Raw genomic sequence first — 288358 nt, forward strand, 5'->3', positions numbered from 1 at the left:
AATGTGGCAAGTAGAGTAGCGGGTGGTTGGGAGTTAAAAGTGTGGAAGTTTTGCAGGGAAACAATAGAGAACATGAATTTTCTTATTTAACATGGTGGTGAATGACAGTACGAAAGTCAACAATTGATGCATCAATAGGCAATTTTAATTATATTATTAAAAGTTATTAAGGTAATCCAGTAGAACTAAAATGAAAATGTTCTTAATAGGGATTGGGAATGGAAGGAGAGCAAAGAGAAGAGGTAGTGAAATGAGCCACATTTTTCATCTCCATGTGATGTCAGTATGTCTTTCTAAAGTTGATAAAGCAGAAAGCAGAGGTATAAACGTATTATCAATCACTGCACTGTCCATTATGGTAGCCACTAGCCAAATGGGGCTACTGACTTATTGAAATATGGCAAGTGCAGCTGAGAAACTACATATTTTATTGTATTACATTTTTATTAATTAAAATTCAAATTTATAGCAACATGTAGCTCATGCCTATCATATTAGACGGCACAGATTTAGATGTTTCTATCATCATAGAAAGTTCTATTGTACAGCACTGGTCCAGAGTTTGGGAGACAATTATCAGAAGAATCAAAATCAGAAATGATTACACATGATAAGTTCTTAGCACTGAAGCTTGGGGAGATGAGGGGAGGACTTTACTCTTCATATTATACCTCCTTCATGCTTTGAATATTTATTACCTATCTTATATTTTGTTATATGTTCAGAATGCTCACCTTGACCTGTCATCTCAATGGCTGCAATGGTCCATTTCCAAAGGATTTTTTACAATGGTTTTTGGTTTAGAGTGTTGTGTGAGACTTTAAAAATATTTTTAGAGGGGAGACACTTGTTCTTATACATTTGAATAACATCTAAACATAAGTTGTTAAACTGTTGATCCCTACTTTCTACCTAACATCTGTGGCTTTGAATAAATACATAACTATTCTAGTTGATAAAACTGAATTGCTCATTGCCTTTACTTAAATACTCAATACTTTGATTTCTCTGATCCTTAAAAAGAGCTAAGCGTTTCCTTGACAGTAGAAGTCAGAACTTCTCAGGGAGAGGAGGAGGGCATTTTTTGGGGCATCTGAACATCACCGTGTAAGGAGGCGTTGGCCATGCTGTTTCCCATGGGGAGCGGGAGAAGGGCAGTGAGGGAGCACATGCACTTTTTAAATTTACATTTGTCAGCATTTGACTTTTTTTGGTTAACAATGAGCATGTACTTCTTTTGTAATTAAGTAAAATGAATGCAAAGTGGGTTACATATAATACAACGAAATGGTTGGCACTAATCTTTTAGGAAAACAAGAACAAACTCCCTAACAAGGACTGCCAAACCCTCCTTGAGAGGCCCCCGTGCCCTTGCCACTCACTCCACACCCTTTCCTTTTCCTTCTCTGCACTCCAGTCTCACTGTCCTTTCAGGTCCTCAAGCAAGGCTGCACTCCCTCCTGCCACTGGCCTTTGCAGAATGCTGGGCTCTTGGTCTAAATTGCCTGAATTGCTTTCCACTCTTCTATCCCCAGCTGCTGACCCTTTTCTTTGGGGTGGGGCAAGTAGAGAGAGCGTCTTTGCTTTCAGGTCTCAGCTCAAATACCGCTTTCTCAGGGAAGCTTCCACAGTAGACTGTATTTTCCAAAAATAGTCTTAACATCTCCTATCCCATATCATCTTCCACAATGTGACCTTGCCACCTCCTGGTTGAGTTCTCCACCCCCTTGGACCTGGGCAGGACCTAGTGACTTGCCTAAACAATAGGATGTAGCCTCAGGGACATGCTGAGGCTTCTGAAGATAGGCCTCCAGGAGCCTCAGGAAGAAGAGCAGCGTCCATGTTGGTCTTTGGAATGCTTGCCCTTGGGACAATCCCTCTCAGAACGCAGTGTCCTGCAGTGAGGAGTCCAAGCCACATGGAGAGACCTGTGCAGATGCCCTGGTTCACAGCCCCAGCCGAGCTCCCTGCGGTGGCTGTGCCAGTTAGTGAGCCAGCCGGCAGTTCAGCCCAGTCACATAGCCAAAGCCCCTGCTAACATCTGCCAGTGCCTACACAAGAGACCCCAAGTAAGAAAACTGAGATGAGCCCGGTCAACTCACAAAGCCCCAGACATGAGAACAAATGACTGTTTCAGGTTTTAGGGGTTGTGTTACAGAGCAGTAAATACTCCCTCCATCTTCTCAAGAGTGGTGAGGCCCCGTTAAACACTCTCATGTTCCCACCTATCAATAACGAATGGCAACATTACAACAAGTCCACTGAGAACTGGGTGCTGGTCTAAGTGCTTTACAAACAACTCATAAGACCCCTGTATGGGAAAGCAGCACTAAACAAAATACTTCCACAATTACAGAGGTAAGGTAGGTTAAGCACACCTCCCCTCAGCACTCAGCTAGGAAGTGATGGGATGGAACCCAGGTAGCCTCTCAGTGGGGCCTCTTCATAGCACTTTCCATAGTTTTAATTGCACCTATATCTTTGGAATTATTTGGATAAATGTCTCTCTCTTCCCAGTTACACTGTGAGTTCCATGGGGGCTGGGACCATGCCTGTTTTTGTCCAGAGTGAATCCCTGGTGTCTAAAATGTGCTAAATAAAATCAGAATCTCAGTGGTTTCTAGAGAGTCCATGTATCATATTAAAGAAGAATAAGGCTGGGCGCGGTGGCTCACGCCTGTAATCCCAGCACTTTGGGAGGCCGAGGTGGGTGGATCACTTGAGTTCAGGAGTTCAAGATCAGCCTGGCCAACATGGTGAAACCCTGTCTCTACTAAAAATACAAAAATCAGCAGGGCGTGGTGGTGCATGCCTGTAGTCCCGGCTACTCGGGAGGCTGAGGCAGGAGAATCACTCAAACCTGAGAGGCAAGAGTTGTAGTGAGCCGAGATTGCACCACTGCACTCTAGCCTATGCAACAGAGCAAGACTCTGTTTCAAAAAAAAAAAAAAAGAAGAAGAAGAAAATGCCAACTGCCTCATTTTACAAGATAGTACCCAACTTGTAGTTTAGAGGTGATACATATATATCTAGAATTCAAAAGAATGGTTGGGAATATAGGTTTTGGAGCAAGCAAAGCTGAGTTTAAATCCTGACTTGAGCACTCTATGGCCTTAGTTAACTAACCTGTCTAAAGTCTTCATTTCTTCATCTGTAACATCAGACAAATACTTTGCCAGTTGTTGAGAAGATGAAATGATATGTGCAAAGTGTCTTGGACACAGTCCTTGGCACACAGCTCCAACAAAGAGTCCCACTGTCAAATATTAGAAATAGAGAATTCTTACAACTGACAGCAAATGTTAGGTCTGTTCATAGCAAATATTGGCCGAGACATGAGCAGCCACTGAACCTGTGGACAGATATATCCAGCTTGGGCGTTCTTCCGTATTGGATGGGTAAATCAGAACTAAGCTGTAACTGCACTAAATTTGCATTTATAACTTTTTAAAACGCTTGATTGAAGATTCAACAAATTCAAAGTACCTCAACATACTAAATGAGGCCACATGGCAAAGATTGCATGTGGAAACATTTGCAAGCTGGATGGCTTTCCCCATTCAGTGCTTCACAGCCCAACTCCATGTAGGTGAGGAAAAGCAGCCTCCTTAGGGGCTGCCCACCACCAGGCCTAAGAACTCTGCTCCTTGCCCTGGTTCCTGGGTCACACCCACCCGGAGATGGTAAGCATTTGTGTTTAGATGGCTTCTTTCCCACTGTTTAGAAGCCATGCCTGCTAAGGGCAGAAAATAGACCAATGTCTACAAGACTTTAAGTAGCTGAAAGGATACATTGAATATGTATGTGCAAAGAGGAAGCAGAATGTACTTAGTGTGTTCCTAGAGGCCTCAGGATTTACCCTGTGGGACTGACATCAACACAACTGCTGGAAACGTGACACTGGGCTTGCTAGTGTGACGTTTCATTTCCTACTGAATTGACCAGGTGTTTTCCATGATTTCTGTGCATTTTTGTCCAACTCTGAATTTTCCTGTGTCCTCAGCAGAGATTTACCAGTTGTTTTCATGCTACCTCTGACTGTATATATTCCTCCTAATTGGGAATAATGCAGTGTGTGTGTGTGTGTGTGTGTGTGTGTCTATAATGTGCCCTACGTAAGCATTAGTCAAATTCACAAGGAATTACTGGTATTTACAATGAGTAACTTAAATGGGTGCCCCCACGCCCATTTAAGGAATGCAGATAACGGGAGGAAGCAAACATGTTACCCCTGCTGTCACCACAACTTATGCAACCCAGGAGCAGGGATCTCACTTTTATTTGACCTGTGAGGTTATAACAAGGCCTCCTCAGGTTTAATCCAGAGTGGACCAGTCCTTTGTAAGAAAAAGCTGTTTATAGAGGTCCAGAAATCACAACCTTGGCCCAGTTTAATGAATGTTTTCTGTTTCCATATGAATGGGAAAAAAAGAACAGAATAGCTCAACTGGCCATGAATTTGTGCTCTGCTGATAGGAGTCATCCTCAGGAAGGATGGTGCAGTTACTAGATAAACAGGAGAAACGCTGCAGCTCTGGGAACACCTCCCCGCAGGCATGCCTGCTATTCCCATCACCTGGCTCATTTCTCTGATGAAATGGGTCAAAAGAAGGTTGACATTTTATCATGGAAAGGTGGAGCAAACCCTGGGCTGGGCTCAGCACCAACACTACCCCTAACAGACTTTTTGACATCAGGCAATGCATTTTATTTTTATCTGCAACTTTGGCATCTGAAAAAGAAAGTGTAAGACTGAATGTTCTCTCATACTCCTTCAATTTTAAAATCAATTCTAAGCCTGTATAAACTACAATAAATTACATGTGTTTTGCTATCAAAGTTATTCAAGTCACATATTAGATAATGCCTGTCATTACTAGACATGTAAATTTTTTTTTCAATTTCATTATTCTTTAAAAGACATTTTTCATGACTTCTGGATTTTTCACTTTAAATTGAATATTGCTATTTACTTACCAGCTAAGTATTTTTAACAATAATCTAGGTTACACATTATTTCATTTCTCATTATATAAGTTTACTTTTAATTCTCTGCTATTTCCTATTCATTTTTACCCCTTGTAGAGTTCGTTTCTGGGCTAAGAGCCTAAGATACTGGCTGGTGGTTAGCTGGGTGCGCAGGGAACAGCACCACTATCCAAGTAACAGGCTTATTTTCTAACAAATTATATCCAGAGAAGGGCAGTGGAGATGGACACCTTAACTTAAGCACATTATTAGAATGCAAATGACAAGACAACTGAGCAAAGCATTGTTTAAGAGGATGCTGAGGAGCCTGGGCAGAAACAAATGAGCAACATCAGCTCCTGAGCATCTCTTGAACTGTGAGGAAATCACTAATAAGATACTCAGCTGAAGATTACATACACTTATCTGGCTCATATACCTGAGTCGCTGAACAGAAAAGAAGGGATTGTTGAAGATTTAGAGTAAATATTGACCCTTCCAAAATTTGAAAGCAGTTTTGGTTTGGGAGAAGCAGTAATTAGGCAGCCGTGTTCAGTATCTTGAAAGCATGAAGTTTCACTGATTTGGAAAATAAAAGCTTGGATTAAAAACTCAGCTGGCTCAAAATTATCTTTCAAAAGTGGAGGAAAAACAGATATTTTCTTAGACAAACATAAATTGAAGGAATCTGCTGCCAGTAGAACTGGAGGAAAGCTACACCTGCTCCTGCCCTGTAACTGCTTTTGACTTCCTATTTGCCAGATTCTGAGGCGCACATCACTACAGACCTGATTCAGAAGCATCAAGAGGGCAGCTGTGGGTATCTCGGTTCACTTTACAGTCAGCTGCTGTTGCTTAAAGCTGTTGAAACCTTACCAAAAGCAAAATAAGGTCAGCCCAGACAAGCAACTTATTTTTGACAAAGCTGTTCAACAAGCAAGTGGCCACGCTTAAGAGTAGAATATTTTGAACCAGAAATCTTAAAAGTTAAGGCTTCATTAAACACATGTACTGCTATTGGAGAAATATCATAAAACATCTTTTTAATGTGAACACTACTTCATACAATGAAAAACTATTTACAATGTATTGTTTCCAGATTTGTTGCTTTTACATCATCTCTACCCATGTGCTGATTCGGCATGTGTCTTCAGCCAGGGAGCTTCAGTCCAATTGCACATTCTCCTCGATGGCTCTCCAAGGACCCCGGGGATTCAGGGAACCTGTCCACTTACATTCTCCTTAGTAATTATGGCTCAGCAAGCATGCCACCAAAATCATCTAGAACCCAGATACTCTGGCAACCCCACATAAGTAAAAATGCGTAGATCAAGTTTTTTCTCCAATAAATAGTAATTTGACAATCCAATCCATTTCCATCTTAAGAAATTGTTTTCACTTAGGAAAATGTTTCTCAATGGAGCTAGAGTGAATAATCTGTTCTTCATACTGGAACTGAGTTAGAATGTCTTTGTATACAAATATAGCATATTTTGGCCAGCAATATAATTGCTTGCTATAGAGTTTATTTGCCTTCACACGCAGGATTGCTACATACATTCACAGTTTTAATAGACTGTAATTAGCTATTCCAGTTGTGCTTTAAAATCCCGAATATTATTCTCATTAGCGAGTGCAAAGCAAATGTCCCATCTGACTATAATTGGTCCTAGAGTTATAAACTCCATAATGATTTATTGTAAGTTTCCTCATTCTCCAGTTTCATCATTCGCTTTTTCAGGTATGACTTCCAAGCTCCGGCGTGGCTTCTGGACATCAGCATTTTCGGTGCCTGGTTTATTCAGTCCACATGAAACAGCAGCAAAATGGATTTGTTTCAGGTTCTCCAAAGTCTCATTCTTAGCATATTTCAAAAGATCTGCTTGTCCCTATAACAAAACATGCAATTAAACAGTATTAGATATGACATAACTTAGTGTTAGACTTCAACAATACATACCTTTCACCGAAATAGAAGTATTTTGATTCCACAAGAGGGCATAATTATTTCTTATTGGCACTGCATCTGAATAGGTCAATTTTAATAAAAAGTGAGTTTGTTTTCCCAGTTTCAATACCATACTCCAAGAGTATGCTGCTTTTCTGGCCCTTTCTATTTATAGATCTTCATGGGGTTCTGTGTGCATGGACTATTCCTGTCTGTCCTGGTTACAATTACATCTTTCATTCGTTGTTTGGCCAGTCTTGTCTTTTCCCTTTTAAGGTTTGAATAAAAAAAAAAAAACTTTTTATTTTGAAATGTTTAAATTCACAGAAGGATACAAGTGTAGTACAGAGAGGTCTTGTGTACCCTTTCCCAAATTTCCCGCAGCGGTTATGTCTCACATAACTATAGCACGATGTCAAAACCAAGATGCTGACAGGGGTACGAAGTGTGCCTACGCTTCTGTGTGACTTCATCACGTGTGGGTTCACGTAACCACCATGGCAACCAAGGCACAGTACTGCGCCACCACCACTGGGAAGTCACACCCACTCCCTCCTCTCCACCATCCCTAAGCCCTGGCAACCACTGATCTGTTCTCCAGCTCTGAAGAACCACTAATCTGTTCTCCATCTCTGAAGCCCACACAGCCTTTGGTAAGTGCTGACAGCCGTGGGCACACAGCAGGTCCTCACTGAGCAGTTGCTGAAAGAAAGAGTGAAGCAAAGGATTCTTTACTCAGGATATATTTATCAGCCAAATTTTAATTTCTTTGCTGAGGTCTGACCATCGACTTGATCTGTATGCAGTATAACACGATATAGGTCAGAAAACAGTGGGTGAACTGAAGCACAGTCACTTGGAGTCTGGAACTGGTGCTGACAATGGGCCAACGCAGTTTGTCACCCTCTTTGTTCTTGACATTTTGGATCAGAGAATTCCTTGGAGGTGGGGAGCTGTCTTGTGTATTTTCAGATATTGAGCAGCACCCTTAGCACACCCTAATGTTTGCAGACATTGATAACTGTCTCTTGAGTGGGAGGGTGAGATACCCCCAGTCGAGAAACACTGGGCTAATGCATCAGCCAACAATTCCAAAATTATTGAGCAGAAGAGATGATGTGGTGCTCTATTGTTGTAAATTCCAACACTCCTACTTTGCTTTTTTGTTCATTTTTCCTTCCAAGTTTAACCTGCCTTCCACTAACAGTTTTTTCTACTGACACTATTACCTTTTCTTCTTTCTTATTCTCCTTGCTTGCTATTTTTTTCCATCCCCTTGGGTTCTCAATTTATTCTATTATTTTCTTTATGATTCCTCTGTAGTTTGACTCTTCTTTGTCCTACTTACACCTCCTCCCTGTTTCCCTCTTTCTGAACTGCCTCCCAGTGTGCGTTCCCTTTAAGGCATTCCTGTCCAGCAAGAGCTTGGGGCCAGCTGCAGACAGCAATGGGTAGGGACTTACCTTGGCTGGCAAATGGACTACAGTCAAATGTCAACCACTGGTGAGATCAAATTGCAAGGCAATTTTAAACCATCATGAGGCCCAAATCCACAGAAGTTTGCTGCTTACCACTTATCATGCATGGTTTTCCTGCTTTACAGAGTCCTTTAATTAGTAACTATAAATAGATGTTCCCTTGCTTAGATTAACTAAAGGAGCTTCATTTTTATTCATTCTTACTAGTCACTGAACTCACATGTTGAAAATTACTAGTTATGAGGTTCCTGTATATATAGCATATTGTGTCAGGAGTATAATTTCATGTTAAATAGTGTATTTCCCTTCACAAGCAGAATTGCTACATACATTCACAGTCTTAATAGACTGTAACTAGTCTTTGATTTGTGTTTTAAAACTCCAAATATTTTTTTTTTAAATTAATAAACTTTAATTTTTAGGACAGTTTTAGGTTCACAGCAAAACAGAGCAGAAACTACAGAGTTCCCTTATGCTCCCTCCCTATGCAAACCTTCTCCAGTAGCCACAACCCGCACCACGGTGGTATACTTGTTACAATCAACGAACCTATGTTGCCACATCCCCTCAAGTCTATTGCTTAAATTAGGGTTCACCCTTGGTTTTGTATATTCCATGGGTTTTGAAAAATGTGTAACAACATCTATCTACCCTTATAGGATCATGCAGAATAGTTCCATCACCCTAAAATTCCTCTGTGCTTTGCTAGTCATCCTCCCCCACTCTCAACCCCTGGCAACCACTGATCTTTTTATTGTCTCCACAGTTCTGCCTTTTTGACAATGTCATATAGTTGGAATCACAGTGTGTAGCCTTTTTGGATTGGCTTCTTTCGCTCAGTAATATGTATTTAAATTTCCTCTATGTCGTCTCATGGCTTGATAGCTCATATCTTTTTAGTGCTGAATAATATTCCATTGTCTGGATGCACTGCAGTTTATTTATCCATTCATTTACTGCAGGAAATCTTTGCTGCTTCCAAATTTTGGCAATTAAAAATAACTCTGCTATAAGCATCTGTATGCAGATTTTTGTGTGGACGTAAGTTTTCAATTCATTTAGGTACATTCCAAGGGGTATGATCACTGGATCATATGATAAGAGTATGTTTAGTTCTGTAATAACTACAGACAGTTCGACAGTTTCTGACAAATTGTCTGCACCTTTTAGCATTCCCACCAGCATAAATGAAAATTCCTGTTGTTTCACATCCTCACCAGCATTTGGTGATGTTAGTTTTCTATTTTGGCTACTGTAATAGATGTGTATTGGTATCTCATTGTTATTTTAACATACAATTCCCTAGTGACATGTGGTGCTAATATATTTTCCATTTGTATATCCTCTTTGGTGAGGTGACTGTTCAGACTTTTGCCCAGGTTTTAATCAGGTTGTTTCCCTACTGTTGAGTTTTAAGAGTTCGTTGCATATTTTGGAAAACAGTACTTTATCAGGTGTGTCCTTTGCAAATATTTTCTCGCAGACTGTGGCTTCTCTTCTCATTCTCTTGACATTGTCTTTTACAGAGCAGAAGTTTTAAATTTTAAGGAAGTCCAACTTACCCATTGTTTCTTTAATGGATTGTCTATGGTGGTGTATCTGAAAAATCACTGCCATATCCAAGGTCACCTAGATTTTATCCTGTGTTATCTTCTAGGAATTCTATAGTTTTGTGTTTTATATTTATGTCTATGATCTATTTTGAGTTAATTCTTGTGAAGGGTGTAAGATTTGTGCCTAGACTGAATTTTTCATGTGGATGTCCAGTTTTTCCAGAATGATTTGTTGAAAAGATGAAGTCTCTATTCCACTGTATTGCCTTTGCCCCTTTGCCAAAGATCGATTAACTATTTTATGTGGGTCTATTTCTGGGCTCTTCTATCCTGTTCTGCTGATCTATTTGTCTATTCTTTTCACACTGTTTTATTTCCTGTAGCTCTGCAGTAAGTCTTAAAGTCAGATAAAGTCAGTCCTCTGACTTTATTCTCTCCTTTAATATTGTGTTGACTATTCTGGGTCTTTTGCTTCTCTCTTTAAACTTTAGAATCAGTTTGTCAATATCCACAAAATAACTTGGTTGATTTATTTAATTTTATGCTTGCTGGAATTTTGATTGAGATTATGTTGAATCTATATATCAAGTTGGGAAGAACTGATACCTTGAGAACATTAAGTCTTCCTATCCATGAATATGGAATATCTCTCCATTAACTTAATTCTTTGATATCTTTCACAAGAGTTTTATAGTTTTCCTCATATAAGTCATATATATGTTGTTAGATTAATACCTAAGTATTTTATTTCTGGGGGTTCTAATGTAAATGGTCATGTGTTTTAATTTTGAATTCCACCTGTTCTTTGCTGGTATATAAGAAATAAATTGGCTGGGTGTGGTGGCTCATGCCTGTAATCCCAGCACTTTGGAAGGCTAAGACATGAGCCTCAGGAGTTCAAGACTAGCCTGGGTGACGTGGCAAAACCCCATCTCTACAAAAAAGTACAAAAATTAGCCGGGTATGTTGGTGTGCACCTGAAGTACCAGCTACTTGTGAGCCTGAGGTGTGAGGATCACCTGAGCCCAGGGAGGTCAAAGCTGTAGTGAGCCATGATCATGCCAGTACACTCCAGCCTGGGTGACAGAGTGAGACCCTGTCTCAAAATTTTTTTTCTTAAAAAAAGAAATCAATTGATTTTTGTATATTAACTTTGTATCCTGCAACCCTGCCATAATTGCTTATTATATTGTTCCAGGAGATTTTTTTTTGTCAATTCTTTTGGATTTTCTACATAGATGATTATATCATCTGTGAACAAAGACAGTTTTATTTCTTCCTTCTCAAGATATATACCTTTTATTTTCTTTTCTTGTCTTACTGCATTAGTTAGGACTGGACTTCCAGGTCAATGTTGAAAGCACTGGTGTCAGAGAACATCCTTGCTTTGTCCCTAATCTTATCAGGATTGCTTTGAGTTTCTTACCTTTAAATATGATGTAAGCAGTATGATTTTTGTAGATGTTCCTTATCAAGTTGAGTAAGGTCCTCTCTATTCCTAGTTCACTGAGAATTTTTATCATGAATGGGTGTTGAATTTTGTTAAATGGTTTTTCTGCATCTACTGATATAACCATGAGCTTTTTCTTCTTTAGCCTGTTGATATGATGAATGACATTAGTTGATTTTTCAAAAGTTAAATCAGCCTTGTATACCCAGTATAAATCCCTTTTGATCATGGTGAATAATTCTTTTTATTCATTTTTGGATTTTAATTGTTAATAGTGTGTTAAGGATTTTTGCGTCTCTGTTGATGAGAGATACTGGTCTATCGTTTTCTTTTCTTGTAATGTCTTTGGTTTGGTATTAGGATAAAACTGGCCTGGTAGAATGAGTTAGGAAGTATTCACTCTGCTTCTATTTTCTGGAAGAGACTGTAGAGTATTGGTATCATTTCTTCTTTAAATGTTTAGTAGAAACCAGTAAACCTATCCGGGTTGGTGCTTTCTGTTTTGGAGGCTTATTAATTATTGATTCGATTTCCTTAATAGATACAGAATTATTCAGATTGCCTATTTCTTCTTATGTGAGTTTTGGCAGATTTTACCTTTCAAGGAATTGGCCTATGTCATCTAGGTTTTCAAGTTTGTGGGTATAGAATTGTTCATCATAGTCCTTCATTATCCTTTTAGTGTCCATAAAATCTGTGGTGATATCCTTTATTTCATTTCTGACATTAGTAATTTGTATCATCTTTTTTCTTAGTTAGCTTGACTAAAGACTTATTGATTTTAATAAGGTTTTCAAAGGAGTGGCTTTTGGTTTTATTGATTTTTCTCTATGCATTTTCTGTTTTTAATTTCATTTATGTATGCTCTTATTATTTTTATTAATAACAATTAGTACCTACCAAAATGCCTATCTAGGCATCATTCTTTGGACATCACATGTCCAGTTGAGTTTCTGATATCCTGCTACTACTCCTACTACCAGCTACTCTTCAGTCAAAGCAACCCCATTCTTGACCTGGACCAAGAACCCTGGTGTCATTATTTACTCTTCCCTTTTTCTTCCATATATCATCCCACCTGTCAGTAGGTCTTATTGTCATAATCTTCAAAACATATATATATAAAGTTTCTCACCAGTTCTTACCATCTTCACTGCCACCATTGTGGTTTAAGCCACCATAATCTTTCTTGGAGTTTATTCTGACTGGTCTTCCCTCTCCATTTTCAACATGACAGCCAGCCAGAGAGCTCAAATTAAAACACAGGACATCCCTTCCTCTCTGTTTAAAACTCTTCAGCAGCTCCCCAAATAACTCAGAGTGAGAGTCAAAGTCCTTGCCCACAGCCTCATCTGACTTCCTTCACCCACCCACCCACCCTGTATTGTTCACCCAGCCTCTGATATAGTACGCGCCTAAATGTTCCTCAAACGCGTCAGGTCCTCTTTAGTCCAGCCTCAATGTCTATGCACTCATTGTTCCCTCTGCAGGGAATGCCCTTGCCACAGAAATGCACCTGGCTAGCTCCCTCCCCTCCCATTGATGCCATCTTGACTCTGATGCCCTCTTCACAGCAGTGCCCTGACAGCCCCATCTTGTCTAATTAGAACTCTCACTTCCTGTCCATAATTCTCCTTACTGCTTCCCTGCCTTGCTTTTTCCATAATACTTATTGCCTTACTCTACTGCTTGGTTTATTGTCTGTCTCTTCCACTAAATGTAAACTTCACGAGGGCAGGAATTTTTGTCTTCTGATCAATGCTGAATCCTCAGAGCCTAGAACAGTGCCAGGTACAGAGTAAGGGCTCCATAACCATCTGTTGAATGCAATTAAAGTAATGTAATTAAAGTAAAATGTGAAAGTCTCCCCTTTAATCTCACAGCTGCCCCCTAAACAACGAGTTTTGTCTTTTTCTTGGCATTATATGTATATTACAAATAGTTATCTTATTTTACTTTTAATGTAAATACAATCAAGCAATCTATATTGTTCTTTGGTTTCCCTTTTTCTTCACGAAAAGTTATGTCTTAGTGATCTTTCCATGTCAGCATATATAGATCTACCACATGATGACAGGGTATTTAAAAACAAAAATCCCCAGATGGCATACGGTAATTAATGTGGTAATAGCAGAATTCTTCATCTGGTTGAATCTTACATTTCTCAACTTCAGAGAAGTCATCATGGTATCTTGAACAGAATAGGCCTTTGGACATTACCAAGGCAAGACACAAAGGACTCCCAAAGGCAATAAATCTGGGCTTGAGAAGCTGCTGAACTTTGTCCACATCACTTTTAGTTTGTTCTATGTGTCTAAAAATACATGTTTAAGATGTCTTGGAGGTAAGGCATGTAGCATGAGTGAAGAACAATTCTGGCCAGGCATGGTGGCTCATGCCTGTAATCCCAGCACTTTGGGAGGCCAAGGCAGGCAGATCACTTCAGGTCAGGAGTACATGGTGAAACCTTGTCTCTACTACAAATACAAAAAAATTGGCTGGGCATGGTAGTGGGCACCTGTAAACCCAGCTACTTGGGAGGCTGAGGCATAAGAATTGCTTGAACCCAGGAGGCGGAAGTTGCAGTGAGCCAAGACTGTGCCATTACACTCCAGCCTGGGCAACAAGAACAAAACTCTGTCTCAAAAAAAAAAAAAAAAAAAAAAAAATCTGAAAGAGGTGGGGGTGTTTGTTGTAGTAGTGTTCATATTTCATAGATTCAAAAGACTTGAAAAGAGCAAAGGTTACTTAAAACACTGCCACCCACTGACACAGGGTGTCTGGTTTTGAAGACTCCTTCCACAAAGCTGGCTTTGCAATGTTTTCAGCTGAACAACTCAAATGTCATTTGATTTCACACATTCTGGTTTGAATTTTTTTAACTTATTCTATTTGGTTTTCATCTTCAAAGAGTTTTTAACAACCTTAGGTCAAAATATTTAAGGTTCTTACTTAGTAATCTTTAAAAGATGTAACTAAGGGCAGTGGCTGGATCCCAGCGGCTCTTGCTGCAAGTCTGGCGTGACCATGCTTTTTCTGGCTGAGCCTGTGGCTTACCTGGGATTGGAACAGAGGCCACAGCAGCCAGGAAAAGAATGATGGCAGCTCCAAATGCCAGAACCGCGCCCCAGCTGTGCTCAACCCCTGGCTAATCACCATACTTTCTGTATGACCACAAAAGATGTTCTAGTTTTTAATATATTAAAAATATTTCAAGACACATCTGTTAGTGCTACATTTTAGGAGCCAAAATTAGCAAGTACAAGTCATTGCTTTTATTTAGACGTAGGGGCGAAACAACAGGGATTCTACATCTGGCTAATGTTTTCAAAGTCCTTTTGTCCAACTATCTATTAGAGAAAAACAGTTGTCTTACTTCTGAGGTGAGGGATCCAGTGTGGCAGCTAAGACTTCCCCTGCCCTCTGCCACCTGTGTAATGGCCACATGCTTGGGTGTTGAAGAGAGCAAAGATTAGCACTTGCCATTTCCTGGGGGCCAGCAGGCACTTTTCTTCCAAATCACATGCAGTGTGAGCGAGGAGAAGAAGGAGGGTACTTATACCATTATGGGAGTCTGAGGCACGAAAATACTCCTCATTCCTGGCTTTCTTATCTATTTGGGAACACAGAGAGGAACCCAGCAGAATTTAGGTACCTTCACTGATACCACCTGCTCCACAAAGACAGGATGCAGGGGAAGAGCTATTACCATTCCTGTTTCATAAAAAGGACACTGAGTTTAGAGAGATTACAGGTAGAGTCTGAACAGCAAATCACACTGAAACACACACCCCTTTCTCTCTGGTATGTTTGTTTTATTTTCCTGTTGGATAAACTAAACTGTGAGGCCAAAACTATAGAGAGTTGAACCCCACAGACCGCATACAATATTTTAAAGCAAGCAAGTTGAAATCTCCACTACATTTTTCATGTACCCAGCACATCAAAAACTGTGTAGACAATTCACTCTTCCTGTAATTAAAAGCAGAAACAGAAATATGGATTTCCAATGTGTGTTTGTTGAATGAGGAAATGAGTGAACAAAAGAATGAAACGGGTGTGGTGGCTCACACCTGTAATCCCAGCACTTTCGGAGGCCGAAGTGGGCAGATCACCTGAAGTCAGGAGTTTGAGACCAGCCTGGCCAACATGACGAAACCCGTCTCTACTAAAAATACAAAAATTAGCTGGGCACGGGGGCGGGTGACTATAATCCCAGCTACTCGGGAGGCTGAGGCAGGAGAATCACTTGAACCCAGGAGGTGAAGGTTGCCATGAGCCAAGACCACACACTGCACTCCAGCCTGGGGGACACAGCAAGACTCTGTCTGGGGGGAGGGGGGAAAAAAAAGAATGAATGGATTGTAGGAGTCTTGGCTACGGATTCTAAATCGCCTCTCATGATTATACGTTGACAGTTCTCCTTTCAAGAGCTCTTTTGAGGCTGGCTGAGATTGTGGCACATTCATTAGAATTAAGGAAGGCCTCCTAGCTTGGTCAGGCCCATTTCCCACTGAAGTCTCAACTCTTATGGTTAAAAAAAGACTCCCTGATCATCAGAGTCACCTAAACCTAGAGCAACAGCACACAGGCTGTTGTACAGGATGTTAGGCTCATTCTAAGAGTGAGTGATGTCTGTCCTTTTGGCTTCCTGTATGTGCACTCACATGTTTGATGGGCATGGAACATGAGCTGCAAATCAGCTTGTCTCCCCACAGCAGGAAGACCGCCTTCCCTCCACCCTGACTTCCACCCCAAAGGGTGCAAAGAAGCTGCCGGAGGGGGATAAGGGGTTCTGTGCAGGAGCAGAAAGGAGAGCCCTCTAAGCACAGCTCCTGCCCTTGGTTTTTTCTGGATCCAAAGAGATGTTTCTGTGGTTCGAGGCAGTGTCTGGATGATGCAAGGACAGTGGGCTGCACGGATCTGACTATCCGTGTGGCTTCCTTTGCCTGCCACACCTTTTGCCTATATCACTTTTACAGTTAGTCTCCAATTTTCCCAAGGCTGTGCTCAGAGGTTTGTACAAAAGTTAGTAATTTTACATATAATATTCAATTTTTTAAATTCAGAATGAATGCCTTCCTCCTTATAAACAATTTTACGTTTCCTTCACCAAAGACAGAGAGTTGGGGGCTCCTCAGCAGCACCACGGAGGAGACGGTGTCTGAGTTGGGGAAACTCAGGGCAGGAAAGGATGGCGGCAGGCCCAGGGGCTGATTCTGCCTGCCACAGAGGAGTGACCGTGACTCCAACACATGGCACCTCTGGAGCCCAAACATTTAGCAGAATGATTTCTATGCTACAAAGCGTTCTAGGTTCTGACTTCGACTGCATGTCCCTCTGCTACAGACCTGGCCATGGGAAGGGCTAAAGTCCACCATGCAGTACGATAGTGGCCTCGTCTGGCACAGAGCTGGCAACTCTGGTGGCAGAGGTAGGGTGAGCGTTCAGGAGCAGCCTTTGGAATCTCCAGACAGTGGAGGTGAGCCATGACCTAAGCACAGAAGGTTGGGTGTCAGCAGAGGGTTCCAGGCAGTGACCAGGGCCAGAGGGCAGGGGAGGGTGGCCCAGCTGTGTGGAGAGAGGACGCAGAGAGCGAGGGGACACTGAGAGGCAAGTGGGGCTGGGCCATGGGTGTAAGAGCCCTTGGAAACACCAGGGAAAATAGCGCACACGTAAGCATGTCCTTCGCACTATTAATCTTCCAAGCACACCATTTACACAGTCAAACATTAGCTGAGTAATCACAAACTCCACATGAGTGGGGTCCCAATATTGGAGGTTTTACTGTGTTTCAAATGGACCAGAAAGAACAGCCTGCCTAATGACAAATGCTACTGTAGTTTGATTTTCTGAGCCATTATGAGGCATTTTCACACACTAAATAGAGAAATGGCTTTCAGTCAATTATAGCTTTTCAGGAAAAGAGACAACATAATATTCTACCTATAATAAATAAAAACAACTAAAAGATATGAGCCTCAATAAAAGGAGTCATACATCAACTATCATGGTAACTTCAAAAAGGAAACAAATGCCAGTCTTTTAAGTCTTCAAGATAAGCACTGTACCTCAGGTGAAAATGAAGAAAATCAAGACAAATGTCTTACCAGATGCAAAAACCATCTGTTTTATTGATTTATTTTTTTGGCAGAAGTCTTAGGTTCCTAAAGAGAATGAATCTCTAATTACTTTCAGGGTTTATTGATAGTCTTGTTTCTGATGGTAAAGGGGCACAGGTCAGGAGAGCTAGCCTGGCAGCCATTCATCTGGAAAACATCTTGGGCTGTAACAAGCTTAATTCAAGTCCAAGATATTATATAGATGCTATAAAAAAAGCCCAGCCATCCCAGCCACCCCAGTGAGATCCAGCCATGTGAGTGCCTTCTTGGATGTTCCAGGCCAAGCTGAGTTCCCAGCAGAAGAAAATCTCTTAAGTGATCCCAGCTAACACTGTATGGAGCAGGAAAACCATCTGGCTGAGCCCAGCTAACCCACAGAATCACAAGAAATAAGAAGTCGTTGTTTTAAGCCACTAGTTTTGTAGTGGTTTGTTATACAGCAATAGACAACTGAAACAGTCACCAAAAGGAGCCAGATTTTGTGCTATCTGACAATACCTTCCTGGACAAAGTGGATTAAAGCAGGGAAAGAACCTGATCCAAGGACACTTAATACAAGAGGAGGTTTATCAGGACCACTGGTCTGGAGCTAAAAGGCTAGGCTGAGGTAGGAAATACAAATAGATTGAGTACTTGAAATAAATGCTGAGAAGGTATGGTAAAGAACAGATCAAGGCCAGAAAAAGTTATCAAGCCGTAGAAACTCTGAGTGAACAGAATGAGCCAGCCAGCAGAAGCAGCAGAATGGATAAGAGGCGGAAAGATAAGCAGAAAGACCCCGTTCCACAGAGAGGATCAGCTACCTCGGGGCCGCCAGGTTTTCGGACAGCTTGCTATTGTCATGAGGCTGGACTGCAGTTTCCGGTCTCCAAGTTCCCTGAGGTCCCTGTCCCTCTCATGATCCCTTGTGTCAGCCAGCATCTGTGGCCACTCCTCTGTGAGCTGGCCAGAGAGAGTTTCTACTCTTGGTAACCAAAACAGACCAATGAAAACAGGACTCTTCTAGTATGAGATTCTACCATTTTAGGAGTGGCAATCAATCGACACAGTGAAAATTACACCAGTACAGTGAATATTTTGGCAACTGGAAAATAAAGGTAGAGGAAGTCTTGATTAAGCTGGTGGATTGAAAATGCATTACAGAATTTCCATTCCACATTCCTGATGAAATGAGCAAAAATAAAGCCAAGCAAAAAGCCACAAACAGCAACCAAACTAAAAAAAGGGTATAACATCATTCTATAAACTAAAACTCATAGAAGTCATGTTGGCAAGTCATAAAAGTCCTGAAAGTTCTATCTCAAATACAACCAAACCAGAGAGATGAAAACTAAGCGAACATTCTCTCTGTTTCATGGAGTAGCAGATGGGGCAGAGGGTGGGAAGAAAGAAATGACCCAGGAAAAGTTGGAAATGTGGCTGGCATACAATTAGAAAACCAGACAGAATGCAGAAAACAATGACTTTCAGATAGTACAACACAGTGATCCTGAGAGAAGAAATACAAACAATTGTGTCCAGCTTACTGCTTGCAGTTTCCAGGTGCAGTGCAGGAAAGGGGAACTCAAACAGAGCCCAGCAGTTCCACTGGGGTGAGAAGACACAGTGTGGAGTTCAGGGAGTCGACAGTGGCTAGAATATGAGGGGCTGAGAAGCAGAGAGGAAGGAGTTGGAAAACAGCTATTGTGAATATATGACATATCTTCAAGAAGGTAGAGGATATGACTAGCATGAACAGAAACATGAGAAATTTGAAATTAAAAATAAAACTGAATAGGATTAATGGCACATTAGATATTACAGAAGACAGAAGTATTGCTTGAAAATATAGCAATACTGCTTGAAGCCATAGAAATAAAAATATCAAGAATTAAAAAGGAAAACAAAAAGGAAATGGCTGAGTAAGGTAATTCCAACACATTGGGAGGCTGAGGTGAGAGGATTGTTTGAGGCCATGAGTTTGAAACCAACCTGGGGAACATGGCAAAACTAGTCTCAACAAAAAATGTACAGATTATCCAGGCATGGTAGCATGTGCCTGTGGTCCCAGCTACTCAGGAGGCTGAGATGAGAGGATCATTTCAGCTCAGAAGGTTGAGGCTGCAATGAGTAGTGTTCGTGCTACTGCACTCCAGCCTGGGCAAGAGTGAGATCCTGTCTCAAAAAAAAAATTTTTTTTTAAACCACAGAAAATATTTAAAAACTAATGAATAAGCATCTGTGATTATGGGATAATAATATCAAGCAGTATATTTATACATATAATTGGAGTTAGAGAAGGAGATGGTAGAAAGGGTAAGAGAGAAAAACATTTCAGGAAAGAATCACCAAAAAGTTTCCAAATTTGTTAAAAACTATAAATTCACATATCTAAAAATCTCAACGAACCCCAAGCAGAACAAAGATAAAGAAAACCACATCAGAGCCTGTCGTATATTTTTAAAAACTCATATACACACAAAGATGCTCAACCTCCATCCACTTACTAGAATGACAAAACTGACAATTCCAAGTGTCGACAAGGATGTGGTGCAACTGAAACCCTTGTAACACTGCTGAGGAAATGCAAAATGGAACATCAGTTTTTTTTTTTAAAGCACTGTGGCAGTTTCTTATCAAGTCTCACATACATTTACTATGTGACCCAGCAATCACACTCTCATTTACCTAAGAAGAATAAAAACATGTCCATACAAAGACTGATATGTCAATGTTCATTGAAGGTTTATTTATAATAGCTAAAAATTGGAAACAACACAAATGTCCACAAATTGGTACATGTATAAACAAAATGTGTTATATCCATAAAACAGAATAATATTTAGCAATAAAAAGGACTGGAGTACTGAAACCTACATTAACTTGTATGACTCAAAGCACTATGCTACATGAAAGAAGCCAGGCAGAAAAGACTGGATGCCATGGAATTCCATTTATATGACATTCTGGAACAGGTAAAACTATAGAGACAGAAATAAGATAAGTGGTTGCCAACATAAAAGATTTTACTACAAAGGGGCACAATGCAATTTGGGGGAGCAGGGTGACACCTATCATCATTGTGCTGGGGGTTGCATGACTCCAGACATAGTTTATTTTATCACACTCCACAAATACTGCATTTTTTTTTTTAAACAAATTGAAGGTTTGTGGCAACCTTGCGTCAAGCAAGTTTACAGTGTCATTTTTCCAACAGCATGTGTTCACTTTGTGTCTCTGTGTCACACTTTGGTAATTCTTGCAATATTTCAAACTTTTTCATTATTATTATATCAGTTATGGTGATTTGTGATTGGTGGTCTTTGATGCTACTATTGTAATTGATTTGGGGCACTATAAGGTGTGCTCTTCCTTATAAGACAGCAAACTTAACTGGTAAATGTTGTGTGTGTTCTGACTGTTCCACTGGCCACTCTCCATCTCTCTCTGTCTCTTTGGGCCTCCCTAATGACATGAAAAGTCCCTGAGACATAACAATATGAAGATTAGGCCAAAAAAAATAACCCTACAAAGGCCTCCAAGTGTTCAAGTGAAAAGAAGAGTTGCACTTGAAATAAAAAACTAGAAATAATGAAGCTTACTGAGGAAGGCCAAGTTCAAGTCAAAAGCCAAGATGAGCAAAAAGCTAGGCCTCTTGCACCAAACATTTATCCAAGTTGTTAATGCAAAGGAAAAGCTTGTGAAGGAAATTTAAAGTGCTGTTCTACTGAACTCATGAATGATGAGAAAGCTAAACTGCCTTATTGCTGATATGCATAAAGTCTAAGTGGTCTCAATAGGAGATCAAACCAGCCACAACATTCTCTTAAGCCAAAGCCTATTCCAGAGCAAGGCCGTAACTCTCTTCAATTCTATGAAGGCTAAGAGAGGTAAGAAAGTTGCAGAAGAAAAGCTAGAGGCTAGCAGTGGTTGGGTCATAGGTTTAAGGAAATAAGCCATCTCCATCACATCAAAGTGCAATGCAAACAGCAAGTGCTGATGTAGAAGGTGCAGTGAGCTACCCAGAAGATTTAGCCAAGATCATTGATGAAGGTGGCTGTACTAAACATCAGATTTTCAGTGTAGATGAAACAGCCTTCTATTGAAAGACGATGCCATCTAGGGCTTTCATAGCTCAAAAGGAGAAGTCAATGCTTGACTTCAAGGGTTCAAAGGACAGTTTGATATTCTTGTTAGGGAATAATGCAGTTGGTGGCTGTAAGTAGCAGCTGATGCTCATTGGCCATTCTGAAAATCCTAGGGTCCTTAAGAATTATGCTAAATTTACTCTGCCTGTGCTCTATAAATGGATCAATAAAGCCTAGATGACAACATACATGTTTACAACATGGTTTCCTGAATATTTTAAGCCCACAGTTGGGACTCAGTAAAAAAGGTCCCTTTCACAATATTACTGCCTACCAACAATGTACCTGGTCACCCAAGTGCTCTGATAGGGATGCACAAGGAGATTAATATTGTTTACATGCCTGCTAATACAATATCCATTTTGCAGCCCATGGATCAAAGAGTAATTTTGACTTTCAAGTCTTATTATTTAAGAAATACATTTAGTAAGGCTATAGCTGTCATAGATTGTGATGCCTCTGATGAATCTGGGTAAAGTAAATTGAAGACCTTCTGGAAAGGATTCACCATTCTAAGAAGCCATTAATAACATTCATGATTCATGGGAGAAGTCAGAATGTCAACATTAACAGGAGTTTGGAAGAAGCTGATTTTGGAGGAAGTTGATCCCAGCCCTCATGGTTGACTTGGAGGGGTTCACGACAACAGTGGGGAAAGTAAATGCAGATGTGATGAAAATAGCTAGATAACTAGAATTAGAAATAGAGCCTGAAGAGGTGACTCAATTGCTGCAATCTCATCATAAAACTGTAATGCATGAGGAGTTGCTTCTTATGAATGAGCAAAGAAAGTGGTTTCTTGAGATGGAATCTACTCCAGTGAAGATGCTGTGAACATTGCTGTAATTACAGCAAAGGAGTTGGAATATTACATACACTTAATTGATAAAGGAATGGCAGGGTTTGAGAAGACTAATTTTCAAAGAAGTTCTACTGTGGGTAAAATGCTACTGAACAGCATTGCACGTTACAGAGAAATCTGTGGTGAAAGAAAGAGTCCATTGGTGTAGCAAGCTCCATTGTTGTCTTATTTTAAGAAATTGCCACGAGCCACCCTAGCCTTCAGCAACCACCACCCTAATCAGTCATCACCCATTAACATGGAGGCAAGACCCTCCTCCAGCAAAAGAATTACAACTAGCTGAGGGCTTAGATGATTATTAGCATTTTTTAGCAATAAAGTATTTTTAAATTAAGCTATGTACATTGTTTTAGACAGAAATGCTACTGCACACTTAATAGATCATATTATAGTGTAAATATAACTTTTATATATACTGGGAAACCCAAAAAATCATGTGACTCACTTTATTGTGATGTTTGCTTTATTGCCATGGTCTGGAACTGAAAAAGCAGTCTCCAAGCTATGCCTTTACATACATTTGTCAAAACTCATAGGATTTTGTGCTCAAAATTGGTGAATTTTATTTTACAAACATTATGTCTCAAAGTTGACACACACAAAAGAATGATGTAGACTATCTAATGGAGGGAGGTTTGAAAGTTGGTTTCTAAATCAAAGAAGCAATTGGAGGCCTGTGGGAATGGATTACACCCTCTCCCCAGTTTGCAGCAGAAACCCTAGAACAGGACATTTTACAAACTCTGAGAAGAGAAAGCTGGGTCCAAGTATCATAAGAAGCCTGGCAATGACACCTGCTGGCTTTATTTCCTTTCCCTGCTATTCCTGTAGGCTGCAGGAAAGCATGGGTGCCTTCTCAGATTGATGGTGACAGTGAACCAATTTAAATACTGAACTTCAAGTGACATGGCAATTATAGTTTTAAGACCAAATATGAATACTTTTAACATGGACAATAAAAAAACCCAATATGCTCCATCTAGTAATATTAGAGAATGCTCATATTGTCATCTTTCTTTTTTTTTGAGACAGAGTCTCGCTCTGTCACCCAGGCTGGAGTGCAGTGGTGCGATCTTGGCTCACTGCAATCTCTGCCTCCTGGGTTCAAGTGATTCTCTTGCCTCAGCCTCCCAAGTAGCTGGGATTACAGGCACCCGCCACCACGCCCAACTAATTTTTGTATTTTCAGTAGAGACGGGGTTTCATCATGTTGGCCAGGCTGGTCTTGAACTCCTAACCTCAGATGATCCACCCAGCTTGGCCTTCCAAAGTGCTGGGATTACAGGCATGAGCTACCATGCCCAGCCCATATTGTCATCTTTCATAGCAGGTCAACCAACAATACTTATAACTAAAACATGTAGCTTTAAAAATACCCGACAAAATGACTTCTATTAACATTTTTCATAATCCCTTTTCTTAACCTCAAAGGGATCTTTTGGGAAATGGAAATAAATCTTTGTTATGGTAGAAATTGCTCACCAATTCATTTAGCATCTTTATGGTTAAGTAAAATGAAATTTAGTACTTAAAAAATATTAAAGAACAATTATATTAGAATTCTGTTGGTCAGGTGCGATGGCTCATGCCTGTAATCCCAGCACTTTGGGAGGCTGAAGTGGGCAGATTACCTGAGGTCAGGAATTCGAAACTAGCCTGGCCAAGATGGTGAAACCCTGTCTCTACTAAACATACAAAAATCAGCTGGGCATGGTGGCGCATGCATATGGTTCCAGCTATTTGGGAGGCTGAGGCAGGAGAATCACTTGAACCCAGGAGACAGAGGTTGCAGTGAGCCGAGATTGTGCCACTGCACTCCAGCCTGGGTGACAGAGTGAGACTCCAACTCAAAAAAGAAAAAGAAAAAAAAGAATTATAACTACTGACATAACTTATTTCATAATATCTGAGACATTAGTGCTTGTGAGATGTGCCAGTATTTTATGTAGCACTAACAAAGAAAAATCATTGCCAATTTAACCAGGATATAATGCAAAGATGCCATGGACTATAAGATATACGCTAATTTCAAAGATACCGAAAGTGTGAAAAAAAAGTATGACTTAGAATCAATAAAATATGTACTGATCCATCCAGACATATTCATATAGAAAGGTTCCTGGAATAAGGTCACCTACATCTAATAATGGTTATTTCTCAGAGGGATAATCTTGGGTCTTTTAAAAACATTTTTCTATTTTAAAAAAGATAAGATTTACAATAACAAATGAATGCTTTTTTTTCAAGAAAAAAAAAGACTGGAAGTAAGTATGCCAAGATGTTAATAGTAGATAATTTTGGGCGTGGCAGTTACAGATGACTTTATTTCTTCTTTGTTCATTTCTGAATTTTAAAAGAACCTTCAAAATAAAAAAACTAAACAAAGCAAGTAAAGATTCATAAAAACTGGGACAGACATCCTTTAATGAAAGGACATTTTTAGTGGCAGGAACTCCTCTCAGGGTGATCAATGGTCCCAGTTTGCCCAGATTGTCCTGGTTTTAGCACTGAATGTCTTGTTCCTGGGATGGCTGGCCACCCTACCTCCTTATGGTTCAAATGACTATGGTGATGCATCAGGAAAGCTTTTGATTCTAGGACAATAATGATAAGGTTTGTTTTTAGTGTGCCTCAGAATCCCCCAAGAAACTTGTTAAATAAGCAGATCCCTTGGTTCCAAGCCTAGAGATTCTGGTCTGGGAAGGCTGGGGTTAGGCTTAGGGGAGGGCATTTTTAAGCATCCCAGGTAATTCTCAAGCCTTGGCCTGTTTCAGAGCTCCTTCAGCAGTCTTCCTGGCTTCCTCCTTCACTTCCTCTTCTCTGCATTTCCGGGGTCATCTGAAACCCTCCCTAAGCATTTGTGCCACTGGGAGCCTCCCGCTGTGTGTTTACTGCTGGCCATCTGCCTGGAGCACTGCCACCTCTCCAAGTTCACTGCAAAGAAAAAGTGATGGGAGGAACTCAACAGATCCCATGCCCTCCTGCCAGGAAAATACTGGTAGCTCAACTCAGACCTAAATTCATGTTCAAGATTCCCTGTCAGCACTCATTCTTCTAAAGAAAGTTTAAACCAGTGACATACAGGAATGAAAAAAGCCCCCCATTCTACAGAAATGACACACAGATCTTTCCAATTCTTCCTCATCCCTCACTTACGTTCTACCATCCTCAAACACCATCTGTAGCAAATATTATCCTGGAAATTAAAAAAAGACCTATTACCCCATCCTATACATTTACTTCCATATGAACATAAGTCTGAGGTGTTAATTCTCTCTCCTGGACACAATTCAAAAGAAAGTAGGTTTCTTCAGTGTATCTATTTGGTCCAATTACTTCTAAAATATGGCACACTGCTTTATGTCAGCTGTTTTTCATTAATATGTACATCAGGCTCCCATTTTTGGTGGCTCTCGGCCCAGTGCTTCTCAAACTTTAATGTGCCTAAGAATCACCTGGGGATCTTTTAAAAATGTAGGTTCTGAATCAGCAGGACCAGGGTGGGGCTTGAGATTCTCAATTTCTAACAAGTTCCCCCCTGAGGCCTTGGCTGCTGGTTCCCGGACCGCACAGGAGTAGCAAGGGTACTTGACAGGCCAAAGTTTGGTCCCTATGTCTTTATTTGCCTCTAATAAAATTAAAACAAAGTGATCATTTGTTCCTACCACAGGGCTTAATCTGCTGTGCTGTATTTTCTGAGTTTACAGGAAATTTGTAGTGTGCCCCCCACCTCTGACCAGGAGTGAATCAGCAAATTATAAAGCCAAATCCTTTTTCGTTGTAAATTCTTACGTCTGCTGTTTATTGATCTGCAAACAATCAGGGTTAAATTCTAAGCAAAATAGGTATATAAGAAAAGTACATAAGTAAAGAGGGAAATGTCTGAAGAAGTCAAGAAAATGATCTTAATTATAAAAATAAGTAGAGGTTTAACATGAGAAAAATGCAAATGGCGACTAGCTTTGGAAGAGACTTTTTATTACATCAAATCTGAAAATTATTGTCAGCTCCAGGGATGCAGCTTTTAACTTGAGGGGGAATGAGGAAATTTAAAATGGCAGCTGTGATAATGTCTTTACGGTCTTGAATCTGTTGGGGCTCAGAAAACAATACCCCAAAAGATGACACTGACATGCTGACCTAAAGAAGCAGGCTCAAGGTTTCTCTGACCACCCCCACCACATATCTCTCAGTCCTCTCTCTCCCAAAGATGAGGCTGTTCAAATTCCCTTATCTAACTAGAAACTGAACCCACCACAGAGGAGCACAAATGCTTCTGATTTCCTCTCTGAAATTTCATTAACCAGAGAAGATTAAAATTTGTATTACAGAAGAAGAGACAGAAAATTTAACACCACAACTACAGCACAAAGAACTTCCTCCCAAACTATTTTTCCTTCTCAGACCATTCGATTCCCAAAGAGAATCATTTACTATCCCATTTCTGAGCACTGGGCCCATTCATTTCCCCTAAAATTCATTTACTACCCCTCAAAAACGGCCACATTTCCCCCATGTCCCTCCACTACGAAGAAGGGTTTGTAAGCATCATGATCACACTGGGTTGTTAGGTAATCATCCTCCTGTCATTCCCCATGCTTCTGCACCTTAAATAAATATAATATGTAGGTCTTTTTATGCCTGCTAATCTGTCAATTGTCAGTTCGTTTTCAAGGCAGCTTCAGAGGGTGAAAGGGAAGCCTTCCTTTCTTCCCTACAAATTCAGCTAAGGAGAAAGTTTGGAAGGCAAACACCAGAGAGTGATATTACATTTATTAATTGTCCAAGATCTGGAATGAAATAACTTCCGTGTTATTATTATTTATGCTCTGCGAATAACACTGAGAAGAACTATTGAAGTAAAACTCAAAAGTTTCGAGGTACATACACCGCATTATTTTTTAAATTATGTCATATTACATATAAAGTAGAAAACCAGCCTGAGAGACTGCACAGCAAAAGGCCAACAGTAACTGTCTCTGGATGATGGGATTGTGTTTACCTTTGATTATTGCTCTTTTGACATTTTTGACAATGAAAATATATTTGATAATAAAAATAAAAAAGTTAATTTTTAAAAACTGTTATGCCAAAATAGATATGCATAGAGATGGCATTTCCCTTCAAGAAATATTTCTTCAAATAACAGTTCTTTTATGTGTTTCCTTTGATTATGCACCATATAATTCTTTTCTATTTATTTCTGGGATTATATGAACATTATAGCTATAATTATACTTTCAAGTGTTAAATGAAATTTGAGTAACTAGAATCTTTAAATTCTCAATCATTCCTCTGTAATCAATATTTTCTATTTTACATATAGCAACTGGCATTTATGAACTTTAAAATGTCTCAAGGATAAAATGACTAAGTGCTTTATCTATCAGAACCTACAATGTGCCAGTCATAGAAGTTCCCCTGTTCTTCATCTGATTTACAATGCCAAACTGTTGTGCCTGCAGACTCTAGGAGGGCAGAGTTCTTCATGTGATTTATGCATCCATTCTACAATCTCAGTGGCTGACCATGTACCATGTAGGACATGTTATACTAAGAGAGGGAAGCATGCTGTAAAAGACTGCAAAATCGCCAGCCTCAGAAACAACTCTGTAGATACCTTTAAGATGGTAATATTCCAGGTAAAGCTCTCCACTGCTTTTTGTAGCTTTCTTTCCTTCAAACCTTCCTTGGTGCCTATGCTGTGCAAGTGTTCATGGAATTCCATGGCTGAAAGAAATAAAAAAGACAAAGTATATTACCTCCCATCCAATCTGTGGTAATGAACTGGAAATATTTCTTTTTCTAGGTAAAGTTAAAATGATTCCAACCTCCAGTGGAATTTCATAAATGTGTCCATTCAAGAATGTAATAATGGGGACAAAACACTGAAAAATTATGGCAACAACAAGGCAGAAGGCATCTTCGAAGTCAGCAATTGTTCCTCATTGTTTTGAAGGGAAACAGGGCACCTATGATCACTGTTATTCTTATTTTAGAGAAGGGAAGCTCAGCAAGCTTCAGAGATGGGAGACTGCGAGGGAGCAGAAAGAAGGGCTGGGACCAGCATCTGGATCTGGACTTTCAGAAGGCGGATTTCAGCTCCACTGAGGACACAGTGGAGACCAGGGATAGAAAGAATGCAAAGTAATGTATTTTCTGTCACAGAAAGGGTCAATCTGAGGTCAAAGACCAAGCCCACAGTACAACGAGGGGAGTGGAGAAAGACCCTGAACTCTAACTCTGCATTTATGCTACAACTCTACACCAGAATTTATATAATAAATAAATATTCCCTACTGCTGTTCAAAATAATTTCTGCAAGATCTATAGATCCTCTAACTCAAATTTAGTTCACAGGGTTTTTACATAAATTTAAAAATTTTATGCTTTTTTTCCATTAGAGGGAAAAATCTTAATTCCTAATCACACCAATATAACTGCTAATAGTAAGACTGCTGAATCCAATTTAAACATTCTTAGCATTTTTTTTTGTCCTTAAGGGTATATGTATTTGAGAATGTTCAGTGAAAAATATGATGTTCTAGGGTCAGCTGGAATAATTCTTTTCTCTCTGTGGTTATGTTACTGACAATGTACAATTAGGTCATGTGTTTCTTTTTTCTCATTTTACATGTATGTGGTGGGGGGAGTACTTTTTTTTGATGTAATTTGTTTTATGGATTATGCCAAAACATACATAATTCCAAAGTTAAACTACACATCGAGGTGAATTCAGATAAGTCTTGCCTCAATTATGGTCTTCTCTACCTTGATCTTTCTTCCCTGTATATGTTCTTATTAGTTTTTTATTGTATTGTTTCTCTTTGTAAATGTAATCAAATGTGTACATATTATTCATAATCTTCCTTTCTTACAGGAAAGAAGCATACTATGTACAGTGTCCTGCACATTGGTTATTTTCTTTTTCTCACACAGTTGCATAGTGGAGTTCACTCCATGTCAGCGTATAGAGCTCTTCCTCACTCTTTTCTGTAACAGTTACAGACTCCATTGTGTAGACGAATCAGCATTTATTTAACCAGTTCACTACTGAAGGACGTTGCATGGTTTAAAAACTTTTGCTATTACAAATAATTTGGCACTGTTGTAAATTTTACAAGACCTTTTGTACATTCTTTTGCACACTTTTACTCTTCAGTTGGGCATTCCGATTTCTAATTCCCTTTCTATGCAACACCATTTCAAAGCAACTCTTTATATGGTGATTGACAACAACTTTATTCCTTAGTGTCTTCAAATATCAAGCAAAAGCTGACACACATATCATAAATACAATAAATGGCCAATTTAGTCTTTTTACTTCTGTGTTTCTTTCTCTCACCTAACCAGGAGCTGTGGTCCTACTTCCTGTTATGCTAATAAGATATGGTAGCCTCACTGGTTTCGGGAAAGAACAGTAACTAGTGAGATTCATTCCACTCTCCAGGGAACTAACGCATGGACCACTCCCCTTTTCTCCAACTTCTCTTTTGCTGATGATGGTACCTGAGAACATCGCAACTTGGTTAACTGAATAAGCCCCCTCCACCCCAATGCCACATACACACTTTCCCCACTCTTCACCTCTAGGAGACTCCTTGGAGTGTGCTGCATGACTCAGATCCACCCATTGGGGCCCTAATGATAAGACTGATGTGCTTGGCTTTTCTAAGTTTTAATATTGGACTTCAAGAGTTCTGGATTTCCAAACAGGAATAATTAATACTCATTATGTTTCTGGCAGTCAGAAGCTACCATATTCTCACAAGTATCACTGAGGTTTGCAGAATGGAATCCATGACTGGAATTATAGGAAAGGAAAGAGACACAAGAGTGGGAGGGAGGGGGTAGCTCTCTACAAACAAGAAATATGACTCCATGGACTATAAGATGAATGGGAAAAGAAACTGGGAGGAAAAATGGAAGTGATATTAACTAAAGCAGGACCACATATTACAATTGCTTGACCGAATGTGGGCTCTTCACGATGGCTTTTTATGGCATTTCAAAACTGGCACAAGGTGTAACAATAATAGTAAGGGATTTTTCTAACATCAAGGTATCTGCATGGAAGCCTCATTATGCTAGAGGCAGACTGTTTATGGTGCCTTGCTGAACATTTGATCACCTGTAAGGTAATGAGGCAATGACAGGAACTGGTATGCTGGGCTTAATTCCAGCTCACATAATGTAAGTATGGAACAGCAGAAGAAGGGAATGCTGAGCTTAGACAAACAGCTACTCTTAAGAAAACAGCTTTCAGGCCAGGCGCGGTGGCTCACGCCTGTAATCCCAGCACTTTGGGAGGTCGAGGTGGGAGGATCACAAGGTCAGGAGATCGAGACCATCCTGGCTAACAAGGTGAAACCCCGTCTCTACTAAAAATACAAAAATTAACCAAGTGTAGTGGCAGGTGCCTGTAATCCCACCTGCACGGGAGGCTGAGGCAGGAGAATGGTGTGAACCTGGGAGGTGGAGCTTGCAGTGAGCCGAGATCGTGCCACGGCACTCCAGCATGGGCGACAGAGCGAGACTCTTGTCTCAAAAAAAAAAAAAAAAAAAAAAACACCTTTCAGAAACTTTAGAAAGTATGAGCCTAGGGGCCAGAGGCTCTTACAGAACAGGCTGCCTTGAGAAGGACTGGGGACTTGAAGACGAAACAGAGTTGAAAGGATAAAAAATGATATAGATAAGGAAGAAATGGGGAAATATTTAAAGAAACAAGTGTAGCTGCATACATGGCTGCTATCTAAAAAGCTCATATTTTACAAGTCTATGAAAAAAATGAGACCATTCTCCCTTATCTTACTCCTCTTAAAATACCTCTAGCCCAATAAAAGTTCACAGCGACATGCAAAATGTTTTATTAGTGAAGCTCTTTTAAAAAACAGGCAAAAAGGTAATAAATTGGACACTGGAAATACTAAGTTAAAAATAAAAAACTCAGACTATCAATCCCATTGTCATTTATTTAATTATTTGAGTTGCTGCATAATACATCTGTTTCTGTTAAATAAGTCTTTTTTGTATTTTTATTTTTTATTTTGAAACAGAGTCTCACTCTGTTGCCCAGGTGAGGGTGCAGTGGTGTGATCTCGGCTCACTGCCATCTCTGCCTCCTGGATTCAAGCAATTCTCCTGCCTTAGCCTCCCAAGTAGCTGGGATTACAGGCGCCTGCCACCACACAAGGCTAATTTTTGTATTTTTAGTAGAAATGGGGCTTCACTATGTTGGTCAGGCTGGTCTTTTAAACATTTCTGTGTTATTAACTTAGAAATGACTGATCTTTGCTAATCCACCAGAGTGGATTTTGCTAATCCTAATTTGAAGCATATATTGATTTTATTTTTTTAGGAAAAGGGTTCTCACCTTGACCTTTCGGGCCAGGGCAAGGACTAAGGATACACAACCAAGGGAATCGCAAGGCAACTTGCCAGGCACTTCACATATGCTGTACAAGAAATGCAGACAGAGGCTACAGCACTTTCCTAAGGAAGTGGCAAAGAAGGATTTTAATCTTGGTTTGTCTAATATAGTCATACGTGTAAAATAATTATTCTGTGGGCAGAACGCTGTAAGGGCTATTGCACAGGTACCAGTTAGAAGGGAAGAGAGAGAGAGAGAGAGAGAATGAGATTATACATTTGAACTGGATCAGTCTATATATATAAAACAAAAGAAATCCATTAAGATATCTAAGATGCAAATTGCATTATTCTCTCGGTACTAAATTTCTAGGAAATCTATTCCTAGCATGTCACAGGAGGTCTTCAGAGTTCTTTACAACAACAGTGCTGTATAAAGAACTTCTTTGGGTTAGAAGTTAAGTAACCACTTCATTTTTCAAAATATTTTCAGCAAACAAACATTAGCCCAACGAAAAAGTCCTTCTCTTACTAAAAAGCTAAAGAGTAGTATCCCTTCTTCTGTAAGTCATACTATTCTGTCTAAAGACTAGAGTGAGTTTTAAAGTAGCTGGTGAAAATCAGGTGAGAAATAAAAAGCTTAAGACTAAGTCACACTCCCTCTCTCCTCCCCCAAGAAGTCAAGTTCATTTTATTTTAAAACTCCTTGCACTTTAATTACAGGAAGAGAAAAGATGAGGGACTCCCACTGTGGGGATGCGAATGGAGCATGACCCAGTGTTGGTAAAAGCTGTGGGTGGGCAAGGAGCTGTGTGAACCTGTGACTGCAGTGGAACAGGCAAAAGTGGATTACAGTAATCCAGAGAATTTAAAGAGCATGTGAGGAGGGTCTGGGGGAACTTGTCAGAGAATAGTGGACACAGGCAGCACAGAGAAGTCACATGGAGACTAGAGAGTGCATCTCAAACCTCAACGAGTAACAGAATCGCTGGAGGTGTGTTTAAAGTGCAGGTTCCTGCATCTCCCTGGAGGTTCTGATTCAGGAGGTCTGCAGTGGGCCCAGCCACAAACATTTTCAGATTTCCATGCAAGAGGACTAGGGATCATTTTGAAGAAAACCCGATTAGGAAGATGGGGAGATGGGACAGAGAGATGCAAAGTCCATGTCCAGTAGGTATCAGAGGGTCATTATTAGAGGGGTATTTCAGAAAATCTAAGAACTGTAAGACTGTCTATCCTAAAAGACAAGAAGGAAGAAGGAAGGAAGAAGGAAGGAAGGAAGGAAGGAAGGAAGGAAGGAAGGAAGGAAGGAAGGAAGGAAGGAAGGAAACAGGAGAGGGAGGGAGGGAAGGAAGGAATGAAGGAAGGGAGAGAAAGAGACACAAGTGTTTTTCATTGATGAATTATAGGTAAGAAAAACCTATATACTTAATAAAAATAATTGGAATTTTATTGATCCTGAGAAAATTTCTTTTGTGATGATCATCTGCATATTTAGGTCATATTTAGAAGTTTTAAAATTGTTGATTTAAGCCAAAAGAGTCCTAATATTCTTACAGAGTGTGGCTGTTAGCTTATGTGGCCAGAGCATTGCCTGCTGGACGTATGAAAAGCCACCAGGCAGACACTGGGGAGAATAAACAGAAAGGCAGATTCGGGACGGTGTCAAGGTTGCTGCTGCTGCCTCTGCTTAGTGATGGTAACAAGAATTCCCACTGTGAAAACAATCTTCAGGTTCACAAATAGAAACTAGGCCAATAATAATGAGGGGATAAAAAGTAGGATTTTTTTTTTCAAAAACAAGTTTCATTTATCTGTATGTTTCCAATATCTTCCAAATACTGTAGCAACACATTTGCATCCTAAATTTGTATATTTTAGAGTCATGTATAGCTGTTCATATTATCTTGAAGTTAACTGTTTAACAAAATAATTGTGTTTTTTCTATTAGCCAATGTCCCATATACTAGTCTAATTTAAACTAAATGGCACTATAAAAGTCTCAAATAGTATGGCCTTGTCCATGTTTTCTTTAAAAGTGAAACATAACATTTTGGGGCAGCTATTAAAGAGGGAGGGAAAGGAACTAGGATTCCTTGATTCTACAACCATGTTGCCACCCAAGTGAGAAGAGGTAACAGTTAATTCTAGCCAAAGAAATGGAAAAAACGTCATTGAAAACCAACACTAACTAGGTAAACAGTCCTTTGGAAGTGTGACACAATTGCTATGTGCGATATATTTAACAGTCAGAATATACAGTGTGTTTAAAGACATCAAAGTTTGAAGGCTGTGAGCATATTACATGAATCCAATAAAACATGCAGGAATACGGGTTAATGCTTAGGGGTAAATTATGTTCAGAGATTAACAAATGATCAGTGTCTCATACACAGACCTGGCTGGCCTGGTGTGGCCGCTCTTTCAACAAAATGATTGTCTTTGAGCCTCAGTTGCTCTGTGCCAAAGACCCAACCATTAAGTTCCTTTGACTCCATGACCCCAAGTTTCTGTTCCTAGGGAAAAGCAGTGGGTTATTTTTCTTCTGGAATGTTAACCATGAGGAAACCTGCTGCAATTTCTTTGTGATAATGAACTTGGGAACTAAGGGTATAAATAGTAGGTCATCAAGCAGCAGAGAAAGGACACATGGAAAATCCTTAGGTGATGTCAATGAGAGTTTAATTCAGTTCTCATCAAAAGGGAATGGAAGATACAGGCTGTGCGAACAAAGAACAGAATGAAACCATCATTTCATGGTGAGGACTACACAAATCATGTAACCTTTGCTTTAGAGCTATAATGTTAAATTTTAAAAATTGGTATGGCCACACAAAATTATATTATTGAATTTTTATATAAAGAAACATTTTAGAAATTTATTGCTTCTTTCAGCATTATCTCTAAAATCTAAACAGCTCAGATTTTTTATATGTGTAGGTGTTGATTACACATAATTTTCCAATTATTATTTCAAAATATTTTATAATTTAAATCTTTTAAATAGTTTTTTCCTGAAGGGCTTAAAAGCTTAATGACAAAAAATGAATTATAATGCTGATAAAATGTGAGGTTTTGTAAAAATTAATAAATGGGTGCAAAATTTTCAAGATGGCATAGTTAACTCAGAACATTTAGTACAACTGCATACAACTATACTGGGAAATAGTGAAGAGAAATTTCCACTTCTATCAAGTTTTCTGCTTCCCATCACAGATAACAAACTTAGATGAAAACCAAACAGCCCTGAAAATAAAAATATGATATATACAATAAAAATATATCAAAAAGAGGTTTTTGCTTTGAAAGGAAGTGAGGGCCAAGTCAGAAACATGGCATCACCTCCTTTTTCAATGAAATGAATGCCATTTATTCTTGCCAAACGTAAAGCAGACGACCTTTCAAACATTCTGGTTAGGATTTTCTCTACCAATCTAAATGATATGAAAATAAAATACAGCATGTAGCACATGGCTAAAATTTTAGAAGCAAATATAATTTTAAAAATTCTTCATGAGGAGACATATTGATCTTAAATGGATACACTTAAAGATTAGTTTTTCAACTGAAAATTTACTTTGCTGTCCCAAAAAGCTCTTTTATCACAAACACAATCAGTACAAAAATTTTTGTGTGTAGATTAAAAAACAAATTAAAAGCAAAAGCTAAAATCTTTTAAATGGTGACAAAATATATATTTATATTTTTAATTTATTTCAAATTCCCCAAATTAGGTGTAGTGGATTATTTCCTGAAAGATGGAATACCATATGACACAGGTGTGTTTGGGACCTCATTCAAGAGGTGAATGTCAACGGTATTAAACATACCTTAACGTAACATGGTTTGTACGTATGATATCACACTACTTAGAGAACAAAATAGGGATATCTGATAATTTTATGAGAATACGTATAATTTATATATAGTACCTGTTTAAATGTACAGGCTTTGTAAACTATATGCTCTGCCTCAAAACTCCAGAGGTCTGAAGTTTGGGTGTGTGGCCGACCTGCGGGTGTTTACATCCTAATCCTTGTGGAGATGTGGAAATGCCTAATTGCTTTTCAGATAGTTCACCAGTTGGTAGCCTCCTTTTCTTGGCCTTCTTCCCAAACAATCTGGGCATTAACAAAAGCCAAATTATTTTAAGATGGATTTTGCACTGTTAAATCCCGTTCCACATGAGATGGAAAAGATAAACCAGGTCTCTTAAATATATGCCTGAAACCCAGATGGATGACAAGATCCTTGCAATGCCAAATCCACAGCAGTACAATTTGTGAATGAATTATATGAGGGAGGTTTTCTTCTTCTGCCAGCACTTTCCATCTGGGTAGAGCTAGGTGAGATGAAGTTGCATAACTTTCAGCCCTTTGTGGAATCTAATTACCACGCCACCATTCTAAACACATGACCACGTGACTCACCCGGGTGGGATAAGAAGAAGAATGTGCTTAGCAAGACCCTTCTCACTTCATTTCACTGAGAAATAAAGAGGACTTCACCACAATTATGCACAGAGGAGTTCTGTTAGACCTACAACATTTTTGTTTGGATCGCCACACACGTTCTGTTAGACCTAGAACATTTTTGTTTGGATCGCCACTTTCACATCGATGCTTTCCTGCTCTCCCACAGTCTGGCATGATTACCATAACACACAAGGTCCTCGTGACTGCAGCCTGTCCATGTTTCTCCTTCTTTTTGACACCTCTTTCGATTTTAATTTTCAACAGATAATGTAGTCATATGGTTTAACAATTTTAAAAGTATAAACTGATATACAGGGAACTGTCTTTCCTTTCCCGATCTCCCAGCCTCCTTGTTTCCCTCCCCATCTCAGGCAACCGCTGTTATTCCTTCTTAGGTACCCTTCCTGAGAGATGCACACACAGCACACATGGCATATTCTCCCTGCCTCTTTAAAGCAAATGTTAGCAAATAACGCACACGGTTTCTCTTGCTTTTACAACTATCTATATCTCTATATATGTATATAAGATCTTTCTTATATATGTATACATATGTCTGGAGGCAAGTATATATATGTATACATACACGCAAATATATATACACACATACAGAAATGCATATACACATATATACACAAGTGTGTATATATATAACACACATACACACACATATACTTCTTTATTCTTTTTGTTTTGAGACAGATTCTCGCTCTGTCGCCTAGGCTAGAGTGCAGTGGTGCAATCTTGGCTCACTGCAACCTCTGCCTCCCAGGTTCCAGCGATTCTCGTGCCTCAGTCTCCCTAGTAGCTGGGACTAAAGGCATGTGCCGCCATAGCTGGCTAATTTTTGAATTCTTTATTCTTTATACAGTGGCATAATGTTCCATTATAAGAATGTATCATAATGTACGTCCCAGGGCCCTCCTGGTAAGCATTTAAGTTGTCCTCAATATTACAACAAAAACCTTTGCATATATGGCTTTCCCGAAGTATTTGATCATATTTATAGAATAATCTCTGAAACAATGGAATTATTGGTTGGAAGTATATAAACTTTGAAATTCTGAAATTTACTTCCATATGGGCTTCCCCAGATATGGACATGCACACAATTTACATGCCCTTTCTCCCCCAAATCTGAGTTATCAGCTTCCCCGATATCCTTACCAATCCATCGTGATTTATATGTGATAGAATTCTGGGGTCTTTAATACAAACATCTGAAAAATGGTATCTTCTTGAAATACTTCATTTACTAGACTTCCAGAAGATCAGTGTTCTCCTCCCACCTCTCTAGCTGTCACACCTTAACCTGAAACCCAGATGGATGCCCAAATGTTTTGAACACCTTAACCTCCTGTTTGCTCTTCTGCATCTTGCTGACATATAAATACTGGGGGCCAGGGATCCCTCTTCTATGTCTACGGTCATCTCTTAGATGAGCTCAGTCTCCCAGCTTGAAAGATTACCTTTGCAATGATAGCTCCCAAGTTTATTGATTCCAGTCTTGACTTCTCCTCTAAACTTCAGACTTGGAGGTCAACTAGGCATATCAAACTTAACTTGTCCAAAACCATACCCCTGATCTTCCCTTTCAAGACCAGGCCTGCCCCAGTCTTCAGCATCCTGGTAAATACCAGCTCCATCCTTCCAAGAGGAAGCCAAAAATCATCTCTTTCTCTCCTCCTATGCCACATTCAATCCATCAATAAGTACTGTTAGCACAACCTTCAGAATGTTGGTTTTTGCCATACAAAATTCTTTTACATGCAGTCTAACACTAAGTCTGTTTGCTTAATATAATGTTAAAGCTTCTTAATATTCTTAATATTATGTATTATATATTATGTATTAGTTCCTGGCCTCCATTTCCAGCCTCATTCGCTGTTCCTGTCTTTCCCATGTGATATTCCACATTACTCACTGCTGCTGCTGGCATGGGCTGTATTGCCCTGCATACGCTCTTCTGTTTGTCTGGAATGTCTGTGCCCACTTGCCTTGGCTCTTAGACAAACAACCTTCTTGACTTAACTCCTGCCCTAAAGTCTGGTTCAACTATCCCCACAGACAGACCTCCCCACTCCTCCTCTGTGTGATCAGGGCTCTAGGGCAGTGTGCACTCACTCCTGCACTTACACCCTAGGCTGCACTTACACTTATGAGTGGCTTAGATGCCTGTCTCCAATACTCGACCTGGAGCCTTCTTAGGGGAGGATCCATATCCCGTTTTTCTGTGGAATCTCCAGCTTCTGGTCAGATGGAGAGAAAGAGCTTGTTTGTTGAACAAATAAATACGCAGCATTCTGTATTCAATTCAGCTCAACAGATATTTATTGAGTGCTGGCTTTGTGCCAGACACTGTTCTTGGCGTTTGGGAAACGTTATGAACAAACAAAGGTCCCTTCCCCTCAAGGAGTTTCCAGTCCAGTAGGAGGAACACAGACAACAAGTGATGGGCACAACAGATAACTCATTCACTCAAGTGGCCCTTCTATTTGGAAGACAGCCAATTCTATCTGTAGGCCTGATCTCCATCCGAAGCTTCACTCTAATTGTTTTGACAACTTACTAGCTATTTCCATTTGACCATCCTGCTGTGATCTCATATGTGTCACACTTGAAACAGACCTTCACAACCAACTTCTTTCTAAACGAATACTTCAGGCATCCACATTCTGTTGCTGGGAGTAGTATATGAACACGGAGGGCACAGGAGACAGAATCAATCACTGAGTTCCTGAGTGAGTCCTAAACTATCTAGTGACCTCACTGCTTGTAACAGTTTCCCGAAGTATTTAAGAAATTGACAGATAGAACTTGAGACAAGGGCTTTATCACCAAATAAGTTTGAGAAATGCTGAGTTAAACTGGAGAATATTTAGCATGATAATGTGTACTGAGAATCTCCAAAGGGGATAAGGTGCATTATAAAAATGTGATGATGAAGTCCTTTGCCCAAGGAACATGACTAGTGTTGCATGAATTAGGCTTTAGTAAATGTTGGCTTAAAAAAAATCAATCCCAAATGTTTTAGACTTGAATTAAAAGGCTTCCTTCATTGAGTCCAGCCTGTATTTCCAATCCTAATTTTTACTGTTTCCTGAAAAGCAAATATTTCCCTTCAGCCAGGACAATACATTTCATGTGCACTGAAAGTACACCTTGATGATAAAGTCTGCTAAGCTTTGGCCCATCTAAAATGCCTTGTTCCTTCTGCTTAACTTATACAAATCCTGCATTCCCTCAAGCCCCTAGTTCAAGCTTGGCCTCCTTTCCTAACAACAAAAGACTCTGAGACTGCTCCTTTCTTCAAATTTCATTTATACCTGTTATCTATACCACTCACTTGGTTGTGTTTTATTATAACTTTCCATGATGGTAGAAACATTATCATCTTTTTTTTGCATCTCCAATAAGTAATTAGTATAATTACTTGTCATGAAACAAATTCCACAAATGCATGACTGTGTTTTTAATGTAATATGTTAATATGTTATTGACACAGCACTGACCTATAATGAGAATACAGTGACCTATAATAAAAGAACACAGGTTAATTAAAGTTGCTTTATATTCTTTATTCTTATAAGAAAGTTTACCTCTAAATACTGTTAAAACATTCTTAGAATGCATCTGTTCACTTTTATTCAATTATTTATATATTCCCTTTTACAATCCCTTATATATTTATAATATACTATAGTATTTGTAGACCACAGAATTAGAGAGCTGGAAAAGCCTTAGAGATAATCTGGGCCAAATCACTTTATATTAAACGTAAGGATACCTAATATACACACATATGTATGTATATACATAACCTTCTGGTATTTGTATGAGAAAGGTGATTCATTTTGTCTGTGGACTTTACTTATAGTTCTTCTCAGTTTTAATAAGCAATTATAATGGGAATTCTCATAACCAAGTGGTTTATTTACGCAAGTGCCAGAGTTAAAAATAGCCTGAGAGTTACTCCTGACCCCTCTTCAGCAGAACACCTGCTGAGATGACCCTGAGAATTGCTATTTAAATACAAGGGGATGCTTTCAGAGACTCTACGGGTTTACAAAGGAAGGAGGGAGGAAGATGTGACAAGAGAGCACAGTGTTGGGATTTAATCACAGAACAGGTACCCCAGGAAAGGCAAGTATCCCCCAAACTTCCCTCCCCTTCATTTGTGGCACAGGGGAAATGTCACTGGTGAAAGCCATGTTCTATGCTGCTCTAGAAAGATAATTTGGCTGTCCCTCAATCACACAGCTGGTGCATGTCTGAGTCAGAGCAGTCACTCACACTGTCCCTGTGCGAGACAGAGGAGAGAGGCTTAGGGAAAGAGTATGAACTCAGAAGAGGGCCTGCTCTGCTCCACCCTCAAAAGAGAAGTTCTCAAAACCTGAATGTGCTCACCACAATGCAAATTCCTGAGTCCCACTCCCAAATGGTCAATATTTTGGGAATGATATAAAGAGACTGCATTTTCAACAAGCATTCCCGGGAGATTCTGACCACACATATGAAAAATAGCATTAGTGTGAAAGTTGATGTGGGAATCTCTCTTTTCTTTGCATGACTGTGAATAGATGATGTGGGAATCTTAGAGCAGAATTAGGGTGAAGGTTACAGGGACGGTTGGGGTGTGGTGAGACGGGTTTCTAGACACCAGTTGCTTATTGTAAAGTTTTTGCTCTGAATGAGTTGGCCTAGTTGTTGTCTTTGTGGTCATTTCCTCTGCCATCCCTTATCAGTGATGAAGGTCCCTTGTGAGGGAATTAAAATGAGAAAGAGGCCACTGAGGACGCTGTTACTTCTTTTCTTCCCTTGACTTCACTAATTATTAGTTAATTAATTAGTAAATGCCTAGAAGAAGATGTGGTGGTTCAATACGCAGTCTTTAAGAGAAAAGATGTTGCGGATTTCAAATGGGGTATGGGAGTCTGATGCAGGTTTCCTGTGTCTCATCTTCAGAAAGGTTGGCTTTTCACCTTCAGAGTTAAGTGTTAACTTTACTCCTTGAAACTAATGATGATGGGTTACAATTTATGTGTCTTGTAACATTGTATGGGATGACTTGTTTAATCTTTTTCAGTAACTGTAATCCAGCCATTCTCAAACTGCTGTTTATGTAACTGATCTTAGTTCACTGTAATTTAGAAGGCATAGGGCCATCAGGGAATCACATAATCCACTGCCACTTAGAAGAAGGAAAATGGGGCAGAGAGGGGTCAAGTGACTAAACTAAAGTCACACAGCAAGACATGGTACAGAGGGCACCAGAACATGGGTCTCTGAATTCCCAGGAAAGAACCTTTCACTTTTGTAAAACAGAGCTGAGAAACACTCTGACATAAATGAGAACTGAGAGGATTTGGATCTGTGTCCCCATCCAAATCTCATGTTGAAATATAATCCCCAATGCTGGAGGTGGGTCCCGGTGGGAGGTAATTGGATCATGGGGGTAGCATTCTCATAAATGGTTTAGTACCATCCCACCTTGGTAGTATACAGTGAGTAAGTTCTCACGAGATCTGGTTGTTTAAGAATGTGTGGCACCTCCCCCTCTCTTCCTCCTGCTCGGGCCATGTGAAGATGCCTGCTCCCGCTTTGCTTTTCACCATGATTGTAAGTTTCCTGAAGCCTCATAAAACAGAAACTGATACTGAGAAGCAGGGCATTGCTGGAAAGACACTTGAAGATGTGGAAGCAGCTTTGGAACTGGTAATGGGCAAAGGTTGGAACAGTTTGGAGAGTTCAGAAAAAGAAAGGAAGATGAGGGAAAGTTTGGAACTTCCTAGAGACTTGTTAAATTGTTACGACCAAAATACTGATAGTGATATGGACAATGAAGTCCAGGCTTAGGAGGTCTCAGATGGAAATGAGGAACTTACTGGGAACTGGAGTAGAGGTCACTTTTGCTATGCTTTAGCAAAGAGTCTGGCTGCATTGTGTCCCTGCTCTAGGGATCTGTGGAACCCTGAACTTGAGAGTGATGATTTAGGATATCTGGAAGAAGAAATTTCTAAGCAGCAAAGTATTCAAGATGTAGCCTGGCTGCTTCTAACAACCTATGCTCACATGCACAAGCAGAGCAATGACCTGAAACTGGAACTTATATTTAACAGGGAAACAGAGCATAAAAGTTGGAAAAATGTGCAGCCTGGCCATGTGGCAGAAAAGAAAAGCCCATTTCAGAAGAGGAATTCAAGCAGGTTGCAGAAATTTGATAAATAAAAAGCAAATGCTAATAGCCAGGACAATGGAGAAAAGGCCTGAAAGGTATTTCAGAGACCTTCCTGGCAGCCTCTCCTATCACAGACCCAAGGCCTAGGCAGGAAGAATGGTTTCATGGACCAAGTCCAGGGCCCAGCTGCTCTGTACAGCCCCTGGACACTGCTCCCTGTAGCCCCTTTCTTTTGGCTGATTTCTCCCTTTTGAAACGGGATTACTTACTCAATCTATCCCCATTGTAACTTGGAAGTAAGTAACTTGTTTTGATTTTACAGGTTTATAGGTGGAAGGGACTTGCCTTGTTCAGATGAAACTTTGGACTTTTGAACTAATGCTGGAATGAGTTAAGACTTTGGGGGATTATCGGGAAGGGATGATTATATTTTGAAATGTGAGAAGGACATGAGATCTGGGAGGGGCCAGAGTAGAATAAATGGTTTTAATCTGTGTCCCCACCCAAATCTAATGTTGAAACATAATCCCCAGTGCTAGAGGTGGAGCCTGGTGGGAGGTGACTGAATCATGGGGGCAGAGTTCTCACGAATGGTTCAACACCATCCCCCCTTTTGAGTTCTCATGAGATCTGGTTGTTTAAAAGAGTGCATCACCTCCTCCAACCCTCCTGATCCAGCCACGTAAGATAGGCCTGCCTCCCCTTCACCTTCTGCTATGATTGTAAGTTTCCTGAGACCTACACAGAAGCTGAGAAGACGCTAGCATCATGCTTCCTATACAGCCTGTGGAACCATAACCCAATTAACCATGAGCCCATTTCTTTCTAAATTACCCAGTCTCAGCTATTTCTTTATAGCAGTACGAGAACAGACTAATACAAAGCAAAAAGTTATAAGGCTCTCGGGTTTCCTTTTGCAAATATAATTGACCTCTCAACAACAGGGGTATTAGGGGCATTGACTCTGCATGCAGTCAAAAATCTGCATGTAACTTTTGACTCCCCAAAAAGTTTACTAATAATAGCCTACTTTGGACCTGACGGATGTTTACTGGTAACATAAACAGTTGATTAACACATATTTTGTATATTATATGTATTATATACTATATTCTTAAAATAAAGTAAGCTAAAGAAAAGAAAACATTAAGAAAACCATGAGGAAGAGAAAACATATTTACTATTTATCAAGTGGAAGTGGATCATCATAAAGGTCTTCATCCTCATCATCTTCTAGCTGAATATACTGAGGATAACGAAGGAAAGAAGGGGTTGGTCTTGCTGTCTCAGAGGTGGCAGAGGCAGAAGAGGCGGAGGAGGCAGAAGGAAAGGCAGGAGAGGCAGGCACACTCAGTGTAACTTTACAGGAATGCACTGCAATTTCTGTCTTTTTTGCTTCTCTAAAAATGCTTCCATACAGTACCAGTCCTTCTTCCACTTTTTGCTTTAGTTTCAGTGCCAGTATCATAGGAGGATCTTTGTCATAAAAGAAGTCAAAAGCAGTCTTGAATAATAGGAACGCTTCTGCCAGATTGTCTGATGTCAATTTATTTGCTGGCACTGCTTCTTCTACATCTTCCTCATTGTCTGGCACTGGTTTGGAAACACTCATCTCTGTCAAGTTATCTTCTGCTAATTCCTCTGGTGTGGTGTCCATGAGCTCTTGATTTTCTCCAAAATCCATAACCTAAAACCCCTCACCCCCCAACTTTTTTTTTTTTGCCATATCCACAATCTCTTTCATGATTTCTTTCAGCAGCTCTGTTATAAATCCTGTGAACATCTGGACAGTTTTCTCCAGTAGGAATTTATTGTTTTGGACTTGATGACTTTCATGGATTTTTCTTAACAATAATGGTATCTTCAACAGTATTTCGAATCCTTCTAGTCATGTATGATGTCCTCTCTATCAGGGGTTCTCTTCTACAGCATTAACAATCCTTTCCATACAGCATCCTCTGTAATGAGTTTTAAGGTACTTATGACCCTTTAATCTACAAGCTGACTTGGAGATATTGTGCTTGGGGGAAAATAGACCATATTTCATCGCCTTCAGTGTTGAACTCATGGGGTTCTGAGTGGCCAAGGGCATTGTCCAATATCAAAAGAACATTAAAAGGCATTCTTTTACTGGCAAGGTACTTCCTGACTGCAGGAACAAAGCATCAATGAAACTAATACAGAAGAAGCTCTTGTTGTTCAGGCCTCTGTGTTGTACAACCAAAAGACTGGCAGCTGGTGTTTATCTTTCCCCTTTAAGGCTTGGGCATTAGCAGCTTTATAGATAGGGGTAGTCCTGATCATAAACCTGACTGTATCTGCACAAAACAATAGTTAGCCTATCCTTTCCTGCCCTAAATCCTGGTGCTTGCTTCTCTTCCTTACTAACAAATGTCCTCTGTGACGTTTTTTTTCCCCCTAGAACAGGGTATAGCTGCATTAAACACCTGTTCAGGCAGATATCCTTTCTCCTCAATGGTTTTTTAAATTTTATTTTTATTTTAAATTTTTATAGGTGCATAGTAGGTATATATACTTATGGGGTACATGACATGTTTTGATACAGGCATGTAAAGCATAATAATGGAAAATGGGATATCTATCCACTTAATAAGCATTTATCATTTGTGTTACAAACAATTCCATAATACTCTTTTCATTGTTTTAAAATGTACAATAAAATTATTATTGACTACAGCACCCCTGTTGTGCTATCAAATACTAGGTCTTACTCATTCTTTCTAACTTTTTTTTTTTTGGTACGCATTAACCATCCCCACCTCCCCAACCCTGACCTCCCATTGCCTTTCCCAGCCTCAGGTAACCATCTTTCCATTCTCTATCCCCATAAATTCAATTATTTTGATTTTTAGATTCCACAAATAATTGGGAACATGTGATGTTTGTCTTTCTGTGCTTGGCTTATTTCACTTAACATAATGACTTTCCAGTTCCATCCATGTTGCAAATGATAGGATTCCATTCTTTTTTATGGCTGAATAGCACTGCATTGAGTATAAGTATCACATTTTCTTTATCCACTCAACTGTTGGTAGATGCTTAGGTTGCTTCCACATCTTGGCTAGTGTGAACAATGCTGCAATAAACATGGGAGTGCAGGTATCTATTTGATATACTGATTTCCTCTCTTTTGGGTATACATGCAGCAGTGGGATTGCTCGATCGTATGGTAGCTCTATTTTTAGCTCTTTGAGGAACCTTCAAACTGCTCTCCATAATGGTTGTACTAATTTACATTCCCACCAACAATGTATGAGGGTTCCCTTTTCTTCACAGTCTCGCCAGAATTTGTTATTGACTGACTTTTGGATAAAAGCCATTTTAACTGCAGTGAGATGATATCTCATTTAGTTTTGATTTGCATTTCTCTGAGGATCTTGAGCACCTTTTCATATGCCTGTTTGTCATTTGTGTGTCATCTTTTGAGAAATTCCTATTAAACTTTTTGCCCATTTTAAAATTGGATTATTAGATACTTTTTCCTACAGAGTTGTTTGAGCTCCTTATATAATCTGGTTATTAATTCCTTGTCCCATTCATTCAGTGGGTTGTCTCTCCATTTTGTTGTTTGTTTCCTTTACTGTGTGGAAGCCTTTTAACTTGATGTGATGCCATTTGTTCATTTTTGCTTTGGTTACCTGTGCATGTGGGGTATTACTCAAGAAATCATTGCCTAATCCAATGCCTGGAAAATTTCCCCAATGTTTTCTTGTAGTAGTTTCACAGTTTGATGTCATAGATTTAAATTTTGATTTGGTTTTTGTATAAGGAGAGAGATAGTGGTCTAGTTTCATTCTGCATATGGATATCCAGTTTTCCCTGCACCATTTACCGAAGACACTGTGTTTTCCTCACTGTATAATCTTGACACCCTTGTGGAAAATGAGTTCATTGTAGATGTGTGGATTTGTTTCTGGATTCTCTATTCTGTTTCATTGGTCTATGTGTCTGCTTTTATACCAGTACCATGCAATTTTGATTACTATAGCTCTGCAGTATTATTTGAGGGCAAATAATATGATTCCTCCAGTATTGTTCTTTTTGCTCCAGATAGCTTTGAATATTCTGGGTCTTTAGGGGTTCCATATAAATGTTAGGATTTGTTTTTCAATTTCCATGAAGAATGCCACTAGTATTTTGATAGCGACTGTATTGAATCTGTATATTGCTTTGGGTAGTATGGACATTTTAAAAATATTGATTCTTCCAATCCATGAACATGGAATATCTTTCCAGTTTTTTATGTGTACCCTCTTTCTTTCATTAGTGTTTTATAGTTTTCATTGTAGAGATGTTTCACTTCTTTAAGTTAATTCCTAGGTATTTAATTTTATTTGGGGCTAATTTAAGTGGGATTACTTTTTAATTTCAAATTGTTCACTGTTGGCATATGGAAATGCTACTGATTTTTGCATGCTTATTTTGTATCCTACAGCTTTACTGCATTTGTTTATCAGTTCTAACAGATTTATGGTGGAGTCTTTAGGCTTTTCCAAACGTAAGATCATACCATCTGCTAACAAGGATAATTTGACTCAATGACTTTCTTAATGGCATCTGGGAACTTGCCTGCTGCCTGTTGGTTGACAGAAGCTGTTTCACCTATTACCTTGACATTTTTTAAGCCAAACCTCTTTCTAAAATTATCAAACCATCCTTTGCTGGCATTAAATTCTCCAGCTTTGGATCCTTTACTTTCAATTGTCATATAATGACTTCACTGTTTCTTGAATCATATTAGTCTATAGGTGTGCCTTTTGTATAGCAATCCTGTACCCATCTAAAAGCTATATTTTCAATGTGAGATAAAAAAATTTTGCAAAAGAAGTGCAAGGTTTTCATACCTGCTGGTATGGCTGCAACAATAGCTTCATGAATTTTCTTTTCTTTTTTTTTTTTTTTTTTTGAGATGGAGTCTTGCTCTGTGCCCCAGGCTGGAGTGCAGTGGCACAATCTCGGCTCACTGCAAGCTCTGCCCCCCGGGTTCACGCCATTCTCCTGCCTCAGCCTCCCAAGTAGCTGGGACTACAGGCGCCCACCACCACACCCGGCTAGTTTTTTGTATTTTTTTAGTAGAGACGGGGTTTCACGGTGTTAGCCAGGATGGTCTCGATCTCCTGACCTTGTGATCTGCCCGCCTCGGCCTCCCAAAGTGCTGGGATTACAGGCTTGAGCCACCGCGCCCGGCCTTCTTTTCTTTTTTTTTAGAACAGTCCTTATGCTGGATTCATTTATCCTGAAATGGCAGTCAACTGCACACCTCAATCTATGGTATATACTAAGCAATTCAACTTTTTCTTGAAATGTCATGACTCTTCACTGCTTGTTGGGAGCACTTACAGTATCACCAGTGGCACTTCATATAGGTCCCATGGTGTTACTCGAGGTTTATGGTATTGCACTAAACATGATGAATAATATGCCATAACTATGAGAGATCACTTTTTACTGGGAATGCAATTTACTGGAATGATAAACTGCTCAGTCAGAGATGATTAGCATCACACAGCGTTTTAAGCAGATACTCCCAACACTTGAGCTCACCACAACAGCAACAGGAGGTGGCTATGAAATTATTACAGTAGCAAAGTATGTTTTGCAGTTAATTTTAGTTGTTATGAGTTAACAGTGTATCTTACATTTGTTTACATTTTTCTTAATTGTGAATGATGTCATGTATGGGCTTTAAGTGTGTGCATAAGTTTTGATAAATTTTAACTTTTTATAACAGATTTGTGCATATCTTATGGCAGTAAACGATAAAATAGACTAGTACCTACATATATTTTATGCATTTGTGGCCTATCTTCTTAAATTTTTTGATATTTCCATGCTACATGGTTCATGTCTTTTTTCAAATTGTTGCCAACCTCCAAAAAATGTCTCAGTATATTTATTGAAAAAACTCACATATATGTGGACCCATGCTGTTCAAACTTGTGTTGTCCAAGGGTCAATTGTATTTTCAAACAGAACACTTGTGAAGTGCTTTCAGAATGAATCTCGCAGATGATTTTCTTTACTATGTTGGGCAAGATGATGTGCATGAACCAAGTGACAGATGGTGATGGCTTACTTATCTGATAACCTCAGCTCCTAGGAGCACACTGAGATATGAGGAGTTTGGAAAAAAAAAAAGTCTCTGAGCAATTAAATCCAGGTAATGTAGGTCTGGCCTGACATTCTGCCGGTTTTCCCCATGCAGGAGTGTGTTGGGGCCTCATCCTCTTTTATGTAAGATAAATCGCTTGGTCACAGGGGAGACATCAACAGCTCAGCAGACTGGAAGCAGCAAATATAAGAGCAAAAAAAAAAAGAGCGGTATACAAACAGACAGTTAGAAATACAGTACAAAGTAGTAGGAAGTGAGAGTTTAATGAAAGGAGATGGAATTAAACTATTAACACCATGTCCAGATCTGAACAGTCACAGCAGGCAGGCTGCTGTGTGTGCAGGTGAAGGGGTCTCCAAACTTAAAGACTTCAAGAAATCACTGCATTAAACTGCAGCATCTCAAGATGATCCTGGGTCTTCAAAACAAATGTTCAAATTATTTTTGGCAAATCAAATTTAAGAAAGCAGGGATGTATAAGATCCACTGAAAATTTCCCATTAAATTGATTAAAATGAAGGGTAATTGAAGCTTTTATTATTAGGAAAGTTATCTTCTTCGATCCCACTTTACTCAGTGATGATGCAACCCTGGCCATGCATGAAAATACGTTGGAGCTTTTAGCAAAGAAGCTTCCATTTAAAGCGGTCTGGGGAGGGCTGGGTCATCTTTCATTTAGTTTGATCCTCCCTCCTAACAGTCATTCTGAAAGTGCACAGAACAGATTCTCCTGCCAAAAGAGGAACCAGGCTCTCATCCTCCCAGGCATGCAGGCATCACCTCTGCCTGGGGCATGCCCACGAACACAGGGAAGCCAGCAGGGGTCCTTTGCAGGCTCTCCGCCCCTCTGCAACCTGACACTGTCCCAGGCCTTGTGGGTGTGGGATCACATCTTTGGGAACATCCTCAGTTCCTGCGGCAGCTTTTGTCCCTTGATTCCTTCCTTTTTTTTTTCTTCAAATTTAGTTTTTATTTTTACTAGAATTATGCATGTACATAAAGAACCAAATAATTGTCCACAATTCTCCCTCCCTAGAAGCAGTCACATTCAACACCTTTAGCTGATTATTTCCCTTCTTTAGTATTTATGTTCATATTTCTAAGTAACATGCTTATATTGTTTACTTAGAATTGTTTTTCAAGCATCATCTATTAAATTCCCCATATGAAGGATGGGAATTTTGCTATTTTTAACCTCCCTACTGTCAGGACACAGAAATCTAAGTGTTAATTAATCCAGCTTCCAGACAGTTTCTCTCTTTTATCACTAGCTTTATCCCAGTTCCCAGAGGTACCCGGTCACCAGGTTAGATCTGAGCTGGTGCCCGGCCTGTGAGTCAGGCTGTGTCAGGCCCCCCACGACCAGCTTTAGATTCAGGTTCCTGAGTGGGTAGCTAAGCCAATTATCACTTGTTCAGCTGTTACTCAGTTTCTAGAATTTTGTTGCTCCCGTTTTCTTTGTCCTTATGGATTTGTGGCTTTAAAAAACACACACACACACACACACACAAAACAAAAAAAACACCTTTACTGTCATTTTAATGAGGTTTTAGAGTGGAGATTAAAAGCATTTGTTAATTCATCATCTTTAACAGGATGTCATTGATTTGCTTTTTTCCTCCTCCAGAGAACAATTTATTTTCCATTTAAAATCACCTGACAGAAACACCTAGCTCACTGAGGGAAAGCAGTTTGGGTTTCCTTCTTGATCATCTTCCTATCCTTTATTAAGCATACCAATTCAGCGACTAGAAAGGAAATTATAATCCAAAAATGGGTTACAGTTTTGGCATTGAAAGAGACAAAGACATAGGTGTTAGAAAGTGGAAAAGACTTTTGCCCTGAAAGAATTTGACACATCTTTTCCCAACTTTTATACATGTCTAACAAATGAACTTTCATGATGTTTCTCCCTCTGCAGATTCCTGTTCAGCTCTCCTGCTGGTGTTCCTTACCAATCCCCTACTTGAGAACGCGTATGCATGTGTTTGAATTATAAAGACCCATTCTTATATGGCCACATCACTTCTCACTCCCATGGTGGCCCAGACTCACGCATCCCATCACCCCAGCAGGATCTGATATTTAATCAGTCCCTTTGGCTGGCACTGCTGATCTCTGACTCTGAGCAAAGTCCCCATACTCTTGCCCCTGTCTTGAATCCCCGCTTTCACTTCCTCACCCCCGAAGTTGGTGTTCTCCTATGACACCACTTCCTTGTTTACCTCATCAATGGAAAACACTCCTCTCTTTTTCAGAATTTTTCTAAATGTCACGGCTTTCTGTGTTATCTCAGACGAGGAGCCTTTCTCCCTTTCTAAGGTCAAGTGTTTCATGACTGTACTTCACTCCTGACCTCACATCTTTCATCCTGAACCTCTGTCTCATCTATTAATGTCTTCCTCTTCACTGGGTCGTTTATAATCCTAGCAACATGGTTTTATTACTAAAATTTCTCTTTTACCCCAACTCTCTCTGCTACCGCATTCTCTTCTTAACAGAGAGGACTATGCAGGCAGGCTGCCTCCAACTGCGCATCTCTGAGTTGTTCCCACTGCTCTTTCCGCAGTCCCTTTGGGTCCTCCACTACTGGGATGCATAGGTTCCTAGCCTACCTTGGTTGGAGGTCTTCACTTCTCAGCACTCCTCTCCTGCCACGCTTCCTCTTCCCAGTACTAACATCAGCATACGCATGTCCCTATGTAAAAAATAGATTACACAGCCAGAAGCCTGAACCCTTCTGAACTGGGGACGCTTTTTAACGTGTTTGGAGGTGGAGGTCTGACTCTTTATTTCCATTCAATTATTTAAATGAGGTTTTAACTAATAAAAATATATGTTTGTGCTTTAACATTTGAAATACATCGAAAATAATCCTTTCTTGCAGCACTTTGGTGACCTATATCTGTTGGCAAGCAGAGTAACAATTACTTATCAAAAGTAAGATCTTATGCAAATGTCTTTTGAGCCCAATATAAATTAGCAATTCTTCATATGACTAATGACTATATGTCCTTACCATAATTGTAAACATGAGAAACAAAAGATCAAGGGACTCTAAAATAAGTACTTGGTATAACAGAAGGGCTGTGTAGGCGTTCAGCAGTAACTGTGAAACCAAAAGATAATCTTTATATGCTTCTAAAGATCTTTAAACCCAGAGCAACTTGAACCATTACACAGTGGTTATTCTTCCCCCATCCTAATCAAAATCCCTAATAGATAAGATTCTTCAGCTTTTTAAGTACAAGCACATGTATCTCTTACTGAAATCAAACATAAACAGAAAGCCACATTATACTCAAAATTATCAAATTTCATAAACCAGTGAATTGACAATAACTCAAATCGTTGAATAGTTTTTTTTTCTGATAAACAGTTCGTTTTTCAAATTCCACAAAGGTCATAATTTTCATAGCAATACATGCATTGAATGGAATCAAATAATTAAAATCAAATCATATTTAGTCAGTTAATATTTGGGCAACTACTCTGCGCAGAATGTTAGAACAGATGTCATGCGTAAGATACAGAGAGCAACTTGATATACAATCTTAGTGCTTTAGGAGGTTATTATCCTGTTTACAAGATGGAATGCATTAATAAAATACACAATAACTGAAGAAGCCCTACCAACTGAAGCAAATTAAAGGTTTAAAGGGCTCAATAGAATGCTTTAGGTAACATAAATCCTGGAATCTTGAAAGGTCTCCTAGAAGACTGTTGAGATAATTGAAAAAGAAGAAAGTACAGATTGGCAGAGAGGACAGAGAAAGAAGTCTCAGCAGATGAGTGGTATGTGAAAATCTGATTAAGTAAAAACACAGGGAATGGGGACAGGCAGCCCAAAGCAGAGGGTGGATGGCTCACCATCCCCTCCCTTCCTTCCTCACTCTCCAGAAGCACCTTCCTTATCTACTGTCAACTGCCTCCCATCAGGTCTGCCCAGGGACATTCTCTGCACACAGCTATTATGGTCAGTACCTGAAAGCTCAGGCCCTCTCCTGTTCTACACAAACACCAATGTCTCCCCAGTGCCTCACACACCAACCTGAGACTCCTGAGTAACACACGGTAAGTATTCAATATATTTACTGTGTTTACTTCCATATCTCCTGTTCAATTTGAAGGCTCCAGAAGGTAACCAATCATTGTTTTTTCATGTTTTGGTATGCAAGGGCTACCATGTACCTTATGCATACAGAAGTTCAAAACACATCTATTAAATGAATGAACAGATGATTTAATAAATTTTATATAATATTGGCAAAATGGTGGGCTTGTTGGTAGATGTCCTCACTCCTCCTGGCGAAGTTAGGAGTTTAGATTTGTTACCAGAGACCCTGCTAAGCAACTGGATGATTTTGTACAGGACAGTGACATGATAAAAATTGTGTTTGAAGAACTTGTTTTAAATGTAGATTGTAGGGAGAGTTAGCCTGGAAAGGACTAGAAATAGAAAGATCATTCTGCTAATAACATTTGCTGACAAGATTAGTAAAACAAGATGGGGATTGTGGAGTTTGTTGATTAGTCACTAATATGAATATTCTTTCAATAGATACTGGAAAAAAATGTCACACATATATTTATCTTTGATCTATTTTAAACAAGTTCATTTCTGAGATAAGGGATTTTTTTTTTTTCAGAGTAGGCGATTTAGTTTCTTAGTTTAAAAGAATAGCAACCAAAAAGCCTCAGAAAGTCAGGACAGATTTTTTTTTTATGACTTGAAAATATTCTTTATATTAGAATCTCCCAAATCAACACTCAAAACATTAGAAAATTAAAAGAACTCCATTTTGTGTATTTTTATTACGATGCAGAATACCGAATTTTTTGGTTTTACCACAGCTAAAATTAACTGGATGATTGTTTACATAAGAAGAATTTTATAATCTGGTATAACATTTGGATGTTAAATTAATGAATTTATCAGCACTTGAAAATGCCCGTGTGTTAAAAAGTGTCAGGAGGTTGTAACTGGTACCTATCTCCTTTACAAGAAGCCATTCTCCCTCTGCTCAAGCCTTACCTATTCTACTGTGTACTAGAGTCATGGGTGACCAGCAGGAGCTTTGGCAACACAGTTAACACTGAAGAAGAGATTAGTGCAGAGTTTCTCAATCTTGGCTGTACATTAGAAACACCTGGGAATTTAAAATCGTTATTAATTCCCAGCCCCACACCTCAGACCAATGTTGATGTATTCTGAATGGTCCCCTCAGGTGAGTTTGTTACCTAAGGCTGAGAACCACTGAATTGGTATTTTCTTTAGCTATAGAAAAACAATTTTCTTATTTGATTTTCTTGATATAGCATCCAAAAAATGAAATAGTTTTGGGGCAAAATATATGATGCTATTAATTTTATTTTAAAGAGAGGAAACAAACTTTCACTTACCTGCCTTCTGACAATGTACAATCTTTTCATATACAGCATCTGCATTTTCAATCAACGCCTTGAGGGACTGAATCATCTGCAAAGGGAATATTCAGACATGAGATTACACCTGACAACTAGACACCCTCCTGCATTCATGCACAAGGCTCTTCTCCTAAAACAGGCTGATATAATGATATCAAACGCTTTTTTATCTGACTTTCCACTACTCAACTTCAAATGTGCATGTGAAAAATGATAAAATCACGCATCCCCGCATAATGATTAAAACAAGATGCGAATAGTATTACTTTCCAAGTGCAGTGAGGCTAGTACAACACTGAACTTGAACCCTGAGCTAATACTGAACTGAGTTCATTTCAGCGTGAAAAGCTACAAATATGCATGCAAATCTGATCTGAGTTTTAAACTGTATTTTTGGTTATCCATTTTAACAAAATTTTCAACTTCATCTTATAGAAAACTTCAACACCTACACGCTTCACTCATTTTAGCCAAAATGTCTTCATATGAAATTCAGTTTAAAACATACAATGAGAATTAAAAATAGCATTTGTTTGATACCATCCATCACTAATAGTACCTCTAAAACTAGTAGTTTTATGTTTCTATTAGTGGTTTTTAAAATGTTCAAATTTGAATTCTTATTCCAAATTGCATGTGCTTGTTTTAAGAGCTCAAGCTTGAAGAAGAGAAAGAATCAGTGAACAGCTGATCCATTATTTTACTCACCAAAAAGCTAGGAAAAGATCCCTCTGAAGTAATCTTGTTGGCTCTAAAATCATTATGAAAAGGAAATGGGATAGCCAGAAACAACCCTCATGGCTCAAATGGGTACAATTATGATATCTGCCTTAGTATAAATCTACATATTTGTATTTAAATGTCCAAATATTTTGCATTATAATATTACTCATCTATTTGACATGACCATCATATTTTAAGTAATAAACACCCATCCATTCCTTTCATTTCTGTCTCATTTTTTATTTATTTATTTTTTAAAGAGACACGGTCTGTTCTGTCAGCCAGGCTGGAGTGAAGCGGTACATTCATACCTCAGTGCACTCTCCAACTCCTAGACACAAGTAATCCTCTAGCCTCCATCTCCCAGGCAGCTGGGACTACAGGTGTGTGCCACCATGCCTGGCTAATTTTTAACATTTTCTATAGAGATGGGATCTTGCTATGTTGCCCAGGCTGGTCTTACACTTCTAGGCTCAAGTGATCTTCCCACCTCGGCCTCCCAAGTACTGGGATTACAGGCATAAGCCACCGCACCTGCCTGCCTTATTTTTCTTTATAGCATTTATCACTAACTGCCCTAGTAATTATTTTATAGTAACTAAATATATGTAGGTTGGATTATTTGTATAACTCAAAACCCACCATATTTTGGTAAGTTATACTTATTTAAAATATAACCAACATGTCTCTTAAAAAATGTACTGGCTTCTTAAGGTTAGTCAAACAGTATTTATCAACTTGTACAGTTCTTAAAAAATGGTAAACATCACAAGTTTAAAGGCCAAGGTAGGCATTTATTTACGCCTTCATAATGTATCTTTAATCATCACTGGGGTCTACTGCAGGCAGTCCCTGTGTGGAAACCAGGGATACCTCACCTACAGGATACAACCCCTGTCCTCAAGAAGTCCACACCCTATGGCAGAGTTTGCCCTTTGGAATTCAGTATTTTCAAATTCATTCTTCAAGATCTGAGTCATTCCTGTAAATTAAAATATTCTATTTTACAGCTTGACATATTGAACAGGCAGCGATAAAAATGAACCGTTAAGAACTTTATTATACTGATATAAAGTCGTTTGTGCCATTACATAATTTGCATACTGAAAAGGTTCATACCGTCATCAGTAACCTTTTTCAGCTTTGATGTCAAGCCAAATGAGAGATACAAAGAAGCAAGGACTTCTTCAAGCAAGGATGGTGATTGTCACAGCTTAGTATCAAAGAACTGGCCAACTGTGTCCCCATCATTCAAACAAGAAAAGGAAAAAAAATATGATCAATGAAATGAACCTAGTCATGAAACAAATGAGGACAGGAGCAAAAGCAGGAGTGGAGAAGAACAAAACAGCAGCATTAAGCAGAGGCTCACACAGGCAGACAAGAAACTCATCTGGGGAATGGTGTAGCAACAGAAAGAGCACAGATTTACATGGGTTCCAATCCTGGTTCTATTACTCATTAACTTTGTCATCTAGGACAAGATATTTAACCTCACAACCCTAATTTCCTACCCATAAAATGAGCTTACTAAAGACATTACACCTCATAATGTGAGGACTAAATGAAAGGATGCGTGAGGAGCGACTGGCGCAATGAAGACACTTTCAAGTGGCAGCTGTCACGGTTGACTCCCCATTTATCCAGGAGGCCTGGCAGAGCATTTTCTGGTAGCCCCAAATTAGCTGAATGCCTTCCTTTCATATGTTCACTGGCAATGTTTCCAATACTCATTACTAATTTTAGTTCCACTTGAAAAGCTGGGTGTGATGAAGCTCAGAGAAACAAGTTGCATTATTATTCTTAGAATCATCTTCCAGTTTAAGTATCACCAAAGGATAAATAATTATGTACCTTCCAGCTATAAAATATATGCAAGGCTGAATAAATGCACATTCATCTCAAGGGTCCAGATACAGAAGCTCATCTGCCTCCTAAATTCTATAACACTTGGAGGATTATTTGTTTATTCTTGGGACAATTGTTTACTGAGGCCCTCTATGTGTGGGACCCTGAGCTAAGGGCTAAGTATGAAGCACATGTACCCTAGAACTTAAAGTATATAATAAAAAAGAACAATTGCTGCACTAGGACTATGGTACAGAAATAAAACAGATGCATAAACAATAACTAAAAAGGTGGGATTGCTATTGTAGCCTGTGAGCTATGGGATGTGATAAAATTAAATACTCTGAAGCTACAGCCCTTTGGTGGGATATTTAATGGTGAAGTACTTGCGGTGTAATGGTATCCACATTGACACGCACAGAAGGATCCACTTGTGACTTAGATTTCAATACAGGAAGTTCCTCTGCTGATAATGAGAGTGAATATCACTGCCGCCCCCCATTCATGAGTAGTATATAAAATATGAAGATGACTAATACATCAGGGTGGAGGACACTAATAGTGAGAAGCCATTCCTCCTAGGTTTGAAAGTAAACAGCAGGAGGCATTTGCAGACTGTATTAGAGGGAATTCCAGAGGCAACCAGCCTAGGAGAAGGCAGGCCCATAGTAAACAATCAGCAAAGCGTAGACAAGGCAGCAGAAAACACATGCAGACCTCAGCAGAGATGATTCATATTGTCACACCTGTTATCAAATATTTGTACTACTTGCTTCAGAAGGAAGAACTGCCAGTTGGGATATTTTTATAGTTTTGGGGTACATATTTATTATTAAATTAATGTATGGTTAACAGTTTATAGTTCTTGTTCTTAACAGGCATATATTAATCTTCAACTTTTGCAGTATTGCATAAATTATCCTTGAGTCTAAGAGCTCCTCTAGGTGCTCTTAAGGAAGCTCTCAGGACTGTAGGCTCCATAGGAACACCAGGTGCAGAGTCCAGCAGGCTTAAAGGACAGGTGAGGCAATGGGCCTTCAGGCCCCTGCTCAGTGGAGTGATGCTTCCCTTTCATTCTGTCGTCAATTATTATTGAACGTAGTGCACATGGCACTGAGGATGCAGCAGAGATGACATGGGGCCACCAGCTGATCTAGCAGGGGCCACTTTCTGTCTGGGTCTGCTGCTTTATAACAAGCTGTGATTATAAATAGCACAAGTGTTGGTTGAATGAATCAAGATGAAAGTAATTCAACATCTCTGCATCAAATATGTACTTGGTGCTTTCTATTTTATTTACTGATCACATTATCCATGTGAGGTGAGTAATTATGAGGTTAGTTTTACAGATGTGAACACTGAAGGCCTACCTGAAACGTAAGCAACGTTTCAAGGTCATCTGGTACTACAGGTAAAATAACTCTAATTAGTAAGTCATGAAACTGGTATTCTGTTTGGTCTTGAAGCCTCTGCTTTTTCCACAAAACCATGATAAGTTTTGACACATGAGTGGCAACTGCACAGGTGAAGACGAAAGGATGTTCCAACCAGAAGAAAGCACAAAAGCAGAGGAAATTTTGTAACTCCTAAAAGCTGCTACACACAATATAGTAATCTCATCTCAGCTACTAACATTGACCCAAAGTTTTTTTTCAGAATAATATTTCTATAAAGCACTTTGAGAAAACATTTTAAAATGACAGCAATAAATTACTTGTCTCTATTTTACAATTCATTATTATAAATAATAAATAATTTATATTTAATGTGAAACTACCAGAATAGGCATCTCAGATTAGACAAAAGCAGATGTGTGGGTAGTAATATCAATGCATGAGCCAAAGGAAAAAACTACTTTATCTTGTTTTCTCTGTGTATATTACATTGATATGTCACTAATGAATGCAAAGCCAAGTAGAGTGGTTAATTATATAAGCATTATCTGCATTAATGCAAATGCATGAATTTCATCAAGCCCCTATAAACACACAGGTGTAAGCCTTGGCACAGCAATCAGACACCCTGCTGCCAGCCTGAGTAACTCGCCACATGGATGCTTATATTGTTTTTTCCAGGGCAAGATGCTTTTATATAGTTGTTGCTAATGGATTTTATATTAGTGGCCTGTTACCAGTACCTCCTACACTTCTGGAACTAAAGTGTTTGGAAAATCTATGGATTTAACATAGCCTAGAAATCTATTTCATAAATTTGATCACCTCTAATATAAGATTTTAAAACAGAATTTGAGCAGATGAAAAGCAGGAAATTTCAACTAAAGGCAAAGTAAAAATTAAAATTTATATTTTATTAAGCTGGAAAGAAACCAGAAATGCCTTTCATCAGAGTGCTATGTTTTGAAAGTAACTCCCATGTTAGTGTAAAGTAAATTTCTCTGTTTATAGACACAGCTATATTATGTGTATATATTAAGGGTTATTATTATATAAATATATTATATATTACTAGATTTCTATAGACTGCTCTTCATATTCTGTTTTGAAACTTGCTTATCAACTAGGAAAATTCCATTTTCAGAATAAGCAAGTCTGTGATTTTATATAAGGACCTTATGTCTGATTTCAGACAATTCACTGAATTGCTCTTCATCTTAAGAACACAGATTTTGTTAATAATTATAAAAGTAGTTTGTGAATAATTTTAAATACTTGGGTGAAAGAAGTTTTAGTAATAACATCTTCTGAATTCTAGATTATTTCCCCCTTTATCTTGTTTTGAATCTCAGTTTCAGACAGAAAATCTCAATCTCAAAACTCCTTTCTTTGCCTGTCCTACTCAACACAGATGTGACTACTGCATCTTCTGTTGTAGCTGTTTCTAACGAAGTTACAAAGTCTGAGATGTCCTAAAGTTGCTATAAAAGAAAAATGCTAGATAGTAAAAAAAACTTTGTTCTTTCACATGGATTCTATGATTACTTGACACATAACAGGGAAATATCTTTCCAAACTCAAAAAATGTAAAGATTACCATTCTCAAACATGCCAATGGACTTACAACAATGATGGGCTATACACCTGGCCCTAACCACTGAATGCCCCCAAACTGCCATGATCACCTTGGAGATCCATGATAGGCCTCAGTGGACCAGTAAACACCCAGGTAGCAAGATGTGGCTTCAGGCACCGCCAGGCTCAGGATGACCTTGGGAGGATTGGACCAAAGCAGGACTTGCTTCTCTGGACTCCAGGGGTGAATACAAAACAGCAAATGTGATCGTGGATAAGGTTTTCAGAAAATAGGAACTAATTCAATCCAAAGTAATTTTTTCCCATCTAGTCAGAATTTTCTGAATGGCAGCCTCTGTTATGGTTTAAATGTGTCCCCTTCAAAATTCAAGTATTGCCAATGTGATTGTATTAACAGGTACGGCCTTTAAAAGGTGATGAAGCCATGAGGGCTCCTCCCTAGTCAATGGGATTAAGGTCCTTATATAAAAGAGGTTTCACACAGCGTTCAGCTAGTGTGTCCTTTTGTCTCCCGCCACATGAGGAGCCAGTCAGAAGACCCTCACCAGACACCGAGCCTTGATTTTGGACTTCCCAGCCTCCAGAATTATGAGAAAATAAATTTCAGTTTTTATAAATTGCCCAGGCTGTGATATTCTGTTTTAAAAGCACAAAATAGACTAAAACAGCCTCTTAAAGCTCAGCATCCCTGGTGGATGGTCAGCCTTGTACTGTGTGGCGCTGCAAAGCCAGTCAGTTCACTAATGCCATGAATAGGACAGAAAGTAAGATCAAGATGCCCTCAGGAATTTGTAAGCTTTGGTGCTTTTTTCTGCACTCTTGAAAGATACAGCTCTCTGAGTTAGCAATATAATCTCTCTTTTTAACACTTTCAAATAATTATTACTGTGTGGGTGAAAAATTTTGTTTGATTCTAAAACATCAGGATTTGAGACTTCTCAACTGAAATCCAGAGGTAAGTTTTTCCTTTACTAAAGCTGCCAAGTACAGAAACATCTTACAAAGTTGAACTAATGGAAGAGGCACCATTTATAAAGTTATTGTTGGAAAATACAGCATACTTTTAAATACTTGAACATAATATAAAAGTCACATATTTAAACTGAAATACTAAAAGATTATTGCTGTAGAGGTCTTTGGCCAGCTATGCACTACAATGAAACCCAGCTCCCCTTTCCATCTCACATGGTGGGAGCACTGTGGCTGCAGTCCACTGTGGGAAGGACAGAGAGCTGGTGCCCATCCAGGGGCTGAGGTCTGCCATATCATTAAGAACTGTGGTCATCCTCTCTTCCAGCAAGGTCACTATGAAAACACTTTCTAAATAACAAACCGTTTCCAGAGTAACTTGTCCTGGGTTTCTTATGAAACTTCATTTCCACTACCACATCTTTCACTACACAATTTATACAGGGGAAAAAACCTACATAAAAGAAAGTTATAGAGAGAACCTGAGATATGCTTGATAAAAAGCACTACTCAACTGCTAACAAACATATAGAGGAGCATATTTGGGTGCTGCCACACACAGAACCCCGCTGCAGGCATGATGCGGAAGGGCAGGACTTGAAATCATGTAAAATATTGTTAAGCTTTCTAGGCATCTCAACTCGTGTTAAAGAATGTAAGGAAACATGGATAGAAAAGGAGTAAGGGCCAGATTGGATAAGATATGAACTTCTACATTGTAGAGTTTGAATTTAATCACAAACCCTTGACAATTTTAAGCAGAGGTGTTGTGATCAAAGTAAAATTTCAGAACCATGAACAAGCATCAGTGTGAAGGAAGAAATGGCAGATGGGGGCACAAAAGTGGGAACACGAAGCAGGTGGGGGCCACCGCTATATGAGAGACATGAGAGGCAGCAGAGGGGCTGGAAAGAAAGGATGACATGAAGAGATTACGTGGGGGAGGACTCCAAGGCTGATTTGCTGTGGGCACAGAAGGGAGAGCCAAGATAAGAGAGGAAAACTAGTCAGGATAAGAAAAATTGTAACACACCTTACAGTTATAGAGTGCTTTCCAGTTTACAACTAGACATGTTACACACCCCACAGTTATAGAGTGCTTTACAGTTTACAACTAAACATGTTACACACCCCACAGTTGTACAGTGCTTTACGGTTCCTTTAAGTATGTTAATGCATTTAGGATGTGAACTTCCACCCTAGTTGAATTGAGCTGGTGGTTACAGTAGGGAAGTCTAAGAATCTTGAGAAGCAACCAGAAATTATGTGACAACTTGGTTCTGGCACTGGATAATCAAAACTTTTCTGCACAGAGGTAGTAGCTGAGATGAAAGAATGTCTACATCTCTGAGGAAGGAATTTTAAAGATGAATGAACACTGCATGATGCTCCAAAATCACTGGAATAAGCAGAGAGAATAATAACTAGTATGACAGGTGCAAGAGTGGTCAGGAAAAGCACAAGGATGCTAAACATTTACAGATGTGTACAGAGAGAGGCGCTGGAAGGAGGGTGAGTCCACAGTATTGGAAGTTGTGGACCTGGTAATTTGGTGATCTTGAGTAACTGTGAAGAAATATACAGTAAGTCCTCTCTTAACATGAATAGGTTCTTGGAAACTGTGACTTTAAGTGAACAAGGTACAACAAAACCAATTTTACCATAGGCTGACTGATACAAACAAGGGTTAAATTTCCACAGCATATTTCTGGTCACAAAAACATTATCAAACCTCTCAATAAAGATCAAAACACTTCTAATTTTAAATGCTGAAATAAATGCAAACTATACATACATTTAAGAAAGATTAATGAAAACAAGTAAGATCATTATTTACTCAATTTGTGGTGAATTCGTAAGTGACAGGAGTCATAGTGGTGGTGTATTAAATCAACAAATGTTTGCAAAATGAAAATTTTCAGAGGAACCTCCTACTACCACACAGCTCAAAAACAGTTAACAAATATTGCTGTGCATTTGGATGACTGCCAAATACCTGATAAATTTTTATTTCCCAATAACTTATATGCATTCATTCATTCATTCATTTATTCATTTTCCAACCCACTTATTCCAGATCAAAGGTGGCCAGAGCCTATCCCAGCAGCTCAGGGTACAAGGCGGAACCCACCCTGGACAGGACGCCATCCCATCTCAGGGCACATCTACACTCACTCACAGAGACCCTGAAGATTGTCCAATTCATCTGAAGTTCACATCTTTGGTATGTGGGAGGAAACTGGAGTACCTAGAGAAAACCTACACAGACGTGGGGAGAGCATGCAAACTCCATACAAGTGGCCCCAGCTGGGAATCAATTATTTTTTCCTCTTCGATGTTATAATGAAATGATGCTGAACAAAACGACATTATTCAAGGACCTAATGTAACTGCAGTACGACAGTTCTGCAATCCTAAAACTCACCTCACTATACAAAATTGTGCAATAAAAACCACAGGGCTTGTAAGGAAAGTGGGTTAGGGGCACAACACTAAAAAATTTTGCAGTGACACATAAACAAAAAAAGACATCGAATAAAAACAATATGACAGTTCTGCATATGTTAAATGGTTAAAGAATGAAAAAATACTACAATCAACATGGCACTTAACCTTGAAAAAGACCTGAAGGTTGCTGGTGGAAGTGGGTGTTGGAAGAGTTGCAGCTTGTGAGTCACTGTGAAGTGGTGGAAGGAGGGTGATCTGAAATCTAACGGAAAATTGTAACACAAGATGTAGAGGGTGTAGCTCATAACACATTTTGTGAATTGAAGAATATGGTGGACGTCTGAGGGGTGTGTGTGTAATTTCAGTTTACCCAGGTGCAGTTTTGTGCACACAAAACTGTGCGTACGCAAATGCAAAATTTTTGGTATGCTCAAATCGTTACTTAACATATAAACTGCATTCAAGCACGTTTGAATGTTCAAAACAAGTATTTGTAGCATAACTTACTATAGAAGGGAGAATACTTCAAAATATTTTCAAAAAATTTGTTTACAAAATTCTTCTATGCAATTTTATTTGAAGTCTAAGTTAAACTCTTAGTTTCTGCCACCTTCAAAGCATGGTTTTGGCATCATACAAGTCTGCCTCAACACTGTATTCAACTATTTTAACGATCATTTCTTGCCAGAGAACAGATGCCAAATGCTATATAAATCTGGAATGAATTATGAATTAAGAGTGACCCAGGGTCCACATGTGGGAAGCTAACTATTCTCTAACTTTTTCCAATACACTCTAACTTTTCATAAAGCTCATTTCAGAGCTGGCATAGTACCTAAGGGACCAATGTGTCTTTCCTGTTACATAACTTTTATCTAAACCCTGACACAGCCTGAACCTCTCATGTACTACATTTCAGATGAAGTCCTATAAAATAACATCCCGTCTTGTCTGTAGGTATCTAGTTGAATTTTCACATTATAAAAAGCCTCCTCTAACACAATCAATGTCTCTATCACTTCTCACCCTAAATTAATATATAATCATATTCACACACTTAGAAGGGAGCCACATCTCACAGGTTAAACTTTAAGTGCAGTTTCTGAATGTAATCACCATACAAACATAAGATACGGGCATATGCTTATCATATACAAGTGTAACATAGGTATCTCCTGCATTCACTCAATAGCCATTTGGATTCAGCATAACACTCATGAAATAAATAGTATCACGTAGTCAAAAGAACCAGTTTATTGCCTTTGGTTCCTACTTTCTACAGGTGCTGTGTGTCCAATGCGCACTGCATGGACCTACCATTTACAGTTGTGGGTATTTCTGAGAGGCACTTCCCACATTAGCCACTAGAAGTCCTTAGTAATACACATTTGTTAGGCTGGGAGGAGAGGAAAAAGGAGCAAAGATAAGGAAAAACAGCACAAAGAGGATAGTGGGCAAAAAACAAAAAAGCACATCTAGAAGATTAAAAGAAAAACAATCGACAAAATCATAGAGGCAGAGCTTAGAGGAATCAAAACAATGAATGCACTGGGGTGATTTATGTCACCAAAAACTGTGCTTTTAAATTAGATAAGAAATTTTTATTTTTATGCAGACAACTGAATGAGCCATAAAGTCACAACCAAACTTAAATTTAAAAGGCATTCACTACTATTTCTAGATTAATTGAGATTTAGCATTACCAGAAGTCTCCATGTATTCCCCAACATATTTAAATAGACCGGAGGCAATAGCTTGGGGAAAATTGAAAAGGGGGCTGGAGGGGTTCCAGTTGTACCAAAAGATTGGTTATGAAGTCAATGAATATACTTTAAATACTTATCCTACTCTATATTTTTGGAAAGTATTTAAAATTTTTAAATTTCAAATTTTAGCTTTTAACCAAAACTTAGTTAAGAAATGTAAGTTATTTAATCTTATTTCAGGAAATAAACAGAATTTCAAAAAATGGAAGGAGTTTTGAATTTGATTTTGTAGTTTCTGGTCCTGAACAATATAATATTCATAGGAAAAGCAAAAAAAAAAAAAAAAGTTGAAAATTGAGCAACAAAACAGAAGCTAAACTACCCTGCAAAGGAACTCTGCTGCAATTATGAAACTATCCAGAAAAGCTATATAATAATTTCTACCAGTTTATGTGGTAATTTATTATACTATGCTTTTCTATATGAAGAGTTCATGTGCATTTAAATGATAATAATCCTCTTCTCTATTTTATTATCAACCTTACATGACCAGAAGTCTTGTTAGGGGAGAACTTGGTATGCTATATATCATTTTGTACATGATTACTGTGGGAAGCCTTATACAATAGTCTCACATTAAACAATCTACTTTATAGCACATGATAAATTGCTTTGCACCATGGTCACCTCAAGGATGTACACACACACAAACCCCATCATTTCCCAGGCTTTTGGTCATGTCAGCCTCTTAACACTATAGAACATTTCTCAGCTTTTCTAAGCTACAATAATAATGTGCTTACACGACATCCTCATCCCATCCTAGACAGCACGAAATTTATGTGTGCCTTGTGCTCAAGTATTCTCTACAGTCATGAAAGGAGGAAGGGATGTGGGTAGGTGAATGGATTTAGCAACTAAGAAGGAACTTTCGACAGGTGCTGTGAGCAGCCAGGTGCAGTCCAGTGAGGATGTAGTCCACAGCCACCTTGCTGGCTTACTCTCTAGTAAGTGCCTGGAAAGAGGGCCCAGGGCCTCAGTGTCCCTCCCTTGGTCTTGGATATGTTAAAGATAGTGAGTTCAGAGGCTACATCCTGAATAGAGGGTAGTGTCTCCAAAAAAACTGATGAGAATGGTTCAAAACCTGCTCTGAATCATTCCTGTGGGAGGAAAAGGGAACTTGAGCTGGTTAAACCCAATTATTCAGTGAGCAAGCTACTTCTGAAAAGTACATTAGGAACTTCTGGATGCTACATTAACTCTTTCAAGTCACTAAGGACCCTTTAGTTCTGACATGCTCATTTAAAACTATTACTACTAAATTAATTAAATTTCAAAAGATACAATTTGAATTAAACATAGTACCACTTTTATTACTGCCTATTTATATCAAGTCTTTTCTCCAAGGAGACAAAAGGTGATTTAGAAACTCCTAATTAACAGAAGGTAATTTAATCATAGTCTTACTGTAAGGTATCATTAGTTTCTCTCAAGTCTGTGATAACTAAGTACAGATGTTAGTTAAAAGAGGAAAGCAATTGAAGACTTCTCTGTAATGAAAAGCAATACTTTTTTTTTAAACACAGCAGAGTGTCCACAGTTCTCCAGGAATAACAGAGCTGGAAGAATGCATCTGAGCAGCTACTAGAGTATTTACTGTATAAACCCAGCCGTAGTGTTCTTCCTGATGTTGACCACATAACTCACATGTTCTAGTATCTTCCCTTTTCAGAGCAGAGAGACAACTTGCCTAGCAAGATGATGGGAAAACTTACCTTTTGCTTTTCATTTTGAACTTTAAACCTGACTTTATGAAATGGAATAACTATGCTCTGTATAAACAACAAAGTGGGTCATCACAAATGTGGCTCTGGAATTTGGAGTGATGTTAAAATAAACTCACACAAAGGTCTTCAAGCTTCAGGAGCTATATGCATCCAGCCTTTGAAAACTAATAATGACAATCATAATGACTATGATTTATTGAATATTTATTATGTTCTAGTCTATTTACAGGTACGTAGTCTTATTTATAATCCTTTGAGGTTTTGATCTAATGTCCATTGTAGAGTTTTAAAAGGGGGCTTGGGCTGGGCACAGTGACTCACACCTGTAATCCCAGTACTTTAGGAGGTTGAGGCTGGAGGATCGCTTGAGGCCAGGAGTTCAAGACCAGCCTGGGTAACACAGTGAGACCCCATTTCTTATAAAAAAGAGAGAAACAGCCTTGCCCCCAGTCACACAAGTAAGCACTAGTGCAGGAGCTAGCTCATTAGCAGGGGCTCATCTACTTCCTAGGGTGCAGTCTTGTGCATATGTGTTCACACCCCATGCACACCTACCTGGGTGGTCTGTGAATACACCACTGTTCTTATTAAGATATGCCCTTTGTAAAACATGCCAGGGAATACCTTCTGTTGCCCTGGGAGCCAGTTCATGGTGGCAGGTGAGATAAGGATGAAGACAAGGATTTCCCAAGGCGGAGCTGGAGCTGGTGGATGCTGTATGTGGTTGAGGGGAAGGGGAGCCAAGGCTTTCTTCCCTGGGAGATGTGGTTTGGCTCACTCACCAGGGTCAGTAGGTGTTGGGGAGTGGGGGCCTGTAGCAGTTGGGGGAAAGTGGCTATCTGACTTTCAAGAATTTCTCTGCTCAGCTCAAATGGAGCCTATCCCTATCCAAGGCGTCCCTTTTCTCGTGTGACCCAGTCCATGTGCTAACATCATTGCACACCACAGCCTCTGACTATTAGCTCATGCAACAATTGATTTATGAGCATGCTTGGGAAAAATCAGAAAACACTGTACACATATGAGGGATGTTCCCACCTCAGGTGGCTTAACTGCACCAGGTTGCTCTCCTGTCGTAGCCAGGTGAATAACTAGGGGCTCTCACATTTTCCTCCTCCTCTTTTCTGCACTAAGCTCTTCTCTACGGTTTTTTTTTTTTAAGGGCATATGAATCTTTAAGGAGGGAATTTCAGAGAGGATAAAGGATCCTCTGGTAAAAGGTGGGGAGACATCTAGGGTCTGAACAAGAGGTAAAAGATCCAGGAGCTGGGATGCTCAGATCTTCCTTCTCAGGACTGGTCTCTCCGGCCTCTGGTCCCTCTCTCCCTACAAGCATCTGGAGCTGTCCAAGCACCTCAGGCATCCTCCTCTTCTTGGACTAGCAAAGCCAGCCCTCACTGCCTTAGAATGTGAGTGCTTCCATACAGACCTAAGACCGGAAGAGCAGCCACTCCACCCTCTGCTCCCCCTGCCCCAAGGCTTTTTGTGTGCATGGAAATAAAAATCAAGTTCGGGGAATACAGGGACATATGGGAAAGACATGTATGGTAAGAAGGGCACCTGATATCTGTGTCCTGGAGATCAAGGTTATTTTCATTCATTCACCAAAAATGGATTTTGAGTACCTGCTGTGTGCCAGGCTCTGCTGTCGGTGCTGAGAACGCATTGTTGAATAGGCTACATGGGCCCTGTTACCCTGGAGCTCAGATTTCAGGGAGAGGAAGAGAGGTACTTTTAAAAAAGGAATCCCCAGCACTTTCGGAGGCCGAGGCAAGAAGATTGTTTGAGCTCAGAATTTCAAGGCCAGCCTGAGCAACATGGCAAAACCCCATCTCTGCAAAAAAACAAAACAAAAAAATGAGCCGGGCATGCTGGTGCGTGCCTGTAGTCCCAGCCAATCAGGAGGCTGAGGTAGGAGAATCGTTTGAGCCCAGGAAGCAGAGGCTGAAGTGAGTCAAGAGCTCATCACTGCAACCCAGCCTGGGTAACAGGAGTGAAACCCTGTCTTAAAAAGAAAAAGAAAAAAAAAGGATCAAGCTAATGAATGTATAATTATAAGTTGTGACGAGTGTAAGAAGGAGGTGAAGAGCATAAACAACAGTAAGGTGTGGGAATCCACAGAGGCTTCAGAGCATCTTTCCCATTCCTCAGGTGGGAGAGGGTTTCATGGGATTAGTCTCCACCTCCAGCACTTTTATAATCCCTTCCTTTAAATTGAGTGTGGTTAGCACAGCCTGGGTTTTACAGTTTGAGAGAAAGTCCTCCTCCTTGCCTTAGGAAAGGGTGAGAGGAAACGAGAGGTTTTCAGAGACAATGCAGAACTGCTCACTAACTCTACCCAATTCCCTTCTCTCCACCCAGTCCTTCAGCCCCTCAGCAAGAAATGCTTGATTTCGCTGAGAGAAGGGTACTATTTAAACTCAATTCTTGGACTGGCTCATTTTTAATGCCTCATTACCAAGCAGCACAACCATGGTTATACATACACACTAAATATGTGTGAGGTTAAATTAGTTACAAATGTTATTGAGTTGTAGCACACAGCCCAGGTGGATTGTCACCACTTCCCACTGACATAGCATGCTTGCCTCACAGGCACTATAAAAATCAGAGCAAACATTAATTTCCACTGGCTTTTTCCTCTTTTAGTTTCCACCTCTTGTTTCTTCAGGTTTCTGACCGTAACAATTAGTAGGACCACATTCGGGCTCATTGCTTTTTCCAGCAGAGGAGTGCTCAGGTAATGATAACAGTCTCCTCCTTCCTACCAGGTTAACAATTCGAATCCCATTCTTATGGATCAAAATTCAAAATGCAGTGAGTACATTTTAAAGGAAAGGAAGGAAGAAAGGAAAGAAAGAAGGGAAAAAGAAAAAGAAAAAAGAAAGAAAGAGAAAGTCATAATTTAGGTTGGCAAAGGTGACTCTGAAAATCACTGTATCAAAATACCCTAAGGACTTTTACCCAATCCACTTTTGGAAGTGTTGGTAAATTTCTTCTGTATAGAGCCAGACAGTAAACACTGTAGGCTGCTAGGCTTAGGCTTAGTTTCTGTCGCAACTACTCTACTCAACTCTGCCACTGTAGCGAGAAGGCAGTCATCGACAGTATTTAATGGAGGTGGTTGAGCTCCAAAAACACTTCATTTATGGAGAGCAAAATTTGAAGTTCATATGACTTTCATATCACAAGATATTATTTTTTATTTTTCCAATCAATTAAAAATGTAAAAAACATTCTCAGCTTTCAGACTACACAAAAACAGGTGTTTCCCAGCTCCTGCTCTAAAATGTTACATGATGCATCACTTGGTAAAACTGGACTAAAAGTACTTGAGATAATATAGTTTGATATGCTACATGCACTTTTTAGGAAAGAACATGAAAAATCAAGTGTAGCTGGTATTTTAAAAGAATAAACATATATCATGATATATTTGGCCAAAAAATTTTGGCTATGGAGAATTCTAACATTTAACAATAAAGACAGGGCTTAGTTTTAGGAAAACAGCTTAAAATTCATACCATCCCAGTTATATTTAGCTAAATAATGAAATAGCTGTTTCTATTTACAAAGATTTATTTTGGTTTTTCTAATACAAGATAAATTATCGATTTATTTATTTATTTATTGAGACAGGGTCTCAGTCTGTCACCCAGGCTGGAGTGTAGTGGTATGATCTCAGCTCACTGCAACCTCTGTCTCCTGGGTTTAAGCAATCCTCCCACCTCAGCCGTCTGAGTAGCTGGGATTACAGGCATGCACCATCATGCCTGGCTAATTTGTGTAATTTTAGTAGAGATGGAGTTTCACCATGTTGGCCAGGCTGGTCTCAAACTCCTGGATTAAGTCTGCCTCGGCCTCCCAAAGTGTTGGGATTACAGCATGAGTAATCTGTCCCAGATAAGTGAGTTAAAAGCTAACGTTATTTCATGCCACAGAAGTACATAAATGATGGTATGGTTCCATCTGATGTCTCTCCAGTGTCAGAATATAATTACAAAGAAAACTAGAATGATCAACATTGATTTCAAAGAAAATATCTGAATTAAATACTTCTGTAGGTAGGTGAATAATCTCATATAAAATCTCCATATAAAAATCCCTAACATTTAGCCCTAAAGCTCTGACTAATACTGATGTGGTAGGGACACAAATGTTTTTAACTACTTAACATGTTAGTTTTAAGCTAATTGGTAATTAAACTTGTAGAGTTAAACTTAACTCTGAGCACATCATATTGTCCACCCACTGTGTGAGAGTAATTTTCTTATGGCTCAGAATTTTAAATGCCCTAATTAAGTTAGAAAAGGCTTAAAAACATTATTAAATGCTATTTTTGTTCCTGATAAATTCGTCTGGTAGTAAAATCAGCTTACTGGTATTAAAAGTGGTTATTTTGGTGGGGTGAGTGGCATTAATTATTTCACAGCAATCTGGTGGAACAGAAGTGAAGACAATGAAAAATAGGAGCTGTTAAATAAACTAACAAGTGACAGTTCCCATAGTCCCCACTGACAGAGCAGTTACTGCGCAGGAGGGACCCACCCTCCAGACAAGTGTGCTGCTCTGAGAGGTTTGGTGAGGGCGATGGTAAGTCTTCCCACTCATGTGAAAATGAGAGGCAATGCTGAATTGTATCTCCTATGAACATGAGGTCAAATGTAACATAACAACAAAATATGAGCTTCAAAGCTTATGAAGTGTCAAATGTTATTTATAGAAATATCAGCTGTGGAGAAAAATCACTACCTCATTATTCAAAAGGTTGTGAGGAAACACCTTAGACAGGAAAAAGGGTCAGAAATTAGCATACCTTACTGCCAGAAGGTGGCCCAAGTAGTTGTCAACAATCACATTTACAAAACAATTCTGAAATACCTGATTTCTCATATAAACTGGTTATTTCAATAGCTTCATTTTATAAAGTATATTCCATCTAAATAATTCCATTTTTAGAGAGTTTTCTTATAAAATGTAATTGCACATTCCAAAAGCTCATGTCCACAAATACAGAGCAGCTCATCATGGCACTTACAAACAAACCCATGTCTCATCACTAACAATTTGATGTAAGTCTCTGATATAACTTCAATCTTCCCAACTCAACTCCACTGGACATGTGACCCTGACAAATTTCTAAATAAAAAAGCATATACCTCTCTCAACTACGTAAGAATGGGTGGCAACAGATTGAGTAAATCCCTGATGAATGGATCTTGCATTTATAGAGCCAAGGAATGGTATCAAGAACATCAAGATTCTAAACAATAAAATTATATTATCACTGCAACTTACACACTTTCTAAACTCTACCCTGAATATGTTCCACCTTCATTCTCAGGTGCAATGAAGAACCACGACAGTTTTCACATCATCCTACCTGGTCAGAAGTTGCCACCATTAGGACAACTAATTAAATTCAACAGTAAAGGTGTGTGTCCTATGCCCTCCAATAGGGTGTGGCTCAGGGACTGCTTGGGGTTTCAAACGGAGCCCACACTCAGGAAGCTCCCCAGGTTTCTATCACTAGTCTCTGTAACTTATATTGATGAAGATGAACACATCTGTTTTTCTTTCAAAGCAGCCAGCACAAGCTGGCACAGCTACCTCTGTGCCCACAGAACAGGGTGAAGGATCAAGGAGCAACATGGCTCTCCTCTGGGTCCCAAGTAATAGGGAGCAGGAGGCTCCCAACTCAAAGGGAGAAGCAGGCTGAATGCATTAATGAGCTGTGAGTCACATGTTTTAGGTCAGCTAGTCTTCATTTTCGTCAATCTGAAAAGATTTGGAACTCACAAACTGCATAAAGACATACAAATTACCACACATGGAAAGCCAATTAAGTTCTTTGTTTCTTTGATCATTGCTTTTCTGTTTGAATTTCCACAAAGAGGACAATCATAATCCACAAAACTGAATGTAGAGACAATACTATTCTGTGAATACTACAAAAATAATTACACAATTTAAGATATCGCACAGATTCTAGATGCTATAAAAACGTTTTTTTAAAAAGGTTTTATACTATTGCCAGTAGTGTTTGACGCATGTTTCAACAGTAAATAAAAAATCTGGACGCTGGAAAGATTCAATTGCTAGAAGAAAACGGGCATGAGGTGTATATTCTTAAAATTATTCCTCTCACACTCCACCCTCCTTTTTTTCTCTCTTGGCAATTATTAGGCTAAACTCAAATTCTTCATCAATCTCAACACACCAAACAGATGCCACTTTTCCAGGATGCTCTAAGAAAACATGTTGTTCACCTAACACAAATAGTCAAGGTAACAGAGCAATTTGGCTCCATTGTTCTTGATGACCATAATATAATCCTTCTACCTGGCTTAGTTCTTCAAGTTGTCACATCATACTTCTAACTCTACCTCTTGGACTCTCTCAGAAATACCCAGGCCCTTCTCTGGGTGATATTTTAGGAAGAATGTCTTTAAGGCAAACCAGAGGATGAACGGCAGCAGAGAGGGAAAGGCTGCAGGCTGGGTGGCTTCAGCAGTCTCGGAAGTGTGATGGGGACAGTGTCAATAAGTTATTTCTTTTCACAGATGCTGCCATAGTTTATGAATCATGTTTTCCCTGGGGCTTTCCACCTATTCAAAGGACGAGTTTCAGAGCTCGGATGAAGAGCAACTATCTTATGAACACAGAGACATTTCTCAGTTTTAAAGGTCAAATTAGATTTTTGCTTGGGTTCTCACCAAAATGATAGACTTGAAAATCAGGATTTATCAAGGGGAAACTATTTTCTAAATTATTTTGACATACTGAGTGTATTAGTTTGTTTTCACACTGCTGATAAAGACATATACGAGACTCGGAAGAAAAGGGGGATTAATTTGACCTACAGTTCCATATGGCAGGGGAGGTGTCGCAATCATGGCAGAGCATGAAAGGCATTTCTTACATGGTGGTGGCAAGAGAGAATAAGAAAGAAGCAAAGTGGAAATCCCTGATAAACCCATCAGATCTCGTGAAACTTATCCGCTATCACAAGAATAGCACAGGAAAGACTGGCCCCATGATTCAACTACCTCCCACGACACGTGGGAATTCTGGGAGATACAATTCAAGTTGAGATTTGGTTGGGGACACAGTCAAACCATATCATGGAGAAACAACCTGTAGATGACAGAGTGTTATCCCCTAAGGTAGAGGAGACTTCCTTCCAACTACAAAGGCTGAGCCAAGGGAACTGCAGCTCTGAGGCAGGAGGAAAGGAGCTGGAAGCCCACCTCTTGCAGTATTGAGTGACTCATGTTGGAGCTGGGAAATCCCTGCACTATGTACCCATCTCAAGGCGAACAGAAAGTGGAGGAGAGGATGGTGGCTTTAGATGTTTAGACATTCTTTGCCAAGAACACAAAAAGAAGGCTTTGCAACCACACCCTCTCCAGGCAACTAGTGGCCACTTTGTGAAGGAAGAGGGGGAAAGAGAGACTGAGTATTTTACCTAAAGAGCTGAGCATTTACAGTCCAAAATGAATAATGTAATGAATGCAATAGATGAAGTTTACCAACAGAATTAAAATCCAGGGACATCTACCTCCCTCATAAGAGAGGTAAGACAGTTACATTTTCTTTTTCACCTGGACTGAGCATGAAGTTTGAACTCAAACTCTGCCGCATAGCCTAAGGTGATGAAAGGCTCAACTAGAATTAGGGCCACAGAAATGGAAAGTCAGCCAGCACGGCCTCCTCCACTCAATTAAAGTTTATTTATTCAAAGTCTAGTAAAGACAAAAAGTTTACTGAATAAATGGGGGTAAAGAAGCTAAGTACTTCCTCACAGCTTTGGAAACTGCCAGTTGACCAAAAGAAAATGTGTATATTATCTCCAGAGCACCAACAGAATTTTAAAGATGTATAAAATCCTTTTCTTTCTGTTTTTTAAAAATTTCCTGTAAGGGTCCTTGACAGAGAGAAGAACTTAGCAAAGAACTTAGGAGGCACCTTCAGTCACTGCAGAAACACAGAGAAACTATCAAAGAAGAAAAAAGTATCAAAAAATAAGCCTTGAAGAAATTATATAGGAGTAAAATCCAATATTCAATGTAGAATTTGATGGGAACATAGGAAGTAACTCCTCTACTTTTGCATAGGAAGAAAAAAGGCTACAGTACTTTGAACATCTTAGTTTTATAAAAAATGTAGTAGTATTCTTTTCCATAATGCATAGATTTAGAAAGAAGTTCTCTAACTTTTCTTGAGCTTTGGGTTTCAGATATATTCATATTTTCTACCAGATTCGGGGAAATAAAGTGTTTGAAAAATAAGCAATCTGTCTCTGCCCCTTTAAAAAGCAATAAAAATGCTCCAAACAGAAAAGTAAAACCATGGAGACCCTATCAAATACATGGCCCTAAACCACTGTCCCCTAACAGTTCTCCAGGTGGCGCTGGCTCAAATGAAATCTATCCAGGAACTGAAGTGATGCTAACAGCAGGGTCCCATTTCTCATTTACCAATAGGGCTGGATGGCACCCCAGCTCTTGTTTCCCAGCTTACTTGGCAATTTTAAATCAGACTGTTAGTATGTCAGATGACATAGTGGCTTGCTTAATACCATTTATCATTTCTTGTCTGAGGATACCATCTGACAACATGTTGAACTCTATTTAAGTCATCCTCCCAGAGAATTTAGAGCTGGATATCAAACTTAATTGATAAAAGCTGCTCTGTGATGCTATGTGATGAAGTCTTTTTGAAGGGAACTGTCATCCCCTAAAGTGCTACTCTTTCCTCACCTGTTCCTTGCTTAGTATCTGGTGTGTGCGTGTGTGTGTGTGTGTGTGTGTAAAAATACTTTAAAATATGTGTTCCTCTGTGTTTTCTGCGGAGACATGTTAAGCTAGAAAACTGGATTGGAAGGAAAATCTTACAATTAGCACTACTTACATACAATCTCCCAAAGGTTTCCCAATCTTCCAGCTTCTGATTACTCCGTGGTGGCCTGGTACTTCTCATCTGATGATATATGTGATGCTACCAGCACACTGTATCTTTTAAACATTTATTTTCACTTCCATTGGCTTGATAACTTGAACCATTACAAAATGGCTCGTCAATGGTTTTGATGATTTCAGAGAAACTGATTTTGGAAATATTGGCTGAACCTCTCCAGTCATCAAATTAAACAATAGCCTTTGGGTTTCAAATCATCAGTCTGTAGGATGCATCTACCTTTCCCAAATCTCCCACCGCCCCCCTTCCTTCTTTCATTCGTTTTTAGCTTATTCTTATCCTGAAGCACAATATTCCATCTGGTCTTTTTTCTACAGTTATAAAAGTTGGTAAAGTTGACACCTCTAATTAAAAGGTTTTAATGTCAAGTTCTGAGGCAGGAGAGTGATAAAAGAAGCCACAAAGGAGATGGGGATCAATAGTAACCTTATTACAGATCATCTCTGGCTTGGTCCAAACCAGCATACTCCATTAATTATGAAGTGTGATTTATCTCTTCACTGAATAAAGAAGTAACAAGAAAAAGTATATGAAACCATACCAACAACTTAACACAGAATGTTCATGATGCTGCATGTCAACTGCCAACATTTCTGTGTAAGGAAAAAAAAATCTTCATTTCACATATTTTATTTAAAGAACCTTGTTTTATTTAAGAAATATTTAAAGTCATGTGTTAGAAGAGACTACTCAGCAACTTATATACAAACACTCACAGAGAGCAAATAATATCCTCCCAGACAAAGCATCTTGTTCCGCCCTTTAAAAAATACTATTCTCTACTGGGTAAATGGACTCCTCAGAGGATGCTTTCTTAATTAAATCAAGGGAATTAAAATCAAGACTTTTGTGAAGTTGCAAAAAAAAGACTGAAAAAAATTAATTTCAAATGGAAAGTACAGAGAATGGAACTACAATGACGAGAATGAATTCATGTATAATCTCTGAACAGGTGGAGGCTGCCCATTTGCTGCGTATAAGAACCACCGTACTGCCTGTAAGACAGAGGTGGGCTTCATTTTCTTTATTTTTTTCCTCTTCTCTCCTTTTTCCTCTCTACGACTTCAATTTAATTACAATGACTAAAGCATAGTCCATGACAGAAAAACTGCAGCAAAATTAACAAAAAACTTTAGAAAATAACTTTCTTTTTATGTAATACATCACAAAATATTTAAATTTTCAATGTTTTCTCTCTATAGAGGAAGAATGTTGACTCCTTGATCTCTATAGGTTAGTACAGATCTCGTAACAATTTTAAAAATTCAAGTTTACAACAGTTGGTAAACGTGCATCTAATAAAGATAGGCAGAGAATGGAATTATCACTCTCAACATTAAAAGGATAGTAAAAGTCACTTCAGTTTTAAAGATTATGAATTAAATCACAAATATTGATGGGGGAGGGGAGATGCACTGAAATGCCAGTGCAGATCCATTCTTAAGAACACTGTGTTCTATGAAGAGTATCCAGATAGTCACTGGACTCTCTTAAACTCAGGTTACATATTCCTTATTTTCTCTTGCCAGCCCCTAATTACATGAGTGAACAAGCTCAATCTTGATCTTGATTGTCAATAGTGGGTGCATTCAAGTTCATTTATAGATATTTTAAGTAAAATATTTACATTTTTGTTTTCTGAAATTATAAACAATGTGTTCAGACATTTATGATCAAATTTCTTTGAGTGGAATTTGATCTATTGATTACGGTTTTCTTTAAGTGTATTAAATCTGCCTTTTAATATATGTTAAGTAATGCAAAATGAAGAATTTTCTACATTTATCAGCCACAAGAACAAAAAATAAGGTGCCTGTAACTTCAAGAGTCCCACATGAATAACTGCAGATTATTATTATTAAAGTTACTTGGGCTTTATTGCTGTATTGATCATTCATCTGCACATTCTACACAGTTAATTTTTCTGATCTGGATTGCAGAAAAAATTGGACAGAGATACCACTTGGGTACCAACTCCAGTTCTGTCGTTAATTTGATGTGCTACAGGGTTTCAATTTTCTCATGTGCAAAATAAAGGTGCTCAACAGGTGGTCTCTGAGTTCTGTTTCACTCCAAGTCTCCCAAATTCCATAATACCTAATTCTGAGCATAGTCCTTTGCTCAAAAATCTACTATTTGTTACAGTGCAAACCTGGATTTCCCAGAATATGTGCTTGAGCATATTTCACCTATGAGCATGTTTCACCCTGTGAACTCATCTTGCAATAGCCTCCTCTTTACCAGTTGAATTCCAACTCATTCTTACAGGTCTAGTTCAAGGCCAATGTTTCACTGAAATCTTCCTAATCCCTGAACCTGAAACTAACCATTTTCTCCTTTGAAGATTCAAATAATTCATTTATATATTTTAAAATATCTATTTACTATCTATTGTCTATCATCTTACCATTATCTATAAACATACTGTAGCATCTCTTCAACTAAATTATAAGCTCCTGAAGGGAAAAAAAAAGTCTTTTTCATCTTTATATTACCTCATGTTGCCTAGAATAGTCACTGGTACACAGTAGGCACTCAATAAATACTTGTTGATGAGTGAGCAGTACACATGGTAAGAGCTTATAAATGGGCGTTGAATTCATCACCAAAAATGCAGTAACTTATTCTGTATCTGTTTTATTGAAATAAACCAATTAAATTTCTATTATATGCCACTTCAAAACAACCAAACATGACATCTTTAAAGCAAATCAATCATTTGGTACAAAAGTTCGACCCTCTGACTTTATGGTCATGATGTATGATATAATAAAATATACTGTTCAACGCAATAAATATGGAGTTGTGGGCAAAAGCCCAACCACATGCCTTAATAATGGAGCCCAGCCCCCATCTGTTGAAAAAAAGTAGATAGGTATGAAAAAAGGGACTCAAGGGTCACTTCCATTAAGAGAGGCAGAGAGAACAAGTTGACCAGAGGAAGACGAGCCCTCAAAAGTTGAGTCCCTAAATCATAGGATGAAGTACTTAAGGACACTGAGCTTAAGTGGACAAAGATGCCTCATTTAAAGGCCCAGTAAGCCTCCATTTGCATGAGGCCCCCTTCCAGCCCTGCTACAATTTCCCTACCTAGGGTTGCTACGTGCAGTTTTCTTGCTCTAGGTTCTAGCGGAAGAGGACCCTAGGGCCCTTGCTCACCACTGGGAGGAAGAAAGGTCATCTGTGTGCCCCAGGCCTCCAGGCACAAGTTCAGCAGGTGTCTTCTATCCCACACTCATGTCTCTGACTCCAGCACTGCTAACAGGATCATTCCCACTTTCCATCCCAGTCCTGTTCCTACTAAAACTACCTTAATCTGCCTAGTCTAAGGATGTGTGTGAACGTCTCCTCTTCTCCACTCCTGAATGGCTCTGATACCTGCCTTCTTGAGGTAAGTCCCAGGCTCACCCCACCACGGGAGCCACAAGAGCACCACAAGTCCTGTAAAAGCACAATTCCAGCAGTGTTCAAGGCCTGTTTGTTGGTGGTAATCACGGGAGCCATTAGGACAATGATCTGCATTCTCCGTTTTCACAAAGAAACTGGCACACTTCTGAAATACTATTTTATTAATAGAGTCTAGAAATTGAAAAGTAATCACAATCTTGATAGCATAAATACACATCCGTACATTTCAGGAGGTACCATGGCACTGTCCTCACAGGAAGACACACTTTAGGCATGTAGACTGGCCACAACACAGGAGTTCTGGAGGAGTTTCTCAACTTGCCTTTACTTCTCATTCGCCTCCACACATTATACATGGGAAGTCAACAGAATGAAATAAGATCTTATTTCTAAGGTTAATTTTGGGTCAAGCTCAACATAACATTACAAAAATAAAGAGCTATATTTAGAGTTACGGGCTGTCCGAGACCTTTAGTACATTTCCCATCAATATTTAATCTATTCTGGCTAGCTTTAATAAATTGTCACAAGGAAAGAAACCATTAAGTCACTAAAAGAACTGTAAAATATCACAAGAGTTATAATATTGCGGCAGCTATAATTTGAATTTAATTTTAAATTTTATCAGCTTATTTTGTCAGATGGAATTAACAGAACATATCGATAAATAAGGCAGTATAAGGCTGCACAGCTATTTTAATTATACATTATAAAAGAGTAATTTTATAATTTAAAAATTTTAAGCAAGCTAGCATATTCTGTCTTGTCAATTCTAAAACAATATAATGATACAGTTAGATTCAGATAAGAGTTACATATTCAGTGCTAGCAACTACCATTCCAAGAGGAAGGAGCAGGGAACCAAGGAGCAATGAGCCATTCCTGAGCTGAATATTGCTGTGAGTGCCGTAAAGGTTGCTGGTGGCCATAAGGATTTTTAACACAGACCATGAGAATCCAGCTATGATCACACTCCTGATGGAGCAGAAATCAGCCCCTGAACTTGGCCTGCCCTGTTATGCTGTTATCACCTACACGGGGAACTACCACCCTACTCTCAGGAAGTCCCTGTTAAAAAGCTTGCCACGAAGAAACGTCACTGTATGACTATCACAGAAACCAAAGAAATGTCTTAGGGGGTAAATCATATTAGATTTTGGTCAATGAAACAGGTCTGTGCTTTTATTAGTGGCTTATGCTTAAAAAACGTCTATAAATATTGGTTACTTTTTTTGGCTGTGTCTCATAAAACTTAAGAAGTCAAGAACTATCTAGGCAGTCTGGGTCACAGCATGTAAAAGTTCTTCAAACTTTTCCATTTTTACCCCTTTTTCCATTTCCCCACCAAAGGAATCTCAGCATAAGCTTGCTGTGTTGATGCTGGTCCCCGGCCTTGCTTTCTCTCCTGGTGGACTCGATGGCTCCCCGAGGATGGGGCTGTTCGTATGAGTCTTTGTGGCCCCCTTTGGCACTTAGCACAGTGGCACTCAGCACCCGAGCATAATCAGACACCTGACCTGGCCTCCCTCCTCTCTGCAGGAAGGTGCCACTCTATGTAATTTGCTTGCAGTGTCCAGTATTCAGTTCCTGGTGTCTCTTAAGGTTACCATGAACGCTAGGAAGGAAACAGCCCCCACTACAATGTGTGACTACTTCATAGGAATCTATGAAATGTGCAAATATCACTTTTTTAAAGGTAATAAACTCATAAGCTGTTTAAAACATTGCATTCTTCTGACTTGTACTTCTAGACTTATTCAACCAAAGACTACAGAAGCATTTTCCAAAATACATTCTTCAGAACCTTTGTTTTTAGAAGTAGAATTCCAATGGTCAAGTCAATTTGTGAAACTGGAAACTGATTACTTTTGTTCAAACTAGTATTTCCCAAAATTATTTAATCAAGGAAAATAATAAAAAATTATTTTCCCCCCATGTGATATTTACTAATATCCTATGAAACCCTTCCTGTATGTGATATTTACTAACATCCTAAGAAACCTATGAAGTAGTCACAATTTGAGAAGTGCTGGCCTAACGTCTTTTTTCTTTCCCTTGAATTGCATAAATCCCTCTAAATTACAGCTTTCAGACAACTTATAAAACAGTCAAAAATATTTCTGTTTAGGTTTATGATGCTGATCCTGTTTTGTCCTTGAGCACGGCAAGCTACATCAGAAGAAACCTTAGTGATCTTAGCTTGTGCTTTTGGAGTGGAGGCGGTAGCAGATGAGGTACTAACCCCCAGGCACTCTAAACAGTACTGGAAGACAGCCTGGCCCATCTGGGAGGGGAGTGTCCAACACCACCCTTAACCCTGATAGGTTGAAGAGTCACTGACAGCTTCAACTACATCATACACTTTAAATGGGTGTCCTTCACCCACTAAAATCTCTCTTAGAGTTACGGTAAATAAAAAATTACAATAAGAGCAGGATGTGATTAAGAAAATTCAAGGTAAATCTTAAGTACAAAAATGTAATATTCTAGGTATCCTGAGGATACCCTATTAGTGTTAAGCTGATTACAAGTACAGGTGTCACAGAGCAGCTGCCGTAAGAAGGGAAACCACTGCCTGGTGCAGAGTCATGTGATACAGGCACCTGCCCCTCATGGCATTACATTTTTAGGTTAAATTGCTTGCCTTTACCAGTTGAAAAAATGAAAATAAAATGAAAACAAATAAATTAATGACTGGCTGCAGGAGAAGATTTTTAAAAACTCTTTCCTACATCTGTGTGGAAAATAGTGCATCCTTTAAAAATCAATTCAGATATAGTTGAGAAGCTAACTAATGTTTAATCCAACTGAGGTGTCTCCGAATTCTGCTTTTGAAAACAACAACACGCTAATCTCTTTCAAATACAGCAAGGTCAGGGGAATTATTTCTCCAGCATAGGTGAATGAAGCATGAAATAGGAAAGTGCACTTCAGCAAAAGCTCCAAAGTATGTCTGATGTGTTGTCTTAGGACATCTCTCTCACCCAGGCTATGTAAAAAGACAAAGGACAACTCACCATGTCATAAGTTGTTACGATCTTCTTCAGAACCTCTGGCACAATTCCCTGCAGCTCCATTGTGGGGTACTGCTCGCTGAGATTCAGGACCACTAGGGGTGTGTTATCAGGCCCCAGAAAGCGGGGGGACACCGCCAACATGCACTGCATGAGATTGGCCACAGAGGACAGACCACACAGCTCCTTGAATGACACCACCGCATTCTGTTAAATGGAAAGAAAGAAGCATTTGTAATTAACTGGGGGTTTCAATTTCTCATGGATATTATATTTGATATACCTGTTTACGTTTGAACCACCTGGTACAACAGTTATTAGCAGTGTTATAACAGAATTGGCTAATGATTATTTTATCCTGGGAAAAATGGCTACTATCCAAAGTAAATGCTATTATGGGCATTCGTAACACCAATTTATCAAAAGTACTGAAAATGCAAATAAGTCAAATTCTTCCGAAGGGCAAGGCCTCTTTTCAGCCCAAAGTTCATAGTAGTGCTGATGCGGATAAGCAACTACGAGCAAACAGAGAGAACGGCTTCTGCATTCAAAGAGGGTAAAGATTTAGGGGGGAAAAATCCAATCTGGTTTAAAATAAGTATCAAATATACCAGCCATACAAAAGGGAAAGAAATATTTGCAAGGTGGAAACCTGAATCTCTCATCTATTTATGCCTGCTGGCTCAAAATCTAAAGAACCTTTGAGGATGCTACTGTTCTCTGGTGAGTCTGCCCAGCAGGGACCTTGGTTACCTGTGACCTTCCCCTATTAGAGTCACGGCTGATCTCAATGCCTCTCTCTTTTTTCTAATCACCAGAGGTATGCCATTTAAATATCCACGAAAGAAAAACCTTCAACACTGTAAAATGCCATGAGCTGGCCTTCTTTGAACACTTATCAAGTGCTAAGCCATACTAGGCATACTTATTACACATTACTTCCATTTAATCCACACAGCAAGCCATGTTATGGATGAGAAGACTGAGCCTTGGCTATAATCCTTCTCTGTTTGTCTAGGGTCACACAGCTAGTAAGTGAAGGAGTCAAGATTTTAGCTGAAGGCTGTTGATGTTAAGGCCCAGGCTTTGAGTCACCATGAGTAATAACAGGCCAATTATAATCATAATAAGAGTCAGGTGGGCTATTTCAGGCACACTTGGGTCCTGGTCTGGGCTGGGCATGTGGGCAGAGGGGGTAGATCTAGGCCCTGCAGGCCTGTGCCTTCTGCTCTCAAATAACCCAGGTTCTTGGGAATGAACAACACTTTAGTTTTAAATTTAAACATTTCATTTTTATTAATATTGCTTTAAATATGGACATCAAACTATATATCATTGGCTCAAATCACATTGATATATTCAGTTACAGAAATCAATCATGACTGTGATATTTAAAGTGCGGTTCCCCAGTCACTCTTATCACACCACTTACTCATATCTGCAGTTGTTCTATTTGTTTATCTGCCTGCCTCCTGTCTGTTTCCCCTTCCCACTGCCTGCCCCCAACTAGCATGCAAGCCCCTTGACGGCAGGCAGTCAATCTGTTTGTTCACCACTGCATCTTCATGGCCTAGACTGCTTGTGCATGGCAGCTGCTCATTCAGTATCACTACCGACTGCTTTGTCAGGTTCAGTGCAGACGAGGCTTTGGAAAAGACAATGCTTGAGCTCTGACAAATCCTCAAAGGAATTCTGTGTCACACACACCCCAGCAGCCACTGGGCAGTGGACAATGCACTTGCTCAGAGCTGAGGGTTTACCAAACCACCTTCACCCTCAGAAACAGGGAAAAGCCCTTCATATGTCTGTTATGCTTTTACTTTAAGAGAAAAGAAACAAATTTCCTTATTGTGGGAAGGTCTTTTTATTCATGAAGTATACACAGAATTAGTAGATAGGGAAAATATGTTGAATTTTCTCAGTCAGATTTTATTTGTTGGCATCATTCTCATTGGTCATTTTAAAATATAATTTTTTGAAATACAAAATAAACAGACATGGAGCACTTATCACACACACACCACTTCTCACACACTATGACAGGTCAGGGCTGCTGTCTCCATGAGGCAGGTCCTTGCTGTCTAGCTCTGTGTCACTCAGGGGTCCTAGTGTATGGCTAGATGTGTGGGCGATCCTTAATTAAAAATGTAATTCCTAACTGATTGCTTTTAGCCATTATATATTTCAGAGGTAATTACTATCTTAAACTTCTAATAAATACAGGCACCTCTTTTACTCACAGAATTAGCTATCCTCTCAAATCAAGAGGAGGCTCACTTTGCATACACATAGATTTACAGTTCATTTAAAGGCTTCCCATCTCCTCAGCATTACAGCTTCATAAGAAAGGACTGGATCACATCCATTTTACTTTGACTTATATCCTTTTTATTTTGATAGATCATCAATTTGTGTTCCAGGTAAGGAATATTCAGAAATCCCAGAGATTCCTATGTATACTATTAGAAAAAAAGAGGAACTTTTCAGCAGTCATTAATGGAGACTGGGACAAAGGTGTGTAACACAGCAACGAGACTCACTTATCCTAATATGTAATCAATATTTTCAACACCAATTGTACACTTAGGAATTTAAATGATAAAAAAGAGACTAGTGGTAAACATTCTAATAACTAATTGGAATTTAAAAACTACATAAATATACTATTATTAAAAAAAACAATATATTTATAAACTATGGAGATGTACTAAGTAGGAAAACCATTGAGTAAATAATTAAACACAAGCACGCACCTGCATGTTTTCTCTCAGATCTGTGGCATCCCGTATAGGGGGCTGGGCATTCTTGAATACCTCATCCACAGTTTTAATCCACAGTGTTCTCAAAGATGCATATTCCCTGGATTTCTTCCCTTTTCTCACAGAAAGGCCCCTTTTATGAGGCTTCCCTCCTCCTCTTCGGTTAGTAATAGCCACGTGGACAAATAAGGAAGCATGTGCAAGGACCTCTCCAGTTAAGGACTGCAGGGGGACATGGCGGTAGCCCGTCTGTAAACATTCAAAGGGAATTGTATACTGGCCGATGAATTCATCCCCGATGTAGTCATCATCCAGCACTACAAAGCGCACCATGGCCAATTCTGGCAGGTTGATTTGAAATTCAAAGCTTTCATCAAAAATAGGAGCGTCTCCATTCTGGTGCACTGTTTTTGTCCTTTGTTCTGCACAATCAGCAGGGATTCCATGGATTTCAACATAGACATAAGGATCCACCACGTCACCTTTGGCACCTGATCCTTTGGGCTTGGGAAAGTTCTGCCCACTGATGATTTTAATGTGAAGAAGTTGAGGTGAGACCCCTGGGACAGAGTCTTTTGTATTGGCACTGAAGAAGGAGACCTCCTCTCTCATGATGGCTGGCCGGAGGACATAGCCACAGTTTCCGTTCTGCCTAAACCAGCCAATATTCAGGTCCATCATCAGTCCTGGTGTCTGAAAGTTCATGGCTACAATTTGGCAACCACATTTCCAAAAATCTTGAGGGTTCATGTTACTGGAGTCAATTCTCATTGGACTGGGAAAAACCCTAGCAAGAAAACGCTTGTTGTAATTTACAAAGTCCCCTGGATTTTCATTGGCATACTTGCTGGCAAGCACTTCATTAAACGAACAGACTTCCCAATACTTCTGAACCTGAAATGACACCTGAAATTCTTTGAACTGAACTGATTTGCAGATGCTGACCAGTTCAGATAGTTCTTTACAAAGCTGAAATCGCTTCACAGGCACATTGTTGGGTTGCTCCACGTTTTCTTTTCCCATCCTCTGAGACATTTCCGCTCCTTCATCTTCATCAGTAACATCTCCTTCTACCCCAGAGCAATTTGAGGACAGCTTCTTTGCTTTAATTAGTATTTTCCCTTTCAGGACATCTGGGGATGGTAGATAAGATTCCTCAACATTGGGTGATGTTGTATAGAGCTTGTCTCCTAAAAGTTTCTTCATGTGCTGAACCATTACCTTCTGTTGTTTAATGGAACAGTGGTTTTCTAAACACAAGATAAGAGGATACTCTGAAGCAAAGAATGCATACTTGTTAATAATATCGATGACACTGCGGAAAACTATCTGAGAGGTCATGGTGTGGCCTGTGTAAATCACAGGTTCATTGTCTGGCCCATCCCATACATCTAATTCAACACTCCGGCAACCCATTTTAAGAGCTCGAATATATCCTGTGATGTCGGAGGGACCTCGGAACTGATCCTCTATTAAGTACGTATTATGAGATGAATTTATAAAGTAATGAGACAGAGGTTGCTTCATATCCTGACAGACCTTCTTATGTTCTGGATCAAATATATAACAGTCAGGTGACATAAGGTAATTAGTGAACCCATCTATGGACAGCCAGCCCTTTTCCTGACCCTCTTTGGATGGCTCATATTTGTGAATAATTTCAAGGCTTATTTCCTCATTTATATGTGCCACACCCTGTTCTGCCTCAAGAAACATCATAAGGTCCTTGATATCAAGGAATTCTTTATTGCTTGAAAACTGAACTAAAAGGAAATAAATTTCAGGTCTAGTACAAAGCTCATGAAAAACCTCAATAAATTCTTCCTTTGTGACCTCGGTACCAGCTTTGTCCTTTGATTTATGCAATTCTTTGAACTTAAGCTCAATTTTGCTTGTTTTTAAACCGGGATTGAGGTTTCTGATACATTGCACAGCATTACACAGAGTTATATGTCCAAGGTTATCTACATCAATTTCACTAAACATTTGTGAAACCCAAGAAGTCCTCATGTTATCTTGGCTACTTTCTAACATATCAAGTGTATGTTTTCCATAAGAAATTAGGTACCGCAGTCCTGTAACCCAGATGTTTGCAACATCTGCAGAGTTGGCAACCAAATCCAGTGACTCATAATTCTCTCCATATATGACAGAAAATGCACAATCTTCAGATATCTGGTCAGAAATGCCATTGCTGCGGAATATGTCTGTGTTTTTTCCTGTTCTCACTTCCTTGATGGATTTAATGTCAATCTTGGCTTTCTCAGAATCCTTCTTAGATGGCTCCCACCTTAGGCTCTGCATGTCGGCATCCAGTAAAAAGTACCTATGATAAATTCTAGAGTTGGAGCGAACCTTTTTGAGTTCTGAACCCTCAACCATTGAATTAATACAATCACTCGCACTGCTGATCTTCTTCTCTGTTGGCATGCTGCTGAATGAGACTGTCTTTTTCCGTTCCCTCTTCTGTTTTGTACCATCCTGAGAGAAAAAAAGACAGCATATTAGAATAACATAAATATAGGTTTCCATGTTCAAGATTATGAATAGAAATTTAATTTCCTTGAAAACAAATCATACTATTAAGATTTCCTATTCTAGGTCCTGTGATGAATGACACTCATTCATCTCCAAAGCTCAGAATTGGCCTTGGAGTTGACAACCTAATACCAACAGGTATGAAATCATTATTGGATAATTGCAATTCATATTTATCAAGAAGAACAATTTCAGGCCAGGCACAGAGGTTCACACCTATAAACTCAGCACTTTGGGAGGCTAAGGCAGGAGGATTGCTTGAGGCAAGGAGTTTGAGACCAACCTGGGTAACACAGTGAGATCCCATCTCTACGAAAAAAAAAAATGTTGGTGGGGCGTAGTGGCTCATGCCTGTAATCCCAGCACTCTGGGAGACCGAGGCGGGCAGATCACCTGAGGTCAGGAGTTTGAGACCAGCCTGGCCAACATGGTGAATCCCTGTCTCTACTAAAAATACAAAAATTAGTCAGGCATGGTGGTGGGTGCCTGTAATCCCACCTACTCAGGAGGCTGAGGCAGGAGAATCGCTGGAATCCGGGAGGTAAACGTTGCAGTGAGCCGAGATTGTGTCGCTGCACTCTAGCCTGGGCAACAGAGTGAGAATCCATCTCAAAAAAAAAAAAAAAATTAATTAGCCAGATATGGTGGCTCGTGCCTGTAGTCCTAGCTATTCAGGGGACTGAGATGGGAAGATTGCTTGAGCCCAGGAGATTGAGGCTGCAATGAGCTATGATCTTGCCACAGCACTCCAATCTGGACATCAGTACAAGATTCTGTCTCAAAAAATAGAAAGAAAGAAACAATTTTCAGAGCCCAGAGGAAAGTGAAAAGGCAGGATTCCTTGATTAAAAATTATTAAGAATTTCAAGGTGACAGAAGAGCTAAGTGAAGCCCAGGGCTCTTCTGAGTCAGTGTGAAACCTGTGCAACTGTACAGGTCATATACCATGAAACAGGCCCTGTTTCTATGTACACCGCCTACACCAATGCTTCTCAAAGGCTTGTCACCAGACCACCCGTCTCAGAATCATCTGGGTTACCCCTGGTTACAATGCAGATTCCTAGGCCCATGGAACCAGCTCCCTGGGGCTGGTGCCCAGGAATTTACATTCAAGGTAGCATTCCATGTGATGGGGGATGTACACTAAAGTTTAAAAACCATTTACTGACTACTTGGGCTAAGATGTCTAGACTATTTCTGGAAACTATTTGTACCAAATGATAAGAAACAGCTAAGTACCAACTAATTAAGTATCTGTTAAATGGGAATTCCAGCAGAAATTCCTCTCTCCAAAGTCTCATACTAGATCAGTCATCAATATACATCAGATAGACATGTAAGTCTGAGATGAAGGGCTAGATTATAGTTGTTGGAGCTTCTAAAATCATAGAGTTGGATTTATTAAAACCTATTACTATACACCAATGCTTAGAACAGTGTCACCTTGTATTTTAATATTAACAGATTATTAAAAGGACTAAGTTTAAAACTTCAGGCAGCACTTATTTCTAAAGAAGTTAGCATCACCAATAAGGCACTGTTCAACTTTCCTGCTTAAGGTAACATGTTCTCATCTTAAGGGGCTGACATCCACATCTGTGTGTGTATTTAAGTCCTTCCTTGTATAGAGATCTTTACTATTTGAAAAAAAAATGCTCAAATTACCTCAAAAGATCTTTCACAATTTTAAACCCAAAAGATGATACTGCCTTTCAGTATGTGCATAAAATCTATGACAAATTTTCAGTATTCATTGTATTCATAAATAAGAAATAGGGATGTGAGTTGGAATTATATCAATTTCATGACAAAGAAAAGAACATTGTTAAATATTATCCAAAGGCAATTCTAATTTTCCTGCTCTGGATAGAAAATCTCTATATTTTAAAAAGCTATTATGCTATACTCTATCTCTGAAATTTAAAACCACTTTTACTTTCTAACTACCTATACTTCCAAAAGCAATTTGCAGAAGGTAATTAAACTTAAACTTTAAATCATATGGGTATCATTTTCCTCAAAGTTTCAAAATGAACCATAGAAGCTTTTGTGATCTGAGTGCCAAGACAAAACATAAAAGCCACAAGGTAGAATATTTCTTTACAACTATATCCTCAGAACAATAAAGTGCAAAATACATAAAAACTGTGGTAATTGTATCTGTAAGATACATTATATTACAGCCATTCCAAATCCTAAAGCATAGATTGTACTATATCAGTTCGAGTGAGTTAGCATGAAATTAGTTTTGTAATCAGCCATGCATAAGGACATGAAACAAATGTATAAATTTTCTATTTTTCAGAATGACGTCTTTAGTTTTTTTTTTTTTTTTTTTAGTAGAGACAGGGTTTCACCATGTTAGCCAGATGGTCTTGATCTCATGACCTTGTGATCCACATGCCTTGGCCTCCCAAAGTGCTGGGATTACAGGCATGAGCCACTGCGCCCAACTGATGTCTTTAGTTTTTAAAAGGCACATTTACCTTTGATAAAGGCAATATACTGACTCAGTAAGGTAATTTTATAATCTTTATATATTGTGTCTCAAAGACGACATTAGTAGAACAATTACAAAAATATATGGAGGTATTTATCCACTGAGCCATTAAGAAATATATAGTAATTTCTCAACATTGTAATCTTTTATTCTTTCATTTTTATAGGCTGATTAATATTTGGTTACACTTTCTAATTTGTTATAAATGATATATTTCAGATAAATAGGTTTCTTTTTTATTAAGACGGAAAAGGCCTAATAGGAAAGTAAGTTAATAACATACACACATACTCACATACCCATGTATGGGTGCATACCATAAATATGTTTGGTATATGTTTAAGCTTAAACACCATACCGTGGCTTTAAAAACATCGCCATGCTTTTCACAAAGCAGCCCAGGCTTTGAATGGAGACTTCTGGTCATCAATTGCAGACACATGAACATGGTGACCACCCAAGCACGGGCAGATATAATGACATCAAGGACACCCCTTAGCAGAGACTTCCCGTCTCTTTCTCTCCCTCCATCTGCTGTCGCCTAGAACCGTCTGTCCTCTCCATAGCACACTAAGGCCTGAATCTGTTTCTCCTTCCTCACTAGCAGATAAAGTGATCAGAAAACACCGACAGAGGAGTATGCTTGTTTAGAGGCCAAAAAGGAAGAGAAACAGATGTGAGCTTGCACTCATCAATGGGTGGACCAGAATCTCTGGCTGGGAGCAACAAGTGGATGTGACTACAGGAGAAGCTGGCGAACTGGTCTTACACAGCCAGGAGAACAGGAAGGGGAGGACAGAAGCACTTGTGTGGGAGGTACGGAGAACTGGAGTTCGATGGCAGGAGATTGAGCCCCAAATTGCCTAATTCCTAGAATCCTTATCCCACTTTTACTCATTTCAACTTGGTTTTCATTGTTCAGCCTGGCAGTGATCAAATACTTGCATAAGCTGAGTAGCTGGTCAGAAGCAGAGAGCTGGGATCTACTGTCTATGCTGCCTTGTAATGCAAGTTAGTTTAAACTAAATAATGGAAATTATTCAAACTACATGTGCTATACATATAGCTTTCTAACTGGAAGAACATTAAATACATAATACTCACATGCATTAACCATCTAAAACCAGAGGAAAAAATGCAGGTTACTGCTGAGACAGTTGTGCCTCAAAATACTTTTTAAAAATAGTATAAATGATTTCTCAGAGTTGGCTGTTATATTGTGAAGGAGCACTCATCACCCAAAGCTTCTGAATGATGAACACAACAAAAGTTGGAAACTTGGTGCAATTCTCCTACTCTATTAGCACTTAGTAACCTCAAGAGAAAGAATACACAAAAAATGTCCGGACTGGAAGAAAACTGCTTCCAAAGAACCTACCTCCATATCAACCCTGAAATTTTGCATTTGTTGACAATCATAAAATTTAGAACTAGAAAGAAACAAAGGTTCATTTGCACATTAGCCAACACTTATTTACAGAATAACAATTTCATACCAGGAATGATTTTAGGTAAAGCAATGAACTAGGAAGAGGCTAGGGAAACATTCTGCACCACAGCAAATTCAGGGAAAATAAAAATGTTTATAGAACTCATACTTAGCATTAACAATACAAATAGCCATATTGAGTCCTATGGAAAAACATACACCTTTCTAACATAACTGCCTACTTTATTTAACAGAAGGTTGTCACTAAAAATAGGAGGCCACTAAAATTACCATCTGGGATACTTAAGTAGTGGCAATTTCATAAATGGGCATGGGTAATTTCACAAATTCTCATCCTGAAATGGGATAAGGAATAGGTGAACCTCATTTCTTCTGCTGGCAACAAAGTGTCTGGCACTGATTCAATTGATTTAGCTTGCTCTGGAGAAGAGGAACGAGAAACCCAGTTGTGGAGTTGCAGTCTTGTCTAAGGGCACACAGATAGTTAATGCCCTGCTGGAAGAAAATTACCTCGTTTCCTATTCCATTTGAAAGACCTGAAAGACTTCCACTTGAAAGACTCCTGTCTTTCAAGACTCATCTGTTCCCATTTTCTGTTTGATTATTCCTCAAAAAAATCATGAGCAAATGATGTTTTAATATCCAGATTCAATACCCTGGCCAAACAGTGACCAAATCTAAGCAGTCATTCTGGTGTGGGGCTGGGGTGTGAGCACAGGGTGGCTTAGAATGGGGAGAGGGTGTAGTATGAAAACAAAGCGGCCGTTTATCTCTCTGGTTTGCTTGAATCAAGTTATTTAATTTGAAATATAAGTAACATTAAAGAAAGGTAGGGGATCTTCATGTTTATCAAGGGGGATCCAGAATTAGATGGTTGAGAAACTGGGGGTTAAAAAAATTTCTCTTTTACAAAACAATACAAAACAAAACAAAAATCCCCAAGAAAGAACTTGAGGTCCATTAAACGAGCACAGCAAGGCCTGACCTTTCTTCAGCTCAATAACAATAACTCTGAATTGAAAGAATAAGTCATGCCAGGCACATAAGGGTTATCTTGCAAGGTTTTTCACACATCTTTAAAACTTTGATGTGCTCTCCAAGATGAGAAAAAATAAGAAAAGGGGGAATTTGGAGCAAGACAGTCACTCTGAAGGTCATTTTATAAAATAAAATGAATTGAAAAGAATAAAATAACATAAAGGAAAGCTAGGTACAGTTAAATGCTGCTTCTTGCTCACGTGGAAGGGCCCTTTATTTCAAGTAACAGAAACTCCTTGGCCTGTGGATGCCTCTCCTCCGTGGGCCCTCCTCTTCTGTCATGTCCTCTACTGTATTCTGTTTTCCAAAAGCTCACCCCTGCCCCAGTTTGGCAGAGTCTATGAGGGCTCAGATCTGCTAATGGCTTAAGAGCCTATGGGTGACTTAAAAAGTCATGAAGCGGGGGCAAGGAAGGTTCAGATGGTGGTTTACAATACAGAAAGCCAAAACAGAGTATCATTTCTACCCTAACAAGAAAAAGCCCAATAATCTATAAAATCATAACTGTTCTTATATCTACCAGAGAGCCACGGTCACACAGGAACCAAGGGAACTGAATTCAATGAGTGACACGCCCCTCCAAGGAGAAACAGGACACAAGAAACTGTTTTGGGTTTGGTGGAGCATGGGAAGAAGATGTGGCCACCATGGAGGCAGGTAAGAGGAACTCAGATAAAATTTTAAGGAATTCCTAAAAGCCAAGTGTGGCCTAGTATATCCATCTAGGGTAACTGGGAGTGCCAGACACAGGAAGAGTGCACTCATTTGTAAATCTTCTCCATGGGTAAACCTGAGAAAAACTAGGGGTTGAGCAGGAACACTGGGAAAAGGGTAGAAGCAGAATCCATCCACTTCTGGAACCAGACAAAGATCCATTGCCCCAGAGGGTAGCAGAACCTCTTGTAATCAGGAGCCTGCACCAACAAAAGCACAGCTCTGCTATGACCAGGAGAGTGGCAGAAAACTATCACCTGCCCCAATTCAAAACAGATACAGGCAGAGTTTGGCTTCCACAGGGGGCAGGGCAGGTTAGGACAGGTGAGAAGGCCCAATTCTGAGGCTCAGGTGCACAGGGCTGCCTAAGACTGAAACTGGACCAGCAGGACCAAAAATTCTCCCTGACCCCCCCAGAAGCCTAGTACCAAAATGCAAGCAGTCTACCATTATAGGAGGGACAAGAACATGGGAAGAGATCCCTTTCTGACACAGGCATTCACAGTTGAAAGCTGAGGGCAGAGCAGGAACTCTGAGTAAACCCTCTAGTACACTACCTGCCTCCTTAACACACTAAACACAAGGTGACAGTGACCCACCCACCAGTGGAGAAATTTGAAGGCAGTGGTACAATGAAGGCAACAATGGCAACACAAATCCCAAACCTGGTTCAATTACTGACTCAATCTTCCCTACACTAATGACCTGGAAGAAGAGACATGCCCATTTCTGAGCACATTATTTACTTCAGTCTCTCTTAACCATGATTATCGTATCCAATAAAAATTGCAGGTCATACCAAAAAAGTAAAAAGAGAAACAAAATGAAACAAAAACAAAAACAAAAAACATTGTCAAGAGATAAAGCAATCAATAGAGCCAGACTGTAGAAGTGACTCAGAAGATGCTGAAACTATTAAATGGGAAGATTAGAACAACTATGAAATATGTTAAAAGATCTAGTGGAAAAAGTGGACAATGTGCATGATCAGATGGTTATATTTCCACAGAAAGATGGGAATTACAAAATATGGTCCAAAGGAAATACGGTTTTAAAAAACCCCACATCAGAGATGATGAATTCCTTGATAGGGTAATAAGCAGACTAAATACAGTCAAGAAAAGAATCTGTAAACTTGCAGATAGGTCAATAGAAATTATCCAAATGAAAATACAAGGAAACAAAAGAATATATACATATTTAAAAAAAAAAAACCAGAGCATCTAAGAGCTGCTGTCAAACATATGTGGAAAAAAAGTCCCTGTAGGAAAAAAAGGAAAAATAGGGCAACAAAATATATGAAGAGATAATGTCCTAGAATTTTCCAAATTAAGCAGCTCAAGAGTAAGAAGCTCAAGCAGGATCAAACACACACACACACACACACACACACACACACACACACCTGGATATATCACAGTTACACTGCTGAAAACCAATTAAAGAGAAAAGCTTTGAGGCAGCCAAAGAAAAAAGAAAGTCACATATAGAAAAACATCAATAAGAATTCTAGTTCAGATGATGGAGAAAAATTGAAAGTCTTTCCTCTAAGATCTGGAATAAGACAAGGATGTCCATTTTTTTTACCACTTTTATTCAACATAGTATTTGTAGTCCTAGCCAGAGTAATTAGGCAACAGAAAGAGAGAAAGGGAATCCGAATTGGAAGGAAATAAGTCAAACTGTCCTTGTTTGTATATGACATGATCTCATATTTTAAAAAGTCTAAAGATCCCATCAACAAACTCTTAGAACTGATAAACAAATTCAGTAAAGTTGCAAGATACAAAATTACTATCATTACTAATTAGTATCATTACTATATGTCAACAGTGAAATCAAAATTAGTATCATTACTACATGCCAACAGTGAAATCAAGAAATCAAGAAAGCAATCATATTTATGATAGCTATAAAAATAACTAGGAATAAATGTAACCAAAGAAGTGAAATATGTCCACAATGAAAATGATAGAGCACTAATGAAACTGAAAAAGATACACCAAAACAATGGAAAGCCATCCTGTGTTCATGCATTAGAAGAATTAATATTGTTAAGATGTCCATACTACCCAAAATGATCTACAGATTTAATGTAATTCTTATCAATGACATTCTGCACAGAAGTAAAAAAAAATTCCTAAAATTCATATGGAACCCCAAAAGACCCCAAATAGCCAAAGCAATACTAAGCAAAAAGAACAAAGCTGGAGGCATCATCACACTACCTGACTTCAAAATATACTACAAAGCTATAGTAACCAAAACAGCACAGTACTGACATCAAAACAGACACATAGACCAATGGAACAGAATAGAGAACCCAGAAATAAATCAATGTATTTACAGCCAACTCATTTTCAATAAAGGCACCAATAACATACATTAAGGAAAGGACAGTCTCTTCGATAAAAAGTGCTGGGAAAACCAGATATCCATATGCAAAGAATAAAACTAGTTCCCTATCTCTCACCATATACAAAAATCAAACCAAAATGGATTGAAGACTTAAATGTAAGACCTGAAACTATGAAACTACTAGAAGAAAACACTGGGGAAACAATTCATACTTCAAGACATTCATCTGGGCAAGATTTTTTTTTTATCATAAGATTTCAAAAGCACAAGTCACAAAAACAAAAATAAGTAAATGGGATTACATTTGTAAAAACAGCAAAAGAAACAATGAACAGAGTGAAAAGAGAGAGCTTACAGAATGGGAGAAAATACGTGCAAACTATTCGTCCAATGAAGCATTAATTACAACAGCAAAGAAAAGCAATTAAAAAATGGGCAAATTATCTAAATAGACATTTTCAAAAAAATATATGCAAATGGCCAGCAAGTATATGAAAAAATGCTCAGCACCATTAATCATCAGGGAAATGCTTATCAAAACCACAATGAGGATACCATTGCATCCTAGTTAAAATGGCTATTATTAAAAAGACAAAAACAAAAAACAAAAACAGAAGCTGGTATAGACGTGAAGAAAGGTATACTGTTAGTGGAAATGCAAATTAGTACAGCCATTATGGAAAACAGTATGAAGGTTTCTCAAAAAAGCTAAAAATAAAACTACCATATAATCCAGTAATCCCTCTGCTGTGTATATATCCAAAAGAAAGGAAATCAGTACATTGAAGAAATACCCACACACCTATGTTTATCACAGAGCTATTCACAATAGCCAAAATATGGAATCAATCTAAGAGTCCATTAATGGATGAAGAGATTTTAAAAATGTATAAGTATACATAATGGAATATTATTCACCCATAAAAAGAACAAAATACTGTCATTTGCAACTACATGGATGGAACTGGAGGACATCATGAAATAAATCAGGCACAGAAAGATAAATGTCACATGTACTCATATGCGAGAGCTGAAAAAGTTAAACTCATGGAGGTAGAGAGTAGAATGGTGGTTATCAGAAGCTAGGGAAGGGTAGGAAGGAGGGGAATAAAGAGAAGATGGTTAGTGGGTACAAAATGACAGAAGAAATAAGTTCTAGAGTTTGACAGCACAGTAGGTTGACTACAGTTATTAACAATTTATTGTGTATTTCAAAAGAGATTTGGAATATTCTCAACACAGAAATTACAAATGTTTGATATGACTGATGTCCCAATTACCCTGATTTGATCATTTTACATCGTATGCATGTATCAAAATATCACATGTACTCCCACAAATATATACAATTATAATGTATCAATTGAAAAAAATAAAAGATAATTCTAGTTCAGATGGATTACAGGTGATCCACTTACATCTACAAGTTGTTTACTTGGCCACCAGCCTGCAAATGTACTACGTATAATGGATAGTTTCATGGGAAAGGTTATTCTCTTGTAAAGGACTATAGTCCCTAAATTCACCTTTGCTTTCAAAGACAAAGGCATCTCTAACTTAGATGTTAGTCTTTGAGAGGCCACAGCTGAGTTTCAGAGGCTCCACAAGACTGTGATTGGATTCTGAAAGGGATCTGCAAACTCATCTCCCTTCCTCTAAGAAGTTTAGAATCATGGCCTTATTAAAATAAACTTTAGAAGACAAAGAGGAAGATTATCACTTCCTAAGAAAAAACGTCAACCTTAAATGCCAGAGTAAAGGCAGAGGATAAATGTTTTATAGAGTTCTGAAGGAAACTTTAAGGCTATCCAAAAGAGAAATGACAAACTGGGAGACAGGGAAGAAATGAAAACTACATAATTTATAGATATAAGTAATACAATTTTATTTAAAAAAAAAAACAGCAAAATCAAGCACACGAAGAACTTTTATTGATAGCTGTGAAATGGTTTTCTTTATACCAGAGTAGAACAAAATAATTCAATAATTTATCAATTTTCTAGTTTAGGAATCACCCACAGAAATACTATGCGCCACAAGATGTGAGCTGGCATTACATGTCTTCTGTGCCTCGGTTTTCTCTATCTGTAAAATAGCCATCAAAATAATACCTATTCCCCAAATGTTATTTATGGTACCTACATCACAGGGTTGTTACAATTGTAAGATGAATTCATATTTGAAAACTGCTCTAAACACTGCCTGGAATTTTGTACACTTTATATTAGATCCTGTTCAATAAATACATTTCAGGCTGAAATTATTTCTTCATGAAAGAACAACAAAGAGAAATACCATCAAAATGTGTCACTGCAATACTCTAAACACTTAGGATTTGTTGAAAGATAATCCTATCAGAGAAGAAACAGAATGAACGTCACTCCCTCTGAGTCTTGTTTAACTGATGCACAACCAAACGTATGTGATGCCCAAGATATACTGAGAAACTGTCAAAGACAGCTGTCCTCTCAAAAAGCTTCAGAAGGCTGCATCCCCACACCCATAGGGAAAAAAACATTTCTCAAAGTCTTGTGTTAATTTTAAAGCCCATCTATTTAATTAAAATGATAATTTAAGTATTGTACATGTATTCACATAAGAGTACAAATTTGAAGCAATGATCCCCATGATCTCCAGAATATTTTTATCTAAAAAAAGATCAAATGACCTCACTCAAAGCACGTTATGACTGGAATTATTCAGTTGATTCCTTCTATTTCACACTCTCCTGTTATTTGCCATGTGGATAAACCTACAGCACCCAAAACAGCTACATGTAAAGACAACAAATTTCCAATTTCTGTAAAATGAAGCTTTCAAAGGTCAGGTTAAAGGTTCCAAATAATTCAATGTAATGGGTTACATCTGCCTTTAAAACAATGGCATCTCTAATTGTGAAATCATAAGACCATAATGACATACAATACTGCTTTCACAACAACACTCTTTTGGCAAAGCCTTTTCACTACTACCAAAATATTTCCTCAAAGTAAATATATAAAGCCACAATCAACATCTGTGTCCAATGCAAACAGCAATAAAATTCATCAGTTTTCTCCAGTAGTGAAAAACTTAATGGTAAACACTGAGCTCCTATAAATTACACTAGTGATCCTTTAGATTCTAGTGAAAATAATGATGCTAATAAATTTTAATTTATGATCTATTATAATGGTAACTAAGTGGCAAAATTTGGCATGAAAACTGTTTCTCAACTGTGGATATGGTAGTTTCATATTCAGCACGTTATAGAGCCTGCTGACTTCCTATACTACACAGCTATTTAAAAATGTAGTTATATAACTTTAATTGGTAATAACTGTCTAGTAAATTGCATTGAATGTTAAAAGATACGCAAGCTGAATCACATAATGTGAAAAATGTGATCAATTCTAAGAGTAACTTCTTTTTTTTTTTTAAGAGTACCTTCTCAATCAATTTTCTTTCCCCTACACTGTGCTGGTTCTTCACTATTTCAGGATAACTTTGAAGAAAAAAATTATTTTCCTATTTTTTAATCCTTAACTCTGGCACTGCTTGGGGTTGAGGGAAAAAAAATGCAATCCAGGGATTGATGCAGGAGTCAGAAGGAAAGCTTCTTAGAGATCCATCAGCAAGCAGGGGCAAAGCCATTGTCCTGGGACACATCACATCCACCACAGCAAACAAATAGTACAATTTCTTCTAGTTGTACTAGAATAGTACAATTTCTTCTAGTCAGAAACTGTAATAATTCCATAATTATTTTAAAATTAAATTTTTAAGGAGAAGTGCCCCACTGACAATTTATTATGTGATCACTTTGTTTATTATTTCCTATCTTGTCTTGTAGGAAAATAACTTCTTCCTGGGGTCTTTTTTTAATCGAATGGTTTGTCTGCATATGAAATTAATGTGTATGGCTGGACATGGTGGCTCATGCTTGTAATCCCAGCACTTTGGGAAGCTGAGGCGGGTGGATCATGAAGTCAGGATATCGAGACCATCCTGGCTAATATGGTGAAACCCCATCTCTACTAAAAATACAAAAAATTAGCCAGGCCTGGTGGCAGGCACCTGTAATCCCAGCTACTTGGGAGGCTGAGGCAGGGGAATCGCTTGAACCCGGGAGGTGGAGGTTGCAGTGAGCTGAGATTGTGCCACTGCATCACTGCACTCCAGCCTGGGCAACAGAGTGAGACTCTGTCTCAAAAAAAAAAAAAAAAAAAAAAGAAATTAATGTGTGTGTGGAGGGGGACAATTAGATCAGAAAAATAAGAAAATAAACTAAATAATGAATTACATAAAAAAGAAACTCAGCTTTCTACAAAACACTCATAAGTTCCAAACCATTCATGAGCCACACTAGTTCAGCCCTCAGTGTCTGTCTACTCTAAACTCTTACAGTATTTATAGTGTCTACCCTGTAATTTAGCATAATTAATTACAGTCTTATTCAGTTATCTAATTGTTTTATGTGGATTAGTCTTATCTCTTCAAGTAGAAGGTAAACTTTCAAAGGGAATGGGCCTTATCTTCTATAGCCTCTGGCCAGACCAATTTTGACAGTCAGAATGGAAATTCTTTTCAATGAACTGGTCATCTTAATAAAGCCAATGATGGCCTTGGAACTAACAGAAAGACAAAATAAGCTAATTCTTTAACTTAATCAAAATGACTGTTTATGTAAGGAACATGTGTTTTTAAAAGAAACATAAGTCATTTTGTTGTTTTTCAATTGAGGGGTGACAGATCATATAACTTTTATACCAAGCATCTTCAAAAGAATTTTTCGAAAAATCTCAGTACAAGAGGTCTTTTGGATGTAAAATAGTACAAAGACAAAGTTGATAGTATATGAACAGATAGGTAAATGATTAAATTTTAAGATTTTTCAACTGGCTGTTTTTATCTATAATATTTATTTAAAAATCAAATAATTACAATTTTATAGCAATACCAGTCAATGTTCAAATGACTATTTCCGTAACAAAATGTTCACTACCTACCAAAGGACCACATGGAGATAAATCTGGTAACAAAACTTTTTTTTTTTCTGTAACAGCATCCTCTGTGTTCTGGTTTATAAATTGGGCCTCTACCATATCTCTTTTTCAGCAATTTCCTCAAATTCCTGTAAAACCAAATTCATCCTGGCTCCCTGACCAGTTTCCTTACGTCACTGGCCCAGTTCCCTTATGGTCCCACTGTCTGAATCTTCTGGCCTAGGAATTTGGAATCGTATATAACTCAAATATATTAATTACACAGTTACTATGTATTCAACAATCCTGTAACACGAGTATTGTTAAGATCTTCAGTTCTAGAGAGATAAGGTAACTTGCCTACAGGTGTCCAGCTGGAGGCTGGGAGGGAAGAGAGTGGTCTACCCCGAAGGCTCTGAATCCAGAGCAGGACGTGGTGTCAGTCTCCCCCACTGGAAGGCCTAAGTCTCCTCACACCCTGAGTCTCAGCCCACTCCTCTCACTGTAACTATTCCTGTAACAATGGCTACTTCTGTCTGTTCTTGTGTGCTCTCCATGTGCTAAGCCTGGGACTCAGTGTTTTGTTTCTTCCTATGCCTCAGAACAGCTCAGCAGCTGTGCTCACCTTCATGTTCCAGGTTAGATCGCAGCTTCCCAGAGTAGGATATCTACGTTCCTCAGCCACTTCTGGGGCCAGTGCTGATTTCCCTGCCCATATTATTCTCTGTCCTATCCTTTCATCTCCAAATGTGTCCCCATCCTAGAGGTCTTGCTGAAACCCTAGGCCTCCGGTGAAAGGGTTTACTTTACTTGAGTGTGGCTAACTTCTCTTCTCTTGAATCCTTTTGTGCTTAAAGTCAGTACCATAGAGACAACACGTGTTTGTAAAATCTGTAAACCTTCCCAACCAGAGCATACACTTTTAAGAAGCAGAATTCACGTAAAAAAAATTATTTTTGGCTTACTGAATTCTCCACTGAGCCTAAGGCCACACTACACACAGAGTTGTCTAACACATCATAAAAAAGGGCAGAATTATACTTGTTGATGGAAAAAAGCCCAATTTTAGTAATGCAATCCAAAGTCTACAGCTAAAATACTAAAATCAAAATGGTTTAAAATACACAACTTCAAATATTAGATTTTAATATATTATGCGGAGAAGAGAAAGCCAATCAGAGAGAACAACAATTACATGGATTTGAGGTAGTAAAGAGACTGCAATGTCGGAAGCAGCTCAGGAGCCTGAGGGAAGGATCAGAAAGAAGGAGGCTGCATGTGAGTTCTGGGCAAGACTGCGAAGCACAGCTAGCATGCCTCTGTTGTGAGGGGAGTCAGCACCTCCTTAGAGAAGGCCTCTGCGGCCTGAGAGTGCATGTTCCTGGGCTGCAGACAGAACAAATACAAATATGTACAAAACTGATAATCATCTGCATTTCCCCTTTGTGTGCAAATACAACTCACCACCTATTTTAAAAGGTCAACAAATGGAAGAAATCTCTTTTGTTTTACCACACTAAGAATCATCAGCTTATACATGTAGGCATTTATTTTGCTTCTGTCTTAACACCCTAAATAAACTACACTAAAGGACATATGATGTTTAAATAGCCTCTGGCTGGAACAATTCATGCAGGGGATCAAGTTCCCAAGAACTGAGTCCTTGCCCAGCCCTTGGCTGGAGTTTCCTTCTGATGGGCATGGATCTTGTGGGGAGGACAATGTGGCCACCTGCTTAGCTGTGCAGGGTCCTGCTCTTGCTTGGCTCCCAGGAAGGGGAGCCCTGCAGGCACTGGCCTGTGCTCACCACACACCTTTGGACATTCTAATTCAGATTCTCCAGTCTCAGCTCTCGCCTCTCCCACACTCTGGCCTTCTCACCTATCTCACCAGGATGCCTGTGTAGCCCACAAATTGGGAAGAGATGCAAATGGGGGTTATTTGCTGGATGTGATAACAGAGGTGTGGTGAGCACTGTGGAGGGCGGGTAGTGGTTCCCTTCACAAAGGGAACACCGTGGTGGAAGAGGGATATTAGAAGCTAAATATCAAGTCTCTTGATCCCATGAATGAATAAATGAATGAATGAATGAACTCAAAGAGTACCACTTGTAGGATCACCATTTCAAACACCAGGTAGAAATCTACGTATTTTTAAAACAGCTTTAAAATAATTACAATTATCTCAAAATGTTATAATACACATTGCTGTAAATCCACTTTGCAAAATTAATGAGTAATTTAAAAATTGTAGCAAATCTCAAATCCACTGCTTTTCTACTTAGGGGTGTTATATGCAAATGAAAGATTTCCTAACACAAACATCTGCTGAAGTGGCACAGACATGCCTCACAGTCTCTGTATCTACTTGGCAGATAGCAACAATATAAATTTATTTACTTTACGTCATACCCATAGTAAGCTCCTTTTTTTTTTTTTTTTTTTTTTTTTAAATTAAAAGCCACGCTTGGGTTAAGAAATCAATAAAACTGTCAATATCTGCATGGCCTGAATCCAGAAGACTCAAGTGATTAGTCTAGAGCACTTGCAAAATAGAGTAATGCCAATTTGGACTGCAGAAGGTCCAGTTCTGCCATTTTCCTGAATCACTGTATACCTTTCTAAAACCACAAGTCCCTTCCAAATTAATTAGCTCATCAAACTAAAATAAAAAGCAGTTTTAAAAACCAGCAAAATCTCATCATTAATGTATTTTAAATGGCATATGCTGCCAGTGACTAAAGCAATTTAACTGCTTCAATGAATCTTGTGTCACCATTACCAGGCCTCACTGCTGTTAAGTCCCAACTACTGAGAGAAAATTACCAGTGGTAAATGTACAATTAATTTCACACAGGCATCAAATTCATTCTAAATACAGCTTCCTGAACCTAGCTCATGTTTTAAATAATATGGCACAGAACATATGATTAAGAGGGTCTCTATACCATTTTGTAAAGACTATAAAACCAAGAAACTCAGGCAATCCTACAAAGTACACACTGCGTAGTAGTTTTAAGAGTTGGAACTGGAAGGGCCTTGCATTAATATGGATGCTGGTGTGAGGATAAAATATAGGCATTTATAAGGCATGCTTAGATTTTACATAAAAGTATTATAATGCAAGTTTAAAATGCCACATCTAATTATACTGTATTTTATTTCATTAAAGTTATCCAGAAGTTAAAAACATGGACAAATTCTACCTGCAAATTAATTACCAAATCCCCTTATTAATAAGCAGGATGCTATCCTTATTCCAAGAGTCAGGCTGCCATACCAATTACCAATTCTAACAAGGCTGTAATTCTAGAGGTTTGAAGCTGACCCTTCAGTCCATTATGCAACTCTATACTGACTCACTAAAGTTTAAGTTACTTAGAGAAGAGACCTTTGGAGAGAGAGCACTGGGAATGAAATGGTGTCCCAACAGAAGGTTCTGACAGGAGGGAACATATGAGGTCCCCAGCACCTGCAAACCACAGGAATGGCTGGAACCACCAGCAACTGGTGAACTATATTCCCCAAGGTAGAACGACATCTAAAGTGGGACAGTTAAAAAGAGTGAAAGTGGGTATCAACTAACATACCACATCAACAGGGACTGTCCTGGGCAAACTGAAATGTATGATCATTATACCTGAAAGTGGCCTTATTAATAAAGTGTTAAGTTCTAAGTCCCAGGCACTGGAAATGCAAGTACAATCAAAGTAGAATCTCAGCTACAGGGGTATTCTCATTCCGACTGGCAATCAGGCAGGTTCCCTGTTCTAGTCTGTCTGGACACTTTCAACCGGTAGGCTTCACCAAAGGTCTCCTCACCTTTCTACCTGTAGGCTTCACCGTGTCCAGTCTGGCAGTCCACGCTACCCAGGCTAGGAACCTACTTCTACCTGCTTGTGAAGTCTGGCTTAGTCTTGCTGCCTTGAACACAGGAGATGAATAGCCATGTGTATCACTGGGCATGGTGGCTGAATCCTTATGACTACTTTGTGTTTGTTTCCTGAGGCTGGCTACAGTTCTCCCTACCCACTGCCTCTTCATGGGCATGGATCCTTAATCCAATCCTTAGCCTGCCTGGCTAGAACTGAGTCCTTGCCCAGCCCTTGGCTGGAGTTTCCTTCTGATGGGCATGGATCTTGTGGGGAGGACAATGTGGCCGCCTGCTTAGCTGTGCAGGGTCCTGCTCTTGCTTGGCTCCCAGGAAGGGGAGCCCTGCAGGCACTGGCCTGTGCTCACCACACACCTTTGGACATTCTAATTCAGATTCTCCAGTCTCAGCTCTCGCCTCTCCCACACTCTGGCCTTCTCACCTATCTCACCAGGATGCCTGTGTAGCCCACAAATTGGGAAGAGATGCAAATGGGGGTTATTTGCTGGATGTGATAACAGAGGTGTGGTGAGCACTGTGGAGGGCAGGTAGTGGTTCCCTTCACAAAGGGAACACAGTGGTAGAAGGGGAATGTTAGAAGCTAAACGTGAGTCTTCAGAGCTGAAGAAAGGAGGTGAGGTGCCAGGAAGGGTGAAGGCGCTGATGGTTGGGCTGTTCCAGGTGACCTTAAGAGATCACTGGTCAGTTTTTCTAGTGATTGAATCAGGGCCATCAGCACCCCGCCCCGATCACCACCCAATCCCTCTATATGCATGTGTATTGTATCTCTCATTTTAAGTCAAAACATTAATGTATTACATACATATGACATCACTACTACCACATATGTCACCACTGACAATCTTGGATTCTCTAATATCCCTCAGTCATCTGAAAATTCAACTCTTCAAGTTCAGAAATTCTTTGCAGGGCTGCTGAGTTGAGTCTGTGGCTCATGGCACTTAAGAAATGCATCTAAAAATTAGATTATCTTTTAATCTAATTTGAATAATCTCCCCTCCTCCCTCAATCTAAATATGATGGTAACATTCACTTGGGTTTACTGAAAATTATAATGGCAACACAGAAATCACATTTTGTCCTCTGGAAAGAGCTGGAGTTTTAGCTAAACCATGTTTTATTCCAATTATAAATTTATTTTTAAAGTAATTTAGTTGTGCTTTTGAAAACATTACTGTAGAACAGCTTTTAATTTAATAAGACTAAAACTGGAAAACACACACTTTAAAAAATAAGATACAACTAGGAATATGGGAAAACCAACCCTATCCATGGCCTGTATCCATTCTCCAGGGGCAGTCATGTCTTGTGGCCCACTATCCCATACTTCCAGATAAAATTGGAAGGTTCCTTGAGTTAGAAGATATAATGGATTTTCTTTATGAATTAATTTTTCTTTAAGAATTAAAAAGAACATTTCACAAAGAATGAAGAGAATAAAGTATGGAGAATAAAACCCATGATTCAGAAAAATCCATAGTAGCTCAGCACTCAGAGAGGTGATCAGAATCCTAATAATCCTTACCACCACATACCTCAGCTTTTCAAGCCACATGGTAACTACTGTCTGCCGTAAGTGCAGTTGTGCCCAGGGAAAGGGGAGGTGAGCTAACCTTTACTGAGCTACTATTATGAATCCTCAACTCTGTGAAGCAGGACCTACCATCCCATTTCAGAGGTTAAATAGTGCCCAGGCAGGTCAGTTCCTCCTCCTCCTCCCCTGCTCTGTTCGGTAGCCACAGGGATAGCCCTCAGGGAAGACTTCTTCAGATCCCAACTCAGCTGGATGCCCACTGGGTTATGCACATGAGGCTCTGGCAGCAGACTGAAGGCTGGGTAGAAAAAAGGGCAAAGCTAGGGTATGGGCGGTTCCCTCCTCCTCTCTCTGCAGGGCAAGGTGAGTGTCTCTTGAGGCTGCATCCCCTCTGAGTTCCCAAAGCCCCACCACCTGCTCCCTGTCTCTCTATCCTGTAGGTAGGGATAGTTATCTGCTGTTGACAACCTCTGGGTAGCGTCACCAATCTCAATCTCATTTGGCCTCCTGGTTCTTCCACTACCTGTAATAACTCCTTAGATTAAATTATCTCTATTTCAAATATTCTTTTTCCCGTTGGACCCAAAGTGACTCAATGCTCAAACTGTGCAGCCTTGGGAAGTCAATAAACCTCTCAAAATCTCAGCTGCTACTTTATAAAATGAAGAAAATAACTACTTGTTCTTAATTACTTTACAGGGTTTGATAAGGCACAAAGGAGATAATAAATGTGAAAGCACTGTAGAGGCTGACCTAACTAAGAATTTTACAATGCAAGTCCTCGAGTCTTATTTACTGGAATTACTGGACAGGCAAAAAGGAGTTCACCGAAATTAACTTCCAAGTTAATCTCTTGGATCTAAATAGTAAAAACTACACAAAGCTGCCTTTTAAGAGCTCATTGCAAGCTTACAAACACTTTGCTCTCCCATAAAAGGAAAGTTGGTTGGCTGATGCCTCTAATGCTTCCGCGGGGCCTCTGACCACCAATGCAGAAGGGAGTTAAAATGCATGAACTCAGGCAGTCCTTTATAGAGCATCTAAGTGAAAAAGACTGGGTGTCGGGCTCTGGTCTGTCTTCTGCACCAGCCCTTCCTGTGTAGCTAACCCTGAAACAGGGACTACAATAATAGTACTGTTTCCTAGGGTTGTTGTTATTAAACAAGATAACATACAAATTCCCACTAAAGATTTTGATGCTTTCAATAAATGTCAAGTGTAATTAATGTGGTTGACATTATTACTGCTATCATCATCATCATCATTCTCTCCTATAATGCATTTCGTGAGGATTTGATCAGAGTTATCTCCTCTGCCTATATCATTCGCAGTCGAGTGACAGTCCCAGATAGGCTTCCTTGACATCTTTACATGCTTCAGGCAATCACTATTACACAATAGCCATCCTTTCCCGACTCTTTCCTTTCTTATTATTCCTATCCTGTCTGAGCACCTATGAACCTTGGTTTCAGCATTACTACTATTTTTTATCATACAGTGAAAAAAAAAACTATGCTATCCAGCTATGTATTTACATAATAATGGGCCAATTAAAGGGCTAACAAAAAACATTATGCTTCTATTACTATTGTTTGTTGTGGTCATAAACATTTGTATTTATGGGTTAGACACTGAATTATCTTCAGGTAGATGAATACTTTCCCTTAGTGACAGTTTTGGGAGGAAGCAGAGACAATATGTACATCAATGGTGTCCAAAAATGTATGAGAGCCACGTATGTAATTGAAAATTTTCTACTAGTCACATTAACAAATCTAAAAAGAAACAGGTAAAATAAACTTCAATAGTTTATTTTATTTAACTCAAAATATCCAAAATACTATCATTTCCACATGTAATCAATATAAAAGTTATTGAGATACTTGGATTCTTTTCAAGTCTTTGAAACCCAGCATAGTTTACATTTACAGCACAGCTCAATTTGGACTAAGCACATTTTTCAGGGCTCCATAAATCAGAAGGGGGGCTAGTAGCTAGTGTATCTGACAGTGCAGGTCTAGATGATAAGCTTTTTAAGGGCAGGGACTTGTCATATTTTAATTCCAAATTCACCCTGATTTTTCTAGTGTGGTGCTTTGCCCAAAGAAAGCACTTGCCAAATATTCATTGAACTCAGAAATGAATATCTGGAAAGAGGGACTATCATTCATATATGTAAGTGAGGCCAATATAAATTTTTTTTGAAGAATAACATTTTGTGGGTCTTACACCTTTAAAAATTACAAATGAACAAATTGCTAAAAATCCCAGTGTTCACTCATCTCAAATTACCCGAAATGCCATAAAGAGAAAGCAACTGTCCTCAAAAAAGTCAGAGAGAGAAAACAAAAACAGCTCCAATTTGATCTCTTTAATAATTGACCAAATAAATCATCAAATACTATTTAAATGACCTCATATGTCTGATATTATCTAAGAAGCTATAATGTATGCTAGGACACAAACATAACTTGAAAAGGAATTAAAAACTAATATTACAACCAGGTTAATTTATGAACATGATGAATACCTTTTCTTCCCTCTGTGTTATGAAAAGCATATTTTGCTTGAAAGTTTAAAGGCTTAATAAATGCAAATTACAGTTCGCTTTCAGCTACCGAGTTGATACAAATCAGCTTGCTCAGTCAGGATAACCACTTAAAAATAATCTGTAGTTCCTGAAGGCCACAAAATTATACCATTTATAGAACTGCAGTACAGATACAGCCAAAGAAAAGATGGTAGTTTCTTTCAACCTGTGGTACAGACATCATAAATGTCAAGTTCCTTTTGACAACTGATGCCGCCGTCTGCTGAAAGACTACCCAGACCGCAGCCACCGTCAGCAATGGCTTCATAAAACTCAAGAGGGATTCCATTTCCCTCAAGAAAAGGAAATGGTCAATCTCAACAAAAGTTGTATGAAACTGCAAAATACTTGGTGTATCTTTACTAAGATTGTGAAATGAATTTCTAAGGAAAAGTCAATTAGCACTAAAGGCACTTACACGGAAGGGTGCTTTCTCTGGGGGGAAAAAAAGCACTTTTTCCTTCACCATGACAGAACTGGTTGGTTTCTGTTGGTTCTAAATATACCCTGACCAAATTAAAAGAAAAAGATGTATTTTGCTTTTAAATGTATCTGGTTCTTGTGTTGACGCCCGTATCTACTAGGGAAGGAGGAACTGAGTTATTTAACCAATTCCAATACAGTTGTGCAGAACGGAGACACTCCATGACCTTTTTACTTTTAGCAAAAAATCTTCATTTGACTAAAACTTGGTTTCTTCAGCCTAGCAGAATTTCCATCAGATCCCGGGCTTGACAAATCCATGGTTATATGGTTACTAATGAAATACCAATGTTCAGCTTGCTTGTCCATCAAAATCCTTACAAAGCACACAGCTAATAGCTTCATTTATCTGGCCAAGAACTGGCATAGTATGTTTACTTTATAAATTATTGTATTTAATTATCCATCTATTGAAAGTTGTTTGTGCTGTCCTTTACATTTATTAAAAGATAAATAGTGCTTTTGAGTCTCCATAATGGTAACTTTCAAATATTTTAAACTTTGAGAGAAAAGAAGTAAGAGAATACATGAATCAAAATTTGTATCACATTACTTTTTAAAATACACTTTTAGGCTTGTAATCAGTTTACTTTTCTCCAAAGGCAGCATTTGTCTCTTTAGTCATTAGAACACTTACTGGCATATTTTGAATCTTATTTAGTGTCAGTTTTTCACGTATTGTCCAATTCTAAACACAGATCTTTGAACTGACGGAGAGCCACTTGAGTAGAGCCTGCATTAATAAATGTCCCATATTTTTCAGTAAATCAGTAATGTTGTAAAGATGATAAATTTCATACTGCTGATAATCTATCACTTTCTGAAATAGTTTTCCACCTTAACTTGTGACTTTCATTCAGTAAATATTTACTGAAAAGACTGCCACGTGCCAGACGTTCCTGGGCTCTGGGGTCACCAAGCAGAACACAGCCCTGGCCTTCCAAGCACTCAGTGCAGAGGGGCTGCTGTGCCTGCTCTTCAAACCTCTCCTGCTAGGAAGCCTTTCTGAATTTCAGCAAATGTGGGCCAACAGAGAGCACTGTCATTAACACTTGACAGACCTGGGTCCACGTCTGGCTCTGCCTGCTAGGAGCTGATGACCTTAGGCTACTCATTTGTCCTCTCTTGGCCTCGATTTCCTCTTCCATTACATAGGATAATAATTTATTCTACAAGGTTGCTGTGAAAGTCAAATGACACAATGAAGGTACAGGAAAAAAAAAAAAAACTGACAGTTATGGGGTCTGGCACCCAGACCCCATAAATGTCAGACTTCTTCCTCTAGTTCCTCTTAAAAATACACAGCTTTCTATATCAAATGGCTTCTCTATAAAGCAAAGAGATAGATGAACTGTAAAAAGTAAACATGGATTAGTTATACCGAATATTTAGGAGCTGTATGTAACAAGGGCTCCTGATAAACTTGATGGGCTATTGTCAGCTTGATCTCCATCCCATGTTTCTCTAATAGGTCACTGTTTTTGGTCAATTGTTAGGTTATCATTTGCTTTTCCTCCATTAGAGTTTTAAAAGCAGTTCTACCATCCCTAACGCAGGAGCCAAAGAACCCCTTGGGGGCCTGGTGAGGGGCCTCATGCCTGTAATCACAGCACTTTGGGAAGCTGAGGTGGGCAGATCATTTGAGGTCAGGAGTTCGAGACCAGCCTGGCCAACATGGTGAAACCCCGTCCCTACTAAAAATACAAAAAATTAGCTGGGTGTGCTGGCACACACCTGTAATCCCAGCTACTCAGGAAGCGGAGGCAGGAGAATTGCTTGAACTCAGGAGGTGGAGGTTGCAGTGAGCTGAGATCATGCCACTGCACTCCAGCCTGGACAACAGAACTAGCTTGTTGTTTCGTTCTCTTCCTCCTGGTATCTCCGAGGGACTGCCAGGAATATTGAGAACTGTCCCATTTCCCTCAATGTTGATGACCAGGTCTGTTTCTTTTGCCTAGCCCTCAGCAGCTGCCACTGGAAACGACTGTACACTATCCCATGCTTAATTTCCATGTGCTCTTACTAAAGGTGAACATAGCACACCTATGCCTTCTTACTAAGAATAAGTTAATATAAAGTGAAATGTGATCTCTTGGGCACTGCACAGTTTTCACTTCTCTTGGCAGTGCCTGGGCACAGGTAATATAGAGGCAATAACACTATGTCCTCCTATAAAGTCCCTTTTGGAGACAAAAGCATAGGGAGTATACAAATTAAGCACAGACAAGAGACACAGGCCTCTCAGCTCCCTAAGGAAATAAACTAAAATGATACCAGATAAGAATAACAAGCTAAAAATTTCCCTCTCTTTTACCCTTTGATGTTTCTATGTGTGCAATATCGAATATCACACTGATCAAGTATATTGTTAACTTTAGAGATAAGAGACTCTATTTTATGTTTTCTATTTTGGCCTTTAGTTTACTTCAATTAAATAAAAAATGATTAAGCATTGTGGGCCATGTACTATGGAAGTACTAGAAAAGCATATAGTGGAGATGAAAGAAATAAATAATTTCAAAACTATGTAATTAGAAGCTAATATAGAGGTATGCCTAAATATAATATACAGGCACCCAGAGTGGAGCCACCATTCCCAGCCTTAAAATTCAGAGAATGCTTCCCAGAGCCTCCTGAACCTTAAAATAACTAAAACGTACAGGTCAAGCTACTACATACTAGAACAAAGAGAAGTAAAGAATTCCACAAACAGTTCTCTTTGCAGATGATAACAATCCTATGCCCAGAAATCAGGGAATGAAACTTCTTGTGCTTATACTTCATGAAAATAGTTATCTTAGCTTCTTTCAAGTAATCTATTTATTCCTGAAATTGTTAGCGTTAGGGATAGGTCTGATTCTTTTATTTTTATTTATTTATTTTTGAGAAGGAGTCTCACTCTGTCTCCCAGGCTGGAGTGCAGTGGTGCGATCGTGGCTCGCTGCAAGCTCCACCTCCCAGGTTCACGCCATTCTCCTGCCTCAGCCTCCCGAGTAGCTGGGACTACAGGCGCCCGCCACCACGCTAGGCTAATTTTTTGTATTTTTAGTAGACGGGTTTCACCGTGTTAGCCAGGATGGTCTCCATCTCCTGACCTCATGATCTGCCTGCCTCGGCCTCCCAAAGTGCTGGGATTACAGGCATGAGCTAGTGCACCTGGCCAGGTCTGATTCTTAAATAATAACCCTTAAGTCATAATCCGTTTTCTACTGGTGACATCCTCTTCTTTCTGACTTTCCATGTCAATTATGATTTATCATCAGCTCATTTTCTAATTTACAGAGATTAGAAGCCATGTAGATTAATACAAAGAGATAAATCCTGAAAAGATCCATATAAAAACAACAAACTAACAATTCTGCCCACACTGAAAGTCTTTTAATCAAAGTAACACAGAAATGATTTATTACTTAATAAAACCTTATTTCTCTGAAATTCCAGAAGTTTACAACCAATTACAAGTCTACTAAGCAGAGTGGAAAGGAAGAACCAGTGAAAATAGCTAGTGGCAAGTTATTCTTATTCTTAGAATTGTCAGAGCCTTATTTCTTCTCTAAAAACATCAGAATTTTAAAAACCAAATTAGCTCTGTTTCGGCTACTCCTCATTTCTACTAAAAACAAGTAACAATACCTGTCATTGGGGCTATATTATTTAAGCTTTGCATATTAGTAAAGAAATACCCTCCACGCATTCATGAACCAAAAGTCATAAAAACATAGCTTCTGGCAGAACTACAGAATTATCCCATTTCCTGTCTTGAGTGTAAAGAACAATTTACCTAAATGGTTGAAAATAAATATCTTTCATATTTTGATTGTCTTCATAATATACAGTAAAATACAATTTGCTGCCGACCCACTTTGACGTACAAAATCATTACATTTGAAAATGTGACTGCAAAATGCAATGAAAGCGTTAGCCATATTCCACATTAATTAAGGAATCAGAATGTGCTCAAATGATAACTTGTAAATGTTTCAGGATACTTTTCTAGATAAAGTAGAAAGGATCTTTATAATGAGAATGTCTCTGTCCCAATTAAACTTCTGAGTTTAAATTGGTCATTATTAGCATTATAAAATGACTTAGTAGGGGACATTTCTCGCCACCTCATTTGGTTAGAGTTACAGCAGAGTTTTTTTTTTGTTTTTTTTTGAGACAGAGTTTTCCTCTAAGCTCACTGTAACCTCCGCCTCCTGGGTTCAAGTGATTCTCCTGCCTCAGCCTCCTTAGTAACTGGGATTATAGGAGCCTGCCACCATGCCTAACTAATTTTTTATATTTTTAGTACAGATGGGGTTTCACCATGCTGGCCAGGCTGGCCTTGAACTCCTGACCTCAGGTGGTCCACCTGCCTCGGCCTCCTGAAGTGCTGGGATTACAGGCATGAGCCACCATGCCTGGCCCAAGTTCAAGCAAAGTTCTAAAGACACCAAAGCTCATATCCCATATGGGTGACTTTATTCCCACAAGAGTCACTTAGCTCTGCTTTGAACCGTGGCCATAAACTATAGACATTTAAACTTGGTTAGGCATTGTAAACCCAAAGGAGCAATAGATTGGGGACTGCTGAATCATGACAAGTCAAACCCTAAAGAAAACAAAACACATCCTTTAGTAACAACTATGCTCAATATGTGTACAAGTAATATGCACTAATGAAAATAGCAGTGTGGGAGAAATTAGACCTAGTGGGATTTTTTCTTCAAAATTTTATGTAGTATATATTTTATATCATCTTTAAATTAATAAAAAAAACTTAAAGACAAAAATATACTATTGCCATGGAAAAACAATTCAAAACAAAAGCCCACTAATGGTAGATAACAGATTAGTATTTACATAAAATACAGAAATGTAGATATGGGTGAGGCCACAGTTATATAGAAATAAAAATATACTCATGAATTAAGTTTATTTTTGCCATTAAAGAAGGAAGAAGGGATTTAATTTTTAGAAACAACCAAGAATATAGCTTTTTTTGTCCTTTATTTTTTAAATAAGAAAATATGTAGCTGTAGAATAGCTTCTCTCTTTTCAGTAAGGGAAAGAGAAGAAAATTTGGCTATGACGCAGAAGTGGTCAATGCTGTTAAGAAAGGAAGTCATATCCCACTATGTTAAGGGGCTCTTAAGGAAGAGGAAAAAGAGGAGATATAATCGCTAGACACTACCTACTATACCAAATCAGGCAGGCCCAGGCAATACCCCATCCCAGCTCTATTTACTTCTGACACTTGCTTTTCAATTAAAAAATCTTGGAGAATCCCTTACACAGAAGTGTGCATTTCTGTCTTGGCTTTGGGTTGTATTAATGGGATCTGATAAATGTGCTGCACTGATGATGACAGATACCATCCCCTCCACCTGAAAACACATACACCCCCAAACAGGGAAAGAAAAAAATGCCAAGTCACTTGAACACTGTGGCTCAGAAGTACTCACAGAATTCTCTGGGGAATAAACAACAGTTCCTAAAAACCCGCTGTAAAATTGGTAAGATGAAAAAGAGGGCAGAGGCTATACGAAGCAAAGAGGCACCAACACAGGACAGGTCTTATTTTAAAAATTTGGAGAAAGATTTATGTGGCATATTCACTTCAACTGGACAGATATTTACAAAGTGTCTCCCAGGTGCCATACATTTTTCTAACAGACTCTAGGTTTTTGGACATAAAGCAAATGCATTCTCTGCTTCAGATATTTCTCCCTTGCACCACTTCCATAGAAATCAAACTATTAACCAGAAAACGTATTTTTAGAAATACGTACCCAGCCTACTTACAAAGAATCTGGAGAGGCCTATGGTCACAGCATAATATAAAAGAGGATAATTTAAGATGAAGGGAATAGAACATCTAAAAGGAGCGTTGGGATAAGATGTCACCATACTCCTGAGGAGAATAAACAGCAATAGTCAGATACTAAATTTTTGTGACAGAAAAGTTACAAATGGCAATACACAGGGTTACACATCTTTAACTGCCCAGCAAAATTAAACAAGCAAAGGTCCTTGCAGAGACTTTCAGGAACTAAATTCAAGATGCAATTCACCACATGGTTCTTGTATAAACAGCACTGTGAAATAAAGTGGACCACAACTACTTTTGTACTCAGGAAAGGGAACCCAAATATATGAAAGTTAGCAATTAAATTAACCTTCAAATACAGTTTTTGCCCATGCTGCAAACGAAATAATAATTTTTCAGAAGATGCCCCTATAGACACGTACACAAAGATAGAACAATTACAACTGAACCAAATAACCAAACTTACAGAAAACCTGATTACTATTTTAAACTCCATATGATGCCCCATTAACACTGACGTTACACATTTCTCCCAGTCAGTGAAAATGAAGATGGATTTTCAATTTTAGTCATTAGATTACTGTTGACTCTTTTTCTAGATCATCAATATAAACCTTTGACGTTTGTTGTGATTTTAAAAGAGAAACAAAAAAAACTAACTGATATAAAATTCACTTAAATTAAAATGGAAAGTAACCTGGGGGAAAATGTACTTGTTTCCATTTTTGCTACTTGATCAATATATTACTGGTTAATGAACATATTTCCAGTAAATATAAATTATGATAATCATGGTTGAAAGTGATTTGATAAACTTTACTTTTCAAAGACGTAGTTCAAATTAAACCACATTTTAAATAGGGTTCTTATATGCAAAATACCCTGGGGGATGAGGGGAACATAGCCATGAGAATGAAAAGAAACTGACAGTTCATGCCGTAGATTTAATTGAGGCTTTTAACTACAAAATACATGTGGCCTATAATGCATAAGTCACATCATGAGGTGATTTTGAAATACTAATCAAATTTAGAGATCCCTACTTGGGCTTAGAATGGTCCAGCACTACCATCCAAAAGTCAGGAAGGCAACAACAATAACAAAAACAAATTGCTGGTGCTGTGAATGAGTAAACATTCCAAAAACAAGGCATAATTCCTTAGAATTACCTTTTCTTGACAATTATTCTCTTTGGGCAAGTATCTCCATATCTACCGAAGATTCTAAAAGAACAACAAGGGCTGACTAAAAGAAAATTGCGCACAAGTTTTCCTATGCTTTGACAAAGGGCAAAGTCTGCTTCATTCTCTGCCAACAAAACTTCCTAATGTGAAAAGAGTCATTTTCAATAAGGTTCCGACATTTAAAATGGTTGCCAGGATTTTGGGCCTGTTGCACTGACACAATTTCCTCTGGCATCTGAGCATGCCAATGCCTCTATGGTAAGAAAACTGATGAGCTTGTAAGAATGTCCTTACATCATTACATCGCCAAGAACACTGTGGACGCCAGAACTTCCCCACCGTTAGACCAGTTATCTCCCTTTCAGTGGTGATATCTAGTCTAGACCCAAACCCGCTAAACTGCAGAAAAATGAAGGCAGACTTCAGTCTACCCCTTTGCTACTTCCCATTATATGCCTTTCTCTTTCTGTCCTCTCATCTCACCAGACAATGAGTTCCTAAGTGGCAGCTAACTGAAACACTTTATTTATAAGAAAAATAAAGTTTCGGATTGCTGTTACCAGCCTCCAGAGCAAAGCATCTTAATCAATTTGTGAGTGTTGATGAAATTGAGGACAACAGATAAATAAGTCACAATATCTTTTAATCTGTCTTGCCATCATTTGTTTTAAATCTGTGATTAATTTTTCTAAGTTGTCCATTCTCAACAATAAAAAGGGTAGGGTATTCATTTCTTCTCCTGTCCTCTTACTACATTTTAAATACACAAAGAAAAGCAAACTTTGAAATAGTCCAGAAACTGGGTAATCAGTCCAAAATTATATGTATTGGCTGAACAGATTCCTAACTTACATATTGCTATGTTCTGAATGTCTATGTCTCACCAAAATTCAGATGTTGTAACCTAATCCCCAAGTTGATAATATTAAAGGGTGGAGCCTGTAGGAGGCGATTAGGTCATGAGGGCAGAGCCCTATTAATGGGATTAGTGCCCTTATAAAAGAGGCAAGAAGGAGTTTGTTTGTCCCTTCCACCATGTGAGGATGCAGCAAGATTAGGTGCCATCTATGAAGCAGAGGGCAGTCCTGACCTCTGCTAAATCTATTGACACCTAGATCTTGGACTTCCCAGCCTCTAGAACTGTGAGAAACAAATTTTCATTGTTTATAAGCTACCCAGTCAAGGATATTTTGTAATGGTGGCCTGAGCAGACTAAGCATGTATCAAACATAATACAAGGACTACTGCAGGCTCCAGTGAGTTTTACTTCATTAACACCTGCCAAGTACAAAGTACTGAGCAAGGCTACAATCTGGAATGAGACACAGGCCTTGTCTTCTAGAAGCTTATAGAGGCTATAAGAAATATCTAAGTGGTCTAACATAAGTAAGAGAGGTTTCTGAAAGGGCTGTGATGTACAGAATTCAGAAAGAGTGGGATACCTGAGCTCCTCTATGGAATAATAGATCTGAATGGATTAAAAAAGGAAGGAACTGGCAAGAAACGTCATTTCAGGTAAAAGGAATGTCATGAGAGTGAAAATGCTTCCAGAGTGACTATGAAGGGAGGCTAGTGTGGTGTGGTCTGAGTTCAGGCTCTGGCGGGGGAACAGTGAGGGCTGAAAAGTAACCTGAGGCAAATCACAGGAACTATGAATGCCAGCCAGGGAGTAAGTACTTACAGGACTATGTTCTAGGATATACTAGCTTGAAATCATTCCCCACTACTCAGGAGAAAAAGAAAATACAAATCATAACATAAAGTGGTGTGAAATAATTCACTTGATAAATAAATATAGAAGTATGTGTGTGTATATATGTGTGTATATGTGTATATATACGTATATGTATTTTGTGTGTGTATGTGTGTATTCAATGGTTACTCCAACACTTATCACAGTGCCTTGTGTGAACTTGGAAGACTTTGATTTTTTTAATGAATAATGTCCATTATATATGAGACTCAGTACTAAGGTACTAGGCAACACGGACTACCAAGATGAACAGATGTGGATTCTATCCTTAAGGTATTTTCATGTATATAGATGGGCCCCAACCAAGGACCAGGAGTTTAGGACTCTGGCTAATATCAATGATAGCAGCCTTTAAGAAGGGAATGATCTATGATAGGCCAGCCACCAAAATGCCACCCTAGTGCAGGCCAATGGAAGACTCAAAGTTCAAAAAGTAGCTAAAGATTGAAATAAATAAGCCCCACAAATAAGGACAACACTGTCCCTTCCTCCATCTCCCCACTCTCTCAAGGGTAAAATGATTACCTAATGACCCTTCTTCCTTTAAGAGATGACAATGTCCCACGGGCATTGTTGTGAAATTTTACATGTCACCTTGGCTAGGTTATGGTGTGCATTTTTTTGGTCAAACATTAGTCTAGATGTTGCTGTGAAGGTATTTTTTTAGATGGGATTAACATTTACAGTAAATAAATTGACTTTAAGTAAAGCAGATTAACCTCCATAAATGTGGATGGGACCTCATCCAATTGGTTGAAGGTCTTAAGAACAAAAACAGGTTTCTCCTAAAAAGAAAGAATTCTGCCTCCAGATGAAATACAGGAAATCTGCCTGAGTTTCCACCCTTTGGATTTAAGAGAACATCAACTCCTACCTGAATCTCCAGCCTGTTGCCAACTTTCCCTACAGATTTTGGAGATGCCAGCCCCTACAACTGCATGAGCCAATTTCTTAAAAATTTCTCCATGTTCCCCAACCCCTCTCCACACACACATACACAGACACACACACACATATACATGTGCAAATATCATACTGGTTCTGTTTTACTGTAGAACTGTGACTAACACAATTGTGATCTGGACTGTGACTTCGTTTAGAGCCATCCCTCCTTTTTTCAACAGCTGTTTGAGATGTTCATTTTGTTTCCTTGCCCACTTCTTTCTCAGAAGCAATCATCTGGATGGGCAAAGTTGAACTCTTCCCTCCCTGTCCTACCAGTTCTTTCTAAAATGGGAATTAAGGCACTACAGGCACTGTCTGCTTCAGCCAACCTAATACAGAGTACCACCAGCAGCCTCACCATACCAGACCTGAGCCAAGGAGAGCTAGGCCTCCACAGAGATTGGCAGAAGCCTCCCTTCTGGCAAATGGGGCCTAGCAGAGTCCTGCTGTCTCAGGCAGGGCATGATGGCACTCAGGATGAACTCTGCCCCATGCACTCAGAGGAGTTCAGTCCAGTGACTTCCTTTTCCCAATGCAGTCATCCTGGACTTCGGTCCAACCAGTCTTCCAGCCTTTCAGCTAAGGGCACACCTCCTCACACACACACCCCCCTGCCACCCCATCCCCCAACCACTTGGAATAACCTCCATGGTATAATTCCAATATGGGCCTGTGTCTGAGCATCACCATGACCTAGAAGCCCCACCAACAAGTCTTATCCCATCTGGGCCTCTCAGAGCCTTCTGCCAGTTTGAACAGTCAAGAAAGCTACATCCTCTGGATTCTGTAATTAGGAATTCTGATCCCTCATAAGGGTCCCAAACTATGATAATAGAAGTGCCTAATAAGCTGCTATTATGCTCTAAACTAGATATTTCAAAGCAGCTGAACCTACTAATTAAAAGAGCAATGGCCTGAAATCTGAGTGATTCTGGACTTCACTGAGCTATGCCATGAGTAAGCGAATAAGGAACCAAATCATAGATTCAATCTCTCTTATTACTTAGAAAGGTCACCAAGACTTCCCTGGGGAGCTGGCCCCAAACAAACCCTATGACAAGTCTGTATGTCAAGGGTCCATCTTTCTATCTCTGCCTTAGTTTAATCTGAGGCTCAAGGGAAGAACTTTTTTTTGTTCTTTGAGACATTTTAGAGGAAGGTAATAGTCTTGGAGCTCAGATTGAAATTCTCCATGCCTTACTGCCCCATCTAGAGAGGCCAGACCTGAAGTAAGCAACCTTTCCTCTACTTGAGCAGACCTGCTCACCTTAGAAGCCTGTAATTGGGAAAAAGCGCCAGTACCAGAACTGAAACTAAATGGAAGCAGGAGACTCCGGAGGAATTCCAAGTGTCTGGGCCATGGATTTAAGCCCTTCCCCTCTACAAATATTCAATTTTGTAAGGTCAATTTCAAGACAACCCAATACTCATCTATAATGTAAAGTGAGACATAACTGTATTTTCAAAGGTACTAAATCTTAGTGCTACTAGGAAAACACTTTTGGACTTAGACTTCACTTGGTAAATAATAGATGGCACAGAAAGATAATCATGATCCAAAACAGAAATCGTTAATGGTGGCAGCAAGAGACATACAAAGTGCTGTGAAGACCCAGGCAGGAGAGATCATGTCCCTTCGGGAAATGTAAGTCTGGAGCTCTCAAGAACATCTGACTTGTGTGTTAAGGTGCCTCCTGGACATTTCTTTTTGTTAGTCTCAAAGTCACCTCAATTTCAGGATATAGTAAACTAGACACAGCTGGTCTTTGGTGGAGTTCCCCATCTCAGTATGAGTTCCACTATCCATTTTTCTAAAGCCTAGGTGCATTTTTGACTAACCCACTCTTCCTTCTGTTCCTTCCATTGACATTACCTCCTAAATCCTGCTGAAACCCATCCACTTCTATCCTTTCCACTACGACGTTATGTCTCTGAGGTCCTCCAATGGCCTCCTAGCCTGCTAGTGTCACCCAGTCCTGCCCTCTAGTCCACTTTCCACTGCAGCTATGAGATCTGATCTTGATTCCTGCCTGCTTAAAACTCTTTAACATTTTCCTCCCCTCTCATCATAGAGACAACCCTCATTAAGATAGCCCACAAGCCCCCGCAAGGACTGGTCCCTACCTGCCAAGTCCTGGCTCATGCCCTGCCTCACTCTCCCCACCACTCTCCCTGATACTTCCCAAGGCCCATCATCTACTGAGCCTTTGCCTGTGCTGCTCTAGTTGCCTAGAATGCCCTTTCCTTATTCTCCTCTCTTTGCTTAGTTCAACTCCTACTCAATCTTCAGATTTCAGAACAATTGTCAATACCTGGATCTCCATAATAAGGTCTAACTCTCCTACTACATGTTCTCACAATACCATATACCTCTTCTGTGTAATACTTGTCATCATTGCAATTCTATATCTATTTCTCTCATTATATAATGAATGTCTGTCTTTCCCACTAGACTACAAGCTCCTTGAGAGCAAAATCATGACGATTTCTATTTACCAGTATAGACCTAAATGAAAACGGGCAAACCTAAATAAAAATTTGCTGAATGAATGAGTATATGAAAGTAAATGGTCCAAGGTCACAACAGAATACTGACAGCAGCAGCAGAGGTATTTAAGTTAGCAGTCTTCTCACTCCCCTGGTGATTCTTCCTGATCACCCTGTAGGGTTCTCAGTGTTTTCATGAGCAATACTCTTTAAAACTCATTTTTTCCACTTTACTATCTTAAAGCATAATTTTAAAGTATTTAAGGAATACAGAGATTCCTAGCAATTTATGTAGTTTAAAGAGATCATTCACTGGAGAGGCCAACATTCAAATTCTGGAAATGCAAAGAATCCCTGTGAAATGCTATACAAGATGACCATCCCCAAGACACAGTCATCAGATTCTCCGAGGTAGAAATGAGGGAAAAAAAAAAAAAGTTAAAGGCATCTAGAGAGAAGGGGCAGGTCAGCAGAAACCCTATAAGCCAGAAGAGATTGGAGGCCTATATTCAGCATTCCTAAATAAAAGAAATTCCAACCAATAATTTCATATCAGAGCCAAACGAAGCTTCATAAGCAGGGGAGAAATAAGGTCATTTTCAGACAGACAAATGTTAAGGAAATCTATTACCACCTGACCTTCCTTACAAAAGGTCCTTAAGGGAGTGCTTAAGATGGAGAGGAAAGACTTACTGGTCACCACAAAAACACACTTAAATACATAGACCATTGATCCTATAAAGCAATCACACAATCAAGTCTGCATAATAATCAGCTAATAACATGATGACAGGATCAAATCTGTACATATCAATATTAATCTTGGATGTAAATGGGATACGTGCGCCAATTAAAAGGCACAGAGTAGCAAGCTGGATAGAGTCAAGAACCAACTGTATGCTGTCTTTAAGAGACCCATTTCATATGCAATGACATCCATAGGCTCAAAGTAAACAGATGGAAAAAAATCTACCAAGCAAATGGAAAACAGAAAAAAAACAGGAGTTGTTATTATAATTTCAGATAAAACAGATTTTAAACCAATAATGATCCAAGAAAAGACAAATAAGGGCAATACATAATGGTAAAGGATTCAATTCAACAAGAAGACCTAAATATATATGCACCCAACTCAGGAGCGCCCAGATTCATAAAGCAATTTCTTAGAGACCTATGAAGAGACTTAGATAATCACACAATAACAGTGGGAGACTCCAACACTGAAACTTCAACACCCCCCTGACAATGTTGGATCATCAAGGCGGAGAACTAACAAGGATATTTGGAACTTGAACTTGACACTTAACCAAATGGACCTAACAGACATCTACAGAACTCTCCACCTCAAAACAACAGAATTCACATTCTTCTTATTTGCACAAGGCATGTACTTTACAACTGACCACACAACAAAAATCAGCCATGAAACAAACCTCAACAAATTCAGAAAAGCCAAAATCATACCAACCACACTCTCAAGACCACAGCACAATAAAAATATAAGTCAAAGCCAAGACAATCATTCAAAGCCATATAATTACACGGAAATTAAACAACTGTTCCTGAATGACTTTTGAGTAAACAATGAAATTAAGGCAGTAATCAAGAAATTCTTGGCAAGTAATAAGAACAAAGAAAATACCAGAATCTCTGGGTCACAGATAAACACCCACATTAAAAAGTTAGAAGGATCTCAAATGAACAACCTAACATCACACCTTGAAGAACTAGAAAAACAAGTGCAAATCAACACCAAAGGTAGCAGAAGAACAGAACCAAAATCAGAGCTGAACTGGATGAAACTGAGACATGAAAAACCATACAAAAGATCAATGAATCCAGGAGTTGGTTATTTGAAGGAATAAATAAGACTGATCGACTGCTAGCCAGACTAATAAAGAAGAGAAAAGAGAAGACCCAAATAAATACAATCAGAAATGACAAAGGGGATATCATCACTGACACGACAGAAATACAAGAAACCCCTCAGAGACTACTATGAAAACCTCTATGCACACAAACTAGAAAACTTAGAAGAAATGGATAAATTCCTGGACATATACAACCTCCCAAGATTGAACCAGAAAGAAATTGAATGCCCGAACAGACCAAAGAAGTTTCAAGACTGAATTAGTAATAAAAAGCCTATGAACTAGAAAAAGCCCAGGACGAGATAGATTCACAGCTAAATTCTACCACATGCAAAAGGAAGAGCTGGTATAATTTCTACTGAAACTATTCCAAAAAACTGAAGAGGTGCGACTCCTTCCTAACTCATTCTATGAGGCCAGCCTCGTCCTGATACCAAAACCTGGAAGAGACACAACAAAAAAAGAAAACTTCAGGCCAATATCCTTGATGAACATAGATGCAAAAATTCTCAACAAAATACTAGCAAACTGAATCCAGCAACACATAAAAAGCTAATCCATCATGATCAGGTAGGCTTTATCCCTGAGATGCAAGGTTGGTTCAACATATACAAATCAGTAAATGCAATTCATTACATAAACAGAACTTAAATCAAAAACCACATGAATATCTCATTAGATGTAGAAAAGGCTTTCAATAAAACCTAATATCCTTCATGTTAAAAACCCTCAATAAACTAGGCTTTGAATGAATATACCTCAAAATAGTAAGAGTCATCTATGACAAACCCATAGCCAACATCATATTAAATAGGCAAAAGCTAGAAGCATTCCCTCCTTGAGAACTGGAATAAGACAAGAACACTCATTCCCACCACTCCTATTTAACACAGTAGTGTAAGTCCTAGTCAGAGCAATCAGGCAAGAGAAAGAAATAAAAGGCATCCAAATTTTGCAGACATTCAATTCTATACCTGGAACACCCCATAGCTTCTACCCCAAATCTCCCTGATATGATAAACAATTTGGGCAAAATTTCAGGATATAAAATCAATGTACAAAAATCAGTAGCATTTATATACACCAACAACAACCAAGCTGACAGCCAAATCAAGAATACAATCCTATTCACAATAGCCACAAAAAGAATAAAATATCTACAAATACAGCTAACCAGGGAGGTGAAAGATCTCTACAATGAGAATTCCAAAACACTGCTCAAAGAAATCAGAGATGACACAAACAAATGGAAAAACATTCCATGTTCATGGATAGGAAGAATCAATATCATTCAAATGGGCATACTGACCAAAGCAATTTATGGATTCAACGCTATCCCTATCAAACTACAAATGATGTTCTTCTCAGAATTAGAAAAGAAACTATTTTAAAATTTGTATGGAACCAAAAAAGATCCTGAATAGCCAAGGTGATTGTTGAACCAAAGCAAACAGAATATAAAGCTGGAGACACCAAATTACCCAACTTCAAACTATACTGCAAGGCTACAGTAACCAAAACAGCATGGTACTGGCTGTCTTGAGATACATGGATCGACAGAACGGAACGGAGCCCAGAAATAATGCTGCATACCTAAAACCATCTGATCTCCAACAAAGTAGACAAAAACAAGCAATAGGGAAAGGACTCCCTATTCAATAAGTGGTTCTGGGATAACTGGCTAGCCAGACGCAGAAGAATGAAACGGGATCCCTTCCTTATACCATATGCAAAAATCAACACAAGATGGACTAAAGACTTAAATGTAAAACCTAAAACTATAAAAATTCTGGAAGATAACCTAAGAAATGCTATTTGAGACACAGGTCTTGGCAAAAATTTTATGATGAAGACACCAAAAGTAACTGCAACAAAAAATAAAATTGACAAATGGAACTTAATTAAACTAAAGATCTTTTGCACAGCAAAAGAACCTATCAACAGAATAAACACACAACTTACAGAATGAGAGAAAATATTTGCACACTACGCATCCCACAAAGGTCTAGTATCAAGAATCTACAAGGAACTTAAACAAATTCACAAACAAAAAACAACCCCATTAAAAAGTAGGCAAAGGACACAAACAGACACTTTTCAAAAGAAGACATACATAAGTGGCCGACAAGCATATGAAAAAAATGCTCAACGATAATCATTAGAGAAATGCAAATCAAAACTACAATGAGATACCATCTCATACCAGTCAGAATGGCCACTACTAAAAAACCAAAAAATAACAGATGCTGTTGAGGTTACAGAGAAAAGGGAATGCTTATACATTGCTAGTGGAAATGTAAATTAGTTCAACCATTGTGGAAAGCAGTTTGGCGTTTTCTCAAAGAATTTAAACAGAATTCCATTCAACCTAGCAATCCCATTATTGGATATATACCCAAAAGAATACAAATTGTCCTACCATAGAGATACATGCATGTGTTTGTTCACTGGAGCACTATTCACAATAGCAAAGACACAGAATCAACCTAAATACCTATCAACAGTAGAATGAATAAAGAAAATGTGGTACATATACACCATGGAATACTATACAGCCATAAAAAAGAACAAGATCACATCCTTTGCAGCAACATAAATGGAGCCAGAGGCCATTATCCTAAGCAAACTAATTCAGGAAAACCAAATACTGAATGTTCTCACTTATAAGTGGGAGCTAAACATTGAGTACAGAGGGATACACAGAAGGGAACAACAGATACTAGGGCCTAATTCAGGATGGAGGGTGGGAGAAGGGTGAGGATAAAAACTCTACCTAACAGGTACTATGCTTATTACCTGAGTAATGAAATAATTTGCACATCAAACTCCCATGACACTCAATTCACCTATAAAACAAACCTGCATATGCACTTCTGAACTTAAAAGTTAAAAAAAATCATTTGCTAATCCTGGGTAACTTTAATTATTATAACTGTTACATTCTTTATTTCAAACACTCTGACTGACTACAATGTCTGAGCACAGTGCCAGGTATTAGAAAATAAGCCAACACATTTCCTGCCTGTGCTCAGTAGTTAACAGTGTGGGCTTTGGAGTTCCAGCATTTAGGTTTCAATTCCTGACCAGCCACTTAGGAGCAGTGTGACTTGGGAAAAAAAAAAAAAAAAGTTGCTTAACCTTCTCAAGCCTCAACTCATTTGTAGAATGGTGATAATAATTAAAGTATGGTCATAGGTTAGTCTAAGACTTGATATTCTAAGTGTAAGCATTATAATCACAGGGCCTTTTGAGTACTTTTATGAGTATATGCTGGGAGTTAAATAAGATTGCTCTCTATTCTACTTTCAAAGAATTCAGTCACAAGGATGAGAAAATGATTAGTAAACATAATTTTAATCTAAAGTCATAAATGCTATACTCAGGTATGTATACTTGCTGGCATAGGATCAGAACATGCAATTTTATTATTTGATTTTATAATATCTATTCATGAATTACTAACATAATTCATGAATTACTAATACACATTTTCTCTCAAGATAAGCTATTAAATATCTCAATAGCTTCTCAAGCTATTTTTTCATCTTCATGATTATGATGGCTTGTTATATTTCTCAAAGTTTAAAATACATTGCTTAAAATACTAACGTGTGTATGTATATATGTACATAGATGTGTGATCCATTTTAAATTAATGTAATTAATTCAAAGACAAATAGAAATCTTTTAGCATTACCTATGTATTAGGTCACTCTACCCTTCATTAGCACTAAATAATCAAAACTTTTTAAAATTTCAAATTTATAGTATTTAAAATTTGTGATAATGAAAATCTTTACATAAATATGTAAAACAATCTAAACCAATTATTTTCCAAACTATTCCTTACTGCTTTTCATGGTTGAAAAAATATCTTAGCTACATCTACCCAATATACTATTAATTCAAGAGAAGATATTTTTATTTAATCTTGATCGTAATTTCCCATTAGTTTTTTTAAGTTTGAAAAGATATATTGGTTCAAATACTTGCAAGTGTTTATGCATACAAATGTGTGTATGTACATATGTATGTATGTGTATATATAAACACACATATATTCTTTGCTTTTTACTACTAGCTCCAATTATCTTTGGGAATAAGAAGGAAATTTTAACACTTTGAGGGATTTTTTCCAAATCTTTTATTCATGAATTTTTCTTTTTGGTTTAGAAAGGCCCTAGTAATTCCTTTTTGTGCTCTTCATTTTCTTTTTCAAAGCAGTTGTAATCCTTTTCCCCCCTTCTCATTTGAATTTCATCATACAAAATTTTTACAATATCAAGTTTTATCAGTAACAGACAATGCCACAGGGCAGGGTAAGGATTATGAAAATATCAATGAGTATATCCATTCCTTTAATTATCTTCACAAATTATTTATAGTTAGGTTATTAAAAACAACTGACTCTGAATTATTAATACGGAGAACTATAATAGCATAAGAATCAAACATGAAAGGTCCTTGGGAATAAAAAAGAAAGCTCCTGGATGGGGCTCCTGATTGCAGTGAGACTCCAGAGAACCTAACAGGTGGGTCATGGGGCAGGCTGAGCAGCAAAGGTTGGTCATCACTCAAGGAGAGAGGCATCTTGTACTGACCAGAACTTACCAGGATATCTCTGCTAGCTCAGCTCTCCATTTCAATACTAAATCAACTGACCATGCCCTTTCAAAATAAATCTCTTCTAAAATAATATGTTCTCTAATATCCCTTTCTCTTTATTCCTTCAACTGTCTATTCCTTACACATCTACTGCCGTAAGAGGAAAATGTCTATTTATCCCTGCAGTTGGTGCTATCCTGACCTACTCCTGGGCTTGCATGCTCCCTGAGCTTCCCCATAACCCCTGCAGATATTGGATCTTTCAACTGCCATTCAACTTGCTCATCAGTCCCAGATTCCTCCTGGCAGAAGCTGAAATGCTGGGCACCCGTCAGTGCTCCAAACATGAAAGGGGTGTTCACCTCTTACCAAGCAAATCCCTTATCCACCTGGTGTTACTCCTCTGCCAGGTATGCACTAGAGCTGTCTCAGGCCCTTTTCCCTCCCTGCCTTTGCCCCTCTTGGGTCCTGGGAAGGTCAGACTCTTCTAATTCCTACATGGGGGTTTCACACACTCTACCTTCCTCCCTATCCCACCACTCATTGCTATTCAATGAGCCTGTCTCTTATTTCACCTATAATAGAAGGCATCAAATGAGAATGCTTCCTCCACTTCTGGTGCTGCTTTCTGAATTCCACTCTGGTTGGAAATGCCACTCCTCTCTGGCAGGAAGCTAATGTCCCTACCTGCGCCCTGGGCCCCATTCCCTTCACACAGCCTTCAAAGGGACACCACTCTGCCAGCTACTTTTCACCTGAATCTTTGTCATCTCCCTTATTAGCATTTTCCCTCAGCATTAAACTTCCTTCAATCCTTGTCTGAAAACAAAACATTAAGATAAAGTTTTTCTCCACTTCATATCCCACTGCATTTCAACTTTATGTTGACTCCTCAGTCTCTATCGGTAGACTAAGCTCTCTGAAGGCTCTGTCTCATTGCCCAGCATGGCCTGACACATAGTAGGTGCTCACTAAGTGTGTGCTGAATAAATAAATGAGTGAATAGAATATATGGAAATGTGCAGTGGAAAGGTCTTTGGATTTGATATAAGAACTTCAACTTCTAGTCCCAGTCTCAACATTTGCTAGTAGTATAAACTAAATACCATGAGTATACAATGAAATCATCTTATGTTTTAAATGTTAGAAGGTTATCCTAAGGAAAGTGTGGGGTCTCCATCTCCACTGAAACACGAGGACACATACCTCAACAGCATATATTTCATTTAGAAAACATTGTTTTCATTCCATGAACACTAGGCCCTGTCATATCTCACAGAGACTTTTTGTGTTTTGCTGAATACAGATGACTGGATTGTTTGAAATCTTATTTTCTTTATATTTTCTCAACTTGCTAAGTATTTAAACTGATACTCAACAATTAATAACCATGAAGTAGTTACTGAAATTATTCTTTAGATATAAGAAGGCGGGCTGGGCGCTGTGGCTCATGCCTGTAATCCCAGCACTTTGGGAGGCCGAGGTGGGTGGATCACGAGGTCAGGAGATCGAGACCATCCTGGCGAACACGGTGAAACCCCGTCTCTCCTAAAAATACAAAAAATTAGCTGGGCGTGGTGGCGGGCGCCTGTAGTCCCAGCTACTGGGGAGACTGAGACAGGAGAATGGCGTGAACCCGGGAGGTGGAGCTTGCAGTGAGCTGAGATTACACCACTGCACTCCAGAGGGGACAGAGAAGGGGACGAAATATCTCACCCTTAAGTTTAAAGCACAGTAAGGAAAATGGAGACTATAATATTTTTTAGGAAGTGGTAGTATATGGAAAGGCCTCTGAGGGAAGGTGAGGGGACCATTTATTTATCCACATACAAGACATAAATGAAAAATACTCAATTACAGGACTGATTTTAGATGTTGTCGATTCAGAGATATTTTGGTGGTCCCTGAAAGGTAGGTAGGACTAAGAATGGAGTGAAGCAGGCAATACAAACAAGAAGGGCTTTTGTAAGTAAAATTACCAAAAGAAAAAACGCAGCTCACCAAATGTCAAGTGGTGCTGAGTAGGTGGGAGACAGAGGGAGGGACAAACTCCCAAGGGCCCTGAGAGTCAGGTCCAGGAGCTAAGCAAATGTCAAAGCAAATAAGGAACAGCTAGATGATTAGTGCTTCTCGATGGTGTTTAGAAATTGTCACTAGGCAGTGATGACCCTGAGGGACGGGGACAGGAGTTAACAGGCAGAAGGCCAGGTGAGGTAAGATGGACCAGTGTGGCGGCACTGTGCTGGGGGAGCTGACATAAATCTGCAAGGGACTCCATAGAGGACAATGGAGTGGGTTGATTTATGTGAGACTTCTAGATTTGCAGCTAAATCACTAATAAAGGTTGTCCTCTTTACAGATATCTGAATGATGGTGGTGATATGCTGAAGGAAAGAATTTTGATGAATGAACTAGTTTTATGGAGAAGATGAACTTTTTTTTTTTTTTTTTTTTGAGACAGAGTCTCGCTCTGTCACCCAGGCTGGAGTGCAGTGGTCTAATCTCAGCTCACTGCAAGCTCCGCCTCCCGGGTTCACGCCATTCTCCTGTCTCAGTCTCCCCAGTAGCTGGAACTACAGGCGCCCACCACCACGCCCAGCTAATTTTTTGTATTTTTAGGAGAGACGGGGTTTCACCGTGTTCGCCAGGATGGTCTCGATCTCCTGACCTCGTGATCCACCCACCTCGGCCTCCCAAAGCGCTGGGATTACAGGCATAAGCCACAGCGCCCAGCCGACCTTCTTATATCTAAAGAATAACAGGTTCTCAAGCTGGAAGAGACATTGTAGTGGGACATCTGGTTGAAAAGTTCTGAATACAGATGGGATATGGTATTGATGTCCAAGTAGGTGTTCGAGGATACGACTACAATGAGGAAGCCATCAGTGTGGAGGTGATGATATCTGCTGCTTGTGAGAACTCTCCAAGGGGGAACATATTGATAGAAAAGAGCACGGACAGGAGGGAAGGTCTGTGACGCATGCTCAGTCAGAGAGAAGGAAAAGTAACCAGCAAGGAAGGCTAGGAAGACTATGAAAGGTGGAAGAGAACTGAGACAGATAATGCGAGAAAAGCCACAAGGAACAAAAATTCTCATAAAGGGCACAGTCAGCAACATTAGTGCTGTGGAAAGGCCAATGCAAAAAATAATGAACAAGAGACCTTTGAATTTCATAAAATAAAGATCAAGGGTAACAGTGAAGAAAGTTGTTCAGTAAATTGGTGGAAATGAAAATTGGTTTGGAGAGATGCAGAGATAGGGGAGTGGACCACCTGTTCAACATGTTTTGTAGTAAAAAGGAGCAAAAGAGACTAAGAGGCAAGAGGCACAAGATACTACGACAGGGAAGCCTGGGTGTATGGTAGAATTCAGAGAGAATGGGCCAGAGATCTTTGAGGGTGAGGATAAATGTGGAAGCAGGAGCTGCAGTAGAAAGGGTGACACTGTCAAACACAGGTGAAGGGGTTAGCACTGGAGCAGAGTTGGGGCACCCTTTGCTCCGCGACTGGTTGGGAAGCTGGAAGGATAATATAAAGCCAAAGATGGTCTGAGGTGTTGATGAGCAAAGTGTAGAAATGTAGCTTTGGTAGTGGAAAACAGAGTGCAAAGATAACTAATCTCAAAAGAGGGACACAAGTTAAGGGGAAAGGTCTACAATAGTCATAGGATCCAGCTCCACAGAGGGCAAAGCCAAAGGGAACCAGCAGCCTGATCTGGCAATTCTGTAAACCCAGCCTTCATCATTGCTCCTGACACAGCTGTGCATTCTCAACAGTTCGTTAAACAAATACTTATAGAAAACAAATACCAATGTAGAGCTTCCAGGTGTGGAAAAAAAGAGTCAGATAAAATCTAATGCATGAATTGAAAAGGGAGTAAAAGTGGAAGGTTTGCAGTTACTCACAGTGACTTTACTTTTTATATATAAGAGTTTGACACATTAAATTGGTCAATTAGTTTTTTTTTCTTTCTAATATTTGTATCATCATTCAAAATGTCACTAATTTCAATTACATGCCAATGATCCTAAACAATGGTTTTAACCTATCTACTAAGTTAAATAGCAGATGGAATTCTTTTGCTTGCACTTTTAATTTGCTTTATTACAGTCTTATTTTGAATGTTGTACCCACCCACATTTACTGTATTCAAAATGCATTTTCAGATACCAGAAATAAAATGAGGAAATATGTAAATGCTGGGTATATAAGCTGAATTGATAGGACATTTTAACAAACATTGTTTTAAAAATCTAGTTTCATAATTATCTACAATTAATGGTTCATTGTTCATCCTTTTCTAAGCTTGGTTTTCACTTAAAATTTTACGGTAAACGTTAAAGAAAGGATAACAGTACTGCTCAAAAAATGTATATGTCACTGAGTAAAAATTGTATCTTAATATTGTGTGAAACAGCAGGTATTTTAAAATTCATCAGTTACATTACATCAAATCAACTCAAAATTGAAATATTTACATTGGATCTTTTTAACTTTATATGATACTTATGACCCATCATAAATAACAAATTCTCCTAAAACTTATTTCTGTGTCTACTATAAAAGATACAATGGTGCAAACAAGTTCTATTATGTTTGATAAAAAAAAATATGGAGTTTTTTAAAGTCTGGATTAATGGTACTAATTTTAATTCATCAAATTCCTTTCTCAGACAAGTAACACCCACTTTGGGATTATCCAACTTGTACACGATAAATTTCAGTGAAATCAGCATTTGTTTACTGAAGTCAGAAACGACTAAATTCCAACCATTTGACTTCTAGCAAATTATCATGTTACCATCACAAAAATAATAACATTAATATCTTATATCCATGAAAAAGAGATTTTTAGAGGACAAGCTCTTCAAGGGCAGTGATCCTATCTATTTTACATGCTCATTACACAGGTGGGCCTACTACCACACACAGAAAGGAAATACATAAATAGTATTACAGTGATATAATTTTCTACCTTTTAAATTTAATTTTTATTAAAATTTGTTTGAAGTAATTCATGTTTTCTGTACAAATTCAAAATGATAGAAATACATGAAGTGAAATGATACATATTCAGCCCTTTGCTCACAGGTAGGTATTGCTATTTCCTATGTATTACTCCAGAAAATTATAATGCATTACATGTGATGTATGCATACACAACCACCCCATTTTTACACAAATGGAATCATACTATGCATAGTGTTTTGCACCTTGCTTCATTCACATAATATATCTTGGTCAGTTTTTCATGTCATTACCCATAAAGCTCCAATTTAAGACTTGTTTATTATTTCCTTTTTTATATATAATACAATTTATTTGACTAGGTTTATACTGAGTATTAGAATTACATTTTTTTTTCAATTTTTCACTATTACAAACAAGATAGTAAAATCATTCTGTACTTTTATAGGAACTTCTGATTAATTCAAAGCAGTGAACTTCCTGGGTCACAGAATATAAATACTCAAAATTTAACACATCCTGTTAAGCTGCCCTCCGCAAGTTGCAATTTTGCATTATACACAAGATAGACAAAAGAAATTGTTTCGCAAAAGATGCTTCCAACTACATGTATTTCATTACAACGTAAATAATCATTGTAAAAATTCAGAAACACAAATATAAAGAATAAAATTAAATTATATCATCATTCAAGAAATAACTCAAAAATAACCTTTTATTGTATGCATATACTTAATGTACATGTATTTTTTTTCTCAACATGTGATCATACCATATGCAAATTTGTATCCTGCTTTATTAAATAAAGATGCCAGGAACAATTTCCCCCATAATCTTAAATATTCTTTTTAAATATGATTTTTAAAGCCCACATATTTATTCACTTATTTAACCACTAGACATTTACTTCTGATTTTTCACTATTACAAATAATGCATAAAAGCGTCTTTGATTATATTTGTATTTCCTTGAGTTAAACAGGTATACATGTGCCATAGTGGTTTGCTGCACCTATCAACCCGTCATCTAGGTTTTAAGTCCTGCATGTATTAGGTATTTGTCCTAATGCTCTCCCTCCCTTTGTCTCCCACCCCCGACAGGCCCTGGTGTGTGATGTTCCCCTCCCTGTGTCCATGTGTTCTCATTGTTCAACTCCCACTTATGAGTGAGAACATGCGGTGTTTGGTTCTTTACTTTAAATGAATGGATGATATATTCATAAGTCCTCAGGTTTCTATCATCTGTCACATAGAACCCCATCTACATAGATGGCTTCTCACTTAGGCCATGGCAGGCACCAGGGTCTCATCAGATGATGAGAAACATCTGAATAATAATTTGCCAAGCTTTAATTTTTTGTATATTCACAAAAAAATGATACTGTATTAGGCCACAGAGTAACACTCAAAAACATTCCCAAACAGAAAACATACAGGCCAAAGTACCTGACAGATCTAAACAACTCAAAGAATTCTATACATGTGGAAATTTAACAACACTTCAAAAATGTTTAGGTCAAAGTAAAAAAGTGAAAATGAAAATCACCAGCAGTTTAAAAATGAATGATATATGTGCACTATACACTAAATCCTATGTGTTACTAGAAAAGTAGCAGTTAGGAAAATTTATAGCCTTAAATGCCTGTTTAGAAAATGAGAACAATAAAAAGTGGCCAAAATTTTCAATTCAAAAAGTTAAAAACAAGGGAAAGAAATATATAGAAAAGAGAAATTAATATAGCTATAAAAAATGAATGAGAAATCAAGAAACAGAAAATAGTAGAGTTGAATAAAACCTAAACCTGGTGATTTCAAAGACACATACGCCAGTCAAATCTTTGGCAAAATGAATTTCAAAAAGAAAAAGGATAGAATTATTACTTTCGAAATTCAGATAATATGTTAAAATTTAATATAAATGAATTTAAAAAATAAAAAAAGATGACCAATTTTCCAGGAAAATATAATTACCAAAATTAACTCAAGAAGCAAACCATTGAGATGGATATCCAAGAAAAAATAGAAAAGGTGCTCAAAGATCTACCTCTTAAAAAGGCACAATGCTCAGGTCATTTTAGGCGAATTATACCATATTCTGAAAGAGTAGGTAAATTCTATGTTACATTAACTACTCAGGAAAAAAAGAAACACACTCAGTTTATTTTGAGTCTAGCACAGGGTTTCTCAAACTTAGCACTGTTGACATTTTAGACAGAATCATTATTTGGGGTGGAGGAGTGGCTGTCATGTGTATTGTTTGGTTTATCATAGCCCTCATACCCAAACCAGACAATGACAAAACAAAAAAAAAGAAAACCATAGATCATTCAAACTTATGAACGAAGATTCAGAAGGCCTAAATAAAATCCTGGCTAATCAATATATCAAGAACAAGCAGAAATACAATGGTGGTTTTAGAAGAGAAAAATTCTAGGAAGGTCATGACTACATTAACAAATTAAAAGATAAAAACCATATGATTGTATTAATTATTGTAGAGAAAAGGATTTGATAAAATGCAAAACACATTCATGGTAAGACTCCAACATGCTAGAAATAGAAGTTTTCTTTAATCTGAAAAAGAGAATCTAGGAGAAACCAATAGTAAACTTTTTATTTAATGATGAGATGATAGAAGCTTCCCAGTTGAAGAATAAGACTTATTCTAGCCAAAGCAGTATCAGAAAAAAAGCAAAATAAAACAAATATGAGCAATAAAGACACAACACTGTCAGTATTTTAAAATCTCTACATGAACAGCTAAGAGAATCAACAGGCTAAGAGATCCACATTAGATCTACAAGGATGTCAGCAAGGAGATCAAATACAAAACCAAAACCAGAAATTATTAGCTCTTAAATACATCAACAACCACCAATTTAAAAAACTTAGAAATAAATTCCATTCAAAATAACAATTTAAAATGCTCGGTATGCAAGCCTATCAAGAAAAACTAGATAAAACTTTAGTGAAGGACAAAAGGTAATTAAAGAAGAGACATATCTTGTTCCTGTAAGGGAAGACTAAGTATTATGAAGATGTTATTTTCCCCAAAATTAATTTATAAACTTCATGTAATCCCTAACAAAATCCCAAATGGAATTTGCAAGGAATTGAGAGGTTGATACCAAAAAGGAAAGCAAATAAATATAAGATAGTTGAAGTAATCTTAGAAAAGAAGAACAAAGGTCTTGTCCTACCAGATACCAAAAAACATTGTGAAGATACAGTAATTAAAACATCATGATACTGGTACAGGAATAGATGGCCAGATTAATAGAACAAAATGCATATTCCAGAGACAGTCCAATGAATACAAGGGAATTCAAAATATAAGAAAGGTGGCATTCCAAATGATGGGAAAGGGATAAACTACGAAACAAATGGTATTGAAATAACTGGCTGTCCATTTGCAAAAAATACAAAATAATTGATCTGTTTTCCACACAAGTCAACACACAGCCAAAATATTCCAGAGGAATTAAAGACCTAAGCCTAAAATAACATAGAAGCAGAAATGACTACATTACTTGTGTGCCCAGTGAAAAATGAAAATGCAAGACTTTCAAGACAGCAACAGCAGAGAATTAAACAAAGTGGGAGGAGGATGGAGGGGCTTCTGAGCACAAGGAAAGATAAATTTGACTACATCTAAATTTAAAACTTCTGCCTGACAAAAGATACTATAAACAAAGTTAAAAGGCAAGCCACAGAGGAAGAAACATTTACAATTCCTATGAGACAGAAGATTAATATCCAAATTATATGAAGAATGCCCACTAATCAATACGAAAAAGATAAACCCATATTTAAAAATGGATATAGGATCAAGGATGATTTGTAGAAGAGGAAATTGAAGTGCCATTAAACAACCTCATGAATACTCATGCAAAGGCAACTGCGAATCAAAACAAGATTTTTTTTTTATACCACAGATAAAGTTTGACGATATCAAGCGTTGGCAAGTGTGTAAGGAAGCTGCCAGAGGGAGAGCACATTGGCACCTGTGAGAGGGTAACCTGGCAGTAGAAATGGACATACCTTCTACCCAGCAATTCTTTCATTTTCTATTATAGAGAAGAGCTTTACACATGCATGTTCACAAGGAGTCGTGTACTAGGATTCTACTACTGAACCACTCATAATAGCGCAAATTAGGTAAAAACCTAAATGACCATCAATAGGGGAATGGTTAAAAAATTAAGATATATACATATTATTTGTCATACATGCATATAATAAATGCTATGTAGCAGTCCAAAATGCACCCAACAGTTGTGCTGTCTGAACTGCCTTTTATGGCTTATGGCAAACTATGATATTATAGTTGGCCGGGAGACAAATGCATAGCAAGGTCATCTCTTAAATCAGATGCAGAAATAGTTTATGTACCTTCATTAAATATATTGGATTTTTTTAAACATTTCATTCAGGTTTTACATAAAAATTCTCAGTACATTTGAACTCTGGGATTTTATCTCTGGTAGACAAGTACAATGATATTTTCAAATTCATGGAATAGGGAATTTGTTCTCTATTCATTCCCACCTAACTAGAGTTTCAAAGAGATGCTGAGAACTTTCCTCAGATTAGTAAATTCATGTACTCACTGTATATTTACTTCTCTCACTGACCATGCTATGTACCTCTAAAGTCTCTTCCATTTCATTAAATGAAAGTAGTGAATGAATACTAAGAAATGCTTTTTAAAAACAATAGCTTTATTGAGATATAATTCACATACCACACAATTCATCTATTTAAAGTGTACAATTCAATGACTTTTAGTATATTCACAGAGTTCTGCAATCATCACCATAATCAATTTTCGTACATTTTTATCACCCTAAAAATAAACTCCACACCCATTAGCAGTCACTCCCCTTGTCCCCCGAAACCCCGAACCCAGCCATAGGCAACCAGTAATCTACCTTCTGCCCCACAGATTTGTCCTATTGTAGACATTTCATATGAACGGATTTATAAATATATGGCCTTTTGTGTCTGGCTTCTTTTACTTCGTATAATGTTTTCAAGGTTTAACCACTGTGTACCATGCATCAGTACTTCATTTCTTCTTATGGCCAAATATTCCATGGTATGGATGTATCACATTTTATTTATCCATTAATAAGTTGATGAATATTTGGGTTGCTTTTGAGATATTAACAATCATGCTGCTACAAACACTCCTGCATAATTCAAATGCTTTCTAAGGAAAACAACGCAATGTAAATATCTGCTGGATGATTTAGAAAGGAGGACAATTAAAATACATGTTTTTCTTTATTCATCCCTAACAATCCTTAATGAATCAAATGAGCTATTTTATAAAACTAATGAAAAGACAATAATTGATATCATATTAACCATAATTAACTTCCAAATTAGCCTTCTCTTAAATGCTAAATTTTAAGAAATGAGTTTTTGTAACTGGAGAAATACTCTCAACCAGCAATTAATTTTTTGATTAGAATTTCTCTAGAGAAAGAATGAAAGGGCTTTCTGGAAAGTAGGGTGGGTAGAGCATTAAAATATTGCCAGTCACTGAGGTAATCATGAACATTTTGGTGGCAAAGGTAGTTTCTTCTCTGACTTGGGGTAAATTTTGTAATTATTTGGAATACTAAAATAAATGGAGACGAAACTGTTGAAAAGCAGAGGATATTCTGTTTCTAAAACACTCCTACCCCATGGATGTGATGGAATACTCCCCAAAAGAGCAAAACACCAAACAGACAGGAAGTGTCAACCCAAAGGCTTTGCAGATGGGCCTTTCTGACAGTCACAGTAGGAATCGTTATTCCTCCAGCCCCATTTTCTGAGTGTGGTTTTAGGAACCCACACCATCACTTCTCTTGAGGAGTTCAAATCTTCCGTCGTCCAATCTCACAACTGTGAGAGTTTAAGAAAATCTTTATTTACTGCTCTTTTAGCAGTTTAGGTTGAGCTCCCACACAAAATAATGATGACTCATAAGAATAAAACTTTAGCTGGATGCAGTGGCTCACGCCTATAATCCCAGCACTTTGGGAGGCTGAGGTAGGAGCATCGCTTGAAGCCAGGAGTTTGAGGGCAGCCTGAGACCCTGTCTATAAAAAAATAAAATTAGCCAGTTGTGGTGGCATGTGCCTGTGGTTCCAGCTACTTGAGAGGCTGAGGTGGGAGGATCACCTGAGCCCAGGGTGTCGAGGCTGCAGTGAGCCATGACCGTGCCACTGCACTCCAGTCTGGGCAACAGAGCAAAATCCAGTCTCAAAAAAAAAAAAAAAGAATAAAACTTTAATTTATATTCATTCATTTACTCTTATGTGGGAAAACTAATATAAAAGAAAAGCTCTCCCTGATTATCTGATTAAAAGGCGGAAAGAAAGTATTAATTATTTTAAAATATTACAATATAAGAAATTTGAAGTAAAATGACTTACGACAGGGCTTATAACTTCTATAAACTTTCTAATTAGCTGCACAGAGTAACAATGGAATCAAAGGAAAGAAGACACACCATATTCCATTTATAGACTAGAAAAGCAAAATAAAAAAACAAAACAAAATTTAAAACAGTTATAAGAAAACAGTCCGCCATTAAGTTGTATTCCAAAAGTTTATACATAGGTCGGTTGTTTGCAACCCTGAACTCATTCTCCCATAAAAGCTGTAATATAAATAGTCCTTATAATCGCAGACCAACCCAGAAAAGCCTATTTAATCCACAATGTAGCTGAAATAATGTAGGCAGACAACTTAAAAGTAAGGGAAACTTACTGTTGAAATACTAGTAGTTAAACCAAACAGAAAACAATTTAAATTCAATTAAAAATAAATTTTAAAGCTTTCATTTTGATCCTCCTACTCCATCTAGTATATGAAGAAAAATAATAGTAACTGAAGGAGAGTGAAGACTGGAAATCCTCTCCTGTGGAATTCTGAAGGGTCCGCTAGGCCCACTGAGGCACTGGGAAAGCTGGTGAACAAGGTGCGCTCTCCGCTGCCTCCTTTTTGCTTCTCATTTCCCGCTATTTAAACCACCTTTCCCCTTCTTCTCTTCTATCCAAATCCTTCCCATTTCCAACATCCAATTTAAGTCTTTCTATTTCCACAAAGGCTACCTCAGTCTGGAAGGTTCATGACTTGGACTCAAAAGCCTACTGCTCTCAAAAGTTTACACTGTTTCTCTGGTGATTAACGTTTATGGACCACCACTGTTCTTGTTCTTTTTAGTAATAGGCATCTGTTAGCTAAGAAAGGGATCCAATGTGAGGGCAGAAAAAAGAAAAGTAGTGAAATGTATGACATAACTAGAGAAGAGTTCTAAGAGAAAGCGAAAGGAGGGAAAGGTAGAGAGGATGTGAATAAACCTGTAGAAGATAAAACGAAGTGATGGGTAAATGTGTGCTGGGTCAGAAAGGTCTCTACTTCATTCATAAAGTGGAACCATGACCCCAGGGTCTACAAATTTGCTGTGTGGGGGAAAGAAATGGAAACGGAGTGACTGTATTCCTGCTGACTGCTGATGTTAATATATTCATTACACTGTTTATTGAGCACCTCCTATACAGAGTGTGCCACTGGACAGTAGAAGGAATATGAGGAATTGTTTCTGATCAAGGACTTTGCAGTCTGGGGTTGGGGCAGACAACACACTATAGTAAAGCCAGAATATATGAAAAGCCACAAGAGAGGTGGTGCTATAGGAACACAAAGTGAGAGCAGGAGACTGGAAGGGAGCCAAAAAACAAGTCCATTCATTCCAAACATGTTTATGGAGTGCTGACGATGTGCCAGGCAATGTTCTAGATCCTGTGGATATACAAGGAACAAAGCAGAAAAAAACTTCACCCCTCAGGGCACTTACAATAAAAAACCAACACAATATTTAAAAATACAAGTAAAATACATGGCATGTAAGATATATAATATAAATACTATGGAGGAAAGCAAGAAAGAGAAGACAAGTGCTGTGTGTGTGTGTGTGTGTGTGTAATTTTAAACAGGGTGATAGGGTAAAGTCTTGCTGAGAAGATGATTTTTGAGTAAAGACCTGAACCAGGTGAGGTTGAGCACCACAGCTATCTGCAGGAAGAGTGTTCCAGGCAGAGGAAACTGGGAAGCACACAGCAATGTGTGCTTTTAAAAAATTCGGAATAGGCTGGGCACGGTGGCTCACACCTGTAATCCCAGCACTTTGGGAGGCCCAGGCAGGCAGATCACCTGAGGTCAGGAGTTCAAGACCAGCCTGGCCAACATGGTGAAAACCCGGCTCTACTAAAACTACAAAAATTAGCCAGGTGTGGTGGCGGGTGGCTGTAATCCCAGCTACTCAGGAGACTGAGGTAGGAGAATTGCTTGAACCCGGGAGGTGGACATTCCAATGACCCAAGATCATGCCACTGCACTCCAGCTTGGGTGACAGAGCGAGACTCTGTCAAAAAAACAAAACAAAAACCTGGAATACATTATTATTAACTAAAGTCCTCAAAAAATAAAAACATGAATTTATTTTCTTATGGTTCTGGTACTGTAAGTCCAAGATTAAGGTGCTCCAGGTTTCTTCCCAGGCCTCTCTCCTTGGCTTGCCAATAGCCATCTCCTCTCTGTGTCTTCACATGTCTGTTTATCCCTGTGTGCCTGTGCTAATCTCCCTTATGAGGACACATGTTAGATTAGAGCCCACCCCAATGATCTCATTTAACTTTAGTTACCTCTTTAAAGGCCCTATCTCCAAGTACAGTTACAGTCTGAGGCACTAAGGGTTAAAACTTCAACAGATGAATTTTGAGGGGGCACAGTTCAGCTCATTAACAGGTGTCAATGATGACTCCAATGTTCTTGGCCTGACCACCTGGAAAGATGGAGAGTCATCTGGCTCCCCATGAAAAATGGGTAGGCTTCTGACACATTAGAAGTGGAAATCCTGATAATAAAAAGATTGACTAACCTGTATTGAGTGTTTAGTATGTATATAAGGCACCAAGCTAAGCACTTTATGTGCATTACACTTCATTGAATCCTTACAACATCATTATAATGTTAGTACTACCATCTCCATATACAGATCAGGAAGCTGAGGCTCAAAAAGGTTGTACAATTTTCCCAAGGTCACACAGCTAGTAAGTGCAATAAAAAGAATTTGGATCCAAGCACTGTGATTACAACAGTCATGCCCTTAACCACTGCTTATTCCACTTCTGCCAAGGAAAGCTATGAATTGAAGGCATGAAACCATATGTAATAAAAAGTGACCTTAAACATAATACCTAAGAGATCATCAAGCTCAAGCTCAACTCCACCTTTCACAGAAGTAAGCAAGGATCCAAATGGTGATTAAGTTATTTGCACAAATCAAGCTACCTAGAACAGATCTTAATTAGAAAATTATTTTATAATGCTGAAAAAATAGAAACAACCTAAACATAGTTTAAAAATTATGGAATAACCTTACAATAAAACACCTTACAACCATTAAAAACAAGGATATAGAGCTACACTGATTACATGGATATCTGTGTTATTTTTTAAGCAGATAATAACATTTTAGAACAATGTTTTTTAAAAAATATATAGGTATGCAAAAACAGAGATGAGTATACACTAAAAAGGACAGATCATAGAAAGCAGGTAATTTTCACTTTCTTTTATATGCCTTTCTGCAGTATGATTTTTATAGTAAATATGCATTGTTTGTAAAATCTGAAAATAATGCTATTGCCAATCGAGAAAGTTCTTTGAAAACTGTTTCCTTTATAATTTGCTACTCAAACTTCTCCCAGCTTGGGGCCTCAGGATAGGCTGGCACTCAAGTCTTCTTGGGGCAATTCCTGTTAGGTGGCTTTGAGGATACCTAAAGCAACACTCAGGAGGCCATTTGTCAATGGAAGGGTTTTAGAGTTAGTACAGAGGATAATTGTTCTCACAGTTAATAGAGAATCAACTTTTCACAAATGAAGTGTCTGACTTCAAGAAGCACAAGCATATTATTCAGTAGTGTTTTTAATAATATCAAATCTGTCAAGACTGTCATTTATGTCAACGTGTCAGGAGTATAAAATAAAGTACTCACAATGTTTAAAAGAAGGAGGCAGATAAGGACATGAAAGAGAGAGCAAGAAAACTGTTTCAGGGCAAGTCAAACAGAATGTAGCTGTAGCATCACACTTAATCTTTATTAATTCAATCTAGCTGGACAACAAACAATTATTGAGCTAATTTTTCTATGCACAGCACCATACTATGCCTACAGGGATAAAGATAAGTTAGGCATGACCCCTTAAGGAACACTATCATTTATAGATACGTGGTCTATGACACTAAAACTTGTTTCCCTGTATTAAGTGGAGGTCCCCAAATTAAGTGGAAGTCATTTGATAACTAATTTCTCTTTTACAAGTGTTGTTTACAGTTGTTTATTTTATTCTTTGCTTTTAGGGAGGTGGAAGGGAGGAATGGGATGAAATGAGGAAGAAAAAGGCATAGTAGCAGTGAAAACATGAAAGCAATAAAAGTATTAAGAACAAATAAAAATTTGAAAAAGAGAATAGAACAATGAGAAGAATGGAAAAGTGGCAAGCGTGTTCGAGTCATGTCTGGCTCCCTGCTAGGACAGAAGAAATGTGGTGACCTCTTAAAGGAGCATCCTGCATCTCCTGCCACATGCTTCGGTGCTGAAAATGCATCAGTGAGCCCGAGAGGGAAGGATGCACTCCTTCTCCTTCACAGCTTGTTTTCTAGCCTGCCTGCAGGAAAAGGTAAGGGGAAGTTGATATGAAACCTTTCACCTGTCACCCTTTCCTTCCTCCACCATCCTGGTTGCAGGAAAAGCCATTCACACAGTCTAATGTGGTAGGAGCTCGGTCTCCCTAAACAAATAAAAACAGCTGACTTTCCCCTATGTAACTGCAGAATCTGCATATACACATTTGACAAAAGAGAATGAGGCACTCTCCTCAGCAGATTCTCACTCCAGATTTCCTATATAGGGTTCTATTGGTCCACCGGACAAGGAGGCTCAGTCTGGGGGCCCACAGTTACTAACCCATTTAGACTCAGAGAAGTAACTTTTCACAAATCATTTATTTCATCCTAGGTATTCACATACTTCACGATTTCTCCTCACCTTTGCTTATTCAAGAATTAGCAGATTCCATTAAACAAGTTTTTATTGACTAAAGCTTTGCTTAACACTAGGGCTAAAAAGATAACAATGGTCCTGGTTCTTAAGGAGTTTACAAATCATGGAGTAACATGAACAGATAATCTCAGTATAGCATCACAAATCTGTTTTCCAAGCCCTTTTTTTTTTTTTCACTGTGACCTTGAAAAAACTTATACCACAATCCTGTATACAAGTACAGACAAATATACAAAACAGCATTTTCTCTTCTAGTCCATTCTGTTGGGTTTTATTTAACTGAAAAAAAAAAGGGTCACAATTATAGGCTGAGAGATAGTTGAGGTGTTGTGGGAGAACAGAGGGGGGCCCTCAGCCCAACTAAGATTAGAAAGGGCCTTATGAAGATGAAGTTTGTGTTGAGAAGAATCACAGTGAGCTAAGTAGAGAGGAGGAAAGATATTCCAGGCAGAGCCAACATTATGAGGCTTCGAGGCAAAAAGTGTGCAGTATACTCAGTTGTCCTACTGGCATGGATATTTCCACAGCACATACTGTGACATGGGGTGCTAAGTAGACAGTGGCGTCGTGACTATCACGGAGAGACTCTGGAGCTGGTACTGCTAAGGCTGGGGCTAGAGTGGGGTGCTTGGCTGAACAGTTTTTAAAAGAGAATCATCTGATTGGCCTTTTCCAGAAATCACTCTGGCTATGGGGCAACTTAGTTTAAAAAGGGCCAAAAATGGAAGAAAAAAGAATAGTCAGGAGGCTAATGCAACAGTGGAATTGAGAAGTGATGGGGGTTTTTAACATGTGATGAGTGAAGGAGACATGAGATATCCCAGTAATGATGTCAGCAGGCAATAGAGATAAACATGAGAGTCATAAGCATACAGAAGGGAGTTAAAGCGGTGAGTATGGATGGCAAAGTGGTGAGAACAGGGGGCCAAGAACTGAATTCATGGGAGCCCCCTTCTCTCAGTAGTGGGAAAAGGCCAAGGAGGTCAGAAGGAGAGGAAAGCTGCAGGGTTAGAATAAGCAAGTCTATAGAGTACAGACGTGGAAGCCAAGGGCTCATAGCATAAAGAGGACTGCAGGCCTACAAAATTAAAAGCAGCAGCAGGTCCACTAGTAGTAACTGCAACAACACTGTTTAGTAGAAGTAGGAGCAGCAGCCATCCCTCATGAAGCACTTCCTGTAGGCTGGCACAATGCTAAGTGCATTGGACAATTTATGATATATCACATACTCATCACATTTGATCTTTATAATAAAAGAAGCTATTATCATATCTCATAATGTGAGGTTTAGACATGTTAAATAACTTGCCTGATATCACTCAGTTTGTAGCAGAGCCAAGATTCGAACCTCTATCCTATCTGATGCCAAGACCTATTTTATTTCATTTTATTTTATTTTTATTTTTCCAACGTCTATTTTAGGTTTAGGAAGTACATTTGTGACATGAGTAAATTGCATGTTGTTGAGGTTTGCTGCACGATTGATCCTGTCACCCAGGTAGTGAGCACAGTATCTGATAGGTAGTTTTTCAACCCACGCCCCTCTTCCACCCAGTAGCCCCCAGTGCCTACTGTTGCAAGGTCTATTTTAAAATAACTCAGTTTACAACATGGAACTTAGCTGTGGCCTTTGCAAAAGCAAACGCAAGATTACACAGTTGTGGGAACACAGGAAAAGAGACAGTAAGGAGAGAGAGAGTTGACCTTTTTTTGATTAAAAAGGACACGAGAGAAACTAAACAGAGGAAGAAAGGGCTGGTTTCAGATGTGAGAAGTGAACAGATTCAGAGGCTGCAAGGAAAGTCATTCTAGTGAAAGTTTTTTGAAGAAGAGGCAGGAAGGACAATGGGGAAGGGCAGGAGCCAGAACTCAATGGAGGTGCTGGCCCGCCGGGAGGGACATCTGGACGAGGGAGGGTGCTGCCTAGGAACTTCACACAAGATGGTAATCCAGACATCCCATGACTTCCTGTCATTTTGTGTGTCCTTTTCTTACTTTCCATGGTCTCCTCCAAACCCCACTCGTTTAGGGCTTTGAATGTCACTGTCTCAAATATGGATGTTTTTTAATAGTATGACTCTTCTTCTTTAGACCCCAAGCCCTCAGGTACCACCCACCACTCATGTGCCTGGGTCTTCCCTCTGTTCCCCCAATGCCCCACAAGGAAAATAGACTGTTTCTTCCCCTTCTATGCTGTCCTAGAAACAAACGTTTTTCTGAGGTTTTCTAAATATGTTACTTTGTAGGAAAACATGGAGTGGAAATAATGAAAAGGATCTCCCCAAGAAAAGCTGTCCCCAATATTTTGTGCAGTGTAAACAGAATGAGACCTGGATTTGTGTATATTCAGAGGCTCTATAACTGTATCCTCATTTTTGTTCCACTGAAGCTTAATCCATCTTTATAAATTTTATTATAGAAATAACTACTTTTTAATTGTTTCACCCAATTTTAATACTCTGCATGCACATATCTGATAGTTTTCACATTTATTTATGTGTTTGTGGTCTGCTTTGTCTACAGGTGTCTGTCCAGCACAACATTCACAAATAACTGTGGAATGAAAGATTCTCTCTTTAAACCTGCTCCCTTGAAGACCACCTCTTTCAAGGCAGTCTATGTAATCACAGAATCTGGCAAAGCTAAGTGCTAGCAGCAGAGCTCATACCCATGACTTTGACCTCATTAGTTCCATGTCCCAATAAACTCAACCAGCAAATTTTTCTAAAATAAGCATTTAAAGATAATAATGCACAGACTAAAGATTTATATTTGTTTCTATATCGATAGACCTATTAAACTCTAGAAGACTAAACACTAGTAGTTTGGACTACTAGTCCAAATTCCAGTGGCTACTAGACTCTCGCCCTAAAAGAAAATATGACAAGAAAGAGTGTGTGATTACCCGCTTACCCTTCACTATCTACAGGGAGAATTGTACTTTCAACATCTGCACAGCATGTATGGGCCTTAGTTGATTTTCAGGAAACCAAAACATATAGCATGGATTCACAATATTTCTAGGAATCTCTATACTTAGATGGAGACAAGGTCAGATGATACAGCTAGCTGTTAAGTTTTTAAAGTTGAATAAAAGTCAGAAACAAAACTAATATTCTCCCTCAAACACTTACATAAATTTTCTTCATATTTCTGAATTCTTTTGCTCTAGTTTTAGAGTAACAGTGCTAGCTATCTCTCTCTGTTTCAGGTAAAAATATGAAAACAGTAAACTGAATAGAAATCCTTGATTTAAAGAACTCATGCCTGGGTGGGGCACAAAACAAAGGGAGAAAAGGTACAGGCAAAAGAAGCTCAAAAGACGTTCTTGCTCCCTGCACTTCCAAGAAGGCTTCCAGCTATGACATCCTGGTGGCCATCCTATCATACTGCTTCTCAAGCTACCTTTGCACTATACATGCAACAAAAAAAACAGATTACTATTTCTTGGTTTCACATAGAAATGTATTCAAATAAGGGACAATCAAAATCTGTTAGGGAAAGAAAATGGTTAATACACAATCTTCCATAAGTGTACTGTCTTCCCTTAGCCTATGGCTTTCCCCTTCTACCATCCAGTCAACTCCTACTGCAGATACAACACAGTAAGGCTGAACAGAAAGAAAATGAGGATAGCTGAGGCTTCTTGTATTTCTTTCCAAACGCTTTCTTGTTTTGTATAATACCTCTTCTTTCCTCTGTCAGCAATGATTATTGAAATGATCATTGGAAGCTGGTAATTCTAAGTTTTAATTATTATTTTATAGCCCTTTAAAACTGCATTACAAGGTATTTTACACAGCGTGGAAGTAGTTCATCTTAATTTAATTATCCAAAAGCTTTATAAAATCATCAAAAATTTTAAAGAACAGATCCAAACATGATTAATTGCTTGCCCAGTATAAGCAAGGCAATGTTTTTGGCAGAGATTTATAATTCACTCCAGTTCAGTAATTAGTAAAATACATGTAACAATGAATTACCACGATTGCATTATATGGGTAGTTATGCTTGAAAGTAGTACTAAAAATTATGTAAGACATGTATATTTTAATATGGAACATCAAATTACACATAAATTGCCACCTTTCAAACCAACTTCTCATAAAGTAATTTCTGTTGCATTATAAAAAAAATCCAATTTAAAACTGTAACCTGTTATCCAAAATTAATGCAAGTACAACATTTGCTGCTAGAGACTGAGCCTGTGATGTGGCTCCTTTGGCTTTTGTTTGATTTGTACTCTCAGTGTTCATAAAAAAGAAACATCTTTTAAAGTCAGCAACGGGGAGGGGGAAATTCAACCATATGCGAGGAAAACACACACCACTAATTTCTAGTCAAGTGTATAACGTGGAGTCATTAAAATATGTAGTCAAGTAAGGTTTTTGAAACAAACTTTGGCTGATTTTCCAGATTTTCCACAGCAGGGGGATGCTTCATCTGAATTGGTCAACCATCCACAGAAGGCCACAACAGCAAATCTGATGCAGCCAGCACAACCTCGCAGGGCAGGCGGATATTTTAGGAAGGAAGTTTCCTGTTCTTTGATTTATGCTATTAGCACAGCAAATAACTAAATTTAATGACCACAACTGACTCACCATAGAAATACCACATGATTCCTGCCCTTTGCTTGAAATCAACTGAGATCAGTCTTTCTAGAAAATAACCTCCCAGGTTCTCAACCTGTCCTCAGGTCTCAGTTCACTGATTCCATTTCAATATAACAAATTTAGTTAGTGCCTTGGAATGCTATGAAATTTAATTATATTTTCATGAAGTTTAGTTAGAGGTTTCCTCCTGGTAGCCTATTCTTGCTCTGAAGACAATTTACTTGAAAATAGACCATATAAAAGTCAAATACAAACTCCAATCTGACCAATCCTGCTTCCTCTGCATTGGCTATGCCAGTGGTTCTCAACCAGGTATAATCTGCTCCTAAGGAGACATTTGGCAATGCCTGGGGACACTTTTTTGTTGTCATGGCTGATGGGGGTGGCACTGGCATTTAGTGGGTAGAGACTAGCTAGTGAGTAGAAACCACAGATATTGCTAAACATCCTATAATACAAAGGGAGAGTCCCCGCTCCCCCCGCCAAAAATTATCCAGCTCAAAATGTTCACAGTACTGAGGTTGAAAAATCCTGGACTATAAAGATAAGACTGAAGGGTTAATACATACACCTGGACAACATCAGAAAGCCTATGCTGTTATGAAGAAAAAAAAGAATGGCTTCCAATACTCATTTTTTCCTGATCTCTGATATGCTAAGAGTAGTTGATTCCAGCCTTGCTTTTTTGAAAAAATATGGCTTACCCTACTGAAAAAAAGTATTGACAAAGTCATATATTCATTTTCATTTCATATCTACAGCCTTAAAAATATCTATGCACCCCAAAATTATCTCCCCAGGGAAACAACTTTTTCTTCTTTCAGGAATAAAATTACACTTAGATTTTCCAAAACTAAAAGATAAACTTTTAACATATGATGCCTGCTTGTTTGCTTTTTCTTTCTTTCTTTTTTTTAAACAATCTGGCAAAAACACATAGAACAGACAAACCACAGAGTTTATCAAACAGATACACATGGCACTCTGGGTGGCCTGAAAGCCACCAAACTCCACCTCACTCTTGCAAACGGCCCTTACTGAGAACCGGAACCAGGGCTTCAATAAAGAGCCCACGGTCATGCTAATGTGGACAACACAGCCACTCTTAGTCAAGCACATACAAACAGTCCCATCACCAGACTCCAGCTAAATTTCTCCTAAACAGTTTAAGCAACTCCAGAATTTGAAAATAGAAAATTTCCATTAGGCACCTAAATTACTTCTAAAAGTTTTAGGAAATGTTTAGCTTGCTGCCAAATGATAAATGTCCGGGACTGTGGCATTTTATTTCCTACGATTCCTTAAGTCATTTTGAGGCTTTGCTTTAGTACTGTGGTCAAGGCCCTACAACCTTTGGTCTTGCTCTGACGGCCTCAAGAGAATGAGTTGTCTTCAGATGTTCTACATAGAAAGAAACCTACGAACATACAAAGATTAGAGACACCACGGACCTGAAAAGTCATTTTGATGTGAACTAGTGCTTCAGATAGGAAGGATAAGATGAGCTATCGGTGAAATGCAGGTTGCGCTACATAAACCATTGGCAATATTTTACGATCTGGATCCTGAACTTTCTCATGCACTCTGGATTTCGAACATTCTATTCTGAATGGGTGTTGGGAGCCATTCTTTCTTTTTTAATTTTTTAATAATGGCACAGGTTCCCTGATGTTGCCCAGGTATAAGTATTAGTCCTTAAATCTTATCTCTCTATAATCTATCAACATATATAACATCAAATGTTCCAGAAGTTCCAATATTATTGCATCTACTCTCTAAGACTGTTTCTGCCACACAAATGCATAAATGTTCTTTGTTACATAGACTAGGCTGTCCCAATTTTTGGTTCAGAAAAAAAAATTTATTATTCGGAACAAAAAGAGATAGATTCCTATAACACATCTTATATCCGAAAATTCCTGATGAATTAAAGACCTGAAGGTAAAAAATGAAAATAAATGTGAATATTTATAAAAATCTCAATATTTATACCTCAACCTGGGGTTGAGGAATAATTTTCTTGACATTGAACTACAGGCATAGAGCATGAACAAAATATTTTAATACATTTAAAAAAATCTTTCCGATCCACAAAACATAAACAAAAGCATAAATAAATGAGAGCAATCCTGCAACAAATTTAAAAAAGACACAGGGTTAGGCAACTAAACAGCAATAGAGCTCTTAGAAATAAAAAAGACAAAGATAAACAGCCCAGGGGGAAAATAAGCAAAAACATGAATATGTAATTTGTGGAAATATAATTAGTTAATAAGCATGAAAAAAACTTCAACTTTGCCAGTACTCACAGAAATGCAAATTAAAACAAAGAAAAGATATGTATTTTCTGCCTATCAGATTGGTGTCAATTCAAAGTGATAATACTCAGTGAGGCTGAAGTTAGTGCCCTAATTGGTAATGGACAGGTAAATTGGTATATCAGCCTTTCTGGAGGCAATTTGACCACATTATTGAAAGATTTCAAAATCTTTCCTTTGACTCAGCAAGTCTATTTCCAGGTTTGTCCAAAAGAAATAGCAAGGATGGTATCATAAAGATGCATGAATATTAAATGCATTGCACATAATCTTTCTGTTAAAAGTGAACCACCAGAGGGCTGAGGGTCTCTGCCTCCATGCCCGTGTCTCAAAATTGCTAACTCCTGTTGATTCCACTGTCTGAAGAGCTCTTCTATGTCTACTTCTTCCTACTTGCACTGCCATTTCCTAATTCAGGTCACCATCACCTTTCACTTGGATTACTGCAACAGCTTCCTACATAGCATCCCACCCCTTTCTGGTTCATTCTCCACCTGGCAGGCAGGATGAGATTTTTAAACACAAATCAAATAATCTCCCACTCCAGATAAAGGTCTTCACTGGCCTCCCATAGCCTTACGTCCAACCTCCCTGACACTTGTTGAGAACTATGGTGATTCCAATGCCTGATTACCTTGCCAGTCTCCTCTCTGGACCCCCAACAGGCACACTTCTGAAGCTCAAATGGGCCATGATGATCTCTGGGCATGCTGCTGTTCCCTCTCCTAGAACACAGTTCCTCACACTATCCTACCCTTTCCTAACTTATACTCCTCACATTCTCCAGGGCTCAGCTTAGCAGGCACTTCCTGAGGGTCAACCTCTCCTGCTTCTCCAGCACTTGAATGAAATGTAGCTCTAGGCACCCACTGTCCACAGCATCCTGCATTTACCCAAAACCACAGCACTAGCCACACTATGTGGATTTAACTGTGGGTTGTTAGTTTACAGGTGTCTCAGGTAACTTCTATCATTGCATGACCTTTTCAGAGAACACAAAAGCCTTTGCATGCCCAATATCTAGGGCTCCTTTCCTTATTCATATACCAAACCTTTTTCGCTTGCTTGTTTGTTTAACAGTCTCACTCTGTCATTCAGGCTAGAGTGCAGTGGTGCAATCTCGGCTCACTGCAACCTCCGCCTCCTGGGTTCAAGCGATTCTCCTGCCTCAGCCTCCTGAGTAGTTGGGATTACAGGCACCCACCATCATGACTGGCTAATTTTTGTATTTTTAGTAGAGACAGGTTTCACCATGTTGGCCAGGCTGGTCTCGAACTCTTGACCTCAGGTGATCTGCCTGCCTCGGCCTCCCAGAGTGCTGCGATTATAGGTGTGACCCACCACGCCAGCCACATCAAGTCTTTTGAGGTCCACAACACCAAGAACGTTTCTGTTAAACATGTTCAACTATTCTGTAAGACATACCCTTGGGGTCAGTTGTCTGAGAGGGCAAGACACCAGGCAGCAATGTACTGAAGCTGCATATTTTATACACAATTTGTGTGGTTCTTGTGTCCTTGTTCAGTCTCCTTTATGCTTCATCAGATGTAATTTTTACTTGTTTTGGAAACAGAGCTCCTGCATAGTTCTCTTTATTCTTCTATCTAGGACAAATTATCAATCCTGTCAACAGAGCACATTAAAGGGCAGCTTTCACCAAGAAGATAATTTTATAACAGCTCCTTCATTCCATGAACTTTGGTAATAATCAAAGATGAAAACCAACCTAAATATTCCTCAAGAAAATGGCTAAATAAATTATACATCTATACAATGGATTACTACACAATCATAAGAAAAGAATAAAATATTTACTTGGAAAACATCAGGAAATAGTGTAAGGTTAAAAAAAAAGAAAGAAAAAATGCTGAACAATATTCTAATATGCTGCTACAGTGTATGAAAAAGCAGGCACATGAATATATGCGGTGATTCTTGAGTCAAATATCTCTGGAAGGACACACCTGTGGGAAGGAAAACTGAGTGGCTGAAGTCAAAATGGGGAGGAAGGCCTTTCCCTGTATAATCTTTCATTGTTTGGCTTAGTTAGTATATTTCATATTTCAATGATAGCTTACTTTGGATTTTGTTTAACTAAGTAGTTGTAAGTGTTTGACAAAACTCTTTAGAGGAGAAGCACAAAGGCTAATCTTCCACCACTCCCAAAATGAAACAAAACAAACACCTTACAATTTCCAGTGCTCTTGAACGAAGCTATGCAGACGTAGCAGCAGCGTCTTCCCTGCCCAGTGACAGAGCATGTCGCAGGGGAGCACTGCTGCCTTCTCTCTCAGGTCTGCTTTGCTCCGCTTTTGCAGTCCTTCACTCAAATTTCCTGAGCAGTAACCACTGTAAAAATACTCTTGCTGTCCAATAATACTTAGGTGCATTTCATTTTCTTAGAGGCAATGTGAAACTATGACAGTTTTTTCTCATAAAGTGGTGCTGGAATCAGCCTTAAAGGAAAAGCAAAACTGAATTTCTACAGCCAAGAGTACTAACTACAAATTCTGCTTTTGGGTACCATAATATTAGAAAAAAAATGAATGGATGAACTAAAGAAAACAAGAAAAAGAAAAAAAGAAAGAAAATCTTCTCCAACAGACTTCTCCTTTCCTTTGACTTGGAATAGCCATCATGGCAGGACAGAGTGGGGCTGTTTCTTCTTAAGCAGTACTGGGCTACGGATTCCATCTACAGCTAATAAGTTGTCATTCATGCCTTCGATTTGTTCCCTGCGGCTAAAAGATACGTTCAAGGGAGTAAGATGCTCTGGATCTCCTGTATTTTCTAGCACCGATCAGCTACCATGCATTATCTACCAGCATATGACTGTAGAGAGAAGGCCCTCTCCCAAAAGAGAACTGTCATGGAGAGAGAGAAAATTCAGAAGAAATCCCAAACAAAATATGATAATTATGAAACATCTTATTTCTTGTCTTATTACTAAGATGAAAATAAATACCTCCAAACAAAACTGCTAAATTTAATTACCAAGATTTTAAAAAGTACACCCTGAATTCAATATTATCTGAAACATGGAAGTGGACTAATAGTACTCCAAAATGTTTAAGTGAGAAGAAAAAAATTCAATCTAATTGTCTTAGGAAAACATCAGGTGAAATAATATGCATGTTATTACCAAACAAAGGATGTTACTAACCTGAAATAAAGATAGACATTGAAAAGTCAGTCCTTGAGACAATGCATATGCTAACAGCTGATACTACCTAAACCATATAGCAGAATGGTTTTCAAATCCAGGCCTAAGAAATACATATAAATTCAGATTCAACTGAAAATTAAGAGCTATCCTAATTCTGGCAGCCATAACAAATTACCACAGACTGGTAGCTTAAAACAACATAAATTTGTTTCTCACAGTTCTGAAGGCTGGAAGTGTGAGATCAGGATGCCAGCATGGTCGAGTTCTGGTGAGGGCCCTCTCCAGGCTGCAGATGACCACCTTTTCCTTATATCTTCACATGGCAGAAAGACAGTGAGCTAGCTCTCTGGCCTCTTCTTATAAGGGCACTAATCCCATTCATGAGAGCTCCTCCCTCATGACCTAATTATCTCAAATCATCACACTGGGGATTGTATTTCAATGTATGAATTTTGGGGGGACACAAATATTCAATCATAAGTTTTTTCTATCTCAGAATTTAGTGTTTTACACTATACAAGATGCTTTCATATCCAATGTCTCATTAAGTTCTTAAAATAATCTTGTCAGGGAGGTATTATTCTCATTTGCAAGGGAGAAAACTGAACCTTAGAAAAAGAGACTTGCCTGGGGTCATTCACGTAATAAATGGCAGCAACCAAACTGGAACCTGGACCCTCAGACTCCAAGACCAATGCCTGCTCCCTATAAATAATATTTGTTAGTTAAATATTTTTAACTGTTTAACAGTTGTTAGTTAAACTTCATTTAGACAGAACATCGACAATGTAACCAGGTTATTCTGTCTGCTGATAAAGAAAGTCTCTAAATTGTTTTTATAGGAACAGAACATTTACATGCTTTTTTCTAAGAGAGAGGAGAGAATGAAATGGGAAGAGAAAAATACTAAAATGAGATCAAATACAAATAAGCATTTAATTGTTCCTCTTTTATTTCACACATCTTTTTCTAATTCAAGTCAATTAAATATAGTCAATAGCTTTTGTGCTTACATATGTGCCAGACACAGATCTACTGTTCCTACTCTCAAAGATCTCAGAATGTAGCAGAAGAGCCAGACCTTCAAATAAAAATTTACCACAAAGTTTCATGAGCATTAGAGTTTAAAAAAAAAAAAAATGGCAATCCAGAGGAAGAAGTGAATGCATCTTCCTGGGAAGGAGACTCAGAGAGGAATGGCTTGCCAAAGATGTAGTATTTGGGCTGAGGAATGGGAACTGGCCAGCAGGAAGCATTATCTTCCAAGCAAAAGGCACTGAAGGTAAAGATATGGATCCTACCCTACTACCTGCCTTTACAGAGGAAAAAATAGAAGACGGACATGCCTAGAATATCATCTTGGAAATGGAGTAGTCAAATGTACACTGGAGTAAGCAAAAAGGGAGATAAAGATGGTGCCAAGATTTCTTGCTTGTGTCATAAAGAATGCCATTAATGGACATAGGAACTCATGCAGGAGCAGCAGACTTAAGGAGAAAAATCATTTGGGACATGCTGGAGTTCAGGTGCTTATAGGAGAACTCCACAAAGCATAAGAAAATAAGTGACTTGAGATTAGGAGGGATGATGGGGTTCACAGATCTGAGGAGTCATCCCTTAGGGAGTTTACAGAAGTATCACTTGTTTACTACTCTAGGTTCAATTTCTTAGAGATGAACAGAGGCTGAAGAAGGCTGAATCACAAGAAACAACTCTGATTTGTGGTAAAACCCTAGGAGTTTAAGAAAACAGTATACTACAAGTCTTTTATTTATAGCAGTTCTGATCAAAACAGAGATATAATCAGCCAAGGCCCTATTCATACATTGGTTGGACTATAGATCTACAGATAGAATAAATAACAATTAGGAGACTTTCAAACACAGCTGCTCCCAATACTGGTTCTTCCCTGCAGTATTTGAGGGAGGGCCATTGTTTTCTCTCAGCCACAAGTATTTATGTACTTGGAACACTCCCTCAAATTTGGGTGTTTTTTCATCTACTCGTGAAATCTCGCCTGCCTTTAAAAGGAGGGAAACAAAAATATGAACCCATGAGGTTGCTTTCTCAAGTTAAATGGAGAAATAATAAAAACCTCTAACCCACATTAAATTTTTTATACTAAGAGAAAAGGGAATAAAGTAGGAGTCTTTACTGCAGAAGAGCACTGTTCTAGGTTCTGAGACAGAAGTCACACCAGGCGAATTCTGGCTGCATAATACCACTCTAACTTGAAAGTCACAGGAGTCTTGTGTGTCCTTGGGCAAGTCACCTCCCACAATACTTCTCCGTGTCTAAAAGAGAGGCCTCTGTCTTCCCAAGACTCTCTGAGAGCCTGTGAGAAGTAACGTGCAGGCCTTACTTGGAGGGTCTTGGGAGAAGTCTATAAACAAAGCCCAAAGACCTCAGGGCTACCAATTAGCACAGTATCAAAATGCATGCCAGCTATTCACTAGTTCCTTTGAATGTATGCATGCAGCATCTTCTTTATACTCAAATAGTTCCTATGTCAGGATGCAGAGAGCATTCTCTTCAAGCTTCAGAAGGACTCAACTTCCCCAGTCCTCCAAGATTTGGAGATGGCGAGAATTCCTCCTGCCCAGTACAGGAGACTGAGAAAGAGGAAAGTTTGCTATTCCTGGTCAGAAAAACAGCACATCAAGGGTCAGCAGAAAAGGAGGAGATGCTGGAAGTTCTATCTGTGCACAGAGAAATCAGGAAAACAGCCAATGGCTGCTGTTCAATAAAGTTAAATTCGGGAGGCTTTCTCTAAAAGTTAAGAATGATTGCAAGTGAGTTGAGTATGCATTCCAAGCTAACTCCCAGAGTGTCTGATAACTTCACCAGGAGGCTCTGATTCTTGCCCGCCTTCTCAGAAGTCTTTTTGGGAAATTTCTCTTTTCTTGCCTTTCAGGATTTAAAAATATGTTATCATTAAGGACAGAAGGTCAAAATGGTCCACTAAATCCTCATTTTCAGGAACCTACAAATCTTAACTCTGGTAGCCTCCATAGGCTCTGAGGCAAGTCCTAGTGCAGGGCAGTTTGTTTCCTCCTCCCTGAGCCCCATTCCCTCCTCCCCTCCCTCCCAAGCTCCTTGCTTTCCTAGTTGTCTCTCACTCCTTGCTTAGCATCACCATCTTCATCTCTCCCGGCGTCTTACCCTCAGATTTAAACTTCCCAAGCCTCCCCTGTGGCATTCTTTTAACCCAGCACTCAAATTCCAAGTCTGTCGTGCAGCAATCACCACCACCCCCACCTCCCCGCCCAATCCCATTCACAACTAACCTTGAGAAAATTTCTAAACTCACAGCCTCTGCTGTTTCACCTCCCACTCACTCTCAAACCATCTGTCCCTCCACAGAAATGGATTTTTGCCAAGGTCACCCACAACCTCCATGATAGCAAATTCAATGAATGTTTCTGAGTCCTCATGTCATTTGATAATAAGGATAGCATCACCCAATATTTACTAAGCATTTCTTACATGCCAAGCATGGTACTCCATACTTCCCATACTTTAGCTAGGCTTCACAAAAAGTAGATGAAGTAGGCTTTACAATTACACCCCTTTTATAACTTGAGCCTTTGGGAAGTAATGCAACAGGTGACAAACATCACACACCCTGCGAGCTAGGCAGTTAGGATTCAAACACCAGCTCAGCTCCAGAGCCCAGGCCCTCAACCCTGCAGGTTGCAGCTTCCTCTCTGCAACATCAGACTGCACCCTTTGCGTGGCTCAGTACTTTCTCCTATGTCCTTTGTGGTCTCTATCTGGGGCTGCTCTTCCTTGGTGCACCCTTAAACATGGATTTCCCCAAGGTTCTACCCTCAGCTTCTCATCCCTAGAGGGCTCTCTTATGGTCCCTTGCCTCAATTATTATACACAGAAGTGCAAAATCGGCCTCTGTAGGCAGTCTACTGCCTGGTCTCCCAAACTGGTCTATCTCCACAGATGCCTCAGCTAAAACATGCACAACATGGACTCAGCTCATCTACTCAATTTGAATGAAGTGCCCATTTCGAGGTGCTCTCTCAGCCTCCTGGAGGGCCTCCCTCCTAGCACTAACCACATTGTGTTGTAGTTACTGGGTCTGTCTGCCTATCCCGTGTATCACCGTTGCCTCTCCAGTGCCTAACACAGGAGCTAGCGTGCAGTACATGCTCACACAGCAATTATGAAATTAGGTAATGCAGAGTCTTTGGTTGGTCATATAACCTCCCTAGACCTCAATTTCCTCACCTGGAAAATGAGAGTTGGAGCACAGGAATGGGAGTATGTTCCATCCTGCAAGCTGCCTTTGAAAAACGGGCTGCTGTCAAATAAGCTGAGACATGCTGCATGTTCGCCTCTTGGCAATTCACTTTACATATCACATTGAGAGCTCTGACAATTTTTTGTTGTTGTCTAAATAAGGGTTTCCCAAACTTAGTTGACAACAGAATCTTTTCCTGGAGTATCTCAGCCCCTCCAACATGAGTGGTGCTGCATGGAGTGTACACTTTGACAAACTACAGATCAGTGGTTCTCATTGTGTGTGGTGGGAGCAGGGGAAATGGGCAGGCAGGGGGAACCCTGCACCACTGACATCTAGTGGGTAGAGCCTACATCTTACAATGCACAGAACAGCCCCCAAAACAAATAATTATCAACGCAAAATTGTCAGTGGTGCCCAGGCTGAGAAACCCTGTGCTAGACCAACCTTTACGACCAAAGTCCCTTTTAGCTCTTAAACTCCTGATGCCACCAAGCCATAAAAACTTGTTGATGCTCCAGATACAGATAATGGGACATCTCATTTAGAACAAAGACTAAGCAATGATGCATTCCTTTTAAACTAACAAAAAAGGTTTAATCAGAATGTTTGCTAACCATTCTTGACTATTTTCATATTTGTCTTCTATTGTTTATTTCATGCTTTTTGTATTTTATTATCAATCTTTTATTTACAACACATTTTTAGCATAATATTATGGAGCAATCACTGGAAAAAAATTCACTTTGGTCACTATTAAAAAATTAAAGAGAAATGCGACAGTTTACACCATATTGTGCAATCAGATGTTTTGCAAACATTCTGTGAAGGGTTTACCCAGTTCTTCCTTAAAGAGTAACTTAAAAGTAGTGCTAAAAGGGATGACGATTTTGTTTAACATTGCACTTTAGCTAATAAAAAAAATAAGTCTGTGTTCAAATTACATTGCTTCAGGGAAGAAAGAAAAGAAAAATAAATTGCTTTAAATTAAATACATATCAAGGACAAAATGAATAACTAGCAAAGAAATATTTTAAATTGATTTTTTTCAGCCACCCACATCCCATTCTTCCTTCACCTTAAAAAAGGGTGGCCAGGCGCAGTGACTTACATCTGTAATACCAGCACTTTGGGAGGCTGAGGCAGGTGGATCACAAGGTCAGGAAATCAAGACCATCCTGGCTAACACAGTGAAACTCTGTCCCTACTAAAAATACAAAAAATTAGCCAGGTGTGGTGGCGGGCAGCTGAGGCAGGAGAATGGCGTGAACCCGGGAGGCGGAACTTGCAGTGAGCCGAGATTGCACCACTGCACTCCAGCATGAGTGATAGAGTGAGACTCTGTCTCAAAAAAAAAAAAAAAAGGTTTTGATTACAAATGATTTTGTTTGCTAGATTAAAAATCTGATCACTATATTAAAATAGGCTTTGTCTCTAAGTAGTTTCAGAGAGTATTTTAAGACATTATTTATCTTTCAAAAATTACATTTAAATAATGACAAAACATTAATAATAATAACAATAGTTAACATTTATTTAGAACTTAGGAAATGCCAGGCAACTGCTTTGCATACATGACCTCATTCTAACACAGGAACACCTAGAGGTAGATACTGTTAATCCCACTTTATAGAGGAGGAAAATGAAGTTTTTCTTCAAGAAAAGGCATTATTCCTCAAAGTGACAGTGCTATGAAGTAGTAAAGCCAGCCCTTGCATCTGTCTGATTCTGGAGCATTTGATTATGAATAATGGGCTTTTTCTGTTTGACAGCAACTTAAAGTTGATTAAATAGAAATATCAATTATCATGAAGAATCAGCAAAAGACGTAATTCTGATGAGCATGGCAGTAACACTCAGAAGCCCTGGGAAAGCTGATCAAAAAAAATAATTTTAGCTGTTTTCATGCAGACATCCTCCTTGCAAATTGTCAATATTTGAAACACTTCATTTATAGGAGTATAAGTCAATATGGCCCACTCCTTTTCTTTGTGAACTTGAACTTGTCACCTAAAAGCAGATTGGGCTGCTTTAGAAAACAATCTCACAGTTTTTCAAAAAATTAAATATAGAGTTACCATCAATTCCACTTCTAGATATATACCCAAAGAGAAATTAAAATATACATCCACACAAAAACTTGTATATTAATGATCACAGCAGCATAGTCCGTAATAGCCAAAAGGTAGAAGTAACCCATATGTACTTTAACTGATGAATAGATAAACTGTGGCATACCCACACAATGGAATATTACTCAGCCATGAAAAGGAAAGAAGTACTGATACATGCTGCAACATGGATGAACCTTTAAAAATATTTTGCTAAATGAAAGAAGCCAGTTGGAAAAGGCCATATATTGTATGATTCCATTTATATAAAATGTTTAGGGAGGGCAAATTCAGAGAGACAGTAATTTACTGGTTGCCAGGGACTGGGGGTAACTGTTATTGGGCAAGGTATGAAAAGAGACGTGAAAATGTTCTGCAGTTAGATAGTGGTAATGGTTGCATAACTATAAATACAATAAAACTAATGGATTGTATGCTCTTAAAAAATAGACTGTATGGTATGAGAATTGCATCTCAAGAAATTAAAAACATCATATTAGATAGCAGCAATAAAGAAAATGAGCAATAGAGCTCATGTTTATAACTCGAACTGACTAAGATAAATATATGTGCAAACAGAATTTTGGAATTCTAAGTGTACATGCTGGTTAACCATACTGGCCTAAATCATTTTACATTAAAAAAAAAACCCTGTATTCTGTAGGTTTAAATTCCATATACATGAAATCAAGCTGAATAAAATCTAAAATCCTGACCTAGAGGTACACTCTAATACCTAGTAAAAATCATTGCTTTAAGAATATCATGGTTATTTGCAATCACTGACTTATACTGAACAATGCTAGTAAACTACCTTCATGCTGCTGCTGGAAACAGGGCAGTGTTCCTTATAGAGTAAAAGGAGAAATCTATCACTCTGCATTTTCTCTTCCAATGACCTTTAACTGGTATAGTCCAGCAGAGAGTGACTGTAAGTTGTAGAAAAGTTAACTTGCTAGGGCCAAGCGCATGCTCAGGAAAGACCTGAGACGCCCCTAAACTCTCACCTCTGGCTGACCTCCAGGCTCTGTGCAAATAGGAAGTGAAGGCTAAGGCAGAGTTGTAAACTGCCTGGTTTGTATTAAAACATGTTTTGACATATACACAGAAGCCAAGTACAAAGACTAGGAGTTGTTTGTGGTATTTTGTCCCAGGTGTTTAAGGAAATTTCTGTCAATCACTAACTGACTGCTAAGCTAATGGAACAGAAACTTCAACGGACCTATATGACAAAGAATACAGGCTTTATAAAATTAGTATAAAAATGTCACTAATCAAATCAAAAACAACAACTACAATAAGCAGCAACAAACCCTGGGGGAAATCTCATTTCCAGAGTTGCCACATTATAATATTAAAAATTACAGTTTTCAACAAAACTACATGATATGCAAAGGAACAAAGTATTGCCCGTACACAGGAAAAAAGGCAACTAGTAAAAACTGCCTGAGGAAACCCACACACTGCATGTACTAATCAAAGATTTTTAATCAACTATGTTAAATACACTCAAAGAAATAAACGGAATCATGCACAAAGAACTAAAGGAAATCATGAGAATGATGTCTCACCAAATAGAGAAGATCAATAAATAGATCAAAACGACTTTTTAAACAGAGCCAAACAGAAATTCCGGAGATGAGAAGTATAATAACTTAATAGAAAATTTCACCAGAAGGACTCAACAGCAGAAGGAATCAGCAAACGTGAAGATAGGTCAATTAAGATTACCCAATCTGAGCAGCAGAAAGAAAAAGAAATGAAGGAAAATGAGTAGTCTAAGAAAGTTGTAGGATACCATTAATTATAGCAATATATGCATAATAGGAGTTCCATAATGAGAGGAGAGAAAGGCACAGAAAGAATATTTGAAGAAGCCATGGCTGAAAACTCCCCAAATCTGATGACAAATGAAAAAAATATTTAATTAAGGGTGGTACTAACAGAAGTGGTTATGTGAGTGTATGAGGGCAAATGAACCAAACCCCATGCCACCAGGTGTTTCTGACACAAGAAGAGTGAAAGTCTGAAAGAATAGAATTCCTTGTCAGTAAAAGTCCACTGAGAGGTGGGTGCTGTGCTAAAGACCCTGAAGAGGGCAAGAGGAAATGGCAGGTAGAAATCCAAGCCTCTACCTGTGCAACCCTGGCCACTTTCACCGGCCTTCAGCCTTCTGCTGTCATTGCTCCCTTGCTCCTTTTGCAGCTATGCTGCTACCTCCCTGATCTTCCCCTCTCCTCACTGCTAGATCACCTGATGTGATATCTGCCCTCCAGCTGACCAGCTGACTGCCCCCACCTCCACTCTCAAATCACCAGGGTGGTGAACAGCCACTGTTATGGACTGAGCTCTCCCTTATCCCTCCAACAGGAGACAAAAGACTGAGACCCCTACCCTAGATGTTGTAGAGTCTAAGTCACTCTGATTGGTCAGGGATTCCAACACAAATCACATTTTAATGGCTGGTTGGTGGTTGTGGGGGAGCCAAGCTTATTTTGACACTCAAAAATATTTTCTTATACTTAGTGATCTTTTAAATTCATTCTTAGAAAGAGGTTGCTATATTTTAAATATGTATTATAGAGGGGTTATTGTTTTCTCTAATGAATCCTTTTTTTCACCTTGACAGTAAGTATTGACAGGGAAATCAAGGTTTGATATGCAATATTTTGCCTCCAGAAGCTTTTCTGTTTGTCCAAGGTATTAATGGGTGCCTTGATGGAGGGTGGGTGAGGGAAGGACTGTCTTTTATTAAACCCTGTACTATGATTACCCTCTTGAGGTGGTATACTTAGCTGTCTCTAACATTGTTTTCTTAAAACATAATATTTCTATTTTAATTACTATGGGCTAGGAAAATACTCTATGCCCATTCACAGGTAGAGTTTCATTTGCCCATTCCCAATTATGATATTTGGTACAATACTGACAGAAATATCCCGTACAGGATTATCTTCAACAGCACCTAATATTGTTTCTAAGCCCTGTATTAAACAATATTAGAGTATAAACACATACATGCATAGGAAGACGTATTTCCCTAATTTGGCCTCCTCCATAGTTATATATGGTGGAATTATGAGATCTTAGGAATGATTTCTTTTGAGAAAGGAAATAATCTTTCATGAGAGTTGATACACAATGTATCAAAGAAAGTTCCATCCAGTTAGAAAAGCATGAAGTGATTTTAAATCTTTAAAGTTACCAATTTTAGAACTCTATAAAATTTCAGAATTGTTTTAAAGCTTTGAGGGAGGTTATATGCTTAAAATAGGTTTGACTTTGCATTCCTATTAAAACTGTAAATCAGAGTGCTGAATTCTGAATACTGAAATTCTTCCTGAATAAGTTTTAACATAACAAAAACTGCAGAGCCAAATTGTTCTAGCAGTAAAGATTCTGCTTCATAGGAATTTTAAAAGTTCATAACTATTAAAAAGTATAAATTTTCCTCCTACCCTGACATAGATTAAAAATAGTTGTATCACATTCTTTTTAAATAGTAGCATGCAACTATTTTCTCTCTTTTTTTTTTTTTTGCTCTGCTAAAAATATGTATAACTCAACCAACCTACTAAAATCAAAGAATCTTTAATTTTCTTTTTCCCATAGCTTCCAGTTTCTTGGATGAGATTTTTCCATAGTAATCTTAATATTTCTTGTGTCCTTACTTAAAGAACAGTTCAACCTGTACCCTTCACAATCAAATTCTTTCTTGATGATTGCCTGATTAATAGAAAGGTGGTGGTTATAAAGATCATACTAGAATGATTTACACCTGTCTTTAGAAAAAAAATTTGCACTTGTATATGAAAATAAGTTAGTGATATTCTGGGAATTTAGAATCTTGTTCCCTCAAAGTCTGCCATACTTTTATTTCACATTGTTGTATTATACAGGGAGCAGTACATCTCCTGTTTTTCTCATCCACATCCTCACCCAGCCTTTGAAGAATGCTGAAAGTCTGCCGAAATAAGATCCCCTTTTAGGAAAATCTAGATACTGTTTCCCTCAAAAGATTATTCTCAGCTCATGTGTTCAATAATCTTACCCTTTCCTAGATATTCTATCAGCTTGCCAAGAATGGATGTGAAATTCACCAACTCACACTTTCTCAAAGTGTCTGGAGCAAGTAAGTCACATTTCCAATACATCAGACCGCCCCAATCCCTTGGTCACGATATTGAGAGCTTTCTTATATATGAAACAGATGATTAAATTAAAACTAAAATAATGTACTTGACACTAATTATTTGAAAGACACTTTTCAAAGGCAACCTTATTCTGGAATTGTCCATTTAAAAAATATATGACTAAAACATCTGACTAGCTCTCTCCCTACCATTGAGCATATATTTGTTGCTATAAACACACTTAAGAAGCTGAGAGCTCTGCTCCATGCCCTTAGGAAAACTTATCATATGAGCTGGGCCCACAAATAAAATAAAACTTGTAATGTTTAAAGATGCTTTTCAGTCAAAATGTTAAGCACCTTTTTAAGAAATGGCCTTAATCTATTTGATTCATCTGCATAAAACTCCTAATTCAAACTTTCACTGAAATGAGAAATAGTTTTAATGGCCATTACCACACCAAACTTCCTTTAAAGGACAAAAATAAAGGAAAGCTATAAATGTGGAATTACCAAAACACGTTTATAGATTATGATTTGGTGCGAGAAATTAGTATTCAAACTGTTTTACTGTATTCTCATCTCGTAGTGGTTGTAATACAGTGCTTATCAATCCAATAAAATCCTATTTATTCATAGTATTTGAGGAACTGAGTGGCCTATGGTTAAATGAGAAGAAAATATAGTTTTAAAATGAATTAAAACACCATACAAGCATTTTCATTCCTGCATTCTTTAAGCATGCCCTCCCTAAAGGTCCTCTCCACCCTCATCAATAGCCTTGCTAGTATGTAATAGCCACTTACAGGGCTCAAAGCACTTGCTCTTGTTATCTCTCACCCTAATTTACATATCTGCTTTTAAATTTTTGGTTGACCTTTCCAGTTCAGATTCTCAATAAGCGAGAATTTATCATATAATCATAGTAAGCAATAAAATTAAGTTTTATAAATTAACTTTTAATGTTTATGTGGAATACCCTTGAGAATTATACAACACTAATAATGCCTTATTATTATCTCATTTATAAAAGAAAAACATGTAAAGATTAAGATCACATCTAATAAATATAATTTTAAAAAGTTAAATGATATTCTAAAGCCACTCAAATCAGTAAATAATATCCTCAGTTGCCTTCTAAAGAGGCTGTTCCAGAATCTGGAATCCATGATCAAGTGACTCAAGTACCTATTGTTCCATTCACATGCTACAGTGTGGAAGATGCTTTAGAGGTGACAAAGTAACTCAACTACAAACACAACTAGTACCATTAACAAAATATTATGGAAAAATAATTTCAATTTGTGTAAAAACACATAGGATATTTGCCTCACTGATTTCTACTCTCAGAGGCAGTCAGGAAAATAAAATTGGGGTTGACAAGATTATACTCTAATTCTGACCCCACAGCTTACAGAAAATACCATTTCAGAAGTCCATGTTCACAGAATCTTTGCGATGAGGATTCCCAAGAAGAACACTTATTCATGTGCCAATACCTCAGGTGACTCTTCCTCACTCGGAGGGAAGCACCTCCAAGAAAACAGGTGTCCCCTTAATCAGACTCCAAAAAAGGCCAGTCATAAGGAGTATACTTTTTCTGTAAGCCAACTATATAGGCGCAGAATTCATAAGCTAGTGGAAGGCTAAATATTAAAGAGCTAAGCATACAACTTTAAAAGTCAAAAAAATAGCAAAAAGAATAAACCCAAAGAAAGAAAAAGTAAAGAAATAAGGATAATGGAAATAATAAAGATAAAACCAGAAATTAACGAAACAGAAAAGGGATACAACAGAACAATACATAAAATCAACAAAGCCACAAACTGATGCTTAAAAGGATTATGAAACTGATAAATCTCTGGCATACCTGATCAGTAAAAAAGGACAAACAATTCTAGTAAGGAAAAGAGGAACAAAACTACATATGCAGTGGGTTGTAAAAAGGCGAGATAATTTGATGAACATTATGCTAATAAATCTGAAAACGCAGGCGAAATGGACAAATTCCTAACATCTTATAACCAAATAGTACAAAAATATCGTAGCCCCTAGACTTCAAACTAGCTAGTATATAAAGACACTTTAAACTCAGAAGAACAAGTTTCAGAAATTCATCTGTAATATATCCTATTAAATTATTATTTAGTAATTTAAATTTTGGCTCCAAATGAGTGAATTCAGTTTTTTGGTTCAAACGAATAAAACTAAAAATTTTAATTACAATATTTCACAGCTAAGTATTATGGTTAACAACTGCTCTAAGTTTAAGAATGATGTCCATATATTTTTAAATAATTTATTTAATCCAGAGTTTTCCTGAAGTACTTCTGTTTAACTTTTGGGATTAATGGATACAAGTTTATATATGCTGTCAAGTGTAAAGTGATAAGGATTTGTTAACTTTCTGAAACTTAGCTGAATGACCTTTGTACTCCTATATTTAACATTAACTTTGACTGCTTTATTCCAGTGAGTGAGTGCAAAGAGCAACAAAGTCAAAGAATTATGTAACTAGGTGAGGTTTCAGCCCTTTATAGATGAAGAAACTGAGACCCAGCAAAGTGAAATCCTTGCCCAGGTCATTATACTGGCTTAGCCTTCTTCCTTCAACACATAAAGTTATTATAATTCTACATCCTATGGAACACAATTCTGTCCCATTACCTTAACTATTACAGTAATATGAAGCTAATGTTCAAACCCTAAAATGCATCTCTCTGTGGCTATTTACAGTACAGCCATTAGCAATAGGGGACTTTCCCTCCATTGTAAAAAGAGACTATTTTCCTATTTAGTTACCAGACTCACCTATTATTCTTTTAAATTAATTGCATTTTCATACATAAAAATCTATCATAAATAGAAGAGGAGGAAACTGTTTTATCGCTGAGACACAAATTGAATTTTGTTATTAACAGGTAAAAGTCTTCTCTGTCATAAATATGTAATTTTTCAATAACCAGCTACTTAAAAGATGAGATTTTCATATAAAGCACAAAATCTATTGTTTTAACATCTCTCTCCTTTTGTCTTCCTGGTTTAAATGCCTTGCTGACTGTAAAGTTCACAGTGATAATCTGTTCTTCCTTACAATAACCTGGCACAATCTTACAGTCTTATTTTAGTTTCTCAGATTAAGGGTATGAACCAAGACTGTGTTGAACACTGCTCCTTTGATTCATGCAGTAATACAAAAGTTATCTGTCAGATGGTAATACACATAGGTAAAAAGGGGAATATTCAGGTACTCATCCAAATTTTTTCTACATAATACCAAATTTTCAAATAATGAGACATTTGAATGATTCGCATAAGAAAATAGAAGACTGGCATTATGGAATCAAAACATCAAGATGACTGAGTTTCCCTTTTGCATAAGTTCCCAAGATGACCACCACAATATTGCATCCTACATGATCTTCTTCAGTGTGCACCTGCCACTCCCCCATCAAGGAGTGGGGTCTCATTTCCATCTCTCTGAATCAGTGCTGGTCTATGATTCATTTGTAGCTAAAAGAATGCAGTCGAAGTGACTCAGTGTAACTTCTAAGCTTAGGTCAGAAGACGCCATGCAGCTTTTATCTAGTTCTCCTTGAAGGCTTACTCTGGGGAACATCCAACTATCTGGGACCATCAAGTGGAGAGGCTACACATAGACACACTGGCTGACATTCTCAGCTGAGCCCAACATTCCTGCTGTCCCTGCAAAAGTGCCCAACATGTGAGTATGGAAGCCATCCTGGAAGTGAACCCTCCAGTTTCTAGTCATCAGAAGCAGAGACAAGACATTTCTGATGTGTCCTGTTCAAACTGTCAATCCACAGAATCCATGATCATAATAAAATGGTCACTGTTCTATGCCACTAAGTTTGAGGTGGTGTGTTATATAGTTTGTAGATAACCAAATGAGCAAGTTTTGACCTAAAACAAAAGCTATTAAGACTCCTCATTACTGTTGAGCCTAGTAATAGGACTAATTATTCTAATTTATTGGTTAGGTAACCAGATAGTCCAGAAAGCTAAAAAGATCCTTCAGACGTGACTCTAATTGAAAGGAAGAGGAATCCACTGCTACACAGAGGATGTGTGTCCTTAACAAAATGGGACCGTGTCCTATGTACATCCGGATGTGAAGGACAGAAAGGGGCTAAGTACCAGGAAAAGGATGGGCCAAGGAAGGAAGAGCCTTTTATAGCATAGCTATCTCATTCTCCGGTTACTGCCAGGCAACCTACTGAGGAAACTATGAGTCTCCCAGGGGCTTGTAAGACAAAGAACACAGGCTAGGGGAGGGGGGACATAAAGAACACACAAGCTGTTCCTCTACCCTCTGAGGTACAGGATGACACATGGATAATGTGCGACCACAAAAGAGAAAAGGAAGCCAAAGATATAAGTTACCACACAGCCTTGAATACCAAAGAGGAAAAATCAAGGATTTTAACTATCTTTATCTTTTATCTTTCAAAATTTTGTGGATAATATATTTACGGTTTAAGTCTCTTTAAGTAATTGATATCAAAATAATTGCAAATGTTCATCAATTATTTTGACTTTTCCTCTTAATTAAAAAGATGATACCATCATATGAAGCACATTCATTTGAGGCCACAACACCACTGATTCTTTACATGGATGGTACTAATTTACTTATTTTAGAATATTTTCTTTAACATACTGGGTGCTCTTGACAGTAAGTTATTCCTGGAGTTTTGGCAATAAGTAACTCAAATGCCAAGCTCCAGAATATATTTTTCCATCAGAAATAATTTAAGGAGAAGCTGCTTCCCACCTGATCCTTCCTCTATGCTATGGGCCATTTTCTTATTTCCCTTCTTCAATGCTGGAGGGAAGATACTCTCAGTAGATGTCGGGACTAATTCTCTACAGAAACCCATCTGCCTCAGTGAAACCTATAACCCAACAAAGGATGTTATATTTTTTTAACCAAAATAAGTGAGAAACTACTAGCTCAAAAGCAAAATATATGGATAGTCATTGTTTTAAGAGGTTGAATAAGCTTAGATTTCACATTCCACATTCTTCCCCAAACCTCTGTTCCATAGTGTGGCAGGTTTACTGAGTCAGTTGTACTGTGCTGGTGCTATAATATTAAAGTAGGCTGTCATCTGCAACAAGCAAAGGAAAAACTTTTAGTCAGATGAAAACACAGAATGCTTTTTAAGATTATGGGCCCTTACTAAGCATGCTTTGATTTGATTATTTATGAATAATGGAAACCATAGCAGGCTGTGTTACATGCTTGTGAATCACCTCCTGAGGTGTGAGTGAGTTGAGCCTGGACTTTCTTCATGTTATTTATTGCATTCCCTGCATCTGAAATGTAAGCTGAACGAGGTGATCCTCCTCTCTCTATCCTTTCCCTCTACTTCTTTCTCCTTTCATTAGTGGTGGATGGGAAGGCAAAGGAGAAGCACTGTCCTTTTCCCTATGTCAAACCTGGCCTGACCCAAATAATGTCAAAATAACCTTTTAAGAAACAATGTTTTCATAGTTCAGCTGATAAATTTGGAAGGAAAAAATGCATAAACAGAATAAATCTATGAGAAGTAGTTTCCTAATGACAGAGATGAAACACTATCTGAATAAGAAGAGGAAAAAAATAATAAAATTAAAAGGAAAAATATTAGAGCAGCAAAGAAACCTACCTATACTACAAAAAATATATCTAAACCACAGGGAAGTAACTGTTTCCAGTGCCAAAAAATTATGGAGCATGAATAAGTATAACAGGAAATACTAAAAAATTTCAAAGATTCTAACAGTAAATATATGCCAGCTTTTTCTATTTCATGTTTTGGCTAAATATCAGTGTACAGTGAATGTGTGGATATTAGCACCCAGAATCTCTCACCTTAAAAATAAAAAAGGCTGCAAGGTAAATAAATAAATAAATAAATAGGCAAGGTGAGAGTAAATACACAAATTTCAATGACGTCTGAAGCAACTTCTAGACCTTTATCAAAAGCATGAACCTCATAGTGAGAAGAATGTTCACTAATGTTATGCATTGTTCAGCTTACGTTAATTTTTCTTTACCACATTATAAAAGATATGTTTTAATTGATTTGTTCCAACATCCATCTACTAAGACAGCTTTATAAGCAGATCAAATCTTCATTTCCTTAAACTCAAAAGTATTGTCTTTCAATTTATACAAATATTTTAGGCCAGCGGCAGTGGCTCATAATCCCAGCACTTTAGGTAGCTGAGGTGGGAGGATCACTTGAGGACAGGTGTTCAAGACCAGCCTGGGCATCACTGCAAGATCTCCTCTCTACAGAAAAATTTAAAAATTAGCTGGACATTGTGGTATTTGCCTGTAGTCTCAGCAACTCAGGAGGCTGAGGAGGGAGGGTCACTTGAGTCCAGGAAGTTGAGGCTGCTATGTTCATGCCACTGCACTCCAGCCTGGGTGACAGAGTGAGACCCTGTTTCTAAAAACAATAAAAACATAAAATAAATAAAGGAATATTTTAGGAATCTTTAAATCACACCTACCCCCTAAATCCTATAACAGGAAGACTCTAACAAGTTCTATACAAATTTTTAATCATTCATTTTAACTTCATGAAAACCAAAGTTTACCAAATCTATTCAAAAAGACAGATACCTACATATTTTAACACAATGAAATTGGACCACCAAGAGAAAAAAAAAAAACCTTGAAATTTAAATCTAATTTATCATGTAAGTACACTTACATTTTAATTCATGAGCTGAGAATCCAATTCAACATACTAATTTTAATGACAGATGAATTTAAGAAATACATCTTTTGAAAACTCACCTTTCTCTTGGATCATATTAGTGCTTAAGACAATTAAACTGAATATGTTGCTCCCTAATTCCTCCACTCACTATTCTATATATTTCTCCACATATAAAACTCACTGTATTATCCTCATGAAAACTTTATAGACTATATTAAGATCTATGTTAGAGTTACCTTAATTTTATCTCCAACTACTTTCTCCACAACTCAGAACTAAAGCATTTCTCATAAATAATGGCATACACTGAAAGTCCCAAATTAAACAAGAAGAAAGAAAAAGATCAACACTGGCTAAACACAATTGAATTGCATTTTAGAGCCACAAATTTAAAACATGACAACACAGAGCATGGTTGCTAAAGGTCCCCAGGATCAGAGAATTGCAAGTTACATATCACAGGGTGTTGAAGAAAACATTTTTAAACAAAACACATTATAGTGGGTGTTACATTAATGCTACAGTCCCTTGTATTTCAATAATCTGAAATAAGGGTCTCCCTTTTTTTCATAACAGGAGCAAAATTTACAGGCAGATCTTTCTTCCATAAAATCATTGATTTCTAAATCTAGCACCTCTAGTGTTCTCCTCAAAATTATTATGAAGATTTTTTATCAACACACTGTCACAAAAATAGTGACTACATGACAGCTATTTTTTACATATATACACATACATATACATTTATATATTCATATTCCATTCAGTAATTGCACTTCATTTCTCTTTCTCAAAACAAGGTCACTACATTTCACAAAATCTTTGACTAAATGTAAATATTTGTTTTTCTTAAAATTTAAATCTATAATTTAAAATGATATTTGAGGTAAAAATATCAGAAGGCAGTCAACCATTAAAATATTAATTCATTTGCTTACTAATCATAACAGAATTCCAGCAATAATCTGAAAATATAATTGAGAAAAATTTTACACCACACCTTACATCATTAGGTAGTGATCCTATTTTCTAAATGAAAATATTAGTAAACCCACAGAAGACTCTTACCAGATAAAAGATACAGGGCACACCTACAACACCTACAACCAAAATTCTAGCAAATGGGTAAGAAAAGTCCCTAGAGAAGAGCTGGGCTTGCTAACCAAAAGGAGAGGGAGAGTAATTCTGGAATAGGGTACAGATTACAAGACTACAAGGGAGGTGAAGTAATGTCAGCTTGCGAGGCCCAGTCTGGCCAAGACAGAGGTTGGTGGGAAGTGGAAGAGGATGCTACAGGAGCACTGATGATACATGGGAGGTCCTGGAAACCAAGAGGAAGGTTAAAGCTTCAGCCTCAGAGCAAAGGGTATCATAGAACATGTTGAGAGAATTTCACAAAGTAGTGCTGTAGGAGAACTATTCTGGAAACTGTGAAAAAGGATTTGGGGGAAAGGGAGAAGAACAGAAAGGTTAATTCTTGTAATTATCTAAGCACGTGTTGGAGACAGGAGCCTGGTACTAGCATCAGAAACAATGGGACAGATGTGGGGGATGATGAGAATACAGTCAGCTGGTGGGAGGAGGCCATCTTTCAACACCAATGTCTCAAAAAGGTTTTTGTTCCATTGACTGGTTTGGTTGGAAAGTTCATTATTTATAGATCTAACATGAATTTATCTCACAGTCAACAGTAATTCAGAATTGTGCATTAATATTTTTTAAAGCAAAGAAAACAGTCAAAGAAAGCAGAATAACTCAGTGGAGAGAGCACCTGGTCTCACAGTCAGGAGCCCACAAATCTATTTCTGGCTTTTTGAGCAATGTTGCTCATCACCTTGCACAACTGAATCAGTCTCAGTTCCCTTCAAAGAAAAATGGTAAAGCAAACTAATATGACTGTTGAAGAGTTATGAGGGGAGAAACAAACTCAAATCTTTGAAAGTGCTTGAGGTAAAACCACTATACACATGTTAAACCACTAACAAGTGATATTTTCTAAATATATCATATGGACCTTCAATTTTGTCCAACTATATACATTCTTTCTTTTGATAAGGATGCAGATGTCCAAACACATCAATACCAAAATTCACCATTTTACCTACCTTTTTCTTCCTTCCATGTCAGTTTTGCTTCTAAAGTTAAACACCAATCACAATCTTGATACAATTTTGAAACACTATTTGGCTATTTAAAAAAAAAAAACAAAAAACTGACGTGAAGTATTTCCATAAATTCTAACCCAGACCAAATATTTTAAAACAAAAATAATTTAACGGTTGCATTAAACCACTGGGGAGGCTGACTATGAGGTAAGGCATCCATATACTGCTACATATTAAGTATACCTTCTCTGGAATGCTTGGAACCAGAAGTGTTTCAGATTTTTTTGGATTTTGGAATATTTGCATGTACCTAATGAGACATCTTGGGGATGGAATCCAAGTCTATACAAGAAATTCATTTATGTTTCATATACATCTTATACATATAGCCTGAAGGTAATTTTATACAATATTGTTAATAATTTCATGTATGAAACAAAGTTTATGTACACTGAAAGCAAAGGTGCTGTAAGGTAAGGAATTTTCCACTTGTGGCATCATGTTGGTGCTCAAAAAGTTTCAGATTTTGGAACATTTTGGATATTTGGATTACAGATGCTTAACCTGCATTCATGAAAACAAAGGGACAAATAAATGATAATTTGCATTTTGCATGAAAATTGATTATCAGGAACACCTAAAAATAACTAGAGACAGTTCAGGTTTCCTCTTTTTTTTTTTTTTTTTTTTTTTTTTTGAGATGGAGTCTTGCTCTGTCACCCAGGCTGGAGTGCAGTGGCCGGATCTCAGCTCACTGCAAGCTCCGCCTCCCGGGTTTACGCCATTCTCCTGCCTCAGCCTCCCGAGTAGCTGGGACTACAGGCGCCCGCCACCGCGCCCGGCTAGTTTTTTGTATTTTTAGTAGAGACGGGGTTTCACCGTGTTAGCCAGGATGGTCTCGATCTCCTGACCTCGTGATCCGCCCGCCTCGGCCTCCCAAAGTGCTGGGATTACAGGCTTGAGCCACCGCGCCTGGCCTCAGGTTTCCTCTTCACCATTTGAGTTGTGACTGCATGAACTCTGGGAGTCCAGCACCTTTGTATGACAAAAGTAAAGCTTATAGATGATTAGTTAATTGAGAAAGGAGGCTCTGAACTCCTCTTTCTTAAAGATCTGGGTTTGTTCCAAAGAAAATACAATCTAATATATGAGTTAGATTCAGATTTCCTAGAACTAGGGAGACTAAGTAAATTCTAAAGATACTCTGGAGTATTCTTTTTCTGCTCCTTGGTTTTAAATAGTGTCCCTACTCTCCCACTAGGCTATGATATTAAAATAAAAATAACTTTGCAAATATAAAATTAAAAATATATTAATGCAAAACCATGGAGAAAACTTTGGAGCCTGACAGACCTGTATTCAAATCAGAGCTGTGTCCATTACTAATTCTTTTTTTTTTTTTTTGAGACGGAGTCTTGCTCTGTGGCCCAGGCAGGAATGCAGGGACGCTATCTCGGCTCTCTGCAACCTCTGCCCCTCAGGTTCAAGTGATTCTCCTGCCTCAGCCTCCGGAGTAGCTAGGATTGTAGGTACATACCACCACGCCCAGCTAATTTTTGTATTCTGGGTTGAGATAGGGTTTCACCATGTTGGCCAGGCTGGTCTTAAACTTCTGGCCTCAAGTGATCCACCCACCTTGGCCTCCCAAAGTGCTGGGATTACAGGGTGAGCCACCGTGCCCGGCCCCATTACAAATTCTATATTGGGAATAATACCTACAGTACGCTATCACTAGGTAAATCTTGAAGATAAAACCAAAAGTGTTTGTTGATAGACTTGATGTAGTACATGAGATAAGAAAGGAGTCAAGGATGACTCCAAGGCCTGAGCAACTGAAAGGATATCATCAAACTAAGAAAGAAGGCTACAGATGGGAGCAGGCTGGGTGGGGAAGACTCCAAGGCCTGAGCAACTGAAAGGATATCATCAAACTAAGAAAGAAAGCTACAGATGGGAGCAGGCTGGGTGGGGAAAAGAGGGGGGTTGTGTTTCAGGTATGAAAAGTGGAAAGATCTAGTGCGATATAGTGGAAAATCTAGTAGGACATATGTGCTTGGATCATAGAAGAGAGTCGGGGTAGAGATGTAAATTTGGGAGTGGTTGGCATATAAATGGCACTTAAAGCCACAAGACAGGATGAGAATATCAGGGTAGTGTGAACAGATAGAAAAGAACAGATAGAAAGAAGGCTGGGATCACTCCAATGCTGCAAGCAAAGAGAAGGAGTCAACAAAGGAGACTGAAAAGACTGATGAGTGAGACAGGAGGAGAACTGGGAGAGTAGAGAGCCCTGGCATCCAAGCAAAGTAAGTGTACCAAGATGGGGAATGATCAGCCATGCCAAACACTACTGATGGGTGAAGTAAGGGGAGGACTGCAAACTGACTTGAGGGATTTAGGAACTTGGAGGTTATTGGTGACCTTGACAAGAGTGGCTTTGGAGAATAGTGACAGTGAGGACCTGAAGGGAGTGGCTTTAAGAAAAACAGGAGCAAGGAATTGAAGACAGTGAGCACTGACAACTCTTCAAATAGTTTTTGCTGCAAAGGGGGCAAAGAAATTGTGCAGTAGCCAGCAGGAGAAGTCGCATCAAGAATATATGAAAGAAATATCAGAATGTTTGATGCTGATGGAAATAATCCAGTGGAGAGTGAAAACTGGTGCTATAGGAGAGGTGGGGAGAGCTGCTTATGAATTAGCTGCTAATTCATCTTGGTAAGGTGACAGAAAGCAGAATCTGTGGGTGTGATGTGATCATGGTGGGCCATAGCCAAATAACAATAATGGTAATCAGTCAGACCAATTATATTGTTTCCTAGGGAAGGGAGGGGAAGAGCCTTTAAAGTAGGAAGAAACCATCCTGATCTTTAAATTTCTGAATTATTCAAAAAAGATGGCATTTAAGCTAATGGAGGTTGTTTTAAACCAAAAAAGACAGAATTATTTTTAACATCTCCCTGGCTTTTGCTGAACAGAAATGGGACTCCAGAGAAATATTATATCAGTTATAGAATAGAAAGGAAGTTACAGAATATATTAATAAAAGAATATCTGGGTTGTGGTGCGCAAATTTCAATCCCAGGACACATACAAGTTAATATTTTTGTTCCTAATCCTCTTAATACCTTAGACATTATCTGCTTAGTGTACCTTAAATCAATGATCCTGAAATATATTTAATAAGAAAACACTAATAGTAAAAACAGCAATACCTAAAACCATTGGGTGCTTTGGTGTGCCAAACCTTTTGCTAAATGTTATAGATTCACTCTCATTTAATCAGCACAGCAGTCCTCTGTAGGAACACTATTATTATTCCCTTTTCCTAGATGAGGAAGCTACAAGAAGTTATATAACTTGCTCAACAAACAGTAAGTGTCAGAGCTAAAATTTGAACACAGGTCCTTGCTATTAAGAAACAGCAAAAACCTGTATATTGAGAGTGTACATTTTAAGTTACCACACCAAGAACTGAAACTCAAAACAAGGATAACAATTTCAAGTAGTTTAAATGTACTGGAAAAAAACATTAAAATACTGCTCTCTTGAGTAAGCAAAATATTTATTTTACGTAAGTGCAGCAGGCAGATAACATAAGCTCTTTTATACCACTCCTGAGACACACTGATAACCATGGTCTGCCCTCTGGCATATCATCATATACTAACGCTACTTTTATAATATGAGAAAAAATAGAAAGAAGGCTGAAGCATACTTTGCTCCAAATATCTAGTTAACTTAAGATGTCATGATGCTTCTCAAGTACTACCATAATTTTCCAAATTACACATCAGAAAATAAATGTATGTTGATACATTATATATTTCCAATAGTCTCTACTCATATTACACTTTTATTAATTTCATCTTCATCTGAACAAACAAGCTATTTTTAAGCCCACCATCAAAAATGTATAATAAAACACCTGGAACACAGCCTCAATCCCCAACACCCCAACCTGAGCTGCCCACCTCCCACACTGCCAACCTTTGTCACTCCACCAAACATGCTGTGCTGTGCATTCATGGGTCTCTGATTATGCTGTTCCCTGTGCCTGAAAATTACCCACCACCCCCCGAAGCAGTGCATGTGGTGGGTGCCCTGTCCAAATCCCTGCAACTGCCCTGAGTGTTAGCTACTAACAGCTCTCAGCTAATCCAGGGATGTTATATCCCCCTGCCCACAGGCAATGAGCAACTGACTGGGGTACATTAAAAGAAAAAAGAGACACGTCAACCAATTGTAATGTATGGGATCTTAACTGGACCCTAAATTAAACAAACTAATTTTTTTAAGCTATGTCTCTTAAAAATAATTGGAACACTATTGATAGTTGATGATATTGAGGAATTACTACTATTTTACAGGTATAATAATAATATTGTGGATGGTAAAAAAATATTTTTATGGATAATATGGTGTCTGGAATTTGCTTTAAAATAACACAGGATGAGGATAAGTGGATAGGAACGCAGAGGAAACGATATTAGCCATGAGCTGTTAACTGCTAAAGGTGGGAGATGGGTACATAAGAGTTTACCATACTATTCTCTCTATTTGTGTCCATTTCTGATAATAAAAAGTTTAAATAGAGAGACAGAAAACCCATGAAATGGAGGTTGGGAGTCAAACATACAAAAGGAATGACAAACAGTGTCAAATCAGCCCACACAGTATTTTCACTTATATTTGCTTAAACATCATCTGGAATAAAATATTGACATGAATAGATATCATTGGAACAAAAAAATTGAAGATTCATTTAACTTGTTTTGAAACAAAACAAATTGAATACAATGAAATGAACTGATATTTATTTCTTTTGCGCAGTCATCATGAAGGCAGGTAAAGCAAACAACCAAATTCTACTTCAAGGGCACAACTCCTAAAGTAAATCTAGACTTTTGCTATGCTGTAAGTTAATACCAAAAAAAACAAAACAAACAAACAAAAAAACGCTACTAATTATTGAAAGCTGAGCTTTACTTGCATGACTTCAATTAATTCTCTCAAAACCCCAGTGAGGCTAATCTCATCACTATATACATTTTAGAGATAAGGAAACTAAGGCCTATAGGTGACCCCCCCCCCAGTCTTATTCACACCAGCCCCTAATGGAGTGCTCTGGGGAACTGGGCATCACAGTGCCCAAACACCTTGGCACAGAGTCAATAAAGCAGCAGCATTTGGGCAAGGAGTCCTGAATGGTGGTAGATGCTCTAAGCATCTGACTAATAAAATGTGTGGCTGACCCAACACTGATATCACTGGGCTGCCTTTTTGGTGGTTATGGTTTGTGTTTTCTGTGCACATAAATCACAGGCTTGTCTGGTTAACATTCAGTCCTATAAAGTTGTGTTGTTCCTAGGTGATAAGCCTACCCAAGAACTAAATGCATAATCTAGCCCCTTTTGTAACAAAATGAACAAATAAGTGGCTATTTTTTTAGACTATAATGAAAAACACCTGAAAGTTTAAATTATAAACTGACAAATTTTGAGAGTATAAGTTATTGGTAAAACCTCCAATCTCAAAATTTCCTTTCACGAAACAGGGCTTAAATTAAATATATAAGAAGAAAGGAGGATGATAAGAAACTAAAAACTGAATGAATATGGTCAAACTCATTTTCAAATAACAGCTTGCAAAAGTCATTTATCTGAGTTGCTAAAGAAAGGAAACAGGATTCAGAAGTTATAAGAATGATCTCTTAAACTCTGCAACTCGGTGGGGGAAAAACACCTTCCAAGTTACCACAGGGCCTTCCCCAAGTCTGCAACCACACGGCTGTGTTTTAGACTGGGTGGAGCACAGAGTAAATAAACAGTTTCTATTTTTAGCATGCTTTTCCTGGCCACTCTGAAATTTCCTAGTCACAAATTATTGCCTGTTATTTTTTAAAATAGATTTTTACTCAAATAATTCATAGAAAACTTCTCAGAATCAGGAAAAGACATATAAGTTATTATATAAAACTAATTTATGAACCTTTATTTTAGAAAATAATGTATTATGTAAAAAGTATTACATATATTCACAAAACAAATAAACTGGAAAGAACACTTAAAATATTTTTCATTGCAAATACACTCAGAAGAGTAAATATTTTCCAACTGTAGAATATTCATTACTGATACTAATACAGTAAAATTTTAGTTTTAAAAACTCAAATTTGATTAAAATTTTGAAATGATTACCTTTGCAAAAATTAACAATATAAGAAATCTATATCAAAGATATAAGTTCCATATTAACTCAAAATTCTTCAAAATGCAAATTAATAATATGCTAATGATTTATCTCAACTTTATTCAAAAATAATAGATTGAGAGTAAAAAGAACATATTCGCTTGTATATTCCACATCTTCCTTATACATTTTAGAAAAAAATCAAGGGATGATCTGCATACTTCAGGGCCAACTTACTCACTGGGTACAACAGGCACAATGCTTACAGCCCCACAATGTTTTTAGGGGCTCACAAAAACGTTTTAATTTCTTTTAAAATCAGAAGGGAAAAAAGGACCTTTAGCTCAGATAAAGCATTTTAATACATAATATTAACAGATTTGACTAACACAGTCATAATTTTCAATTTTTTTTTTAATGGAGGAAGGAGCCTACAAAGGAAAAGGGCCTGAAAGTCATTAATGCAGTCCTGCTGCATATAAAGTCCTCCCTACCCCAAAAGCCTCTCTAGGTGGATCTGGATTTCTTGCCAAAGCAGAAGATGGTTAGTGGTGCCCTGGCTGGGCCTGGAGAGTTATGGGCACTCATCAACACCTACTCCATTTTCAGGGCCCCTGCCTCCCCGTCAATTACCTCCCTCCAGGCTCACCAAAGATTGGGGTACACAACTAATAGGTTCCCTGTATGCTGTTGCTTTTCTGAGGAGGTCTAAACTGTGAGCTAGAGCTGCTGCAACAGCAGAAGCTTGCTCTGAATCAGTTGTTTGGCTGCTTGTTTAATTTCAGATCCCTTTGAAAATCTGATGAAAACCTCTCAGAAACACAGGCACATAACTACAAAATTTTGCAATTAATTTTTTGGTACACAATTTCGTCATTGGAAATTTATTTCCTTTACATAGAAAATTTTAAATTTTTGTAAATAATTACACTTCTCTCATTTAAATGCAAAAATCAACTGGCTGCTTTCAAAAAAATTAAAATGAATGTAAATAGCACAGATAAAAAAGAAAGTACATTTTATACTAAAAGAAAATTTCCATTAGAAGGCTGCTATTTTGGTTTGATACGGAGGTTGAAACTGGAGCCTGGTGTTTGACAGCCAATCAGCTTTGACTTCTAGTTTTTCTTTTAATGATAAAAGACAGAGACGTAGTACTGAGTGGGGGAATCACAGACCACTTTGCCAAGCTAGGATAGCATGTGTAAAGAAGTGTGAAAATCCCCCAAAACCTCTTCTGGTTACATCACTTGCATCACTCGCTGTGCCCACACACCCTGGGGCCTTCTGTGGCAAGGACAGCACCACTGATGCTGTCTGTGTAATGAAGGAGAGGATTCAGTCCACATTTCAATGGGACTCTCAGAACCAAAATAACCCTCAAAAGCATTCTCTAGTTTCTCCTGGAGTATACAGGCTTCTGCTTGCAAAAAGACTGCCAGAGTTGTACCATTCCTGTAGTAGTCTTTTCTCATGCTGCTATGAAGAAATACCTGAGACTAGTTAATTCATAAAAGAAAGAGGTTTAATTGACTCACAGTTTTGCAGGGCTGGGGAAGCCTCAGGACACTTACAATCATGGCAGAAGGGGAAGCAAATACATTCTCCTTAACATGGTGGCAGCAAGGAGAAGTACAGAGCTAAGGCGAGGGAAAGCCCATTATAAAACCATCAGATCTCGTGAGAACTCACTCACTATCATGAGAACAGCAAGGAGGTAACCGCCCCCATGATTCAATTACCTCCCACCGGGTCCCTCCCATGACATGTGGTGATTATGAGAGCTACAATTGAAGACAAAATTTGGGTGGGGACACAGCCAAACCATATCAATTTCTGACTGGCCAGCAGATGCACTTGGTTGTCTGCTCTCAGGCTGTGCTTCCAGGATGGCAGCCGGGCAAAAGCATTCCTACTTTCTCAGCAGCATACATCATGTTGATGGCAAAGCCTTGAATTGAAAGACAAGCCTCATTCAAAGGGAAGAGAGGCACCAAATAAGCCAACCCACCGGTAAACTCCTCCCTGTGAAAACAGTTTTCCCTTTTTTAAAACACAAGCACATTCTCTCCCCACCCCCGCCACACACACATACCCCAAACCGGTTCTCTAGAAAACCAGTAAACCTAAGTGTTAACAAAATGAACTCCAAAGTTTGTTTTTTTTTTTTTTTTTTTTTTTTTTTTTTTGTGTCAAGATCTCCTGAAAAGGTTAAGGATTAAAATTCATGTTTCTGACTCTGGCCAAATTGACAACTGTGCAGGCAGTCAACGCATCAAATGTTTTTCAGGATTACTGGCAAGCAGGCTTAACAAAACTAAGCAGGGATGTAGAAAGCTCCAAGTTCCCACAACACCTGGGACTTTTTTCACCAAAACAGCAAAGCCAGATTAGCGGCCCAACATCTAAGTGCTCCTCCTTCACAGGACCAAAGTTTTCTTACCATCACAATGTTAGAGTTCAAAGATATCCATTGCCACTGTACTTCCCAAAAAAAGATCACAAACGCTGAATTTTTTTGATAGTCCCCACATGCACATAATCAACAAAAACTACCATGTGGTTGTAATGAAGAATGCCAGTGGGCTCACCCACGTGCAGGCTGAAGGGACCTGTCCTGCCAAAACCTGCTTAAGAATATTAGAAGAAATGCCAGCAACCTTGAGTGTGTATGATATCATGTGCCAGAAACTGCTTCAAATCTTTCCTTCTATACTCAGCCACAAAACCAACCTGACCATTTCCCAGAAATAAAGCTTCCCGGGGTCTCTCCAACTAGGTGTGACTTCTCCCACTTGACCATATAACACATGACTTTGCTGAACCTTTGGGGCTCGGTCCTCTCATACATCTGAGCACTCACTGCTGGACACATCAGAACTCCTACCGATTCCACACTTTCATTGGCAAGAACCCTGCTGTAAAACCAGCAACAGGGCTATTGTGCCTCATCATATTCAGCAATGAAAGTAAAATTTAAGGGCAGGAGCTCCGGTATACTTTGCCTTCTTAGCATTTTTCCAATATAAGAGACAGATGTCTGTGATGATATGGTAGGACAGGCCTGTTTCAGTGCCTATCGAAGAGGAACTAAACTAGTCCATAACATGAAAGTCACCCCCATGACAACTTACAGACCACACATAGTGTCATTGCATCCTACCCAATACTCACCTGCAGCAAAATACCTTAGTAACATCTTTGGCATAAAAAATAATTTTTTTCAAATAAACTTCAAAATAACAAGAAAGAAGTCAATAGGAAAAAACTGTTAATCATGGGTACCAGGATGAGAACTGATATCCCAGTCTAAAGATGATCACAGTTGAAATTGAAATCTTAAAAGAAAATAATTGCTACACTTGAATACTCCTTTTCAAAATACTTAAAAATCGTCCCTCTCTGGCATGCAAATAATGCCCAATTCCTAACTTATAATACCTTTCCTATGAAAAACAAATGCATCTGAGCCAGATCCCAATTACATTTGCTTTGTATTTCAAATTAACCAATGCATGGCAAATGATGGTAAGAGAGACTCAAAGATTAACGAAGGTTGAGGGTAGAGGCAGGCTAACCCCTACATACTTGTATGATTCCTTCCAAAGCATGCACATGCACGCGCACGCGCGCGCGCACACACACACACACACACACACACACACACACACACACACAGCCTTCTTTTTTTTTTTTTTTTTTTTTTGAGATGGAGTCTAGCTCTGTCTCCCAGGCTGGAGTGTAGTGGTGTGATCTCAGCTCACTCTAACCTCTGCCTCCCGAGTTCAAGCAATTCTCCTGCCTCAGCCTCCTGAGTAGCTGGGATTACAGGCATGCATCACTATGCCCAGCTAATTTTGTATTTTTAATAGAGACAGGGTTTCACCATGTTGGCCAGACTGGTCTCAAACCCCTGATCTTCAGTGATCTACCCGCCTTGGCATCCCAAAGTGCTGGAATTACAGGCGTGAGCCACCATGCCTGGCCCCAAAGCATTTTAGAGAGAAAGTTACACTTAAGAGTTAAATCACTTTAATTCAGTTCAGCCCATGTTCTTGCTATAGAAATTGTGCACTTGTTTAATTTTAATAGCAGCATGTATCAGAACTGATCATTTCTCCTAGAAAAAGGTAAATGCATGGAAATCATGTGATTGTTTAATTTTAATAGCAGCCCCTATCAGAACTGATCATTTCTCTTCAAAAACGTAAATGCACTTCTCCTATGAAAGAAGAGCTTGCTATGATTTCTTAACCTTGCCAACTCCTTAAAAAAATACTCTCTCTTTCATCCAGTCCGATTCAATGGCCACAAAGAAAGCAGAATGGATGGTGGTGTCATTTGCCAAACTAAATAACTTCAGAAAAGGACCAGATAGGAGGAGGGGGCAGGATAAGACAGGGAAGGCTGGATGTGAATATATTGTAGTGAGATGGCTGGGAGCATGCTAGAGGGGATGCTGAGCAGACAGCAGTGTCTGGGCTCAGAGGGCAAATCTGAGCTGGAAACATCAATGTGAGAGTCACCAGTGAATCCATGGGTAACTGCAGCTATGGCTATGGAAGAGCTGTCCAGAATAAGACAAGGAATGAGAGAAGAGGCCTATTCACTGTGTGGCATGGAGAGCCCTGATGACCTTCACAAGCAGGGCAGAGTGGAGGGGTGAATGGAAGGAAAGCAAACGGAGAAGGAGATCACAGATACTCTTCAGATACAGCTGAAAATAGGGAGAAGAGAGTTTAGGAGATTGCTGAACAGAGAGCTCAGGAGGGTGGAGGGAAGCTACTGCTACCTTTCTTGTTTTTTAGAACCTGAGAATGCTTACAGGCTGATGGGGGAAACACAGCACAGACAGAGAAGTTAAAGACACAGGAGGGAGAGGATGCGATCCACAGTGCAGGGACAACTGGGAGGAGAGGCAGCTCCCTGCCTGTTAATTAACAGAGGAAGACCAGTGTACAGGTCTCAAGACAAAGGCTAAAGGGCTTCTCTGAGACACAAGTGGTAAGACTATATGCTAAGGATGGTAAGGGAGTGGTGACAGGTTGGACATACATAGATGCCCTTGCCAACAGTTGCCCATTTGTGTGGACACTGCCCAAGTCGAGGATGCAGACTTGGACTATGGAGTGGAGTCTTGCTCTCTGCGAAGCTCCCTGCACAGAGGAGGACAGCCTGGGACCTTGACCTCATCAGCACCAGCTCCCCACTGGGTCACATGGCCCCAGCATGTGGCCCCGACATTCTGAAGAGTCTTCAGTATCTCAGGAGCAGCCCCTTCCATGTAACTCTTGAAAGCAACAGGTGGCTTCCAGAATGGCCAGGGGAGATACTGTTGCTTTACTGGAACAAACAGGTCTGACTTGCCAAATAAACTTAGTGCATAAATATAATTTTTTGAAACTTCAAGGACAAACAGATGCTCTGCCTTATCAAAATAAGCAGTGGAGCAGTTAATTTTTCTAAGTACCAGTGGGCCAGCAACACATGATCAAGGCGTTAAACTTCAGCTCCTTTCATAGAAGAAAAACAACTCTTTGGTTTCTCAACTAGCAAACAATTCACCACCTCAAACAGTGCCACCCCAAGATTATCTTTTGATGATACTGAGTTTCTATTTTTGAAGTGACAGAGAAATGAATTGCTACCTTCCCAATTTACACATATAAAATGTGAGAAGGTACCCAAGTGGCTTGGAGAGTAACCAGCAGATCTGAGTCCAAAGCCCAACCTTGCCAAAGTCTAGTGGGACCACGTGTATTTTATATGGGCCTCCACTTTTTCACCTGTAAAATGGAGGCCACTGATGATGTCCACTGAACAGGAGCATTGTGAGAGCCCACTGAGTTGATGTTAAAATTGGCCTGTAGGGATAAAAGAGCTATGCAAATATGAGCTGTTATTAGCATACAAATGAACTTTCCCAGACTTTTTTTGGTTATGAAGTTTTTTGCATTTTTATAACATCTTGCTTCAGGAGCTTTAAAAACCTTTTAAAACATTAGGATAATAATCCTAATGAAATGAGCAAATCAACATATAGCTTTATTTCAATATACTGTAGAGAGAACACGGTGAGACAGAGAGTTTAACTGATTTTCTTAAAAGTCAAAATACATGCTAGATGGAAAGTTTATATCTTCTTTCATCTGAATTTGATATGCTCTATGAAGAAAACAAAGATAATGTGTAATTTTATCAGTTAAAATTTTTATTGTCTTTTTAAGTCTAGTGACAATAAACAACATATAGAAATAACTGTTTAAATTAATCTTATTGCCCTAACTCCTTGAATTCTTCTCTGAATTTTTACCTCTGTCTAGAAGAAAAAATGAAGGCTATTTTCTTTAGTATCACAGTCGCTGCTACCTCAGTAACAGAATCCTTCAAGACTCTGAGATTAAGATCTCAACAGTCTTATTCCGGTAGCAACTAAAACAATCATGACCAACCCACCCAAGTTCAGAGTGCTGAAAACTAATACAAACGATGGACTGGGCCTGCAGTTACATGTTTCCATTTAAAAGGGTAATTAAACCAAAGCCACAGTGAACCAAAATAAAAATAAAAAACTAAAACATGATATTTTAAAAAGCAAAGCAGGGAATATTGAAAACAATATTTCAAATAAGAGATGGGAAAAAGTAAACGTGCCCTCTAAAATAGGATAGAGTTTCTTGTTAGGGTGTTTTGACGGGGGGATATTTTAATGGATTTATAAGTGAATTTTCAGGAACAGCACAGATCTTTCTCACACAAAGATCAAATCAATAGTAAAATAGCAAAAACTGATTCATTCAGACCAAGAGCTCTTCCCAAGATCCATACAGGTTTTACTTACCATGTCAGTCATGCAAAAAGTACTTGCCCTGGTCCCAAAAAGACATACAAGAAATCAGGCAGACAAGATTTCATACACTTTTTACAGAAAAAAGAGGAGAAATCACAATCTTCTTGACACATTTAACACTTTAACCAAGCAGAGGTGCAGACCCGAATCAGAACTCATGACTCTCAACTTGCAGCTCTTGGTCTCCACAGGCCAGCTCTCCAACTAGTGTCCAGGTCTCTGGTATGAACTTCCGCACAAAAATTCAGGGAATTCAGCCTCTGTACCTACTTGATACTCTGTTGTTGCTGTTTTCAAACATGACCCCAATGGTCTGCTCTGTTTAGATACAGCAGAAAAGCCCAAGGATCGACTAACAGTCCTCTCTATATAGGAAAGCAGTCATCTTGTGAAGGTAGATGCTCAACTGTTCCTTTCCCTGCTGAGATGCTCCATCCATATACAGGCTAACCTGTTCGCCAGTATTGTTTCCACAGTGGCTACAGCTCCATGACATGCCTTGAGGCCAAGCTTCAACTCACCACTAAAGTGAGTTAGCCACTGGAATCATGGTGCAAAGGGCATCCCCTTGACAGTGACAGATACATAGCACTCTGCAGCTTAATGTACCTTTCATTTTTCCTCCGTTCTTCACTCTACCACCTTTAAGGCACAACCTCCTGACAAGCACGCCCCAGCACAGCACTAGTGGTTACTGCCAAGTATTACTGCCAAGTGGCCTGCCAAGGTATGGGTCTCTGCAGCCCCCTCCCCCTCCACCCTCCAACCCCTGCCACAGCTGGTTGGGGCCTCTGGCCCCAAGCAATCTCCTCATGTTATCTAGACAATTGTATCATTTTCCATGTGTGACCTGGTGTGGAAAGGTTTTAAGTGCCATTTTAGAACATAATAGATCCTGTGGCCCTGTTGTTCCCAGGAATGATGGCCCTGAGAGTTGCCAAACTGTATCTGGGGACAGGAGCTTTATGAAGCCCTGTTATTTTGGTGATATCTTCTAAGCCATCCTCCACCTTGTCTTACTTTACTGTCTGGCAACCAGTAATGATGAGGACAGGTCAGGGCCACTGCCACAGAGGCCACACGTCTCACCAACTTCCCAGTAAGGAGCCCAGCAGAACGCTCGCTAGGTGGCTATGTGCCTGTTTCTCTTGCACTGTTTCACTCTCTTGCTTCCAGACCCCTCTGGGTAGCATTCATACCCGGCAGCTATTCTTTAGGACAAAAGGGCTATTTAACTATTTTAAAATCTTTTTCAACCATACTTTTTTTCCTAACAATGAAGATGGGTAAGAAGATCTGGCTAATTATGCTGTAGGAAAGGAAACCTCTCTGATTCTTCACTTGGTAAATATTACTGAGTACTAAATGTTCCAAAAAAAAAAAAAAAGGTTGTAGATTTTCTCTCCCCAAAGAATGTTAAAGTTCATTTCTACTATGCCTCCCATTTAGAATACATAAATAAAACTGCCTGTCAAAGGCATATATGTTAACAACTGGGTCACAATCAAGAGCGGGACAGCTTCAGAAAACTTTGCTGCTGCCAAACTGTTGGTGCCTCTCCAGCCTCTAAACAGGAGTCTCCAAGGACTTGGCCTTCCCCGCAGGGCACTATTCTTCCTTGGTGCCTACTCAAGACAAGTGAGGGGCACAAGCTTCTTGGCTAGAAGACTCATCTTTGTCAATGCGGAAGAGAAAAAAAACCAACCTAAAAAAATAAATGGGAATGACAACCTCTAATAACTTGTGCAGTCCAGTTGAGGAGAAAATGAGTACACACCGTATAATTAAGGTTACAAACAAGTAATGACTGAAATCTTCATGTTACTGCTTTGCAGCCGATAAAATGTGTTTTATAGATGCTTCAGGAGTTCAGTGTTCATTCCTCCTTACCGCAAAGGTCGGTATGGCAAGAGGAAAATGCTCTAGAATTCAGAAAGTACACGTTCACACAAAGGTCATGACGTGCCAACCCAGGCTGTCAGCCCACCCTCAGGAGGGGCATTGGAGCATCACCAGACTGGGTCACATCCTCCCCGCATAAATCACCCTTACAAACAGACACCTGTCTGGCAAGTGCCGATTTATAATCTTCTGTGAGTAAACAGCGTTTTTACTACACTCTTTTAGCAAAGTGAAACATCCAATCACCTCTCTCTAGAAATAGTGCTCGTGCCTCTGTCAACCTATGCTTTCCAAAGACAATTTCTCCTGGGGAAGCTCCTCCTACATGCTGCAGAATGCCATGGGTACACTGATATATTTTCTCTTGTGAGGGATGGACAAGGGCCCAGGGACTCGCCAGAAACTACAGGCACTAGGAGCTGCACAGTGATGATTAATCCAGGGGGATTAAGGCTCCAAATAACCAACCCAGGGCTGTTTTCTTTTTTAATTTTGACATAATTTTTACCTTCACCTAGATCAAAAATACATTTATATGACACACAGGGCAGACTGTCATTTTCACATATAAAATCTATTTCTCCAAATTTGACTAAGGAATTGTTCCCCTTCATTGACATTTTATATCCCCTCCAAAAAAGGACAGCTCGACTCCCTTAAAGAAAAACTCCACTGAGGCAAGTTAAGGTTTAATCCTGCCCCCTACACCCCACCAGCCACATGGTCACCAACTACCATCTGCAGGATTCCGGGAGCTGCTTGTTCTCTCATAGCTAAGAAAGCTACACAGGGAAGTCGAGAACTCAACGGATAAGAAAGGTTTCACAGCTGCTGTTACCCTGGCTATACTTGAAAATCTCCCAGGGCACTTTAGGAAACTCCCAGAGGTTCTGATTCAATTGCAGCCAGGTGGGGTCTTCACATTACTATGTTTTAGAATCCAGGTAATTCCAGTGTCTTAAAATGACCCATCTGAAGATTTATTATTTTCCCTTCCTCCTTTCCTACCCAAAAGAATATTTAGATTGGAGAGCATAAGTGTTCAGTAAAGCTAAAACTCTCTGTTGACCGACAACCTGAGATCCTAGGTATGCTATTACTCAGTGGTGATCAAACAACTCTCCATTTTGTCCATATATCTGAATAACTGTTTTTGGTCTGTTAACTGCTTTTGAGACCAAAAAGCTCTATCTAGAAAACTGTTATGTGAAGAGCAGATGCTCCACAAATGAGTGGTTCTCAAAGTTTTATTATGAGCAGCATATTTTCAAATATTAAAACTTTCGAATGCACCTGAAGCTCAAAACTACAGTGAACAAATCATAAAAACTCCAAGCAATCACACCTGCAGTATAAAACGACTACAGTGACCAACACACTCTTCACTACTGTGCCAACTTTCCACCCAGGTCCAGCTACTTTGGTGATTTCAGTATATTCCAAGGAAGATCCAGTCCTCAGGTTCTTCCAGCAAGTTGCCCCTCTCTCCACCCAACCCCTCTCCAGGCCATCAACCAGCGCAGGGCTTTAGCAGGTCTCACCATGTACAAGTGTCCACAGCAGCAGAAACATTTCACATGCTGATCCACAGACAGCAGAAAACTGTAAAAGGCACGGCCCTAAATAGTGCAGGAGGAGGAAGTAACCAATTGGTATCTGAGTTTGATTAATGCTCACAATTTAATTGTTTGAATAAACTTAATTTGTTACAATATGATAGACTTCCAGAAAAAAATCCTAAGTGTAAAACTTAATGAATTTTTACAAAGTGAACCTACATTTGGAATCACCAACCAGATGCAGAAACCAAACATTACCGGTACCCAGTAGGTCCCTTGCTTCCCCATCAATTATTATTCCCAAGTGTAACCACTATTATAACTTTTACCACTCCAAATTAGTTCAGCTGCTTTTGAACTTTATATAAGTATAATCAAAAATATATATTCTTTTGTGGCTGGTTTCTTTCCCTTAACATTATGCTTGGGAGACTCAATCAGTGCATGGGGTAGTCATCTGCTGTTTGTGTTCTTTATTCCTTTTCCTCATAGGAAAAGGAATACCACTGTATGATACGCTATTTTATAAGATACGCATTTGAGTTGTTGCTTCCAATTTGGGACTGTTAGAATTAATGCTGTTTTAAGGACTCTTGGAAATGTCTTTCAATATACATATGGAGTAACTTCTGTTAGGTATATACCTAGCCAGAAAGACAGTGTGGTAAGTACATAAGGACTTTATGTGTATATAACAAAATAGACTCCAAAAACAGACCCACACATAAATGGCCACTTTATCTGGGACCAAGGACCAATGCAGTGCAGTGGGAAAGAGATTCTATTTTCAAATAAATGGTACTGAATTAATTGGATATTTATATGGAAAGAAAATCTTTAACCCTACCTCACACCACACACACAAAATAAAATCCAGATCTAAACATGAAAAATAGAACAGTAAGACTCTAGTGGTTAAATAAATGACTATCTTCATAGAATTAGGCTAAGTAAACATTTCTGAAAAAGGACACAAAAATAATATCCATAAAGAAAAATATCGATAAACTGAACTTCTCTAAAATTAAGAATTGTTATTCATTAAAATATATCCTTTAAGACAGTGAAAAGGCAAGTCACATAATAGGAGAAGGCATTTTCAACATATCTATACATCTTGAAAATGTCTTTTGTGATATATATATCACAAAACATACATATCATCTGAATACTTATATAGGCATTTAATATAAGTTATTAGCATGGATAGAAATAAAAATTTAAGCAATATGCTTTTTCTTCAATAATAAACATTAAACCATATAAACAACTTGAATATACATATATCACAAAACACATACTCAGAAAATGTAAATTAAGCCCTACATACCATTTTTTTAAAACAAAAACAATCTGACTCTTTAAATGGGCAAAAGACTTGAACAGGCATTTTCATAAAAAAGAATATCCAAATGGCCAAGAAACATATAAAAAGGTGCTCAACATCATTAGCCATGAGAGAAATTCAGCCAAAAAGCCGCAGTAAAGTACCATTACATAACCATCACAATAGTTACAATCAAAAGGCAAAAAGACAAAGAAACACTGATAATACCAAATGTGTGCATTCAGAGCACCTAGCATTCATATAACCTGATAGGTGTGTAAATTGGCTGGACCAGTTAGGAAAATCACTTAATAGTATCTACTAAGGCTGAATATACACATGTCCTATGATACAATAATTCTACTGCTAATATTTTTAATGTATAGAAAATTATTTCTGGAAATATATATAAACCAGGAAAAGCTTTGAAAGAGCATACAGATCTCTTTCAACAAACCATCAAATACTCCACAGATGAAGACATTCTCAAAACCAGTATTTCAACAGGAATTCTATTGGCTTCAATATGAAAACATCTGAATAATTTTATTGGCATTTAATATAAGATATTAGCATGGATTGACAGAAATAAAAATCTAAGCAATATCCTTTATTTTTTTCAATAATAAACATTAAACCATATAAATAACTTGAAAAAATACATTTACTATGCCTACAGAATATCAGAGTTTAGAATAAAAAATAAAAGGCAGCAAGAAACCATATGGAGAGAGTCATATGGCTTGTAATTCTGATGCTGCAAATGAGGTCACTTAACCCTCTGTGACCACACTAATTGGTCAAAAGCAACAGAGCCTTCATCAGCAATGCTCATAGGTAACAGCCTACCCACTCCTGGGCATTTTCAACTTAAAGAGCATATGCCTGCTACCCATCAGTCCATCAGTCTCTGAGAGAGACACAGGATTTGTGTCAACCTACCACTACATTATTTGGTTTGCTCTTAATCTTTACTATTTATAAACAGTCTTCAGGGTATATGCATACACAGGTATAGCATGTGTACACATGCAGCTATCTATAGCAAAAAACAAATTCACAAAAAATAGCTGTCTATTTTTTTTTTTTGTCTAGAAGACCACATCTTGTTCTATTAATACTCACATACTGCAGTATTACATAACAAATTTTTCCAATTCTGTTATGCTGATATGCAAATAAATGAATTCAACCATAGCTAGGAGCTAAATGTACTAATCAGTATGGCCTTGTGTATCTCTAACTACAAAAGAATTTTACATGATCTCTTTCCGCTGTGAAAATCTCATGAATCTCCATTATTAATCACTTTAAAACCCAGCTGCTTGGTTTCTGGGATGTTAATATCTGCAATATCCAAATCAGTACATTTAGCACACTCCAAAAATATACTGAATATTGACTACACAGTAATATGTTGTATCACTGTATTCTAAAATTCTATAATTAGTTGACAATTCCAAAACAATAATTGGAATAGATACCATAAGAAGCCCACCTAAAAAACAAACTGCTACTAATTGTTACCTGCTTTACCTTCCAGGACCCTAAAATGCATAGAACTATAAATTGACTTTTTGTTAAAAAAGAAACAAAAATGGAAACTGACCCTCCTTAAAGAATTTCTAATCCATCAGAGAGTAGAGAGGAAAAGGACAAGGTCTTAGTTTGTGGATCCGACAGAAACTTGAGGCATGATGGCAGGACTATGGCTATGGCTTCATGTTGGTTAGGTACACACTGGTTTCATCGCAAGATTTGGCCACAAAAAGCTAAACTTTTCTCATTAAAAATTAGTTGTCTATTTTAGTACCGGTAGAAATTGCTAAGATCAAGAAGTCAAAATGGCTTGGGCAAGTAGGAGAAGAAAGAAAAAATCAAAGTAATCCAGAGGATGGAGTGGGAGAGGGTGATGAAGCAGTTCAAAACGTGGACAGTCAAACCTGGTCTGCAGCTGGCTTTGCCTCTAACCTTGCGTGGAAATTCCCAAACCTCGTAGAATGGGTTTCCTTGTCTGTAAGGAGAATGATAATGTCTCCTTGCAGGTTCTGGTGAGACTTGCATGAGATAATGCATACAAAGCATCTCCTAGCATCTCTTCTTCACCCAATCCTTGCACTGCAACAAAGGGCAGAATTTCTACCATTACGTGACAAAACATGCTGAGGGATGTTTTGTCATAGAGTACAACTCTATCAGTACTCCAGATTCCTTATGTATTTTCTTTCTAATTATTAATTTTATAGCACTTCCAATGAATACCATGTGACTAGCCAATATTAATGACAATCAAGTTTAAGTAATTTAGTTCCTCAAAAATAAACAAAAACTGAGCAAAAACTACAGGTATCACTTAAAGAAACCAAATACCAGAAAAGAGATTAAATCCCTTAGCAAACAATAATGCTCTCTTGCCATCCTTTGTAAACTCTGACAGTAGAATATAAATCAAAAGAAAATTTCAAAGGCCTATTCTTGTTTCAGGGCACAAAAGGGAGAGATCATTTATATTAACATCTTACAGAACAGTTACAGAATCAACTAAATTCCTAGATTCAACTTTAAATGAAGGTATTTCCTTTGTTTTCAAAACTATGTACATGAATATACTTCTTCTTTGAAGCACACATCCCACTGACTTTTATAATCTAATCAAAACCAGTTGGAGTTAAGTCTAAGTAACATCTTCGTCCAACTCCTAAGACTCATTCTTGTCCCCTTATTTATCCATTCACACATTTATTCAACAAATATATACTTAAACACATACTTTTCACAAGACATTAAACTAGGTGTTTTCATAAATTCAGGATGAATAAGATGTAGTTGCCTAAGAGGCAGAAGGACTGTATAGAGATACAGGGAGAGTGGTGCCTGGAAGGCGGAGAAATAGTTCATTCTAACTGGGAAGTGGTTAACTGAGGAAAACCTTAAAGATGACTAACACAGAAGGAAACCTGAGGAAAGAGAGGCGTCACCATAAAGGCTAAGTTTAGGCACACAGGGGAACCTCATGGCAGTTTGTGAACCAGCATAAGGCTGTAAGGCAGTTTGTGAAAAGATTACAAGTATGACCATATTATTTATCGTCCAAGATGAGATGCCTTTGAGAGTTAAAGGAGGCACTATTAATAATCTTGTCACAGCAAAAGATGTAAATCTGGATTGTCCTGGGCAAAGCAAGACAGTTGGTGCTTGGCACAATGAAACTGTATGTTCAATACCCTCTGATTTCATAGTTGGGGCTATTTACATGTATGCGCAGCTGTACTGAGGTATCAGATTTAGAAGGGCACCAAAACAATTCTTGAGAGCATCTATGGAACATGTCTGAGAAATTTCCCTAGGCACATTCTGCATATTTCAAAAGACAAAACTTCCAAAACAAGCATGGCCATGTTAGTCTGCTCATCTCTCTAAAGGAGTTTGCTCATCTCAGGGTAACTCTAAACAACAGAAACTAAAAATCAGAAAAACACACTAATGCTTATTAAGTGATACACACTGCTCACACATCATCTTTTTTAATCTTCACAACAATACTATGAGAGGAGGTTTTACTCTACCTGTTTTAGAGATGGAGTAACCAGACATACAGACTTCAGTATCTTGCCCAAGGCCATAAAGAAAGGAACCGGGGAAGCCGGGATCTAATCCAAGCCCCTAACTACAGACTTTCTATTGTTCCCACCACTATTCTGCCTCCTGAATAATCCAGATATGCAACACATGGCCTGGGGGCAGCCCTCGACCCCAGGATGCAGCCCAGCTGAGATTACTAGCTAAAACACATTTTACCTAATTACCCCAGTAACGAGACCAAGTGCTAGTGTTAAGAGGGCCTAAAAACCTGCCCTGGTTTGCCATTCTGGAATGGGTGGGTACAAGTGTCCTGCCAGAAGTATGGAGCATTCACATAATTGTTGCTGAAGCTCAATGCAATGAGTTATACACTTTGGGCACCCTAAAGCTATGGAATTATTCTGATACAAAGAATAGTGGCTGGCTCTAGTGGCTCTGACTTCAGTTTGAGTCACAAATGACACTCATGCTAAGCACAACCCTCTCGATTTACCATTCTTATCAGCAGAAAAAAGCTGGGCAGGCAGTTTATAAACATAACAGTCACAGATCCTGTGGACCACTGGTAAAAATATTTGAATCTCACCAATACAGAACAGAAAAGAAGTTAAACTAATCCAGAAGTCTGGTAGATAAGTAAATAACTGGCATCCAAAACTTAGTATTAAGAAGGAAGGAAGCATCTATTCTTGAACACATAAGTATAAAGTATGAAGAAAAACTATAAATGTTCATACTTCATTTATATCTGCATTTAGGCTGTAAATAATGTTGCCCTATTTTGTTGAATATTGAAGCCTGGGTAACTTAAGCATTAAAAAAGAAAGTAACATTCTAGTTTAGGCTCCTTGCAGAGCACAAAGAACTATAAAAGGAGGTGAATAGATTCTGGGATAGAGCATTCTAAGAGAGTAACTTAAGTGGCGGAAATCAGCAATTAACAAAATAAACAATTTCCTGTTAGTTGCCTATTTGGATTTGGTGAAAAACAATGTAAATCAAATACAACCATTTGGGGGAGGCTGGAAAATGGAGAAGGAGGAAAGCCATAGGGAGCAAGTAGATTTTAGGGTATGAAAATTAACATACTGTGCTTTTGAAAACCTAAACTGAATTGTGACAGAAGCTCTTTGAGCGGGCTAAAACAAGCAACTATGCTTTGGTCTTTCAACAGTTATCTTGTGTAGTCTAAAATGTATTAGCACAAAGTAAATTGGGGAGTTGCTGATTGGCCATTAGATGTTTCTGACCTAAATGATCCAGGCTCCCTATCTATCCAGACAAATTCATTTTGTTATCCAGCTACTGCCTGTTTAATTATTTACGATGTGCCCACAGGTTTGCTGGGCATATGGTATCTTTGTTTCCCCCCATTCAAAAAAAAAAATGTGTAAAGTCAAATGCATATATTATTTTTAAGATCCAATTAAAAAATGGTTACTGAGTGTTTGTTATCTGTGAAGAACTGGTAAATACAGCCCAACTTCTGCCTGCAAGGAGCCTAGTTTACTTAAATCATGGGCCAAGACACATATAAAACTTTTATTTCATTTAAATGTGTATAAGAGATGTGAAAAGGCTGCTTGTTGTCCATGTTGGAGAGCTCAGTGTCAAGACATAGGTAAACATATTAGTATAAAGATAGTAAAAGTGTTTCTCCTACACAAGATACCATGATAATGGCAATAATTACATTAAGAAAAATAAGGGCTGCCACCTTGGGCAAGGTCAGACCATTGGTCCCTGTGAAGCTGCAAGCCCTGGTCAAGCAGCCACAACAGGTGACTAAACAGCTGCCTGGCTATATTATCTGCCAACTTCTTCCACCAGCAGAAACAGAGATTCTTTTCCTTCTTCCAATATCTCCTACATTTAAAGAGGACAATCAAATCCGAGGTCCCAAGTCACTGATGCTGCCTTGACTACACAGAAAATTCAAACTGCCACTGCAATGTGAGGAAGCAATGGAGTACAGCCATACCCAAGCAGGATACAAGAAGTAGCTCCAGCACCTGGGGCACGGGGTTAACCTCTCTGAACTCTGATTTCCTCCTGTCTCTGTGGTTAGCACAGGACCAAGTCAGAGAATTACGGTAAGCACTTTTCACATGTTTTGCATGTAGTGCGTGTTTAACAAATGTTGGCTACTGTTATTGCTTCTAAATACCAAAATAATGCAATGGCTGAATTTCCCACTGATTAAAAAAGAACCAAAGATCAATGGTTGCCATTTTCTGGGGATGAGGACCACAAAGAGACCTGGGGGAGATTTCTGAGGTGATGTTAGTGCCCTATATCTTCATGATGGTGGTGATTATATGACTGAATGTATTGGTCAAAGTTCACAAAACTGGACACAAACCAGTGTGAATTTTACTGTATATAAATCATACCTCATTTTTTAAAGTATCAACCAAAGTATTTAACTAGTTCTGACTAAAATAAATCATCCACAGCAATAGACATTTTAACTTCATTTCTTTCTAAACTTAAACAGAAATCTAAGGCCTAAAATGCTACTTCATATTTTTAGACCAAGCTCTTGAATTCAAGGATTGAGCTATTTGCAAATAATGGATGCCATCTGAACAATTAACCAAATTAACTGTTTCAAAATAAAGCATAGATTATATTGAATAGAGTGATGAAATCAATTATGGAAAGAGAAAATGAAAGTGATGTTTTCATTTACTAGATTACTTAAGATGACAAACATAATGGCTTCTTCTCTAAAATCCAGTAATGGGCCTTTGTAAATAATCGCAAAAGTCTACCATTATTTTCAATAAGCTAAGGAAAAGTAGAAAAGTCTGGTGATGATTTCCATGATTTCTTTATCATCTCAAGGTATTTGTAAAAGGTTCTATAATGCTGCTCACTCTGAATTTTAATCAACACTGTTAACATAACCAAGGAGCTCTTTTAGTATAGATCTGTGCATCTATTTTGGCAGAAAATATGGTTTTACAACAATTTCTTACTCAACACCACATTTACAAAACAGATGCAGTACCAAATCAATTATTTTAAAGGAGGAATAAGATTTGGGTCAGCCTGCAGTGTATTTCTGCATATGCCCTGCACTTTAGCAACAGTCCCTTTTCTTTGCCCACCTTATATCACATTTAGGCCATTATTTCTCCCTCTGATTTAAGGATCTCCATCAAAGAGGGATGTCAAGACTGTAATGAAGATGGAAGCTAGGAGAGAAGCACAGTTCAGAAGCCCAACATTTCAACTAATACGACCCCATATATACTGGCCTCAGTTCCCCAGGTAGCATTCACTCCCTGCTATTCCCTCAAGTCCCCAATTACCACCTTGCTTACTAATCTACTCCTGCCTCTACTCAGAGACCACCTGACTGCATTCATCCCTTATATTAAAAAAAAAAGAAGGAAACCATGGAAACATGTCACTATCGCTTTTTCACGTGGGCTTTAGCTTTTTATTCTCTTTTTAAAAAAAAAACAAAAGTGAAACGTAATTTCTGCCATTCACATGACAAAACTATCTGTGCAGTATTCATTGCTTTATGAAATTTGATGTTAAAGACTTTGTTTTCTATTAGGATACTGTCCTGATGCTGGAAGTTATCTTCAGAAAATACCACAATACATTCCAAAAATCTTGATGCTCCAAGGCACCAATTCAAGGGGAAATATACCAAGTAGTTAGCTATTTAAATATAACATCCTCTCTTTCCTGTAACCCAGTCTTGATCAACTTTCAACACTACTTCCATAATTTTCAGAAGTTTAAGAAAATGCAAAGTGAAAATAGAGGCAAGAAAAAGGAGTATGTCAAGCCTTCTTTGGAGGTACAATACAATGAACAAACTATGACACTGGTAAATCCAAAAACAATTATTTTATAAATTAACAGAACTCAGAGAAAATATGTACTTTCTCCATTCATTCAATAAGCAATTTATTGAGCTGCTACTACGTTCCTGGCACTTTGTATCTAGGGGTACACTGGTGAACAAGAAGCCAAATGCCTTCTTTACAAAGAAGAAAAATGACAAAATATTTTTGAAAGTTTCAGAATTCAACGTAAGTTATCGATATCATTTCTAAAATCAGTGATTTTTGAACAATTAATCATTTCCCCCATGTGCTTCTAGAGCCTTCAATGAAGAAATGATATCCATTGACAAGTTCCCAATTCCACATATCAGAAATACTAACAAATCATCCTTCTTGCTCATCACCCATTAATGTAAAATTAAAACAAACGTTTTTGTAATTCAGTAAGTTACACTATGAATCTCACTATGAATCTCACTAATAAAGTTTGATTTTTTTTAAATGCAAAAAGTTCTCAAAACAATTAAAAGAAAGGGGTTAAAATTAGGTAGGCTGGTATCTATCTTCTCTGGAATTTTCACCTCAAATTTTATTAACACCAAAATGCAAAATCACCACAAATATTTTATGACAAATAAAAACAGAAATGTCACATAACTCTGTCAATAGGATTAACATGCACAGTTGAAAGCAACATCCATGGAAACATAAGCCACAGAGTAAAAGAAAACGTAAGTCACTAAAAGCTATGTATGCAGCAAAAAGACACTTTACTTTCCTTAGTTTATCTCTAAGTGTGTGCTGCAGGTAGTTAATACACTTGATCTCCAAGCCCTTCAAATTGTGTCCTTGCCCAGACATAAACTGTGCAAACAGATGACAAAGCGAAATGCAGTTTCACAACTGCCTCTTACATAGAGTAGCAAGATGGTATATTTCACTAGATGACTGCATAAGTTGATAACACCATCAGACATTTTCACAGTACTTGGACGATTTCTGTAGGTCCAATGAAATTTCAGATATCACTGTAGCACGTTCTGCCCTCTCTCCCACCACTTATCAGCCACAGGAAGGGTGGGTGCAGCCTGTCAATTTGCTTTGCTGCTCCCTGTCCTGATAGCTCCTTGATTTTCAGAAAGCAATGTTTTCATTTGCTCCAAACTTGAGAATGAGCTGGTCTTGCCTAAGGCTCTGCTCTTCTTAGCTCATCAACTTTTTGGTTTTTTTTTGCACTTCACGTCACAAGAAGTATTTTTACCTAGCGGACCAAAATGTAACATTAGAATGAAACCAACACAAACTCGGGAGTTCCTAATATCACTTCTTGAGTTTAAAATGCTCAAAACAATCGCTTTCTTCCGCTAACACTGTGCAAGCAAAGCCAAGCAAACTGCCCAAAAGAACTTCCACAGAACTCGAGGCCTGCCTACTGCAGCAAGGAAAAAGATTAAATCATGTGGAACTGTAATCTCTCAGAGCTTTCGAGCCGAAGAAAGCGGAAATCTGCATTTATGTTCAGAAATCTAGTCTATTTTTCTTTGTGACTTAGTGACCGGAGACTGGGAGATTTTGCACCCTCCAAGTGTAAACATTTGTAAGAGACAACTAACTAGATACAGATCAGAAGAAACCTATTAAATAATCTCTGTTCACCCTGTGTTCGCCGCCTGGGATTTTTAAGAAAACGTTCTCACATTTCATATAATCCCTATCTGTGTTTAAGATACAATAGAAATCTTACAGGGAGTCTGTTAACCAGACTAGGCTACACCTAAGAGTATGCCCTACCCAGGCAGGTACAAGGCCCTAATGCCAGACCAATCCTGGAAGAGGTGACAGCCCCAAGTTCAATTGAGGATGTCTGAGCACAGCTCCCCCTGCACATTAGGGATCACCTCTCCATTCTTTCCACATACCATTTGCATCCAATCCCCGCTCAACCACCCCAAGCACCCATGCTCCAGTGGTTCCTGTTAGCAGTGGGCTTCCTCCTTCCACCACCACTCCCCCAGGGGGGAAAACAGACCCCAAGGACGGCTGACGGTGGGCGATGAGCGCCCTTCTCCCACCTACCTTGATGATGCTGCTCCGGCGGGGCAGGCCGCCCGGCTTGCTCTCCCGGGGGACGGGACAGACAACCGCGCTGGGGGTCGGGGCGAGCGCAACGCCGCGGGGTCCCCTGGCAGGGCTGGCCCGGGCTTCGTCGCCGGACACGCCGAGGCTGCAGTCTCCGTTGGAAACCCCGCCGCTGTCATAGCGCGCCCGCCCGTGGCCGAGGCGACCTCCCCCGCCACCGCCTTCCGCTACTCCGGCTTTCAGGGCGCCCTTGGCGCCGAGGGCCGGGCCCGGGGAGGTGGGCAGGGCCCCGCCGGCGGCGCCCCCCCGGCCGCACTCCGCCATGGGCGCCCCGCGACCCGCCTGCACAAAGCCGCGTCCTCGCGTCCCCGCGTCCTCGCCGCCGCCTCGGGCCGCCGCGCGCGGCCCCTCCTCCTCTCCTCCTCTCCTCCTCCCGCCGCCGCCGCCTCGGCCGCTTCTTCCGCTTTTTTTTTTTTTTTTTTTTTTTTTTTTTTAATTTAGATGTGATGTTTGTTTCGAGCTCTCGCCTTGTGCACGGTTAAAGTCGCGGCGACAGAATTATCGAAAGATTCCTGCAGCGGAGAGAAGAGAGAGACGAGTCAGCTCGGGCGCCGGCGGAGCCCCGGCTCCCGGCACCTGGGGAAGGAAAACACGCCCCAACACACGCGCCTCTGCGGGCGCCAAAAATAACCCGCGCGGGCCGGGCGCCCACCCCGGGGCAACCCGCGCCCACCTCAGGGGCCCCAGGCACCCAGCTCGAAGTAACAGGGCGCCCACGTCAGGGGCTCGGGGCGCGCTCCCCCGGGGCTCAGAGCAACTGGGGTCGGAGCACCCGCCACGCAGGAAAAGGCGCCCACCTCCGGCGAAGGACGAGGGGAAGTAGCGGCCGCCCCGACGCTCTCTGGACACGCGGAGGCGGCTCCCGAAGGTCTCCCGGCCCGGGCGGGCGGGGGGCGACGCGCGGGTCTCTCCGGACCCTAACTCCCCAAAGGCCGCCGCGTGCCGAGCTCTGTCACGTCCCTCAGAGCCCCGGTTGAGGCCCGCGGCGCCGAGAGGAAGCGCACGGTGGACAGGGGCGGCCGGGTGTGACAATCGCCGTGCGGCCCCAGGGCAGCTCCCGGAGGGGGCAGCCCAGACCCACCCCACCCGCCGGCTGCTGTCTCCTCCTGAGCTCGGCGCTGCCCCCTACAGGCCGCGTGGTCCCTCCTCGGTCGCCCCCTGACCCACCGCGAGCCGCCCAGCTCCCGCTCTAGATTGCCGCCGTCGCGGCTGCTGTCACCGAGGCCGGGTCATCGGGCCGCGGGTACCTCAAAGCCGAGTGGACTGGAGACCCAATTCCTTGCCTATCTTTCGCCTCCCCCGAGCTGCTGCAACTGTCAGTCACCCGCCCGGAACCCCGAGGGGCAACTACCGCGCAGGCCTCGGAGCCCGGAACCAGGGTCCTGGGGCTTAGGATCTCGGCCGCTGCGCCTCATTCCTGCCCCAGCCCCGCGCACTGAACTCGTTTCCTTCCCACCCAGCTCGGGACGCTCCTCTCTGACTTCCCCAGTGGGTCAGACCCATTTCATACACTGAAACCAATTCCGTTCTGTTGGGCTCCTGATTGATTCAACTAGCTGGAAGGATGCTGAGGCAGGGGTGAAGGCTGGGGTGGCTGGCAGGCTGTGAGAGGCAGAGGACATCAGCAGAGCCTATTTCGTGCCCTCTGAGTCTCCACACAGAGATTTATCACTGAGACCTTCCCGATTCCCCTACCAGGGATGCCGGCTGGCCCTGCCTGCCTGCGGGGCCCAGCCTAGGTCAGGCTCATCTTTTGGGACAGGATCCCACTTGCAGCGTTACAGTCAGCCCCTCCTCTGGTTCTCCGGCACCCACTTAAGGCGGAGTGACTGGCCTGAAAGTCCACAGTGGTCGTGTGGCTTCCGCTCGCAAATATCTCCCCTGGATCTCCCTCCCTGGAGCCAGACAAGACCCAAAACTCCGAAGCGTGAGACCCCAGCCCTTCCACCACCACCCCCGCGCCACCCCACGCCCCAGGCCTGGGCTCACCCACCTCTCCATCCCAGGTTCCGTGGGCTCCAGCCTCCTACCCTCTCTAGCACCCCAGCCCTTCCCCAACTCGTGTGCTTTCTTTTCCAGAAATGGAGTCCCCGCAGGGCGCGAAGGAGAAACTGATAGTCCGCAGTAGAGTGAACTTAAAGACCTGACTTTCATTAGCGTGGTGTTGTAACAGACTGCCTAGGAGCCTCTGAGGAAATGGGCTTTACGTACGTATACATACTCGCCCTTGCCCCTGAAGCGACATAAAATACTTTCATATTATTCTTGGGGGCGTTTTAATTCTTCAGATCCTCTGGATTCGTGTTTTTGTAACCCATCAGACGAGCTTTTGTACATTTCTTTCCAACCTGGGCCTACACACTAACAGAAATAATTTTACATCGAAGGACAATGCTTTAGTGTTTTATTCAGTCTCATCTCTTTTCTTTTTTTTTTTTTTTTTTCTAGTTGTGTTTCAAAAAAAATTTCTTTTTCTGTCTTGTGATAGTTTTGGAGGAAAAAATATTGAAATAATTCAAATCAGGCTCTTAACTCTGCTTTATTAAATTTATAGTCATAGTAGCCTGTGAGTATGCTTCGGGGGAGGAAAAAAAAGAATGCTGGCGTCTTTATTCTTCAAGTTCCCTAATTTGGATATTTTTAATAAACACCCAGAGGTGTCTCTGCCTTTTCTGTTAGTATCTAATCTTTCCTGCATTTACGAGTCACTAGTAAAATGCTATGACAGCCATAGATCCGGTGGCTCTCACTGTGAGTTTCCTGGGCTGAGTAGGGACTTAACAGAGGTTTAACCCCCAGGATGCTTTTTTATAGAAGCACCAGCTGATTCACCAGTGCCCTCCAAAATGAGCACCTATCCATCTCACTCTGGACTCCTAACAGGTCAAACCAGGGAGCTTCGTTGAAATAGACTTGACATTTAAATTAAAATGTTTCCCAAAGCATCTTGGCAGACCTGTAACTAATGATGCCAGAGGCCCAAGGCCTGTGCCAGATTCCTTTTTATCCCCATAAGTGCTTGTCTCCCACAAGCCACTGGTCACACACCTGCTGATGTTATAGCAGTACTTCTTTATCCCACAAACAGCCCAACTGTAGGTACCATATCTCAGACATGGTGAAGGGAAGCAGCATGTTCTTCTGACATGTGCAATGCTTGGCTCACAACAGTCTTTTTAATAAGCTAAACTCAGATTTTTCATCACAAATAGTGTAGTAAGTAATTGTTTTTCCTCATTCCTGCTTGTCTCTCTGCAGTCACTAAGTGGTTGCTGTCCATTCCTCATATTACACAAGCAATATTATTGAAGAAATTGTAACTATTTTGCCAAAATTCTTGCTGAAGTGTTTTCATGGCATTGTGAAATTCATAGAAGTTGGAGTTAGAAAAAGAGCCAAAATATAATAGTCACTCCTCAGCAAATATTGTCTAATGGTTCCCTCAGACATTTCAGAGCAGGGCAATAAAATATAGGCAAGACATTAATAAAATGCCCATTCTAAATAGCTCCATGATGCTTATGCCAATTTATTTTATCTATTTGCTAATGGTTGGATTCTGGTGAGCAACCTGCTCATAATATTTAAAGTAGATACCTTTAAAATCTCACTGTATCATGCCAACAGTACATGGCTTTGTCGCTTTTAAATTTTCTTCATATTTCAATCCATCTCAGATTTTAATCATTGTCACTCTTCACCAAACTGTCTTCTATTTGCATCATCAATTTAATGCCCAGAACTTGAACTATTCAGACTCCCTGTTCCATAAGAACCTTCCTTCAGTCTCTCAAAATAACACTGACTCAGTTTACTGACTTCTTGCCATCATTTATACCCTTGTAGGTTATGAATTCATATCTAGTTTCCAGTTCACAGGCTCCAATATTAGGACTCTCCAACTTTTTTTTCTGATTCAGTAAGTACTTGGCTTTCAGATTATTTTCTTCCTTAATGTATTATGACAATTTTCATTTCTCAAACCTCAATCACATGTTATTTCCTCTATTTCTCCAAAGATGCAGTTCAACCTCTGAGCCTTCATATTCAACTGCTGTTCATATGCTTAACATAAATGCTAACTAGAGCAGAAAGTAGATGACCAAAATGCTTTAAGGAAATAGCAGATTATATCAATGTACTAGTCCACGCTGGCTACTCATTTGCTTCCTGAGTCAATCCAAGGGGCTGATTTTAATCTATTATGCTCCTACAGCTTAAATTATATTTATTTTATCATGATCCTCAACAACAAGAAATATGTGGCAATTGATTGCCTTTTTTCCTGAGCAGTAATGTGGCAAGTTAGGACTGCCAAAAGTTTTCATTTCCATATTTTCCTCTCTTCTGACACTAAAGATCCTTCACCCATTTTCCTTGGATCCATCCTCCACAAGTGTCTATGGCTGCCAAGAAGTTAGGCACTCAGGGAATTACAGCTATGCTTTTCAGCCACTGAGAAACTACTTTGTGAGTTCATTAAGTTTTTTCAGTGGCTATTGGTAGCATTTTGAGGGAATCTGTTAATCAATGGGAATTTGAAAAGATCATTCTATCAGCAAAAGGATACAATATGAGGGACTGTATTAATGAGTTCCTCAAAAATAACTGTTACTTATTACACTGGTTTTATAAATTCTCTCTCATGTATTTGATTGTATGTCTACCATTATTTTATTACAGGAGTCATTGCAAACTCAAATGTGTATGGGGGCCAGGTAGGTAATGTAATAAATGAAGTTGGAGGGATTTTTTTCATAATAGCATCATAATTCATGTTTTTTCAACAACGATATACTTTGCGTATCAGAGTAATACTCTTCCTGATTCACTTCTGGCTTTCTAATTTTGTTAGGGCCTTGCTACAAGAAATATTTCACTTTCCTCTTAACTCTAAAAAAGATGTGTGAACGTACTGATAAATAGCAACTGACACCCAGCCAGGTGTAGTATGGCAACATGGAATGTTAGATTCAGGTATTCTGGTGAGGAATCTTATTGCTACTTTGAGGGAATCTTGGCTAAGTGCTGCCAAGACCATCTTATTTTTCTAGAGAAGCCAGATATCTGGAACATAAAACGTGTTATTTAGTTAGTTAGTTCATTCTCTTAAGGGAAGGACATCCACAAATTGAGGTCTTCACGTATTGTTCTTTATGAATTCTATAGAGAGACCTATTTTTTTTCCTGTCCCACCTCCAAATGGCATGATAAGCAAAGCTTAGCAAATGCCTTCCAAATTCTGCATTTCTTTGGGTCTTGTCAATCTGTTTTTTATTGACAGGTTTATTTTCATGAGTTTTAAGAAGTCAGAATATCTGATGACCACATCATTTTACACATCACATATTGGGATTGCTCCCAAACTACTTCCCTTCATCTACCCACTCCCAAATCCCAACCCCAGGAATATTTCATCTCTGAAATCTGAAATTCAGGGACTGATTGTCTAGCCAGAAACTCTGCGCTTTCATCAGTCCCATTCTCTTACTTCCCTCAAACCCACCTGTCAGTCTTAGCAAGACCTGTACTTTCTCCACGCCTACCCAATCCCTTAGTCTATCAGCACCCCTTTTTATACTTTTTCCCCCAGCCTAGCCTGGGCCTCATGACCAAGACCTTCAATTAAACCACATTCTCACTAGCATCATAGATCCCTCACATTCTTGTCCTTCTGCTGTGCCCACCTTGACAATATACAGCTTTGAATAAATCTAACTATGGCTTTCTCCATGCATGCCCCCAGCTGCCACTCTGCTTTGGAAAAAAAATCATATAGCTAGGCTGTGTTACATCTGTATGATTTCTGTCTTCAGCAGAGCCTCTGGTATATTGAACAATATTTTATCCTTTGCTAATCGGCATAAATCTTTATTCTCCAAACTGTTACTCTTCAAATCCCAACTAACCCACTGGCTCTCAATCTCACCAGTTGTCCTAGGATTCTGCTTCACAAAATGCAGCAAAAAATAAACTGCTTTCTTTTTTCCATTCCACTTATCCTTACTTCACCCACCACCCCTGCTGTCTAAGGTTAACCCTAAATCAGAAACCATCTATGTATGTTTTCTATGATTATTGGACTCTTCTGCTCTGATGTGATTGATCTTTTGGGAACAAGGGGTTTTGTTACCCTCTAGTGGGCAGAAGCTGGAATGGGGTCTACCCTGAGTGAGTGGCCAATCCCAGCTTCAATCATACAAGGGCAGGAAGGAGTCAGGGATTTGGAAGACAGCCTTAGACCACTGTCTCTCGGGTCTGGTGCCTTGAGTCTTCATGGGTGATCCAAGGGACTGAGGAGAAGACTAGGACCTCCAAGAGCCAGGAGGGGAAGAAGTTGCCTTCATCAGAAACCCCATGAAGCTGAGCCTGTGGGCTTTGAGGATAGGGACTTTGTGTTTAAATGTGCTTTTATGGTCTAATTCCCCCAAGTTGTTAATAAAGAGGGGTTAGGTATTAATAGCTCCTCTCAGCTGTACCATCATGGATAAAGTGACGGCCTCTGAAAGACAGAGGAACTCGTTCTCCCACCCCCACAGCCAGTGTGATGGCTGCAGCAGCGTGAGATTCCAGGGGAAAGTAAGTCTCTGAGTTAAAGAGGCAAGTGGTAAGCAGAGTAGACCAACCCCTCAGGGAGCTTCTCTTTCCTTTGTAAACCTTGAAGCACCAAGGCAGTTCTTCCAGCTCTTCTGCCTTGCTTTGTCACCTCTCTTGGTCCATTCTCTATGCTTTTTGCTTCCTTCCACATATAAATACATTCTAGACATCCCTTCATAAAAATTTTTCCTCAACTCTCTTTCCTTCTCAAGCTACACCTTCTCACTCTCCATGCTCCTCACACTGAAATTTCTGTCAAAAAAAAAAATTCTTTTCTCTCTGATGTTCACTATATCTTTTTGTTACCAGCCTATTGTAACTGGCTTCCATCCCCTTCTACGGAAACTGTCCTCCCAAAGATCATGGTTAAAATCCTAATCAACAAACTCAATGGCTACTTTTTAGTCATTACCTGTCTTGGCGTTTATGGAACATTTAGTATTGCTAACTCTCCTTTTATTGTTGAAACTCTCTCTTTCCCTGATGAGATTCTTGGCCTGACTGTGCCCCAAGAATCTTAAACTCAACATACCTTCATTTTAATTTGTTGAATCTGCCCTTTAAACATCTGTTTTCCTGGTATGCTATCCATGCTGTAGACTGAATGAAGAACTTAGCATCATCTTCCACTCCCAGGGCCTCTTATTCCAGTTAACCATTGAGGCATTGTAAATCAACTGAGAAGTATCTTTCAAACCCATTCCCACCAGAATGGCCTGCTTTACTGTCTCATTGCACTATTGTCTATTGAATTTCTGCAATAACCTCCCAACCCTGCCTGCCTCTACTCCCTCGCAGCTTCAATCTGTTTCTCAAACCACCATCTGCATTGTCCTGGAGGATCACTACTCAACCCCAAAGTCTCCAACAGTTCACTTTAAAACAAACTTGGTTCCCTTTAGGAGATGCACAAGTTCCATCATAACCTGGCCCAATCTTCCTTTCTAGCATGGTCTCCTACCTAGATATGCTCCATAAATGCTAGTCATGTCGATCTACTTCTCTGAAAAGGCCATGCAGTCTCAACCTCAGTGTGTTTGCTTATGGTGTTTGCTAGGTTTAGAATTCCTGTTTCCCTCTCTCCATCGGAAGAACTCAGAGGCATCCTTCAAAAAAACACAAATGCTTCCTCCTTTGATAAGATGTTTCTGACTCCAGAAAATTAATTGCTCCTCTAGGCTCTTAAAGCACTTAGTATATACCTCAACAATGGCCTTCATTATAATATATTGCAATTATTTATGTATGAGTCTTTTTCCCCACATGAGCTTGAGATCAACAGAGTATAACTTACAAATCTTTTCTCCATACTAAATGAGCTCATCAGAGTTTGACACTACATAGGATTAATCCTCAAACTCTCTACACCAGCCTAGGACCTGACATATCATATATCCTCCATACATTTGTTGATTTTAATTAATAAGCCTGTTTTAAAATCCATCTTTGCCTTTCATATGCTTATAAAACCTTTCTTATTTCATAAGGCCTCTTTCTTTGGTTCAGCTGAATATGTTTTATTCTGTCCCTTCCAACTTTTCTTCCTGTTTTTCCTTATTAACTAATACCAATAAGTATATCATGTTGCTAGTATTTATGATTTATATATGTATTGTGTGAAAAGGACTGTATTTGATGCTGTTGGGGGAAGGTGACTGGGAGTTTGGGGTAGGAGAAGGGAGGCTTATTTTTCATTATGTATGCATTACAGTTCCAGTTTTTAAAGTAGTTAAAAATAATAAAGGGAACAGTCCCGGCCCTGCTATGAGTTAGTAAAAACTGTGACCTATCTCTGAGACGTAAGATTAACAAAGCCTTACCAGACCAAAAACATCACCCCTTCAGCCTGGCACACTGCCCGACTCCTTTCTTAATTAGTTGGAAATTCTAACCATCAACAATACACAACACAAGAGACGACACAATCTCCAGAAGGTTGCTGTTAAAATGTACAAATTACCTGGCAAAAGGAAGCTTCCCTAGACAGCTCCCACTTATGCTCATTAGCAAAAAATGAGCTAAATGTCACCCTGTTCTTTTTGGCAGAGACATATGGCACTCACATGAGAGAGAAAAGACAGGTTAATCTTGCTACCCAGAAGGTGGCAGGACAAGGTTCAGGGGGGCTGCCTCCGAACCCTTATTCCAAAAAACCTTAGAGGGGAGCTTGGGTAAGTGAGGAGAGGTTGCAAGCCACATTGCGATTTTATAGTCTGGCTCAATGTCTGCCCTGAGACAGAGAAATACCTAAGAGAAGGGTTGGGAGGGCAATGAGACTTGAGAGAACCTAGGCCTTGGAGAAAGTGATGGAGATGGCTTGTTGGACAGGGGTCAGAAGGTCATTCCAGGGAAGCTGGGTAGCCCAAGCGAAGACACATCTAAGTTCCTCTTCTACTCACTAGTCCCTATGCAAATGTTTCTTGCACTATTAAACCTTAGTTAAGACAAGATGAAGAAGAAGAGGCCTTAAATGTTCTTTTAAAATCGTGTGACCCTGTAAATAGAGGATCTTGAACTCAACTGGGACAAGGACAAGAACTGGAGGAAGTGGATAAGCTGTAGCCACAGGGATTTTGGGCGCCACATAAAGGAAATTGTCCCTGCTCTGACATCAGACACTGATATGCATTACCAACAAGGCTTTGGAATTTCCTTTTCACAAGAACCTTAAGAAGGTAGACAATTATCTACAGGGATGGTATAAAAAGTTCCAGCCTGAAGGCAAAGGTCATAATGAATGGCTCCCTTTGACCTGCTGATTCTGGGTGTTTAATCACAGATTTTTAAAAACTTTTTTTGAAGTCAAATTAGATGTTAGAATTTTTTTTTTTTCAGTTTTCTTACTCTTCATTTTCGTGGAATTACTATGTGGTGTGGTGTAATGAAACGTTTCAGCCCTCTTCCAAACACGTGTTTCTCACGGGGGTGTTCAATTGCCTATATACTGTTTTGAAATGGAATACCTTTGTAATCATATATCCCTGCAGTTTGAGTTCACATGTTTCATCTAGCTGGTCCAATTTTCTACCTTTTAAATTAGGTTCACTAGTTTATTTTTATCATTGAGCCAAAGATCTCAGGATGTTCTCTACTTGGGGTAGATTTTCCACTTGAAGAATTATAGAATGACCCTCTTCCTAACATGGTAACTTCTTTGATGCTGTACATTTGCTGTGTTTGTAATAGTTAGGGGCAAGTAAAATGTCTGGTAGAGTACAATATTAATGCTGTTAGAGTACATGGAGAAATTTTAAATCACCCTCAATCTCCAATTCTGATGATGGGTACCTTGGGGTTTTAACTCTATGTTGTATCCAAAATAGTGTTTTGGTTTTTTTTTTTTTTAATCATCGTATTCTCCAGGGTCAAACTCAGCATTATTGCTTCCATAAACACTTTGTACACTGAACCATCTCTATGTTATTTTATTCATCTGTTCCTCTAAGAAGACCTTGCTAATCTACAGTGACATTTCAGCCATAAAAATGATCTCAACTATCTCTGTTCTGTCTCTCTTTTCCTTTTAAACACTCAGCTTAAATCTTAAGTCTTTCATAAGCTCTATTCTCTGCAGTGGTGAGTAAACATTTCATTCCAACAGTCTACTCTTCTCACTCTTACTTGTAGAGAAATTCAAACCTTCTGTCTAATTTTGGGTGTTAGGAAGCAGCCTGGCTATGTGACTTGGCCCCCAGACCCGAGATACTCTAGCTGAGAGTATGGATCAGAACCCTTGCCAGTTGGTCATTGCTTGGCATAAGGCAAATCCTTTAAACCTTTGCGATTTCATTTTCCTCCTTGGCCACACAGGCATAAAAATGGTGACCTGTCTCCTGACCTGCCGCCTGATCTGCCTGCCAGGGTGGATGCAGACCAACATTAGCAAACCTTAACGGACAGTGTGACTGCTGATTGGAAAGACAGCAACTGGAGCTCACAAATAATTTCCCCAAAGGTCAATTAGACAGACCCACAAGCTATCTCTGGCACACATAGGAAGTATCGGCCTCATCTATATTTATTGTAATTCCCTTCTCCCTGGTCCCATTAAAGGAGAGTTTGGGGTGCAATAAATATTTCAGGATAAAAATGTCCATGTACCCACTTTCCAGAGCCCCAGCCAGTGACCCCCTTATTTCCATTTCGAATATAATAAAATGTCTGTTCAATCACAGAATATGGATATTTGTTAGTACATACCAACTACATTCTCTTTGCAGTGCTATTGGCAACTGATTCCTGTGTATTACGTTGGCTTGGGGGATTATTTGTATACCCACTCACGCCTCAGCACACAGCATATTATAAAAAGTCTTAGTTTTAAATACAAGCTGATAATTCTGAAGACAATGAAACGTAAAACATCGAGAATACAAAACCTAAATCATAATCTCATCAACAAAGAGCTGGGGTAGCTCAAGAACCGGAGACTGTAATGGGGAAAACCATTTCCGAATCCAGAAAGGTGGGCAAGTAATAGGGCTCATGGGTTGGAAATAAGATTATTCATAAGCATCAAAGTGAAAGAAAGTGTCAGGAGAATTAGGACTTTCCTTGTGTGGCTGGCTTGGGAGCCCTACTTGTTTCTGGCATGCGTGGAATACGGGGCAGAGATGAAACAACAAAAACTTATTTTGTTTCCCTGTGTGAGTCAATTTATAGTAATCCAGCCCTCAGGATGGGACATGCAGGCATCATGAGCTAAGCAGGGTATCAGAGAGGTAGCCTCACATCCCTGAACACAGGCCCTTCAGAGGGAGTACAGAGGGACTCTGGGGTGGGCCTGCTTTGAGATTTAGGTTTCACAGACTTATTTCATCAAAATTGTGTTTCCAGGATTTGGAGGTGAGATTCCTATGAGTGTAATGTAAGCCTTCAGCAGCAGCTATACTAAAAAAGAGAAGTTTGAAGATAGAAAAGCGAAGCAAAGGGTATCTGATCTATCAGTGATAACAAAGAACGCTCACCTTCTTCTGAGCCACATTGTCTCCCTCAGTGAGCGAGAGGGAAGGAGGAATGCCGTGCTGAGATGAGAAAGAGGAGCAGGTGGAACATATTTATTCCCATTGTACAGATGAGGCACTGAGGCATAATCAAAGTTGTATCACTTGCTCAGGGCCAAGTATGGCTCCGAAGTCCATTAACTTTACCACTGTGGAATACTGAGGAGAAAAAAATGCCAGGACACCCTCCTGGAAAGTCCAGTCCAAAAGGAATGGTAGCTATGTGAACACCTCTACATCTCTATTATCTTCAGCAGATTGAGACCCAGTTCAGTCATCCTGGTCAACTATTCCCTTGCTCGGGGCACCTGGGCTTGGAGAATTGCACTCCACGAATCCCTTCCTTTCTGCTTCCCTTCCTAAGGTCCCTGTACAAAAAGACAAAAAAACACATCGGTGTTCAAATAGTACTGCCATCTTGGGGTATCCTTGAGGGTTAACCATGTATCACAGTGAAGAATCAGTGAACATTCAATATGCACCAGGCACTATTTCAAGAGCTTCTCATGCTTCACCTCACTTAGCCCTGACAGAAACTCTGATAAACAGCTAATTTTATTTTCTCCATTTTACAGATGGGCAGGCTAAGAAGGCACAGAAAAGTGAAGTGACTTGCCCAAGATCTAACCACAGTAAAGACAAGCTAAGGCAGAGAGGAGTATGGGAGAAAAGGTCGTAAGCCTTAAATGCAGTGCACAGGAGCAAACCCAGTCCTCTGTGTTATGAGGCTGAGGGGGATGAGGATTCTTGGCTGTGGGAGAGAGGTTGGGGCAGAGTTGACTTTTGCTCCTGCTGCTGCTGCTCCAGGCAAAAGCCCTAGCGGAGCCTGAGGTGAGTCTCATGGGTTTAGCACCTGACCTCAAGCTGCCCTGGAAGAAGAGTAGTACTCCCTTATTTTCAGGGGATATGTTCCAAGTCCCCAGTGGATGCCTGAGCTGCAGATAGTACTGAACCCTATATATAACACAATTTTTTTCAATCTTATAACTGAGAAGGCTACTGACTAATGGAAAGGTAGCATATACAGTGTGAATATGCTTGACAAAGGGATGATTCATGTCTCCCGTGGGATGGATGGAGGGGGATGTTGAGAGATTTAATCAAGCTACTCAGAATGTTGTGCAATTTAAAACGTATGAATTGTTTATTTCTGAAACTTTCAGTTTAATATTTTTGGATTGCAGTTGACCATGGATAACTGAAACTGAGGAAAGCGAAACTTCAGGTAAGGGAGGACTACTGTAGTAAAGGAACATTTGACATGAAGCGAAGGAGACACAAGAAGAGAACTTTTAGCAGCGATTTCACCCTGGGGATGAGGAAATGGGAAGAGCTCACCAGGGGACTTTCTCAAAGCTGCCTGGCTAGAAGAGGATTGTGTTTTAGATGATAGAATGACTTATCCAGAAAACCCAACAAATCCTCCCCAATCAGCCTGTGATAAAAACAAGTTCAGCATAGTCACAGAACATAAGGAATGAGCAGGACCAGCTACGTAGTTTGCAGGAGCCCTTTGCAAAATGAAAATTCAGGGCCTTTTGTTCAGAAATTACTGAGAATTTCAAGAAGGTAACAATAGAGCATTAAACCGAGTTCTGAGAGCAGGACCCTGTGCGACCACATGAGTCACCCTTGAAGCCAGTCCTTGTTCAAGACATGTCTGGGAGAAGCTCGCCAAGTATAAAAAGAAACTCATAGAATTGTAATTGCAGCTCTCAGTACTAAAGCTATAATGGTAGAATCTGTGCTCAAATAAAAGAGAAACTATAGCAGACAAATATTAGGAATAAAGTAGAAAAATAGACACATGGAAACTATGGAATCATAGGGCAAGGGATTGTAAAGATTCTACTTATACAAATTAATCATATACTGGGAGAGAAAAAATGCACTTGAGTTAGTGCAGGAAACAATAGCATGAAACCTACAAAACCGTATTTTCATATGACAACATAACAAGATAATTATACTTAAATAGGAAAAATGGAATTGCACAGAAACAAATTACACAGAGATAAACATTAAAAATTTCATATTAATTTGTGTAAAGCTATAGTAACAACAAATTTAAATAGCCTGAGATGCTAGCAAAAATGTACTAAAAAGGAAATTTGTCTCTTAGATATACATTAATAAGAAAGTGAGAATAAGAACATCATTTATAAATTCTGTATTAAAGAATTCTAAAATGGAACAATGTAATGAACCAAAACAAAGTAGGAATATATAAAAATACAACAGACATTTTAAATATAAAGGAGGAACAATAGGAATAAACCAACAAAACAATAGTTTGCATGTTGACAAAACGGACAAAATTGATATATTGACCCAATGAAAAAGGAATTACAAGTTAGTGAAATCAGGGAAAAGACAATTAAAACAGCATAGATTTTATTAGGTGTTTAAAGAGTGTTGTTCTTAGATATAAGTGTATAGCTAATTGAGTGATCATGTTCATATGATTTCTCACAAACAGGTAATAAAAGCATATGCAATTAAAAAACATGATCAATTCCTGAAACATACATAGGAAAAGTTAGATATTATGACCCTGATGCAGTAACTGGAGAATTTTAATAAATAATGCTTTATGCTGCTTAAATTGCTCTCCAAAAATATTTTTAAGGTGTTAGGTTTCCTTAGGGAACAATGTTTCTAAAGTAAATCTGTTGAGCCTCAAGCTTGTCAGGGCTAGACAATCATTAATGAAACAAAGGTGCAAAACCTTAAGCAAAATTTTAGCAAATGAAATGTAATAGGTTAAAAAATTGTCCAATATGGAAAAAGCAGGATTTACCCCAAGAATGTATCATTAGTATATTAGAATAAAATATGTAATAAAATTAATCACCAAAAATAAGCAAAATAAATACAGCAAAGTAAATAAGGATTACTGCCTTAATACAGCATAAATGCGTTAACAGTAAAAGCCAAATATAAATACTAGCATAATGTACTTTAAAAGGAAACAATGATATGTAAATACAATGAACAAAATTTTGTTATAAATTCTGTTTTAGCAAGTTAATGCAGCTATGTCTAAAAACTAGAAATAAACAACAAGCCACAAAAGCATTAAGGAATTCAGAAAAATATCAGACAGTTTAACAGAGTCACAAAATTCAGTGCCATTTTTTTTTTTGTTTGTTTGTTTTTTTACTTTTTAATTTTTAGTGACAGGATCTCACTCTGTTGCCCAGTCTGGAGTGCAGCGGTGCAATCATAGCTCACTGCCACTTCAAATTTCTGGGCTCAAGTGATCCTCCCACCTCAGCCTCCCAAGTAGCTGGGAGTACAGGCGTATACCACCATGCCTGGCTAATTTTTTCAAAAAATTTTTGTAGAGATGGATTCTTGATATGCGGCCCAGGCTAGTCTTGAACTCCTGGTTCAAGATCCACCTGCCTTGGCCTCCCAAAATTGCTGGATTACAAGTGTGAGCCACCACACCCAACCCCAAGGGTATTTCTTTATACTAATGGCACACCAGTAGAAAATACAGAGTTTTGATTAAAACTATGAAAAAAGTTAACAAAAATCAACTCAGAATAGATTGACTAAAAAAAATGTAAAACCCAGATGAAAAAATAAAGGAATATATAATAAATAAGCAAAAATCAGGCATTTGGAAGGTGCAAAATTAGAAAAGATGACAAAGAAAACACCTGAATTTTAAAGAATGCAATATTGATATTGCCATAATGGTATAGTGTGGGATACTGTTACATACTATATTAAGTGATAGTATACTGTACTATTACAGTATGTACATACAGTAGTGTACTATTACACTAAATACTATTACATGAATTAAATGTTTCAAAGTAGTTTAGCCATGTTTGAATGGGTTTAAAGTCTCATTTTTTTATAAAGATACTTCTGTTTATGAAGAAAGAAAAGGAAATGCTATGCTATATTGCAACATGACCACAACAGTTACCAAATTTTGGTTATACAGTGCAATTGCACCACAGCTATCACTTAGGAAAATTCAGCTGTACTTACTCTCATCTCTATTTGATGTAATTTTAAATGCTGCCAAATTGTGTTTTGTCTTTCTCACCTAGGAGTCCAGGAGAAATTAAGTCCCAATTCACTAAGACATCCATTCATAGTATGTAATGTATTAATATTAACTTATTACCTTGGGATCTAGGATTGTGTTAGCTATCATATTTTTTTTTCTTCATTTTGGGAGAATTGGGAAAACAGTCACCACAATCATTTTCTGTGTTCTGTGGTTCAGAAGAAGATTCCTAGTAAATTTACTGAAAATTGACTCATGCACCTAGAATGGGTGAGTTTTAGGTTGTATAAATTATACCTCAATGAAATTCTTTTAAAAAAGTTATTTATCTGTTAAAAGAGCAAGTGGTTTCCTCTGAAAGAAAACCAGACACCAAGACTGTAGAACAGCGTTGTCCAGTAGAACTTTCTGCCGTGTTGGAAATGATCTGTATCTGCATTCTTTAATATTGTAGACACTGGTTGGTGTGGCTTATCACCATGTGAAATCTGCCTAGGTAGTGTACCTGAGGAGCTAAATTTTTTATTTTATTTTATTTTAATTAAATTTAACTAGCCACATGTGGCTAGTGGCTAGCACATCAGATAGTGTGGCCACAGAGAATTTTAGGGTCTCACCTAAGGAGAGTCATCAAGGGGTGTGAATTGACCTCTCAGAATTTTTTTCAGGAAAACATTGGCTATACTAGAGTCCTAGAGACACTGACTTCACCAAAGTCACATTCTCTACCTTACACTTCTTCAGAAGCTGTAATGCCAACTCACCTCATTCCCACCTCCACTGACCCCTCATCAAGAGCCCACGATAGAGTCTACATGCTAACAGCTGCTTTATATTTCAGTTTGAGAAACACTCCCTTCACAGATGAGGAAACCACGATCCAGAAACCTTCATAACTGGGCTGTTTTATTCCTTAGACACCATAGATGCAATGCCCAAACGCTAGGGGATTCTCACAGGCTATAGAAAATGTTTCAGATCTTAAATAAATAAATAAAATATTGGTTCAAAAATATAAAAAGGGAAAAACAAAATCAATGAATATTTTTATTGCAAATTTGTTAGAAACTCACTTAATTTTCAGTAGAAGTGAAGTTATTATCACTGACTGGGAGTATGGTTAATATAGTTAACATGATGATGGGTGAGTTCCCACCATTAGCGTCTAGGGCATTTGAAGGTTTCAAAGGACGTTAAGAGGCCTCTTATTTTGTTGTTGTTCTTTTTAGAACACTTTCCACATTTTATTTACATTTTAATACTAATTTTAATCTTAAAGTCATATGTTCATTCATCTATTTCTTTTGTATTGGTTTTACTTAAACTTGAATGCATAAAAAACAAAGACTGTAAACAAATATTTAATATACATGCAACTTATAACAAAAAAGAGCTGCTTTTATCAGAAACCCAATTCCCTGCCACCATTTGTTTTATAAATACAGATGTCAAAACAATTCTGAGCATATTTTTGATTCCACCAGTGGCCAGCACCTGCATCTCTTCAAAGATTAACAGTCAGTAGGAGTATTCATCACACCTGCTATTTTTAAAATAATTTAAACTGCAGCTCTTTCACCAAGCAAGGGAAGATAAAAACAAGAAGTCTGTTTTTCTTGGGATTAGTTTTTGGAAATAATTATTATCTGACACTTATGTTTTCTTTTTTTTCCTTTTTTGAAATTAATGTATTTATTATACTTTAAGTTCTAGGGTACATGTGTACAATGTGGAGGTTTGTTACATATGTATACATGTGCCATGTTGGTGTGCTGCACCCATTAACTCGTCATTTACATTAGGTATATCTCCTAATGCTATCCCTCCCCCATACCCCCACCGGACAACAGGCCCCGGTGTGTGATGTTCTCCTTCCTGTGTCCAAGTGTTCTCATTGGTCAATTCCCACCTATAAGTGAGAATATGTGGTGTTTGGTTTTTTGTCCTTGCAATAGTTTGCTGAGAATGATGCTGTCCAGCTTCCTCCATGTCCCTACAAAGGACATGAACTCATCCTTTTTTATGGCTGCATAGTATTTCATGGTGTTTATGTACCACATTTTCTTAATCCAGTCTATCATTGATGGACATTTGGGTTGGTTCCAAGTCTTTGCTATTGTGAATAGTGCCACAGTAAACATACGTGTGCATGTGTCTTTGTAGCAGCATGATTTATAATCCTTTGGGTATATACCCAGTAATGGGATGGCTGGGTCAAATGGTATTTCTAGTTCTAGATCCTTGAGGAATCGCCACACTGTCTTCCACAATGGTTGAACTAGTTTACAGTCCCACCAACAGTGTAAAAGTGTTCCTATTTCTCCACATCTTCTCCAGCACCTCTTGTTTCCTGACTTTTTAATGATTGCCTTTCTAACTGGTGTGAGATGGTATCTCATTGTGGTTTTGATTTGCATTTCTCTGATGGCCAGTGATGATGAGCATTTTTTCATTTGTCTGTTGGCTGCATAAATGTCTCCTTTTGAGAAGTGTCTGTTCATATCCTTCACCCACTTTTTGATGGGTTTGTTTTTTTCTTGTAAATTTGTTTGAGCTTTTTGTAGGTTCTGGATATTAGCCCTTTGTCAGATGAGTAGGTTGCAAAAATTTTCTCCCATTCTGTAGGTTGCCTGTTCACTCTGATGGTAGTTTCTTTTGCTGTGTGAAAGCTCTTTAATTAGATCCCATTTGTCAACTTTGGCTTTTGTTGCTTTTGCTTTTGGTGTTTTAGGCATGAAGTCCTTGCCCATGCCTGTGTCCTGAATGGTATTGCCTAGGTTTTCTTCTAGGGTTTTTATGGTTTTAGGTCTAACATTTAAGTCTTTACTCCACCTTGAATTAATTTTTGTATAAGGTGTAAGGAAGGGATCCAGTTTCAACTTTCTACATACAGCTAGCCAGTTTTCCCAGTACCATTTATTAAATAGGGAATCCTTTCCCCATTTCTTGTTTTGGTCAGGTTTGTCAAAGATCTGGTGGTTGTAGATGTGTGGTATTATTTTTGAGGGCTCTGTTCTGTTCCATTGGTCTATATCTCTGTTTTGGTACCAATACCATGCTGTTTTGGTTACTGTAGCCTTGTAGTATAGTTTGAAGTCAGGTAGCGTGGTGCCTCCAGCTTTGTTCTTTTGGCTTAGGATTGACTTGGCAATGTGAGCTCTTTTTTGGTTCCATATGAACTTTAAAGTAGTTTCTTCCAATTCTCTGAAGAAATTCATTTGTTGCTTGATGGGGATGGCATTGAATCTATAAATTACCTTGGACAGTATGGCCATTTTCACGATATTGATTCTTCTTATCCATGAGCATGGAATGTTCTTCCATTTGTTTGTGTCTTCTTTTATTTTATTGAGCAGTGGTTTGGAGTTCTCCTTGAAGAGGTTCTTCACATTCCTTGTAAGTTAGATTCCTAGGTATTTTATTCTCTTTGAAGCAATTGTGAATGGGAGTTCACTCGTGATTTGGCTTCTGTTTGTCTGTTACTGGTGTATAAGAATGCTTGTGTTTTTTGCACATTGATTTTGTATCTTGAGACTTTGCTGAAGTTGCTTATCAGCTTAAGGAGATTTTCTGCTGAGATGATGGGGTTTTCTAAATATACAATCATGTCATCTGCAAACAGGGACAATTTGACTTCCTTTTTTCCTAATTGAATATACTCTATTTCTTTCTCCTGCCTGATTGTCCTGGCCAGAACTTCCAACACTATGTTGAATAGGAGTGGTGAGAGAGGGCATCCCTCTCCTGTGCCAGTTTTCAAAGGGAATGCTTCCAGTTTTTGCCCATTCAGTATGATACTGGCTGTAGGTCTGTCCTAAATAACTCTTATTATTTTGAGATATGTCCCACCGATACCTAGTTTATTGAGAGTTTTTAGCATGAAGGACTGTGGAAATTTGTCAAAGGCCTTTTCTGCATCTATTGAGATAATCATGTGGTTTTTGTCTTTGGTTCCATTTATATGATGGATTACGTTGATTGATTTGCATATGTTGAACCAGCCTTGCATCCCAGGAATGAAGCCTACTTGATCATGGTGGATAAACTTTTTGATGTGCTGCTGGATTTGGTTTGCCAATATTTTATTGAGGATTTCTGCATCAATGTTCATCAAGGATATTTGTCTAAAATTCTCTTTTTTTGTTGTATCTCTGCCAGGCTTTGGTATCAGGAAGATGTTGACCTCATAAAATGAGTTAGGGAGGATTCCCTCTTTTTCTATTGATTGGAATAGTCTCAGAAGGAATAATACCAGCTCCTCCTTGTACCTCTGGTAGAATTCGGCTGTTAATCTGTCTGGTCCTGGACTTTTTTTGGTTGGTAGGCTATTAATTATTGCCTCAATTTCAGAGCCTGTTATTGGTCTCTTCAGAGACTTTAACACCCCACTGTCAACATTAGACAGATCAACAAGACAGAAAGTTAACAAGGCTATCCAAGAATTGAACTCAGCTCTGTGCCAAGCGGACCTAATAGACATCTACAGAACTCTCCACCCCAAATCAACAGAATATACATTCTTCTCAGTACCACATCGCACTTATTCCAAAATTGAACACATAGTTGGAAATAAAGCACTCCTCAGCAAATGTAAAAGAAGAGAAATTATAACAAACTGTCTCTCAGACCACAGTGCAATCAAACTAGAACTCAGGATTAAGAAACTCACTCAAAACTACTCAACTATATGGAAACTGAACAACCTGCTCCTGAATGACTACTGGGTACATAACGAAATGAAGGCAGAAATAAAGATGTTCTTTGAAACCAATGAGAACAAAGACACAACATACCAGAACGTCTGGGACACATTTAAAGCAGTGTGTAGAGGGAAATTTATAGCACTAAATGCCCACAAGAGAAAGTAGGAAAGATCTAAAATTGACACCCTAACAACCCAATTTAAAGAACTAGAGAAGCAAGAGCAAACACATTCAAAAGCTAGCAGAAGGCAAGAAATAACTAAGATCAGAGCAGAACCAAAGGAGATAGAGACACAAAACCCTTCAAAAAAATCAATGAATCCAGGAACTGGTTTTTTTTTGAAAAGATCAGCAAAATTGATAGACCGCTAGCAAGACTAATAAAGAAGAAAAGAGAGAAGAATCAAATAGACACAAAAAAATGACAAAGGGGATATCACCACCGATCCCACAGAAATACAAACTACCATCAGAGAATATTATAAACACCTCTATGCAAATAAACTAGAAAATCTAGAAGAAATGGATAAATTCCTGGACACATACACCCTCCCAAGACATACTCATGTTTTCTAAGCCTGAACATCTTGAATATTCTAGTTTATGCTTAAATGATGCCTTGCTAAGAAGAAAAATTTGTGCTTTATTTTCCTCCCTTTGTCTGAAAACATAATGGGTGTATGTATACTAAACAAATTATTATGACTGTCCAGCTCATTGTCACCAGCTGGGATTCATTTGCTTCATGGGTAAGTGATTTGCATCATGATATTTAATCATACCATTAACAGGAGTAGAAGATATGTTGATTTAAGCAAGTTTGAGATACACCAAAATTAATCATTCTATATTTGTGTTTCTGTTGGCTATGAAAAACTGTATTTTCTTTGGATGTCATTATATTTCTTAGCTCTTAAAGTCCAACTTTAATACTACATAAATTTGGCCATGTTGCCAACATTAGAATGCCCATGTATCCACCATTCCCCTAGAATTATTTTTCTGATTTATATTTTATTACAAATGCAGTTAGTAGAGGAACTTCAGAGTATTAGGGTCCACATTCTACTTTATGTCTGTATTTTCTATTTAGAATTTATCAGTGGAGACTTCTGGGCTTGTTGATAGAGCTAGTTCTATGATTATATTTCCACATCAAATGTACCTCTTGCTGCATTATTTTATCACTTATACAGATTTTTACTTATATTTCAAAAAGTACATTCAGTGGGGAATATGTACTAGGTGCCTTTCTAAGTACTAGACATATATTAACTTATATAATCCTGACAACAACCTTGTAAATTAGACAGTTATCATCTTCATTTTGCAGACAAGAAAATTGAGGCACAGAGAGGTTACATAACTTTTCTAAGATCACACAGTTAGGAGCAGAGCCAAGATTGAAACAAGGCTCTAGTGTATGTCCACTTAACCATTGTGCTATGCTGTTCCCCACAATTCAGTGTATAGGGTCCCACTAATCTGGTTCAGATTCCCAGTGTGACTCCAGGACTGAGGTCATGTGGAGGTGTAAGAGCGTCCACAGGGGAGAAATCTGGAGAGGGCAGAGGCACCTATAAGGTTCTAGAGCCGGCATATCAGCACACTGGTGGGTCCACGGGCTGTGAGGGATTCGCTGCATGATGAGCAATTCCAGTGCCCTGTGAAGTGACTTTCTCCAGCCTTGGGTCAACAGCTGCCAGTGAGCCAGAGCTCAGCGCCCTTTGTCATCTCACCAACAAACTAGTGGTAGCCCCAGTTACATCCTTGTGGTAAACCTCAAACAATTATGCCTTTGCCCTCTAGCGTTATTTTTCTCCTTTTAAATATTGCCACATTTGGAGACAAGATAAAGATTGTCAGAAGAGGGGAAGATACATGAGCATCTGAATAATTCTGCTTACATCAACGAATGGCCAGGGCACCTTCCACCCCTGGAGGCTTTCCCGGGAAGATTAATGATCCTCCAAAATCAAACGGAAACAAACCAAGGCCAAAGAGCAGTAAATCAAGCCTCAAAATCATCACATACTCTGAAAGTTTAGCCTTGAATCTTACATCAAACAGTATTCAGCATTGTGAAAAACATAAGAAAACTGGAGGTGGGGAGGTGGGGGAGGTTGTCAGTACCACATCATGAAAAGGGTTTTATTCATATCAAACTCAAATAAAAAGGAAATGTCCACTGTGAAGAAGTTGAATGAAGAAATATGTATCAAAGCTGTTGATAGCCAAGGATCCTTCATTTTGTGTTTTACAAAATTCTGTCAAAAATTGAATGAATTCTCATTCACACAGTCATTGTCTGAGAATAATTCTCCAGGAAACTGACTCTGAGATGGAAATTAATGTGTAGGAGGTTTACTAGGAGTGTTCTTGGGATAAACAACTGTAAAAGGGGAAGAAAAAAACAGCAGGATTGCGCAGAAGAGGAGAGGTTGAGTTCTCCTCGGGGAGTTCAGGAGCTGACTCCCCTTCAGAGTTCCTTCAGAGTTGGCCCTTCAGAGTTGTCCCAAGTTGGAGCAGGCAATGGTGCCAGGTTTTATACTTCTTCATTGGCCAATTATTAGTTATGGTTTGCCCTAGAAAGATAGCCTGACCTGGGGGAGGTGACTCTCTCCAAAGAAGGTCAACTCTACATAGGGCTAAGGGCCATCTGCTGATAGTGCTCTCAACAGCAGAAGGAATAGGTTCTTCAGTTCTATGACAGCCCTGACCCGCTTCAGCTTTCAAAGGCTATGTATTTGGAGGGAAAACATTTTGTTTTTAACATAACTCTCAAGGGATAGGTCTTTGTGTTATTTAGCTCCTCCCAATAACAAAATGGCATGATGAAGTTATAGATTAAAATCTAGTCCCCACTATGCAATTTAGGAGATGCCTCTTACTCTAACATGAAAACCCTTATTCTGCTTCAGCACCTTAAAAGTAAGGCTTCCCTGAAAAGATTGTGTTCATTCTTGCCATTGCTATTAGCAAGCCAGGATCACTGTACTAAAGCCTGGGTGTGCCAAATGGGAAAATGAGGTCCATTTGTAAGCTCTAAGCATGAAAAGGGAAAAAAATAGATGATTTGTTTTCTTTTCCAATTCCAATGCTGGAACCACAGTTGATGCCCAGTAATAAGTGGTTAACTAGGAATTAAAATAGCATGGCCCTACTGTCTTAAAATATGGAATCTCAAAGTGGGTCTTTGAAAAAATTCCTTGACTCATTTATAAGAAGAGCCAAAAATGCTATAATTTATGGGGGAAATATGAGGATGGGGATAAATAATATACAGAAGAATGAGATTTAGAGACTTTTAAATCCCATTAGAATGTACAAATTATAAGACATAAAATTCATTCCCATCATGGGCCTCATGAATAGTTTTTGTTGACCTTTTCATTATGATGGATTTCTTAAAATCCACCAAAAAAGCTGAAATGTCAACAAACTAATATATTTTTATGCATATTCTGACTTCGAATGAGTCAACCTAACCTTGTTTTCTACTTGCTAAAGAATATTGTTGACCTATTATATTCTAAGGTTATTGTAACCCTCAGCCCCTAGTAGTCATTTCCACCCAGGAAAAAATTAGATTAAATAATTGTTCACTTTATTAGAACATATCAAGAAAACTCAGTGCTAAATTCAGAGGATAACAGTAACTCAGTTGTTCAAATTATCTTCAAGTTTTTTTAAAGAATCCAGAGGAATCTGAGGATGAAGCAGTCACTCAGCACTTTACTGAAAAAACTGGATGATATCTCTTCAGCAGTAAAACATTAATAAAGTCCAAAGCACAGAATTACTCATTCCCCACTTCTGACTCATGAACATTTTCAGAAATAATCTTTCTTTAAATGTTTCTGCAATGGGAAATGTGAAGAGCAAAGATGTTTTGGCACAGTCTCACTTTTGTTTTGTTGAGTTATGAACCATGTTTAGTTTCGCACTTATGATATTGTACATTCCAGATGATATATTTGCACACATAACATTACTATATACATTAGAAAGAGACCTGCTATGACAGCTCCTATGATTTAAAAAGTCTCTACACGGCTATTCAAAGAAAATGTTTGATAGTAATCTATTACTTTTCCCCAGGAAAATAGTTAATGCCATCAGAGTAACATAAATTTCATATAATATGTATTGTAATTCCCTTTGATTTGGGAGCATGTAATTGCAGTTATACATAAGGAGAAGCTGATGTGAAGAAAATGTTTACATAGAGTTAATTTTACTTCTGGAAACGAAAAGGGAAAATAGATATCTAAATGTCAGTGATCTCAGGCCATAAGTTCCTAATAACAGTAAAAGAGAGAAAACCGTCTGTGTCAGTTCAGCTTAAGGTATCCCTTTCTGGAAGACATTTCTAAACCACTGTGGAATCTGAGGATGAAGCAGTAACAGTGCTTCACTGAGGTCTGCCATGATTGCTGCCTGCTCTGAAGTTCAATGGAAACTTAGTGTCAATTCACTCACTAAGGCCTCAACTATATTCTGCCTTGTTTTTTTAAGCAGGGACTTTGGAGTCAGTCAGGGATCAGCTTGATTCTCATCTTGGTCTTCATCAATAAAATGGACATCAGTCAGATCTTCCTCAAGGGACTATTATGAGGATTAATTAGCTAATATATGCAAAGTATTTATTACAGGGTCAGGAACACATTAAGAGGCGTAAAACCAATAGATAGTATTACTATTTGACAGTTATATGTGTTATATATATGAAGAAATATTTAGGGGTGAAATGCCATGATGTCTGCAACCTATTTTCAAATGTTTTTGGGAAAAATGTATGTCAACAGACATAGAGGGCACAAAATATTAACAACTGCTGTGACTAACAATTAGGCAACTGCATTTAGTGCAATTAGATGAAGAGTATATAGATGTTCACTGTGCCTTTTTTCAAATTTCCTATATGTTTAAAATATTTTTAAATACAGAGGTTATAGGAAAATGTAAATCAGATTGTACTTTTCCATGCTTAAGCATTTGAAATAGATTAATTTGTGCACATTCCCATTTTCAGCCTTACTCTAACCATTTAAACACATAAGCACACCACACTTCATGATGCACATAAAAGCTCATTGTCATAGTTTTGTCACAGGTGGATGGTCCCCAGTCACCCTTTCCGTTTTAGTGATAATTTTCTGCTCTCACCCTACCAGCTCTCCACTCTTTGACTCTATCCGCCAGCCCTTAAAATCTGCTTCTGGCTGGGTGCGGTGGCTCACGCCTGTAATCCCAGCATTTGGGGAGGCCAAGGCAGGTGGATCACGAGGTCAGGAGATTGAGATCATCCTGGCTAACACAGTGAAACCCCATCTCTGCTGAAAAATACAAAAATTAGCCAGGTGTGGTGGTTTGAGAGTCTGTAGTCCTACCTACTCAGGAAGCTGAGGCAGGAGAATGGTGTGAACCCAGGAGGCAGAGCTTTCAGTGAGCCAAGATTGCACCACCACACTCTAGCCTGGGCAACAGAGCGAGACTCTGTCTCAAACAAAATAAAAAAATAAAAAAATCTGCTTCTTACCTGTCTTCAGTTTTTATGACCCACTTTCTCTTTCTGGCTTACCATTTCATGCTTGTGTTAATTCCTTGATTTTTTAACTCAGAAATGCAATCAATTATACATATTTGTGGTAGAACATAAAATTCAGACTTTACTGAAGCGAAGGGAGAGAACAAGTAAAAGTCAATTTCCTTTTAACTTCACAGCCCCACTTATTAAAACAACCACTTTTAATCATCTAGTTTATTCTCTCAGATAGTTTTCTATCCATACTCAAAGATACATGTTTATTTCTATTTTGTTTTTTTAATTGTATTATATAATATTTTTTCTTATCTTATTACATTGGTTTGTATCTCTATAACAACGTGAATTAGCAAAAATAGCAAATATCTTTATTCTTGATTCTCTCTTTAAAATTATATTCTAAGACTTAAATTATACTTCTTTTGGTAGTTTTTGCCAAAATAAACTCTCATTAATGGGGCTACCCTAGCTTCTCAATAGGTAAGATAAATCAACCAATTAGAATTTAATTCTTGAAAGGCGGGAACTGTTTCTCGTACTTTGTATCTCCTTTTGGACTTAGCCATGCATGTGTGCCATTTGTACTTGTTGAGTGAAAGGACCAAATAAAATAAGTAGATTAATTTTACTACAGATTAGTTTTGGTATACTAGAAATGCATCATGATTATTCTACCAACATTACTGTTGGAGGCTGACAATTGAAATTGAACAGCTTCTAGACAAACATATCTCAAGCAGGTTTTGTAGTTTTAGGCCTGCTGTGACTAACAATTAGGCAACTGCATATAATAATTTGCCTAAATAAGGATGCCAGATGGAAAGCTGGAAAGCTTGCTCTCTAAGTGTTTAACATCTCTTGTAAAATCTAATAAAACTTACTGTGAACTGCCCATTTCTGGGGCTTGAACTTAGGAGAGAGGAATATTAGCAGACTGATGAAAGTAGCATATCTTAAGAATAAGCCAGAATGCATTCATAATAATATCTACCCCCTGCAAAATTAGGAAAAGAGTGGGTTGACCAAATGAGCATAATATTCAGTCTGTCAAACAATGGATATCTGCTCTTCATCAAGAGAACACCAAACACACAGTCATTAAATCCCCTCTATTTTACAATAGGAGGATGACTGGATGAGGCTATTGAGGGTTTTTTTACCTTTAATCAGTCAACTCTCCAATATGTCTACAGTTGAGTTCTCACTACCTCATAACAGGTCTCCAGTTTTCATCAGATTGAATTTTAATCTGGCCTCTGAGCTAAGAGTGCATACAGTTTCATAGTTGAAAGCCAGAGTTTATATCAACCCATCACCTTATTAAAAACTAATTATTAGGGCCAATGCTGGATCAGAATAAATATTCCTCAGCCAATGGCTCCAATCAATTGATTAATTTATTCATAAGTTTATTATTATTTGTGATTTAACAAAAAACAATTTATTAATTTATTCATAAAAATGTATAATGCCTATTATGTACCAGTTCCTATGCTACCAGTGACAATAAATAATAGGTAAATTAGAGTCCCTTCCATTAAGAACTTTATAATCTCCACCTTCTCTCATGAGAAATTAACAAATTGTATTTCAGCATAATTTTGTGGTTTAGTTCATATTATTTATAGCAACTGTCACAATTAAAAGATATCAAGCAGCAACAAGTTTCTATACAGCTACTCATAGAAAAACTTTGATACTAATATATTACTTTTCAGTAATCTATTACTTTAACAGATTTGTCTGTTAAAATCCATTTTATCAAACCATGACAACACAAATCAGCCTTTCTAAAGGGCTTCTATCATATGCAGTTTGTTTTTCTGTCCTCCCAAAGGATAAACACTAAAAATTATTAAGAAGAATGCACTTAACAATATAACCTAACTAACCAGTAACCTCTTAGCTAATGATAGTACACACCACTCAGTGATTTATATGATGTTTAATGTAAAAAGTAAAATTTTCAAGAAAAGTAAAGACCCCAGATTACTATGAATTATATCCGTTAACATATAATCTCAACAAATTAATGGAGGCTTTCTTCAAATTTTAAAATCAGTTGGAGATCTATATACACATTATTGCCATAGTCTTCCCTGACAAATACTCTACTCTCATGCTGAGAACTAAGCATGACACAACAATATCTAAGACATCAAAAAGGTTGAAAGTCACTAGACTCAAGAAAATTCAGATTTCATGCTTATATAATATGTTCATGGAGTTCTTCTGGAACAAAACTCCACGACCAGACTCAGGCAGTTTCACCGGTTTATTAACTACATTTTTTTTAGTAGCCAGTAAACCTGATGCTCATCAACAAAGCTGAAGTTTTTCAAAGCCAACATAGCCCTAGGATGCAATCAATAGAGTGTAACAGGACTTAAATTATAGCTAGACAGTATTTAATCAAATTATGTCAACATATGCCAGCTTGTCTGTAGACTACTGTATCCAGTTCTGTACAAAAGTAAGCCAAATCCTTTCTTTTTTCCCTTACAGCATGCACTTTAGAATGTAAATTTACGCTTGTAACGTGTAATTAGAAGACGGTATCATTTTGTGGACTTAGACAAGAAAGCAAAATCCTTACTTCTCTGGCATTATCAGTACTTCCTTACATTTTATAAAGAACATACTTCCTTGACTTTATCCAATGAACTTCTAATTATGTTGTTCCATGATTAATTATGATTCCATGATAGCCATGATTCCATGGCTAGTATACAAGTTACAATTTTTAGTTTTTGTTTATGATTTTCCCCCGATGATTCTTTTGTGACTTTTTTAATGATGCCTGCTAACATGTAAAAAGGGGGAATTTATAAGGAAAATGTTATGGAGCCTGACTGATCATTTCTTGCTACTAAGCGTGCAATCCAAGTAGTTGGCACTCAGTGAAAAAGTGAAACTTTTAATGGGAATCCAGATCCTAAAATTATACCATGAGATCATAAAGTTAAACTACTCCATGCATGTTTACAAAAAAGAAGGGAGATAAATGTAAAAAAAGTTAGTTCTATTAAAAAAACCTTTATTAAATATAACCAAAGGGTTCTATTGTGGAGTGTCTAAATACAATACTTTGTTACATTCAACTAGTTGAAACCCCTTCACTCTCCCAAATGCTTTACTTGCTGCCCTCTGGTCTCCCCTTTATTTTCCTGGCAAACACTTCTCTCTCTCTGTCTAGATAGATAGATAGATAGATAGATAGATAATATCTATAGATAAATATATAAAATCAGATATATTTTATAGATATATAAAATCAGTGTGTATATATGTGTGTATGGAATATATCATAATATATAATTATATATTACATATAATTATGTTTGCATATTAGGTATATTATATTATATAATAGCATTTATGTGTGTATGTACATTCATATATATGTATTTGCATACAAAGAGAGAGATTTCAAGAAATTAGCTTATGCAGTTGTGGAATCTGACAAGCTTGAAATCTGCAGGGCAGGCCAGCAGCCTGGATTTCTTCTTCTTCAGAGAAACCTCAGCTTTGCTCTTAAGATTGGATGAGGACCACCCAGATTATCAAAAAAATTTTCCTTTACTTAAAGTCAACTGATTGTACATTTATGAAATACCTTCAGAGCAACAATTAGATTAGGTGGGCACTACTGGGAACTACGGTCTAGCCAGGTTGACACGTAAAATTACTCATTTCACTCACCAATTACTGAGATTTCCCTCAAAGGTCACCAATGATGTCCTTGCTGCTAAATCCAGAGCTCCTTTATTGGAGATTATTATCTATTGCACCTGATAAGTTTCACTGTCTCTCCCTTAAAAACCCTCCCTCACCATCACCAGAATCCTATTTTTTTTCCAAGTTTAAATTTAGTCCTTTTGAAGAAACATTATATTACTTGATAGCAATTTTAATGCTATAGGATTTTATAACATGTTAATTATTTTTAAAGTGACAATATGTGGATGAGATGTATGCTAAATTCATATTAATCAGTGTATCGGTGAGCTCAAAAATCTAGGCCCAAGCCCTGAATTTTGTAGATGAGGAAATAACCAGCCAGAACACTTCACTTTCCCATCTTTGGTAATAATAGTCTTCAGTAAAAGATATGACTTCCAAATATTATTACAATAAATGGCATTTTACACATAAGGAAAGGAAGAAAAAAGGGTGATAGAATTGAAAAAGAGAAAGGTTGTTTCAGACAAGGATCTTAACCTGTTAATCGACCATTATTATATCTTGATTCAAAACCTAAGTTATTCAGCAAATGGCACTGCAATAATTGGATATCCACATGAAAAACAGTGACGTTGGACTCTCACCTGATTTATGCCATATTTCACAAAATGTCACCTAAACTGGATCAAAGACCTACATGTAAAAGCAAAACTATAAAACTACTAGAATAAAACAAATAAATTTTTATGATATTAGATTAAATAATGTTTTCTTAAGTATAACACCAAAAGCACAAGTGACAATGGAAAATATAGATACATTTGACATTATCAAAATTTAAAACTTTTGTGCTTCAAAGGACATCATCAAAAAAGTAAAAAGATAATCCAAGGAATGAGAGAAAATATTTCCAAATCATATATCTTATAAGGGACTTATATCCAGAATATATAAAGAACTCTTATAACTCAACAATAAAAAGACAAATTACCCAATTTAAAAATGGGAAAAGGATTTGAATAGACATTTTTCCAAAGAAGACATTTGAAATGCCAATAAGCACATGAAAAGGCAGTCAATATTATTGCTCATTGGGGAAATGCAAATTAAAACTACTTCAGCCCCACAAGGGTAATTAAAATTAAAAAGACGATAACAAATGTTGATAAAGATGTGAAGAAATTGGAACCTTCACATATTGCCGATGGGATTGTAAAATGTTACAGCTGCTTTGGAAAACAGTTTCATAGTTTCTCAAAATAAACGTAATTACCTTATGACCTGACAATTCACTTCTAGGTATATACCTGGAAAGTTGAAAACATATGTCCACACAAAACTTAATACATAAATGTTCATGGCAGCATTATTTATAACAGCCAAAAAGTAGAAACAGCCCAAATGTCCAACTAAGGAATGGATAAACAAATCATAGTATAACCATACAGTGGAATATTATTCAGAGCAAAAAAAGCATGAAGTACTGATGGATGCTACAACATGGATGAACTTTGAAAGCATTGTGCTAAGTGAAAGAAGCCAGTCACAAAGGGTCATATGTTGTATGATTCCAAATCTATGAATGGTCCAGAATAGAAAATTGATAGAGATAGGAAGTAGATTAATGGTTTCAAGGGCTGTGGGGAAAGGGAAATGGGGAGTGACCGTTAATAGGTGTGGGCTTTCTTTTTAGGGTGATGAAAAGGTTCTGAAATTAGATAGTGCTGATGATTATACAACTATGTAAATATACTAAAAACCACTGAATAGTTCATTCTAAAAGGTGGAATTTTATAGGTGTGAATTATGTCTCAATAAAGCTATTATTAAAAGACAACCTAAGTCATTTGCTACCATTTTTGTTCTTGTGGTGATTGTGTCTTTTCAATTATTAGATTTGCATATAAAACTACAATTGATACTCTTGGAAAACCACTGAAGTTTGTCAAATTCAAATAAAAATAAAATAACCACAATACTTTGTTTTAAGAGGCAAATGATTGATTCTGGGTTTTAAGGTAAGAAAATGAGTTTTCCATTTGACAATGAATAGTGTTAAAATGTAGTGCTATTATTTAAATGGAATTACAACGTGTGAAATTTCAACCTTAATTTAACTTGAATATTTTCTTCTTTCTGCATCCTGTACTCAAAAAGAAATGACCACCTGTTACCAGATAGAATATCAGAAGTTTCTGTATGTTAGAGAGGAAGCTTATTTCCTTGAAATGAGCATAAGTTTAAAGCAATTGCATTGCCCTACAGGATTTTAATTCTACCAGATTATCTGTGTTTCTCAATCTATCTTTCATTATCACATCCTAAGAAATCTTTTTAGACTTTGTTTTCCTAATCATCTCTCTCCTCCACAAAATTTTAATACTACTGATATATTGCATATCTGTTTATATGCTCTATGTACATTATATCTATACTTTATCCATGAAAAAAAGAAAGCTCTTTTTACTCAAAACCAATTTTTTACTTCCTTTTAGTTGATATTGTCCCTGCTAAGAATGCATGATCTACTTTTAAAATTAGTGTGTGTATTTGAGTGGACATATTTTATTTTTCTTATTGTAAACAGAATTATTTCAGCAACTGAAATTCAACAGTTACAAATTTAAGTAGATAAAATGTAATTTTGATAAATTTAATTTAACAATAATTAGAAAAAACAATATTTAAATAATTTTTAGAAATTCTAAGTATAGATAAAATATTTGGCAGCTTTCAAAATTATTTTTCTGAACATATTAATTGACATTGAAATCTGCTTATAATGAGAAAAAAAGCAATGTGCAAAACTATATCAAAAATATGAATTCTAAAAATGCGTGTATATGTGAGTACAAATGGCTACAAAAATACTCATTAAAATGTTAGTAATGGTTACCTCTCAGTGCGAAGATGCTAGGCAATTTTCAATTTCAACTTTATACGTGTCTATAGTTTCCTAGTTTTCTATAATGAGTTTGCATCACTATTATAGTTAGGGAAAATGTTTACCAACAAAATATTTACTGAAATTAATTAATATCGGGGAAATATAATGATACATATTTTATAATACATGAAGTAAGGTATTATGTAGCCTTTTGGGGAAAAGTTTTGTTTTTGTTTATATGCCATAAAGAAAGTACTCTATGTCCAGCCCATGGTCTTGCCAATATTTTTGATACTTTTTCAGCAAAAGCATTAATCCTTAACAAATGACAAGTTGACTATGACCTAGGCTTGCAGCAGTTATCCTCTGTAGAATCATTTCCCATGTATTTCAAGGTTCCAGGGGAATCACTCAGGAAGCAAATGTTCGCTGAGTTTTTAAAGAGAGTGGATCCACTCAAAGTCATTATGCACTTTATTTCAACAAAGCCTATTTAAGTAATGACTCAGATTTGAATATAGCAACTTTTGGGGCTACTGAAGGAAAGATGCTTAAAATATCATTTGAATACACAGTTTGCAGAGTGCTCTTATTTGATGTTCACAACAATCCTGTGTGTCACTAACAGCACTCCTATTATTTATGATGAGTACACACTAGGAAAGTAAAAGAATTGGAAGTCCAATCCAAGTCTTGGAATCTAACTCCAAGTTTCAGTTTCTTTCTTTAGATCATTCTTCTTTGCTGAATGAAATTAGTGAGTATTTTAACACAAACAAAGCAACTGAAGCAATGAACCACGATTTACAACCTCATCAAGTAGGACTTACTATAGAGCAGGATTTAAATATACCCCAACTGTCTCCTACAACTTGTGGCCCCCTTAAACCCAACAGAAAGGGCCAGAAAGGGTGGTTCAGAGAGAAGTCTCCAGGTCCATGAGGAAGGCTCCATCCAGACCATTGCCACCGGTGTGCTGGGTTCTGCCTCAAAGCATGAGAGGTCCTCTCCTCTAGTACTCTCAGGACTTGAAGGAGGGGTAGGATGAGGTGATGGGTGAGGGAATGGGACTACAGAGTTTTAAGAGGCCCCTCTCAGACTGAGCTCAGGGTTTTGCCTGTTGTAGAATCTCCATGTGGAAGCACTGAGGAGCATCAGAAAATGAGGAGCTTGGTAGGAAATGTCCTGCAATGCACACTACTTGACTGTTCTCATCTAGGTCAGTTCCAGTCATCACCCCAGGCTTGAATACATTCAAGATTTTAAGACAGAAAAAAAATATACAAATATACTAGGGCTTAAATATACCAGTGCTTAACTATACCTATCATGCCACACATATACAATCAACTGATTTTTGACAAAAGCGCCAAGATAATTCAATGGAAAAGGATAAGGATAGTCTTTTAAACAAATGCTGGAACAACTAGATATCTATGTGGAATGAACTGAATCTCAACCTTTATCTCACACCATCCACTAAAATTAACTCAAAGTGGATCATAGTCCTAAATGTAAAAGCTAAAACTATAAAACATCTAGAAGAACTCCAGGAAAATATCTTTGCCATTTGGGGTAGGCAAAGATTTCTTAAGAAATAAGAAGTTTTAGCCATAAAAGAAAAAAGAGATAATTATATTCCATCAAAATTAGGAAGTTTCTGCTTCTCAAAAGTCACCATTAAGAAAATGCAATGATAAACCAGTTGCTGAGAGAAAGCATTAGTAATACACATACCTCACCCTGGCCTTGTATCCAGAATATAAAAAGAACTCTTACAATCCATTAATAAGAAACAAACCAATGAGCAAAACATTGGAATAGCCGTTTCAAAAAGATCTCTTACAATCCATTAATAAGAAACAAACCAATGAGCAAAACATTGGAATAGCCATTTCAAAAAGAAATTATACAAATGCTAAAGAGCTTGAAAATAAAAGACATTCAACATTATTGGTTATCACGGGAATGAAAATTGCAACCACAATGAGAAACTTACTAGAATTGGTAAAAATTAAAATGACTGACACCACCAAATGTTGATGAGGATGTGGAGAAATGAACGCTGGTACATTACCAATGGGTATGTAAAGTGGTACAACCACTTTGGAAAGTAATTTGGTAACTTCTTCTAAAGGTAGATGTTTATCTACTCTATGACTCAGCTACTTCTAGATGTTTAAGAGATATAAAACACATATCTACAAAAAGTAATGTACATTGATGTATATAGCAGTTTTATCCAGAATAGCCTCACACTGGATGCAAGTCAAATGTTGATCACAGTTGAGTAATAAATTGTAATACCTTCATATCATGAAATACTACTCAGTAATAAAAAGGAGCAAAGTACCAACACCACAACAACACGATGACTCTCAGAACCATTATGCTGAATGACAAAAAAAAGAGTATACACTGTAATATGATTCCATTTATGAAAAGTTCTAAAACCTGCAAAACTTAACTATAATGATAGAAATCAGAACAGCAGTTTCTTAGGGCAGGGAGGGAGAGTAGGAGTGGAAGTTGTGCTTGAGTGCAAAGAGGCAGAATGGAACTATACTGGGTGACAGAAATATTCAACATCAGGATAGTGCAGAATATACACAAGGGTATATATTTGTTAAAGTTCATCATATGATATACCTTTAATCTGTGCATTTTATTGTAAGTAAATCATGCCTCAATAAGTTGATTAATAACAAATTTTAAAAATTCTTAAGTGCTTTCTAAAAAGAAAACTTGCATTACTCTATAAGTCAAAAGCAACAAGAATATTCTTTCCATAAAAGCAACTGATTAAAGTGAACTTTTTTGGCCTGGGCACAAATCAGGGTTCAGGAATTCATCCAGTTAAGATCACTTGGGTTTAAATCATATCCATCCTTGTAAGACTACGGGATCTTATTCTATGAGTGTATCAGTTCCTTAAACAGAGGATAGCCAGTTATAGGTAAAAGATAGTTTGTGGGTAGTTTTACTGATATGGAGATAGGCTACAAATTTTGAGCTCTCAATTTATGATTGAAAATAATTTGATGTCAAGGTTTGTGTTTTGTCTAGATGATCATAGTAGATACTAAACAACTGTCATTGAATGAATGAATAATTGAATAAATGATAAGCAGATAATCATCCTTCTCTCACTATAAATATTTAATTAGATATGCACCAAAAATTATGTGTGATCTCAATATTTTTTGTTAAATACTGTATGTAAACATATAATAAAAATAAAATTTAAAAATCATTTGGGGGAGATTAGAAGGTAATATATACAACTTAAGAAGAAAAAGAAGAGGCAGCTTGTAAAAGAATACTTTCTCTCCTTTTTAAGTAACTGAAATTTAAATTTAAATAGTCGTATGTGGTGATTAGCTACTGTATAGGACAGTGCAACAGTCTAGCCCCTTGTTACTCAAAGCATGATCCCTGGACCAGTAGCATCAGCATCACCTGAGAGCTTGTTAGAAATGTAGGGTGTCAGGGCCCACCCCAGACCTGCTGAGTTAGAACCTGTATTTAACAAGATCCCAGGTGACTTGTGTGCACATTAAAATGTTCATAGCATTTGTCTCTATCTAGAGGGATACAAGCCAAAAGGATATTGAAGTGAGACATGAAACAGGGGGCTATGTATGTGTGTGTGGTGGGGGTGTGGTGAAGTAGTGAGAAGAGGATTTTTTGAGTTTTTCCTTTACACGTCTGTATTGTTTGACTTTGATTCAACAAATATATATATATTTGTTATATATATAACAAATAGTTATATATATATTTCTATATATTACATATCACTTTTATAATTTACAAAACAGAAAAAATTTAAAATGATGGTGAAATTACTATACAGGTGTATGTTATTAAAATGTTTAGTGAAAAGGAACATATCAAGTAAACCAGAAGTAAAATATAGATTTGTGGTCAAGGAGGAAAGTTTCTTGAAGGCAGGGTTGGTTACTCTCCACTTATCTCTCCTAGTTCCAGGCCATGCCTGCCATATTTTACAAAAAATTAACTGATTGCATGTCTCAACATTCTGTTGCCTGCCATGACTGCATCCAAGAGAGTGTTAATAAAACTCACCTTCTCTGAGCCAACAACCCACCCATTGCAGTTAATTTGTATCCAGCAAATGGAGATTGCCTACAGGTTTAACTGAAGTCCGTATTCTGTGTAAACTCTGAGTGTTAGGACGTTTTTCGCCTACAAAACATATTTTCTTTCCAGGGGTGCTAATACACAAGAAAAAAAAAATTCAGGGAAAAGTAATTTAAAAATTCAAGATTATTTTTGTTTGGGACAGAAGTTGAGAGAAAGAAATATTAAAACGTTATCAACATGACCCTCTTAAAAGTTCTCATCGAAAACATTACTAATTACACCAAAAAATAAAGAAATTTCCTCAGTTGTAAATTATATCATTGCCTTCAAACTTTTCTTGACTGATTGAAATAATTTTACACACACATAACTGAAACAAGTTTACCCTGACCCTAAGTTGCACACAAATATTTTCTATTTTATTGTCTTTTATTCTCTATATTCTATTCTATTTCTTTTTTTTTTTTTTCTTGAGAGGGAGTCTTATTCTGCCGCCCAGGCTGGAGTGCAGTGGTGCCATCTCGACTCACTGCAACCTCCACCTCCTGGGTTCAAGTGATTCTCCTGCCTCAGCCTCCTGAGTAGCTGGTGCACACCACCACACCCGGCTAATTTTTGTATTTTAATAGAGACAGGGTTTTACCATGTTGGCCAAGCTGGTCTCGAACTCCTGACCTCAGGTGATCCGCCCACCTCAGCCTCCCAAAGTGCTGGGATTACAGGCGTGAGTCACCGCACCTAGCCTACTATTCTATTGTATTTCAATGTTTTGAAAATGCTTCAAAACTGATTTCATCACCTGTTAATAGGTCAAGACCTACAGTTCACAAAAACACGTTTAAGAGAGAAGGGAGGATGATTGATTAATTGATTCATTCACAGAAGAGAAAAGAAATGTAAGATACCCCAAAGAGAAGAAAAAAGAATGGAAAATGTCAGAAGTGGAAGAAAGGATGAGAGGAAGAGAGATTCCAGTTGCTGTGATCTGTCTTGCCCCGGTCAATGCCTGCTAATTGTAATATGCACTCCCCTCTCCCCAAAAGGCTTATCCAAATCCATATGCTCAGGGCCTTCACCTCTTCTCAGCATTCCTGATTCTCTTATTCTGCCATCTATTTCTCTTTAACCATCTGAAAGCATGGTTTTTGCTCTAAGATCACTAAGTCCTTACAGTGGCCCTAATTGGCTTCTTCCATCTTGTTTCCTCTTTATTCTTCTGATGGTTCCGTTTGTTCTCTTTCCTTGCATGCCTAACTTCTAAAAATCTAACTCTGATTTCTTCTCTCTTTCTCCTATTTGTGCCTCTCCCCTCTGACTGCCCATTATAAGATCAGTGTAAACCACAAGCTTGAGTTCAAAAATTCAATAATACAAGCACTATAGAGGGTGAGCTGCTCAAGTGAAAAACTACAAGGGCACAGGGACTCAAACTTTGAGAGCTCCCAGCCCCTAGAGAAAATCTCTGAAGACCACCAAGGTGGCTTGGCTTCCATTTTAAGGCACACTGACCTGGGATTTCTGCCGTCTGTGGTTTTGAAAAGAGCTGATATGATCTTATGAAACAACAGTGGATGCACGTAGTATCAAGAGAAAAGACAAATGATTGGAGAAGATTCTACCAACGACCTCATATGGAAGGAAGAAGGTTGTGAGGACACAGTGGGTAGACTGGAAGAGGAGTGTCCCAGGAGGAAGCCTAGTTAGTAGGCTGGATTGAGCTAGCCCTAAGACAATAAGGCTCTAAATTACCTACGGCAACAGAAAGGAAGAAAGGAGAGAAGACACGTTTCCAAAGAACCTCAAGATAATGTCTTGGTATCCCTAGCCTGGACCAGGTTTTTAAATCTTGCAAAGGCATAGAGATCCTGTTAAATCTGTTCTGAAGGTAACCCTGACCCATTCTCAATAGCTCTTGCAAACTCAGAGCAGGCAGATGAAAATTAATTTACTCAAAAGGGGGAAAGCATAGGAGGGTTTTTGGTGATGCAGAACTGGAGCCTGGTTCACATTCAACCAGGAACAGCTTGCCAGCCTTGGCTGTTAGTCCATTTTTTTTCATCCCGAGACAGGAAATTACATAAGGCCTAAAACATGCTCCCCAACAATGCCATGACTGACTGCAGCTGTTCTGATAGAACTTCCTGTATCCAGGCTCATTCCATTAGGATTTGTGTGTTGCCAACACATGTTTCTTGAGCACCTACTCTGTGCCAGGTGTTATGTTCTGCTTTATGTGTGGACGGGGGTCAAGTAGAGGATATGCCGGACCTGAGCTGATATAGAAATGTGGTCGGCTTTGACCTCTGGCCAAGTTCCCCAAGCACTCTCTATGCCTAGGTCAATTCTCTTATCTCCTCAGACCCTAGGAGGACTCCTTATACCCAACCCTACCTACACCTCAGAAATAAAGGGCTGTCCTGATCTCTTTTTCCGGAGCTCTGCTACCTCTTGCCTTGATCTTGCGCTACAAGACTGTTAACAGATGCATTTTCTTAACAAAGAGAGAGAGAGGGGGAAAAGGAAAAGAAAGGGGGAACAAAACCTGATAAAACATGAAGAAAGACACAGAACTTTCTTATTTCCCAAAGTGGGAAACTTTTAATGCCTGGCAGAGGAAGTATTGTTGCAAATGTTACCCGGCACTAAACCAGATTAATTTTCCATTCAAGAAGAAAAGTAAGCAACTTGGGCTGACGGAGGCAAATTGCAGGGCCCTATTATTTAGCACGTTTGAAATGAAAGCCAATACTGCTATTGAATTGCTGGCGGAGGAGCTTTCTCTTCCTCTTGCTAACGCCCGCCCACAGGTTGCCTAGCAACCAAATTACATTGCGGAGAACACTCCCCAGCAATAACTGACCCTGAATTTTAATTTTTGTGCTGATGCATAAGTGGGATAAATAAATAAATAAATGCAATTACCCTGAAAGAGTATTGATTTTGACTCATCAGCAGCACGTGTGGATTATAGTATGGCAAATAGAGCAATGCAAAAAATTGGTAAAACCTCTATTTTGGAAGATTTTCTTTAAAAAATATTTAAAAATCTAGGTAGTCTGGTTGAAAAAAATTAATAAAATGGTTGTATGAAGGTAAGAATGGAAAGTAAACTCAACCCAAAAAATCCTAAATTCTACAATAATATGAAGAATAAAATGGTAATTTTTATCATCCCTTAATTGAAATAGCTTTTCAAAAATGACACTAATTGCAATGCGCATAAATGGCTCTTAGACAGCCACATAGAAGGCCTAGCATTACCCTTCCTGCTTACATGTAGTAGAAATAATAATTTACACACAAAGTAGACAAAAAAAAAGGGCAGGTTGAGCTTGACGTTTCACATCGACATGCAGTTGCTGCTTTGTGTTTTGAATAAATCAGTTTAAATCAAAGGTGATGTAAGTAAACCCTTACAGTTCTTATTGTCATTTATTCACAACTTTTGAAAGTATGCCCTCATGTTATTTAAGTGTTCTAATTCACCTTGGACTAGCAATGATCATGTTTACCATTTCTGAAAATCATCTTTCTAGTCTGTTCTGAAGATGAAAGGGAAATGCAGTACAGTATGCATCTTTTCATTTAATATGCAGTAACGTTTTTGCATAGAAACTGAAATTCTTACCTAGAAACATTCATTTAGGTACTTACTAAAACAAATAAAGCTAAGGCTTAGGGTTCAAGTCCTGGCTTCCCGCACTTATCAGCTGTGGGACCCACTTAGTGTCTGGTCTTATTTCCACATCAGTCAAAGGGGATACCATTAACAATAATCTCTTTGGGCAGTTCTGGGGTCTAAGTGAGATCACCCAGCACAACGCTGCTGTATAGTAAGTCCTCAATTTCAGCCATTATGGAAAGCACAGTAAATTACACTATGCACTACAGTGCATAGCGTTATGAGTGTTATGTTAACGGGTAGTGTTATGAGTGCGGTGGAGGCTGTGACATGCTGCTCTGATCCCCCTTCAGGAATGAAGGGACTATTCTCCCAGATGATGGGACTGCTGCCCCAAATGGAGTTCAGCTGTGAACTCTCTTTGGAGACTGCCTCATCCAAGAGCATGTGTTCTTTTGGGGCAGCAACCAATGAGAAGTCCATCTGGAGATATAAAGGTCTGGCCCCTTTGCTCCAATCTAGGACAGCTGAGAGGGCCATCCCAATTCCAGAGTTCCCCTATGGGGTTGGGTAAGGCCTACATCACAGTTCAGCCTCTCCCTCTGTCTAACCCTTCTTCCTCTCTTCCTTTTGGCAGATGTTGATTTCAAGGGCAGTCCTTCATAAACATCCTCCATGCCAGTCTGTATCTCAGAGTCTGCCTCCTGGTGAACCAATCTGCAACAATGAGCCATCACAAATATGTCTAAGAGGAATTTTAGTGATCGTGGTATAATTGTATGGGAAAAGAGGAGGACACCAAATTCAATATGTGGGATGATCCCAACTGGGACAAATTTTATTGATGTGAAATGTGTGTGACTGAAAAACCAAAGAGTACACCAAGATTAAGTGTTCCTTTTGGGTAGGAAGATTCGAGATTATTTTTATTTTCTTTATACTTTTTTGTGCTTTCCAACTTTACTACAAGCAACAAATTACTTTTTCTATGTGCGGGGTTACATCTCCCAAGGGCTGAGCCCCATTCCTACTTTACTTCCCTGAAGTAGTTGAGCTTTTAGATACACATGAGGCAGAATGGGTCAATCTAGAATACTCCTCACCACTATAACTAGTCAGCCAACTCTCAAGTTTCCAATGGCTGGGACCTGTGTAGTTCTCAAGCTTTAGCGAAGGAAGCCTTTCTTCAGACAAAAGTTTACTCAGTATGTAAAGCATCTAAAATCAGGACTTGAGAGAAGCCAAGACTGGGAATAGGTGGGGGAAGGAGAGAAAAGATGGAAGCTCTGCCCCGTGGCCAAGTCTCTGAGAGGTCGCTTTGAAAGCCCTGAAGGAGAATTAAGATTTTTTAAATGCCACAGGGCCCTCACCTTCAATTTTGATAATGTGAATCGAAGGGCAAGACATAAACCCTGACTTCAATCTAGTTGGAAAAAACAGCAGTAAGAAACAAGAGACAATTAGAGAGTAGTAAATTTTTGTCACTGTAAATAAGTGCAGTAGGAATCCAGAAAAAGGTGACATGCTTACCGGCTGGAATAATTTTAAAAGGCATCTTGAAAGAAGTGGGTCTTAGCTCTGTAGAAGGATGAGTGAAATGCAGCAAAGCAGAAGGCAAAAGAGAAGTCATCCGGGGTGAGGGCTGTGGCCAAAGCCAGAAGGGCAGTGGGTATTGGATCTTTCGGTACATGAAATAGTGAACTTCTTCCTTATGGAAGATAGGGATGGACTTGGAAAATGAGAAAGTAAGATTGAGTCTACATGGTGGATGAGGTTTTTGGAGAGAAACAAAGCTTTGGAGTTCAGGCCTCCTGTTTAGGCAAAAGGGGGCCCCCGAGAGTTCTCGACAAGCTGAAGATAGTCTATGAAATAGCTTTGTCTGACCTCAATATATAAGATAAGGGAGAACTAGTTGGAAGGCACCCAACTTCCAGTGATTGGAAGAAGCTGTGGCCCTTCTCACAGTGCCATGGCCCTACCTGGGGTGGGTTCTGGCAGAAGTTGACATTGAACTTGAGGGCAATGACACTGTTTTTCTGATGCTTATGAAAACCAGCCGCATCACATACAAAAACTGCATCCTTTCCTCCTGGAAAGTTTTCTTTATTACTGTTATGTTTCTTATCCTGTGGTGCTCCCCTGACAACTATCCCACTCCAGAAGAGTAACAAAAGCAGGAACAGGCGAGGGGAAAGCCAGACACTGGGGTGAGCAATTATCTCTGGGGCCCCTCCCTGGCTTCTGCAGCACTGAGCAAACAAGGTGTTTAACAATTCTGCCTGGAGTGATCTGGAAGAACCCCAGAACATCCCTCATTTTATGGCACCCAACAAACGAGTGACTAGGGAGATAACAGGTATAAAATCACATGTGGATCTTTCGATCCCATGCAGAATTCAGTTCATTAGATTAGAATGAACCAACACTTACTGATGGCTCACCACATGCTAGTTTGCATGCATCTCATGTAATTCTCAGCACTCTATGAGGTAGGTATTTGTACCCCCATTTTTCAGAAAACTGGCATTTCATAGACAATCATCTCTATTTACCAAAATAATGGAATATTTTATCAGAATTTTTATTTTAAAATGAGTAATTCCTTCTCTTTACCTCAGTATATTTAAAGGATAAGTTTAGACAATAGGGCTTGACTATAGTTAATTGTAGAACAGCTGTTCAATAACTGGGCACTTTTTCCACGCATGGCACTAAACTACGAGCTCTGGGGCAGAAAGCAAAGCCTGGCAAACATAATGACTGGCCCCAAATTGCTTACTCTGGAGTTAGGTGGACACCAAATGCACACAACAACATTAGATAGCAGTCTAAGAAGGTGTAATAGGACTCAGTGAAATTGCATTGAGAAGCAACCTGTCAAGTTCCAAACCATCAGGTATTTCTTGAACCCTAAACATCCAAAACAGGTAAGCCATTTTGGCTACATTTCTGCCAGTTATCTTTCCAATCAGTCAAAACCTTTTGAATTTTCCTTTTTATTTCTTCCCTTTTCATTTTCCCTTCCATTGACCTTGGTCAGGCCTTTCTCACCTCTTGCCTGGATTTGCTCTACAACCTCTGGGCTGGTATCCCAGCAAAGATGGCTGGTTCTTCCAGTCCAGCTCTTTAGCCCTGCCAGACTCAACTTGGTGAAATACTACCTGCATGATGGCACTCGTGTGCTCCCAATCCTTCTATGGCTCCCACCTTGTGTAGAGTGATGTCTAATCACCTTAGATTGACATTCGAGTCCTATTAATATTTTTAATTCATCTGGAGTTACCTATTCTCTGTTTCCCCAGCATGCTGTACCCATTACCGTCTCCTTGACTCAGTCCCACTTGTGCCTCCTATCATGTTAAAGTCAAGCATCACCTCCTGTATTGAACTCACTCCAGTCTCAGTATTTCATCAGCTTTTCCTCACATACGTCCTTGGACTATGTTCTATGCACTCAGTATCTATCCAACTCACCAGCAAGCAGTTTAGGGCCAGTGATTGTCTCTGACAGGCTTTGCTTTCTTCCCCAGAGCCCTTTGTTTAGTTTACATAAAGTGCCTGGTTATTTAATAGCTATTGAACAAAACTCTGTAGAGTCGAACTTTATTGTCTAAAGGTAACACAAACTTGCCCTTTACATTTCCTAATTTTCGTATTTGATTCTGCAACATCCTTATTGCATGAGTTCTGGGATTTTGCCATCTCTGGGTAACTCAGTTACAACCTGCAACTCTTAAAGTCTACAGCTCACACTCTGACAGTAATGTCCAATGGAATGTCCTATATTTCTATCTGTGCTGTCCAGTTTAGGGACACCTGGCCACATGTGGCCATTGGGCACTTGAATTGTGTCTAGTGCAACTGAATTTTTAATTTTATTTAATTGTCATTAGTTTAAATAGCCACAGGTGGCTAGTGACAATTGTACCGGACAGTGCAGGTCTAAGTATTTATGAATAAAAAAAGAAAAGAAGATAAGACAGTATCAACCCTAGAGTCTTTCAATAGCCACTCTAAACTGTAAATAATCCACAAAAGTATTGAGCTGTGAAGTCACAAGTTTCCATAGCCTTCTCATCCATATGACATACAATTTCAGCCAGGTGTATATCTACTGGCTGCCTGTTGACCAAACATTCCCATTTTTATTACATCATCTAAAATTCCAAAAGGCCAGCTCAGGTGATTACACAGGCAGACAGAATAAAATTCTCCCACACAGCAACCCCTAATAACTAGAGGTGGTCTCATGAAACCAGCTCATACTTGAGGGTCCCGTTTGAAGAATCCTGCCAAGACCTCTGCTTTTATCGTTATGTATGTGATTTCCTATTTTAGCTTCAAATAAGTATTTTATGAAAAATAATACATAGTATGTGTTAATGAAGGGCAGCCATGGCAAAGATTCATAAGTTCACCCAAAATCCCTGCCTCAGACAAACATTTCCATCCTCACCAAGCTATCCCAGTCAATATGTGGACAGGTTGGCTAATGTCAACTTCAGCCCTTAACAAAAATAACAGATAACAATTATTGAATGTTTATAATTGTTGGAAGTAATCAATATGTATTATGCTATTTATTGCATTGAACAATCCTTTGAGGTAGCATTTACTATCAATTTCATTTTGCAGATGAGGAATTGAGGCACAAAGGGTTTATAGGATGTGCCCAGGTTAATGAAGCTAGCACTTGCAGAGCCAGGATTGCACCCAGGCATTGTAACTCCAGTGCTTGTACTCCCAACCACTCTGCTATTTTCTTACTGAACTCTGCCTGAGGTATTTATATTAATTCATCCATTCATTTTAAACTCAGTATGTAATGAGCACTAGCTTCTTGTGTGTAGCAGGCACGGTGCTAGCTATGGTGTGAACAGGCAATGAGTTCCCTTGTGCAGCTATAGCCTAGGACCCTGAGAACTCAATCATGTTGATGGATCATCACCACTGGGTTTGCTCCGAGGATCTTATCATCTACATGATAGGAAAAGATCACTAAGGAAAAAAGATCTTTAGGCACCAATAAGGACACATGTCAGGTGAGTGTTAGGAATATATTTCTCAGAATATCAGGTTTAGGGCTGAGCCTTAAAGACTCGAATGAATGATTCAAACTTTAAATGAATTAAACCCCTAATAGAATAAAGAGGCAAGCCCAGGGCAATTTCAAGCCTATGCAGCAAAACCCCAGCTTCCCTCAAGGGGCAACCCTTCCTGCTTCCTAAGTGGAGTGCATGGGATGTTCCTTCTCTTAGGAATATCCTTTCCCACTTCTCCACCTGGCTAACTCCTTCTTAGACACCATTTAGGACTTTGCTACTTGAAGTGTGGACCTTGGACCAGTAGCACTGTCATTACTTGGGAGCTTGTTAAAAATGCAGAATCTCAGACTCCACCCCAATCCTGCTGAATCAGAACCTGTATTTTAACAAGATGCGCAAGTGCTTTTTGCATCCATTACAGTCCGAGATGCATCAAAGTAAGACGTAGCTCAGATATTATCACTTCTTTGAACCCCTGGCTTCGGCGAGGTTCTTCTCCAGGGAGTGCCCACAGTGCCCTGGTCTTGGGCCCACCACAGCACTCACCACACTGAAATGTGTTTGTTGGTTCTCTGTCTCCTACCTGGATGGGCAGCAAAGGTGTTTTATTTCTCTTGGCTTCTCCACTGCCTATAACAATACTGAGTAAACATCAGTTGAAGGAATGAATGAGTGGCTCTGAAGAAAGGTGAAAGCACTCTGGAAAGTTAACATGATGTTGCTAGGAGCCCATCTGGAACCTAATACTTGGCATTTCTGTCTCCCAGTTGCTCCAGCTGCCCCCTGCATACATGAACGATTTCTCTAAATGCACCTAACTTCAGCCTTCAGGCCTGAGCCAGGGTTTAGGGTTCTCTGACTCTTCTGCTTTTAAGCCACCTCATTACGGAACCCAGTAGGAAAACCCCAGCAAACAAGGGCGGGCCCTCTGCTGCTTGGCACAGCCACCTCAACAAAAGCTGGGCACTTCCTGTAAGGCCCAGCCCTGGGCCTGGCATCCCATCCTGCAGGGGGATCGCCCCTCTTCCTGCTTCTGCTCACCACCTCCGGCACTTTCCCCTGGTTGCTTGGGTTTCTGCAGGAGCTGGAAGCACGCCTTGCAGCGGGGGCAGCTGCAGAACCTCAGATTTAACAAATGCTGGGCCGGCCTCAAAGATAACTTCAGTTCAGTTTTCAAAGATCTTGCAGACAGCAGAAGGAGACCAGCCTGCTTCTTGTTTCTTGTCAAAGAGCGCTGTTCCCTAATTAGCCTCTCATGCTGACTTGGGGGAGCATCTCTATTCATAGAGAATACAGAAAACTAGTTTTACCCCTTAATAGTGTCTTTCTTTCTCTTGTAAATAGTTTTTTAATAAGCATTTTGGTAGCTACATGAGGTTGGGTAATGCCCAAGGCTTTACCAACCGCATTGTGATATTTTTTTCACTTGTAACATATGTGACCACAGATGCTGCCACAGGCGTCACGTGCCCCCTCACTGTAGCTGGAAAGGGACACGCCTCCCATCTCCCTCTGACCACTGGGCTTTGCCTTTTCCCTCTCCTGTCTAAATTACTGAGCTGTCAGATCTAAAAGGACTGTAAAGAATACAGATGCCATTGCCCCCTTATTTTAAAAAATTAGTAAAACAAATTGCTTTAAGTTTTCTAAACTTTTCAAAGCATTTTTAATGAATGCTTTAAAAATTTGGAAAAGCCAGAAAAGCATAAATTACCCATAATGCTACAATACAGAGAAAAAATCACTCAACATCTCGGTAAATTTCTCACTAAACTTCATGTATCCACAGCTGTAGAATAATGCATTTGGACAAAACATGACTAGCGATGGGGCTGTCCTCTACCTTCCAGCCCCCACTGATACTTCAGGAACTTGGTAATAATACTAACCTACACTGTATGCAGTTTGGAGTTTTATCCCTACTTATAAGATTATGAGTGGGTTTATTGTACTTCTGTAGTTGAGCTGAAACTACGGCAGTCCCCTCTCACCTGCACTTCACTTTCCAAGGTTTTAGTTATTCACAGTCAATTGCAGTCTGGAAATAGTAAATGAAAAATTCTAAAAATAAACAATTCATGAGTTTAAAATCGTGCAATATTCTAAGGAGCTTGATGAACTCCCACACTGTCCCACTAGGTCCTCCTGAGATGTGAACTATCCTTTTGTCCAGAGTATCCATGATGTATATCACTTAGTAGTTGTTGTGGCTGTCAGTTTGAAAAAACAGAGAATATATAGGATTCGGTTCTATTTGAGGTTTCAGGCATCCAGTGGGGGGTCTTGGAAGGCATCCCCTGCAGATAAGAGGGGACTACTGTGCATGCAACTTTGTATACTTTCTTCTTTTTTTTGCTTAAAGGAATATCAAGAGAATTCACTCATGTTAACACTGTTTTCGCCATTTTCTAATTTGTCAATGAGTTTAAATGAGGTGATAAATAAAATTGTTGGAAGTTGGGAGGTAATTAATCTGTTGTAATAAGATTTAAATAAAATAATATATATTCAAAGTGCTTAGCTTGGGGCCTGGCATATAGTAAACCCTTCATAAATGGTAGCTATGACCACAGATTATTACTAAAATTTCATTTTAATGCCAGCATAATATTTCATTCTAAGTAGCATATTTAATCACCCACGCTTTTATTGTTCTCAGCTTGTTTCCAATTCTCACCATTAAAAATTGTAGCACTGCAATGGATACATTTGAGTATAACTTTTTGTTTCCTTTATAAAATTATTTTTTCTTTAAAATAGATGACTCCGTTGAAGGATATAAACATTTTAAAGGGTTTTTGTTATATATTGACAAATAACTTCCCAGTATTAATAACACTCAGTATTAATAACTGGAAGAAAGTTTGGTACTATTTTTGTTCTGGTACTATTTTGTTCTGTATATTCTGGAGGATAACTTCCTAGTTATTTGTCAATGTATAATAAAAATTGTATCAAATTTCTGGCCAACCATGAACGGGATTGCGCATCTTTCTGCATCCTCACCAGTAGTCAATTTTCTTTTTAAATCTACAAACGTAACAGGTGAAAATTTGATTTTGTAGTTCTTTGAATTTGTATTTCTTGGAATTACCAATAAAGTAAAAATATCTTCATTAACCATCTGTATTGAATTATCTCTTCATGATCCTTACAGTAAGATATTTTATCAGTCAAATACCCTAATGGTTGGGATTTTCTTTTGTGTGTGATATTTCTCATATCAAAACCAGTCAAAAACACAATCACTTCCTACACACAACTGGAAAGGCTACTGGTAAGACTATTTGGGATTTTGTCAGAGATGCCTTTAAATTTAATTATACAGCTACTAAATATTATATTTGACAAAGATTCACTCTATGTGTCCACACAGCGGTTCTTAACCACAGATTCTGTCCTGGATGGGTGAGAAAGAAAGGGGTGGGAACAACCAGAGCCCAGGCTGCAGATGTAACCCACAGCCCATCTGACCTGTGCTCTGCCCTAAGCGAGCCTCTGAGCCCAGGCCATGCAAACAGAAACTCAGGACTCAGAGGGACACCCACCTCTCCCAGCTAGCATCTGGTCACAAAGTGAGTAGCAGAGCTAGGATTCAACTTTGGACCGCGTGGGCCCCAAAGTGGATGCTCTTGGCCACCAAACCACACAAGGTCCCTAAAAGCAGGGTCTCTGAACATGAGAATATCAAGGTTTATATTCTGAGAGCCTCAATAAGATTTTTATGAGGAAGACATCTTACTAATTTTTATCCTCAAAGTAAAATCACTGTCTCCAGGAAGGAAATGCATTTCCTTGTGAACACTTGCCTGGGTCCTTTACTTCTAAGAGAGAAACTGAGGTCAGGTGTCATCCTGGCTCCCAGAGAGGCATTTATTCTTACCGTGACTCAATTTCCTCTCCTAAAAAAGGGAAAACATTCCAACCTCACCCAGAAAGATGGTGAAGATGCTGGGCTTTGTTGGTCCTTGCATGGGGAAAATGACTATGGAATATCAGATCCTGAGGACTGTTTTGTAGAGATTATATAGCATCTGTCATTCACACAATGCCTGCTGATTAATAATGATTGAAATTATAGTGAAAGTAATTTGCAAGTACAAAGAAGGATCTGCATAAATCTTGCCAAGAGTTCTGAATACTAATCCCAGTAAAGTTTAAACCAAGAGTGGCATTTTTCCCACCAGTCCATCAACCCTCACAAGTGGCAGGTCACTCACTAACAGAAATGACACTCCACCATTTAACAATGACTTGATTTCTTTTAGGGGCTGATCTAATTTCTGGAGGATATTGCTCCGCGATGCCATGTTAATTCATTTGATTGATTTAATGCATCTCTCCCTTCCAGTATGGAAAGCCATAAAAATACTCATCTTTCTGAGCTACAGAAATTGGTTTTCTAGTTTACGTTCTGCAAAAGTACTCAATGCTGTTTGTCAGAAAGGAATTGAGACTACATGCTTCTGTCTCTGAATCCTAACCAACGGGTACATAAAGTGTGTCATGATAGACCCCAATGACGCATATGGTGCTGCTTTAAATTTTCAAGCTGGATTTAAGCTTGGGAACCAATTTTACTGGTTGAGATGTCCAACACAGGTTTGCTTCGGCAGAGCAAGCTGAAGTTAGCTGCTTTGCCTGAATTAAACAAATGCTGGCAGTGCTATCAGGACCCTGGCATGGCCAGATGGCAATTACCACACCTTGCCAGTTACCAATCAGCGTTCAACAGCTGGGCTCGACCAAACAACAACTGTCCTTGACCCTGGCTTCTGATCATCTGTTGGCTATAAATAGAAGTGGGGTGTCATGAAAAGAGAGCAAAGTACTTGATGCTAGCAATTCAGGAAATCCATCTGAAAAACAACATAGCCAGCTCAATGTATTGAGCTAGTTTCAGGATGACTTAAGAATGGAAAGACATAAAGTCTAAGAATAAGAGATTATTCCAACATTGAGATGCTGCAGCAAAAAAACAAAGTGTGCTTTTACTAAATGAAGGTTAGACTATTTCCAGATTATGTATGTAGTCATATTGAAGCCACAAAGTATCAGCATTTGAAGTCCCCTAGGTTTGACAGATAACAACTGTTAGAGTTTGTTTAAGAAAATAGGAAAGCATATCCAAAATCTAGTGTCTTGCTTCTCCTGTACCAAAAAATATGCAGGCAAAAAAAAATGCAGTAGCCCACAATTCTGCTTCATGTAATGTCACTTAACCTATTTATTAGACATCATATTAGAGCTAAAAACTGAGAGATGAGTGTTTTATTGACTACATCTGATCCGGGTAGTCCTAAAATAAAGCACTGGGAAGAGAATCTCTATGTGTTATGCGGCTAAATATTCACATAATCCAAAGACAAAAGACAGAGGGTGGGAAAGAAGCAGACAATGACATTTTTAGAAACAAAACTGAAATTACCTTAGATCTGCTGGATGAGATAGAAACCACACATTCAGGAGAAAATGCAAACACAACCCAGCAAGAAAGGAAAGAGCAACAAGGTGGAATCCAAAAAACAAAAGAAAAGAGCTGAGTTTAAGCTCCAGAAAGATCTAAATTAAACTGCCCTTGTCCTTTTGCAGGGCCCTGCTTTTAAAGGTTAAGGCACAAACACAGGCAGGCCTTGCAGCTTCCTCTCTGTGTCCCCTCTCGCCCTAGACAGCTGGGGATGTCTTTCATGTCTGACAACTGGGGTGGGAGAGTGTGTGGACAGAACCAGCAACTGTGGGCTTGGCGGGACTCCACGAAGCCAAGGGCCGGCCAGCAAGGCAAGCCTGATAGTGCATAGCTGCTTCTTCCTCATTTACAATACAATGGATCCAACTTTTTTTAACTGCCCAACGGTTCACCTTGCCTAGACAGAGCCGATTTATCAAGACAGGGAAACTGCAATGGAGAAAGAGTAATTCACGCATGGCTCACTCTGCAGGAGACTGAAGTTTTATTATTACTCAAATCAATCTCTCGGAGCATTTGGGGATCAGAGTTTTTAAGGACAATTTGGGACGCAGGGGCTCAGGAAGTGGGGAGTGCTGACTGGTCAGGTTGAAGATGGAATCATAGGGGGTTGAAGTAAGTATTTCTTGCTGTCTTCAGTTCCTGGGTGGGATCAAAGAACTGGTTGAGCCAGATTACTGGTCTGGGTGGTATCAGCTGGTGCATGAAGTACAGAGTCTGCAAAATATCTCGGGCACTAATCTTAACTTTTACAATACTGATGGTATTCCCAGGAGCAATTTGAGGAGGTTCAGACTCTTGTAGTCAGAGGTTGCATCGTCCCTAAACCGTAATTTCTCATCTTGTAGCTAATCTGTTAGTCCTACAAAGGCAGACTGGTTCCAGGCAAAGGGCTATTATTAAGTTTGTTTCAGAGTTAAACTATAAACAACTACATTTCTTTCTAAGGTTAGTTTTCCCTATGCCCAGGAATGAACAAGGACAGTTTAAAGGTTAGAAGCAAGATGGAGTCGGTTAGGTCTGATCTCTTTCACTGTCATAATCTCCTCAGTTATAATCTTTGCAAAGGCAGTTTCACTTTGTGCTCAGAGGACCTTCTTTCAAAGTCAAAAATGGTTCTTGGTGTACAAGCAGTTAGGCTTTCAGTGATCTGAGTGGTCAAAAGACTGAAAGCTACTAGGGATCAGTAGGGCTTTTAAATATAATTTATATTTGGTTTCTTATCACACCATCTATATAGATTTCGGAACAAGTCGTATAAAGTCTGTTAAATTTTTGTAATAACTGAAACAAGTTATTTTTTCAGGCTACAGATGGATTGGAGGTCATGTCATCTGGCTTTGGTGCTGACCGCTGGAGAATGTTTGTGGTGATGGAAATTTGAAATTCCTGTGGTGGCGCTTTCCCCGATTTCAGGAGCATTGATGTCTTTTTTTTGAAATGTGCCTCTGTGGTAGGATTTGACAAAGAATTAGTTTGGTTTTGGTTGTTTTCCATTACTCATCAAACTAATGTCAATCCAAATTTAGAAGACCCCCTTTTCCTTTCCCTCACAAAATCTTTCTTTTCTACAAAGTCCTGTACATATTGGCCCCAGGTCTTGGGTTCACTCACTGAGAATCTAAGGAAACAAATATTGTCTTAGCAATGAAGGTAATTCTCTCACAATCTCGTACTTGAAAAGCAAACCGAGAAACTGTGATAAACAGCAACTGGCAGAGTTCTCTGTTTCAGAAGAATTCCCGTAACTGTGCAAATGTCTCTCAGAAGGTAGGCTTGTAACTTTCTAGGGGACTGTGGCTGGCTCTCCCACTCTGGCACAGGCCTCCTGATAAGGCTGATTTTCCACAGTTCAGGTTCTCTGAGGAGTGCCCACTCAAATCCATTGCCAAACATTTTTTACTTTGTAGACTATTCTAATTGGTAATAAAAACTGACAGGTTTATCAAAGAGAAACATAAGTATGTTGGCATTGGAAAGGAACTTGGGAAGTCCACTCCTCAAATTTTATACACCAGGAAATAGAAATCCGAGTTTTTAGAGCCCATGACAGATTTTGACAATACTATTCCTCAGTTGTTTTCCTCAAAGACATTAACAATGTATGAGCCAGGCACCAACTAAAGTCTTAAGTAGAGACACCTTTGTTACTTAAAAGCAACTAAGATGGGCCTTTCAGGGAGTAATCCACACTTTGTGTCACATACTTTTGCTTTGTTGATGGGAGAGGACTTCCCTGGAACAGATTTGTGAGGCCCAGTGGCCTCTTGGTGGCTAATCAAACTAGGGCCAGCAATAGCATGGCATTTGATTTTCCCATTCTAAGCTCCCGTCCCATTTTCCATCCTATCCCAGAAACTTTGAAGTCACCTAAAATGGTGACCTGCCTCAGATTTTACTGAGGTGAGATCACCATTGAAGGCAACCAAGTTACTTTGCCAACTTTAACACTTCGCTTATCTTTCTCTGCAAGCCAAAGACTGACAAAGTGAGCACGATCGAAATGGATAACTTCATAGGTGTCAAGCAAGGTGTATTGGTGGGGATTACCCAGAGAAACAGAACCAATAGGAGACATATATTAAGACATTTATAGCAAAGACCTGCTTTATGTGATTCTGGAGGCTGGGTAGGCAAGTCTAAAATCCACAGGTCCAGGAGGACTGGCAGGCTGAACTCTTGGGCAGGAGCTGGAGCTACAGTTTTAGGCAGAATTTTTTCTTCTTCAAAGAAACCTCAGCTTTGCTCCTAAGGCTTTTCAACTGATTGAATCAGGCCACTCAGGTTATTGAGGAAAATTTCCTTACTTACAGTCAACTGATTTTGGACTTCAACTACCATCTGTAAAATACCTTTGTTGGGGCACCTAGATTAATATTTGATTGAGTAACAGGGGACTGGGCCTAAGTTAACACATAAAACTAACCATCACAGAGCCGGGTGACGTGGTATGCATCTTGGGAGGCTGATGCAGGAGGGTTGCTTGAGCCCAGGAGTTTGGAGCTGTAGCGTGTTACGATTGCACCTGTGAATAGCAACGGCACTCCAGCCCGGCAACATAGAGACACCCTGTCTCTAAAACAAACAAGCAAACATACGCATACAAACCTGACGATCACAGAGGAGGGTGAAATATTTCCACACTGAAGAAGTGTCATGGTGTTCCCAGCTATTCTTGTTATAGTGCCAGGCACAAAGTTGACAGCCAGTAAATATTTTTGAATATATAAATGAATGAGTGAATAAGATCATGACAGGAATGTAGGGTACAGGGCCTAAACCCATTGCTGGGTGAGGGGGTGGGAGGCATTGGGCCAAATCACATTGGCTGAAGGACCCAGGGGAGCCCCAGGAGCGTGGGTGATTGTTGGGTTTGCAGTTGGGGCATGTCACCCTTACCAATTTTACAGGAACAAAGGAAGTAAACTTTTCACGAAGGACCTCATCAGAAGGAAAAAATTCATAAAGCACAAACAAATATGCATGTGGAGAAGCGGAGACACTCTTCAGCTGATGGGAAGTCAGGGCAGGAGGAAGGCTGTGAGGAGGAACTTCCAAGGTTCTCTATCACCTCCGTTGTCAAAGCTTCTCCTCTGCTCTCTCACGTCCTCTCCTGGCCAGAAAGACCAACAATGGAACTAGTGACGGCGAACCTCAGTGTGTGCAAAGGGCGAGGCTGGTGGGAATCTCGGCACTCCTACCCACTGTTTGGCTGTGGGTTTTGGGAAAAGATACCTCTCTCCATGATCCTTAGTTTCCTGACCTGTAAGTGTCGGTAATAATATGAACTGTCTGGGCCATGGAAGGATTACAGGAACAAATATTTTGCTCCTGTGGGTCAAAGTCTTCAGGTGAACAATTTGTCCCTGCCTTATAGGATCAACGGATCCTTGTGTGTTGAGAGCAGTGGTGAATTTACCTGGAAACTAATCAGCTTAAGCTTAAGCTTCAGGGCATGCTTCACTTGCATAGGCTCCTTCCATGGTTCAGAGTATCCTGCAGGGATATGAAAAAGCCAGCAGCCAGCGGAGTGCCGCAGCATGGAGTGCCACCGCAGCCTGGGTCACCCTCTCTGTGCCTTGGGGTAGTCCTGAGGCTACCAGAACTAATTCCACTTTCAGCTGCTTCCAGAAACCACTTGTCCCTTAGGAACTATTTGAGTGAACTGCTCTGTGCAGAGGAGGAGGTATGCAAGTTTTTAAAAATGGTAACTGCTATTACTGTTGAAAAGCTGTTTACAGTACTTGGGTCAGTACACGGTAACTAGTAGATGAAAAGATTAACGTAGAACTCTAAATACTCTCGGGGGTGAATTCTATCCTGTCTGGCTGTTCCTTCTCTTACTAAAATAAACTATTTTTATTGAACTTCTCGTTGTGTTCTTTTATTCCAGATATAATAGGTAAAAATAGTGGATTTGCTGGCTTAGTGTTAAAAATAAAACACAAAACATTAGTTATCCTAATCACTAGATCCCACAGACTACTTTCTGGGTAACAAGAAACTGAGAAAGGAGTTGAGTGGGCAGAATAAAGAGATGAAGAGAACAAATCAAGCCAAGAACATTTACAATGGAGCTCAGCCAAAGTTCATCTCTTCCAAACATCTGCCAATGTCTTTTCCCAGCTGAATGAAGACTTCACACTTTCACCTCCAATTGCTGGAAAAATTATGAGAGGATGTCCATCCCTATTTATTAGAACTTGACTAGGTGGCCTCCATTATTATCACCAGGGCCTTGGGTCCAGCTCCACTGAGTGCCTTACAGAAATTATGAAATATGCCACTCTGCTACTATTGTGATTCCAAATGTGTTGAGAATATCTGAAAAGCATTAACATCTTGCCCTGTAAGAAGGAGACAGTGGCAAGAAAAATTAAACTTGAGAGGCAGCAGGCAATTTCCAACTGTCATTATCCAAAATAATCCAGCAGTTTGGCATATACTACAAAGGTTTGTACTCGGAAAATGTGGGGGAAACAATATGTTAAAGCAATAATATTTACTGCCACAAAAGAAAAATCTAACTGGACAAACTGAAAAAAAGTTTGTTTCTAACGCTTGTTAAATCTTACATAGGTCAGGTTGTCCTACTCCATCTTGTGGCTCTGCCATCTAGAATTCGTAGCCTGCAAGACCGTCTCCTAAGAGAATAGAATGATGCGGAATACACTCCAGCTACCATCTTAGTACTTGTTGTTTCTGCTCACTTTTTGCTGGCCATCAACAGTCACATGGCCACAACTAACTGCAAGGAAGGCTGGGAAATATAGAGGAGGACACAGATGCTTGGTGGTCACCTACTGCCTTTAGAACACACTGAAATAACTAGGGACAAGATGATTGACAACTGCTCATTTATTGGTTCATTCAATGAGTTTTGTTTTTTGTTTTTGTTTTCGTTTTGTTGTTGTTGTTTTTTGAGTATGTATTTTGTGTCAGACCGTCTCCTAGTCGCCAGGGACTTAGCACAATGTCCCAGAACACAATGGACATGGTTCTGACCATTGTGAAGCTTTCAGCCTAATGGGGGAGAAAGACATCAAACACATACTTATGCCATTAATTGACATCATGCAGAGTGTTAAATTGGAAGCAAACATTTTTATGCACTGTGAATGATGGCCATTTGTCCACACTCTTCCAGGAAATTTTGCTTTTAAGTGGTGTGTGCTTTCAGACTGTAGGTTCTGTTCCTACTAAATTTCTGTTTCTATTGTCCCCTTAATTATAAGAGAGAAACTAAAGCACAGCATAGAAACAGAAAGCCATCTCACCTGAACTGTGCCAATGGCATCCTCCCTGGCTTTGCCACTTCCCTCACATTCCATCCCTTACAGCCTATTCGCCACACTGCAGTGAGAATTATCTTTGTAAACGGGAAATCGGGGCATGTTATCTGCTCAAATCCCTGCAATTACTCTCCGTTTTACTCAGTAAAAATCCAAAGTCGTCCCAATGGGGCTCTGCCAGCCCCACATTATCCGGCCCCCGCTGCTCCTTAGACCTCATCATGCTCCCTGCCTCGCTCACTCATTCTGCCTCTGCCACCTACATCTCCATGCTGCTCTTCAAATGCACCACTCACATGCCTGCCAAGGGGCCTTTGTACTTGCTAATCGCTCGCCCAGAACTCTTTTTCTCCAGATATCCATATGGTTCATTTCTTCCCTTCCTGAAAGTCTCAGCTGAAATAAATGTCGCCCTATTAAAGAGGTTTTTAAGATGCATATTCCCCTTTGAAAGAGTCCCCTCTTCTCTACCCTTGTCACTCCCTTAGTTTTTTCTTTCAAGCTACTGGTACTTCCCTCAAATTCTGATGCTGACATGTTTCCTCCCACTTTCCCTCCCTTTTTTCTTTCTTTCTTCCTTTTCTCTCTCTCTCTCTGTTTATAATAGCTTTATATTTATATAATTCATCTACCATAAAAGTCACCCATTTTAAAAGTACACAGTTCAATGGTATTTTATTACATTCACAGTTGTGCAGACATCACCACAATCAATTATAGAATATTTTTGTCCCCTCAGAAAGAAACCCTGTCCCCTATAGCTATTACTCTCAAATTCACTCCAGCCTTAAGCTCAGGCCTAAGCTACCACTAATCTACACTAGGTCTCTATATATGTTTCCATATATTTGTTTATTCTGTACATCTCATATACATGAAATCATATAATATATGGCCTTTTGTGACTGGTTCCTCTCACTTAGCATAATGTTTTCAAGGTTCATCCACATAGTAGCATGTATCAGTACTTCATTCTTTTTCATGCATGAATGATATTCCATGGTATGGATATATCACATTTTGTTTATTCATCAATTGATGGACATTTGGGTTGTTTCCATCTTTTGGCTATTATGGATAATATTGCTATAAATATTTATGCACAAGTTTTTGTGTGGACATGTTTTCATTTCTCTTGGGTATATACCTAGGAGAATTGCTGTGCCAAATGTAAGTAGGTTTAATCACTTGAGGAACTGCCAAACTGTTTTCCGAAGTGGCTTCACCAGTTTGTATTCACACTAGTAATGTCTGATTACTAATATTTGTTTAACATTTTTTCCAGCTTTTCCACATCCTAGTCAACACTTGTTATCTGACTTTTAAATTATAAATATCCTGGTGGGAGTGAAGTGGCATATCATTGTGATTTCAATTTGCATTTCCCTGATGGCTAATGATACTGAACCTCTTTTCGTGTGCTTACTTGTACATCTTTCTTGAAGAAATGCCTATTCAGATCTGTTGCTCATTTTTAATTGGATTTTTCTTACTCAGTTTCAAGAGTTCTTTACGTATTCTAGATTTAAGTTCCTTATCAGATATATGATTTGTAAATATTTCCCTCCATTCTTTGGGGGTGTCTTTTCACTCTCTTGAGGTTCTTGAAGGCCCACAAGTTTTTCACTTTAGTGAAGTACATTTTAAGTATATTTTCTTTTGCTGCTTGTGCTTTTAATGTTATATCAAGGAATCCACTGCCAAATTCAAGATCAAGATTTACCCCTGGGTTTTCTTCTAAAAGTTTTATGTTTTGGCTCTCACATGTAAGCCTTTGATCCATTTTGAGTCAATTTTCATATGTAGTGAGAGGTAAAGATCCAAATCCATTCACTTGCAATGGCTATCCAGTTGACCTGTATGTTTATACTATGCCAGTATCATACTATCTTGATTACTGTTGCTTGGTAGTAAGTTTTAAAATCAGAAAGTGTGGGCCAGGCAGGATGGCTCACACCTGTAATCCCAGCATTTTGGGAGGCCAAGGCGGGTGGATCACTTGAGGTCAGGAGTTCAAGACCAGCCTGGCCAACATGGTGAAACTCTGTCTTTACTAAAAATATAAAAAATTAACTGGGTATGGTGGCACATGCCTGTAATCCCAGCTACTCGGGAGGTTAAGGCAGGAAAATTGCTTGATCCCGGGAGGTGGAGGTTGCAGTGAGCCAAGATCGCACCATTGCACTCCAGCCTGGGCGACAGAGAGGGACTCCATCTCAAAATCAAATTAAATCAAATCAGAAAGTCAACTTTGTTCGTGTTTTTCAAGATTATTTTATTTATTTGGGGGTCCCTTGCAATTCCATATACATTTTAGGATTGTCTTGTAAATGATGACAAGGGAGCCAATTGGGATTCTGATAGGGATTGAGTCTGTAGATCGGTTTAGGGAGCGTTGCCATCTTGACAATGAATCTTCTGATTCCTGAACATGGAACACCTTTTTATTTATCTAGCCCTTTGTTAATTTCTTTCAACAATATTATGCAGTTTTTGGAGTACATATTTTGTAATTCTTTTGTTAAATTTATTCCTAAATATTTTATTCTATTTGATGCTATTATAAATATAATTATTTTCTTATTTTTTCATATTGTTCATTGAAAATATATAAAAATATACTGAGTTTTGTATATTGATCTTGTATCTTGCAAACTTGTTGAACAACTTATTTGTTCAAATGGTGTCTTAGTGGATTCTTTAGAATTTTCTACATATAAAATTATGTCATCTCAAACCTTCCTTTTCAATATGATGTCTTTTACTTCATTTTCTTACTGCTGTCATTCTTGACCTTTCTTATCCCACTTTATTTTTCTTGTTCTTTACCATTACCAATTCTATTGGCTATTAATCTGTCTATAACTGCTCTTACCACTAAGTAAGCTCCCTGAACACTAGTGCTTTCTCCACTCTGTTCACTGTCTTCTCAAGTTCTAGAACAAAGTCTGGCACATAATCAGTGCTCAAAAAATATTTAGGTTCTTTGTTAGCTTTCAGCATGAATCCTTCAGCTCTGCCTGGAGTTGAGGCCAGAGCTCAGTCAGAGCAGTTCAGGGCATTAGGGCCACTGCCCTAGGATATGCACCTTTTCAGAAATCAGTTCAAAGCATTGTTACTAACAAACAACAAAGGACAGCAACAAAACTTCTTTCCAACTGTAATTACTCACAGCAAGTCAGCTTGCATCTGAGGCTTTAAAATGGAAGTCTACAAAATCCCTTATTGTTTCTTTGACCTTAAAAAGACTATATGTTTTGCCATCACCTGACAATCTAGGGCAGAGGGACCCCTTGTGGCCACAAAGTAACGGCAGGAGCTAAGAGGCCTTTGAATTTTTTTTTTTTTTTGAGACAGCGTCTCACTATATTGCCCAGGTTGGCCTTGAACTCCTAAACTGAAGGGATCCTCCTACCTCAGTCTCCCAAGTAGCTGGAATTACAGGTGCACACCACAGCACCCAGCTACGGCCACTACACTGGACAGAATCCATCTGCACAAGACCTGTCCACATGCCATCCCACCATCTTTCCTGCCAACCAACCTCTTCTTGGCCAGTGTTTCTGTTGTTTCACCTGAATCATCCTTGTCACTCTAACAAAAGACCATTAATCAGAGCAATAGAGAGGGACAGGAGAGGCTTTCTGTAAAGATAAAAATAAGCAAGGAAGAACTAGTCTGGAACAAAGAGTGAGTGGTTTGGGCTCCGTGACACAAAGTAAGACCTTCACAATCCGGGCAGGTAGCCAGTGGCACCCATCAGATGAGCTATTGGTAAATCTGCAGGTTTCTTCTCTCACCCACCCAACTCGGAAAGTGAGGAGAAGAACATCATAGGTATTCTTTTGGCTGTATCCTCATTATGAAAAGAAATGAGTCATTGTAAGTAACAAAACAAAGTCAAAATTATTATGCAAAGTATGGAGGAGATTATCAGACATTTAGGGTGTGGTAAAGAACTGTTCTCACAAAAAGTCATCCTGGGTTTTCATTTGACCCAGAGTAAGTTTAGGAAAATTAAGTGCAATTTCCATGCCAAATATAAGAAAAAAGAAAGAGAAATCAAAGTACTCCTAAAGAAACATAAGAAAACAAGAATTGATTGAGTACAGGTAAGGCCTTTTAGTTTTTGCATGTTGTGAGGTTTTATCTATTTTACAGATGCCTTGGGAATAGAATTATAGAATAAAATGCTGGGATCTTGAAAACTTTTAATTGAAAATATCTGATGAGCTATCATGTCTAAAATATCAAGCTCAAATTTTATGATTAAGAGACCTAAAATAATAGCTAATGCATATAATGCTTACTATGTGCCAGGTATTATTCATTCAGCAATTCTTCCATCAACCCTCAGAGGCAGGTAGTATTATTTATCCCATTTTTCAGATGAGGAAGTTGAAGCAAGTGATGTTGTAAGCAAGTTTTCCAAGGCCCCACAGCTAGTCTGTGAAAGCCTAGATTTGCAGGCAAGTCATCTAATCCCAGGGTCCAAGCTACCACTGAAATTTATCACCTATGTCGTTATAGTTTATGATGAGTATTCTACCCAATCTAAAAAGTGTTATGCAACTATATCCATGTTCAGATAGAAAAGTTTCAACCAAACAAATGTTTCAGTTTATGGGCTGCTGAGAATTTATCCACAAGACATACTTGTACATAGGTCAAGATGTATGGACCAAATATGTTTACTATAGGATTTTTTTTCTTTTCAGTAGTAGCCAAGATCTCAAGATGGCCTAAGTATCCACTAATAAAGAATTGGTTAAGTAAATTGTGTTCTATTTATAAAAACGGAGTATTCTGTAGTCATTGCAAAGAACAAGCAAGATTGGTCTATGGTGATGTCAAAGCTTTGGAAGATTCAAGGAAATTTATTTGTCTGAATAATTAAAATGTGCATATATTTTTCTGAAATAATATAGAAAAATATAACTGGGGTTAATATTAAGGGTTAAAATAAGAGAGAAAACATGACAATGTGAATATACTTAACTCTACTGAATGGTACACTTAAAAATGGTCCAGATGGTAAATTTTATATGTATTTTACTACAATAAATAATAAAAGATAAAGGAGAAGAGACATTTACTTCTCATTTCTCGCCTTTCTACTGTATTTTATGTATGTATATATTACTTTTGTTTTCACAAATATTCAATAAAAATAAACAAAATGCATAAAACAAAGTTGTGAGTGGTCAGGCTACATTACAGTAATTTATTTGCATCTAGCTGTATTTTTATTATTGTCCATCTGAAGAGCTTGAAGAGTCAACAAAATTAAATTTATGTGTGATTTCTAGTGACTTTTGGTCAAATGAAAGCTTCTAAATAAATAGCCTAGCTCCCTAAAAACTTCACATCCTAGCAGAGAATAGAATTTTATTTAATGTGGACTGTGTGTAAACATCAGATTTAGCACCCACCTGGCATATTTTCTTGGAATTTATTTCAGATTATTTTGTTTTAAAGAACGGGTAGTTCCTCTGTAATTTCAGACTGTTCTTCTGTGAACACATTATCCTGGTGTCCTCTCTCTTCTTGACCACGCAATTTCTTTATAACCTTTTATGGCTTTTGTTTTGCCTCTGCTTATGCCTTCCAAAAGTGAGCCAGAATATAAAAATACACAGAAAGTATGCCAAACATTATGAATTATATGTTTTGAGGTTAAAGATAAAGCATAGGCAAGTATCTAAGAGAGAACATTACCATTTATTAGTTTTCCTTTGATCGTCCTTATCTTTATATGAAAATTTTGACTAAGCCCGAATCTATAAGACTTCATCCCTGCCTTACAGGTTATAAGATCCCACAGATAAAGGTATTTCGACTTCTGGAAGGGACTATGATCAGATTTCCCTGTAGTCTATAGGGGCCAGGCAGGTAAGTAAACAATGACATTGGCTACGTGAGGAATGGAAACCTGGGGAGAGTATGTCCCATCTAAAGAGAATGGATGGCTCTCAACTTCAGTTCATGGTTGCCCTATAGGACCCAATGTGGCAAGAACATCTCTTCCAATTTTTCAAAAGAAGCTGGAAATCTAGATTTTTATGTCAATGATTCCAATTGTTTAATGTTGGCAATTAATTCAAAAAATTTGAAAGCACTGTGGGGCCAAGAAAAGCATGTCTCTTGGCTGAACTGAGATGTGACTTCGAATGGAATCCAACTCTTAATTTTACAGAAGAGGTGGCCAAACCCAGAGGGAAGTGAAGTTACTCACTAAGGTCCCAGGGCTGGTTTGGGGGAGGAACTGGGACCAGATACCATTCCCCTTGCAGCCCCATCCTCTTTCCTTAGCTCTTTAGTCCATCTAATGAAGCAGCAGACTAATTTAAGACAAGCATATGATGAGCCTCTCATTCCCACACACATGTCAGTAAGCCTTCAACCTGATGGGCTGGACCTTAACCACAAATAGAAGACCCAGCTGACGAACTACACCCACGCTCCACTTAATTCCGGCTGGATCCCAGCTCTTGACCTTTTTTTGGGTGGATATGGGAAAGGAAAGGAAAAGTTGGAAATTTTACCCTCAGTCTGTGGGAGGGATGGGAAAGTTTGCAGTTTCTGGTAGAAATTTTTTGAAACCACTAATTATAAATGTGGCATTGCTTGGTAAGATCTTTTGCTCGGCTTCCCGGAAAACAGATCAGGGCCTCCATCCCTGGCTCCATGGCTGCTTTACAGTAAGAGGCTTTGCCAGGAACTTGTGTTTCTCATGTAGTGAGAGGAAATGAACCTGTTGGCTAAGAGCATGAACTCTGGAGCCAGATGGCCTGGGTTCAAATCCACACTCTGAAATTTATCAGCTGTGTGTTCTTGGGCAAAGCATGAGACTTTGCTGTGCCTCTGTCTCCTCATCTGTAAAATGGGAACAACGTCAGCACCTCTCTTATAAGATTGCTGTGAGAATTAAATGGATTAATACATGCAAAAAAGGACTCAGCACCATGTATGTCAGCTGCACCTTGGAATTCCCTAGCGGGGAGCTTTCCAAAAATATGGATGCTTGGATCCCACTTCCAGAGATTCTGGTTTAACTGGTCTGAGGTGTATCCTGGACATCAGAGTGTTTAAAATATTGGCAGGTGATTCCAATGTGCAGACAAGGCTGAGAGCATTGAATATAAATGCTTATTAAATAAATGATGGTCCTCTGAGTGACTGAATTTTAAAGAAATTCAGATGCTTTCTTCTGCACATAAGTACTCATTCTGTAACTTCTTTATGACATTTTCTTTGTGGTCATCTTTCAGTGGCATTCAGCATAGAAGGCCAAAAGATCCTGGGCAAATTTTCAAAGAAGATCAAATGCTTCTGAAAACCTCCTCACCTCTTTTCTCACCTCTGCCCCGGCTTTAGGAAATTCAGGTGGCCCCTAGAGACTCTGATTCAACTGGGTAATGAAAGACAAATGGTAAGAATTCCATAAGGTACACAGGTATTTGTAAATCCAAATAATTTTTAATTAGTGGAATAAGCCTGTGGAGGTGTGTTTGCATGGGAGTATCTAGTGGAGAATTGAGAGGTACATTTTCTCCACCTGCCTGATTCTTGCCAATTCCAATGACCCAAGTCAATAGGTGAACTGGGGTCGCCAATGTGGCTCCCCAGCATCAAAAGACAGTACCTCTGAAATTAATCTCATCTGAGATGCTGGCAGATTGAGTACAAAATATTGCTGATATAGTGAGTAGTTATCAATTGAGTGTGTCACATCCTACAGATGTAACACAGTATGCTCTCAAATTAAAATGGAATCCTTTTGAATTCCATCTCTCACAGAAGGTTTGCTGTCTGTAAGCCTTGTAAGTCACCTGTCCCAACACCTTCAGTTTTGTTAGTGATCAGAATCTCTAATGCCCCTGGAGTGAGGGCGGGGAGATGGCAGATGGTAAAGGCAAATAAGATAGAAGATCTGCCCTGAAACAGGAAATTGAGGAGAAGGCTTTTAAACCAACTGAAACCTTGATGAGGGGGTGGTAGCATCTGTGGTTTGAAGCACAGATTACCCAAGTTCCTTTGTTAGTGTATCTGGCATTTTTTCATAAGCCTCCATGTTTCCCCTGGGCTTGGTATCTTATTTGTAAGCATGCTACTGAACACATCAGTTCTCACGACAGGAATTAGAATCAAAAGGCTTCCTTGGTGATTCTGGAATTTGTCACCAGAAAAAGAAGAAAGTGCATTGACCAAAGGTAGTCATTGCACACCTACAACCTGAAGCATCATGGAAGCTCTTGTACTCCAGCCACCAGGCTGTGGGGTTCGCCCTGAGAGCCCTGGGCCACCAGCTACAACTATTTCCTTTCTGCCCTGAGCTGTCAGGATTTCTGCCAGTGATTCCACTTGTATGAGCTATCTATAATATACTCACAGAAGCATAGAATACAATAGTGGTTTCCAGGGGTTGAGGATTGGGGAAGTGGAGAGTTGTTGTTCAATGGCTGTAAAATTTTAGTTCTGCTCGATGATTAAGTTCTAGGGATCTATTGTACAACATAGTGCCTATAATTTATAATACAGTATGAGACACTTCAAATTTTGATAAGAGGGAAGATCTCATGCTAAATGTTCTTAACACACACACACACACACACACACACACACACACACCCCAAAAACAAACGGACACAAGGGAACTTTGGGAGGTAATGGATGTGACTATTATTTTGATCACAGTGGTGGTATTACAGGTTTTTGTATATGTCCAAACTCATCAATTGTGCATATTGCATATCTGTAGTTCTTTGTATACCACTTATACTTCAGTAAAGCTATTAAAAATATTTCTGGCATGGTAGAAAAAAATAACAATAACCATAATTATAGCTACTACTTGCACAGGGCTAACTATCCTAAGCCCTAAGTGATCTCCATTAACTAGCAGATCCAATCCTCTCAACAACCCTATGAGGTAAGTAGCTTCATTTTCCAAATGAGGACACTGAGACATGGAGAAGTTAAGTGACACGCCCGAAGTCACACAGCTAGAAAATGACAGAGCTTGGAATTGGGCAGCCAGTTCAGTTCTGGCTGCACTGCCTTCTCAGAAAGTGCCTAGTCTGGCACAACAAACCTTTTGTTAGGTTATATGGTCAGGGGCTCTGTTTCAAAAGCTCCCTTTTTTAAATAAACCCCCAATAAGCACCACCCTTCTGCCACCTCCCTCTCAATTCTTCCTCGAGTCAGAACATCTAAGCTACTTCCCAGGAGGTCTCTCAATTGCCCTCATCCTACACTGCCCTCTTCTACTCATAGTTCCCCTTTCTTCAACGTTTCAGAGAAACAGGGTTCTCCTATATCCCAAGATGAATTTTAAATCACTCTTCCCATCAGTCCTCCTTGGAGAAGCAACATCTCCCAACATCTGTATATTCCCTTTCGCTCTGTCCTTTTCTGGTGCCCACAAAACTGCAGGCATCTCACGGGCTCAGGGCCAGGCTATCTAAGTTTGAATCCTGGACCTAGACTTTTGCATTGTGTGATTTTAAGCAAGTCACTTAACCACTCTGTGTTATCTGTAACTTGGGAATAGTAAGAATACCCATTCAGTGGAATTGCTATGAAGATTTAACAAGTTAATGCAAGTAAAGGCTTAGGATGGCACCAGGCCCACAGTAAGTGCTCTAAATGCCACTGTTATGATTTGTATCTGCTCTACTTGAATACATGTCAATTGGCCCCATTGCCCCATTGCTCTGTGAAGTTACTCCCCCACTTCCTTCTTTGATCTCAGTGACCAAGTCACTCTCCAACTCAAAATCCTTCAATGGCTCCCCATTGTTTACCCAATAAGATGAGATCACATTAGCTTGGGCTTCAAGGCCTGCCTCTTCCTATATGTGGATTGCTTCCTCCTTTCCTGCCTGACCAATCCCTACCCACCCTTCAAGGCCCAGGTTCCATGATATCTCATACAAAAAACCTTCTATGATCACCCCCTCAGAAATCCCTGCTTCCTTTTTGGAGCCCATACTTCTGCCCTGCATGGTTCCAACTCACTGTCCTCTGCATCTCAAGAACAGCCATCTATTACGTGCTTCTTTCCTTGTCTAGCATCCACTAACTGTCTTCTTTGCCCCCTAGTGCTGCTTCTATAGCCAGACTGAGTGGTCAGTAGGTGCTAAGTGCTGAGGTACATGCATCATCTCAGCCAATTCCCATGAAAACCATGAGAATATCGACATTTTACACATGAACGAGCTTCATAATTTACCCAAAGTCACACAGTTAGTAAATGGTAGAGCCCAGACTTGAATCCAGGTCTGGCTGACTGCAGAGCTTGGACCTTAGCCACCATGCTACACAGCTGCTTCACTGACTTCGTATCTTCCTCAGCCCTAATTAAAAAGTGTGCTGCTGAGCTCTTCAGCAGGTACTTAGGAACAATAATAATGACAATACTGAAAATAATAACAGCTAATTTGAGTGCTTACTATGTGCCAGGTACCTTTCAAAGCACTTTACTTCTATTAACAAATGCAATCCTCACAGCAAGCATCTGAGGTAGGTAAATTATTATTCCCACTTTGTAGATGAGGCACAGAAGGGTTCAGTAACTTGCTCAGGGTCACACGCTACAAGTGGCAGAGCTGTGATGCAAACTCAGGAAGTCCAACCTCAGAGTCCATGCTTGTAACTGTCATGCTGTCTCCCAGCATGTCTATTTTGAATGAATAAATGAATTAATGAATTTAAAGGGAAGGATAAAGAAAAAGAATCACATCATGGGGATTTAATGAATTTGTACTTGGTAGACACCCCCTAAACCAGATAACAGGAACTGAACTGTGACACTCAGCCACATGTCCTCTTCTGTGGATGGGCAGGTCAGAAGATAAGGGCAAGGTACCAGGGAACTTGGAAGGGAGCAAGAGCGATCCAGGCAGGATCTGGAGGCACCTCCCTGCTGCCTCCATCCACAATGCCATGGAGACTCACTGAAGTGACCCTGGGCTCTTGGCTGCTCCAGTGTGAAAATCCAGATGGGCCTGCACACCTGCTGCCCAGCTCGGCCTCTGTGTCAGGAACACCAGCCCAGGGTACCATGGAGAATCTTGTGAGCATGGGCTAGTGTGACCACATAGGCAAGTGTCCATGTAACCTCCAGGAACCTGCCCAAGGCATTTGCAGTCAGAATGACCACTTGGCATGGAGGGCTAGCTAAACGCTTCTTTTGGGCTTCATTCAGGAATGGAGCAAATCTGCACATGGAGAGATTGAAGGAATAAACAAAAGCCCCTGCTTTCCTATCCCAGTGCTGATTCCGGATTCTTTAACTCAAACAAATACTCTGGTTCTGGTTATCTCCCTGATACCCATGAAAACTGTTTGCTTTCTAATGTTGAAGCATCTTGTTCTTTCCTTATCAGAACACTTATATCTTGTCACTGTCATTGTTCTTTTAATCGTCATTTACTGGCAAATAGTAAGTAAGCTCCCTAAGAACAAGAATCATGCCTTCTTGCTCATCGCTATATGCCCAGGACTTACCAGAAGATATTAAAACATCTGTTGAATAAATTCATGAGCAAAAATGAATAAGTGATCATGTCAACTGATATTAACAGACCAGCTCACTAATATCCAGGTTTTCTCTTTGAAATTCTTGGTTCCCCTAGTGGTTAGGTGGGATTATATGACTTGCTCTGGCCAATGAGTTGTGAATGAAAATGACATGCCATTTAATCTGGGGCATCAATTGATGGTTCAAGACCCACAGAACTTTCTTTTCCTCTGCCAGAGTGATTGACAATTTTCCAGATGGTGGGTTCTTTCTCAACCTAGGTCCTGCACTAGACATGTAATATGACTGAGAAATAGACCTTTGTTGTTTGAAGCCACCAAGGTTTGGAAGTTGTTATTGCAGCAAAACTTAGCCTATCCTGACTAATAGATATTCAGTCTAGACAAGATTTTCAGGGATCTACAGAACAGAAGAGCCTGAGGAAATTATCCTCTGGAACAGCTCATAAGACCTTTCTGCAATGTTAGAAATGTTCTCCTAAAGAACTCCATGATGAAAGCTGCTAATCCATTACTTTTTAAAAATATTTTAAGCTTTGACAAACTATGCAATAGTGGTTTGTCTTGCCACATTTCCTTGCCTGCCTCTACGATAAGTAAGAGTGTTTGGGGCTGGCCATCAAAGGCAAGCCACAAGATCACTCATAGAATGCACACGCTGCTTTTTGCTTTAAAATACAAATGAAGAATGGAGATTATCCTTATTAATTGCCATCTGAAACACAAGTCTCAGTTTTTTATCAGCTGTGAGGAAAAGAGACAATTCAATATCAATGTAATATTTAGAGACCAAGCTGAACATTCCAAGGCTTCAAATTATGTTGCTTCCAACCTGTGATTTAAAAAATATATCCTAATAATGATACATTTAGTCAAACTGCTGTCTCCTAGCCCCCATGCAGGAGGAGGCTATCTCTTGAAACTCATGCACTAATTTGCCATGTAAATCTCCCCATTCACTAGCCTTGATTCTAACAGAGAACACTGTGGTGAGGAGGAAGGCCTGCAGAAGTAGCTGGCTTTATGGAAGATCCCTGGTTAGGAAAAGCTTCCATGAATACAGTTAGTACGTAATTCATATGTGCTATTTAAGGGCCCATGGCATCTTATCACTGCCATTGGTATACAAAGATGTATTTTTATGGAAACCATCAATTATTGAGGGTCCTGGGTGGCCAGACTCTGTACTAGGTCTTATGTACAGAATCTCACTGAATCCTGAGAGGCAGGGATTATTGGAGTCATTTTTGTAGGTGAGGAAAATAGGCTCAGAGACCAAAACAGTGCTGGTATTCAGACCCGTCTCAACTTAATCCCAAATTTCATTTATTTTTCTCTCTTTTTTAAATACAATGTTTAGGATATGTGGCACCCCCATCACTCTTTGGATAAAATAGGAGGAAAGCAAAAGCAAGTTTTTGTGTTGAGCAGAAGGGTCCAGGAAGAAGCATGAGGGAGGAGAATGAACTCTGAAATAGGAGGCAGAAAATATGGGTTCAATGTCAGTGTTCACAAAACCCTAGGTGAATGCCTTCTTTCTGGGCCTCAATTGCTTCACCTACAAAATGAAATGGTTCAGTGGAGTCACCTTTATGGTCTCTACCAGCTCAGTATTTTCACTGGTCTGGCCATACGGCCACACTGACTACTAACCTTAACTTCAGCTTCCCTAGAAAATCATTCCAAAGTTCGATTTTGTTTCGTTGCTCCTGCTCTTAAATTAATAAAGTTCAGGGTCAGCCTTGGAGGGTGTCATAGTCACAATCAGTCTAAATCAGGTTTATAGCTTCACTGGGGAAATGAGTCAGTTCAAATATTTGCCATTCTTTTTTGTAGCACACTTATTTTAGCATAGTTTAAGATTTAAAGAAAATTTGCAAGGATCGTACAGTTACCACACCCAGATTCCTCTGTTATTAGCATCTTATATTTTATGGTACACTTGTCACAACTAATAAGCCAATAATGATGCATTATTGTTAATGAAACTCCACACATTATTTTTATTTCCTTCAACTTTAGCAATGCCCCTTTTCTTCCCCACAATCTCATCCAGGATACTGTACTATATATACTTAGTAGTCATGTTTCCCTAGACTCCTCTAGGCTGTGACAGTTTCCCGGATTTTCCTTGTTTGTGATGACCTGTTTTAACAGTTTTGAGGAGTACTAATCAGATATTTTGTACAATATCTGCCAGTGTGGGTTTGTTCGGTGTGTTTTTCTCATGGTTAGACTGTGGTTATCAGTTTTGGAGAGAGAGACCACAGAAGTAAAGTGCCATTCTGATCACATCATATCTACGCTGTATACTGTGAGCATGACTTACCACTACTAATATTAACGTTGATTACACGGCGGCGGTCATGCTGGACATGTTTCTCCACTGAAAATTTACATTATCTCCCTGTCCATACTGTACTCTTTGGAAGGCAGTCCCTATGTGTAGCACACATATAAAAGATGGGACTTATCCTCCAACTCCTTGATGGCAGAGCATGCATTTTGTAAAGTATAACCATGCAGGCAATAACTGCTGGGGAACAGATTCCAATTCGAAATCTTATTATCCCCAAAACAGCCAAGCCAAGATGTTAACAAAATGTAATCACTGTGTCCAGTCTTTGGAAGGGGTGTTCTCTAACAACGAGGGTAAACTTCCATACAAAATTAAAACACATAAAGGATCTTCCACAAAACATTTTGCTTAGTAGAGAGTTTATTCTATTCCTATTTACACAAGATTTGTTTATTATTCACAGCATTTAGTCTCACACCTACAAATCTCATGTAGTTAAATGCCACATATAAAGAGCTCTTGGAAATCAATAAGGAAGAAGGCAGAACTCATTTTTTCAAGTGAGCAAAAGGATGAAAAATAAATTTTCTGAAGAGTCTAAAGTGGTTCTATCTGAAGTAGGGATGGGGATAGAGAAATTACAGGGTACTCTGTCACTTTTTACTTCATACATTTCTAAATATTAAACAAGGATCTTTTGGCCATCATTTTTAAAAAGCAATAAAATATTCTTAGAGTAATAAAATTATATTCATTAAAATATGTGTGGTATGATTTCTAATCTATACTGGCTATAAAAGAAGATATCTCACTCTCTCTTTTACTTAACTATTTCTTACAGCGAGGGAGAACCTAGAGTCTCTGGGAACAGATGGCTGGTATTGTGAAACATGATGTGACTGTTTATTTGCATCTCTTAATTGGAAATTTAGCATTCAAGGTCACCCCACCTTACATGTTTATAATTAGAAATTACAGACATCATTTTTCTTTGCTAGGTTTTCAAGATTTGGCAATTAAGATGATGACACAGGCAAAATATGGTTCACTAGGCGATTTTAGTTCTAGTTGGCATTCACTGGAAAAAAATTAGTCGTGTGTAATCCCTGAGGAAGCTTTATTGTTATTCTGCATACTCTTGCTTTGTTTGCTAAATAAATATATATTTAAACAACTTCTGGATGAAGGAATTATTAAATTTAAGACCATTTTGACAGTCCAGGGCAATCACAATAAAATCTGTCATCTCTATATAACTTGCATCAAAAATGAGAAAAATTAAGAATAACTGGTTCCAGAATTTAACTGTAAAATCAGTTTATCTTTCTGAAAAGATAAAGATCCTTAAACAAAGACTCTGATATTTGGGGATGTTCATATAAGAGAAAAATAATGTGATATGAAAATTCAGCATATCAGCTAGACGTGATGGCTCATTCCTGTAATCCCAGCACTTTGGGAGGCCAAGGCAGGCGGATCACTTGAGGCCAGGAGATCGAGACCAGCCTGGCCAACATGGAGAAATCCTGTCTTTACTAAAAAATACAAAAATTAGCCAGATGTAGTGGCACTCGCCTGTAGTCCCAGCTACTTGGGAGGCTGAGGCAGGAATATCATTTGAACCCAGGAGGCAGAGGTTGCAGTGAGCTGAGATTGTGCCACTGCACTCCAGCCTGGGTGACAGAGTGAGCTTCTGTCTCAAAAATAAATAAATAAAAATAAAAATAAAATTAAATGTATCAGTGATGAGTAATAAGCATGTAATAACAAGTGTGATCCTGACATGTGCTATTGAAATGCTGTAGGAGTGAAAAGTGTGGAAGAGTTACTGGCCAGGCAGGAACAACACCATCTCTGCTTTACCCCCAGTGAAAGAACCTAAGATAAACACAGATGGGAGCAAGAGAAATCAATGCCCACTTATTTTAAGGTGTGATTTTCTGAACAGGAAAGATGCGCACAGAAGTGCTATGCATTTGTTTGTCTGACAAAGGTTATAGCTATGGTCACAGTCTTGACCTGTGAGGGACTGAATTAGCTTTGACGTTATTGTTCCTGCCTCTGAATGACTTCTAGTCTGCCGTTCACTGATTAGCTGAAGAAAATACGTTCACACACATAACGAAACCTCTTCTATCATCAAGTTTTTATTTAACTGTCAGAGCTGAGCAGCCAAAATAACTTGAGAAGCCACTGAGAATATGAGGCAAGTACATTACTGAGACTTAAGGGAAGAGTGTGACTTAAGCTGTCTTGGAGGTAGTTAGACCTTTTGAAGTCTTTCTTCAAGAAATTCCATTAGAAAAAACGGTTTGGAGTATTTTGGGGTTTTGTTTTTGTTTTCTTTTTGGAGGGGGCTGTGGACTTGGTGCTGACTTTATTTGGAACATTGAAATATTCTGGATACTATTTTTGAATAAAAATTTTCTCCTACAAATTTCACTCAGAAAGAGTTGAGATGAAAGAAAGCAACCCTAAAATTATTTTACCAATTCCAAACCTTCAAACAATATTGGAATATTTTAATTGAAGATCCACAGCGTATTTGGTTACAATCTTTCTTTCCATGACGATGGACTGCCAGGCTGAAAAACAATGAGGATGGTGATGAGGGAAATTTTTTTTTTAACCTAGTAGAGACTAACTACAGAGTAAAATTCTGTAAAGTGTCTAAATCCTACCCTCACAATCTCTGAAGTTCTGATTCATCGTCAGAGCCTAGTCTGAGAAGTCTCTTCAACTGTTGGGCAGTCTATTTCGGAGAATAATCTCCTCAGATGCACACCCCTTATAACCAAATGTTCAAATGATTCATTTTCCAATGTCTTGCACCTGCTTATGCCAGAAAATGGTTTTCATGTCTCACCAAGTTGATGGAGTTTCTGTTGACATATCTGAAGATGTAGAAAATTGGGAACCAAAAAGAATCAAAGACATTTTCCCCAGGAAGTTCAAAGAGTCTGCCAGCTGTCTCAGGTGTCTGGCTTGTAGCAAACCCAGGGAAGTTTGTGGTCCCTTGGGCCAAGGACATTTTGATGAATGTGTATGTTCAATAGGCACCTGACATGTTGTAGTCTACATCACCCCTTTTCTAAACCACCACCACCACCATCACCAACAACAAAACACATTGTCCAAATAGGCATCTTCCAAGTTTTAGTCAAACACATGTGAGGGAATAAAAGTCACTAGGAGGTAAAATACTTCAATTAGGAGATGTTTCCCAAACTTTAGTTATTTGCATGTCACTACTGAGATCTTTGCCGTATCCTAGGACCCCTGTACTTCCAGGTTGAACCATATAAACCTACCAATATTGGAACCTGATCTACAAAACCAGAAATTTCCAACAGTTTTGTAGAAATTTTCAAGTGGCTCAGTCTCACATTATTAACTTATTTTTTTCTTCAGCCTGACTAACTTTAAAACCTTAAATTCAAGTCAGCCAATTGTGCTTCTTGGATATTTACCCAAAAGAGTTGAAATTTATATCTACACAAAAACCTGCACACAAATGTTTATAGCAGCTTTATTGACAATTGCCAAAACTTAGAAGCAATCAAGATGTCTTTCAGTAGGTGAATGGATAAACTGTGCATCCAGACAATGGAATATTATTCAGCGCTAACAAGAAATGACCTAGCAGGCCATGAAAAGACATGGAGGAAACTTAAATGCATATTACTAAGTGAAAGAAGACAAAAGGTTGCATGTTGTATGATTCCAACTACATGACAATCTGGAGAACGCAAAACTATGGAGATAGCAAAAAGATCAGTGGTTTCCAGGGGTTAGTAGAGAGAAAGGAATGAATAGGAGGAGCACAGAGGATTTTTAGGGCCGTGAAACTACTCTGTATGATACTGTGAAGGTGGATACATGTCATTTTACATTTATCTAATGTTTTAAACAAATGCACACCAACAGTGAATCCTAATGTAAACTCTGGTCTTTGAATGATAATGATGTGTCAGTGTAGGTTCATCAACTGTAATAAATATACCACTTGTTCAGGATGCTGATGATGGCTATGCATGTGTGGGAACAGAGAATATATGGGAAATCCTTGTACCTTTCTCTCAATATTTTCTGTGAATCTAATAATTCTTTAAAAACTAAACTCTATTTTTAAAAAGTCTTAAATTAGTATTAAGGATTTTAGTCCTTAAGCATACTGTGGTACAAAGTCTCCAAATATGGCCACCATCAATTCCTTCCCTCTGTGAACATTCATGCTACTTCTGTCATCAAGAGTCCATTTCTCCTTTCTGTGATTCTGGGTTGGTCTTGTGACATTTTTTGACCAATAGAATATGACCTCTTTAAGAGGCTTGACAGCTTTCACCTTGTTCTCTAAAGAGAAGCCAGCCACTACGTAAGAAATCTGAATACTCAAGACCACCATGCTGTGAAAAAGCCCAGGTGCTAGGGCTTATGTGGGAAGGTCACATGGAGGAGAACTGAGGAAGCCACCAGGCAGTGAGAACTGAGACTCCATACATATGACTCTGGTTGAACCATCTCAGCCAGCTCTCAGAAATTTAAGCCATCCCAGCTGAGGTTCTAGACACTATGAAGTACAGATGAGCCATCTTTGCTGTGAGCTATCTGAATTTACAGCCTACAAAACCAATGAGCATAATACAATATGTGCTGCTTTAAGTCCCTAGTTTGAGAATAGATCATTGAAACACTACTTGAGGACAGCTGAATGTTGATTAAGACCACAGATTCTGCCTTGATACTTAATAGCTGTGCAACCCTGGGTAAATTATGGCTGTGGTAAACTGCTACATTGGTGGCCCCCAATGAACCACATCACCTACTATTCACAGCCTTGTGTGATCCCTGGATGCTGACTCTGAGCTGAGCATGTGACTTGTTTTGGCCAATGGGACATTTGCAGTAAGACGCCATCAGAGACTTGAAAAGCACTTGCATGATGGCAGTTGTCCTCTGGGAACACTTGCTCTTGGACCCCTGAGCCACCATGTAAAAAAGTTCAGGCACCTTGCTGGAGAGATGGCACTGAAGGAGAGAGTCCCAGCTAGCCCCAACCGTTTCAGCCATCTATGCTCAGGGGCCAGATGTGGGAGTGAAGAACAGCAGAACTACTTGACTGAGCCTAGCCCAGACCACAAATTAAATAAATAAATCATTGTTTAAAGCCAATAAGTTTGCAGATTGTTTGCTATGCAGCAGTAAATAATTAAATAGAAATACTACCCATGAAGTTGCAAATGTGATTAAATATTTTTCCTAGCATACATTAAAAATTTTTTAAAGTCAGTCAATGCACCAGCTAAAACTATCTTATCTACCACTTAATAATCCCCTTATCAGACTTTGGAAAATATTGGTTTAACAAGACAACAATAACAATGATAACAAGTACAATAGCAATTAATCATTTAGTGGCTACTCTTTTCCAGACTTTGGGCTAAATGGTTTACATGCATGACTTAATTTAATCCCCTCAACAACCCTGTCAGTTAGGCGCTGTTATTCCCATTTTGTAGATAATGAAATATGAGGAAGCTCAGAAAGGTAAGGAATTTGCCAAAAGTCACATGAAGGTCATGTTTGATGACTCTTAGAACTTTTTGTGGAGTAGAAACTTCCCATGATCTGAAAGAAAATTAATGAGATCTACTCTTTGTATAAATGTTTCTCTGCCTTTTAGTTATGAATTGCTGATATCATTGCTTATATTATATTCAGGGGCTACTTCAGAGACAGAGCTGCTGTATATGACCAGAAACTTGGGCTACAGACAGGTTCCTCACCCTCCCACCACCTACCCACCTCCATTCCTGCTGACAGATTGTCAGGAGCAGTGCACTGTCCTCATTAGAGTCACTCTGACAATAACCAACAGTAGTTATTGGACATTTACCATACACTGAGCTTTTTGCTGAGTGCTAGACTGGGAATGGAAAGTTGAGAAGAGAGTCAGAATAACTGTAAAATAGGGCTCCAACCCTTGAAGAATTTATGTATTTGTTAGGGAGACCAGACTAGTTTACACACTCAAAATAGTCACTAGACAAAGTAAGGCCATTTAAAATTATGTGCTAAATTACACAGAACAGATATGACACAGAAGTTGGGAGAAAAGGAAAAAAACAGAGGAGGCTGAATGGAGAAGACAACTCTTGCATGCCTCAGAAGTGGGCGTAGGCTTTGCAAAATTGGAGCTGAGAGGAGAGGGCACTCTAGGTAAAGAAAACACCCAGGCAAAGATATGGCAAGAGAATAATCATGGAACAGAGAGACAGATTGGGGGTGGAAAAGAAGTTTGGATTCATAGACCAAGAAGCACTGAACAGAATAAGATTGCGTTGAATTCACTTTGTGTCCCCAGTCTTGCACAGGGCCTGGAACATAGTTAAGTACTCACTGAATAACCATGAGTCAGGTGTGGAGAGGAGTGTCCTCTCCATGGGCACAGGGAGTATTTGTGGGTGAAGCCTGGGTTGGAGAGAGGAAGACTGGGAGGCAAGAAAGTAAACTTCCAATGACTACACAAGGATGGAGTCAGAGGCCGCGTGCACGGCCTTTCAGGCGGTGTCCTAGTGACAGTCCCAGGAGCCCAGGCAGATTAAAGACCCGGAAGAGAGCATCCTCTCCTCTTGTGGAACCTGACTGCCCTGGAACAAGGCTTCCCTGCCATATCCCAGCAGGTATCTGAGGCACAGAAGCTCACCCCACCTAGTGAGAGACATAGGAGGCTCCCAGCAGCTTCCTTTATTGGCCTTGGACAGAGCTCAGCAACTGTCTTCTTTCAGAAACTGTCCTTGACTTCACAATGACCCATGTTTTCCCTCTAGGAGTGACCACCCCTTCCTGACTCCCATTTTTGTCCTGGGCCTGACCGGCAGTCACTGTTTCTAAATCCAAGCTGAAGAGGGAAGGAGGTCCCACAGCTTCCCAGGAACAACTGAAACACTCACTGCGCTTTGGAGGTCTCTAAAGTCTCCATCAGCCCATGAAGTCTACGTGTCTTCTTCAAAGTCTTTTGATCTGGCAAAGCCACATGCCACGCCCAATGCCCACCACGGTGAGACCCTTCTAGTGCATAGAGTCAGCAAAATCCAAACAGTCCTCCTGGCTTCCTGACCCTCTGAGCACTCCCAAGCACTGGCTCAACGTTCTCACTCTCTTTGTTCTTCAGGGAACAGTGAGCTTTGGTTTGAGGTTACCTCAAAGGAAAAACAATTTGATGCGTGATAAGCCTCGGGCCACTGGCAGAACAGGGAGGGCCTATCAGATGTGGGCTACTATAAAACAAAGTAAGGCTTTCCTATTGGGTTAAGCTGAACTGTAGCCCTAGTTTTTGGTGAAAAGAAACCAGCTAAAACTCCAGTTCAAGGCTGACACCTGGGAATCCTTCTAGGAGAATTATAAATAAGCATAGGAAGCCATTCTTGGAGATACGCAGAACTAGGAAAGCAATTTCATAAGCGTATACATTTCCAACAGCACCTCGGCAAAAACAGCTCAATTTGAGATATTCATTTGCATCAGAATAGTCATGAATATTCAAAAGTCAGCCAGTGTTTCAGAACCATTGTCTATTCCTGGCGCTTTCATCATCCCCTTGAAAAGCAGATCATGGGTTTTCAAGAAAGGTAAACTTTGCTGGTCTTTGCACTGCCATGCCTGGCAGGGAAGGGGATGATTGTTTTCTCTTTCTTAATGTTAAAAAGTCTCAGCTGGTGTGAAATCTTTGCACTTTGTTCTGATCAGGATAAGAATCATGCCAAAGACCTTGGATCTGGCCTTAGAGATACACTTTTCAAACTGCTTGGTGGAGCTTTCTGTTCCGAATCCTGCACATGTTTTCTGACATGCAGATTACTTAAAGAGAAAACCCTGCCAGGGTCATGGGTCACATCTATGGAATGTATGTAGTGTAAGATTCAGGAGGCTCCTGTCATAGTACTTAGACTCTCCGGGTTACATTGGCCGACCCACTTATTTTTTTGTATCTTAATATTTTATTTTTTTACCATAATATTTAATATTTTGCACCTTAATTGGACAAATAAAGGATCATGTGTATTCATCCTCTCTCTCTTCTTTTGCCTCAGTTTTACAAAATGAAATAAGGTGATATTGCATAACTGAAAGTGCTTTGAACTCCTTAGAGGGAAAGCAGGAGCTATGGCCAAGTCAGCGGTTGTCTATCAAAGCTTTCATTGCCAGAAAACAATATAATCTTTTGATTCACAAGGTATTCTCTTAGACAATTTTAATGTTAAGAAAACAATTTTCATTTTAAAAACAAAATAAGTAAATAAATAAAGAAGGAGACTCACCAGTCTACCATTTGCTGAGATGATTGGCAGCTATTTCTAGCTTTCTTTGCTAAAATTGGATTTCTTCTTTATGCTCCAAACTGATAAATGATTCAATAACGGGTTTAAGGTGGGTTATGAGGGAAGGAGATGCAAGAAGGTTGAGCTGGTACAGACTGAATAAGAAATTCATCTCTTTGCCCCCAACACATTCCAGCTGAAGCTCATTTTATTGTCGTCTAAGCTCTGTCTAAATTGTTCAATTTATGTGACAAAGTCTTGATGGTATCTCTTTAAGGCTGTCAGAGGAGCCAATGCAATGTCAATTCAGAAGTGAAGTCATCGTTACAAAAGTGCCTTTGGTGGAAAATGACAATGTGGGAAGTCTTACCTGTTCTTTTGCAATTATTTCCGTATTCAATTTGCAAGATAAAGGATGAGTGCCTCTCCACCCACCCTATACCTCTGCCATCAGACTATGTTCTTTCCATTTATTTCTCAGGGTTGGCCTCAAATCACTAGACAGTCCTTGAATGTTAGTGCTGGGGAGATTTGGGATATTGTTTAGCCTAACTACAGTTAGAGGATCTGAGAATTCAAAAAATAGAATTATTTACAACGAATATTTTTATTAATCAGGCATTTAAAAGAAAGAAAAACAAAACATGCTTTGCTATTATAAGACTAAAAAGGATCTGAACCAAAAAGAAAAAGGCTGGGGGTTGGGTGAATAGGCATGGGGGTGGGGCTACTGCCCCATGGATTGAAGAATAAACACCGTGGCTTCCCTGCTTCTCTGGGAGGCAATTCCTAGGTGCATTCTGCATAGTCCCAGGAGTCCCCAGTGAAACTGACCTCTTGAGACCCACAGCAGTAAACTGCGCATAAGCTCACCCGTTACTGGGTTTCCCTTCTCCTACTCCTTTCCCTACTCCTTCACAATGCTTCCTAAGATCATCTCCCAGATAAACTACTTGCACCCAATTCCTGGTCTCAAGGTCTGCTTTTGATAATGGGGAAGTTTATACATCAAAAAGGCATTGCCCTTCATGGAGAGGTTCTCGATCAGGGGTGATTCTGCCCTCTGGAGGACATTTGGCAAAATCTAGAAATGTTTTTGTTGTCACAGTTGGGGAAGGGAGTGTTACTGGCATGTAATGGGAAGAGGCCAGTGATGCTGCAAATATCCGACAATGCGCAGGACAGCCCTTCGTAACAGTTAGTGAGCCTGAAATGTCAGCAGCATCTAGGATGGGAGACTCCACCTTGGAGTACATGTTCTTCATGTCTCATACCATCAGCAAAACTCCTTACCCTAAAAATTGTACAAAGGTCTGTTTTGGAGGATGAATTTCTAAGGAAGAGCCATCTAGACTATCTCATCTCTTCCTCTGTCGTAATAATAGAAGAGCTCTATTCTAGGGTGTGGCAAAGGGGGGTCCCTGAAGCTACAAATATGAAAGTGGTGATATTGAAGGGGACAAGGCTGGCATACAGCTAGGGCAGCATGGATCATGATAGACAACTTTAGGGATGTCACAGGCAAAGCACTAGGTCAACCATGTTTGGAAAAGCAACTTCTTTTTTAACCACTGAAGTGCAACTGAACATAGACCTACTACATGCTGAAATTATTTTGGTATTAATTGTGTTATTTTTAACAAAATTTACCTAAACTCTTAAGATAGTGTTAAATGTACCTAAACAGATCCCAGACATTCTAGGTAAACATAAATAAGTGTAGCTCATTTTACAGATGAAGAAATTGAGGCTCAGATTAAGAAAGCTGCTCTTTGTCACACAGCTAGCAGGTGCCAAATCCGGGCTGGAACACAGATATGTGAACTCCCACCTTGTTTACTCCTTCACCCAGGGGCAGAGAAGAGCATATGGGAGAGCCTAGTGTTTTATTGCTGGGTGGATTATATAAGTCCAGCAGATGGCTAACACTGAAGCCAGCAGTTTCTCAAAATTCCCAAATCCTAAGAAGTGTCAGTCTCATCATGGTGAACTGTGCCCATCTTCTCTTGTATCTTAAACTATAACAACACACACACACACACACACACACACACACACACACACCCCATATTCCTTATCCTGGAAAACAATACAGAAAATTCAGCTTTAAAAAACTTTAAAATTACAGGTAAAGATGAAGATTGCAAAGTGAAATAAAGCTTATCCTGAGGAATTCTGTCTCCGATTTCTTAAGAAGATGCCATAGGTATCTAAAGAAAACAAATAAGGGTGCTTTAGCCATAAAAGTTTTACTCTGGGGAAGATCCCGGATATTAGCTCATCCACACCGACCTTAATTTTATAGGGAGGAAGGCAAGGCACAAAGAAGATAAGGAACACATGTAAACCCACTCAGCAGAGGCCAGAACATTCCCTGCCCATGACTGTAGAACTCGCCTCTGGAGCCAATTTTCTAACCTGGTTCTCATTTTTAAAATGCTGGTCTTCAAATATCGATACATTTCTAAGCTAGAGTGCTAATGTGCAATCCAAGAGGCACAAAAGAAAAGGTGGAATGAAGCTCATTTGCCTTACAGGAATTTCTGAGTTATTTTCTTCTATAGTCATCCATAACATGAATCTCCTTTACGGTTCCATGCAGAAAGAAATTTCTACCAAGTTCTAGATGACAAATTTGGGAGAATAGTTAGCATTTACTAGAAATGAAATAAACATGTGGTATGTAACTATATAGTCTTTGGTTTTATAGGAGATTGGTGTGAGTGGCTGAATTTTTGCAGTTCTATCACATTAATTAGAAAATCAGTGCAAAGCAACTTTTTAGATTATTGATTTTTTTCCCTCAAATTTAGGGAAAATGACAAGAAAATTTGTGTTGGGCTTTTGTTTAATTTTGTATTCTAACTAAACTACATAGCACTTGAGTGCTAGAAACAGATAACATTTGTCTTCCTATCTCTAGTGCTTAGCACAATGCCTGGCACTCAGTAAGTCCTTCACATATTTATGTTGAATGAATGAATGAATGAATAAATGAATGTCGATGATTGCTTTAGAAGGCATTCTGCCTTGATATGAATTATTAATAAATGCAAGTCAATTTATTTTTCACAAGTATGTTTGAATTTTCCAGTCCTTATATTTCTTGCAACCCTGGTCAATCTCAGAACATCCATTTTTTTTACAATAATAATTCAAAGAAGGAATTCCTGAAACAGAAGTCTGAATAGGAATGCAGATAATAGGGTTCCAAATGAACAGGTAAGACTTCCCACATTGTCATTTTCCACCAAAGGCACTTTTGTAACGATGACTTCACTTCTGAATTGACATTGCATTGGCTTCTCTGACAGCGTTAAAGAGATACCATCAAGACTTTGTCACATAAATTGAACAATTTAGACAGAGCTTAGACGACAATAAAATGAGCTTCAGCTGGAATGTGTTGGGGTCAAAGAGATGAATTTCTTATTCAGTCTGTACCAGCTCAACCTTCCTGCATCTCCTTCCCTCATAACCCACCTTAAACCTGTTATTGAACCATTTATCAGTTTGGAGCATAAAGAAGAGTAACTTACAATAACACAGAAATAAACACAGAAAGCAAGAGTTATAAAGCTTGAGTGTTCTTTCCCTATTTCTGTTTATTTTTTAGTATTCTTCAATGGGTTCATTTTAAGTGCCAGTGGCAGTGTAGAGATGTGGTCATGAGCAGGGACTTTGGAACCAGAAAGACATAAAGTCAAGTCCCAGACCTGCCACTTTCCAGCCACATGACCTTGGGCTAGTTATTTCATCCCTCTGTGCCTCAATATCCACATCTATGTGGTGGCACCTATTTCATAAGGCTGTTAGAAAGACTAAATGAGATACACATGAAAGTGCCTGGTGTATACTAGATGCCCACTGAATGTTCGAAAGATAAATAAATGGCCGGGCGCGGTGGCTCAAGCCTGTAATCCCAGCACTTTGGGAGGCCGAGATGGGCGGATCACGAGGTCAGGAGATCGAGACCATCCTGGCTAACACGGTGAAACCCCGTCTCTACTAAGAAATACAAAAAATAGCCGGGCGAGGTGGCAGCGCCTGTAGTCCCAGCTACTCGGGAGGCTGAGGCCGGAGAATGGCATGAACCCGGGAGGCGGAGCTTGCAGTGAGCTGAGATCCGGCCACTGCACTCCAGCCTGGGCTACAGAGCGAGACTCCGTCTCAAAAAAAAAAAAAAAAAAAAAAAAAAGAAAGATAAATAAATAAGTCTCCACCTGCTCATGATTACCCCCACTTTTCTATATTCAGAATCCATTCAAGATCTTGATTATATCTGTTTCAGTTGTCTGTTATGTCGTTAAGAAGCCACTCCAAAACTTAGTGGCTCAAAACAGTAAGAACGCATCATTTCTCATGATTGTGAGTTGTGACTGGGTGGTTTCTCTGCTGGTCTTACCTGGGGTCACTATGGAAGGTTAGCTAGGCTCTGGACCTCTCTCTCTGTGTGGTCTTTCATCTGGGCTTCATCATCATATTGTGGCCACAGGGCAGGATTCCAAATGAGAACAGGAAGAAGCTGCACAAACTCTTGAAGTCTAGGCTCTAGAATCTGCACAACATAACTTGCACCACATTCTATTGGTGAAAGCAAGTCACAGGGCCGGCTCAGTTTGAAGAGGGTATAGACTTCACCTTTGGACGGAGGAGCATCAAAGTCACATTGCAAAGGTCTATGCATACCGCTATGGGATACTTTGTGTCCATGACATAATCCACCACAATTCCCTCACCTCACCTCATGCACACTTTCTTGGACTGTGCTTTCCCAATCTTCCACTTCCACTTCACAAATCTTTCAGTCTTTGCATAAAGTAAAAATAACATTGTCACACAGCCAATGACTGCTGGAGAATCATGCAGTAAGTCAGCGAACAAAGAGCTTGTGTCCAATGTAAGGTAGACACTCAAATCTAGGGACAGATTCAGAAAGAGCCATTTTCCAAAAAAGAAGTTAACAAGAACCTGCATGTCATGATCCTTCATCCCTGAAGTAATTAATCCAAATGTGGGACTTTGGAGTTGTTTTACTTATGGTTATCTCAATCCTACAGCCAGATTACCTCAATCCTGGTGTGTGGCAGCCATGGGGATGAGCCACTCAGATTTCCCGCAAGAGAGAACCTATTGGGATGAGGGCAGTTAGCTGATGGCCTTCATCTGCCACACCCCTGGAAATCACTTGTGTCCTCTTGGTGGCCACAGTGTCTTCAGCCTGCCCCAGGCAATGACTGAATGTGGTGAAGGTACCAGGTTTGGGACATTTCTGTTCTGGGGCTCTGCATTGGCCTGACTGAGATTTTCTTGCAGCTGCACTCTTCATGTCTTAAATAAGAAATCCTTTCCTTCCCCCAAGGTCAAAAAATATTAATCTATACTTTCTCCTAATAATTTTAAAGTTTTGCTTTGATTGTTAAAGACTTTCATTTGTCAGGAGCAATTCCAGGGTATGGTGTGAGGTAGGAGTCCAGTTTCATTTCTATCCATATGGATAAGTACATTTTTAGCTGCACTTAACATACAGTTCCTCCTCTCCCAACTGCCAAGCCGCCCCTACCATCTATCAGAGTTCTATGTATTCATAGGTCTGTTTGGGAACACTGCCTTGTGCTCCACTGGTCACTTTATCTACTGCTGTGCCAGTTCAGCACTGTCTTCCTTCCAGTTGCTTCATAATAACTTGGGTTATCCATAAGGTAAACATCTCCCCAGTCTTCTTCAGAAATGCTTTCACTCTGTCCCCTCACTCTTCCAGATACATTTTAGAGTCAGCTTCTAGTTCTGTGAAAAACCCTGTTGATGTTTTGCTTGGTATCATTGAATTTATAGGTCAACTTGAGGAGATTTAGCTTTTTAAAATTTCTTTCATTCTTTTTTCCTTGGTCCTGTGACTAAATGCCTGGCTGCCTGTTGCTCTGCATCCAGATGTGGAGGAGCCGATGGCTCCTTATAAAGGCCTTCAATTATTAATTTCTGTTTTTCAGCCTTCTTCCTTACTCTGAATCAGTCCCAGAGATCAATTCTCCTCTTTGCTGTACCTTAGAGGTAATTTTTACTTTCTCTTTGTATTAATCAGGGTTCTCTAGAAGGACAGAATTAATGGAATATATATGGAGTTTATTAAGTATTAACTCACATGATCACAAGGTCCCACAATAGGCCATCTGCAGGCTGAGGAGCAAGAAGAGTCAGTCCGAGTTCCAAAACTGAAGAACTTGGAGTCTGAAGTTCGAGGGCAGGAAGCATCCAGCATGGGAGAAAGACGTAGGCTGAGAGGCTAGGCCAGTCTAACCTTTTCATGTTTTCCTGCCTGTTTTTTGCTGGAAGCTGATTAGATGGTGCCCTCCAGATTAAGGGTGGGTCTGCCTTCCCCAGCCCACTGACTCAAATGTTAATCTCCCCTTTGGCAACACCTTCACAGACACACCCAGGATTAATACTTTGCATCCTTCAATCCAATCAAGTTGACACTTGGTATTAACCATCACACTTGTTTATATCTTTAAAACTTTTCTATGATCAATAAGCACTATCATTGCAATAAAATGAACAAACAAAATGGTTATCTTGTTCCCTTGGTGATAAATTCAAGTCCAGCAGTCAACTTTCTTAATAACTTCAACCCCAACAGGATCAGTGTATACCCAGCCAGTGTGTGCTCCCAGGTCAATGGCAGACGTTGGTAATCAGTCACACACATTTACCTCACGCACCATGTCATCAGAATCTTTCTTGACACAGACAAGAAGGCTGCCACTGCCAACTTAACAAAGTTGTGAGGAAAACATTTTTGCCATCCAGGACAGAATGATCATTCACTCTTCCTCCTAGATCTATATTCTACAAATAATTCTAAAGGAGTCAGTTCAGGGTGCTGGAAAGAGCACTGCACATGGAACCAGATGCTCTAGTGTACAGGTTTGGCTCTGCCACACTCTATTAGAAGATTTTTCTTCTTGGGACAGACAGCCACTTCCCTCATCCTCAAGCTTCCTCTGCTGTGAAATCTGGACGTTGACCTAAGTGCTCTACCTGCTGTAGCACCTGATGTGATTCTAAATTTCATTTTTTCCCCAGGCACTTGATGCAGTCAAGAAAACGAACAATGATAATAATGCCACATATCAAGGGCCTCCTCTGTGTTAAGAATGGTGCTAAGCACTTTACTGGATTATCATTCCATTTACTGCTTATAATATTACATGATGGTACTGTTCTCCCCATTTTACAGATGAAAAAATTTAGAATTAGAGAAGGAAAGTACCTTGTCTGAGACCATCCAGCAAGTGAATGGATGCAGATATGAACCCAAATCTGACTATAGCAACTGCTGCCCATACTCTGCCCACACCCCACATGGCACTCATCGTTTCACTGCCTTCTGTTGCAAGCATCGGCCATGCTCCACTTGAGGGCTTTCTGTCATCCCAGTGAGGCAGGCCAGTAGTCTCAGAAGCAAAGGGAGTTAATGCCCCTGGAAACAGCTCTCATATAATGACAGATGAGAGTTGGAGGATACATACCCCATCTCCCTCACCTCTTGGATGGGATGACTCTGAGGCTTATTTTTTCCTTTCCTTGTCTTGCTTCCTCTCTTCCCCACATTTGCTTCCTGGGACCATATCTCCCCAAAATTTCTTGTACTCAGATTCTTCTCGCTGGGTATTTTTTCCTGGAACTGAAACCAAGACGACCTTGCACCATGCTAGGCTGCCATGAAAAGTAGACAATAGTGTTCTAGAAAAATACACCTAAAATTTGCTTTTCAGCTCCTACTGCATTCTCTTTGAGTCTGAAGCATATAATCCTGTTATATCAGAGTCTGTATCCCTTGAGAGAAAAGAGTTAGGGACACTTGGGGTTTGTAGAGCTATAGAGGTCATGAGGCTTGAGAAAGTAGACCCCTGCATTCTTGTTCTGCCTTCAGCCACTTCCCCACTCTGTGCTCACAGACAAGTATGGAAACTCGAATGCCTACTTCTTCATTTGTAAACAGAAAGCTCTATGATTCGGACTCAGATTTTAGATTTTGAACTCAAGATAATCCAGCACGGATTGGCTGATCTATAGTTAAGGCTGGAATGCATCACTTTAATGCAGCTGACAACTTTGCATAAAGGAAGTAAAGACCCAGACACTGGCATGCAGGAAAAGGTGAAAACACAATACTAAACAAGGAAATAAGATCAACAGAGATAAAGGGCTGGGCAGTCAGTCCTAGGTGAAAATGTTAATCGTAATGCAGCCTTTTGGAGAAAGATGGAACGTCAATCTCGCAAAATACAATGTGTCCAGAGCTAAATATGCATCCATTATGATGATTTTCCAAGAACTGTCATATTCAATTATAGCGCTGAGATGTTTCTTTTCAGCTACATCAACACTTTTACACAATTAATAATCTCTTTTTAGAATCAATTTTATTTTTTAGTGGCAGAGGCATTACTGAATGCCATGTCCGCCAGCCCTGGCTTCGTGGTGGTTGTTTGTGGGACCAACTGTAGTAATTCTTGTGATTTTATTCAAGGAATTTGGGAAGAGGAAAAGATTCCTAGTAGAGCTTGAAAACAAAGCAAAGAAATCATCCCATAGGACTTTCTCCCCTGAAGTTCTCTGTGACTCCCTGTCTGCCATCAAGCTTGGGCTTCGATGGTAATTTTTCCATCTGCTTTGGCTGCAGGTAATTTGGAGACACTGACGTCATCAGACCATCTGTTCAGTAAAACCACAGCAATGCTTCCTCCTGAGTTGTTTATGCCTTGACAGCTACTTTGGGCTATTTTCAATATACTCGAAGCAGAGACTAAATTGTGGTCCAAACAGTCCCTTAGCATTGCATCAAAGTGTAAAAATTAAAGTTAATTCTTTTTGTAATTGTAACGAAAAAAATCAGGTGCACACTGAGTTATGGAAACTACTGGTTAATCTCAAGACAAAGGAAAGAAGATAGTTTGCATCATGATTTTATTCTTCCTGATGCCTTCTTGACAGACTCAGTTTGTCCAGTCTGACCATTCCAGTTATGCCTAGGGCCTAACACAGGATAGTGCCAAATAAATTTTGTAGGTTGAATGACCAGTATTTCCTTTTTCCAAGGCACTCTTGAATATAATCCATTTATATATATTCTTTCCAGTCAGCTGTCTTCCTGTGACCAGGAAGAACTGGGAGTTAACTTTCACTTCCTCTTCAAGAGGAACTTGAGAGGGCTGCAGAGGAAATGGAGATTTCATCACTTCAAAATCTGTAGAGACCCCATTACACGTTTTGGAGGGTCAGTACTGCCTCTAGAATAGAGTAGATTTCTTTTAATTCCTACAATGGGAAACTGATAGCAAATATTAAACCAAAAGCAAAATGGATTTTTATTTTA

The 288358-nt window shown here is 38.9% G+C and overlaps 1 protein-coding gene and 1 long non-coding RNA gene across 4 annotated transcripts; one reads left to right on the forward strand and one right to left on the reverse strand.

The window, feature by feature from the left end:
* Positions 1-5985: 5985 nt before the first annotated feature.
* On the reverse strand, positions 5986-200659 carry PLCL2 (phospholipase C like 2). Of its 2 annotated transcripts, XM_015132240.3 has the most exons (6): positions 200268-200659; positions 84716-87202; positions 81966-82169; positions 54067-54142; positions 28129-28238; positions 5986-6857 (listed from the first exon to the last, which is right to left on the reverse strand). In XM_015132240.3, exons 1-6 carry the CDS (start codon positions 200592-200594, stop codon positions 6678-6680), a joined length of 3384 nt encoding a protein of 1127 aa, XP_014987726.2. In that variant the 5' UTR covers positions 200595-200659; the 3' UTR covers positions 5986-6677. The 2 variants fall into 2 exon arrangements, with proteins under 2 accessions (XP_014987726.2, XP_077847540.1); XM_077991414.1 differs by lacking the exon at positions 28129-28238.
* A 73-nt stretch (positions 200660-200732) lies between these two features.
* LOC114676234 (uncharacterized) lies at positions 200733-211101 on the forward strand. Of its 2 annotated transcripts, XR_013413544.1 has the most exons (5): positions 200733-202257; positions 202410-202537; positions 204177-204249; positions 205014-205048; positions 210738-211101. It is a non-coding gene; the product is annotated as an uncharacterized LOC114676234 (long non-coding RNA). The 2 variants fall into 2 exon arrangements; XR_013413543.1 differs by lacking the exons at positions 204177-204249; positions 205014-205048 and having other exon boundaries at positions 200734-202257.
* The last annotated feature ends 77257 nt before the right edge of the window (positions 211102-288358 follow it).

This window comes from Macaca mulatta, chromosome 2, assembly GCF_049350105.2.
Source record: "Macaca mulatta isolate MMU2019108-1 chromosome 2, T2T-MMU8v2.0, whole genome shotgun sequence".
NCBI lineage: Eukaryota > Metazoa > Chordata > Mammalia > Primates > Cercopithecidae > Macaca > Macaca mulatta.

Excerpts from the sequence above, each read along its gene's own strand:
- PLCL2 (XM_015132240.3), bottom strand. The coding sequence starts at position 200,594 with ATGGCGGAGTGCGGCCGGGGGGGCGCCGCCGGCGGGGCCCTGCCCACC. Across the intron at positions 54,143-81,965 it reads TCGTAACAACTTATGACATG|ATGATTCAGTCCCTCAAGGC; the intron begins GTGAGTTGTCCT and ends TTCCCTTTGCAG. Across the intron at positions 6,858-28,128 it reads GGAATATTACCATCTTAAAG|GGACAAGCAGATCTTTTGAA; the intron begins GTATCTACAGAG and ends GTTTTGTTATAG.